A 288358-nucleotide genomic window follows, 5' to 3' on the forward strand; every position below is an offset into this window, starting at 1 on the left:
AAACTGTGTTTAGAAATTTAAATGAAGTTGATGTATTGTTATGTCAAATGGAAATAAAATACATTGGTGACAAAAGCAATATTGAAATTTATTAGAACAGCTTAAAACTTTAAGAAACTATCTGAACAAAACTTAATATTATTTCTTATATAGCACCTTATTTCAGTACCATTCTTTCTAAGATGGAAAACAGTCTGTCCATTCTCTGTGCCCTCATGTCCTCCCTGATCAACTCCATCATCTCTGTCCCTCTTTCTTTTCTGACCCCTTCCTGCTGGCTCACTGTCTTCCTTCTCCATCTGGTTGCCCACCACTCAGCTTGGCCCTGGAGTGTCCTCAGGGATGGAGGCAATTAGGACAGGAGGTGTTGTGGAAGGCCTCTGTCCCAACACCTCATCCATAAAGACAAACCAGGGCCAAGTAGCAGCAGTGGGCTTTTCACTGACTCCCTCTCCTGACCCTGGATACTTACAATCCTAAAGTTAGAAGGAATAAAAAAAGAGTTGACTAAACAGAGAAACCAATAAGACTTTGAGAAATATTTTTTATTTGTGTGTGACATGAGAAGTTCTGAACAAATTTTATATTTCTTTTTCATACTGTCCCACTTTTCTTTGGCCTGCAAGGGGGTGACCTTCCCCTGTTGGGCCATCGTCTCCAGAATTGTCCTAAACAAGCAAAAAGAAAGAGGGAAAACCAAAAGAAGTATGTTAATCACTGGATGGATATTTATGAAAGTTAGAAAGATCGGAGTTTTTGAAACTGGACAGAAACTGACTGCAAAGAATGTTGTTATTGTACCTCCAAGCCACGGTGGCTGAGTTTTTAGCTCCAGTAAAAAGGTGGTGGTTCTCACCCTGAGCTTAATAAACTGGCCCGTCTGCTCCTTTGTCCCTAAACAATAAAAAAACCCAAAAAAAACCCATCTTGCTTAATATCAGTGTAAAACAAGTCTTTTTATTTTATTTTACATTTGTCTTAATTTGCAGAACATATTAAAATATTTCTATGCAAATGCCTAAAACAAGCTCTTTCAAACTTTTCACTTCTTTACTGAGATTTGCTTGCATTTGAAAGTGTATTTCTCTTCAGCTGTACCTGGAATCACGAATTATAATGCTAGCTGAATTATAAATATACTTTTAAAAGCACATATAGCATATTTCTTCATCAAAAATGAATATTTAAAAGCTTATTTATTCTCAATCACACTCTCCAGCGATACGGTAAGATTACATAAAATCGTCCATTTATTCAGGTTAACTTTAATATCATCTGTAATGTCAAATCAACTTACATGAACAAATGACACAATACATTAAAATAATACTAACATAAACTGTTAGAAATCACTTGTGTTTAACGTTCACTGTGATGACTGGCAGCAGGAGCTCAGTGCCGATAGTCCGGTCAGATCTCTACCGGGTCTAGCTCGCCCCACCGCCGGTAGGGCTGGCGAAGCAAACCGGCAGTTACTACGGTGGGAACGGAAAACTCCGAACACGTCAGAGCACGTTTGAAATTAAGCGATGTCTTGATAAATCAAGCAGATTTTTCACATCTACACAGTTATATTCCCGCACTAAAAACATTGTAAAAGTTCATTTGTGTCACAGAAAGTGTAATTTTTCACAGTTTACTCAGCTTTTGCCAGTGTGGTCCGCCATGGCTGCCCCTGTTTGACCAACCAAAATGCTTCGACCCGCAATGAATCATGGGAAAAGATGGACCGCGAAGGATACTCACAACACATCCTTCAAATCGGGCAAAAGAAGGACACATTTGTCGGCAGCATCTGACAGACCTTACGCGCCGCGCTGTGATGTAATCAGCCCACAAGTACGCACTTGGAAGGATCCAGCCCCTAAATTGGGAAACACCCTCGGCCTGCACATGGGTCCTCCTTCTTCCTGTATATTGACCAATAGGAGAGGAGCTGGAGAGAAGAAGGCAGCCCTCCTCATTTGCATAATGAAGCAGAAATGCATACGGTAAAGGAAAAAGAGAGGCGAGGAAATGTCAAAAGAACAAAGGCATGTGTAAGGAAAAGGAAAAACAAAACATTTACATTTCTTGATGAAAACGCATGTCTAAGGAAAAGGAAAAAGAAAACATTTACATTTCTTGATGAAAACGCATGTTTAAAGAAAAGGAAAAACAAAATATATATACATTTCTTGATGAAAACGCATGTGTAAGGAAAAAGAAAAAATATATATATTTCTGCTTTTATTTTTAATTTTGTCAGGATCGGTCCTCCATAAACCTTTTCTTCGCACTGACAAAAGATAAATAGGGTCAAGTTGCATCTTATTACTTTTTCCCTGTTCGTGGCACAAAGAAGAGAATCATCATCTTCTCTCAACATTCTGTGGCCAAACAGGGCTTTTTTTGAGTGGTCACTCCTTTCAAACTCACATCAATTTCTGGAAGAAATCAATGTGGCAGATGGACAGGTGAACCTGCTATCTCAGTCGCATTGATGCAGTGACCCTGGATGGAGGTTAGCAGGTCATCCACTCACCGTTGCACATATGATCTACGTGCAAGCTCTCAGAAATAGGTCAGTGGTATAAACTAAATCCAATAGGATATTGCTTTTCATTGATTTTTTTTACCCCCCCCCTTGGGATAATGCACATATTTCAGAGGATGGATAGGTCTAGATCTTTGAGTAAGTGTGTGCATAAACAACTGATGGATATAAGCACTGATGATTAGTCGTTACAGTGGGTGTTGACAAATGCCTTCATCACAGGAGTATATGGAAACATAACTCCTCTCTGACATATAGGAGACATAATACCATATAAGACAATAACTTAGAGAGAGTGAGGTATTATTACTGTACTGCGCTGTGCTGGGAGAGACACAGAGGAGAGTTATTTGTTAAATGCCACCACAACTGTACTGAGGTCTTAATTGGATTTCCTCTCACGGTCATAACGCTCCCTCCACTTTTTATGAAAGTGACCTCGGACTCTTTGACACAATCATTTGCACACCTGCACCCTTATTTGGTGGCGGATACACGCAGATTTGCAGCATCAATGTTATCCTGTTGAAAGAAGGAGAATTTAATAGAAATGGTCCAGCTAGATGTAAATCTTACAATAGAAATATGTTAAACAGTGCAGAAAAGAAAGATTTAACAGCACTAAACCTGTAGAAAACTTACTTTGGATCTGTCTAATGCCTCAGTGTTCTTGTATAACAGGTAATTTGTCTGTAGTGTTATCACAGTGTATATGGTAGTACAGGTCCTTCTCAAAATATTAGCATATTGTGATAAAGTTCATTATTTTCCATAATGTCATGATGAAAATTTAACATTCATATATTTTAGATTCATTGCACACTAACTGAAATATTTCAGGTCTTTTATTGTCTTAATACGGATGATTTTGGCATACAGCTCATGAAAACCCAAAATTCCTATCTCACAAAATTAGCATATCATTAAAAGGGTCTCTAAACGAGCTATGAACCTAATCATCTGAATCAACGAGTTAACTCTAAACACCTGTAAAAGATTCCTGAGGCCTTTAAAACTCCCAGCCTGGTTCATCACTCAAAACCCCAATCATGGGTAAGACTGCCGACCTGACTGCTGTCCAGAAGGCCACTATTGACACCCTCAAGCAAGAGGGTAAGACACAGAAAGAAATTTCTGAACGAATAGGCTGTTCCCAGAGTGCTGTATCAAGGCACCTCAGTGGGAAGTCTGTGGGAAGGAAAAAGTGTGGCAGAAAACGCTGCACAACGAGAAGAGGTGACCGGACCCTGAGGAAGATTGTGGAGAAGGGCCGATTCCAGACCTTGGGGGACCTGCGGAAGCAGTGGACTGAGTCTGGAGTAGAAACATCCAGAGCCACCGTGCACAGGCGTGTGCAGGAAATGGGCTACAGGTGCCGCATTCCCCAGGTCAAGCCACTTTTGAACCAGAAACAGTGGCAGAAGCGCCTGACCTGGGTTACAGAGAAGCAGCACTGGACTGTTGCTCAGTGGTCCAAAGTACTTTTTTCAGATGAAAGCAAATTCTGCATGTCATTCGGAAATCAAGGTGCCAGAGTCTGGAGGAAGACTGGGGAGAAGGAAATGCCAAAATGCCAGAAGTCCAGTGTCAAGTACCCACAGTCAGTGATGGTCTGGGGTGCCGTGTCAGCTGCTGGTGTTAGTCCACTGTGTTTTATCAAGGGCAGGGTCAATGCAGCTAGCTATCAGGAGATTTTGGAGCACTCCATGCTTCCATCTGCTGAAAAGCTTTATGGAGATGAAGATCTCATTTTTCAGCACGACCTGGCACCTGCTCACAGTGCCAAAACCACTGGTAAATGGTTTACTGACCATGGTATCACTGTGCTCAATTGGCCTGCCAACTCTCCTGACCTGAACCCCATAGAGAATCTGTGGGATATTGTGAAGAGAACGTTGAGAGACTCAAGACCCAACACTCTGGATGAGCTAAAGGCCGCTATCGAAGCATCCTGGGCCTCCATAAGACCTCAGCAGTGCCACAGGCTGATTGCCTCCATGCCACGCCGCATTGAAGCAGTCATTTCTGCAAAAGGATTCCCGACCAAGTATTGAGTGCATAACTGTACATGATTATTTGAAGGTTGACGTTTTTTGTATTAAAAACACTTTTCTTTTATTGGTCGGATGAAATATGCTAATTTTGTGAGATAGGAATTTTGGGTTTTCATGAGCTGTATGCCAAAATCATCCGTATTAAGACAATAAAAGACCTGAAATATTTCAGTTAGTGTGCAATGAATCTAAAATATATGAATGTTAAATTTTTATCATTACATTATGGAAAATAATGAACTTTATCACAATATGCTAATATTTTGAGAAGGACCTGTATATGGGGCAGTTGTGGCTCAGCAGGGAAGAGTCGCCCTCAAGTAAAGTCAAGCAAACTTTATTATCCCCAAGGGGCAATTTGTAGTGCAGACAGCAGTGAAAACATAAAAAACAGCCATATAAAAACAAAAAACATAGATAGAAAATATTAGTCCTTACAATGTGGACCTGGAATTGACCAGGCTAATAGCAGCGGGAATAAAGGTTTTTTCAGTCTGTTCATCTTACAACATGGCATTTTGTATCTCCATCCTGATGGTAAAAGCGAGAATTCTGCCCACATAGGATGACTAGGATCAACCGAAATGAACCTAGCTTTCTTTAATTAAATGGAATTATGAAGATCACTCAAATCATAAAGAAGTATAATGGTAATTTTACTGCAAACCTAGGCAATTCCTATCGTTGAAAGTGACCCGTACCAACAAATAAAAGCAAAGGTAATAAAAGATTCAATAAAACAGGAATAAAGCATCTTCATAAAAAAGATGACATTAAAAGTACGAAACTTACAATAAAAGAGCATACGTGTTTTCATCAGTTAGGTCTCCCAGGTATTAACTGTATACTCTGGCACCAGCTCCTCTGTTTGGTCAATGATCTCCAATAGAGAGATCAGTATGGAATTTTCCCAAAGTCTAATGCACATTTAGTCTAAGAATGCTTGATCTAGTGCTGGATTGATATTTTTGCAACTGTGTGAATATGAAGATTTTACTATAATAAGTTCACATCTTGGAATAGTCCAGAAAAATCTGAAATTTCAGCATTTTCCTTGTCTGGAAAAATTTATTTTTAAGGTTCAAACTGTTCTCTAACAATCCCACCAACCCATCCGTCCTCCCTTCCTTCCTTCCTTTCTTCCTTCCATCCATCCATTTGTATTTGTATTTGTATTTGTATTTTAAAGCTGCCTAAAGATGACTTATTGTATATTTAAACCTGGAAACATATAGAATTTTGGCATGGCAATCTAGAGAAACCCCACATTTCCACTGTGATTTCTTATTCTGTGTAATTGTTCGGAATGTTCTACAAACTGAAAGAAAAATGGAATATGTGTAGGAACCCCAAAAGTAAAATCCTCCATCTACTGACTTTGGTTTTGCTAAATTAGGTTCTCAGAAACAAACCTGTCCGCCTGTTTGCAGATGGCAGAGCTGAGAATAATAATGCACGCCCACATGCCTTCATGCATACTATTTCTTCAGTGTTTGCTTCTGCTTGCAGGTCTTCAAACTCCCACACAAGCTCCTGCTATATGTCTCATTTTACACAAACTGGATTCCTTCGTGCAAGCACATTTATGGACATGTACCCCTTCCTGCAACCACAGGTGTGATAAATTGGTTCATCTTCCTAATTAGACTTAATTAATGCTAACGAGCCTATCAACGTGAAATCGTGTGCGTCGGCAGTGTTTAATTACGGACTGCATAAAAAAAATGTAGTCAGCATATTGTTGACTGTTTATATTTGGTCAACATAGATCCAGTGCTTGTGTTCATTTACATACATGATAAGGAAATTGCACTGCATGGCTATTAGTATGTAAATAGACTCATTCAATACCCAGCCCATTGAGGCAACAATCATCCCTCTCAGAGAGCATAACAAATAAGCTCTTTCAGCGCTGTGAAAGCAGGTTTCAGATGGTTTAAATACATTTTAATGTGGCAGACGGTGCTAAAAAGAGGAGAAATGAGGAAATGAACAGTAGCCACTTTCACACAAATTATTTATTCCCTCTTTTTTTCTTTTGTTCTTGCTTTGTAAGCAAAAGGCAGAATGTCACATTTAATATTCACAACAGGCTTTGTGCCAACTTCCCTGGAGAATTTTAGTGCCAGATGACGAGCAGGCTTCCAGGGGTCACTCGGCAATCCGGTCACTCTCTGAACACACGTCAGCCCTCAGTGGTAGTGACCTAATAACTGCTGCTGCCATGATCTTGACCACCAATGTCATTCCTCGTACTCATCTGCCACCTGTGGGAATCCTTACTTACTAACTTTTTGCCTTCCCTTTTTTTATTCCAGGATATCATAAGCTAATTTTTTTATCAGATTCCCTGCAGGGAGTGGCCTTAACATATACAGGGGTTGGACAATGAAACCGAAACACCTGTCATTTTAGTGTGGGAGGTTTCGTGGCTAAATTGGACCAGCCTGGTAGCCAGTCTTCATTGATTGCACATTGCACCAGTAAGAGCAGAGTGTGAAGGTTCAATTAGCAGGGTAAGAGCACAGTTTTGCTCAAAATATTGAAATGCACACAACATTATGGGTGACATTCCAGAGTTCAAAAGAGGACAAATTGTTGGTGCACGTCTTGCTGGCGCATCGGTGACCAAGACAGCAAGTCTTTGTGATGTATCAAGAGCCACGGTATCCAGGGTAATGTCAGCATACCACCAAGAAGGACGAACCACACTCAACAGGATTAATTGTGGACACAAGAGGAAGCTGTCTGAAAGGGATGTTCGGGTGCTAACCCGGATTGTATCCAAAAAACATAAAACTACAGCTGCCCAAATCACGCCAGAATTAAATGTGCACCTCAACTCTCCTGTTTCCACCAGAACTGTCCGTCGGGAGCTCCACAGGGTCAATATACACGGCCGGGCTGCTATAGCCAAACCTTTGGTCACTCATGCCAATGCCAAACGTCGGTTTCTATGGTGCAAGGAGCGTAAATCTTGGGCTGTGGACAATGTGAAACATGTATTGTTCTCTGATGAGTCCACCTTTACTGTTTTCCCCACATCCGGGAGAGTTACGGTGTGGAGAAGCCCCAAAGAAGCGTACCACCCAGACTGTTGCATGCCCAGAGTGAAGCATGGGGGTAGATCAGTGATGGTTTGGGCTGCCATATCATGGCATTCCCTTGGCCCAATACTTGTGCTAGATGGGCGCGTCACTGCCAAGGACTATCGAACCATTCTTGAGGACCATGTGCATCCAATGGTTCAAACATTGTATCCTGAAGGCGGTGCCGTGTATCAGGATGACAATGCACCAATATACACAGCAAGACTGGTCAAAGATTGGTTTGATGAACATGAAAGTGAAGTTGAACATCTCCCATGGCCTGCACAGTCACCAGATCTAAATATTATTGAGCCACTTTGGGGTGTTTTGGAGGAGCGAGTCAGGAAACGTTTTCCTCCACCAGTATCATGTAGTGACCTGGCCACTATCCTGGAAGAAGAATGGCCTAAAATCCCTCTGACCACTGCGCAGGACTTGTATACGTCATTCCCAAGACAAATTGATGCTGTATTGGCCGCAAAAGGAGGCCCTACACCATACTAATAAATTATTGTGGTCTAAAACCAGGTGTTTCAGTTTCATTGTCCAACCCCTGTAGTTGTGTCTATCCCTTCCCACCACTTAATGGGCTTTACTGATTTTTCAACTTTTGTTCTCGAGGGAGACATAATGTGCACATGGATTGTCCTTGTATTTTTTTGCCTTCTGATGTCAACAAATTAGTAAATAGAGTCCAGCTATGTGTTATTGAATCTCAGTTAAAATAAACTGATGTTCTCTGAAGTCTTCATCGGTTTGTTAGAACATTTGTGAACAAACAACTTCACAAAGACCAGGGAACATACAAGACAGGTCAGAGATCTCAAGCCTAACCATCTCATACAGTGCTGTTGAACCCATGAATATCACCATGAAGACAACATGTCTAGCATGAAACGTGGTGGAAGCATCATGTGGTAGTAAAGAATAATCATTAAATAAAACCTTTTAGAGGCTGCAGAAGCCTGGAGAATGGGGCGTAGATTAACCTTCTAGTAGGACAACGGCCCTATACATACAGCCAGTCCTACAATACAATTATTTAGATCAGGGGTCCACTAAACTGGCACTGGACTGGTACAGGGCCATGGGTCTTCTGGGACAAAGCCATGGACTGGACAAAGAACAAGTGTAATCAATTGTTCAATTGTGTTGCATTGAGGGGCAGAGCACAAGAGCAGTTTTATTTTGAAAGACCAGAGTTATGCAGGTGCTTCCATCAATGCATTTCAGAAGTAGGAAGACACACAGGAAGATAAGAATGTTAGCAGATATTGATAGAACTCCTGCCGATGTAAGTTGCTGCTGAATGTTTCTATGAATAATACACCTCAAGGTGAGCAATTCTGGTCCATGGTGACCAAAATGTCAGGGACCCCCTTATAGATCACAACATATTCATGTGTTAGAATGGTCTAATAAAAGTCTAGACCTAAATCCTTGTGCGGATCTGTGGCAAATGATGTGTGCAGATGCTCTCCATTCAATTTGACTGACCTTAAGCTATTTTGCAAAGTAGAAATTGCAGAAATCTCATTTTCTAGACAGGCAAAGCTGATACAGGCATTCCAAAAAGACTTGCACTGTACCTGCAGCTGAATTCCTTCCAGTTCAAAACTATGTACTACTTTGTACCACTATAACATAAAACACAATGAGATTTATTTTTTTGTTCGATCACCAACTCATGTTGTCCTGGAGAGTGAGCTGTATCGTTCATATTAAAAACCATCACTGCTATAGTCGTCTGTCATGAAATGCTTGGTGTTTGTGCGACATGTGTACTTTTTGTTTGTTTGTCCCTGTGATATCATCTGGTAAACATAACATACTCACTTCATTTCCTTTTGTCCTTCAAACATGACTTCTCCTCTCTTCTTTGTTGCCCTCATCTTCCTTCTGAACTCACTCCGATTGAAAGAAAGCTCCCCGTGACCTCTTGTTATCTTCCGCCCATTCAATTCACGTGCCGCTCCCCTCGCCCCTTACCGCTCCGTTGGGTGGCAACAATAGAAACAGGAGAGCCAAAATGGCAGCCACCCACCCTTCTGTCTGGCCGGTTGTCCCCCGTGGGGCCAGTCGCGTATCGGCCCAGCCAATCTTAATGCACGTCTTCCGCGACAAATTGGCCAGTTTACTTAAGAGTCTGCTGTGGCCCATGAATATTTGATGTGGTCAGGCATGTAGAGTAGAGGGATACAATGACGGGGGTCTTATCTTATTTAGCCAGACAGAAGGGCTAAAATCCTGGCCCGACCCAGAACACTCCGCTCCCTCTCCTGAGATCTGGAAGAGCCCAATCCTAGAGAAGTAGACGAGATGAAAAACATTTTCTTCCTGTTTTGCTTTATACCACTGAAGTATAAAAAGCGACAGTGTGGAAATAGTACCAATCAGTGCTGTTGGAAGAAGACCAAGTCACTTTTTTCCCTCTGCTCCTTGATTGACATTTGGGGAAATCATACAATGGGCTTTCAACACGTTTAATGGACCCAGGAGTAATACAACATACTCCGGAATGTTCTCTGGATCCGCTGAAAGAAAAATGCAAATTTCCTTCCCAGTAACAAAAAGAAAACATGTTCACAATTTCAAAGGAGCTCTGCAACACCCCTCTTACATCTTGTGCATCTTCTTTAAAGATACAGAAGTTTGATTGTAAAATCAAGAGACATTGTTCAAGAGGAAATGTGGAAAGAAGTGTGAAATATGTTATTTTAGGTAGAGGACACAAAGTCCAAATACAGGTCCTTCTCAAAATATTTGCATATTGTGATAAAGTTCATTATTTTCCATAATGTCATGATGAAAATGTAACATTCATATATTTTAGATTCATTGCACACTAACTGAAATATTTCAGGTCTTTTATTGTCTTAATACGGATGATTTTGGCATACAGCTCATGAAAACCCAAAATTCCTATCTCACAAAATTAGCATATTTCATCCGACCAATAAAAGAAAAGTGTTTTTAATACAGAAAACGTCAACCTTCAAATAATCATGTACAGTTATGCACTCAATACTTGGTCGGGAATCCTTTTGCAGAAATGACTGCTTCAATGCGGCGTGGCATGGAGGCAATCAGCCTGTGGCACTGCTGAGGCCTTATGGAGGCCCAGGATGCTTCGATAGCGGCCTTTAGCTCATCCAGAGTGTTGGGTCTTGAGTCTCTCAACGTTCTCTTCACAATATCCCACAGATTCTCTATGGGGTTTAGGTCAGGAGAGTTGGCAGGCCAATTGAGCACAGTGATACCATGGTCAGTAAACCATTTACCAGTGGTTTTGGCACTGTGAGCAGGTGCCAGGTCGTGCTGAAAACTGAAATCTTCATCTCCATAAAGCTTTTCAGCAGATGGAAGCATGAAGTGCTCCAAAATCTCCTGATAGCTAGCTGCATTGACCCTGCCCTTGATAAAACACAGTGGACCAACACCAGCAGCTGACACGGCACCCCAGACCATCACTGACTGTGGGTACTTGACACTGGACTTCTGGCATTTTGGCATTTCCTTCTCCCCAGTCTTCCTCCAGACTCTGGCACCTTGATTTCCGAATGACATGCAGAATTTGCTTTCATCCGAAAAAAGTACTTTGGACCACTGAGCAACAGTCCATTGCTGCTTCTCTGTAGCCCAGGTCAGGCGCTTCTGCTGCTGTTTCTGGTTCAAAAGTGGCTTGACCTGGGGAATGCGGCACCTGTAGCCCATTTCCTGCACACGCCTGTGCACGGTGGCTCTGGATGTTTCTACTCCAGACTCAGTCCACTGCTTCCGCAGGTCCCCCAAGGTCTGGAATCGGTCATTCTCCACAATCTTCCTCAGGGTCCGGACACTTCTTCTCGTTGTGCAGTGTTTTCTGCCACACTTTTTCCTTCCCACAAACTTCACACTGAGGTGCCTTGATACAGCACTCTGGGAACAGCCTATTCGTTCAGAAATGTCTTTCTGTGTCTTACCCTCTTGCTTGAGGGTGTCAATAGTGGCCTTCTGGACAGCAGTCAGGTCGGCAGTCTTACCCATGATTGGGGTTTTGAGTGATGAACCATGCTGGGAGTTTTAAAGGCCTCAGGAATCTTTTGCAGGTGTTTAGAGTTAACTCGTTGATTCAGATGATTAGGTTCATAGCTTGTTTAGAGACCCTTTTAATGATATGCTAATTTTGTGAGATAGGAATTTTGGGTTTTCATGAGCTGTATGCCACAATCATCCGTATTAAGACAATAAAAGACCTGAAATATTTCAGTTAGTGTGCAATGAATCTAAAATATATGAATGTTACATTTGCATCATGACATTATGGAAAATAATGAACTTCATCACAATATGCTAATATTTTGAGAAGGACCTGTAGTTTTCCCAATTATCCCTTCCTCCCCTTCTCGTCTCCGTGCCTCCTCTTTTTCTCCCTGGACTCAGGGGTGGCTGTATGATTTTAAAAAACTCCTCTCATATTGCTTTGACTGTGATGGCTAGTAATACTGTAGTCTCCAAATCAATGAAGCCTGTCCTAGATTTTGCTGCGGTCTCAAGTCTCTCTATAAAGGGATCTGGAGGGTACTCTATATTTTTATTACCTGCAGAGAGAAATGGAGAGGCCAGAACCTGGATCTCATTTCTCTCTCTCTCACATATACACATTTATATATTTACTGCACACCGATGCACATCGGTGCAAACTTGCATATCCAAGAAAGTGAACTTGCAAGCATGCAAGTACTGCAAGAATGCACGTATGTGACCATGTAAGCTGCCGCAAACACACCAGCTGTCCACTGACTGTACCTGAGACCCCCAATGCCTTGGAAAAAGGGACCGCAGCAGAGACTGTCTCTTTTCATCAGAAGATGTGCACACACACAAACAAACACACACACACACAGTCACACGATGCAAATGCCACAATGGTTCGCGCTGACTGCTCTGCTGACAGTGCACATAAGGAGGCTGCAGCAGGAAAGGTTTCCAGAGAGAAGGGAGGATGAGAGTAACGGGGGCTGGAATGAATTGTGCAGCACAGCATTCTTGCATCCCAAAAGTTTGCAAAATGTAATATACCTTCTCTTTGCTTTGAAGCAGCAACAAGGATTCGATTCTAAGTGGATCATAAATGAAGTGCCCATTTTTCCTTCAAGCTCTCTGAGATCATTCAGCAGATGTTCACAAGTCCAAGTCAGGTTTCAAGTCGTTAATGAGTGAAATTAACTTTGGCCTATTGCTATCTGCTACAGTTTGAAACAATTATTTACGTACACGTAATATATTTACCTTCCTGTCAGAAATTAAAGCAGACTAAACCTTTTGTCTTTTTTACGACAGTTACAACTAACAAAATTATTTCTCTTTACTAAATGTCAGTACTGTAGAATTCTCATTAAACAGAACGACTTGGAGTAATTATGTTGGTTATCCTTCCACAATCCCTCTACACGCTGGAACTTTGACCCTTTCCTACCGACAAAACTGGTTAAACTAAGTCAGGTCAAGTTCTAAGTCAAGTCTGCCATGCAGAGGACATCCTTAAGCCATTCTCTCGTTGATTTGGTTGTATGCTTTTCCATTTGGAAAACCCATGTATGCCCAAGCTATAACTTCCTGGTTTATGTCTTGAGATTCTGATGAAATATGTCCACATACTGTTCTTTCCTCATCATGCTATCTATTTTTTGAAGTCCCTCCTTTTTCCTCCAGATGTAATTATGGTCATCAAGGCCAAACACAGAGCAAAGGACATTTTTTTTAAAGATATTTTTTCAATACTTGAGGCCTTTATTTTGATAGTAGGTAGACAGGAAGGAGGGGCAAAGAGAGGGGGAGACATTCGGCAAAGGTCACCGGGTCCGGAACCGGGACAGCCGCTTCAAGGACTACAGCCTCTGTATGTGGTCACGTGCTTAACCCTTACACCACCAGTGCCGCGCCCGGACATTTTTTTTTATATTTGTTTTGGAGTAATGGCTTCTTCCTCTCTGAGTGGTCTTTCAGTATTTGTCTTTAGATGACTTGTATCAAATGGGATAATGACACTTTCCCACTGTTTCACTTTCGTTTTGGGGTAGATTTCTACATTTCACACCAAAACACATTCATCTCTGGGACACAGAACAGATCTCATTCCTGAACAACATGATGACTGAATATTTCCATGCTAATTATAGATGCATGTACTTGTTTGAACAGATGAATGTGGCAACTTCAGGAATCTGGAAATTGTACCCAAGGATGAATCAGACTTGTAAAACATCAACAGTTCTCTATATACTCTGTATCACCTAATACATTAGGTGATTTCTGTTGATTTCGCCATGATGTCACACATGAAGCAGTATATCTGAGGTGGACCTCTAGTTAACAGAACAGGTTTGAAGCTTGCAAAGCCATGACATCATCGTCTGGGCTTTCCCAAACTTTGTGAAGGCATAGTAACCATGGTGTAGATAAACTTTGACCCTGAAGAAAGTGATGGAAAATTCTCAAATGCTAAATATTACTCTTCAGTTTAATCTAGTTTGCCTATAACGCTGTATTTCTGTACATTATTAATACAAATCATCCATTGTTTAATTCTTAGTCCTAAAACACACTTTTTAACATAAAAAAACGTTATGAAATGCTGGAATAATTGAATTTATGTTAAGAAATATGTAAAGGTTTAAGATGGGGAGACACTACACAATTTCTTGCCCTATTTTACTCTGAATTCCCAGTTGGGAAAAGTCTGCATCAGTCTGCACTGGTGTCAGTCGACAGGGCGAGTTGGCTCAAAAATCTGTTAGTGTGAGACAGGGTGAAGACGAGAGTCTGCAAGCATGTGAGGGGAACTGACCTGACCTGACCTCAGCCACAGTCAAACAAACGTTTTTGAAATTTTTAAGGTGGATCTGGGAGCAGTTGGGTGGTTTGAACTGTTCATCCACCCAACTGCAAACGTATGTTGCGGACAGACAATGAAAAATAGAGGCTGGGACACAGCTATAGCTGTGAGATGACATTTGTGAGATCAACATTTTGAACATAAATGCACAAAGCATAATATAAACCGTCAACTAACTAATAACAATCACGTAGAGATAAAAGCACACAAAACACGGAGACATACTTGGATTAGAAGACTAAAAAGCAGCAAATAATGAAGAACCTTATTAAGAAATAAACCAAACAACTCACATATTGTACATAAAGGTAATGTGAATCAATTTAACAAATTGACATTTCTGAGTGTAATATTTTCCACGTTGAATAAACCTATTCACATTGTTTATTTGAGCAATCTATTCCAAACATGATATTGCTCTCTGTTCAGTTAGAGACAATAACATTTTTAGATTGCAGCCAACATTTATAGTGATTCCAAAACCCACAAACAACCACACTACCTCGATACATGATCCTACCCCTTAACATCAGAATAACAAAGTACGCAATCAACACTATTCAAATTATATTCACTTGTGGGTTAAAGTTATTACACATTTTTAATTGCATCTCATTCATTTTATCGGGGAGTGTAACAGAAATACTACTCGTCAAAATATTGCCACCTACTGGTATGTTAAGTCATTCAAACTGTTGCCCTCACAAGAGTTTTCTCGAAAGTTTGATGCGTTAAGTTCGCTTCTGTTGGTCTCAAAAATTCGTTAGTTTGTGATCCCTCAGCAGGCGCCTTTGTTAAGTGTCATGAAACAAAATCCAGTATGTTAGTGTGAACACATAAGGTCCTTTTCCACCTGGGAAAAGGCTTTGGTGCCTCTGTACATTCATATTTAAGCTTACAAAAAGTAAGCTTAAATACGGATCTTGTAAAAAGTAGAAAACAACAACACTCAGATTTCAAATATGGCAGGTGAATGGAAGTCAGAACACTGCAAGAAAGGGTCCATCAATCATCATTGCAGAGCACATAACCCCGCCCCCCAACAAAGTCCTGCAAAGTCCTACGCAGACCAGGGACTCGAGTAAAGTGTCCGGGTCCACGCATCTGGGAAAGTGTGACAGCTATAAAAGTCATTTAGTGTGTCTCCAGCTTTAGATGCAGTACAAACATGTTTTATATATATGTGAGCTTGTTGCAGAAATAAATACATCCTCCCCGGGGTTGAAGCTAACAAGCTACTAAAATGTACACTGTATCAATCCACGTTAGCAGCTGAGGTGGTCAATCATTAATCAGTGGGGAAAATATTCAAACTACGAGACCTAGAAAGTATGGAAAAATACCATCTTCAATGATACTGCACAGCTGACAGTCTAACACAAAATTCAAATGTTCTTGGTAGAGCAAGAGCGCACTGATGAGTCGCAGCTGATCAGGCAGATTGATGCAGCCAACCAAGCTCAGTTAATGTTAGATCCACATAGGAGAACAGCCATTGTTCCACTGAACAAAATAGCATCAAATATATTCAATTCTTGTGAAATTCTCTTGTGAAACATTTTATTCTATGTCATTGATATGAGCATTTTTAGTTAGAGCTGTTTTCCAGCACTTTCAGGATTTATTGACTTTTCAAGAAGCACATGATGCAAATTTTCACCACCTTACTAGGAGTTGCAAACACAACCAATTCTACAGCAATACCACCAGTAATAGGGTGGAGAAAAGAACAGCTGGGCAAAACCTTATGAGGTAAGAACCTTAAAAGAGTTTTTTTTGTTTTTTGTTTTTTTAATCAACCTCAAACAACCGATAAGTAGAACTGCTACTGTATGTTTACTGGAACCTAGAGGTAAATGAACAACCATATCGACAAATAGAGATATATCCCAACGGCCCTTCACCTACAGTTTTCCAGTTAAATCTCACATGTTTTATCTTCTACCTTGGTCATGGATCCTTCTGCTTCTATATCTTCGCCTTTAAACAAATCAGGAGATGCTAATGCTCCCTTTGCCTCATCTTCTAGGGAGGCCTGTCTGTCTCTAGAAGAAACTACAGTACACACAAACTGAGACCTCAACAATTGCCTCAGCCAATAATTACCTGACAAACAGATCACAGCTTGTGAGACTGTAGGTTCATGTGTCTAACCAGGTGGTCAGCAGCACAGGAACACAACAGGGGACTGTACTCTCACCATTCCTTTTCACTCTGTTCACCTTAGACTTCCAGTAAAAGTCAGAGTCCTGTCTTCAGCAGAAATACTCCGGTGATTCTGCATCAGCACCAGAGATGGACATCCTGAGTAAAGAGAGCTGGTGGACCACTTTGTGGCATGGTGTGAAAACAATCATCTCATCTTAAAAGGTCCATGGATTCTTATTAAATGCAGAATATGATGGACAACCAAGAGCATCATATTGTCTTGAGTCAGTCTTCTTCAGATCCTCTGTAATACTGACTGCTAGAGGAGATCATTTGTGTGTTAATAGATGCTTCTAAACAAATTACAATGAGCCTGTCTTTTATACTTGTTTCTTACAGATAAAAGCCAGATTGATTTTGGGGCATGCACAAACATCTGTCACCTTACCAGCTAAGGGTGCTTACCTCTTGGACATTCAGGGGTTAAAGGTGAACAGCTGTCATCTGTCCCGCGAGCCCCTGCTTCCCATTTAAGAGATCGGTTCCCAGCCAAAGATACATCCAGCTAGCTTTCATCAGCAGCTAATCAAATTTAGTACAATTCATTTTATCTTAATGTGCTTTTAATAGAATCACAGGGTCGGTAAGGGGGAGGATCCGGAAGAGGTGAGGAGGGCTAAGCGGAGTGGCCGTGAGGTGAGGCCACCAACAAAACCAGACTGCCTGGCAAAAGCATGAGCAAGGAAACTATCTGCTTCCTGCTGAGCATGAAGACAAAGACAAGAAGATGCCAGAAAAGGATGAAGCTTTCATAATGAAGTGATGATTGTTTGTATTTTGGAGTCAGCAAGATTCAGGCCCTAAGAGGAACTCTGCATATCTGTAACCGATGTGAGGGGGAAGCAGGAACAGATAAGACTTTGATGTGGTGATAAGGAAGTTGCAATGCCTAGGTATGATTGGTGCATTTGCGAGTAAAATAAGCACAGGGAAGAAAGGCAGCACTCAGTGATAGCCAGAGAGAAAAGAAAAGATGAGAAGAGCAAGAGAAGTGACGAGACTATGTCTATGGCTGAGGGGGTGGGGGAATGGTGGGTTCAGTGCAACACTGAGGAAACGTGCGAGTTGTCTTAAGAGGAAGTCCTGGGGGTTTGAGAGAAAAGAAAGAGCTGAAGTCTGGAGCTTTTGATAGTTTTACATCTGAACTCTGAAGTAAAAAGGAAAAGAAAGAAGTTTCTCACTCTGACCTGTTTAACTTTCTGGAAAGACGAGCCCCACATCTGACATCTTGCTTGGTATTCAACGCACTCAGCTTAGCAAAATTAAATGGATGGATTTTCAGAGAAAGAGGTCAATGTTTAATTTTTAGTTGAACTGATAAATAAATTACAGCCAGATCGAGGGACTTTTAATCTGTGGCCAGTCTTGACAGGGAGCCAAGTCTTGCTCTCCGCCCACCATTTGCAGTCTGATTACCAATTAAACTTGTGTCCAACAGAGTTCACTATTTACCTGCACCCACTTCAATGCAACACAAAGAACAAATATGCGGAACCCTTAACATTGTGAATATCACGTTCTGGGTTTGGATTGGACGAAAGTGCAGATAAGAGCTTGGCAGCAGCATGATGAGAGGAAGGCTTCTCTTTAATTAAAGGTCTCCAAAACATAACATAATCATAGCATGTACAAACATGAGTTGAGCCAAAAACTTACATGTGTACACAGTTCTGTAACGTAGCAAAACTGAGCATAAACAGGGGTAGTGAACAAGGAATAGTGACGGAGGAACCAGCGGGGAACAAAGAACACAGACCAACTAATATACAGGGAGAAAACTAAGGCAGGTAATCACAGGAACTAAGAACAGGTGTGGCAAGGAGACATGGAGGCATAAGGGACAGGTGGAACTAATTAACAATAAAGGAAAACATAGACCTAAGCACAGTTAACACAAAAACACAAACCAAGTCCAAGGATGTCATACCATGACAATGAAATGCTCTGCTTAAGGCAAGCTGTGATGTTGCCTGAGACTGTGGTTGTTGTTTCCAGTGCAAATCTGCCTAAAATTATCTTTAGTGTGAGATAAATGAACACTAATTTTATGAGAGTTGCACATATTTCTGTGATGGTTAACTTGTTCATATAATCATTTTTGAGTCAGTCAGCATAAGCATACACCCATAAAAATAAACCCAATAGGGGTTTAAGTGTTAAGTGTTTAAGTGTTGGGAGTCTGGCAGTGATCCCCATTCCTCTCATTCCTTTTCCAGCAAATTTCCTCGTAGTTAGTCTTTTTGCCTCAATAGGGTGTGGCTAGCTGAAGATTCCAAACACCTGATTCTTAGGTAGGTGTACCAACCCAGGTTTTCCCACCAGTAGCTGAAGTTTGTCAGTTATGTGCTACTCTGAGGATTCCCATTCAGCCAACTTTCGGTGACACCTACTTAACCCAGAGACCTGGGGCACCACAGGGTACATCACCCCCCAAGGCCTGACAGAGCCAGGGGGCCCAGGCCCTGGCAAGTAGCCACCAGGAGTGAGCCAGCACACACCAAAGCACCCAGCCCCAGCCCCAGACACCAAAAACCACCAATACGCCAGCAGGCAGAGATACCAGCCCCGGGCAGGGAGTGTGGCGGGGAGGAAATAGGCTTCACATTTGATGGGGGGGCTAAGTTGATCCAGAAGAGGGAGCAGCCCAAGACCCAACCTGACACAAAAACAGGCACACAGTCACAGTCACAGATTACCACCCTCATGCCTACACATAAAAACACTCACACCCAACACGACACACAACAATTGATGTCATATGCTAACTCACACTCCCTATACATACTCTATACTCCCAGGTCCAGGTACCAATACCCCAGAGGGGAAACCAGCCCCCAGACCTAGGAGGTGGTCCCCTTCCTTCCAGGGCGGAGACAGGCAGACAGCACCAGCCCAGACTAATGCTGGCACTGCCAAACCCAAACAACCCCAGCCCAGTCCCCAACACCCCACTCCGACCCCAGCCTCTAATGACCCCCGTCCCCATCCAGAGGGAGCCATGAACAACACCATCAATCCCGTCCTTACAGGGGCACACCTCCCACAGATGATCTCCACCCCCGAAAAGCTGATGAACACACAGCGCAAGCTCCACACACAGCCCATTCCAAGCACCTCCACCGCATCCTGCCCTCCACCACAAAGCATGCCATAACGGCAAGGCACACCAAAATGGGACAAATTCACCTCGCAAGAGGTCAGTGGCTGGCGGTACGCATCCAGGGCTGGTGGCCCCGCCATGGCCTGCAACCACACAAACACACCACATTGCCGGTACTGCAACAGCAGCCCAGGGAAAAACACCAACCAGCTTAGCTCCACTGTCACCACTCAGCTGATCCAAATGCCAGTGACCACACATTCAAAAAGAGGACACAACCCCTCCACCACACACGCTGCAATCCCTCCATGCCATCCTCCAGCCCGCCGTGGTACATTTTTATTTGGAAGGAAGAAAGGAAGGAAGTAAGGTAAAAAACAAACCAACAAGCTAACTTTTTACACTTTAATAAAACAGACAGGTTACATCTTCATAGGATACATAGAAGGTAGGGGAGAGGTGCACAGAAGACGGACTGATGATGCTCTCAATTTTGAATGAAACGAGGAATCTTGGGGCGAGTTTCCAGGAGTATGCTTTCAGGGTAAAGTTCTTAGCAGAGAGCCAAACCTCTTGTCCAGGTACATACAGGTCCTTCTCAAAATATTAGCATATTGTGATAAAGTTCATTATTTTCCATAATGTCATGATGAAAATTTAACATTCATATATTTTAGATTCATTGCACACTAACTGAAATATTTCAGGTCTTTTATTGTCTTAATACGGATGATTTTGGCATACAGCTCATGAAAACCCAAAATTCCTATCTCACAAAAATAGCACATTTCATCCGACCAATAAAAGAAAAGTGTTTTTAATACAAAAAACGTCAACCTTCAAATAATCATGTACAGTTATGCACTCAATACTTGGTCGGGAATCCTTTTGCAGAAATGACTGCTTCAATGCGGCGTGGCATGGAGGCAATCAGCCTGTGGCACTGCTGAGGTCTTATGGAGGCCCAGGATGCTTCGATAGCGGCCTTTAGCTCATCCAGAGTGTTGGGTCTTGAGTCTCTCAACGTTCTCTTCACAATATCCCACAGATTCTCTATGGGGTTCAGGTCAGGAGAGTTGGCAGGCCAATTGAGCACAGTGATACCATGGTCAGTAAACCATTTACCAGTGGTTTTGGCACTGTGAGCAGGTGCCAGGTCGTGCTGAAAAATGAAATATTCATCTCCATAAAGCTTTTCAGCAGATGGAAGCATGAAGTGCTCCAAAATCTCCTGATAGCTAGCTGCATTGACCCTGCCCTTGATAAAACACAGTGGACCAACACCAGCAGCTGACACGGCACCCCAGACCATCACTGACTGTGGGTACATGACACTAGACTTCTGGCCTTTTGGCATTTCCTTCTCCCCAGTCTTCCTCCAGACTCTGGCACCTTGATTTCCGAATGACATGCAGAATTTGCTTTCATCCGAAAAAAGTACTTTGGACCACTGAGCAACAGTCCAGTGCTGCTTCTCTGTAGCCCAGGTCAGGCGCTTCTGCCGCTGTTTCTGGTTCAAAAGTGGCTTGACGTGGGGAATGCGGCACCTGTAGCCCATTTCCTGCACACGCCTGTGCACGGTGGCTCTGGATGTTTCTACTCCAGACTCAGTCCACTGCTTCCGCAGGTCCCCCAAGGTCTGGAATTGGCCCTTCTCCACAATCTTCCTCAGGGTCCGGTCACCTCTTCTCGTTGTGCAGCGTTTTCTGCCACACTTTTTCCTTCCCACAGACTTCCCACTGAGGTGCCTTGATACAGCACTCTGGGAACAGCCTATTCGTTCAGAAATTTCTTTCTGTGTCTTACCTTCTTGCTTGAGGGTGTCAATAGTGGCCTTCTGGACAGCAGTCAGGTCAGCGGTCTTACCCATGATTGGGGTTTTGAGTGATGAACCAGGCTGGGAGTTTTAAAGGCCTCAGGAATCTTTGGCAGGTGTTTAGAGTTAACTTGTTGATTCAGATGATTAGGTTCATAGCTTGTTTAGAGACCCTTTTAATGATATGCTAATTTTGTGAGATAGGAATTTTGGGTTTTCATGAGCTGTATGCCAAAATCATCCGTATTAAGACAATAAAAGACCTGAAATATTTCAGTTAGTGTGCAATGAATCTAAAATATATGAATGTTAAATTTTCATCATGACATTATGGAAAATAATGAACTTCATCACAATATGCTAATATTTTGAGAAGGACCTGTATGTGGGACCGGTTTCCTTCTCTGGTCTGCGTGCCACTTATCTCAGAAGAATGAATCCTGGAAGGGTTGTCTTGGTAAGAACCATGTTCTTTTACAGCGGTTGAGATGAGTTCTGAAAGAGGGAAGAACTGGTTCGGGACAAGAAGATGGGAGGAGTGAAGGTTGGTAGCCTAGAGATGCTTCGAATGGTAACAGACCAGAGGCAGCGGAGATGTGGCAGTTGTGTGTGTACACAGCCCAAATGGGATTAAAAAACCCGTGGAAAATAAAGTTTTGTTGCCATTTCCAGCTTGTCTCATGGGACGACGCAACGTAGGCGCATATCTGGAGAGACAAAAGCTCGCAGGCAAACTTTTCCTCCACACGGCCATTCCCGGAAGAGCTTGAAAGTTGGAAATCTGTCTGATACAAGAAGGTTAGAAGATTCATATACCGATCGAAGACCTTGCCGACATTCCGGCACAGGTGAAAAACCCACAGAGGTTTTTAGGAGATGAGTTTCCTCTTGTCATTCAGTCGACTAAATGGTTCTTTATATTTTCCCCATTTTGGACAGATGAGAAGTTTACCTTTTTTTTTTTTTTTTTGAGTTGATCACAGATGCGTGATCAACCCTCCACCCCTCATTGTTCTTCAGACCTACCCATCCTCAACTGGTGGAGAGAAGAAATCAACATCAAAGTAATTCCGTTCTTTTTATATTAAATGGGATAGGTGCATTTAGAGGTCTGGGCAGGATGAGGCATAGTTAAGGTGATTTAGAATCACCAGTAGTTAATCCAAGGTATCAACTTGTTGCATGCAAGACTGATTGAAGTGTTTTATGCTGAGCTGTTTTGATTTGCTGTGCAAGTGTGCTGAATCACGGAGCAAACAGCAAGGTGCGTATTCATGTTTTTGTCCAGCTGATCCCAAGTGAGGGTTGTGGGTCTTCAACCATGGGTGTCCCAGGACTATGTGGGATTCCTTTATAGGAAAAACAAAATCTGTTCATGGTAGTTACCAGAGGAAATGAAGTGAAGTGGATGAGGTTGAAGGTGGACTGTTTCTAAAGTGCTGCCATCTAAGGCAGTTACCCTTAACGGGTCGACCAGGTTCTGAGTAGGACTGTTCAACCTTTTATCTAACTCTGTTCTAAGATTCTGTTCTGCACCAGAATCAATGAGGGCCAGGACCGGGAATTGATTTTGTTCGACACAGAGAAGGCACTGCAATGGAAGCGGGGGTAATTAGACAGGGAAGATGGGCTCATCAGTAACCCCCTTTTTACTAACGGGTTCTCTCTTTGGGCCGTTTAGCTCCGTGGCCTGACACAGGTTTTTTTTTAACTTGTAGGTTATTGTCCTGGAAAAATGAAGGTTGCTTAGAATGGGATTACTTACTTAGGAATGACAGGTTACTTTCCAGAATATTTAGGTTACTTACATTGATTATTTTCCCAGATACTTAAACAATATTTACAGGTTACCCTCCTAGAACCTACATGCTACTTTCCTGAAACCTACAGGACTGAAAGCTAAAGACCTGGAATTTATAGGCTACATTGCCAGAACTAACAAATTACTTTCAAGGAACTTACCTATAAGTGCCCAGAATAAATATTCTCTATGTTACAGGAAAGTACTCTGTAAATCTCAGCAAATTGTACTGCAGAGTACGTTGTAAGTTCTGGCAAAGCACCTTAGTTTGGGAAAGTGTAGCAAAAGTTCTGTGAAGCAACCTGTACATTCTGAGAAAGTGCAGGCCATGATATCTACAGTTATCCGGGTCTATGTTTTTTCTTGCAACCTTGCAAAAATATTGAAAGAGTTATACAGTTTTACACAGTTTTAAGGTCAGGTTTGAAATAAATTATCATGAAAAAGATCATATTTATGGTTTATCATCCCTGCTAACCAGTGACGGGAATAACACTTTATTTTTATCAGTAAATAGTAATCAAACTAATAACTTTTTTCAGCGATACAATAGTGTTACCATTACCACCATTTAAATGGGGCGCGTTAAAAAACTAAAGCTACTCATTGAAGTGCTTGCCAACTGTTATGGCTCACAGCCACAGGAGCTGAGCTTTTTTACTTTTGTGAAGGGAGAAGCGAGGGGCAAAACAAATGCATAAGTGATGATGATTGGCCAAGGTAAGCTTTCATTGTAAGCCAATCAGAAGCAGTGTTCAGTTTACACACAAAACACAAACACACACAGCAGCCCTGGTCAGGCAAAGTGGATTTAAGCTGCAACAATGGCGGGTCTGGAGGGAATAATTGTGTTTTCAAAGTGGAAGTACAGACACTAATTTATTCTCCTTGAGGTAAAAGGCAAGAACGTACATGTGAAGTAAATATTAAAAGTTTGATGTAAGTACTTGTCTATGTAATTCCACTTTATGCAACTAGCTTGTGAAACCTTAGGAAACAAATCTGAATCTGTAGACATATTTGAACTTAAAAAAAGTAACACAATAGTTACTTTCCCTGTTAACTAATTACTTTTATAGTGGAGTAAATCAGTTACTAACTGATTTACATTTGGGAGAAGTAACTAGTAACTATAACTAATTCCTTTTTTTCAAGTAACCTGCCCAACACTGCTGCTAACACACATTTTTTTCTCACACATCTTTGTGCATACATGTTGCTCTTGATAAATCAGATTACATGCAATGTGTTATCTCTTGTCTCTGCGTACCCATTGAAACTAAACTTTACTATGTTCTTTTGTGACCAGCTTTGCTTCAACTGAGCTACTGAGATCTAATCTGCAGGTTGATATTTTCAACACAGCCACACTTTATTTTCATTTTTCCCTCTAACAGACTGTGAGTTACATATTTCTCCTCCCTGTCAAAACAAAACCGTAGGAAAGGAAAATTTAGGTGCGGACATGTATTGATTTCTTCATTTACAGTTCCGGCAGAATGCTGCAACTTTCAATACAAATGAAATGAGCATGACTTTATGGAACCACACAGCCACGTTTGGTACAAATTAAAGGGGGTCATCATCTATCAAGTGATGAATTGCATTTTCTAGTGTGGTAACTGCTTTAGTGCTTTAATGCACTTTTGAAAACAATGGGGAACTTGGACCTTTGCAAACATGCAGCTGGAAAAGCTGTTCTAATTAGTGGTACTTTTTAAAACTAACCTAAAAAATATATGTGAAAAATGTAATCTTTTGATTAGAATTCTCATATATTTTTTATTTGTTCGCTAAGCTACTATGATCATTTTTAAAATAACTCTACATTAATTATTTATGAATGCTAGTTATGATATTACTTGAGCGTTATCTTACATACTGTAGAAAATTATTTCACAAAAATATGTTTGTCTTACAGCAATCTCAAAACTGGCAAAACCTTGATGTTAATAGGATGCTCTGTATTTGAATCGATCTCTGCTCTGCCTCAAGAAGATGTTTCATGTGTTTCAGGTTTCATGATGTTTCATTGTGGACAGAAGGATTCTTCATAAAATGAAGAACATTATGGAGAACCCTGAGCATCCTCTTCATGAGACTGTCCTACAAAAACAGAGTGTCTTCAGTCAGAGGCTTCTTCAGATCTGCTGTAAGACAGGATATCCTTCCTGCCCACAGCCATCAGCATCTACAACGGCTCTTTGAGGAAACCTTCATAATATGAGCTACAACAACATTTAATTTCCCTTTGGGATTAATAAAGTATTTTTGAATTGAATTGAATTGAATTAACTGATATCCCATAATACCACTTTTCTAATACTTGCAGAGATTTTTATTTTATTTTTTTTGTAGTGGCCTTTAGGGCATCACATATAGAGCTGATGGTTGCCTACATGTGCCAGGGCAGTTTTGCTCTACAAAAAGGATATTTAAAGACAGTATCAAATTGTGTCATTAACTTTATTAATTCCAGATTCAATCCAGCATCAAAGTAGACCGGCCACATTGTTGTTATAGTAACCCGTGCCTGTATGACCTACAACCATTTTGAGTAAATGTGTGTTGGTGCATGGGTGTGTATTTGTGTGTGATTTAGTGGGTGAGTATATGTGTAGAAGTGTACATTTGTAAGTATGACAAGAACAGTCGAAGGCCACCCAAGCCGCGCAGGCCAAGCCCGGGAACCAGTCCCCTGGGCGGCCCAGGGCCCGCAACAAACCCCCGTAGAAATATCGCTACCCAAGCTGGGGAGACCACCCAGAGCCCCGAACACGCCGGGCAGGCACCAGCTCACCGCAGAAGTCGGAATCCAGAGAAACCAAGGTATGAGGGACACTAGCTGACACAAACATGTTGACACCTGGGTCACCTCAGTTTAAGACTTCGCTTCAAAAGCACATCCCAACCAGATGATGTCAAAATCAATATAGCAATGTCATTGGGGGTGTTTCAGGAGTAATAAGGCTTCTTCACCGCTCTCCAGAGCCATGCACACTCTTAAGTACCCCCTTATTGTCCCCCTCCCACTGCTCCGTTGTACCATCAAGCCCATCAGCAGGCTTAAGGGATCAATACATCACAAGGGGTCATAGTGAGCAAGGCGAGGTCCGTGACACTCGTACTAATGCCGTTGCCTGCCTACTCTGCTACACTCATCACTGTCAAACCAACTGTCCCATGATTGTCCTTATCATCGCAATCTTTGCTCCTGCCTAAGCTACTCACTGTCTCAGCAGCTGACCAACAGTTTAAATGATAACAAAGCAAAGGTCAATCCCTCTTGATACTGCCAGACCTTGAGGTACATGGGGGTAACGTTACTACTGACATCCAGATGGGATCTTGCCAGATTAGAGCTGGTCGCGTCTTGCATCTTCCATTAGACTCGCTGGCTCGAAGGAAGGTTTTTTTTTTCCCCTGCCTCCTCCATCCTAACCCCTCATTACAGCCAGTTTATCATGCCAAGAAGAAAGTGGCAAAAACAAATTAGTCCACGGAAGGGGAAAATAGCCCGGCATATCGATTCCCCCTTTTCATGCCAGAGTGAAGCACAGAAAATATTGGGCTATAAAAAGGAAACAAGGATATAAAGCCATTACGGTCCGCACTTAATTGATCCTACTTCCCATAACAAATTAATTGAGCGGAAAATGGCAGATGGCTTTGATGAATGTCATAAAAAAGGCTTGTCAGCAGGCCGGTGTGTGCAACCTCTCTTGCTGTATGGCATGAAGGAGCTGCTCAGGAAGCAGGCTTCTGGGAGTGCAGCATGTGTTTCTTTGAGTACTTACATCCCAGTGATCCGGATGTTAATCACATTGACTTATTGAGATCATAGCTAATTGTTTGCTGCTACTCCATGGACCTTTTTTTTCTTGTTTTTCTTAATGTCCGATTTCATTCCATAACTGCAGTTGCTGTTCAGGTGTTTGTTTGCCTTTGTGGGAATGTGTCCATGTGTGTTGGCTTCAGCATGTGTTTATACTGACAAGCTGATGTCCCAGAAGCAGAACAAATGCTAATTTAATCAATTGGCTATAAATCCTACAGGCCGCTGACTCATGCGTCTGCTGCCCTGGGGACCCCGACAAAAAACCCTACCAGTGCAGTTTGCTCGGGATACACACACCCAGATGCCAGCGCACACACACATCCAATCATCCATCTTCCATTCTCATCTTTCTGTTTGCATCCCTGCACAATGAGGAAGAGGAGTCACAGAGTACAAGCCGATAAGCATATGTTGACATATGGAGATAATTGTTATTTGTTGCCCCTCAGCTTGAGGCCCTCAAATGTCCCAGGAGCTGTGCCCATCCAAATTTTTTTCCACACATCTTTCCTGAAATGCTTAAAAGCAGAGTTCATTCGGTACAACTTAGGTCTGGGCTTTCCAAAAATGTAATATTAGACTGCTTCACTCAATCAAGTAAAATTCAGATGTGTTTTTTGGTAATTTTCTTGTTGGAACATCCAATTGTGTTTATTTTATAACTGTCTAGCTGATGATTTGGGATGAAGGTGAAGACTTTGGAGGTTGTCCTTCATTCTTCTATTCATTTTGGGGGATAATACATCCCTACAGCATGATGCTGCAAGCACCATGCTTAATTCTTGGAGTGTTCTTCGATTTGAAAGTCTCACAACACCTTCTTATCTTTGTAGCCCTATATTTGACTTGTCTGACCATATAATCTTTGTCCAGAAGACTTTTAGTCTCACCCATGTGGGCAGATGCAAATTTTATTCAAGTTAAAGCAGGTTTATATAAAGTTTTTGAAATTGCCTGATTTAAACCCAAAAAGTTAAAATTAGCGTTACCAGATGGAATTATGCCAGAAGCTTGTTGGTAGCTCCAGAAAGTGTGTGAGCGGGACGCAACTTTCTAAGGGACTAGTAACCAAATATTAGATGGGCTGAATGTAAATATTTAAGCCTATATGTATAATTTTGATCCAGTGAGGATTAGGAAAAATTCTAACATGTGCAAACATATTACTTAAAGGTGTTTTTTTATAGTCATCACAACCAGGAAAAAACAATAGTTCGAAGGAATTAATTTCAAGTCCAAAGTTAATTTCACATTCATTACCATGCTGAGTGTATGTAAACTTGTGATTGCCACTGCGATAGTTCAAAGTTGGAATTCTTTGAATCATAGAGATTGCTTTGAACTCCTTGTTACCCTCCTAGCGACCCGCTTGGAGTGCAATTACTTATTGAGAGCATATTCCCTAGCAAATTTGCCCTCTACTCTGCACATGTTTCTGAAACACCTGCAGTTTAGCGACATCCACTTTTCAAAAAGTTGCTGATACGGTGTCTCCAGCCGGGCCTGCGAGTCTACTTGGGGGGCACATTGGGGCAGTGGAGTGACAGGAAAATAAAAAACGGAAATGCAGAAAAGTGACAGAAAGTAACACAGAAACCGAGGTGACAAAAGAGAGGAGTGAGGAAGCTACTGGCTGCCAGCAGCGTTGCGAGATGGTGCCCACAGGCTGTGTTAAGAATTCTGCAGGGCCTCTGCAGCCCCCCTGCTCCCCATCAATCTCCGTCTGCTCTGGCAGCCGCCAACGGCTGCATCTTAATCTGCCGGGGCCGGACGTGAGGACGGACAGGTCGCCTGAGCCATGCAGTAAATAACCCTTCTCCTCACTGTCCTCTTTGGTTCCGCTGTGCGTACATGTGCACAGAAACAGCCGAGCTGCTGATTTTCTGCACAAATACAGTACAGACTAAATGTTTGGACACACCTTCTCATTCAAAGAGTTTTCTTTATTTTCATGACTATGAATATTGTAGCTTCACACTGAAGGCATCAAAACTATAAATTAACATATGTGGAATTATATACTGAACAAAAAAGTGTGAAACAACTGAAAATACGTCTTATATTCTAGGTTCTTCAAAATAGCCACCTTTTGCTTTGATTTCTGCTCCGCACACTCCTGGCATTCTGTTGATGAGCTTCAAGAGGTAGTCACCTGAAATGGTTTTCACTTCACAGGTGTGCCCTGTCAGGTTTAATAAGTGGGATTTCAAGCCTTATAAATGGGGTTGGGACCATCAGTTGTGTTGTGCAGGAGGTGGATACAGTACACAGCTGATAGTCCTACTGAATAGACTGTTAGAATTTGTATTATGGCAAGAAAAAAGCAGCTAAGTAAAGAAAAACGAGTGGCCATCATTACTTTAAGAAATGAAGTTCAGTCAGTCCGAACAATTGGGAAAACTTTGAAAGTGTCCCCAAGGGCAGTCGCAAAAACCATCAAGCGCTACAAACAAATTGGCTCACATGAGGACCGCCCCAGGAAAGGAAGACCAAGAGTCACCTCTGCTGCAGACAATAAGTTAATTCGAGTCACCAGCCTCAGAAATCGCAGGTTAACAGCAGCTCAGATTAGAGAACAGGTCAATGCCACACAGAGTTCTAGCAGCAGACACATCTCTAGAACAACTGTTAAGAGGAGACTGTGTGAATCAGGTCTTCATGGTAAAATAGCTGCTAGGAAACCACTGCTGAGGACAGGCAACAAGCAGAAGAGACTTGTTCAGGCTAAAGAATGCAAGGAATGGACATTAGACCAGTGGAAATCTGTGCCTTGGTCTGATGAGTCCAAGTTTGAGATATTTGGTTCCAACCACCGTGTCTTTGTGCGGCGCAGAAGAGGTGAACGGATGGACTCTACATGCCTGGTTCCCACCGTGAAGCATGGAGGAGGAGGTGTGATGGTGTGGGGGTGCTTTGCTGGTGACACTGTTGGGGATTTATTCAGAATTGAAGGCGTACCGAACCAGCAAGACTATCACAACATCTTGCAGCAGCATGCTATTCCATCCGGTTTGCGTTTAGTTGGACCATCATTTATTTTTCAACAGGACAATGACCCCAAACACACCTCCAGGCTGTGTAAGGGCTATTTGACCAAGAAGGAGAGTGATGGGGTGCTCCGCCAGATGACCTGGCCTCCACAGTCACCTGACCTGAACCCAATCGAGATGGTTTGGGGTGAGCTGGACTGCAGAGTGAAGGCAAAAGGGTCAACAAGTGCTAAGCATCTCTGGGAACTCCTTCAAATCAGAATCAGAATCAGAATCAGAAAAGCTTTATTGCCAAGTACGTTTTTGGACATACAAGGAATTTGTTTTGGCGTAGTCGGTGCAATACAGTACAAATTAAACAGTATAAACATATCTACAATATAATATAAATATATGTGCACAGTTTTAAGTGAGTGAGAGTAAATATAGAGCAGTATAAGATGCAAGAGCAATACAACAGTGCAGGTGATCATTGTGCAAGTAAAGCAGTGCAAGTAAAGCAGGAGTCCAAGCTGAGCGTTAATGTAACACATAGAGTTACAAGTTACAAGTGTCCTGTCAGCAAAAAAAGGGGGGGTGTGGGGGAAGGGACAGTGTCAGGGTGGTTTCCGGGCTTTGTTAACCAGGCTGGTGGCAGATGGGAAAAAACTGTTCTTGTGGCGTGAGGTTTTGGTCCGGATGGACCGCAGCCTCCTGCCAGAGGGGAGAGTCTCAAAGAGTCTGTGACCGGGGTGGGAGGGATCAGCCAGAATCTTCCCTGCCCGCTTCAGGGTCCTGGAGGTGTACAGTTCCTGGAGCGACAGTAGACTGCAGCCAATCACCTTCTCAGCAGACCGAATGACATGCTGCAGCCTGCCCTTATCCTTGGCTGTAGCAGCGGCGTACCAGATGGTGATGGAGGAGGTGAGGATGGACTCAATGATGGCTGTGTAGAAGTGCACCATCATAGTCTTTGGCAGGTTGAATTTCTTCAGCTGCCGCAGGAAGAACATCCTCTGCTGGGCTTTCTTGATGAGGGAGCTGATGTTTGGCTCCCACTTGAGATCCTGGGAGATGATGGTTCCCAGGAAGCGGAAAGATTCCACAGTGTCAATTGTGGAGTCACAGAGGGTGATGGGGGCAGGTGGGGCTGGGTTCTGCCTGAAGTTCACAACCATCTCCACTGTCTTTAGAGCGTTGAGCTCAAGGTTGTTCTGGCTGCACCAGTCCAACAGATGGTCCACCTCCCATCTGTACGCAGACTCATCACCATCAGAGATGAGTCCGATCAGGGTGGTGTCGTCCGCAAACTTCAGAAGCTTGACAGACTGGTGACTGGAGGTGCAGCTGTTGGTGTACAGGGAGAAGAGCAGAGGAGAGAGAACACAGCCTTGGGGGGAACCGGTGCTGATGGTCAGGGAGTCAGAGACGTGCTTCCCCAGCCTCACGCGCTGCTTCCTGTCAGACAGGAAGTCAGTGATCCACCTGCAGGTGGAGTCGGGCACACTCAGCTGGGAGAGCTTCTCCTGTAGCAGAACTGGGACGATGGTGTTGAAGGCAGAGCTGAAATCCACAAACAGGATCCTGGCGTAGGTTCCTGTGGAGTCCAGGTGCCGGAGGATGAAGTGAAGGGCTAGGTTGACTGCATCATCTACAGACCTGTTGGCTCTGTAGGCAAACTGCAGGTGGTCAAGGAGGGGGTCGGTGATGTCCGACTGTTGGAAAACCATTTCAGGTGACTACCTCTTGAAGCTCATCAACAGAATGCCAAGAGAATGCTGAATGCTGTAATCAAAGCAAAAGGTGGCTACTTTGAAGAACCTAGAATATAAGACCTATTTTCAGTTGTTTCACACTTTTTTGTTCAGTATATACTGGTCCTTCTCAAAATATTAGCATATTGTGATAAAGTTCATTATTTTCCATAATGTAATGATGAAAATTTAACATTCATATATTTTAGATTCATTGCACACTAACTGAAATATTTCAGGTCTTTTATTGTCTTAATACGGATGATTTTGGCATACAGCTCATGAAAACCCAAAATTTTTATCTCACAAAATTAGCATATCATTAAAAGGGTCTCTAAACGAGCTATGAACCTAATCATCTGAATCAACGAATTAACTCTAAACACCTGCAAAAGATTCCTGAGGCCTTTAAAACTCCCAGCCTGGTTCATCACTCAAAACCCCAATCATGGGTAAGACTGCCGACCTGACTGCTGTCCAGAAGGCCACTATTGACACCCTCAAGCAAGAGGGTAAGACACAGAAAGAAATTTCTGAACGAATAGGCTGTTCCCAGAGTGCTGTATCAAGGCACCTCAGTGGGAAGTCTGTGGGAAGGAAAAAGTGTGGCAGAAAACGGTGCACAACGAGAAGAGGTGACCGGACCTTGAGGAAGATTGTGGAGAAGGGCCGATTCCAGACCTTGGGGGACCTGCGGAAGCACTGGACTAAGTCTGGAGTAGAAACATCCAGAGCCACCGTGCACAGGCGTGTGCAGGAAATGGCCTACAGGTGCCGCATTCCCCAGACCTGGGCTACAGAGAAGCAGCACTGGACTGTTGCTCAGTGGTCCAAAGTACTTTTTTCGGATGAAAGCAAATTCTGCATGTCATTCGGAAATCAAGGTGCCAGAGTCTGGAGGAAGACTGGGGAGAAGGAAATGCCAAAATGGCAGAAGTCCAGTGTCAAGTACCCACAGTCAGTGATGGTCTGGGGTGCCGTGTCAGCTGCTGGTGTTGGTCCACTGTGTTTTATCAAGGGCAGGGTCAATGCAGCTAGCTATCAGGAGATTTTGGAGCACTTCATGTTTCCATCTGCTGAAAAGCTTTATGGAGATGAAGATTTCATTTTTCAGCACGACCTGGCACCTGCTCACAGTTCCAAAACCGCTGGTAAATGGTTTACTGACCATGGTATCACTGTGCTCAATTGGCCTGCCAACTCTCCTGACCTGAACCCCATAGAGAATCTGTGGGATATTGTGAAGAGAACGTTGAGAGACTCAAGACCCAACACTCTGGATGAGCTAAAGGCCGCTATCGAAGCATCCTGGGCCTCCATAAGACCTCAGCAGTGCCACAGGCCGATTGCCTCCATGCCACGCCGCATTGAAGCAGTCATTTCTGCCAAAGGATTCCCGACCAAGTATTGAGTGGATAACTGTACATGATTATTTGAAGGTTGACGTTTTTTGTATTAAAAACACTTTTCTTTTATTGGTCGGATAAAATATGCTAATTTTGTGAGATAGGAATTTTGGGTTTTCATGAACTGTATGCCAAAATCATCCGTATTAAGACAATAAAAGACCTGAAATATTTCAGTTAGTGTGCAATGAATCTAAAATATATGAATGTTAAATTTTCATCATGACATTATGGAAAATAATGAACTTTCTCACAATATGTTAATATTTTGAGAAGGACCTGTAATTCCACATGTGTTAATTCATAGTTTTGATGCCTTCAGTGTGAAGCTACAATATTCATAGTCATGAAAATAAAAAAAACTCTTTGAATGAGAAGGTGTGTCCAAACTTTTGGTCTGTACTGTAGTTTCTGACTTTTGTGAAACATTTGAGTGTTTACACTATATTTTGTTTTCTTTTTTAGCTGTGAACATCTGCAAAAATTATACTTTGGACTGAAAGAAAGTATTTTAAGCATGAAAAACCATTGTAGTTAATGTACAGCTATTTCTCAGTATCCATCCATCTGTCCATCCAGCCCTTTGTCCATCCATCAAACCGTCCGTCCGTCCGTCCGTCCGTCCGTCCGTCCGTCCGTCCCTTTGACCATCCCATCTGTCCATCTAATCTTTAATATTTGTAGCTTCCATTTCGCTCTAAACACAACAAAGACTGACTAAATTACCAATATATGAAACCCTCCTACTGCTGGGGTTGCTTCTACAACACCTCCCTCAGATGAAGGTTCACAAGGTTAATTGACCCACATGGTGATATGATATCATTGACATTATGACGTACAAATGAGCGATGGAAAACCAATGTCACCCCAAGGCGCCTCTGACAAGATGAAAAACAAAGTGCTGTGTGACAAATCAGCAGTGAGAGATTTGCAGAAATGCCACTATTTTAATGGTCAGCTTGACAAAAAACTTTGATGAGAAAAAACTTTCAATAAATTATTTTACCTTTTTTTAGTGATAATCATAAGTTGGAGTCCAAATGTGTTCCTATTTAAACTAAATAAAAATTGTCAGTTATCATGAGCTCCTTCTTTGAAATGAAAATGTATATGTGACTTCTTCTGTCCCGTGGTAATTGTACTCTCTGTCTAGGTTGACTTTGAATGCACCTTTAACATCTATCGGTTTTCATGTGTATCTTTCTGTTCCTCTGTCACACACAAGCTTGTACACAAACCCTCACAAAGCAGCCATCACCGCCCATATAAGCGGCGGCGCTGACAGCTGTGCAGATCTGACACAAAAGATGCACTATCATAGCGACACGGAGGAGAGAAGGTGAAACAGGCCCGGCGGATTAGAGGGCAGCTATCTCTCGCGCCCAGAGCCCTCTGAAAATCTGGGAGGCGGCCCGGCACGAGTCGCTGAGGTCCGTAGCTGCGAGGTCGCTCCGCCTACAACCTTTACCAACAGCCTTGAGCGAGGATCAAATGAATCTGCAGCCCTGCTGTGATCACCTCCCCCCTCTCTTCTCTTCCCCACCGTAATGTGTCAAAGGTCACAAAATCCTCCCTACCAACTGCACTTGCTCCAGTTGCTCGGGGGCAGAGCACATTGTCTTCCCACTAGGATGCAGGTTTCCATGGCAACCTTTGAACTCTGTAGCAGGACTCGGGAAGGGATAACAGCAGGGTTTGCAGGGTAACGGGAGTCTGGATGTGTGATTTGGCAGCTTCTCTTCATTTATATACGTATATATACATATATTTATATGTGTGTGTGTGTGTGTTTGTGTGCACAATTAGCATACTTACAGTCTAAGAAGAAAAAACATATTAGCCTAGATTAACACAGTTATACTACAAAGACACACTGTCCTCCTTTGTTTGATAGATGACCTTATGGTCTGTGTCACTGAGCTGAAGCGTTGGCCTCTGTTGAGAGTAATATTGTCTAAAATGACATGTTATGACGGGGAGAGGCACTTTAGCGAGGTCTCTCTCACACATACACACACACACACACACACACACACACACACACGCACACACACACACACACAGGAATCTTGTTTTCCATCTGTGTACGTGTTACCTATTGCATTCCTACTTGGAGCGGTGACTGAATTTCCTTTCAAGAAGATGAATAAAAATCTTGCATTTAATGTTTTGTTTATAAATTTCATTTCCTTTTGGATTTTGTTTTATTTAGAGTTAAAGATGATCCTGTTAGATTCTCAAAGACCAGCATTAATAAAGCTGGAGCAAAACATTTAAAAGTAATGCTATTACAGACAGAGCAAAAAGTGTTGGATTCTCAAAGACCAGCGCTAATTGTGCAAATAGAGAAGACACAGGAGAAAAGGGGATGTGTTGGTTTCACCAAAATTTTTACAATGCAGCTGTGAATACTTCGTGGTCTTTCGGTTTAAAAATAAAATCCTGAATATTTTCCCATTCTGACATCTTGTCAGGACTTCATGCTAGCTGTAGCGTAGTATTTCTACCCTCCTCTTTGTTATTTCTCCATCCTGTCATGACTTGTAGATGTTTGAATTTTGTTTTGGATCTTGCCTCTGATCATGACTATTTAGGTTTTCCAGGTGGTGATTTAGTTCCTTTAAGTTTAGTTTCTTACTTGTTCTTGTTTAGTGGACTTTAGTTCAGTTAATTCTGTAATATTTATCCTTTTGTTTCATGGTCTTTGTTGCTCTGTTCAGTTCATAATCATGTTTTGTTTCTATTCTCAGCCATTACCTCCATGCCTCCATAATCAGCTTCATTTGGACCACTGGCTTCATGTCTCACTGTTTTCACCTGTGGACTTGATAGCATTGGTACATCATCATATATTGTAAATACAGTAAAGAGTTGGGGCAAATAGTGACCGCAAAAGCTTGAGTTATTAGCCCATCTCAGTAAATTTAAGTCTTACTTTCTGTTTCAGTCTGTACAGACAGTTTATGTAAGTGATAAATGACTAATAATAATTCAAGCAAAGATATCTGTGAGTATGAAGGCTTCCTAAAACATGTACTGGACATTCTAGAACAACAAGGCAATCACATCCTTGCAGTGGGACTGGTTTGTGAAATTAGATTTAATTTTGTTTAGAAATGAGCCATAGAGACAGTTATTTTTTACCACAACTTGTAATCTTATACAGGAAAATCTGATCAAATGAAGATGGCTCTTGTTGCCTGATCCTGTTTCACCTTGAAGCAACTCCTGCTTAAATCCTAAACCAACTTGATGGCTTTTTGCCTACTGGACACTCTGATTCCCAGCATGTTATATGTTTTTCTCTTTTGAAGGACTTTGATCTCCCTGGCTTTCATAATTATGTCCTCTAAGGCAGAGATTTCCAAAGTTGTATAATAAACCAAACCATATAATTGTCGTAAAGACAATCATGCCAGCCTGTTATGAAACAAGGGGATAACCTATGTGGGAACATAATGCATTGTTTTTCAATTTTATTTTGTCCTGTCAAAATATCTCACACCACAAACCCACCCTACTCTATATCTGGTGAACCACTGATCTAAGAGAAATTTTGGGTATAATGTAGTCAGCACCATGTTTTTTCCTATTACTGAGCCATTTTTTAGCCTGGCAGGACTAGTGGGCCAGAATGGGCAGTATCCAGGAAACAAAACTGTAAATACCAAACATTAATAACAAAAATGATGGGCAGAATTAATACAACCGGATTCATCCAACATAGTCTTTGAATATATAAATGAATAATTTCGCTGGGATTACTCAAAATTTGTTTAGACTTTCTAACTCAGCATTTATATCTGGAAAAGAAAGTAATGGAAATGCAATTATACAATAACAAACCTTCCTTGTTTTACTCATTAACCAAATCATATCAATAAAAATGCTTTTTTCTTAATAAGGAAAATGTTAGGACACCCTACTCCCTAATAGCAAGTGTTACCACCTTTAGAAGAAAAACTGCAGTGAAATGTTTCTTGTAGTCATCCATCAGTCTTTGATATTAGTTTGAGGAATATTTGCCCCACTCCTAATGCCTGGTTTACACAGCAGGATTTCTATGCCAATTTTTGGACCAATCTTACCCTTCCAACATTCTCCAATATTCGTAATGGTTCTTGAGATGATCTTATGAGATATTCCTGCTGTGTGGGGTGTGAATGTGAAATCCGTTCGTGTGTGGTGTATTGTACTTGCCGTGTGGCTGGACACCACACACTGTAGGACCAAACCTGTTATATCTGCGATTTTTTATTGTGTGGGGGTCTCTCAGGTTTTGAAAATCAACTGGCAATTTGAAAATCCGGCTATGTGAACTAAACATAACTTTTAGCTGTGAGATGTTTGAGAGGTTGTGTATGCAGCTCATTTCAAGTCACCGAACTGCATCTCAATGAGATCAATAAATGGGCTTTAACTAGGCCCAGGACTTTCCATTTCTCCATTCTCAGCAAGCCCTTGGTGGCTTTATTGGCATGTTTTGAGACATTGTCATGTTGCAGGGTTCAGTTCAAATTGAGCTTTAATTTTTTTTTACATATTCTCCTCAATCACCCTCTGATCCTTAGAATTAGTTGGTAGAATTCATGGTGGATTCCATGAGGGTGAGCTGGCCAGGTCTTGCTGCAGCAAAGCATCCCCAAACCATGGCATTTCCAGTTCTTTGCTTCACAGTTGGTAAGGCTTCTTGGAATGTTGTATTTGGTTTATGCCAAACATGTCCTCTGTTCTGGTGTTCATCTAACAATAATTTGTCTAAAAACATTATTCCATAAGTCCTGGACTTTGGCTATGTGCTCTCTTGCAAACCTCAATCTGGCCTATATATTTTCACTAGAGAGCAAAGGTTTCTTCTTCACACACCTCCCATTAAAAGTTAAACTCCTTCAGATTGTACAGACAGTACAGGTGGCTAGAGACTGCTGCAGGTCCTGTGATAACATTTTTGTGTTTTTGCAGACTTCTTTAAGCGTCTTGCGGTCTGCGTTCAGGGTGAACTTAATTGGACAGCCAGAGCTGAGTTTACTGGCGGCTGTTTTAAATTATCTCAACTTGCAGACTATTTTCTGTACAGTGAAATGACAAATTCTTTTGAGGCCTCTTTAAATTTGTTACCACACTCATAAGCTGCTACAATCTTCTTTCTGAAGGCCTCACAGAAAACCTTGAGGAAGCTATTGCTGGTAATTACCTAGTGTGCTGTCCTTGGTTTTCAAGCTGTGTCTTTTACATTGGCATATGAGTTGATGCAGCTAACATTATCTCTATGTACTTTAGGTGTTTTTCTCTCCCATTCAAAGTACTATCGGCTCAGTGCTGCTGTGTTTAGGCATGCCTCTTTTCTAGATGCAGTCAGTATTGTTACCATTACCCCGCACTAAAAGGGAGCAGTTTCTTTACACTGTTGCCACTTGCTTGCTCAGGATGGGGAATTGCTGCAAAGTCAATGACTTGATGAATCTATCTGGGCTTCCCAGGGGAGAGCTTTTTCCAAATTAGCATTTCTGTGATGACCTGAATTTGGATGCATTGTTTTATAATTTGGATTGAACTGGACTGTATATAATATGCCAATCTGACCATATTTTTCTGTTCTGGGATAAATTTGATTGGTTTGAATTCATTGCGGACTGAATTTGATTCTATATGAATAGATTTGAATTTGACCTTTTTGTCTTCTCAAATGGCTTTTGAACTGGCTTCTTCCAAATAAACTGAATTGAAGTGATTATATCAGCATTTGGTGACACATTTTGTGACAAGAAAAACAACAGAAAACATTGTTTTTTATTGTAGTTTCTTAAGGTTATGTTGCTTGTATTTGGTTTGCTTTTGATTTATTTTCTGAATGTGTCATCTTCTGTTGTCATGGCGTTTTGCTTTTGCGTTTCGTCTAATTTGTGTTCATCACACCAGGAAGCGAAAGGTGTAATTTATTTTCTGCAGCCAGCCAGCTGTCTGTCTGGATGCTGAAGCCGTGAAGAATGGAAGTTAAAGACAAAGCAATGATTGTTTTAGAATGACACTGAAAATGAAATCACATTTACATTTTAGACTTTTTCATATCTCAGGATTCAGTCAAAAAAAATCCTTACCTTCACTTATCCAACTGAGTTAGCTCTGCTGATAAAAGCACTGTGAGGTGTTATTTAATGTGCCTATGGCTATGTGGTTGGACAGGAACATATTTAACCTTTAAGTACAAATGAGAGTGGAAGAAGGGGGGATGCTGGAAAATCTTCACAGGAGTGAAAGATAGAGAAGGAAGAAGGGGCTGGCACCTTGACGGACTGATTGAGATCAACCAATGCATGCTGTTGCCTATAGCGAGATTAGCGAGAGGTTTGGGTCAGCTCACTCTGTATGTTAAAATACCTTCCGTGCCTTACAGCTGCTGCTTGATACTGCACGAAAGTTTTTCTTCCTATCCCTGAAACTCACATCTTCAAATTTGAGACCCTGGCTTATGAGAAAGAGAGAAGGAAGAAAGAGAGAGAGAGAGAGCCTGTATCCATGGCAACCTCAGCCAGGTGCGCTGGTTCATATGCAATTCAGGTAATTTAACACCACAATGAAAAGCAGCATGCATATAAGGTCAGTGGTATTCAAATGCACCATGTGTCCTTGCCTCTGTATTCATGTTTGGGCTCGCTCTCTCTCTGGGCTGCGCCATATGACCTACCCTGCACCCATGTGACCTGATCTCTGCCACCGCGCCCCCGTTTGAGTGGCAGGTGTGGTATTTCCACCCACTTTGATTGAGGGCCGCATCTAAAATCAGACAACGATGTTGACGGAATATATAAGGCTAGTTATTCATTCGCTCAGTATCAATGCGCCTTGTAGAGACGGCACGCCCCGACACGAGACGTGCGTGTTACATAAATCGCCTCGGGCCAAGATTTGGACTTTGCAATGATTTTTTTATATAACTGCTTGATTAAAAAACACACAGTGTGAGAGAAAGGTACAAATGGAAGGCGAGAAAAAGATGAAAAGAGGGGAGAAAAAAATTAAGCAGAGTGACATATAGGGCTCGATGTCGATGGGGGTTTTAGAGACTTGTATTAAGCCTGGGGCTTTAACAGCTGGCTTTAAGGGGAGAAAAAGAGGGTCGGGCTTCGGATTGAAGTCAGGTTTCTGCTTCATATACCAAAGACTGATCTCCCATCCTCCTCTCCCTACAGTGCAGTGAAAAAGTATTTGCCACCTTACAGTTTGGTCACAATTAGATGTGACAGGTCCTGTCCTACAGTTGCCAAAAAAACATCTGTTCATCAGAACGATTCTTGTAAGTGGTTGTGTCTAGGTAGAGAAAATTAATTCAGGGTTTAAATATTGTTTCATTAATATTTCATTGTGTTTTGCTTTGTTTTAATGCTTGAACTGTGCCTCAATTTGAAGAAAATCAATCAAAATTGAAAACCAAAATCAAAACTGTGCATTACATTTAGGACCCATATGACTGCCACTTCTTACACAGAATTGCCCCGCACCAATCGTGTACAAACAGTTAACATGAGAATATCATGTAGCCTGTGGACAATCCCATATGGGGCTCATTTTCATCTTATTTACCGACCATAAGGGTCCCACTTTTTACCCAGAGGCATCAAACATATATTAGCCATCAACATAGACCTATTATGTAACCTGTGAACAATCCCATATGGGGCCAATTTTCCATTCAATTTTCCACCTTGATAAATAAATAAAAAATATATGATTTTCTTTTTTTATTTTATTTTCTTTTTTTTTTGGGCTGCATGATGGTGCTGTTGGTAGGACTGTTGCCTTGCAGCAAGAAGGTCCTGGGTTCGACTCCCGGCCGGGGGTCTTTCTGCATAGAGTTTGCATGTTCTCCCTGTGTATGTGTGGGTTCTCTCCTGGTACTGTGGCTTCCTCCCACAGTCCTAAAACATGACTGTTAGGTTAATTGGTCTCTTTACATTGCCTTTAGGTGTGACTGAGTGTGTGCATGGTGGTTTGTCCTGTATGTGTCTCTGTTTCCCTGCGATGGACGGTGTACCCCGTAGACTGCTGGAGATAAGCACCAGCTTCCCAGCGACCCACTACGGAAGAAGCGGTATAGAAAATGACTGAAAACTGATTTTTTTTTTTTTACTTTCCTCAGCAGTAAACAAAGAATTTTTTTTTTTTTTTCAATTTCTGAAATTAATTTGATTTACTTATGTTTTAAAACAAAAAAAAGTGGAAAGTTAGAACTGACTGAACAATTGGCTGGACTTTTTTATGAATATGAAAGTATGAGCAGGCATATCCGATGCCTTATATAGATTTTACAACCATATAACCACCTGGAAACCGGGAATGTTTATGTTTAGAATTTTTAAATAAAACTGTGCCAATATTTGGGAATACAAATTTTTTAAATCACCTTTCAATTGTTTTGATATTTCAACAACCTAGTCAACCAGCGGTACATGAATGCAGCTTGTACAGGTGCTGGAAAAAAACAGTCTCATCAATGAAGATTCCTCCGACTTGCATCTCATACAACATATGGCGTTTAGGCTAATTGGATGCAACAGGTAGGATGTCAGTTGATTTTTCTCCAGTACCAGTGATTTTTAGATTCAGCTTGACATTTCAGGAGAGTAATTCAATTACGTTCAGAGCAAGTTTTGTGCCATATTGCTATTGAAAGATCCAAATGCTGATTCTTTCTCCACTGTAGCTGCATTAAATACCTGAATGTTACCAAATAGCAGACTTTAGTAATAGGAGATAATTCTCTCTGTAAACGTGGGTATCAAACCGACAGGGCTGTACCGAAGATTTTGTTATGCACCATTACACCCCTAGTTGCAGAGCATGCCCAGAATAGCCCTATATTAGAAATAAAGTCATATTCAATAAATTAAATATTGAAAAAATTGAAATATTGAAAATTTCATTTATTTCAGGAACTTGATTCATTGGGTGAAACCCATTATGTAGATGCATTACACACAGACTGATGTTTTCAAGCCTTCCTCTCTTACATCTAATGAAATATTTTATTAATGATTTTTTTTTTTTTCAGGGACAGTGCATATAAGTCGGTTAGCCAGAAGGTTATTTTTGAACTGCAGTCCCTAGACAGATAATAAAGGTCACCCTAAAAGAATAAAAACACAGCATTTAGGATTTGACTATGACATCAGACCAGTGAAAGAAACATTTTTAATATAGAAATGTGGGCTTAATCAAAATTATTATTATTTAATACCTGCCTAAAGTTTAATGTTTTTTAATGGTACTTTTAGTCTGACAAACAAGCCTCATCAGAACCCATACTTCATAATTAAATGAATATGACTGTATATAAATCATTAACATGAAGCCAATATATAACCGGTGGACAATCCCGTATGGGTCTCCTTTTTTAGCATTTTTCCTATGTTGGTCCCATTTCTTACCAATATTTGTCCTTCATCAAAACCGTATTCAAGCCATATATAAACCATTGTCGGGAGGCCAATATGCCAAATAAATGGCAAAACTAAGTCAGGAGATTTGAAACATTTCTATTACCACTTTCCCTCAATCCTTTTATGGAAGCTCTTCCTTCCTCCAGTCCAGAAATAAATGTTGGGAGCAAGGTGGCAAGCTGATGCTACTGCAGAAAAAATTTGTTTTTAGTGGTTTTCTTTTACAAAATTGTGGAAAGGATTTTTATTTTGAATGCATTTCTCTGAGATTAAATGTCTGATAATCAGCTTAATGAAAACTACAAATTATCTTTGTTTTAACTGGTTTGATTAAACCATAACTGTTGTCACAGGGAAGGAAGTAAAATGCTTACCACACCCCTGTAATTAAGGATGCATTCAGTCATTCATTTTTCTTCTGAATAGATGGAACTGCTCAAAATATCATGAAATTGAAAACGTGCACAATATCCATGTTGAGCATTTGCACATTAACACTGCAGATAATCTGCAGGTGCAGAGCCTACAAGAGCACATTCATTGATAAGAAGAGAAACCTCTCCTTTGGCGCTGGGCTAATTATGGTTTGTTAAGGCTATCCTTGCTGGTGGTCATCATTACAGGAAATCAATGCCCAATCAAGTTTCTGACATGCACTCGTGGAGTAGCAATAAAGTCCACCTAGTGACGAATGTTTATCAGATTTGCTGTGAGAGGTTTTAATGATAACCGGATGGTTTATTATCAGAGCTGGAAAGTGCAGATTTTAAGATTTTACTTCAAGCTATTTTTTTTACATCAAGGTCAGATCAAGATTATTTACACATTGATGGAGTAAATCAACCACTAGGAGAAGATGAGCACATCCCTAAGTGTGCCTGGGTGTGTATTCAGAGGTGCCTGAAATGACCTCGCACATACAAATGATGGCCATAAATTGATCTGAAATTCCATTTCCCCCCACAGGATTTGGACCAGCTGTAGCTGCTTAGGACCAATTTCATTCCGGCAGAAACCTTCTTCGTGCACCGTGTCACGAGAGTTAATGAGCACATTTTATGGCTCAGGTCGACAACCACAAAAAAGCAAACATGTTGCGGTTTATTACATGATAAATAATGCAGCCATGGTCTTCTCATTCAAATAACCTAGTAATACAAAGCCTGTCATGCATTTCAAGGATAATTCACATGTATTTGATCATATTAGACTAGGATTAAACTAAAATAATAGAGCTGAAGCAGAAAATGGAAATAAGGAATTTGCTGCCATCACATGGCCAATAATTGTAATCGCAGCTACAAGAAGACCACTTTCTTTCATGAAAATTTTAAAATAATTACATTTATTTAAATGTGGTCAAAAATAACAAAACAATAAGATTCAAAATTCAATTCAAATATACTTTGTTAATCCCAAAGGGAAATTAAATGTTGTTGTAGCTCATTATGAAGGTTTCTTCAAAGAGCCATTGTAGATGCTGATGGCTGTGGGCAGGAATGATCTTCTGTAGCGCTCTGTCTTACAGCACATATGAAGAAGCCTCTGACTGAAGACACCCTGTTGTTGTAGGATAGTCTCATGAAGAGGATGCTCAGGGTTCTCCATAATGTTCTTCATTTTATGAAGAATCCTTCTTTGCACAATGATTTCCAGAGGTTCCAGAGGAGTCCCCAGAACAGAGCCAGCCTTCTTGATCAGCTTGTTGAGCTTTTTTAAGTCTCAGGCTCTGATGCTGCTTCCCCAGCAGATGATGGCAAAAGAGATCACACTTTCCACAACAGACTTATAGAAGATATTCAGCATCTTGCTGCAAACACCAAAGGACCTAAGCTTCCTCAAGAAATACAGACTGCTCTGTCCCTTCTTGTAGATGGCTTCACAGTTGCATCTCCACTCTAGTCTGTTGTCCAGGTGAACACCGAGGTATTTATACTCCTCCACCACCTCCACTTCTTCTCCCATGATATAAATAGTTTTTGACTTATTCCTGTTTCTCTTAAAATCTACAATCATCTCCTTTGTTTTAGTCACGTTCAAGATGAGATGATTGTTTCCACACCATGCCACAAAGCGGTCCACCACCTTCCTGTACTCAGCTTCTTGTCCATATCTGATCCACCCCACAACTGCAGAATCATCCGAGTATTTCTGCAGATGACAGGAGTCTGTCTTGTACTGGAAGTCTGAGATGTACAGAGTGAAAAGGAATGGTGAGAGTACCGTCCCCTGTGGTGCTCCTGTGCTGCTGACTACCTGGTTAGACTCACAACCCTTCAGTTTCCCAACATGTAGTCTGTTTGTCAGGAAGTCTTTGATCCAGGACATTGCTGAGGCCTCCATCTGAGTCTTCTGGAGTTTCTGACAAAGCAAATCAGGTTGGATTGTATTAAATGCACTGGAGAAATCAAAGAACATGATCCTCACAGTGCTGCTGGCTGTGTCCAGATGACAGTGGATTTGTTGAAGTAGGTGTATGATGGCATCTTCAACTCCAACTCCACAGCGATAAGCAAACTGGGGGTCCTGATAGTTTATTGTTTGCTTACTCGGGTGGGCCAACAGGAGTCTCTCTAAGCCCTTCATGATGTGGGATGTCAGGGTAACAGGTCTATAGTCATTGAGGACTGATGGGTGAGTTTTCTTTGGTACTGGAACAAGACAGGAGGTCTTCCACAACACTGGAACCTTCTTCTGGGCCAGGCTAAGGTTGAAGAAGTGCTGCAGAGTCCCACAGAGCTGCTCTGCACAGACCTTCAGGACTCTAGGGCTGACACGATCTGGACCTGCAGCCTTATTCCGATTCAGTCTCTCCAGTTGCATCTTCACCTGACTTCTTGAGACACACAGGTGGAAGGGGGGGTGGGGGGCAAAGGAAGCATCACTATCTTCTGATATGGTTGAAGGCAAACATGTAAAAGCAGAAGGCTCTAGGGCTGAGGTGGAAGACAAAACATTTGAGGTGTTACTGGACAGCTGTGGGTCCTGTGGATCAAAGGAGGGTGGGATGTCTGTTTGGCTGTGAGCAGGAGAGGAGGATGCGAAGCTTGTTTCTGAACTGAACCTATTGAAGAATACGTTCAGTTCATTGGCTCTGTCCAGACGTCCATCGGTCTGATCATCCTTCTGCTTGAAGCCTGTGATCTTCTTCATCCCTGACCACACATCTCTGATATTGTTTTGCCGGAGCTTGCTCTCCAGCTTCTTCTTGTACACCTCCTTGCTGTCTCTTATCTTGAATAAGTTGCCTCTGTAAACTCCTCAATAATTCTCTGTCTCCCTCTCTGAAGGCTCTTCTTTTCTTCGTAAGCAGGTCCTTCAGGTCACTGGTGATCCAGGGTTTGTTTTTGGGGAAGCATCTCACAGTTCTTTTGGGGATGATGTTATCCATACAGAAGTTTATATAGTCGGTTACACACTCAGTCATGGCATTGATGTCCTCTCCATGTGGCTGGCACAGTGCATCCCAGTCTGTAGCCTCAAAGCAACCTTGCAGAGCTTCTTCAGCTTCCTGTGACCATTTTCTCACAGTCCTCTTTATTACAGGTTACCTCTGAACCCTTGTTCAGAAACTTATATTTCGAGCAGAGAAAAACAAGATTGTGATCCGATTTGCCTAGAGGATGTCTTGCTGTAGAGATGTATGAGTCCTTGACATTTGCATAAAACAAATCCAAACTGTTGAAACGTTGGAAGTGTAGGAGAGAGTGAAGCGTGGTTAAAATCACCAGAAATTGCCACAAAAACATTAGAGTTTTGTGTCTGTAGCTTAGCAACAACTGAGCTGATGGCATCACATGCAGTGTCGGCAACAGCGGAAAGTGGAATGTATACTGTTGCCAAAATAACACTGGTGAACTCTCTGGGTAAATAATATGGACGAAAACTTACTGCCAACAGTTCAATATCTAGACTGCAGAGACGACACTTCACAGTAACATGTCCTGGATGACACCATCTGTTGTTCACAAGTACTGCCAGTCCACCTCCTTTACATTTGCCACTCCTCTTTAAATCTCTGTCTGCTCGTATGGTTAAAAAGCCTGGCAGAGAGACGCTGGAGTCTGGCATATTATCCTGCAGCCATGTCTCAGTAACACACATAATACTGCATTCCCGGTACTCTGGCTGGGGTCTTTGTAGGGCTTGGAGTTCATCCAACTTGTTTCCCAGCAATCTCACACTGCCCATCATAATCGACGGAAGAGAGGGTTTGAACTTCCTCGTTCTCTCTCTTCTCTTTGCTCTCGCTCTGCATCCACTGCGTCTCCTTTTCAACTCATCAGGGATTTGGGGTTGTAGTTGAAGTATTATTTGAGCTTTTGAGATATTAATCAGCTGCTCCCGGTTGTAAGAAACAACCCCGTTGCCATGGCAATGCATCATAACAAATGTCCAAAAGTAGAAAAGTATTAGGAAAAATCCTCCAAGCTGCACAGCATCCAACACCGGAGTGGACAGTCGTCCAAAAAAATCAACTGTATCCACCACAAGAGGAAGAGTTCCCAAAAAATGATAAATCAGAATCAAAAGTAACAGAGCTACTCCAACCTGCTGCTACCTTTAGCGGTGCAATTCTAGAATATGACAAGATGACAATAAGATGGCTTTTATACTCATTATCAAAATATAGACATGATTTTTTTATAGACATGATTTTTTTCAGTTAAACACACAAACAAGTTCATAGTGCATATCTGGAGGGACATTTTCTGAAGTTACACTTGACTTTTTTAAGCCAAATCGGGTGTTATTTATGGCATATATGAAATGACACAGATACCCATTTATATTTCAGTCATTCTCTAAAAGTGGTAAAGACAGGCAAACATCCCATCAAAGTTAGCCACATGTAAGGTGATCTTCAAAAGTTAGGAAACTGCTATGATAAGAAAGGCACTAACCTAAATTTGTCCATATCTAGAGTACGAAAACTGATAAAAAAAACTTTCAACTGGAGCTGACTTCCAGAGCATACTGTCCCACTTTTAACTGGTACAGGAAAAAGAGAGCACGTCTTAAATTTTGGCATTCCTTAATAGGCTTCCAGTTCACTTCTGAATACATTTTTAAATCTTTTCATATGTTTTTAAATGTCTTAACTGTTGTGCAATAGCTTCTTTTTATTTTTATCTCTACCGATTCATGTATTTTTTTTCAGTATCGCCCACTTGATTATTTTATTGGACAGCACTTTGGTAGACCTCGTTGCTGTTTTAATGTGCCTTATTAATAAAGTGGTATGGTATTGAAAATTCATGAACATTCTTTTACATAGATGCTGCATAGAAGTTCTATTTAACAATGTTTGGTTTGATTTCCTTTTGGTTCTTTAGACTCCTTTATTATTTATGACGTAGAACTATTCTGAGAACATTGCTAACGGTCTCTATTTTGACAATAGGATAAACAGCTAAAACGTTTAATTTCCCTTAAATAAATATGGACATTTTAATTTGTCCATATTTTTCATTGAAAAACGAAATGTTAAAAATTAAAACGTTAATATTTGCACTTCCGTTGCATTCAGTAAAGTAATGTTGAACGTAGCCTCATACAGCGAGAAAAGCTACATTCTCGGCTATCTCCGTAGATTCCCCAGTCCCCTCGGTAGTTTCCGCAACCTTCCGGCTTCCACCGCCGCGCCTCGGATCCTCTCGGCACAGTCGATTCCTTCGCTGTCGTCTCACTGCCCCGTCCTCCTCTCCGTGTTGTTGTTCTCGGTGACGCGACGGAGGTGTAGCCTGACGCGGTCTCTTACGTGTCGGTCTGAATAAAAGTGGAGCTCCGTAGACCCGGGAGTGACGAAGCGAGTCTGTATTGGTAAGAGGACACGCGTCTGATGTTTGCTAAACAGATAATATATATGGCTGCCCGCAGATTATATTTGTAGCCACATTTCCGCACAGGGCCAACAAAGAGATCATGGCGGCGGTTGTTGCAGCGGCAGAGGCTCACAAAATGAGTCAGTCTCTGTAACGCTGAGACATAGGTATTAATGTGGGAGTGGGATTTATTTTTTTATTTAATAAACTACGCAGGAATTAATTTCTGAACCACCTATCTATTCGACTTTAGCTCAGACTTTGTTTATACCAGTGATGAATCAAAACTGATTAAATAAACCAGTATATCTGTCCTAGGTGTAAAGAAAACAACAGGCTGGCTTGCAATGCATGCAGACATTTCCCTCCAAAGAAGCTTCCAGCTAGCAACATAGCGGTATCAGCCAGCACAGCTTCAGGGAAAACTGCATTTAAACGCTAATGCCAAGCTCCAAACATTGACATGTATATTAAAAAAATTAAGCTAACTGGAACATTAATATGTCGTAAATGAACTGATGCTAAACTCTGATATCATTCATTGCATTCATGTTAGCCACCTAGCATGCTAACATTTATAGCTATGCTACCCGTAGCTGCTAGCTGCCCGTTTAACTGCAGCTTTAGGCTAGAAAACAAATAATGCTTCATGTTTCGACGTCATCGATATCTTTTCGTGTGTTCTCGTGTAGCTCAAATGGACATTGCAAATGGGTTTCTACTGCTGTGTGTAACAAACCACACCCTCCCTCAGCCAAAACTCAGCCTATAGAGTATTTATTGCAGCGTACTATACAGCGGGTTTACTGCGCACAGGGCAGAGCAAGATGGAGCCGATTTGTTTTTCTTCATCAAGAGTGGGTTATGTGTGTTTATAAAAAGCTTGAGGAAAAATGCCAAAATACTATGGCTGCATGATTTTAACCGTAATTATTCCTACTGCCAACAACATGGAATGCTCTTTAGATTATAATATATGATTATAAATGACATCCTTGTTATTTTGATATGGAAACGCAGACTTCAGAGAAACAGAACTAACACCCACATGATTTTATACTAGTTTTGTTGAGAAATATTATCCTTTTTTTCATTCTGTTTTTCATTGAGTAACACAGGTAGCTAGTTAACTAGCCTGGAGTCTGCTGCTTTACAAATGTGTAAATCTATCTATAGGTGGCCGTGGCATGACTTGTTTTTCCCCAATGAAAGCATGCTGGAAACTGTCGTTTGGTTTACTTTTTTTAAATTAAAACAATGGAGCTATATAAATATATTGGCCTTTAAAGGGGTAAAATCCCAAAATGATATTAATATTGATATGAATATTTTAGGCTAATTGTTGCCAGTGTGGCATTTTGTTTTACATCTCATAGTGAGGGAAAAAGTGATGAGTCAGAAACAAAGTTGCTGCTAATTAGAGTGCTAAAAAAGGTGCATTCAGGTGCATTAATAATATAAGCCAATTCGAGTAAAAATATTTTAAGAAGGCGTGGACTTACCCTTACAGTGTCCCTGTGATTATATATATAGATTTTTATTATTTTTTAGTTGCAGCACTAGGCTTTCATTTTTCCAACAGTAGGCAGACAGGAAATGGGGAGAGAGGGGGGGAAGAAACTCGAACCCCAGACAGCCGCTTCTTGGACTGTAGCCGCTATCCATGGGTCGCGCCCTTACCCCCTACATTTGTCCACATTTATGCTCTACAGATTAAAGCAATAGCAACTGTCTTGCTTTGTTAATTCGCTGATGTTAAGTTTGATTGGAGCAGAAGCTCCCATGATGCACATCTCTTATTCTTTAATTATTAAAGATCTGTTGAACGTTACAAACATCTTCCAGGTTAAAACAGGCTTTATTTCAGTTTCAGAGTCATTAAATTGTCAAATGATGATAGCTGATCAATCAGATGGGAGCTCCAATCAGAAAACGGGGGTGGAGGTTATAACCACGTCATGGACTCTGCTGTTGCAGTGGATGGAGATCTGTCTCATCAGATTACAGCAGCACTCTTGAGGTAAAAGGGGCTGCTCAGCGTGTGTGGATTTAGTCTAGATTAAAGTCACCATTTAAGTGGAAACGCACACAAGGATATTTCAGGAACTTAATGCCTCTTTAGTTTGTTGAGCAGTTTCTGCACTTTTTCTGCTAGAGAACAGAATTCATGGTGCCATCAATTCCAGCAAGTCATTCAGCTCCTGGTGAAGCAAAGCAGCCCCAGACCACCACACTACCACCACCATGTTTATGTCAGTGGGATGTCCTTTTCCTGAAACTGGTAGTTTTATACCACATGGAAAAAGATAATGTTTCGCGGATCGTCGGGAGGATTTTTGGGCAGATGTAACACAGGTTTTTGTGTTTTCTGTGGTCAGCAGTTCTTTTGAATTTTTGTCAGTCAGCTACTCCTGGGAAGGTACTCCACTGTTTTTATTTTTTGCACTATAAAACCCCTCAACTGAACTTCCTGGGTTTGTTTGTTGCAGCTTTTAAATTAAGATGGAAGCTGGTACAGAGGTACAGCAGAGTGGTGAAACAGTTGTCTCTGAGTCCGAGGTACAGCAGATCACCCTTGCTCAGGTAATTCCTACCATCTTTGCAGATTTACAGATGGCTGCTCCGTTCATTTAATTAACCCCGAGGCGTTTGCATGCCGCCGGGTTTGCAGGCGTCCATCGCAGCAGGCCAGGTATCATCCGGAGGTCCAGGAGTCACTATAGTGCAGCTACCTAACGGTCAAACAGTCCAAGTGCACGGGGTGATCCAGGCTGCTCAGCATTCCGTCATTCAGTCACCACAGGTCCAGGCTGTACAGGTAAAGAGAAGCGAAAACATTTAAAACTCTCCCACTACAACCAGTTTCATTCATCTTTAGAGTAAAGCCCTGTTTTTTATTTGCTTATAGATTGCCGCTGTGGAGAGCGAGGATTCCCAGGAATCTGTAGATAGTGTCACAGATTCACAGAAGAGGAGAGAGATTCTTTCTAGACGGCCTTCTTACAGGTTTGCTTTACATGTCCGATAAAAAACAAAACGGCACAAGAAAACAAAGATGAAGAATTTTGTGCTCTTTAAGTGCAAGCTGAGATTCAGCTGTGATTTTATTGGCTTGAACAGGAAGATTCTTAACGACTTATCGTCAGATACTCCTGCCGTGCCTCGAATTGAGGAGGAAAAATCTGAAGACGACTCAGGTCCAGCCATCACCACAGTCACTATGCCCACTCCCATTTATCAGACCAGCAGTGGCCAGTACAGTAAGTGTTTGCCACACAGTATCGTTTAGGTGTGATCATGTGGAAGCCATGCACTCACCCCCCCCTCTCTGCAGTTGCCATTACTCAGGGCGGGGCCATTCAGCTGGCCAGTAACGGCACAGATGGAGTGCAGGGCCTGCAGACCCTCACCATGGCCAACGCTGCTGCAGCGCAGCCAGGGACCACCATCCTGCAGTACGCCCAGACCAGCGACGGCCAGCAGATCCTCGTTCCCAGTAACCAAGTAGTTGTTCAAGGTGAGGACGTGTTTTAGCTTTATGCTTTACTTACAATCATTGAAATAGAAAGTACACCCTCTAATGATTCTGGGCTTTTTCTGTGTCAGCACATAGTCAAACATATCTGGACTTCACTGGGTTTTGCAGTGACTCACAAAACTATTCACACCCTGTAGTTAGAACCACAAACCTCTATGGACTTTATTGGAATTTTTTTAACAAGTACCAATAGAGGCAGATTCTCTCAGTCCACAGCTATTAAATCGAAATAAATCCAGTATGTATGCGGCCTGTATGTAGATGTGGTCCTAATGGGAGAAACACCAGAATGTTCCGTGTTAATTAAATCCTGATTCTCTTTAAGAACATTAACTGAAAAAGTCTTCTGTTTTCTAAATGAATGAAGTCTGTGTTGTTGTGGCTGCTTACCTTAGTGTTGGTCTGGTAGAAAAGATACAAGGTCTAGAAGGCCACAACAGCTTCCTAAGCTCATCTCTGCTGGATCTCCCACCCGAAAGCAATAAAACAAAGCTGAGTTTAGGCTATACGTTTTAATGGTTAGGGCATGAGCCATCAATTCAGAACATGGAGAAACATGGTGGTGGCAGCATCATGCTGTGTGGAGGATGATCAGAGTTGATAGGAAGATGGATGACGCTAAATACAGGAAAGTCCTAGAAGAAAAGTTGTTAGAGGGTGCAGACGACTTCAGACTGCGGCGGCGTTTCACCGTCCAGCGGCACGATGACCCTAAACATACCCCAGAACATCCGCCCCTGTAATCAGTTGGTTCTTCCTCCTCACCGCTATGCACTACTTCCTGTTGCTCCTACACCTAAAGTGTTGGGTTGAAACATGATGCACTAGTTGTCAATCACATAGGATGTCTGTCTGTTTTTACCCACCAGCTGCTTCTGGCGACGTCCAGGCCTACCAGATCCGGACAGCTCAAACCAGCACCATCACTCCGGGGGTAGTCATGGCAACATCTCCTTCATTGGGAACAGCAGGAGGTACAGAGGAAGTCACACGGAAAAGGGAGGTCCGACTGATGAAAAACAGGTACTTGAATCCGTGAATGGAAAAAATCGGACTCCTAAGCCCCCGTTTTTTTGTTTTTTAGAGTAATGTGAAACTGTAACTGAATCTGTGTGCCACACAGGGAGGCAGCCCGGGAGTGTCGCAGGAAGAAGAAGGAGTACGTAAAGTGTCTGGAGAACCGTGTGGCCGTACTGGAGAATCAGAACAAAACCCTCATTGAGGAACTCAAAGCCCTCAAAGACTTGTACTGCCACAAATCAGAGTAGAAAAGTCACCAAACACCGCCTGGGGGGGCAGTGGGGGCCCGCGTCCCCATGTACAGAGACTCAGCTTAGAGCCACGCTTACAGAAGCGACTCCTCCTTTTCTACTTTTCCTGCTTTCTTAAAAAAAAACTGCTGATGAATCTGAGAGTGGCAATTACTAAGACTTAAAAAATTGTCTGTCCCTCTTTGAAGCATCAGTTTCCCATGAAAAGAGGTGAGGCAATGTTTCTGAGATCATGTGGGAATATCCAGGAAAGCATTCCAGCCACTGGTGCCCAGTCAGACTGGGCAGAATCACCAGCAAAGAGGAGCTGACATCAAATACCTCCCACGATGGAACCCGGTCGCTCAGAGAGGTTCCCTTTGTACTTGTAATTTGCATTCATCTGTTACCTAATCACTATAAACTGTAGGTGGGTCCTTTTATCTCTGACTTGTATTTTGTTTATCCTCAGTTTATTTGCTTCTGTGATGCCTTTTTGTTTTTTTACATAAATCTGCCTTTTTAGGACACGAACAAACGGCTAAACGTCGACTGTAAAATGCAGCTTTAAGAATACAGTATTGAACTTGGGAAACATTTGACAGTTTGTCTAATTTTTTTGTTTTTATCTGAAGATAAAGGCTAAATATTTTTTTTAATGTAACCCAAAATGATGCAAATCATTTAAAGTTCCTGCTACAGGAATAAATTAGGGCAGGGAGTATAAGATGTATCATAACTTAAGGGGAAAGAAATAGTTTATTTTTTGTTAAAGGTGAATTTCAAAAATGTACTGACCTTTATTTTTACAGTTTATTATTTTTTGAAAAGTTAGTTTTACTGTTTTTTAACAAACAAAAACTGGACTTTTGCTGTAAAACAAATATCTGCACAGGCAGATTAAAAAGTACACCTTAGGTTTTTTTTTTTTTTTACAGGGTTCTAAAGTTATTTAAATCTAACTTCCTGTATTTCATGCTGAAGAAAATTTGTATAGAAAACTTAAGTATAGCCCATGAATCTTTAGACATCTGGCTTCACAGGACTCTAGAATAGTTTTACGGACCCAGGTACTGCCTCTGCAAACCAGCCCAAATAATCACCGCTCCACAACCGTGCTTAACAGTAGGAGTACGGTGTTTGTGATGTTATGCAGTTTAGTTCTCTCCCAGATTGAATAACTACTTTGCCTTTTAAATTGTAAAGGAGAGGGGGGTGTACTTAGTATTTAAGTCTCACCTTTATCTTTATAACTTGACCATGTCTGTTTTTAAATATTAGAACTTGGTAAAAAAAAAAAAACTGCTTTTTTATTGTTCTAAAACACAATACCCTAAAATTTAGAGGGTGTACTTACTATCCATAAAACCTTAATTTGTAAATCTTTAAAGACTCACCGAATGAATATTGTTTTATAATGCACAATAGGCCCAGGTCATTATTCGGACTTTTTGTGAGGAAAACTTAAACCTCTTAGGTATAAAGTAGATCCGATTTAGTCTCCCTCCACCCTGGAAGTCTGTAGGAAAACGGAGCGGTGTGCGCACTTTCCTTGCTTTTTAACAATCCTGAAACAGTTCAAAGAACTTGAAGGGCCCGGAGCCGACTGCTCCGTGAGATTCCTCCAAAGGTTTTACTAAACAAGTGTTTTCATTAACATGGGATTCGGTCCAATTAAATTCCCTCCTGAAAAAAAGAATGTAATGTGTGACAAGATCAGAGAATGAACGGAGCTGTTATTTTAATAATGCAGAACGCCATATTGTACTATGTATAGTCATGAAGTAGTATGCTTTTTTATGTTTTTTTTTTTCACATTTTCTAAATGTCAACATCAACTTGTATAAGAGTGCGTTTCTGTTAGAGGCATATAAAAGATTTTTGGCAGCTGATAATAAACGTGTTTCTGGTGTTTTTTTTTTTTTTATTTCCTTTAAACCTTGTTTGGTCGAATAGAAAAACGTGTTATAAATCCCTCCTCATAGGGAGTCTGCATGCCTTGTACACATGAATGTCCCTGTCTTTGTCATAGTGGACCTCCTCCACAGCGAACTGGTGCTGGAGCATGCTCAGGAAGTTCGTGTCCCGCTCGTAGCGGATCTTGCAGGCCAGTAAAACAACAGTGCTGTCCGAGCATAAGTGCTCCAGGGTCAGCAGCAGAGCTGGAAATGTCTCCTCCAGGTAAATGATGTCTGCTCCCAGAACCAGATCAAATCCTCCTACTGGGAAACGTTCAAGGCCCTGACCCCAGGTCAGTTCCAAGACCGCCACAGAGTCGCGGGACTGTGGCGGCAGGTTGGCATTGACGTTGGCAGAGAGGAATTCCAGAGCAGCTTCCCGGTCTGTGATGGTCACATGAGCACCTGGAAAATGGGGAAAACGGCCATCTCAAATCCAAATATTCATTTAAATTCATTATTGATCAGTAATTCATCAGATGAGCTCATAAATAAGTTATGTGGCTCCCTCTTCATTAATAGTCACAAAATCTAAGGATTTTCCTTCAATTATATCTATAAATCATGAAATTCGTGTGGACTAAGATTTAATTCAGAAATATTTTCTAAAGTTTAAAATCACATCAAAGCTACAGTGGATTATGTCAATGTGACATCACTCAAATCTGAAGAAAAAACTGGGAGGTTATCTTGTTGCAAGAACCCACATTTATTTTTTATGGAACAATTATGACACCGTACAATAAATTGTTACTAATCATGATAGCACACTATTCCCAAACTAGCCATTTCCTTGAGTTTTCCAGAACAACGTTGGCAGACATTCATAGGAATATCATGCTAACTTTTTCCAAGAATGTCACAAAACTTCGATAGCCACAACACAAAACCAATTTTTCTGCAATTTGACGTATACATTCTAAGTAAAACATGAAGCATGAGGTAGTGAAACATTTAGAAAAGTTCTAGATCGCAGAAACTAGCATGGATGATGCCACACACTGACCTATCTGAAAGTTCCGCCTATTGAAACTTTAGCTGCCAAAAAGCATCCAAGCAATGGTGCTCAGAATAAGACTGTACAAAAGTAATATGGATGCTCCGGTGCGTTGCCCTGGCAACCTCAATCAGCTAAACAGAATATGCTTGTAAGTTCTAGATGTTCTGAAAAATAAGTTTGGGTATTCAATCTGTCGTAAGGTCCGCACTGCCCTCTGCTATATATATATATATATATATATATATATATATATTACTAATTAAATCGGAGTTGGAGTGAGCACCGTGACTTAGTACTTTTACAAACAAGGTTGCTTTTAAAAAATTTTCCACACCCTATTTGGTTGTCTATTGATCCACAGTTCAAATGGTTAAACATATTTACTTTACGTTTGCATTACATTCATTAAATGCAGTTTTGTGACTTGTAAACACATCAAGAAACAGCATATTATTCTATGTACTGTGGTAAATGATTAATATGATTCTAAATATTGGTTTTGGTACTGGCCTTAGAAAACACTTATCAGTCGACTGTGAACTTACCCAGCAGAGCTGCTACAATACCCACCAGTCCAGTCCCAGCTCCCAGTTCAATTGCCTTCATCCCCTTTAACTCCACTGCTCCCAGCTCCAGATACATACACATAACAACGGCCTTGGGGAAAATAAAACAAACATTACATGATTATCTAACCCCGTTGGTTCTGTTGCAGCCAAAATGAAACTCACTGCATCCCAAACAACTGCAGCCACCCCCAGCTTCCTCCAGTCCTGAGCCAGACGGAGGTCCTGGTTGGCAAAACGGAATTCTGCTGAGGAATTGTGGAGTTTGGTAAGTGCAGGGAGCGGATTTTCTTCATAAGGAACGAGAGCCATGCTTCACATACATAACACCTTTCATTGAGTTTCATAGAGCTGGTGTGTAACTCTTCTTCTTAAACCTATAAAGGAACCTTGATCGTTTACTGACTCATTAGCGCCATCTTCCGTTTCTTTTTAACATCCCCACTATTAAATCCGTTAAGGTCGACTGAATTTTCGGCACCAGTTCCAGAGAAGTCACTGATTTAGCTTTAAACCGAAACGATAACACAACAATGTCCCATGTTAGATCAAACCGTCACACCCGACAGCCTTTTGATTATCACCGCACATATAGACGTGTCGACCAATCACGTTACAGCTTAAATAAGCTTACCCAATGAGAAACCGTGTTTTTCTGAAGGCCGTTCAAGGGGCGTAGTCTCTTCATGAAATCAATTAGCTTTGAAACGTTATTTCTTCCGTTTCATTGGTGCTATGTTTTCAGAATAAAAGCACAGTAATTAAGTTTGGACTTCCCACATAAGCCTTTAATGTGGTGCTTATATGAATGGAACTGAATCTATAAATTTATATTTTCTCAGACAGTAAATTATTTCATGTGAAATAATGCTTCAAAATGGATTTTATTCTGTCTAGAACATTAAATACACTCAAAGGCTTTGCTTAAATCAGGGGTCTCAAACTCAAGTCCTTGAGGGACAGTGTCCTGCAACTTTTCGATGCACCTGAATCAAAGGACTAAACTTACTTTCTCAGCATGTAATCCCAATGATCTGATGGTCTGATTCTGGTGTTCTGAAGAGGAGACATCTGAAGATTTTTAGAACAGCGAACATCAAGGGCCAGCTGGTACTAAGGGGCAAATAGCCAATAAAACATCCTTATATCATTACACCACCCTGGATGTTTAATACAACACAGGATGGAATCAATGCTTGTATGTTCATTACAGCAAGTTGTGACCCTACCACTTACCATGGTCTAGTCCAAAAGGTGCTCAAGTGCATGTAACTAGAGATGCTGTTGCCTGTCTATCTCCTCAAATCAGTCTGCCCATTCTAACTTTGATTTCAGAACTAATTTGACATGTGGAGGAAAGTGCCAGATTTGTCTGTCTGGCACCAGCAGCCATGACACATTCACTGAAGTTGTTTTTTTCTTTCCACATTCTGCTGTTCTGAACTTCAATTAGGGAAGTAGTTGAACAGCTGCATCTACTAAAGTGGCCTTGGAGTGAACACGTCAGGTATGCAACAGGAGCTTTTATTTTGAAATGCAAAAACCGGAAGCCGCGTCTGAATGTAACTGCTACGCTACCAAGCACTGTGACGTAGAGGACGTGTCTCCTGCAAATGAGAGGAGATGTACGTTCCCTGTATTATTCATACCCGCTTCCTTCCCGTACTCTCGGTAATGTTTGGAGGTTTTTCCAGCTGTTGAATCCGTGTTTTATCCCGTAGATCAGCCCGGGGACTGTGGCACATCCTTCGGCTGCAGCGGACATGGATTGATCCATTATTCCTGGGGAAGGGGGAGCAGCCGAACCTGGGTAGACCTGAGCGTTAGCCGGATAGCCATGGAGGCAGACAGACGAGCCTGGGACTGTTGGATCACCAAAAACTCTTCACTGTTAAATCTGAGCATATTATGAATAGTTATTGTTAGAAAACTGGTGGTTTCATCCATGGAAGTCTGGGAAATGTGTGCACACGCCCTGAATATGTCAGCTGTCTGTGCCCACTCTGCAGAAACCTTAGTTATTCCATGCATCCCTGTCTGCTGCTAGAAAATCCAATTGTCACCACATTTTATTCTTGGCGCCATAAAACTGATTTAAAACTCATTTAATACGTATAGGTGTTATGTGTTTTTAAGTGCCACCCCCTTCCTTCCTAAAAGGTATAGGTTGAACTTTGACCCTTGGAGTGCAGTGTTATCAGCAGAAGGCCCAGCTTTAGTTATATGGGAACGAGCTCTGGCCGGAGCAGGGCAGGTGTAGATCAGAAATGGGAGGCTCCGCGTCCTGCTGCTTCTCTCCAGGGGAGAGTCCAAAACTCCACAGGAGACACGTGGATCTGGACGAGTGTCCCATCACCACCACAGAGGACGTGAGCGAGGACACTGGGACGTACCTACAGCACATCAGCGACAGGGAGTTACCAGATGGTTGGTTTGGCTCATAGGTGGGGGAATACTTTCTGCAGGTAATGTGTCATGATTGGTCAATGAAATGTTTCTTTGCTACAGAACTGGCCCAGGAGGCGAACCCATCGGACCACCCCAGAGCCAGCACCCTTTTCCTCAACAAGTCCCAGACAGATGGTTGGTATTCCTCCATTTATTCCAGTTATTATCTCACTACCTGTCTTATTCACATTGTTTTCTCCTTCCAGTGCGTGAGAAAAGGAAAAGCAACTATATGAACCATGTAAGTCTTCATCAGTTTAACCTTAGAAAATCCCCAAAATGCATGAAAAAACTAAATCTTCTCATTTGAAGCAGAATTTATAATCAAATGTCTGATTTTTCACTTACTATAAGTATTGAGTAAAGACAAATTTTAAAGCATCTAACTGTAAATATACAATGGCGCAAACAGGTCTTTGCCATTTTGCAGACTTTTTTTGTTTTCAAATTTTTGTCACAGAAATCAGACTAAGATAACCTGAGTTAATATATAAATAACTTTTTAAAAGCTGATTTCATTCAGTAGGGCGGAAAAAGATCTCCGAACAAACCTGGTCCTGTATAAAACCTAATAATTGCTTGTGCCACTCCTCATCCAAAACCTGAAGCACCATACCATCACACTACCACCATCGTGTTTGGTTCTGCATGAGGTTCTTTTTCTGAAATGCTGTTATTTTCTCCCCTCATGTAACTGATATTTGTTTCATCGTGAGTCTGGGTGTTTTGGATTCACCCTCTCCCCCAGATAACCCAACTCGCCGGGCAGACATTAACACACCACAGTGGCCAGAAGGTCCAAGGGAGTGATGGCACAGTGCTAGCCTACCTTGTGAAATAGCTCAGGGAGGCCAAGAGGAAGGGATCCCCACTAGAGCCCAACCCAGTCTCTGCTGCCCACGGTCGCCCTGACATATTCCCGAGCAAAGCGGGGAAACAGCACTGTAGGGTCCCCCCACCCATAGCCCGCCAGGTCTATTGTCCTACACCCCAAGACCCTACTGTTTGGTGTTGCCCATGGTAAGGAGGAGGGGATTTGACAACATTAAAGAAGAGCCCATTTCCAGAGGTACCTTTTGACTTGGCAATCAACAGCTCGAAATCTACAGTGTACCCATTCACATCAGCCAGTACAAAGAACTCGAGTCCACATTTTGTTGGCTTATCTCTCTGTTTGGTGCCCAGCCTGACCTTCAATGCCACCATTCTCTCATCCACATTTTGGATACAGAGACATTTACCATCACAGAAGCGCTGCCTGAGATGGCAAGAATACCGTTCCTGAACAGGAAAGGGGCAGGAAAGAGAATTAGAAAAAAATTATTTTTGTTCTTCAAAAACCTGAGACCTTTAGGAGGTGCATCATAGTCATGTGCAGTTGCAGTCCAAGATTTGTCTGAAGTTCCAGTGGTGTTAGGCCCTTCCATTTAAAACTGATTTTTCTTGATAGATTTCTTGCTGCATTGCGTTTGTGTTTGTTCACAATGTTTTGAAGAGTTCAGCATCAAAGAAATCTAAAAATATGTCACCTGCTGATGGCTTGTCAAAAACATGGCTGTACACCATGGGTTCTTTTTGGTGGTTGGGGTACCATATCACGGTTTGCCTCATTTTTCCAGCAACTACATTGTAATATAGTTGCCACTTAGCTGGTTTTACAAAAGTCATTATTTAGTCCTGTTTAGATTTATCTGCTCCAGATTTGGTAAACCTTTTGTAAGGTTTTCTTTAAGATTCTACATATGTTTATTCCCAAATTAGAGTAAAAAATATGATCTGTGCTCACCGTGTTTCTGCTCGTTAAACCGGCAAACTTCTCCGTACCGTAGGTTTGTTGTGGCTATGAATAACTATTAAGTTAGTAATTTAGATACAAATGACCAAGCTCTCAGTCTCTGTCAGTTATTGTTTAATAAATGCCTGCCTGGTGGTATTAGAGAACACTAGATGAAGGAGTGAATTTGCACACCAGCAAGCCATGCAGACATGTATAGAATAAACACAACATCTCTCCAAAATGCAAGAATTTAATAACAAAATAATTCAACTCCAAGTTAAGATACTTTAAGAAACTCTCTAACTAGACTAATAGCATTCAATTGAACTACTAAGTAAAGATATAAAGGCATGACTAAACTACCAAAAAGATCAGACCAAAAGCAATAAATAATAAAATGAAGCAGTGATATCATAGTTCAAAGTGAATATACATGCTTCAGAACCAAGGTTTGTTTTGGGGAACTTGTGAGTGAGGCCAAATTAGCTTTAAAACAAATGTGTTCAAATAACCAGTTCACAAATCAGAAGGGACAATAAAATATTATTTTAATAAAATAATCGTTCGTTCGTTCGTCGTCTTCCGCTTATCGAGGACCGGGTCGCGGGGGCAGCAGACTCAGCGGAGACGCCCAGACGTCCCTCTCTCCAGACACCTCCTCCAGTTCCTCCAAGGGGAGCCCAAGCCAGCCGGGAGACATAGTCCCTCCAGCGTGTCCTGGGCCGTCCCCTGGGCCTCCTCCCGGTGGGACGTGCCTGGAACACCTCCCGAGGAAGGCGTCCAGGAGGCATCCGGTATAGATACCCGAGCCACCTCAACTGGCTCCTCTCGATGTGGAGGAGCAGCGGCTCTACTCCGAGCCCCTCCCGGATGGCCGAGCTCCTCACCCTATCTCTAAGGGAGTGCCCGGCCACCCTACGGAGGAAGCTCATTTCAGCTGCTTGTATCCGTGATCTTGTTCTTTCGGTCATGACCCAAAGTTCATGGCCATAGGTGAGGGTAGGAACGTAGACCGACCAGTAAATTGAGAGCTTTGCTTTTCGGCTCAGCTCTCTCTTCACCACAATGGACCGGCACAGCGCCCCCACTGTGGCAGCCGCACCGATCCGTCTGTCGATCTCCCGCTCCATTCTTCCCTCACTCGTGAACAAGACCCCGAGATACTTAAACTCCTCCACTTGAGGCAGGAACTCCCCTCCAACCTGAAGAGGACAAGCCACCCTTTTCCGGTCGAGTACCATGGCCTCGGACTTGGAGGAGCTGATCCTCATCCCAGCCGCTTCACACTCGGCTGCGAACCGCCACAGCGCATGCTGTAGGTCTTGGCTAGAAGGGGCCAGCAGGACCACGTCATCCGCAAAAAGAAGAGACGAAATCCACTGGTCCCCAAACCAGACCCCCTCCGGCCCTTGGCTGCGTCTAGAAATCCTGTCCATAAAAGTTATGAACAGGACCAGCGACAAAGGGCAGCCCTGCTGGAGTCCAACATGCACTGGGAACAGGTCCGACTTAGTGCCGGCAATGCGGACCAAACTCCCGCTCCGCTCGTACAGGGACCGGAATGCCCCTAATAAAGGGCCCCCGATTCCATACTCCTGGAGCATACTCCTCGTGATGCCCACAGGGTATCGGACTCTCCTCTCCAATACCCTGGCGTAGGCCTTACCAGGGAGGCTGAGGAGTGTGATCCCCCTGTAGTTGGAACACACCCTCCGGTCCCCCTTTTTATAAAGGGGGACCACCACCCAAGTCTGCCAGTCCAGAGGCACTGTCCCCGACCGCCACGCAATGTTGAAGAGGCGTGTCAACCATGACAGCCCTAGAACATCCAGAGACTTGAGGTACTCAGGGTGGATCTCATCCACCCCCGAAGCCTTGCCACCACGCTTTTTAACCACCTCGGTGACTTCAGCCTGGGTGATGAAAGAGTCCAACCCCGAGTTCCCAGCCTCTGTTTCCACCACGGAATGCGTGATGGCAGGATTGAGGAGATCCTCGAAGTACTCCTTCCACCGCCCGATAATGTCCTCAGTCGAGGTCAGCAGTCTCCTGCCCCCACTATAAACAGTGTTGGCAAAGCACTGCTTCCCCCTCCTGAGGCGCCGGACGGTTTGCCAGAATCGCTTCGAGGCCAACCGGTAGTCCTTCTCCATGGCCTCACCGAACTCTTCCCAGGCCCGAGTTTTTGCCTCTGCCACAGCCCGGGCCGCAGCACGCTTGGCCTCACGGTACCCGTCAGCCGCCTCAGGAGTCCCACAAGCCAACTACAGCCGATAGGACTCCTTCTTCAGCTTAACAGCATCCCTTACTGCCAGTGTCCACCACCGGGTTCTGGGATTGCCACCACGACAGGCTCCGCAGACCTTACGGCCGCAGCTATGGGCAGCAGCATCGACAATAGATGCGGAGAACATGGTCCACTCGGACTCTATGTCTCCAACATCCCCCGGGATCTGGTCGAAGCTCTCCCGGAGGGGGGAGTTGAATACATCCCTGGCCGAGGGCTCCGCCAGGCGTTCCCAGCAGACCCTCACTATGCGCTTGGGCTTGCCAAGTCTGTCTGGCTTTCTCCTCCTCCAGCGGATCCAACTCACCACCAGGTGATGATCAGTGGACAGCTCAGCCCCTATCTTCACCCGAGTGTCCAAAACATGCGGCCGAAGGTCTGATGATATGACAACAAAGTCGATCATCGACCTCCTGCCTAGGGTGTCCTGCTGCCAAGTGCACTGATGGACACCCTTATGTTTGAACATGGTGTTCGTTATGGACAATCCGTGACTAGCACAGAAGTCCAATAACAAAACACCACTCGGATTCAGATTGGGGAGACCATTCCTCCCGATCACGCCTCTCCAGGTGTCACTGTCGTTCCCCACGTGGGCGTTGATGTCCCCCAGCAGAATAATGGAGCAAACCCACACCAGCCCGCCGCCTCTCCCCGTGGGCCACTCCAGAGTAGAAGAGAGTCCAACCCCTCTCAAGGAGATGGGTTCCAGAGCCCACGCTGTGCATGGAGGCGAGCCCGACTATTTCTAGTCGATATCTCTCGACCTCCCGCACAAGCTCAGGCTCCTTCCCCCCCAGCGAGGTGACATTCCACGTCCCTAGAGCCAGTCTAAGCATCCGGGGATCAGGCCGCTGAGGTCTCCACCTTTGTCCGCCACCCAATCCGCTTTGCACCGGTCCCTCACGGTTCCCCCTGCAGATGGTGGGCCCACTGGGGGATGGCCTCGCGTCTCTCGTTCGGGCTTGGCCCGGCCGGGTCCCGCGAGGAGCAACCCGGCCACCAGGCGCTCTCCGACGAGTCCCGACCCCAGGCCTGGCTCCAGGGTTGGGACCCCGGCTCCGCCGTACCGGGCGACGTCACGTGCCTCAATATTTTGTTCTTCATGAGGGGTTCTTGAACCATTCTTTGTCTGACCCATCACCTAGAGCCTGTTTGCCATGGGAGACCCTACCAGGGGCATTTAGGCCCCAGACAACATAGCCTCTAGGATCATTTGAGCACTCAAACCCCTCCACCACGTTAAGGTGACGGTTCAAGGAGGGGTTAATAAAATAATATTTTTTAAATATTCTTTGCTGAATTTGAAATGAATAACCTTTTGGAAAATTGAATCTTAGGCCTAGTCCACATGTAGACCATACAGAAATTAGAGGGGACTTGGAACTGATCTTTGTGTAACACCTTTGTCAACTTGAAGGCTGTTGGAAGAATCCTTGTTTTAATACTGATGTTGTTAATGTTCCAGACATCTCCAGGGCTCCTGAGTAAAAAGTACAGTTCCTGCTCAACTATTTTTATTGACGATAGCACAGTCAGCCAACCAAACCTTAAGAGCACCATCAGATGGTAAGCATCCCCTCCCCATTTGTCTAAATAATTACTAAAATATACAGAAGTAATATAGTTTTTTCTCATAATGTTTAATAATTCTCTGTGTCTTTTCCAGTGTTGCTTTGGCCATATACTATCACATCAAAAACAGGTAGGAAAAGTTTGGAATGTTGTCATGGATTCCTCCCATTACCGCTAGTGTTGTGCAGATTGTTCTCATTTCACAGATAATTTTAAATCCTCAATTCAGTCAATATTTTGTGAACCTTAAATAAAGATCAGGTGTCCTTGCAGGATTTGCTAATTTGCATCCTTTATGGAAAGTACACATGTAGTAGAGATGTTAAAAAGGATCAAAATTATCTCAGTGTACAAAGGTATCAGTCGGGTGAAGGGTACAAAAATCCTCAGCATCAGACAATTAAATGTTCATCGTTAACATAGTGCATATTTAGAAGTGGAAAACATTTAGGACATATCTGATCAGATTGTATATTAGCTTCTACAATTGTCATTTAATCTCTTAAGGGTGTTTGTCTTCTCTAAAATCCTTTCTCAGTAGTCCCATCTAGTTGGGAAGATCAGAGATGCTTTCTGACTGAATAAGGAAAACACAGCCCGCGAGTTCCTTATGCCGACCACACTGACTTCCTGACTGCAAATTTGCTCAAGTCCTTGTATTTGTCCTCACACAGTCTGGATATGGCTTATAGAAAATGTAAGCAAAAAACATATAGTGCCCGAGAACAACACCAGGAGGGACACCAAAGAAGAAATATTGCTGACCACCAGTTAGCCATATTTGGGCCTGCTTTTTGCCGTGTGGCTCCAGAGGGAAACTGAGGTCGTTGTGGTCTGCCAGAGAAGTAATTCTTGGCATAGAGTAGCATGTTGATGTTGAACTGAAGCAGCTCCAAGGATTTCATGGCCGTGCAAGTAAAAAGAATGGACAAGTATAGCTTGTTTGGATGAGTTGAAGGAGAAAGCCTCTTCTCTTTTAAGCAATCTGGCAGCACAAGATGGGTTTGCAAAGCTGCATCTGAATGAATCACGAGAGCTTTTGAATGATGTCGTCTGGAAATATTCAATTCAATTCTGTTTTATTTATATAGCGCTAATTCACAACACATGTTGTCTCAAGGCACTTCACAACAGTCAGGTACATACATTCCAATTAATCCTAACGGTGCAGTCAGATTCAGTTATTTAATCAAATTGGATAAAAAGTTTTTTCTATCTAAGGAAACCTAGCAGATTGCCTCCAGTCAGTGACTTGCAGCTTTCCCTCCTCCCGGATGAGCATGTAGAGACAGTGGACAGTCACTGGTGTTGATGTTGCAGCAATCCCTCATACTGAGCATGCATGTAGAGACAGTGGAGAGGAAAAACTCCCTTTTAACAGGAAGAAACCTCCAGCAGAACCAGGCTCAGTGTGAGCGGCCATCTGCCACGACCGACTGGGGGTTTGAGAAAACAAAGCAGAGACACAAAAAGAACACAGAAGCACTGATCCAGGAGTACTTTCTATGGGAAGGAAAAGTAAATGTTAATGAATGTAGCTCCTTTAGTCGTTTCACCTAGAAAGAAAGAACAAATAATCTCTGAGCCAGTTTTCAAGGTTAGAGTCTGAAAGAGAGCACATACAGTTAGTTACAGTTAAGCTTAGTCAATCGCCATGTCTAGGAGAGAGAAAGGGTTAAACACTAAAAGACAGGGCCATGTGGATCATCGGTAGAGGGTGAGCATTAAGTTGTTGCCAGCAGAAGCTCGGACAATTCCCCTCCAGAAAGGTGTCACAGGTAGACACAGAGCCAGGCCAGGTGTAGCTTCTAAGAAGAGAAAAGAGAGAACAAGGTTAAAAGCTGAAATAACAGCAAATAATGCAAAATTGGAGAGATGAAACCATAGTAGAGTTTGACTTTAATCTTCAGCAGTATATTTGGAGAAAACAGCATATAAGCACAAACACCTACCACATTTCAAATACAGTGGTGGACGTATGATGATGTGATTAGGACCTTCAAGAGAGCTTCACAGCGATGTGAGTGAATGACCACCTCATGTCAATACTCCATACTGTTCCAGGCTCAAGTGTCGAAGTTTCTTTTTAACCCATTTTTAAAGTATAAACACAAAAATATTCTAACAATTTATGGCATATATTTCAACAGTGAAAAAGGCTTAAACATTGCAAATAGAACTGCAACAAAAACATTTTAGGGATGGATGGATGCAAGGATGGAAACCTGGGCTAGACCCAGCTATCTGAGCCAATTTTTAGACCTGTTTCCAAGTTGCCTTTTTTGAGTAACTGGAAAAGATTGTTTACTTCCAACTAAATGACTTCCTTGACAAGCATTTCAGTCTGGTTTTTAAGCATTCTGCAGACCAGAATCAGGCCTGTTGAGTGTTTTTAACAATATTATATTAGCATCTGACTGTGGGAACCTTGACATGGTAGACCATAATATCCTGATTTCACAGTGGGTGGGAATCGGATGACCAGCACTCTGTGCTGACCTGCCATGGGAGATGCCACTAGGCTTTATTCTTGGACCACTTCTTTTTCACTGTACCTTTTGCCACTGGTAACTATTTTTACAGAAATATGGGATTTCATTTCTCCCTGAGACAGTCTAGTGCTCACCCTGTTCAGCCCTTTCTTGACTGTCTTAGTGACATCAAAACATGAATGGCCCTAAACTGTTTTGTATTTGAATGAACATTAAACCAAAGGGTATTTATTCAGTTCAAAATGTTCCACCATCTACTCTATTTCTTATTTTAGACGTCTCTAAGGTTGAATCTCTCCTTTCTAGGCGTGACTTGGAATCAGTAATCTATACTTTTATAACTTCCTGGTTGGATTATTGCATTTCTAGTCTAAAAGGAACTAGATAGGTCACTGTCACAACTTCAACTTGTCCAAAATGCAGCCTTATATTTTAACAGGTACAAAGAATCAAGAGCATGACACTCTTTGTGATGGCTGCCTATTTATTTCAGGATCCATTTTAAAGTCCTTTGGTTTTTATTTTTTTCTTAAGTGTCTTAAAGGCCTTGCGCCAGCATATTTGTTCAACTTGCCTAACCCCTACGACCCATCTTGTTCATTTTGCTGCTGGATGTTTCTAAATCACAGAGGAAATTGCTAGATGATCGAGTGTTTTCTACTGTGGCCCCAAAGCTCTGGAACGAGCTGCCTCTGTGCATAAGACAAGCTCCTTCGGTTGATGTTTTTAAATCTCGCTTGAAAAAGCACTTTTACTCTTTGGCTTTGAACACATTGTGAGTTGGACATTGACTGTACCATTTAGTCTGATTTTATAGAGCTATGTTGGTGATTTGGAGATATGTGTTGTCTTTTTTTCTTCTTGTGTTTTACCTGTTGTGCAGCACTTTTCTCAACGGTATGTTGTTTTATAAATAAACGTAGTATGGGATGGATGGATGAACAGACAGACGGATAGATGGATGAAGGATGGATAGATTGAAGAATAGATTGGTGGGTGGGGTGTACTTAGTTTTTTTATATATGGCTTTTCTATGTTGGCTTCGCCTTTAGCTACTTTTGTGCTCTAGAAATTATATGGAAATCATTTTAGGTTCTTAAGAACCACATTGTTTTAATTGTGTTCTGATGCATAAAACCCTAGGAAGTAAAGAGAAGGTACTTCCTTTACATAAATAATTGATCCCAGACCCATAGAATGCCGTTTAAACATATCTTTAACGCTTTTTAAAATTGTATTTGTATAGTAGAATTTGAAATGCATTTGTAGGTAAAAGGAGAAACTATTTTAACTTTCAGGATTGTTTCCAGGGTGTTATTCTGCTGTCTCTAAACTTAAATTCGGATGATTCTGTGCGGTTTTACCATGAGAGAGCCACTGACATTGATAGGGATAGTTCTTTGTATATTTGGATATATTATACCCAATAATCGTTGTCATATTGATGTTTCTGCAGAGATTCCAACCGATCACTGGATATATTCGACGAGAAGAAGCACCCTCTGTCGGTGAGTCTTTGACCAAACATCTGCTCGTTTTTTTTGGTGGGATCTGATAAAAATTAGTCTTCATTCCAACAGAGAGAAAAGGTCCCGGATGATTATTCTGTGGTTGATCCTGAACACAAACTGATCTACCGCTTCATCAGGACGCTCTTCAGCTCTGCACAGCTCACGGCTGAGTGCGCCATCGTCACTCTGGTAAAAACAAACATGTTATCTCTCTAAATATAAGCTAGGAGCTACACAATTTGGGCAAAAACTCCCAGGTTTACATAAGCAACGGAAAAGCTTAGATTATTTATATTTCAACTCTTTACTCCCTACCCTATCCTCCAGGATTTGTGCACATCCATCCACCCATTAGTCCATTCACCCAAGCATCCTTTTATTCTTACTACCGTCTTTTTACCTTCCATTTCCATCCGTCCATCCATTGATTCTTTCCTCAACAGAAATGGCAGCAAATCCATAGTAAACCTTTTAACTTCCACTTCAAGAATGTGTCAAATATAGATGGAGAATTCTGCCAAATTCAGTCTGAAATTTGTTCTTGACTAAAGTGCAGAAACTTCCTTTAAAATCGTAGTTTTCTCCTTTCAGGTGTACCTTGAAAGGCTTTTGACGTACGCTGAAATAGACATTTGTCCCTCCAACTGGAAGCGTATCGTTCTTGGCGCCATCCTGCTGGCTTCCAAAGTCTGGGATGACCAGGCCGTCTGGAATGTCGATTATTGCCAGATTCTTAAGGATATGACAGTGGAGGACATGTGAGTGCTGCTCTTCAACCAGCTGTCTTTTGAGATGGGGTTTTTTGTTTTGACACGATTGATGAAATCTTTGCGTTGACCAGGAATGAGATGGAACGTCAATTCTTGGAGCTGCTTCAGTTTAACATCAACGTTCCAGCCAGCGTCTACGCCAAGTATTACTTCGACCTGCGCTCTCTGGCAGATGACAACAACCTCAACTTCCCTCTGGAGCCACTCAGCAACAAGCGAGCCCAAAAGCTAGAGGTGAGCAATTCTAGTTTATTTTTTTCCTTCGGTGTCCCTCCTGGTGGTGTTCTTGGGCACTCAAGGTTTTGTGCTTGCACTGTCTTCAGGCCATATCCAGACTGTGTGAGGACAAGTACAAGGACCTGAGCAAATCTGCCATGAGGAGGTCCATGAGTGCAGACAATATGGTCGGCATCAAGAACTCGCAGGCCGTGCTTTCCTGATCCAGTCTAAAAAGTATCTCTGATCTTCCTAACTGGACGGAACTACTGAGAAAGGATTTTAGAGAAGACAAACATCCTTGAAAGATTAAGTGTCAATTTTAGAGGCTAAATATATAACACTATAACTTTATTAATCATGTCTTTGTGTTAAGTTAAAAAAACTTCAGTGGTTTTCCTTTCAAAGCATGAAGATTTGGTAACATATATCGGAGGAAAATAGTATATAATGCTTCCTGAAGTTGCACAATTTTCTTTGTATTTCATTTTTTATTATATTTTTGGGGAGCAATATCCAGCTGCTACCACCTTGTTCCCAGCAGTAATTACACAAAAACTGTCATGAACTACCCTGTGGCGTAGTTCTTCACATGGACAACAAGACGTTTTGCTTACTGTGTAGGCTCCTATAGCTGTGAAATGTACCAGACTTTATTTAATTCAAATAAATTTCACTCGCTGATTTTAAGTTAGGTGGAAAAGTGTGTTCAGGTGTTTTATTTTTTAAATGCAGGACTCTGAAAGAAGATCCACAACAATGTGGATATATTGTAAAAGTACTTTTGCTTCACAATATAAGTAATTTAATTTCCATGATGTATAAAGTATTGCTTTATCATAAATATTAATGTCTCAAATAGTCTGTTTCAGTTGGATACAAAAGGGTTTTGGGTCCCGTATCACAACCGTTTACTCCCTTTACAGTGTCCTATTTGCGTTGGTCTCAAGCCTAAATAAATGCCGAGGGTTGCGTCAGGAAGGGCAACCAGCACAGCGACAGGGTACTGGTGGAAAATTATATACCTGTGGAGGTATGGAAGTGTCTTCAAGAGACAGCAGTAGAGTTTTGGACTAGGCTGTTTAATGACATCTTAGAGAGCCAGAAGATGCCTGAGCAATGGGGAAGTGTGCTGCTACCAATTTTCAAGGAACAAGTGGGATGTGCAGAGTTGTGGCAACTGCAGAGGAATAAAGTTGATTTCTAAAGATGAGCTAGACTGAGGCCAGGAGAGGGCAACTGTGAGCAGCAGTGGGATTTCTTGCCAAGAAAACGTACTGCAGATGCTAAATTAGTTTTGAGGATGTTAATAGAGAAACACAGAGAAGGTCAGAGGAAGCTGAATTGTGTTTTTGTAGATCTAGAGAAAGCATATGACAGGGTGCCAAGAGAGGAGCTGTGGTATTTAGAAGTCTGGAGTAGCAGAGAACTATGTTAGAGTGGTGCAGGACATTTATGACAGCTGTAAGACAGTGGTGAGGTGTGCTGTAGGTGTGACAGAGGAGTTCAAGTGGAGGTGGGACTGCATCAAGGTTCAGCTCTGAGCCCCTTGTTTGCTGTGGTGATGAACAGGTGGCCGATGATAGATAGAAATCTCCATGGACTATGATGTTTGCAGATGAAATTGTGATCTGTGGTGAGAGCAGGAAACGGGTAGGAGAAAACCTGTTAAATTGCACTCTCTTCATCCTTTTCTTCTTGGCACTCAGACAACAATTCTGAGTGCTACTCTGCCAAACAGGACACTTAAAAAAAAGGCATCAAAACAGTGAATGAACACATAGAATTTTGTAGCAAACAAAACATTGTAAAATAACTTTAATTATGTTTTTTATTTTACAGTCCTTAAAGTAGCCGCCCTTTGCTGTGATGACTGAAATATTAACATTTAACCGTCTCTCAGTGAACCCCTTGGAAGTTCTTTCAAGACTCTTTGGAAAACCATTTCATGTGACCACCTCACAAAGCTCATGGAGAGAATGCCAAGAGAGCAAAGCAAAGAGTGGCTGTTTTGAAGTATGTAAAATATAAAAGATGTTTTGTTTACTACATATGTGTGTTCATTCATAGTTTGCCTTTGGTGAGAATCAACAATTTAAATGGTCATGAAAATAAAGAAACACATTAACCGAGAAAGTATCTAAAAGTTTTTACCGGTAGTGTAGATATTCCCAGCCTTTGCAATGAAGCTCAGCATTGAATTCAGGGGCATCCTATTTCCACTGATCATCCTTAAGATGTTTCTACAACTTCAATGGGGTCCACCTTTGGTAAATTCAGTTGACTGGGAAAGGGACACACCTGTCTATATGGACTGTGGGAGGATGCTAGAGTACCAGGAGAGAAACCCACGCATGTACGGGGAGAACGTGCAAATTCTATGCAGAAAGACCTCTGGCTGGAACTCGAACTCACAATCTTGCTGCAAGGCAACACTGCTAACCACACTGTGCATACCCGCTGCTTTAACCATTGCAAAAAAATCTGTGTTAGATATGTGTGTGATAGGTGTCCTATTAGAACACCCAATTCTGTCTTTTTTATCATCTGACCCAATCTGTCATCTTCAAATGAATGCAATTGGATTGGGATGTTGAACAATCCAGGAACCATAATCGTAAAACAAACGGGAAGCTGCTGGAATACCAGTGTCCCTATTCAGAGTGAAGCGAGTTTAACATCAACCTGGACAGAGAGCGTACCAACCAAGGATGAAATGCCTATTCCAAAATCATCATCTTCCACCTTGACTGAAATGTGTAACTGCTAAACGGATATATATATATATATGTTGACAGTGCATGCCAGAACACCAACCAAGCATAAAGTCAAAAGGAATTGTCTCAAGGCAGAAATCTGAGGAAGGGTACAGACAAATGTATGCTGCTTTAAAGGTCCTTGAGAGCACAGTGACCATCATCTTTTAAAAAAAATAAGTTTGGATCTACCAGGACTCTTCTAAAACGGTACGATTGGGGATGAAGGGCCTGAGTAACTAAGAACCCTAGAGTCACTCTGTCAGAGCTTTAGTGTTGTTCTGTGGAGAGAGGACAGCCATCTCTGCAATGCACCAATCAGGCTGGTATGGTAGAGCGACCAGACTGAAGCCTCTTCTTAGTGAAAGAAAAAGGGCAGCCTGCCCGGAGTTTGCCAAAAAGCCCCCAAAGGAAACACAGACCATGAGAAATAAAATTGGCAATGATGAGTGAAAAAAAACTGCCAACTCTCCTCACATGGCCAATACAATCCCTACAGTGAAGCATAGCAGTGGCAGTATCATGCTATGGGGATATTTGTGGTACCACAATCAGTTCCTTTCAGCCAAGGGGAGACTGGGAGACCAGTCAATATAGAACTGAATAGAGCAAAATACAGAGACATCCTGGATGAAAACCTGCTCAAGAGCATTCCTGATCTCAGGCTGGGGTCATGGTTCATCTTTCAGCAGGAAAATAAGCAAAGTATACAGCTGAGATAGGAAAGTCGCCCTCAGACTGATCAGTTCTTCTAACACTGAACTTTGAATGTCTTGTGAGCTCTTCTTTTGGACTTCTGAACCAAACAATAAGCAGCATAAAATATAATCTTGCATGAAAAGCTGGCTTGTTTCTACTGCAGGTACGTAAAGGTAAATGACAATGCTGAAATGCTGAAATGTCTAAGATTAGATGGTAATACAAAAAAGCCCCAAACAATTATCCAACCAAAGTATAAAAGAAGAGGATTGGGCTTGCAATTGATTCTGATAAGGCTCTCTTCTTGGTTCTGGTACTGCTTGAGACAACCAACAATTTTTTTTTTCAAACCATATTGTTTACATGTCAGGGACAAAGGCTTTATTCTGACTGTCCAGTTGCTAAAAAGGAAATGCACATTTAACCATTTAGTTTGATGCTTTACAGCAAAACCAGGCACAGTGGTAGTACACATTATCCGCCACAGGGAGGGAGTGTTGTTCTACAAATCCAGGTGACCTAACTGCAGGCAGGAGATAAGTCCATGTGTTAATGCGACATCCTACCGACTCTCTGAGATGTGGTGCAGCTTGCTTATATCACCACTGTACTCACATTGCTTAAAGACATGGAACAGATTCTCGGAAATGTCACTGAGGACGTTTTTTCTGACATGACAATTAGTGACAAATGCATAAAACTGAAATCATGTCGAATATTTTTAGTGGAAGGAGGAAAACCAACCCTACTTGGAGATACAAATTACACCAGGTAAATATTCTAAACGGTGTGAGGTAGATGAAAGCTGTGATGATCTGGAATGAATAGTCCTCGTAAGCGTGTGACCATGCGTCCTGTAGGGATCATAGTACCAAAGCAGCTTCATTAATCTCATATCATCATGGGACTTGTCTCAACTCTAAAAAGAGGGCCAGAGAGAACAAGTGGGACCCCCCCCCCCCCCTCTTTTGGGAACTCTCTCCATTTACCCTCTACACACTCGGGTCACTCCTCACATCACACACTGCTCAGCCTTACAATGTCAAACTGCTGCTGCTGATCTGCACAGAATGAGTGCAATGTGCTTACTGCTGATGCAGATTTTCAGATCTTTTACATTTTCAGATGGGTTATAAGCAATGTGTTGCATGATTTCTATGAAATAGCAAAAGCCAAGACATAGAAACATCAAATAATGTATTCCCTTTAGGAATCCTAAGGAAAGAACTTTATAAAAAATTATCTTTAAACACAAAGTTTGTGTTGAGTGTGGCTTGGACTCATCTCAATGTGAGGTTGTCTGGGAAACTTGGGAACCTACTTTTGGATATTATGTCAGAATCAGCTGTATTGCCAAGTTCTTACATACAAACAAGGAATTTGACTCCGGGACACTTTGCTCTCTGGTTTTTGTTTTTTGCATTAAAGAACATACAAATATACACATATATAAATAAAAAGGTGCATTTGCAACATCTGTATGCTGTTGTTTTGTACTTTATTGAATGTTCATCAGAGAAACAGCCTGGGGGAAGAAACTGTCTCTGTGGCGGCTGGTTTTAGTGAACAGTGCTCTGTAGCGGCAGCCTGAAGGTAAAGCTCTGAACAGTTTATGTGCAGGGTGTGTGGGGTCTGCAGAGATTTTTGCAGCTCTTTTTCTGACCCTAGACCTGTATAAGTCCTGGATGGAGTGAAAGTCAGCCCTGATTATTTTCTCTACAGGTTGAGTTCAAGGTAGTTCTGACTACACCAGTGTATCAGCCAATCCACCTGCTGTCTGTATGCAGACTCATCACCGTCCTGGATCAGTCCAATGACAGTGGTGTCCTCTGCAAACCTCAGGAGTTTCATGGACGGGTCCGCTGAGGTGCAGTCATTTGTGTACAAGGAGAAGAGGAGTGGGGATAGAACACACCCCTGGGGGGCATCAGTACTTATAGATCTGGTTCGCATCTTTAAGGCATAGCCTTCAGCTTGCATTGGACAGGTCTGATGCTGGGATAAGCTTCAGCTCTTGTAGGTCTACGGCCTTAGTTCTTACCTGGTAAAAGGTGAAATACTCCTTATGGTGCGTTCACACCGAACGCGGATTCTGCGATAGGAGTGGCCAATTTACATGTTATCCCTATGTAGATGCGCGTTCAGGAGTGGAGCAGCACAAGGCGGTGCAAAGGAGACGAAGGACGCGTTGCGGAAGGCGTGCCGAGCGAAGCGGGACCGAAGCGGGAGCGAAGCGAGAGCGATGGACGAGTTGAAAAATCAGAACTTTTTACTAAATTCGCGTTGCGTCAACCAATCGGGGACTGGATGTGGCTGTGACGTAAGGTGAAGGACTGCAGCAAAGAAGAAGCGGTTGTCAGTGAAGATGGAGGACCAGATCATAGTGGCGGTGTGCGGCAAGCCAGAGTTATATGACTCAACTAATTACTTTTACCGAGACAAGTACAGAAAGGACCTGGCCTGGTTGTGTTTAGGCACAAATATCTTATATTTAGGAGATGTGGACATTAAAAATCGGCTGTTTTTTTTATTGAGCTGAGATTTATTTACGCACCGAAGACAGATGGACAGGCGTTCAGCAGCGGGGATACAGCGCCAGTAGTTGTTGTCCCGGAGACCAATTTGTCTCCCAACGTGGGGCAGCAGATCTTCAAACTGGGTCCTGGATAGACGGAAGTACCGCTGAAATCGACCGTCATTCAGACGCAGCTCCTGAAATAGGTGGTGGTACTCTCCGAACTGTTCCCATCCATGAAAAATCTGGTGAACCTATGGACATCGACGTCGGCGGTGTTTTTCGGCTTTCCACAGGTAAAACACCATAATTAGGTCCGTGAAATCCATGTCTGCCATGTTCAGTTGAAACCAGCAAGCAGCAGATAGAAGCTCCTCCTATTTGATGACACGGCGAAGCGTTGCCAATTGTTGCCATTTGGCAACGCGGAGTTCACGCGGAATGTGAAGCGAGCAACACCACACAAATGACGCAAAATATTCGCAGAATCCGCGTTTGGTGTGAACGCACCATTATGGGTCGGTGGTCAGTTTCTGTCCCAAGCGGAGTATAAGTACACGGGAGATTGTAAGATGCGGGAGATAGATGGTAGGATTAGTGGTTCATTTGTTTTAATGTTAGCACTGTATATTGTGGTGAAGAAAGAGCTTGCCTATATTCATGAGATATGGATCAGGACCAAAGTGGCTGAAATTAGTTTTCTAGTGTCTGGAATGTCAGAGATCCTGTTTGTGGTTTTCATGGACAGGATCTCAAGGTGTACTCATGAAAAGGAGGTCTGGTTTAGAAACCTTATGGTATCAAAGCTATGATCTTCAGCAGGCACTGGAGAGGTTTGCGGTCTGGTTAAAAGTAAGCTTCTTAAAATTTGAGGCTGTGGTTCTTAAACAATTAAAAAAAGAGTTCTTCCAGGGTCAGTCTCTTTTTCAAGCAGAGTTAATGTATCTGTCTTGTTTATGAGTGATGGTAGTATTGAAGATGGATAGATGGATTACTACTCTCGTCCATCTGGGTAAAAGACCAGAGCAATGCTTGCATGGCAAACCTGAACCTCTCAATTTACTGGTCCATCTATTTTTCCATCTCTCAGATATGGTCATCATGGTGATCACTGAAAGAATCAGATCCCTGAAACAAGTGGCTGAAATGAACTTCCTCTGTAGTGTGGCCGGGACCAGCCGTAGCGAAGAGGTGAGCATTCAGATCAAGCTGTGCTTGTTCCTTACGCAGGGGAGCTCTTTGTTACCAATCTTATTTGCGGTGTTTAGGGATAGCATCTCAAGGCGTAGTCAAGGAAAGAAGGATGTCTGGCTTTGGAACCTCTGTCTCTTTTAAATTTTTTTTGCAAATGATGTGGTTCTGTTGGTATCAGCCATGACCTTTAGTGTGCATTGAAATTGTTTGTGGCCATAATAGGATTTGTCTTCTCTAAGTTTGAGGTCATTGTTTTCAACCCAAAAAAGGTGGAATAATTCCGAATTAGGGGTGAGTCTCTTTAGTATCTTGGTGTGTTCTTCATGGGTGATGGTGGAAAGGAATGGAAGACTGATAGATTGATCATGTGGTTCTGTTGGCATCCTTTATTGACCTTCAGCAAGAATTGGAACGGTTCAAGGCTGTGATGAGATTCATCTCCTTTAAGTCTGAGGCTGTGGTTCTCAACTGGAAAAGGGTGAAATACTTCTTCTGTTGGTGAGTTTTTGCCTCAAACGGACAAGTTTAAGTATTTTTGTGTCTTGGTCACAAGTGATTTGTAGAATGGAGTATAAGATGGATAAACGATTGGTACCCCATCTGCAGTAATGGGAATGCTGCTCCAATGTACTTTCTCTTGATTTAAGCATCCGTCTATGTTTGACTCTCACCAATGTTCAGGAGATATGGATGATCATGGAAATCCTGGATACAAGCAGCTAAAATGAAAATAAAAACTTTTTGGGGGTCTCAAGGTTCAGCATTAGAGATAGGAAAAGCAGTTTGTCACCAACCCTATTTATATTGTACATGGAGAAGATGTCAAGTTGTACTGATGGTGAGGAGGGTGTCTTTGGCCAAATTGGGAACCTCAGGTTCTCATCTTTGCATTTTGCAGATGGTTCTGTTCTGTTGGCATATTTATGCCATGACCTTTAGGATGCACTATAGCAGTTTGTAGCCAAGTGTGAAACAGGTAACACATAATGTCTAAAGAGTAAGCAACACAAAAAAAACCAAATAACCATCTCATTCAGTTCATCTAGAAATCAACACTACTGATGACCTGGGTCCTTTGAGTGCATTGTTGCATAACATTATATAACCAGTCTGCATAACTCCGTGATGCAAAACTGTTACAGTTGTTTTGCATAAACAAATTTAAAACTTTTGGCTGAAATGCACACAGAATGTTTTCAAATTTGAATAGTTTTACTCCATGTGGATAATTTCCCCCTGATTCTTCAAGCTAAGGTTATTCTGACTGCTGTCTACTGTTGGTAAGACACTAAGTACTGATATCTACTCTACAAAACCTCACTTTAAAATAATTTTTATTTAAGATTCTCACTTGTGTAAAATCTTTGTTTGTTCAAGAAGCGGAGCATGTATTTTCCACAGAAATGCACCATGCTGGTTGATTCCTATCAATATTTAGGTCTACACTTTTGCCTTTCATCTTAAACTTGGAGTATGATAGGATCTATATGTGAGAGGATTTACTAGAGATATAGGTGAAGGAAGTGCAAACAAAAACTATATTCTTGTTTTGCATCAAGCGTATCCAAAACCGCTATCTGATCCAAGCAACCACTGTATAATGGCAAAGCTTCCACCTCAGATTTGCCCTCCTTGGCCACTGCTGAGTCAACTACTGATGGTTTCTCTCTCCTCTAATGAGCTCGGCGTACGATTTAAATCTAGTTTTGCGCCCCTGGCTTCTGGCATCTGAGAAAAAAACAAATACCAGGACGACCAATCTGTCACCGCCACAGCAGTAATTAGCCAGATGCCAACAGTCAGCCAGATCCAGAAAAATACTAAATGAACCTGCGTCTATAACAGGAGCAGAAGGGAAGGTGAGGAAGCAGTAATATTTCTCTTTTTACCAGGATGAATTGGAGCAGCTGAGATGTTACAAGGGCCTGAACCATTAAAATGTCACACGTGATTGCACCTCAGTGCTGCGCTGGCTGCTGAGCATAAACAATCCGTTTTACAATTGCTCTATCATCACAAAACCGCTAATCTATATACATGTTTTCATGTGCACAGCAAAAAAAGAAATGTTGGCTGGGCTCTTTTGCTTTATGTGTTGTGGTAAAGACAGAATTCACTCATGCATTACCCTCCAGCACATGCGGTGCTGCTTGTTTTGGTCCAGTTTTGTTTTAACATTGCTGAAGATCAATGAGGTCAAGTCAAACTGCACAGAATGTAAATATTCTCTTAGGATCTGGGTTTTAATTCTCCCGAGTGCTGGGATAAGCAGGAGCATTAAACTGATTCTGTCATAATGCTGTTTGGTGCTGGACCAAAGGCAGACAAGCACGGAGAAAGCAGAGTGAGTTCGAAACTCCTTTAATTTAAAGAGTCCACTTAAATGCAGGCGAGGTGCAGGGTGACAAGATAATCCTGATTACAAGGTATTTCAAAAACAGAACAGGTCCCGAAGCAAGGACAAAATCCAAAAGAGACATAACGACACCGCATGGGACAAAGGACAAAGACGGACTTAAATACTGACGAAGGTGACATGAAACAATAGAGGAGGTAATCAGTTAAAACAGACACAGGTGTAGACAGACTCGGAGACTGAGAGGCAGGTGAACCTAATACAAAACTAAACCATGGGAGAAGTGACTAAATAACAAACTCAGAGAAACAGATCTAAGAAAACTATAACAACCTGGAAAATAAGAACCAACAAGTTAATCAGAAGACATGGAGCAAGACCTAACTGAGAAGTAAACAAACCAAAACAAATACCGACTGAACTAACTGAGAGGGAAGCAGAGAAAGCGATGACCTAGAATAAATGCAAATCAAAACGTAAACAATAAGTGGAACTAAGTATAACGGCAAACAATAACTAAAAGCTAACGTATCAGAAGGAACTGAAACAATAGAGACTAACACGGGGAACTAAACTAAGGATAAGCCTGGGAAGAACTACAAATATAAAGGGAAACGAACACTGAGTAAATAATAACTGAAGGGGAACACTGACAAGAGGAGGACGGCAGATCATGACAGATTCCTACACTGTTGGAAAACTGTGGAAAATATTGAAGTGTGCTTCCTGGAGTTCTGCCCCATTGACCCGTTTCTATCCTGGTTTTGTCTTAATCATGGAGAAAAGCCCAGTTTTTTAAATACGAGTGTTGTCCCTTAGTTTCTCTAATTAGTCCTTATTGTGCCATAATATATTGCTTTGGATTTTGTATTCTTCTCTTGAGTGATATATTTGTACAATGAAATCCTTCTTTAATAAATTCTCCCTGTGAATATGGCTTAGGCAAAAAAAGGGACTGTAGAAGTTTATTTCAGGTAAATCAAATTTCCTACAAATGATGGCAGGTGTGAACTCTAGAAGAGTTTGCATTCCTCCCTCTTGACCTCTCAGGGGCTAGGGCACCAGGTGGGATGGTAATGTCCCCTCCTTACCTTGGTCCTTCTGAGTTCCAGCTGGTGCCTGTCCGGTGTGTTGGGGGTTCTGGGGTGGTTTTCCCTGCTTGAGGCGGGGTGGGAACCTGTTTTTTTTTTGCACCTTTTTAAATAATTTTTACATTTTGTCCCTAACATATCTGTTTGTTTTTCAGTTAGTGATACTGTTAATTATCAAGGTAAGGTTAGAAAAACGTATTTATCATGGGTAGGCACCAGTTCCCCCGACTCTGTACGGCAGAAGCGGGTATAGAAAATGGATGGATTAATGGATTTATCATGGTCATTTTTTTTTACTTGACAAAACTCAGGCATTTCAACAAGGCAGTGGACACTTTTGGGAGCCAATGTGTGTTCCAAACATCTCAATTCAATTGAATTGAATTCAGTTTTATTTATATAGCGCCAATTCACACACATCTCTTTTCTCTTGCTCTCGGTGAAAGACACTCGCGTTTTCTCTCCCTCCCTCCCTGCTGATCCCTGCTTCTGCTTTTTGTCTGTATTTTTCTCAGAGCCTCGCTTTGCATATCCTCCAAACTTTTAAATTATGGATTTAGTCAGCTGGACTCTCAACGTAATTGATCAAATTATTTTCTTTTCAACGAGAAGACAGGGTAAAGGAGAACCCTCTTGTCCAGAGGAGTTGGTGGTTACCTGGCTTATCGACGGATTTGCAAAACATGGGCGGCTGTTCAAAGCATTCCAAAACTGCCTGCGATGTTGGATGGAGTCTGTAGAGAGATCAATGCTCAGACGGAAATGTTAAGAGAGCAGAATCGCAAGCTGGACACGATTCTTGAACAGAATCGCGGCCTGGCAGCGGTTGGACTCAGAGGTTAAAGGATATGATCTTGGAGAAGTTGTATGCTCCAGATCTGCGGAAAATACCAGAAATTTAGTTATTTGGATTCGCAATTGAGACACACCAGTAAAACTCTTGTGGTAGTTGGAAATTCACAACTGCCTGAACCACAACATTTATTGTTTTTCTAAATCTGGCGGCCCAATGTGGCTTTGGCAACTTCTGCTAACTGGCTATTGACAAAATATCTCCTGGATATTATATAAACATGACGCTCTTCCCCAGCACTCCCCTAACAGCTGTGTGCTGATAGGACTATGCGGCCGATTGATAAAACTTCCACCTCTCTTCTCAAGGACAATGGTGCTTCTATCAGTGTTGACAGTCTAATTCTTGCAAACACACTCAGACTTATATACATTCGCACCCTCAAGATTCCACCGTACCCTTGCTGAATCTTTACTTATGTGTGTGTTGCTTACCCCTGCTGAGGTTTTTTGTACTACTTCAGACTCTATTCTTAGCAGAATAGAGTAAATATGATTTTCTTCCCCTCCTATCTTACTTTACCTAAATGTGTTATTTCGTTACGTTTCATAGATTTTCAGATTTCTCAGAAGGATTACCAGCAAAAGCCAATTATCATTAGTATTTCATTACTTTTTCATTGATTTTTAGTTTTGTCAGAAGGATTACCAGCGAAAACCAAACATTATTAGTATTTCATTGATTTTTAGTTTTATCAGAAGGTTTACCAGTGAAAACAAAATATTATTAGTAATTTGGACTTTAGCTGCTCTTACACCAATGACCCAGGTTTCTTAATTAGACTACAATGGACTGTTATTACTTAGTTCAACTTCAGTACCAGTAAAAGCAATATATCATTAGCACCTGAAAATGTGGATTAAAGCTGTTTTGTACCAGTGACTCAGCTTCCCTAGTTAGAATTCAGTGGAATGATGAGACTATTAGATTTCTCAGAAGGATTCATAGATTTTTAGATTTCTTAGAAGGATTGTAGTTTCATTTGATTTGTTTTTCTGTGTCTGTATCTGTGTTTATTTTCTTTGTGATTGTATTGTAATTGTATGTACAGCGCTTTGAGTGTCTGCGCTATATAAATAAACTTACCTTACCTCACCTCACCTCACCTCACCTCACCTCACCTCATCCCAAGCCCTTTTACAAAGTCATTTCAATCGAATCATACCGATTTCAAGTCAGGTTCATACATTCAAATTAATCCTATCAAACAGTGCAGTCAGATTCAGTTTATTATTTAAATTTGTTAAAAAGTTTTTCTATCTAAGAAAACCCAGCAAATTGCATCAGGTCATCAAGTCCCTCATATTGAGCATGCATGTCACGACAGTGGAGAGGAAAAACTCTCTTTTAACAGGAAGAAACCTCCAGCAGAACCAGAACCAGGCTCAGTGTGAGAGGTCATCTGCTGCGACCAACTGGAACAGAGCAAAGACATAAAAAGAACACAGAAGTAGTGATCCAGGAGTACTTTTAATGGGAAAGAAAAGTAAAACAATGACGGGTATAGCTCCTTCAGAGGCATCATCTAGGAGATGAACTCTGAGCCAGTTTTCAAGTCTAGAATATGAAAAAGAGCACATACAGTTAGTCACAGTAGAAGCTCAGCCCGTAGCTATGTCTAAGAGGGAGACAGGGTAAAACACTTAAAGTTCTTATATGGCCAGCAGATATGGACAATGACCAAAATAACAACATCCAGGATTCGAGTGGCTGAAATAGGCTTCCTCTTTAAGGTGACACAATTGTACCTTGGAAATAAGTTGAGAAGCTCTATCATACAAAACGCTGAATGGAGTTGGTGATCCTGCACATTGAGATTTGGAAGGTTTCCGGGCATGCCCCACTGAGACCCTGAGAAGATCCCAGAAGTGGTTGAATAAACTACTGGTCCTTCTCAAAATATTAGCATATTGTGATAAAGTTCATTATTTTCCATAATGTAATGATGAAAATTTAACATTCATATATTTTAGATTCATTGCACACTAACTGAAATATTTCAGGTCTTTTATTGTCTTAATACGGATGATTTTGGCATACAGCTCATGAAAACCCAAAATTCATATCTCACAAAATTAGCATATCATTAAAAGGGTCTCTAAACGAGCTATGAACCTAATCATCTGAATCAACGAGTTAACTCTAAACACCTGCAAAAGATTCCTGAGGCCTTTAAAACTCCCAGCCTGGTTCATCACTCAAAACCCCAATCATGGGTAAGACTGCCGACCTGACTGCTGTCCAGAAGGCCACTATTGACACCCTCAAGCAAGAGGGTAAGACACAGAAAGACATTTCTGAACGAATAGGCTGTTCCCAGAGTGCTGTATCAAGGCACCTCAGTGGGAAGTCTGTGGGAAGGAAAAAGTGTGGCAGAAAACGGTGCACAACAAGAAGAGGTGACCGGACCTTGAGGAAGATTGTGGAGAAGGGCCGATTCCAGACCTTGGGGGACCTGCGGAAGCACTGGACTGAGTCTGGAGTAGAAACATCCAGAGCCACCGTGCACAGGCGTGTGCAGGAAATGGCCTACAGGTGCCGCATTCCCCAGACCTGGGCTACAGAGAAGCAGCACTGGACTGTTGCTCAGTGGTCCAAAGTACTTTTTTCGGATGAAAGCAAATTCTGCATGTCATTCGGAAATCAAGGTGCCAGAGTCTGGAGGAAGACTGGGGAGAAGGAAATGCCAAAATGCCTGAAGTCCAGTGTCAAGTACCCACAGTCAGTGATGGTCTGGTTGCCATGTCAGCTGCTGGTGTTGGTCCACTGTGTTTTATCAAGGGCAGGGTCAATGCAGCTAGCTATCAGGAGATTTTGGAGCACTTCATGCTTCCATCTGCTGAAAAGCTTTATGGAGATGAAGATTTCATTTTTCAGCACGACCTGGCACCTGCTCACAGTGCCAAAACCACTGGTAAATGGTTTACTGACCATGGTATCACTGTGCTCAATTGGCCTGCCAACTCTCCTGACCTGAACCCCATAGAGAATCTGTGGGATATTGTGAAGAGAACATTGAGAGACTCAAGACCCAACACTCTGGATGAGCTAAAGGCCGCTATCGAAGCATCCTGGGCCTCCATAAGACCTCAGCAGTGCCACAGGCTGATTGCCTCCATGCCACGCCGCATTGAAGCAGTCATTTCTGCCAAAGGATTCCCGACCAAGTATTGAGTGGATAACTGTATATGATTATTTGAAGGTTGACGTTTTTTGTATTAAAAACACTTTTCTTTTATTGGTCGGATGAAATATGCTAATTTTGTGAGATAGGAATTTTGGGTTTTCATGAGCTGTATGCCAAAATCATCCGTATTAAGACAATAAAAGACCTGAAATATTTCAGTTAGTGTGCAATGAATCTAAAATATATGAATGTTAAATTTTCATCATGACATTATGGAAAATAATGAACTTTCTCACAATATGTTAATATTTTGAGAAGGACCTGTATATCTTCCTCTTAACTTCTCTCTGACTTCCAGAAAGCAACCTATTAGCACAATTTGGCGGTGTGTGAGCTGGGGAGATACATACACTCATATTCTATGGAGAGTCAAGAACATATGCCTACCAGTCTCTATTTCCAATAGGCTTGGCCATCACTCTATACTAATCACCTGTTATGATTCTGGACTGTTTGTCTTGGCTCTGTCTGCCTGCGGATCATTTCTGTGCTGCAGCTATTAGGAGGATTGCTTTCACCTGCTCCTTTCCAGCTAGCTCCCTAATTACGAATCACCTGCTCCACCCGTGCACCTGGCTTTATAAGCAGCACGCTGACAGACAAACAGTGCCAGATTATCAAAATGCTTTGTGTGAGTAAATGTACAATGCGCCTTCCTTGTCTGTCTTGCTGATTCTGATCTTGTTTTTGCCTCCTGCGTTTCTCAGCCCTGCCTTGCCCACGTCGGATATCTCACTGGCTTCTGAATTATGGACATCGACCTTCCTTCTGCCTTTTGACTACCGCTGTCTGCCTAACCCTTGGATCCGTCTACCTGAATCTGCCTCCCTCTTCATGACCTCGTTTCTGTGCCCTGACCACCGCATTCTGCACATTCCCGGCTGTCGTGCTGTCACCTGACGATCACTCTGAGGAGCTGAAATTCAGTTTGCTGAGCGTCCCACAGATTTTGAAAAGGTTAGTGCCTTTAACTCTGAGTTTAGCATTATTCTCAGTTGTCTGCTCAGCCACTAACCTGTCTGTCTGCCCTCAGAGGTTCCTGACCCTGCCGCTGGTGGTCTTCTGTCAAACGTCAACCATAGTTTCAATAAATCTTTTGAATCTTATTTATTGTGTCCGGCTGAAATTTCGGGTCCTCTGTACTACCTGTTACATCTCCTTGACACTTCTTGGTAAAGTTGTTTTGGCAGCAGCTAGAGCAGTAGTGGGACATGATAGGCATCACGGCTGCAACGTCAATGACTAACAGGGAGTGCTGCCAGTGGGGATGATGAGGCTGACCGTTGCTGTTGGAGGTTGGGTATCATAGAGAAGCAAAGACTGCTGTTATCAGGCTTCTCTGCACAGTCTTGATACAATGTGCAGGCTACCTATAGGAATTGTCTACTGCAGGTACAGTATTAACTACTCTCCAAGGTTTGTAAGTTCTAAACTCTCCCTTAAATCTGCTGAACATTCATCTGCTCTACTGCTTATTCCATAGTGGGTCACTATAGGCGATAGGTGGGATACACCCTGGACAGATCACCAATCCATCGCAGGGCAACACAGAGACATACAGGACAAACAACCATGCACACACTCATTCACACCTAAGGGCAATTTAGAGAGACCAGTTAACCTAACAGTCATGTTTTTGGACTGTGGGAGGAAGCTGGAGTACCCAGTGAGAACCCATGCATGGGGAGAACATGTAAACTTCATGCAGAAAGACCGTCGGCTGGGAGTTGAACCCAGGACCAGTCATCCATACAGAACATCCATCTAATGCCCAGCTATGTATTTTTTGGTATAAATGACCAAAAACATGTTTTAATGATCAGAAAGGGTTCCACGAGTGCTTTAGGGAAACCCAAACTTTTGACTACAGAATAACCATTTTAAAGCCAGAGAGGGTCTTTTGACCTGCAGTGTAAAGTACTCTGAGGTCTCAATCATAAGATTGTTATAAAGCTGAGGAAAAATGTTGAGAAAGAGACCAATAAACAATCACCAGCCACTTTATAAAGCACACCTAGTGTGGCACAAAAATATCCCCCACTTTTCATGTTGTTCATGTCTAATTCTTACCTTCCCATCTGAATGTCACAAAATGTTTCCAATCTGTTATGTCCAATTTTGTGAGCCTGTGAGAATTGTATCCATAGTTTTATGTTCCTAGCTGAAATAAGCAGCATTCAGTGAGTTCTTCCCTATGTTGGCCTTCAGAGATGGTATCAACAATTTTCAGGCACACACTTGCTGCCCACTGGATATTTCCTATTTTTCTGGCCACCTTCTGTAAACCGGAAATATGGTTGTGTGTGAAAATCCCAGTGGATCAGCCTTTTGAAATAGACCATGCCACAGTTAAAGTCAATTAAATCCCCTTTCTTACAAATTCTCATGCTCAGTTTGAACTTTGGCATGTGGTCTTCACAACGTCCAGATGCATAAAAGCATGGAGTTGCTGTCATGTGATTGCCTGATTTAATTTTTGTGAAAACAAGCAATAAAGTGTAGCTAATAAAGTGGCTGCAGAGTGTATGTTTATGAGACTTACACGCTCCACCTATGAGTCTCATCGTCCATGTCTGCCTATACTTTAGTCGTTTTGTTCCACTCCCACACTCTTCTTTCATTCTGTATAATCCTCTTTTGTATGACTCTTTTAAACACTCCTTGTTTACTGTAACAATCAGACCTGCATCCATTCCCTCCTGCCAAATACCTTTACTTAATGCAACTGTTGTGAAAGAGATAAAATATGCAGGTTGTGTTTTCCTGATGGCGATGAGGGTGAAGAATTAGCTGTAAGAAAGGAAAACGGGAATGTCTTTCTTTTTGGTCTGTATGTACACAACGTAACAGCTAACAGGATTAGACATGGCTTACATAAACATCTCCCATGGCAACAGTGCACAGACACTAGGAAAAAGCGAAAACGAGAATTATCACCGGAAAGCATCATCATCCTCAGTTTGGTCAGCTGACTGCCAGTTTTTTACACATATGAAAGAAAATATGTATTCATCCTTTGGGGCAAAAAGAATGTCATTAATTTATATTTTTCATGCAAACTAAATAAATAAAATCTATATTGCATCTGAAAGAACTTAAATGTGTTTCTTCCAGCTATGTGTACAGCTTGTCTCTGCCTGCTTGTGTACGTCGGTGTCTTGTGGTCTGCCTGTGTTGTGACAGTCTGACAGTGCTGCCTCAGGTTCTGTCCCCTTGGATAAACCAAGCAGTTAGAATGCTTCATTTACCATAATTCCCTCAGGGAAGACACATCGTTCACTGACTCTCCTAGCTCAGGCTCTGAAGGACAATCTCTTTTCTCTTTTTTCTGATCACTTTCACTATTACTGCTAACAAAGTCAAATTGTTTCATGCACATACAGTTGAAATGAGATTTTAACATACAGTTTACAAAAGGACACAGACTTTTTTATATCTTGTTGCTTTATTTGAATTCTTAAGTCTACATATATGTTCTTAATTTTTGGCAGAATTTTCTTTGAAATGATGATTTGGGCCAAATGTTTCAGATTTCCTTCCACAAGCTTCTAACAATAGTTTGCTGCAACAGTTAACCGTAACCCTAACTGGAGTAACTGGGTTGGGTTTGCTCACACACAAATTTTGTCAGCTCTGCCCACAAATTTTCTCTGGGACATCAAGGCTTTTTGATGGCCACAACAAAATATTTACCTTGTTGTCTTAGAGCCAGTAATTTGGCAGTATTCTTGGGGACACTTTCCATTGCAAGGACCCACTTTTGCCCAGGCTTTAACTTCCTGGTTGGTCTCTTGAGATGCTGCTTTAATATTTCCTCCACGTACTTTCCTCATGGTGCTATATATTTTTTTCAAGTGTACCAGTCTCTTCTGCAATGAAATACACCCACAACATGTTATTCCACAACATAACTGTCCAGCACGGTGGTGGCAGCATCATGGAGAAATACATTTCTGAGCAGAAATTGATGCAAACAATATGTTGCCCTTTGGGGAATTTCTCAGGTGGGAAATCATCAAAGGACTTTATGCAGCCCTGACCTTAACCTCACTGAACACTTGTGGGATCAGCTTGGGTGTGCTGTTCATGACAGAGTGAGCAACCAAACTCAATGGCTGATTTGTGTTATGCTGGTTGGAAAAAGGGATGTCATCCCACAGCAGTGTGTGACCAAGCTCTTTGCCAGCATAAGGAGGAGGTGTTAGGCTGCTATGGTTGTATATGCTTCTCCTACACACTACTGAGCCCAGCTGTTTGTTAAATAAATGAAACTGTATATAAGTCTGGTTTCATCTAACTTCAGTCATCCAATCCAATAAATGACACCAAACAAGAGTCATTAGCAGAATAAGCTGTTTGGCTTTGGCAGAGAAGATTTGGCAAGTTTTACATGGTTACAACCCAACTACTCAAATGTGCTTTTTTTTTTTTTTTTTTCCTTTTAGCTTTTTCCTTTCCTCACAGAGTCCTAAATACACACTCTTCGATTAGCCAAAGAAAATCAGTCCTGACCGATGTTCTCCCCCTCTCTCTTTATGGGTATTTCCTCTAATCTTTGTCTTCAGCACTGCAAATTGTCCTTATCCTGATAACCCTCTGCTGAATCTTTCTTTACGGATGAACTGCATTGCACTGATCTGTCACTTTGCCTCACAGTATAACAGAGTCTCTGCACACAGTATTTGAATACATGGCTGCGATCGGTGATAAATGTGTATAATTATACAGAGTAAAAGCCTGTGGTGTTCTTATTGATTTCTTTGCTCATTTAGGGAATTAAGGAGTCTGAATATTCCTAAGCACAGCAGACAGAGTCAGGGGATTAAATGTAGAGTCCATCTTTCAAGGTATATTCCCATGTACAGTGATTTGTTCACTGAAACTCTTATTCTAGTTTGAATGAGAATTCTGATTTATTATTCTAAGGTTGGAAACAACACTGTTACATATTTCCTTTGTCCTTTTCCACATCGAATAAATCAACAGTGGCTGAAAAGTGTCTCTTTGACATTTGTTTTTCCTGTCCTGCTCAGTGTTGACGGTACCTCTAAAAGGGATGTGTGTGATCCGAACAGCGTGTTCACCTTGAGATGTCTCCCCTGGTACTGGTGTTTTTGTTGACCACAAGGGGGTCCTTAACCTACATAGGTAGCTACATTAGCCGGGCTAAAAGCATGCTGGAAAACAGCCAAGTCAGCAGCGGGACATGAGCTATGAGCTGAATCCTTTGATGTGGAGGTGTGTGTGTGTGTGTCGGGGTTGCTGGAAAGCTTCCCTCAGGCTTTTTCCAAGCTTGCTCCACATGCAACTAGCCTGCAGAAGGCAAACATCAGGTAAAGGACTATAAGTATGTGGCATTTTACGTTAAGGTAGTGGTTTTTCTGCTGTACCTGAGAAAAATCTTCCATTTGTACCCCATGATTTTTAAGATTTCAGAGTTGACTTTTGTTTTAGTGTCAGAACAATCCTGATAAATTTCCATTACCCTGACAAGTCTTAGTCTGAACAGTTACAGCGCCGGATCAACCTTCTCCAACTAGCCCGTGACAGTGAAAACTGCAGAGCGTGGATCATTGAAAGGCAGAGAGGAGAGACTCTGATCAATTCCAATTTGGCTTTGGCCTTCAGCTGATCACAACGATAACGGATCTGTTGAGTTGCATTACGCTACTGTCGTCTGGCTGATACCTGATTGCTGCTTATCTGGGATGTTTACATCGCTGATGACCCCTTAGGGACCAGTGCTGAGCTAAAATGGGTTGTCCTCAACCAAGCTGTAAGAGTAAAACGTCTTTAGAGGCTTTACTAATGGCGTCTACCGGAATAAAGTTCTGAGAGCATAGCATACACTGTCAGAGCTGCAAAAACTCATTAACTGACATTACAAATTCTGGAAATCTACTCAAAAGTATTATAGGTAAAAAATGATAATGCATACTGTTTCTGGGGAGGAACAAATTAGGACACCCCCACATTTAGTCTCACATAAAATGGCTAAAATTGCATAAAGTCATATGGAGGTTAGCTCTGTTCAAACCATAGACATTTATTGTGGTGTGCTCCTGACTGTTAAACCGAGGTAGGGTCCAAGGAGCTGTCTGAGGCCTTCAGAAAGAAGACCGTAGAAGCTTATGAATCTGCTAAGGAATTTAAATACGCCTAAAAAGAATTTGAAGATACTGTACGAAATATACTAAATTATATGAAAAGTGGATGATATTCAAAGCAAGTCACAACATGCCCAGGTATGGCTGTCTGAGCAAGTTGCAGATCGCAAGATGGTATGAAAAGTGTCCAAAGAACATTCTCAAGCTTTAACAATCCAGCCACAATGCTGTATCTTCCAGCATGGCAAGGCACCATGTCACAAGACAAAAGTCATAATGTAGCTCAAAGATCAGTACGTTGAGATTCTGGACCTGTCGTTGGGGAACTCCATGTACCTTGGTACCCTGACCTTAAAAATGAATTATTGGGGGTAGTAGTGTTTGCACCGCTGTGTTCAGTTTTGTGGCAAAGCACGAAGATCTATGAGAAGACCGTTTTCTTTTTATCGCAGAAGATTTCAGTGTGCCATCCCTACATCTATTGTCTATACCCAGTTATACTTGTTGGGATGCAGGTGGGGTAGGATGGGATCAGGAGTGTTACCTGCTTGTGGTTATAATGTTATTACTGATTGGTGTACAATAGTTTTATCATCACCTCTATCTTTCTGCTATTTTGTATCCCTAGGTGACCCTGGAAAGGCAGGTAGGGGTCACATGTGTGTGTATGCGAGTTGGGGGAGGGGAGTAGATGTTTCTAGATAACTGAGTTTCCTTTGGCAGCCGGCCCCAGATGTGTCACCGTCCATAGACCTCCACTCTAAGTGCACTCAGGTGCCTCCCTGTCCCTGAGCATGATTTGCTCTTGCTAAAGATGAACCTGTCACCTGGAGGATTTTCTAAGAGGAGAGCAGGAAACAGATTCTGTTTGGATGCAGACCTGAAGAATTTACTTTTTGGCTTCTTTTTAATTGTGAATATCATGGTCATACACAGAATATCATGTCAATTCAGACAAATATAAAATTTCTGCTACTACAATGCTCATGTGCCACTGAGATTGACTGATTAGGGCAACTTAACTTAATAGACTGAACCATTGATTACAGGCCAAAAAGGGGTCACCTCTGTCTCTGCGGTGCTTTTTCCTGGATTAGATTTAATGAAGCAAGACATTTCAGAAAAAAAACAAAACTATTATTGTTATTATATATTATTATATATGGCCTAGGAGTCTTTACTGACATTCCCGCAGTACCAAATCAAATGAGACTCTCAATTTGAGTTTGAGATTTTTCCTTTTACACAACAAATATTTAAATATGGATTTTTATGTAGGGGTTTATGATCAGCAGAATAAAAATAGAAACCTTGCCTATTGCTAAGCGAATACTGCTAGAGAAATAACTGAAAACAGGAGAAAATGGAGAGAAATGGAAAGCAGATTAGTCTGCATGTTGGTGAATGATGAGGTGTGCGATGGGACCTAATCTACTATCTGCCCTGTACATTGCACACTCTGTGCACTGCATGTGAATGGGTTGCTGGTGCAGAAGACTAAACCCTCTACCTCCTTCTGTCACCTCTTTGCCTTGCAGCTCCTATACAAAGTTGCCTGACTATTTACAGAAAACTATCCTAGAAAGAATGTGTTTACCTTGTATGTCCTGTTTTAATTCAGTCTGAACAAAAACGCCTGAATCAGACAAACCAATCATGACTTGGTTAGCTAATGTGCTAATCAAACGGATTGTTTCAAGATGAGGCAATGCTGTCCTTCCTCTTTTCAAGAATAATGCTATCATCGGGGTAGGCTATACTAGAGAACATAAGGCAAATCAAGTTCACAATATTGGTTACAATCTCTTCTCCCTCTTGTAGAAATGCTTAAATAATGGTAACCCCATGTACAACCTGTTAGGCTGCAGGTATTGTCTGTCTTATCAAACTTTAAAACCTACCCTTACTATTGTTATTGAAATTGTTTTATTGCCTAGCGCTAGGCTATAGTCAAGTATATTGTGGGTTAGCCATTCTGTAGTTGTGTTTACATTGACATTATAGACCATAATGTTTTGTAACTTAAACTGACCGAGCCATCACCAGCCGGTAATTATTGGGATAGTTTTCTGCAGACTCATTGGAAATTCACAACAGAAACTCCTGTTGTAGCTCATCTCTTGAGCTGGAATATTTGCAAACCTGTATTCATGGTAACGCTTTAGTTGTATAGTAGGTAGCATGTTAATAAAACAACATAAATGTTATCCTAGGTATATGGTGGTTGCAATAATACGACAGCTAACCCACCACTCTGGTGGACATACAGGCCAGAATAAGATCTTGCTACGCGAACGACGCAACAAACGTTTTGTTTGAAACTAAATGAAGGTTCTGAGCTGTAAATTGTGGCAATCAGAGAAAAAAAGATTTTAAAGATTTTATGATTTACCTTTCATAAAAATAAATCAGGATAAGTGAACCGAGGACTTTCCAAAATGAGGAAGACCTGTTTTTCATTATATAGCATTGGATGGTTTACAGGAGTTAACACTACAACATAGTCCCTCTGCTCATATAATTTCAAAACAGGGTGGTCTTCAAAAATGCCAAAGCACAATCCTTGCTCTCATTTCAACTTTTAAATTGCTCATTTCGGCCTCTGTATTAAATGGAAGATTTGTGAGATTGGTATAATCCTAAAACTAAAATTAGCATGCGAATGCTAATGTTAGCAAAAAATAAACAATGTCTGCATTTAAACCGAATGTTCACTTCTGAATTATGCCAATATGACAAATAATGTAAAAGTTGTTAAAAATGAGATATTTTACAGCATTTTATTTCTCTGTGGCTGTACAAAGATGTACTCCATTGGAGAATTTCAAGGTCAAAATTATTGCTAAGCAAAAAACAAAACAACAACAAAAAAACAAAAAAACCCATTTCACTTTTTCCATCATGATTATCTCTAAGGCTTTTGGAAATTTTTTCTGGAGTGTCCTTGCAAAGTCCGGAAATAATCAATTGAGATATTGTGGCATGACTTTAAATAGGCTGCTCATATCTGTAAACCCTCCAATGTGGCTGAATTACAACAATTCCGCCTAAAAAGAAAGGACTAAAATTTCCCACAGTGCCGTGAAAGACTCATTGCTGGTTAATCCAAACACCTCATGGCAGATGTTGCCACCAAGGGTGGCACAACCAGTTATCAGGTTTAGGGGGCAATTACTTTTCACATAGGGGCACTGGATGTGTAAAAGATTCATTGCTGTCTTTACTGTAAAAACCATTACCCTGCCCTTGTAAGGTTTGCATGTAATGAAAAGACAACATGGAAGAGGATAAACACAACTAACAATAATATTAGGAGTAAGGTTTTCAGCTGTGAACTGAAACTTAAACCAATGCAAAAACAAAAGTAGAGTTGAATTGTACAACTAACAGAACACCATCCTTTATTTCTGCACTTGATAAAACTTAAACATCTTTGAAAAGGTGACATTAAAATGTCACTCAGATGGAAGTATTGTTGGCAGCTGGCGCTTTTTCACAGGCTTTCAAGTCAAAGACATAGGCAGTGAGACAATCCAGTCAATAGAAGTCAGCAGTGATTATGCAAGTTGCTTATGCCTAATGGGTAAGGTCAGCACATTGCCAAGAATGGGAAACATGCCCAGCCTCACCCTGAGAAGTACATATGCCTCGTTTATTTCTCCTGTAGAGAGAAATGACACTGCTGAAAACGGAGAAACCGGAAAGTTTAGTTTGCATAACATCTATGTAGACCATCCCTAGAAATATATTTTAATTTCACAGCACACCATACAGATAGGGTTTCTGTGTTTAAATATATTTGATGTGTTGCAGCTTTTGAAGAGGAAGTTAAGTAGATCCTTGGTCATCAGGGACATGACAATCCTGAGACAAAATAGAATAGTTACGATCATAGATTGGGATTTCCAGGATTGGATAGTTGCACTTATAGGGCCGTTAAGAACACATGGGTCACCATTATTCATTTGGGGCATTACCACTTATGGGGTGCTTTGTAACAAGGTCAACATGTGAGGTGTTACAGCAACATATTTGAAAATGTGAATGGTTGTGAAACTCTCTGAGGAGAACAGTCAAGGCTACACCGTAGCTGTTTGATAGGAGAAACCTTCATTGTTGTTTTTTCTAGTTTCTGGCCTCCATTCCCTCTTCTTCAAAACAAGGGACTTCCTTGTCTAGCATGTGTACATTACAGTTTCCAAAAGAAAGTACCTCATTCTTTAGATCTAAATGGATGGTTGAATCTGGACCTGATGAGATGGTCCTCCTTCGCTTCACCATTGTAGAGGTTGAAATATTCATCATCTCTGAGAAACCGCAAGGATAAAAAACCTCAATGATATTCTGGTGAGAAATTACTTCTTTATCTTTAGTTCTTTTCTTCTTCTGCTCTGAGAAGACAATATATAGAAAACAGACCTTTATTCCCCCCAGAGCTATGGTTGAGGTGAGCTTAAAATAGTATTAAAAGGAAAGTGTGTGCTTGTCAGCGAGGTCCAATCGGTTTATGTTCATGGACCTTTAGAATAATGTTGAGGTCTTTAGGGGAACCAGTGTTGTTTGTAATTTGTAATGAACCAAAATGTTAAGCAAGGAAATAATGTTAGTTCAAAATGTGTTAAAATGGTCAAGTCAAAGTCCAAACATAAATCCAAAATCTGTTTCAAGACTTGAAAAGTAACATTTACAGTTGATCACCATTCATTCTGAATGAATTGAGCTATTTTGAAAAAGAAAATCTGCAAAGATTTAGTGTCTAGATCAGAGAAATACCTTGAAAGACTTGGAACCATAATTGCAGTGAATAATGGAGTCTTGACAAAAATTCAATCTGGAAGACTCACCACCTCCTGTGCTCCATCCAATGAGTCCACCATGCATCCCAGCTCCAGCCAATCAGCATCAAGTCCGCTTTTCCTCTTCAGCCAATAACCGTCCAAGGCTCCGCTTTAAAGATCTTCACTCACAGACTTCCTCGCTCTTCAAGCTGAGCTGCGACCCTCCTCCTCCCCTTCTCCACCATCTGGCTTCCTAGGTCCTCCTGAAGTCCCTACCTCCTCAGGCCTCCAATCCACCACCAGTCGGACCCAGGGGAAATAAATCTCTAATTCTATTCATAAATTGTTCATTCAAGCTCACGTCATTCTCAGCGTCTGTGTCTTCCTCCGGGGTCCGAGCGCCAAAGAAATAAATATTTGTAAATAAACTTGTCTAATCGCCACCTATGTGTCTTTTCATTGTGAGTCTAACAGGATTGAACTACTGTACACAACATTTTTCAAATTTTTACTTGTTTAAGTTTTTGCAAACAATGTATAATTTACCAGGTAAAGTAGAAGGTACATTTGACTTCTACTTTACAATCATTGACTATTAGATGTTTGACTGTCACATAAAATCCGAGTAAATCCATTTAATATATAGAGGTTTGTGGTTGTAATATGACAAAATATTAACATGTTCAAAAAGGTATGAATAGTTTTTTAAGGCACTGTATTTGCCTCGTGCATCAATAGTAACATTTTTTCTTACTTATTCAAGGTTTGAAAAACTGCATTTTTTTGTTTGAGGTTTTAAAATCTAGGGTCAGATCAAGGGAAACAAAATGATCTACATTTTTACTTTTTCCCAAGGACTTAAATATCAAGACAATATTTAATACTGTATAAGTGTTTACTCTCTTTCAAAAACATGCTTATAATCTTTTTTAGTAAGTAAAATGAAAAGGAACAGTGCAACAGTTCCACCACCTGATGAATTTGCTTGTGAACAACACATTGTGATTAGAATATATGATCGTGTCAATGCCACATGCATGCTCAGTGTGAGGGATTGCTGCAAAGTCAACGATTCAATACAAGCGACCGTCCACTGTCGCTACATGCTTGTCCAGGAGGAGTGCATGCATCAAGTTGGTGACTTGATGCAATCTGCTGGGTTTCCTTAGGTAGAACACTTGTTTTTACCAGTTTGAATATTAGGCTGAACTTGACTGCATTGTTTGATAACCTGGAACCGGGAAATTGTAATTTATGTATTTGTTTTAGAATCTGTCTGTATGATTGGATTGGATTGAAATAAGGGTTGTTTTGTAAAGTGCCTTTAGATTGTGTTTGTTGTGAATTTGCACTATATAAATAAATATAACTGAATATGGTAGTTCAGCAAAGTACTAAAACGCAAAGGCCCTACAATTCACCCTTGTGGCACTCCTACAGGGGATCCTTTGTTTGAATGCTGTTGACCCACAAACACTGGTTTTAATCTCCCTGATAAGATTTACTCCAGCTTTGTATTTGTATGGTCTTAGTTTGCTTGTGTGCTTGCTTAATTTATTATACCTGACTAAATCCTTGCCATGAATATAGGAAAACTACTCCTAACTTTCCTCTCTAATCACAGTTTTTTGAAAGAAGAAACAACAACTTATTTCAGTTCAGTGTTCATTTTAATAGCTAGTCATAATTACACATACAGGGGTTGGACAATGAAACTGAAACACCTGTCATTTTAGTGTGGGAGGTTTTATGGCTAAATTGGACCAGCCTGGTAGCCAGTCTTCATTGATTGCACATTGCACCAGTAAGAGCAGAGTGTGAAGGTTCAATTAGCAGGGTAAGAGTTTTGCTCAAAATACTGAAATGCACACAACATTATGGGTGACATACCAGAGTTCAAAAGAGGACAAATTGTTGGTGCACGTCTTGCTGGCGCATCTGTGACCAAGACAGCAAGTCTTTGTGATGTATCAAGAGCCATGGTATCCAGGGTAATGTCAGCATACCACCAAGAAGGACGAACGACACTCAACAGGATTAATTGTGGACACAAGAGGAAGCTGTCTGAAAGGGATGTTCAGGTGCTAACCCGGGTTGTATCCAAAAAACATAAAACCAAATCACGGCAGTATTAAATGTGCATCTCAACTCTCCTGTTTCCACCAGAATTGTCCGTCGGGAGCTCCACAGGGTCAATATACACGGCCGGGCTGCTATAGCGAAACCTTTGGTCACTCATGCCAATGCCAAACGTCGGTTTCAATGGTGCAAGGAGCGCAAATCTTGGGCTGTTGTCAATGTGAAACATGTATTGTTCTCTGATGAATCCACCTTTACTGTTTTCCCCACATCCAGGAGAGTTACGGTGTGGAGAAGCCCCAAAGAAGCGTATCACCCAGACTGTTGCATGCCCAGAGTGATGGTTTGGGCTGCCATATCATGACATTCCCTTGGCCCAATACTTGTGCTAGACTGCCAAGGACTACTGAACCATTCTTGAGGACCATGTGCATCCAATGGTTCAAACATTGTATCCTGAAGGCGGTGCCGTGTATCAGGATGACAATGCACCAATACACACAGCAAGACTGGTGAAAGATTGGTTTGATGAACATGAAAGTGCAGTTGCACATCTCCCATGGCCTGCACAGTCACCAGATCTAAATATTATTGAGCCACTTTGGGGTGTTTTGGAGGAGCAAGTCAGGAAACGTTTTCCTACACCAGTATCACATAGTGACCGGGCCACTATCCTATAAGAAGAATGGCTTAAAATCCCTCTGACCACTGTGCAGGACTTGTGTATGTCATTCCCAAGACGAATTGACACTGCATTGGCCGCAAAAGGAGGCCCTACACCATACTAATAAATTATTGTGATCTAAAACCAGGTGTTTCAGTTTCATTGTCCAACCCCTGTACTTCTAGGATGCCTAGAACTGCCCTATCACTAACCATTACCAATGAGAACAATTGCCAGGTAGTTATGATGAGCTCACCCCTGTCACCAATTGCTTTCACCTGCAGTACTACTGATTCCATTGCAATCACTCTAGTGAAAGCCAGACAGAAATACTAAGAAAAAATATATATATATCGGTCTTGCAAAGGAGCAGTTGTTTTAAGTGTTATCTGTTCTTTGTCCACATTAGCTTTTATTCAATCCAAAATTGCATGCTATGCCTCTGTAATTGCTTGTAGCCCTTTGAGTTATGTACTAATTGAGTGGTGCAACCAAACTATTGCATTTCTGAATTGAACACAAATAATCAGATAAGCCAATTTCAGATACACAAACAGAAAAACGAAAAATGTTTTTAGTAAAAAATATTATTAGAATAACGAAAAATCAGATAATTAGTCCAGACATATAAGGAATTGATGCCTTGACAGTCTAATCATAAGCAAATAAGTAGAAGATGCATAATCAGTGAAGAAGAAGATGATAGGACATGAGAGTGAAGAGGATCCTTGGGAGCTTCTGGGAAACTGCATCCAAACCTGGAACTGTGGTATCTCCTCCTGCAGAGCTGTCTGCATAAAACTGTGAAAAATAGAAAATAATAAAGAATTACCTCTCCATTAAGTTAGGTTTACAGGAAAAGACAGTTTTAGGGAAATGTGTATTTTGTCACAAGTTTCTTTATTATCTCAGTTTGTTCCATGTTAATGTTCTCTTATTTCTGCCATTTAAGTTAATTGTAGATCAGATTCCTAATTTATTCTTATGTTGGTTTTATCCGAGAGTCCCAGTGCCCGTCTTCAGAGCTCTGTCGAGGGTTCTCCCAGCTTCCACGCCGCTCTTCAGGGTTCCAATGAGGGTCCCAGCGGCATTCAGTAGACCAGTCTCCCGAGCTCTTCAGTGGTTCCAGTGTGCAGAGTTTATAGTTTGACAAGCTTCACCCTTGGGTTCCAGCATTCTGTGGACCAGCCTTCAGGGCTCCATTCTCCTGATGTCAAGTCTGCTGAGCTCCAGTCTGCTGAGCTCCTCCTTAAGTTCTCTCAGTCTCTGGGCCGAGCGTCACCTACATCACCCAGCCGACCTCCAGACAAGGTTCTCCGGGGATTCCCCTGGTCCACTGGTTGCCTCCTCCTTCGGCTCTCAAGGTTCCTGTGCCGACGCAAGCCTCATGAACTCTGTGTCTCTTCTGGACCCCCTCCCAGTCGCCTGCCTGAACTGTCTTTTTAGTTTTGTCTCCGGTCCTCCTTCCAGGACCCCCTCTGCACCTGCCATGTTTTTTTTCTTGGACTCAGGAGGATGTCTACTATCCCACCTCAGTGGGGGTGGGGATGATGTCATGATCTTCCTGTCTTTGAGTTTTAGTTTCTTATCTCAGTTATTTCCATGTTTATGTTCTCTTAATCCTGCCATTTTAGTTCATTGTAAATTTGATTCTTGGTTTATTCTTATTTTTGTTTTGTCTTATTCTCTGTTAGATATCCTTCCCTATCTCTCTCTATTCTGCTCCTGTTAATATTCTTTCTCTTCCTCAACTTCTGCCTTAATTCTTTTCAGCTGTTTCTCATACTTACATGATTACTCTCACCTGTTCTCCATGCCTTTTCTCCTCACTGTCCCCTGTATAGAAGCTGCCTGGACGTCTCCTCTCATTTTCTGGAATCTTCCGTTACACTACTTTTGTCTCGATGCGCTGTTGGTCTTTTCATGGTCTGTCATCTTACCCAGTTCTTCTTTCGAGCTGTTAATGTCAGTGTAAGTCATTTAAATATTAATCATTGTTTCACTTCACCTCTCTACCTCTGCATTTATCTGCACTTGGCAATTTAAAAGGTCCTACTCCAGATTATGAACTTTAAGCCATGAAAGTAAGGCCCACAGAATCCGTCTCCTTCCTGAATGGTGTTACAGGTGAACATTAGCATGCTGTTTATACTCGAATGTAGCCGTTTGAACAGATGAACTTGGCACCTTGAGGCTTCTGGATATTCAACCCAAACATGAACCAGACTTATGGAGCTCCTGATATCTTGGCTGATTTCTTTTGATTTTCTGATGATGTCATACAAGGAAGGAATGTGTCTTTAAAGTACATCCACAAGTGCCATTCAATTAAACTTCAATGTGGTGAATTAACTTATCAGATGATTAAAAAGACATGACATCATCAAACGGCCTTCAGAAAACACTTTAAAGGCATGGTTTTATTTGATATAATAGACATTTTTATACAGTGTACATAAGGTTTTGGTTTCAATGATATATGGCAACTTCTATTATGGCTTAGAGATCATGTCAGTCAAAATCTATCTCACACATGTGAATTTCAGCCCCTCCGTTAAACCTCTCACTTGCATTAATCTAAATTGTATTTCTCAGTCTGTAGCTCTTTATTCATGTGAAAGTGCTTGAAAACCCACAAAGCAATCACTTATCTGCTATAGTGTTTTCTCAAACCACCAGATCACCTCTAACCTACGCAGGCTGTTGGATTTTGCTGCTTTGTGTGATGTCATAAATTTGAATATGTACAGTTAGGGACCAGCAGGGTTTTGTTAAGCTTGTGTTTTATACTTTGTGCTACTGGAGCTGAAATTCATTCTTTTTTTATTTATATTTGTGTTTTTCTTGTAATTTAACTTTTCTGGTGGAAATAAAATATACCAGTGGCTTGTGTCCCTAAAGTTTGTCACATTTCATCATGGTGAAACGAAAGGTCATTGGTTTTAACATTATTTACTAGTAAAAATCAGAAAATTGAGGCACAAAGTTATATTCATTTTGCACATTTTTCATTGCAAAATAGCTAAGCTCAGTCAGATTGGATGGTAAATGGACTGAACTTATATAGCACTTTTCCAGTCATACAGACCGCTCAAAGCGCTTTACACTAGCGCCACATTCACCCAATCGCACTCACTAACGCTCACACATTCATACACCGATACGCAGATTGGTAGGCAACTTGAGGTTAAGTGCCTTGCCCAGGGGCACATCGACATATGGCAGGAGGAAGCTGGAATCAAACCCACAACCTTCTGATTGCAAGACGACTACTCTTCCTACTGAGCCACAGGCCTCTGTAAACACAAATATTTGAGCACAGTCACAGATGCTTAGCTGGATTTACAGTAGGTCTGGAGTTTAACTGGGCCATACTACCTTTGATCTAAACCATTTATTACTCTTTCTGTATTTTTGGGAGCCTTTAGCAGGTTTGCTCCCAGGATTGCTCCATCCACTTCCCATCAACCCAGACCAGTTTTCCTGTCCCTGCTAAAGAAAGGCATTCCCTGAGTGTAATGCTGCCATCAGTATGTTTCACTGTGGGGAAAACATTTGCAGGGTTATGTGCATTTAGGCCATAAAATTCAATATTGTTCTCATCTGACCAGAGCAAATTCTTTCACATGTTTGTTTTGTCCTCTCCATGAATTTTGATTTCCAGAATGCGCAACTAATAATTGCCTTGTTGAATGATTCTCCTACCTGAGCTGTGGATCTCTGCAGCTCCTGCAGAATTACCACTGGGCTCTCAGCTGCTTCCCAGATTTAATAACCCTAACCCTAACTCTTTCTGAAGAAAGCAGGTTGTAGTCATACCCTCTGTATGTACAGTATATTTAATGCTGCTGTATTTGAGTGCTCCATTTGTGTTTCCCCCTGCACCCTGTTCTCCTTTTCGACCCTGTAGGCTAACCGAGCATTGGTTAACAGAAAAGCCTCCTCTGTACACTTTATCACCCTCGTTCATTGGTTTGATGTGTTGTGATTGCGTTAGTGTGGCAGTGGTGTTCTGCATGGAAAGGGGTTTTGAGATTGGATGGAAGGGGAGGGGGGGGGTGTAGCAGAGAAAAACATTCTGCAGTGAGAATGTGCTCCCACTGAAGCGTATAGAGACTGCAGCAGAGTGAATGAGGCTGTGCACCACCTGCAGTCGTGTGTGTGCATGTGTGTGTGCATGTGAGAGAGAGAGAGAGAGAGAGAGAGAGAGAGATAGAGAGAGAGAGAGAGAGAGAGAGAGAGAAAGAAAGAGAGAGAGAGAGAGAGAGAGAGAAAGAGAGAGAGAGAGAGAGAAAGAAAGAGAGAGAGAGAGAGAGAGAGAGAGAGAGAGAGAGAGAAAGAAAGAGAAATAGATGGTGGGAAATAATCACCCAAGACACAATGATCCAACACCCTGCCCCTCTCCCCCGTCCTTTCTTCCTCTCCTCCTTTCTGCGACCCAGTTCTCCTCACAGACCACAATCATCAACCTGCGCCTCCATCGCATCAGCTGTGCACCGAGAAAGCAGCCTCTCACCCGTCGGTTCGGTGTGTGGCTGAGTTTTCTGAAACATTTTCCCCTCTCCTGCTTCCCCTACAGCTACCTGCTGCTTTCCGTTTTGTCATTCCCCCTCCAGTCGTCTCACATTAATCCATTTTTTTGCTCTCATCAACCATTCTCCATCCTGTCTGTTGCTACTTAATGCACACTTTTTTTTTTCATGTCATCATTTTCAACTCCAAAATATCTCCGCAAACACGACCCCCCCCCATATCTATCCTATTTTTCTTGCTCCCCATCATTTCTCCCCCCACCCCTTCTGACTCTTTTGCTCCCCTCCTCCCGCTCTGACTGAGTAAATGCTGCAGCATCACTGCATGTATGTGTGTGAGAGTGTGTGTATGTATGTTACAGAGCAGCACGGAGCAAAAGAGATGGACAAGTGTGTATAAGCGGAGTGTGTGAATGTGAAGCACCGGCGATCCTGTGCCCGGAGGGTAGCCGTGTGATGAGAGAGAAGGAAGGCATGGGGGGGTGGGGGCTCTTCTGCCTGCAAATACATTTGCCAGGACAGCGTTACATGCAGGCGAGCATGTGTGTTTGAGGGGAAAAAAGTGAGTGAGGTTATGCCAGCGTAGGTGTAACGGTATCGTCGATCAGCAGCGTGCTCTTCGCATTATGCAGCCAACGGTACTGATCACACTTTGAGGACGGACTCATCCAGACCAGGCTGAGAAGACGAATGGATGAAAAGACAGGGAGACATTTTATAGCTGAAAAAATGCTCCAGGTTCTCCTAGACCATTCAAAGGTCTAATCCGTTTCAGGGAATGTTGTTAGCCCCCCTTGTTTCCTTACAAATTGGAATTGCAGACACAGTCAGACATACATCCAAAATTGCCACAAACTCCTGAAGGGAACATAAATCCTCAACCACTGTCTGACTCAGACACTTCATATTTGCTCCAGGGACAAGGAAAAGAAGATCTTCTGTCTTTGCTTATTCTTTTCCTTGTGTGAGGACGGTTGCAGGATCCTCTCCAAGTACCGTGAGTGGATGATAAGAAGGCTGGTAGACAAGACGAGACAGACACAGGCATGGCTCGCCTCAACTGGTGCCTGGCTGCTGTCATTAGCTGGGGAAAGTTCCTCTTCACCTGTTTCTTTCCTCTGCGAGGAGCCAAACGAAACAAGGTAAGATGCCAGTAAGTGGTCAAGAAGGGTAGTAAGAAATAACTGACTCAAATGACTGTTCTCCAACTGCCTGTTTGCTGCTTCAGAATGTAATTGAAACAATCAATCGGCATGCAGTCTACTTAAGGATAGGTTCTGTTCTCAATCAAACCACCCAACCATGACTTGCATTCATCTGGCCTTGCCTAAACCACCCAAATGACGTAGCTGCGAAAACGAGCTTGACTGCTGGTCCTGGACCATTGTCTCCAGAAGACAATTGCCAAAGTGCTGATTCAAGGTCAGTGTTACATTTTCAAGAGGGCTCCAGGTGGCTAACTTTAGATGGATGGGGAACTTTGAGGCTCCAATTCAGAGATTTGCCATTGAAACTTCCAGCAAATCCTGCTGCCAAAGAGGGTCACCTTGATTTTAAATCTGCAGAATTTAGATGCACCATTATTGGTGCATTCCATAGAAAAGAGTTCCTGGTATTCCTTCACTTTATCCTGCCAAACCCGTTCTTGGAGGAGATTGTAATTCTGTCATAAATACAACATACTTCGCCAGTTGTGTACATTTGTAAGTCCAAGCAGAGTTCATTGAACGGTAACCGCTAAACATGCACGGTCAAGAGGTAGTCTTATTAGGTACTAGCAATCTATGCATCTCTTATCTTTTTTTTCAGTAGCTAATCAGTGATGTGTAACAGCAACTTGTTCTGGCAACTTTTCCAGTGATACCAAGAAGAGTGCGCAAGGTGCCATGTATTTTCTTCAGATTTATGTACAGCAAAACATCTTTGAATCGAAATTAGACCCTTTTTTGGGCCAGGAAACACTGGTGAAAACACTGTAACGCACACCACACGTAGCGGAATATAACTACAAGCAAATTTTTGATTTAGGAAAGGGTTTAAACTTGCTGTGATCCTCCCATAGTGTCGTTATAAAGTCTGCTGGTGACGCTGTAGCTCGCAATGCTGCAGGCACACATCTCTTCCAGCACCAACGCCAAGAGAAAACCCACTCCCCTCCCCGGCACCACCACCACCCTCGCCCAATTGCCGCAGCTCCTTATCTCTTCGCCCGCACTCATTCCCATCACACTACCCCTCCTCTCGACGCATTCTCTTGAAGCGTTTGTGTGTGGAAAGCCACTCATCAGTCTCTTTTTCTTCAACCAAGTCAATTTCTTTCATTGCCATGTTTTTACTTGCCTTGCTGTAGTGACGCATAATTCAGCTAAAATGTTAATGGCTTTACTGACAATATCAATGCTTTTTCTAGAAAGCATGACCTTATTAAGGCATTGTCAACACTCCTACCTTTGCATGTTCTGTTTGCTGATCTGGCTATGTCGAAGCCCTTATATTGTTAAGTATGTGATGTATTAACTTCTATCAGTTGTATAGATACTGTATGTAAGATGTAAATTTTCAGTAGCAATTTGTTTTACTTAGAATTCGTCATTATAATAAAACCTTTTACTGATAAGTTTGAGACTTCTTTGTCTGTTTGGACATTTTTCTTAACCATAAATGTAGAAGGATCAAGAGACAACAGGCCCATTAGTACAATGTGACTGCTTGTGACCATTTCATGTCTAGTTTAGCCTCTTTTGTGTCTTTCTTAGATCTTTTTGAGTCTTGTTTGCATTGGATTGTCATTTCCCCCTTCTGTTTAAGTATTTTTCAGTCTTATTTGTCTCCTGATTGTCATTTAACATATTATTTATGCTGTAATTTTGGTCATTTTCTCCAGCCAGGATGTTTGTACTTTGAATTTATCTTTCCTTGGGGATCATTATAATTCCATGCATTAATTTTCAAATTCGTTGCGGTCTAATTGTAAGCCCTGTTAACTGTTTTGCTTTTTTTTTTTTTTTCTAGGTCTTACTCATAATATTTTGGTTATTTAATTTCCATCTAGTCCCTTTTTTGTCCCCTCCTTGATATTTGACAGTCACTTAAATACTCAAGCAAGGTTCTGCATAACAAATAGATTTCTGTAGTGTCTGTACCGTCCGTTTACTGTTGCCCTGTTGATCCCAAAAGCTGACTGGGAGGTGGAAGTGGAGAGGTATAGCAGCTCCACATCTTCCCTCCGAGGACTGCTGTGAGGTGTTCAGTTTCCATGGTAACGCAGCTCACGCAGTCCCCACATGATGGTGCTGGGTTACTACAGGAGATGCATGTTTGGCCGTGGATGTGCGGTGGTTTTCTAAGAGGGAGACGAGGGCAACAACAGGGAGGGAAGTGGAGTGAAGCTTTCTTCCGAATGTGTTATTAAAGTGACACTTCTGCGGCTATATGAAAGGAATAACCCTCTTCTTTTACAAGTTTTTGTGCCTTTTTATGATTTGTTTTTTTTTCGCATGTCCTCCCTTTCCTCCCCAGTATTTACCTGCATCCGTATTAATTTGACAAATGCCTCATTGCTCGGTGAATTCCTGCCAGAAAGCACTGCAGACAGCAAAATTAGAGGGGAAAGATTGGAAAGCTGTCTTCTGAATTGCTTCTTATTCTCTGCCTCTCCAGCATATGCATGAAAGCCTCATTCATCACCCCGGCTGTATTTATCAACCCTCCACGCTTATACCTTCCATACTGAGAAATGTCAGGCAGTGTGCTGTGCAGGACTACTGTGCCCAGAGAATCTTGCGCTTTGTCCCTTAATGGCTCCCTGTACTCTAAGCCCACAGAGGTTGATGAATACTTTGTTATTTTAGCATGAATTTTTAAAATGTAATGGATTCTTCTGCACCAGAAGATGATTCAGCTGCCAAATTCTAATCTACTACAAGTGGTTAAGTGATTTACTTTACATTTATCCATATATATGTATGCAGTTTTGAATTTTCACATGCAATTAACAGGTATTGTAGGCTGCTATTGGAATGTTCTGGGCTATAATGGAGAGTTTTACTGTGCTAAATGCATTTCTAAGGGAAAATTTATGACACAGCACTGGAATTAGTAGGTTTTCTTGTTGAAGTATTCATAAAAGTGATTACATGAGGAATATCTATGGAAGCAAACACGCACCTAATCTCCAGTTGACTATTTGGAGGCCACTAGGGGCTGCTAGCAACCCAGTTTAGAGCAGGAACAAATCCGGCTGTAATGCATCAAACATGGACCAAAAATCTATTTAAACAAAGCTTCCAAGCAGCTAGTGTGACTTCTCCACTAATGCTGTCCTGTTATGTAAATACACACACAGAGGCTGTCTCCCTCATAAACACACTCACAGAGATTATGTGTCAGGTAAGCCTATAGATTGAGGTAACTGTTACAGTGGAAGTGATGGAAAGCAGCGTGGATCAATAGGGGGTGTTTTCTCAAAATGAATTGGCTCTTAGCCCTTTATGGATCTGATTGTGGAGTGATGTAATGTCCCTGTGCAGCTGAGATAATGTTGATTCACTGCTGCTCTTTGTGCACACGAACACATGCTTATTGCAATCCTTTACCATGTGCAATACAATGCATGACAAAATATTTGGTATTCTAACCCTTCTGGGAATCGTATATCTTAGCTGCTCTTGTCTGATCAAGATAAAGCCAATATTACCTTTCGTATAATACCCAATATAGCCAATGTGTGTTCTTTGATATCCAATAAAAATGAAAATACAGATTGCACTGAGTGCACTCAGTTTGCATTTAAGGTGCATTCTAGTCTAATAACTTTGGCCAAGTAAATAAAGGAGCAACAGCTAACCTTAAAAAAATCATAATAACAAAAAATGTCCACTTACTAAAAACTGCAGTAAAACTACTGATATTTTCCAAATTTAGATTAACTAATCTTAAACTACTTCATCCTATTCATACAAGATATTATTATTTTTTGGAGATTTTGATCTTTTAAAGGTCTTTATTTTTTTTTGTTTCACTTTATTTTGGCAAAAAAACAAAGAAATAAGAAAAAAAAAAAAATCCAAAAAAATCCATTACACACCATAAAAGTTAATAGTGACGTACATTTGTCATTTTCAGGAGAAGGCACCACAGTTGCAGAACAACAGCAATTGGTCTGAAATTTAGCACCATGCTTTAAATGGAACAAAGAAGCGCCATCTTTTCGGTAAACATCAACATTTTAGGTCAAAAGGTTGTCCATACTGAAGTCTTCACATAGAAAATGCATTAGTTTTCTTTTAAGATAAATCTGCCATCCATAATGGAATTTTCTTTGTCTTTTTCAAGTGTCCTGACGTGGCATTTTAGGGCTATTATATTAAGTAAGCTGGTTGCCAGTACAAAAAAGCATATCTCAACATGGTATGCTAAATGTGATTGACTTTATTAAATCAAGACTGCACCTGCCATCAGAGTAGACTGGCCACATAAATGAGATTAGAACCTGTGTTTGTATGACATTCTGCCATTTGGAGTATTTACATGGGTGTGTGGATGACCAAGCACTTGCACAAGCTCCTGGCAGCAAGACCGCTTGAAGAGGAGAATGTTTTGGAGTTGAGAATGCTCTGAGATGTCTAAAGAGTATATTTTTGAAAAAAGTGTGAGAATTAATTTTCATTGGTTATTTATCATATTACCCAGAACACTTCTGATTGGTTATCAGTGCCTCACTATGTATCCTCTCCTAGAAGAAGACTTTCAGTCTGAATTGAGTTTGGAGAATGAGACCAAATGTTGGAACTCTTGAAAAATTCGCCCAGAGAGGACTGATCTATCTTTTGAGATCCGGTTGCATTCATTTCTTTTTTTGTTTGCTCTATACACTAGTCTGCACTGATCTATTTCTAGTTCTGGGAGGTTATTTTGGTTTCCATTATACTCATCCAAGGAACCTTCGGTCACTCAAAACTCAGTGCCAAAAGAGATCGGTTTCACCTGCTAGTCTCCGAATGATCTTTGGCAGACAAAACCCTCTCAAGATTACAGAGCGAGACAGCATAGTTCCCACCTAAGTTTCTTTCCTAAGAAACTTAGGTGGGAACTAGATGAGTAGAAATCCAAGCTGGTTCCCTTTCAACGTTTCTCTCCTAGATTAGAGTAACACAGAGCTAGGCCATAAACCCCTTTCTTTGAGCCTATCAGACTCAACCTCTTGATAAATTTGATATTTAATCAGTTTATTTAGTATTTTAAATGCTCATTCCTTAGTCAGAAAGCCACCTGATGTAGTCAGTTGTTTGTAGAAAACTATTACTTCTCTTGCTGCCTGTTTTGAAGAATTAATGAGGTTTGTCATCCATGAAGGTAGGAGGCACACCTATTTTTAAAGAAAAAATTAAAAAAAACAAAGAAATATATTGGGGGAATGTCATAGACCCATAAACAAATCCCCATATCTGTTGTTGCAAAGGACCATTCCGATGTAGGCAGTTTGACTAGGCTTTGGCAGCGTCACAGCAGCCAGTTTGTCCTGCAGATATTTCACAGGAGGAGAGGCGATTTGGAAACAGGAAGGGGCTGCCGATAAAAAATTGAGTTGACATTAGCGCATACATGAGTGAGCATGCTTGCAGAAGAGAAATGGAGGGAAGGAGAGGTGAGCTATGCGATGCAAGGAAGCTAAAAGTGGGGAGTGGAGGGTTGGTCAGTGAATAGTTTGTATGTGTATGTGTGTAAAGAGAGGGAAGGGGAAAGGAGGGGCTAACAAGGATCATTTGAGGAGAGGGGAGTTTTTGGAGAGAAAAGTAAAGGTTAGCACTCACCTCCTACCCCCAAATATGGAATAAAGTTACCACACTCCCAAGTGGGAAGGAGTGCAAGGCAGAAGTGAGCTAGAGAACAAGAGGGACAGCTAGAAGAAGCAGAAGTAGGAGAAGGGAGGGCGCTCATATGTAGGAGACTGACTAAAGCCGAGCAGCATTGGGTTTGATACTCCTCTGTGCATCTCAAGCGACTGGCATGGATCTATGCAGCCAGGGTTTGTGTGGAAATGCTTGGCATTTTTGGGAACACTGTGGATTTTGGCTGTGAGCTTGGGTAGCTTTTTTGAAGGATGCCTTCTGTCTCTCTGTCACTGCCCTCTGCTCTGGCCGGCCAGGCCAGAAACTGGGTTTGCCTCTCCTGCATGTTCTGGGTAAGAGATCTACATTTGGTGTAGAACATTTTTAGAAAGATGAGCAGACCCAAACTAGGAACAAACATAAATTAGGAACTTATTTGTCCACAGATGGTCTAAAATACCTTCCATATCATCAGTCAAGTGGGTGATTATATTTATATTTAAACTCTACGGAGGTGAGCAGTTATTGAAGAAATGTTGCTTTAGAAATCCCAACACAGGCATAATTGTGCCCGCTGATGAGTTCACTTAGTTTTTTTTTTCTAGAAACCTGGTTCCATTTTTGGCTTTGGACGTTCAAGGACATGTACGTCCCTTCTCATTCATCCCATCACGCATCAAATTTAAGGTAGACTGCTCCGGTCGGTGATCCGGGCAACACTAATCCAGTTGACTGTTCCTGTGGCAACTTGCACTGCCGTGTTCTCACATCTGGAGTCCACGCAGCCTCGGTACTGGAGCTATTTCTAGGCTCTCCTGTATAATTTAATCTGCTTCTTCTATCTGGGACTGACTGAGTGCTTCAGGAACCAGGGGCTTTCCACACAAGCACGCCAAACAACCCCTTGAAATTAAAGATACACATAAAGTTGGACAAAAGACCTCAAACTCTTACCTGTCGTTTTTTCCTGTACATTTTTAATTGCATGTTACAAGGATAACATCTCTTTACAGTGTATTTTATGCATGCACCAGTGGCTTTAGACCATGTTTACAAGATGCAAAGTATTTATTTGGTCGCATAATGTACACACAATATGTAATGGGACACACATGTAATTGAGGCATCTGCCCTACTTTTCACCAGCTTGTGTTTGGAGCACAGAGCCATTTACATGCAAGTGGAAAGAGGCAGGGTGGAAGGAAAATGCTCCCATGCAAATCAGAGCATTTAGTTGTCCAGATGTAAGCCTTCAAAAACACATAAAAAGCCTTTCCACAGACAACAAAAATGAAATGAACGCTGAGCAGGAAAGAGATGTTGGGAGTTGTGACATCACCAGCAGAGAGGAAGAAGAGTAGATAGGCTAAGTGACGTGCGAGAAGCTGCTTCTGAGAAAGCTCCTCAAATACATGCTATTAATATTTTATCAGCCCCACACACTGAGAGAGAATATTAAATTTGACAGAAAAAGCTACAAATGCAAGTTAGTTCCTACAGTGCTGGTCAAATACATCTGTGAGCTCATTACTGTTACATAAAATGCAAAGCAGCTTACCAGCATTTAAATGAAGTGCAAAAAAATAAAAAAAATTATCTACTCAACAATTTGCTTCTCATGTTCATACTGAGACGATGTACTGAGAAAACATTGTTACACATTGTTATACAGGTCCTTCTCAAAATATTAGCATATTGTGATAAAGTTCATTATTTTCCATAATGTCATGATGAAAATTTAACATTCATATATTTTAGATTCATTGCACACAAACTGAAATATTTCAGGTCTTTTATTGTCTTAATACGGATGATTTTGGCATACAGCTCATGAAAACCCAAAATTCCTATCTCACAAAATTAGCATATCATTAAAAGGGTCTCTAAACGAGCTATGAACCTAATCATCTGAATCAACGAGTTAACTCTAAACACCTGCAAAAGATTCCTGAGGCCTTTAAAACTCCCAGCCTGGTTCATTACTCAAAACCCCAATCATGGGTAAGACTGCCGACCTGACTGCTGTCCAGAAGGCCACTATTGACACCCTCAAGCAAGAGGGTAAGACACAGAAAGACATTTCTGAACGAATAGGCTGTTCCCAGAGTGCTGTATCAAGGCACTTCAGTGGGAAGTCTGTGGGAAGGAAAAAGTGTGGCAGAAAACGCTGCACAACGAGAAGAGGTGACCGGACCCTAAGGAAGATTGTGGAGAAGGGCCGATTCCAGACCTTGGGGGACCTGTGGAAGCAGTGGACTGAGTCTGGAGTAGAAACATCCAGAGCCACCGTGCACAGGCGTGTGCAGGAAATGGGCTACAGGTGCCGCATTCCCCAGGTCAAGCCACTTTTGAACCAGAAACAGCGGAAGAAGCGCCTGACCTGGGCTACAGAGAAGCAGCACTGGACTGTTGCTCAGTGGTCCAAAGTACTTTTTTCAGATCAAAGCAAATTCTGCATGTCATTCGGAAATCAAGGTGCCAGAGTCTGGAGGAAGACTGGGGAGAAAGAAATGCCAAAATGCCAGAAGTCCAGTGTCAAGTACCCACAGTCAGTGATGGTCTGGGGTGCCGTCTCAGCTGCTGGTGTTGGTCCACTGTGTTTTATCAAGGGCAGGGTCAATGCAGCTAGCTATCAGGAGATTTTGGAGCACTTCATGCTTCCATCTGCTGAAAAGCTTTATGGAGATGAAGATTTCATTTTTCAGCACGACCTGGCACCTGCTCACAGTGCCAAAACCACTGGTAAATGGTTTACTGACCATGGTATCAGTGTGCTCAATTGGCCTGCCAACTCTCCTGACCTGAACCCCATAGAGAATCTGTGGGATATTGTGAAGAGAACGTTGAGAGACTCAAGACCCAACACTCTGGATGAGCTAAAGGCCGCTGTCGAAGCATCCTGGGCCTCCGTAAGACCTCAGCAGTGCCACAGGCTGATTGCCTCCATGCCACGCCGCATTGAAGCAGTCATTTCTGCAAAAGGATTCCCGACCAAGTATTGAGTGCATAACTGTACATGATTATTTGAAGGTTGACGTTTTTGGTATTAAAAACACTTTTCTTTTATTGGTCGGATGAAATATGCTAATTTTGTGAGATAGGAATTTTGGGTTTTCATTAGCTGTATGCCACAATCATCCGTATTAAGACAATAAAAGACCTGAAATATTTCAGTTAGTGTGCAATGAATCTAAAATATATGAATGTTAAATTTTCATCATGACATTATGGAAAATAATGAACTTTATCACAATATGCTAATATTTTGAGAAGGACCTGTATAGTTGATAAATAAAAGACAATCAGGTGTTCTTGATTTTATTTTAAGGTGTTAACATCTGGATATATTATTTCATAAACTTAAATTATCAACTCATGGCAGAGCTTGAGGAGAAACTCTGCCCTTAATGTCCTCCTGTTCACTTTATAGTTTATAGTCTGAAGTTTTTATTCATTATTTAGTGCACTAGAAATGTATTTGCGCCTAGGAACCGTCTGGATGTTGGATGTAGTTTGTATTGTAAACTTTGTGTACAACCCTTCAAACAGAGGACTTTAAAATGCTATCAAGGTTACCGAGCATGTGATGATCTACTCCTGCTGCAGTCCGATACACTGGATTGCATCAAGGCTTCTGCCTGTGGAGTTGAGAGGAGAGGCGCTGACATATATGATTAAAAGTTGCCCTTGACATGATAAAGTTCTGAATAAACTCAGTCTCTGTAAAGTTGTTAACATCCCTGACCCAACATTGCTGGCTGTGTCTCTGCATTCAGACAGTTTATTTTGCTGAATTGGATCAGATCTCCCTGAGATCTGACTGCCAGATCTCGGGGGGGCAGGTAGGAGCGCCCCTTTGTGGTGGTGCCTAATCTACCCTGACAACCAAGCCCTACAGTGGCATATTCTAACACTAATATTTCTGTAATTAATACATCATCTTATGGGATAAAAACTTTGATGTTGACAGGACTGGTCATTAAAAAGCAAAGCAATAATTCAATAAAATAAACCTGGAGTGTGTTGCTGAGGTGACCAGTTTCGCTAATGCTTAATCATAGCCTGCAGGCACTAACGTCACCATGCTGATGCAAATTTTACTTTAAGTACTAAATTGTCCTATTGATGAAAGAAATTGTATATAATAATTCTAAATTGATCAGTGTGTTAGGCATTATTGAAAAGCAAACTGATAGATGTTAAGTAACCAAATTAACCATTGACTTTCAAACCCCCATTGTATGAGGTTTTCCCTAATTGGATTGACCGCTGTAATTCATTACTTTTACTTCATTGTTTTATCTGAGTTCTTGTAACCCTGTTTAACAACAGTATTTCCACTGTTCTCATGCTTTGTAATTTCAAGGCAGCTCAAAAAAATATTTCAATTTTTTTCTCTAGTCAACTTCATGGCAGCTGCAATGCTGTCAGGCAAGACGTATGGCAGATCCATCATGTCCTGAGTTGTCTAACAGAGTCCCTTATTGACCGAACAGAATCCCCAGAGAGCTCTGAAAATCAATCAGGCTTTGATCGGACGGTTACTGCCTGCCATGCCTCTGCATGTGACACCACTGTTTGAGTTTTGATGTGCATGTGTGTGTATGTGTATTCTAGTATTTCTATTTTTTTTCTCTGGTAATTATGGTAACTCTGCCTTGTAATACGCTTGTGTTGAGTAAAGAGATTCTTGAGTAAATAATTTAATATGGCTCTTCCTTGTGTGGCCATTAAATTCTCTTATATCATAGAAAATGCTTTAAATATTTTCTTTCACTTTAAAAAAACAAAACTGAGAAGTCTTCTGGGCATTATTGTTTATCTTTCAATCCATTGTCTTTTGCTTTCTGAGTTGTGGCGAGGGTAACAGGTCCAGGAGACAAATCCTCTCCCCAGGGTCACCATCTAACTCTTTCTGGGGGATCCCAAGGCATTCTGAGTCCAGAAGAGATATAGAGTCCTTCCAGAAGGGTTTTGATCGGCCCCGAAAACCTTCAAGGAGGCATCAGAGGCTCAACCATCTCATCAGACTTCTTTATATGCAGAGGTGCTGTGGCTGTACTCGGAGTTCCCCCTAAATGACAGAGCTCCTCAACCTTTGTCTAAACGGAGTCTAAACTCAAGCTTATAGAGGAAACTCATTTCAGCTGCCTAAATCCAGGATTTGGTTTTTTAGTCATGATAAATATCTTATGACCATAGGTAAAGGTCAGAACATACAGAACATAGACGGACCAATCCATTGAGAGCCTTGCGTTTTGCTCAGAGTTCCACCACTTCAACATGACTGGCAGCGCACACATTACTGCTTATCTCCTTCTCCATCCTGAAATCAATGTAAACAAGACGCCAAGATACTTGAACTCCTCCTGTTAAGACAGAGACTGACCCCTGAGCCAGAAGGAGCAGTCCACCTCTTTTCGGTTGGCCTCAAACCTGACTCTCGGTTGGCCTCAAACAGCCGCAAACAGCTCCAACGAATGCTTAAAGATGGCACAGAACCACATTATTAGCAAAAAGCAAAGATGAGACCCTGAAGACTTCCACTTGAGATCCTCTTTATGAACACCATAAATGGTAGTGGCTGCGCGCACTGCTCTTGCTTTTGGTATGCAAGAGTGTAATTACATTTGAGCAACTGCTAAAATGCGTGTCATATTCAAAATGTTTGACACATAAGTTCAGCTTACAATGTTTGTATGACAACACTTTCTGTTGCTCCACCTTATCATGTTATGAAGCTGACAGTTAAATATTGGCTTTTTAATGTTAATGTTCTTCTTTCAATGACAGGATTGTACCCAGACCCAGTTTTGGTCATAACTCTTCAACGAGACGTCACATCCTGTCCCGCTATCATGCAGACATGCTTCCAGTTCTCACGAGAGTTTCTTCCATGCTCCAGTTTCTTTTTTTTTTTTTGGTTTTCTATCTGTGTTTAACAGTGCATGAATGCATGGCTAACAGAGGGAGGGCTTTCCTCAGGGACTTGCTGTCACTCTGGCTAAGCAATACTCTGTGTATTCATGACCAGGTGATTTATATCCATTGTGACTGGACACCTCCCTCCAGACCCCAGCCCTCAACCCAGCTTTAGCATAGCTCCTCTGGGCACTGTGAGATGCTCTGCCCCCATTTCATAGTTTGAATATCAACCCACATACCTTAGTAGATGCCAGATGAGAAGATCTCTCTCTCTCCCTTTAGATGACTTGCATATCAAAAACTGTAAAGCTTTAAGATAGAATGGCCACAGGAAACACATTGTAGGTAGTTCAAGTAACGAATCATTGTAATAATCAATTTTTTCAGCACCTTTACTTGCACTAGAATTGTATAACAGCTTTGATTTGTATTCAGGTGGAACTGGGATGGCGATAGTGTAGAACCATTGCAACTGTTGTAGATCTTTATCATTTACAAAAACTAGCTGTAAGTTCAGCTCATGCAGTCTAACAACAGACGGATGTTCATGGTTCTACACTTCAAAATGCCAAACTAAATTTACATTCCCAAAAGAAATTATTTCATGCACATCTACAATACTTTTAGGAGGTAATGTTAAATGATAAGTCATGAGTGAGTTAGAAAATTAAATACCTTTTTCTGACTAATTAGGTTGGCCGATTTAGCAGCAGCAGCAGCATAGAAGTTACTAGGCTTGCTGTCAACTGTGGTTGACATTAAGGTTCTGTTAAGAGACAATTTTGTTAAGATTGATGGTGGTCTCCTTACTAGCACTGAAGACATGTTGAGTAAAAGCTACAAATGTGCCTTGAATGCCTATTGAGGTTGTTTTTCCAACTGGGAACCCAAGCAAATCACACAAATTGCCAGAACAGCTTCATGGTTTCCAATGAGTCTTTCAGTCATACCCCAGCAGAAACCAGGCATTAATAAAAATAAGTTATTACTAAGTCCTACTGAACCCAAATGCCTAATAGCATCTCCAGTCCCTCAGATCCAGCCACCAATGCTTCCTGTTGAGACCAAATACCCATTAAGAGGCCCATTCCCTCAGGTCTAGCTACAACAGTTTCCTTGTTCAATGGGGTTTCCAACAGGTTCTTGCAGGCCACCAAGGCTTCCTGTTGAGCCCAAGTACCCAATAGGAGATTCAGTCCCACGGTCCAGCTACCACAGTATCCTGGAAAGTATACTTGTTCAATGGAAAATCCAGCCAGTTCTTGCACATCTCCTATGTTTCATGTTATACCAAAGTATCCCATAATGAGTCAAAGCAAACAACAAAAGCTTCCTGTCCAGCCAAACTTCCTAAAAAGGGCCCAGTAGGCCATGGACTCATGCTTACATTCAACTTGGAGCCTCCAAAAACCCCTAAAGACCCCCTTGTACCATGGATATCCACCTAAAGTCCAAGCTGCCAGAGCAAATGGCCATTTTTGCCTTCAAAGCACTGCTACCAGAAATCTTGAGCAGGTCTAGCAGCAGTAAAGACTCTGAACCATCATATTACCTTTTGAAAATAAAGAACTCACTCCAAAAAAACAAGAAAATGGAAACACAAAATCTTTGATCAATTTCAAACTTTATGCCTTTATATTACATATTAGCCTTCTCCTATTTGCTTTTTTGTGTTTACCTTGTTAGAAAGATGTTCCACCAAGTTACCTTGCCATAGGTGTTATTTCAGCTATTGCAAGAAGTTTTTCTCTTCTCCATTTGCCTGCTCTACTCCCCCGTTTTTTGTGAAAGCTGAGATATAGACTCATTCCATGGCTGGTTTACTTAGCTGCCGTATGTTTTGGAGAATTTTAAAATGGGTGATTTGGCTCTTGGCCCAGGGCACCATACTCTCTCGGGCGACTGGTTTGTGTAGCTTTAAATTAATAAATGAAATCTTTATTTGAGTCATTTTATAACTTAAAAAAGAGAAGACATCGGTAATGGATACTTTTTCACAACCTTGCAATCCTACTTTGAGTTAGTTCAGGGGTACAATAGTAATTACTCTGCAGTCTCAGATAGGGATCAGTTATGCACCACCAAGCTGACTTGCAAACTGCCTGTTCAGGATTTGTATGTAATTTCAATGAAAAATTTTGCTGGCTTGGAAAAAAATACATATCTAGTCTTTTCTGGAAGTAAACAGCCATGCTGCTGCTCTTCTACAATGTATCCTGGATTTTCTGTTATTTTATGGCACTTTTTGGTTTATGGTTGGTCATTGTGGAAGGCTTCCAATTTATTATTTTTTAAAGAAATAATCTACGTTGTTGCAAATGTTGGAGCTTAATAGATTAACTGCAGAAGGGACCACTTACACATTAAATGTCATAATGTCATGTTTTACTTTTGTATCTATGTTTTTCTTCTCATTTTCTGATATTAAGGACCTGTCCACACAGAGATGAGCTTAGGTGTATTCGCAAAGGTATTTTGTCGTTGTAGGCATTGCGTCCACACGGATCCGGCATTTTGGGAGGCCAAAAACGACCAGTTTTGAAATTGGGTCCCAGAGTGGAAAGGTTTTCTCAAATGATAACATTGCACTTCCTTGCCGCCATGTTGGTGTGTTTGCCTCACATGAGCTCTCTGCTCATGCCTGGTGTTTTTGTCAAGTGTTTGTAGTGTGTGTCTGTGGCAGGGTCACAGTGCCACCAATGGACCTGGCATACATACTACAGTGTTTCCCATGGTGCTGTGTGCACTTGTGTGGACACACATTTTTTCTAAAGCATTGATTTGTTGTCTGTAGACACTTTGTAACTCATTTTGTTTTATAATTGGGGTCACCATCCATTTAGAAAACCCCAGATGTGTCAAAGCTTTCACTTCTTGGCTGTTGTCTTACGATTATGCTTCAATATTTCCACATCATGTTCTTTCCTCATGATGCCATCTGCTTTTTCAAGTGCACCAGCCCCTACTGTGCCAAAAAACCCTCATAAACAGTGAGGTTTCCATCACCGTACTTCAAACAATTGGTTTGGTGTTCTCAGGCTTGCAAGGTTCCTCTTTTTCCTCTAAAAGTAATGACAGTTATGATAGCTGGACATTCCCATGGTGTTTATACTTGTGTGTAATTTTTTGAGCAGATGAACAAGGCAACATCAGGCATCTGAAAAATGTACTCAAGGACATTTGTTTTTTATTCCATTTAATGACACCTAAGGAAGTAATATGTATCTGGTGTTGCCCTTAAAATACATTCAGAATTGTTTGTTTCAGATAGTGAAAAAAAAAAAAGTTTGTTTCTTTTTATGCAATACTTGACTTTTTTTTCTCTTGCTCTCGGTGGAAGACACATGCATTTTCTCTCCTTCCCTCCCTGCTGATCCCTGCTTCTGCTTTTTGTCTGTATTTTTCTCAGAGCCTTGCTTTGCATGTCCTCCAAACTTTTAAATTATGGATTTGGTCAGCTGGTCTCTCAATGTAATTGATACATTTTTTTTCAACGGGAAGACAGGGTAAAGGAGAACCCTCTTGTCCAGACGGGATGTTCTTCTCTGGAAACACAATGGATTCTTGGCAGCAGTGGAAGATTGTGTGCCTGACTGCGATGTCGGTCGTGAACGTAGAAAATGTGTACATATTTGGACTTTTGATAACTGGATTTCTACTTTTTGGAGTTGGTGGTTACCTGGCTTATCAAGTAATTCGCAAAACGTGGTCGGCTGTTCAAAGCATTCCAAAACCGCCTGCGATGTTGGATGGAGTCTGTAGAGCGATCAACACTCAGACTGAAATGTTCAGAGAGCAGAATCGCAAGCTGGACACGATTCTTGAACAGAATCGCAGCCTGGCAGTGGTTGGACTCAGAGGTTAAAGGATATGATCTTGGAGAAGTTGTATGCTCCAGATCTGCGGAAAATACCAGAAATTTAGTTATTTGGATTCGCAATTGCGACACACCAGTAAAACTCTTGTGGTAGTTGGAAATTTACAACTGCCTGAACCACAACATTTATTGTTTTTCTAAATCTGGCGGCCCAATGTGGCCTTGGCAACTTCTGCTAACTGGCTGTCGACAAAATATCTCCTGGATATTATATAAACATGACGCTCTTCCCCAGCACTCCCCTAACAGCTGTGTGCTGATAGGACTCTGCGGCCGATTGATAAAACGTCCACCTCTCTTCTCAAGGACAATGGTGCTTCTATCAGTGTTGACAGTCTAATTCTTGCAAACACACTCAGACTTATATACATTCGCACCCTCAAGATTCCACCGTACCCTTGCTAAATCTTTACTTATGTGTGAGTTGCTTACCCCTGCTGAGGTTTTTTGTACTACTTTAGACTATTCTGCTAAGAATAGAGTCTGAAATATGATTTTCTTCCCCTCCTATCTTACTTTACCTAAATGTGTTATTTTGTTACGTTTCATAGATTTTCAGATTTCTCAGAAGGATTACCAGCAAAAGCCAATTATTATTAGTATTTCATTACTTTTTCATTGATTTTTAGTTTTGTCAGAAGGATTACCAGCGAAAACCAAACATTATTAGTAATTTGGACTTTAGCTGCTCTTACACCAATGACCCAGCTTTCTTAATTAGACTACAATGGACTGTTATTACTTAGTTCAACTTCAGTACCAGTAAAAGCAATATATTATTAGCACCTGAAAATGTAGATTTAAGCTGTTGTGTACCAGTGACTCAGCTTCCCTAGTTAGAATTCAGTGGATTGATGAGACTATCAATATTATCATCTTCTTTTAGCATAAGATGCTTTATTATCAAGAGTGGCTTGGAACCAATTTCTACCAATAAACTTGGAAGGATTATTAATTATTATTACTCCCAAAGATTATTAGTGTCATTTGATCGGTTTTTCTGTGTCTGTATCTGTGTTTATTTCCTTTGTGATTGTATTGTAATTGTTCCTCCTCATGTACAGCGCTTTGAATGTCTTGTTACTGAAAAGCGCTATATAAACAAACTTACCTTACCTTACCTTGTAAATATCTGTTTTCAACAGTATGTGACCCATGTATGCCTGAACCTTACCAAAGAAATATGTGCTTTTCAAGATCAAACATGTAAAAAGCTAATGAGCGTTTTACAACACCATCTGTAGTGGTTACCAATGAATAATTCAAAAACTAAATCTTTGTTGTGCTCTTTTGAAAAGTTTTTTTCCCCAGTACTTTTTTTTTTTTCCTGAAATGGAGTCTGAAAAAGGAGAGCTCATTAGCCAGTATGCAAGTCCAGGTTCATTAGTTGCAGAGTAATGATCATGAGCAGCCCAGACTTAATGATCACACCACATTGATCTTTTGGTCTCTCTGTCTAAACCTGATATTGACCGTGCTGCACACATGCACAAACAGAATAAACAGCTGCAGTGAAACTTTAACACTCAAAGAGTAGTGCATTCATGTAAAACAACACTAGAATGAGCAAAATAAACTATCCAGAGCAACATGGCCCTATCTGAAAAAGTAGTTACCCCTTTTAAATCACAGATTAACTGTAATTAATCACATTCAATTTCACTAGCCAGGCTTGATTACTTTCAGACCTGAAAAGTCAACAACCCCTTATTGGAACCTGTATGACAACAGGAAGCAGGCTAGAGATGCAGACATTATTTTACTTCTCAAACAAAAGAAACAACATCATTGACATCTATCAGTCTAGAAAGGGCTACAAAGCGATTTCTAAGGCTGTCAAACTCCAATGAACCACAATGGGAGCCGTTACCCACACATGGAAAAAACTTGGATTAGTACCTTCCCAGGAGTGGTTGGCCAACCAAAATCACTCCAAGAACACATTGATGACTCATCCCAGCATGTCTGTAGTGGTATTGTTTGCCTGCTTTGCTGTTTCAGTATTTAGGTTATTTGGTGTTACTAAGAGAAACATAAATCTAGCTGGAAATTCTAGCAGGAAATTTTTAAGGAGAATTTCCAGCTCCCAAATGCACTTGGGTTATATGGCAGAAAAATGATGCAAAGTACACCAGCAAGTCCATCTCTGAAAGCAAAGAGCAAATGTTTTGGAGTGGCCGTGTCAATGTCTGGAATTTTATCTGATTGAGATGATTGGATGAACTGTTTAAGAGCATGCTCTTAAACAGTTCATCCAATTAAAATAATTATGCAAAGATGAGTGGGTCAAAATTCCTCCACAGAGATGGGGCCAAGTTGGTTTGGATAGCATGTTATTCTTAGGTTTTCCTTGGCTGAAATTAAACTGTGTTTGATGATCTGAAACATTATTGTGTGTACTGAATAACACTGAGGACCCGGGAATTCAGCCACGACACAGGAGTTAATGTTCTCAATGAATAGATTTATTGAACTAAAGTCAGGATCAATTTTCAGGTCACAGATCACCACCTATAGCTCTGCAAGGAGAAAATACAGGTCTGTGACTTGAATTGTCCAGGAGAAATACAAGCAACAAATAATCAGCATCTGGTCTTGTGGAGAGGGAGAGTGAAGGCGGAGAATCCCTGCTGCGTTCCTTTTCTGTTTATGCGGCATGGGCATGAACTAGGTCAATAACAAGAAGGCAAACAGGAGCAGGGAAAGAATGCTGGACTTCTACTCCTGCCACAAGGTGATCAGTAATCCGGAGGAGAGACAGAGGCTGGGGAGAGCATGAATAGTGCCACGGACAGGTGAGACGCAGATTAATCAGGCATTGGATGAGTTTTTTTGCATAATCCGTTGCTTCTCACTCAGCTGCCCAATTTCCTGTTCATGGATCTAATTGCTTCCAATTGCTATCTATCCTAACTACTCTAAATCCATTCAGTCTTGAATGTAACTCTTCCCCCCATCTTGGTGTTTTCTAAAGCAGCATTTTGTGGTATGAACAGCATTGAGAGCCTGTGAATCATTTTCAGAACCACAAAGAGGGATGGAGATTTATTAGTCATAAACCAGTCCCACCCTAAACTCCACTCTAATGAGAAAGAAAAGAGAGTTTTAATTTTTTCTCAGACACTGATCTATTCAGATGTCTTCATATCTACCTGGAGTTTCAGTTTCACTTTTGGCTACATTTATTTCTTTCATTTCAAACTTCTAGCTATGTCAAACACGCCTGGAGGCTTGCAATATTCCAGAGATGGGATGGGGCATTCTGTGCCTGTTTTCAGGTGTCTGGCAGAGACCACAAGATTTTAATTAAAATCTTTTGGTCTTTCGAAAAGATCATGATTCCACGCATTTTCTCAAGGCCCACAGCATTACATACACGTGAAGTGTGGAGGTCTGTAGCATTTTACTCTGCAGAACGTCAGTGACCTCTGTACACTATGCTCGTCAGCATCCGCAGCCTCTGCTCTGTCAGTTTACATGGCCTACAACTTCGTGGCTGATTTGCTGTTATTCCCAAACACTTCCACTTTCTTATAATACCCTTGACCGATAACAGCGTAATGTTTAGGCTGCACAGGTGGCATCCTATCACAGTACCATGCTGGAATTCACTGAGCTCCTGAGACCAACCCATTCTGACACAAATGTTTGTAGAAACAGTTTGCATGCCTTGATGCTCATGGAAGTGATTGGAACATCTGATTTCAATCATTTGGATGGATGAGCAAATACTTTTGGCAATATAGTGTAACTAGTTTGTTGTAGCAACAGTAGCAACCAAGGTTATGAAGAACACCCCACACCTTCTTTACTTGAATGTCATGTTCTCCTGTCTTTCCTGTTTTGAAGAGGAGAGGAATTGCTGTCTAGTTAGAGGGAAATAAGCCTCTGTCACATGTTTACACAAGGACGACAAGAAGTCATGTATAACAAATCATCCTTCTAGTATCTCTCCCTCTGTTATTTCTGTTTTCTCCCGCTCACCGTCACACAAAGAGAAGCATTGTTCCCAACAGAATTTCAATTGGCTCAAAATTGAAAGCAGGTGTTGCTCTGTAGTTTCATCCAGCAAGAGGGGTGACAGGGGGGTCGGATGGGGTCTGTACCCATTCTCTCCGTGGCATGTTCCTCATGCTCATTCTATCATGTTATACAGTCTTTTTTGTATTGTTTTCTTTTCTGTCTAGATGACTAATTTACTTTGTGTGTTTAGCTCAACCATCGGCTGAAAACAGAGACTCGAGCCGAAAACAGTTTTCGGGGCTTTATTTTGTCGTTTTTTAGAGTGGGTAAAGCTGAAGAGGAACAGAGGGCTCTAAAAAACCAAATTAAACTAAAAAAAATCTCTTCAGTATCTTGTTTTATTCCAAAATGTGCTGGATTGATAGCACATCAGGGCCTTGGAGAGGATCATTGCACATTTGAGAACTCTGACTAAACATTTCATGGGCCACAGGGTTTGTGTCAAATTACCTCATATTGCAAGACAATACCGCACATCTTTACTGCAACATGTCCCACATTGTGAGTTTAAGACCCATTCTTCCAACTGATGCGGAAAGACTTCCCTCTTACTGGGCAATAAATGGAACCATATGTGAACTTTGGAATAGAAGAGCTTGCTGGCCTTAAATATCGGAATAAAAATGGATGTGAGGAAGCTTGTGTTCATGTATATACAGTATGGGCTTTTCTTGTGCATCAGGGATTCAATTCCAGATGTAGAACGTCAAAGTGGACTGAGCATGAATCTCTAGAATCTCTAGACCACAATAATTTGTCCTCATATTGAGACCTTTCCCCTTATGACACAGTGCATAACCTTTGAATTACATTCCAAATACAAATTGAGATTCTAACATAAAAAGGAAACAAACAATTTAATCAACTTAAAATCACTAAAAACACCAGATGTTCTAGGAGCAGTTTGTAATCCTCACTGACCTAAAACCGTAAAACAGTGTCTGAGTTAATGTCCATGAAATAAAAATAAATCATTTTATAGTGTATGTAAACATCTCATTTTCTCTGTACATATATAATTATTTGTACATGACAGTAAAAATCTATGTTTATAAGTCATCTCTGAGCAGGACAGAAGCTTGCCTTTGAGACTTGTCCTTTCTCTTCCCTCCTCCCCAATGTTTTGGCTCTAAGTGGGGTCGCGGTCCAGCTAGTGCAGCGATGCTTTTCATTAGCTAAGTACAACTGCAGGAGAAGAGCACTGAACCTAGATTTACTGGGCCTTCTTTTTATATGCACAGGCGTACACAGTCACAAAAAAATGCCCACTCTCTTCTTTTTCCGTCCCTGGCTCGTAGTCTACTCCTGCATTTCCTTTAACCTTATCCCATTTTCTCCATCTACGTCCATTTCTGTCTAAGCTTCCTTGGCACTCAACATGACTCCCCTTTACATTTTTCCTCCTCGGTTCCTCCTGGGAATCTCCGTCCGTCTAATGCAGCTGGGAGGGGAGGGGCATATGAGTTTTCAATTTCTGAGATGGCTGCTCGTTTTTGGGAAACTCGCTTTTTGATTTTAAATTTGGAAATGTGAAGCGACCTTTTCAGCAAGATTGTTACTAGTAATAACAGGAAAATGTTTGTAGTTTGTTTTATTTGTGGTAAAATGTAAGCCAATCAGCTGAGTAGCATATTTACTTCTGACAAAAGAAAGGTCTAACCCCATTCCTGCAACACGACTCACTTCCATTATGTTCCTCTTTGTTTTTAACCTGAAATCTAAGCTACTGAGGCACTTTTCTCTCTTATTTTGGAAAAAAAGCTGAATTCCAGATGCTGCATGGTATACATCCAAGACGTATTTGCACCCCGTTGTCTCGACACTTACCGTGGGCTTCATGCCAGGCTGTGCATTCATGTTCATACATCCTTTTCTGTGTGCATCTGCAAACTTCTGCTTGTATGTTTTTGTTCTCCTCTGGTTTTTCCATCCCGCCTCATCCATCATCGTGTGACAGGGCACGTTGACCCAGGTTGCCACAGCAATCAGGTAACCATGGCACCTGGCTGTGACACAGCTGGCTGATTGGTTCAGCTGGGGGCTTTCTGCCAGGTCATCTTTAACCTCGGGGCTGTTGAGTGGCAACGAGGTGCTTTAAGTGCTATTTATAAAACTGGCATGACATGCACGGTAAAAAATGTCTGTCTGAACAAGTTAGTACAAGCATTCAGATACATTATTGGAAAAATAATTAGGACACTTTGCCTGTATGCCTGTATGAGTAGGACACATGGATTTTTTTCAACCAGTTTATCAGTGTATCAATTTTAATAATATCAACTAATTTGAATGGTATGATTAAACAATATAAGCTAAATGAAAAAATGTTTACATTATTTCTACCTAAATTAGCTAAAATGTCACAGTTGTATAACATCAACTCATAATTAGAGCATAATTACTCTGCATTTTGAAGACGGTTTTCCCTGTAGGGACATCTAATATTTAGTTTGGTGCTCCTGACTGTTGAAGTGAGAGTGAACACCTTGATAAAATCCAAAGATCTGAGGCCTTAGGAGGCCTCATTTCAACTGGAAAACATAGAGCTGGAAGTATCACAGTTTGAGGATGCTTTGCGGCACCAGAACTTAATCACTTAACCATCAAATGAAAACTGAAGCAGATCAGGACCTTGGAACAGGAACCTGTTTGGTTTTCCATAGCAGTATTGTGCCATGTCATTATGTCATTTAAAAGATCAGTAAATATATTATCCTTTTTCATGAGACAAAAATGGATCCCTGGGGAATCCCATTATTTACTGCGAAAGAAAACTTGACTTTTAAATTACTCTCTCAGAGATTTTAGCCAAAAAGGCCAACTTTCAGATTGGACCACAGTTTTACAGCACACTCTGTGCAAGGTTTAACATTTTGGACAAAAGCAGCTTGAAAACATGCCGTTATGTCTTCAAAGACACCTGAAGAAACCCTAACCTTACTGTTTTCTTTCTGTACATTCCTGTTTAGTTTGCCAGTTTAAACACAACAGTCGGCTCTGATTGCATGCTTAGCTTTAATCAGGGTATGTGGATGAAACTTAAGCATTAAGCCGGTGCTTAGAGCAAAGGTTTGTTTCAGTATACGTGCGGAAATGGGTCAAATATCACTAACAAGATGTTTTCTTTGAAGGTGTTTTGTCCTAATGTGTTTTTACCCAGCTCTGCATAACCAAGGTCAGCTATGATTCCTCTCTGAAGCTTTTGGTGAGGGTGTCACAGTGTGACAAAATCCATTAAGATGTGGGCAGATAAGCAAATAAAAAAGATGACAAATACACATTTGAAAAAGCTTTGAGCCAAATTAGATGTGGGGCATGGAGAGCAAAACATGTGAAAGGGGAAAGGGGAAAGGGGAAAAGAAAGACTTGGAAAATGACCTTGTGTGTGTTGGTGCAAGGGGTTACACTTGCACCAAAACCTTCATCGGGGATTACACCCACTGTGACATGCCTTGGAGTTGTATGAATATCTACTGTATGAATAAGATAACTTAAGAGAACAGCAACATGAATAATGGGTAGTTTAGCAAAATAGCACTGTTGCCTTGCAGCTAGAAGGTTTGGGGTTCGACTGCATGTTCTCCCCGTGCATATGTGGGTTCTCCTCCCACAGTCCAAAAACATGACTGTTAGGTTAATTGGTCTCTCTAAATTTCCCTTAGGTGTGACTGGGTGTGTGCGTGGTTGTTTGTCCTGTATGTCTCTGTTACCCCGTGATAGACTGGCGACCTGTCCAGAGTGTACCCCGCCTCCCGCCCGAAGACTGTTGGAAATAGACACCAGCTACCCCGCAACCCACTATGGAAGAAGCAGCAGAAAATGACTGACATGACTGACTGGATGGCTTGAGATCCATTACAGTTATGTATGAAGTATCTCTGGACATGTTTGACTGGTTGGCTACATTTCTATAAGTAACTCTATCTGTCACTCTTGTAGCTCATACTGTTTGCTTAGCCACTGATAGGACATCTGGATTTTTCTGGACTTTCACTGTAACCAGCAGATGACAAAGAATAACCAAGAAAAATGTACCTTATTACTTGAACCAATCATTGTTTGATATGTTGTTCTCATGTTTGTCAAGCAGCGAAATCCAAACTTTTACCCATTTACCTTAGCCTCTTTTCTGCACTAACTAATATTGTATACTAACTGGTATGCCTAGTATAATAGAAAACAATAGAATAAAACTTTATTCCTCTCTGAGGGGAAATTATTATTTAAGTCAACCCATTCAAATGTATATGCAGGAATAGAACTTGCTTTTGGTTTTGTAGGCTTTGCCTCTAGAAGCTGATGTTAATATTTCTGACCTTGAGTGTAACCAGCTGTTTATGGAAAGGGAATATTCTAGCAATAATATTCCTATTTTGGGAATGAATAAATGAATGAATGATTAGTGTTTCACAATTTTAGACAGTGATTCGGATTCACTTTAAGAGTAGACCCCCCCGCCTTCCCCAGTATCTTGAGAATCACTAATTGATACAGTCATGGTAAAGGATACTTTTGGTATTGGTACTGGTACTTTTGGTCGGAAACCCTAGAAGTGAAAGCTCCACACCTCGGGTATCCATTCAGCATTAATTTTTAATGTTCAGTGTAATGATTCACTTGTTTTTGTTTGAGGGCGTTTAACACACTGAGAGACACACTGAGAAAGCAAAATAATGCTTCTTCAAAACCAGTTTCCCAGTCAAGGGAAGAGTTTTTATCATTTCTGTCATTTCGTTTTGAATTTGTTTGACCCACATGCAAACTCACTCAGGAGACCAGAAAAAGGTTCAAAGGTTTATTTTACAGTCAGTATTTCAAGTCACACCAGAAACCCGGTCAGGAATGCTCAGGCAGGTACTTCAGACTTCTCAGGTCCACTAAAGAGAAGTTCTGGTTAGTTCTGGCCACATAGAAATAAATCCTCAAAGTCCAAAGAGTCTTGCTTACATTTGTCACAGGTAGTAAACTCCGGGGAGATCTTTACCATTGGGCTTGGGAGTCAGGCAATCCAGAATGCTGTCCAATAAGAATGGTTACTGGTCTGGACGGGCTTGATCTGAGAGACATGGAAAGTCGGGTGAATGCGTAAAGAGTCAGGTAGACAAAGACAAACAGCAGTGGGACTGATAATAGTGTTGATAACATAGGGTCTGATAAAACGTGGAGCCAGTTTCTTGGACAAGGATTTTAAAGGGACATCACGGGCAGACAGCCATACCTTTTGGCCAAGGGTGTACTCAGGTGCCGGGATCCTATGTCGGTCGGCATAGCGACGATTTTGCTCCGTAGTGCATTGTAGAGCCGCCACAGCATTAGTCCACATTTTCCTACAGCGACCAATATGGTGTTGGACAGAGGTGACAGAGATCTCCTCATCAGCAGGAAACAGTGGAGGCTGATAACCCAGTGAAGCCTCGAATGGGGACAGTCCTGTGGCAGTAGAAATATGAGCGTTGTGAGCATATTCAAGCCACGGCAGATACTCACTCCAGCTGGTGAGGATGGTAGTAGTCAGACATCTGAGCATGGATTCCAGCTCCTGGTTCATCCTCTTGGTTTGACCGTTGGTTTGTGGATGATAACCTGTCGAGAGAGCGACTTGAACTGAACTGAACTGAATGGGTGAACTGCAGACCTCGGTCTGATAAGATCTCTTGTGGGATGCCTTGGAGACGTCGTACTAACAACTGGGCTGTCTGGAAAGTGGAAGGAAATTTCCTCAAAGCGACCAGGTGACGTGACTTGGAGAGCCTGTCCACCACTGTCAGGATGGTGGTCACACCACATGAGGGTGGTAACCCAGTAACAAAGTCCAGTGCTACATGTGACCAAGGCCTTTTAGGTATGGGCAGTGGTTGAAGGAATCCAGCGGGGGGACGGTGTGAGGGTTTACTTTGGGCACAGGTTGTGCAGGCCCCCACAAAGCCCTTGACGTCGTTATGTAGAGAGGGCCACCAGAAACGACAAGAGATCAGGGCGATGGTGCGGGAGGAACCAGGATGGGGAGAGGACTTAGAGTTCTGAAACCATTGTATCAAACGGGGACGAACAGATAGAGGAACAAAAGTCTTGTTCGGGGGGCAGTTGCTAGGACCAGGATCTGTAAGTAATGCTTGAGTGACCAATTTATTGATCTCCCAAGTAACGGAGCCGATTTTGCAGCTAGGTGGAAGAATGGTAACAGGACCCTCACTGGTCACATCAGGCGAAAACTGACAGGACAGAGCATTAGGCTTGACATTCTTTGACCCAGGGCGGTATGAGATGGTGAGGTTGAACCGAAAGAAGAATAATGACCAACGGGACTGTGGTGGGTTCAGTCTTTTTGCAGACTGGAGATAGGAAAGGTTCTTGTGATCCGTCCAGACCAGCACCGGGTGTTCCATGCCCTCCAGCCAGTGACACCACTCCTCCAGGGCGAGCTTGATAGCCAGGAGTTCATGATCCCCCACATCATAGTTTGTCTTGGTTGAAGTCAGTCTGCGGGAATAGTAAGCACAGGGGTGGAGTTTATTATCATCACTAGAGCGTTGTGACAGCACAGCACCTACCCCAGATTCAGAGGCGTCAACCTCCAGGATAAACTGTTTAGACGGGTCAGGCTGAAGAAGGATGGGTGCCAAGGCAAATCTCTCTTTTAAGGCCATAAAGGCAGAGTTAGCTTCGGGCGTCCACGAGAAGGCAACTTTGGTTGAGGTGAGGCAAGCGAGAGGGGCAGCAGTTCAGCTGAAGTCTTTCATGAAACGTTGATAAAAGTTGGCAAAATCCAGGAACCGTTGAAGCTGCTTCCTGGAGTCGGGCACGGGCCATTCTACCACAGCTTTTATTTTGGCCGGGTCAGAACATAACTGACCCCTGTTGGAATGAACCCCAGAAAGGATTCAGAGGATTTGTGGAATTCACACTTTTCGGCTTTAACAAACAACCTGTTCTCAAGTAGCCGTTGTAGCACTAGGCGAACATGCTCCTGGTGTTCAATCAGATCTTTGGAGTTTATGAGGATGTCATCTAGGTAAACAAAGACGAACATGTTTAGAAAGTCACGAAGGACATCATTCACCAGGGCCTGAAACACTGCTGGTGCGTTGCATAACCTGAAAGGCATCACCAAGTATTCGAAGTGACCCAAGGGGTTTTTAAAAGCAGTTTTCCACTCATCACCTTGTCTAATGTGCACTAAATGGTAGGCATTGCGCAGATTAAGTTTAGAGAAAACAGTCGCTCCTTGTACTGGCTCAAAAGCTGCAGACATGAGGGGAAGTGGGTATTTATTTTTTTTACAGTGATAGCATTTAATCCCCTGTAGTCGATACATGGCCGTAAAGAACCATCTTTCTTCCTCACAAAAAAGAATCCTGCTCCAAGAGGCGACGAAGAGTGACGAATGAGACCTGTGGCCAGGGACTTAGTAATGTAATCCTCTAAAGCTTGGCATTCTGGGCAAGAAATAAGGTATAACCTACTAGAGGGTAACGGAGCCCCGGAAACAGGTCAATGGCACAGTCATAGGGGCGGTGTGGAGGAAGGGACAGTGCCTGCTGTTTGCTAAACACCCGGCACAGATCATGATACTCAGCAGGCACTTCAGATAGTTCACTGGGGTCCGCCTCTTCAGGAGATCCCAGCGCGGTGGTTGGGAGAACAGCGGACTGCAAACATGTAGAATGACAGTAAGGAGACCAGGAATGGATGCTAGATTTAGCCCAATCCAATTGAGGATTATGTAGCCTCAGCCAGCTAAAACCCAGAACAATTGAGGAGTGAGAGATGGGAAAGACATAAAGGGAAATTGTCTCCGGATGGTTACCTGAGAGAACTAGGTGCAGTGGTCTGGTTTGATGGGTAATACGGGGCAACTCCTCCCCATCTAGTGCCCTGGCTCTTAAGGGCGTTGAAAGTCTTTCGGTTTCGATTCCCACCTTCTCCACCAGAATTCTGTCTATAAGGTCACATTCACAACTGGAGTCGACGAGTGCAGATAGATCATGTAAGGCGTTTAGCACAAAACTTTTGGCTGGGAGAACTAGACAGGGATATGTAGGCAATGTGATTTGGTCCGTCAGACTCCCCGTTTCTACAGACGGATCCGATCTTTTGGTCGAACTGGACAAGAGGCCAGAAAGTGCTCAGGAGAACCACAATACAGGCAGAGGTTAGCGGCACGTCTCCTCTGCTTTTCGTCAGGGGTGAGATGAGCATGCCCCATCTGTATGGGCTCAACCTCAGAGGATGGACTAGGGAGTGATAAGGGTTGAGTAGGTTTGAATGCAGTGTGGTTAACACCCCTCCCAGCAGCTGAATTATCAGCTCGTGACTTTCTTTTCTCCGAATCGATTATCAATACTAGTAGCTACAGCAATGAAGTCATTGAGCGCCTCAGGTTCATCTGGGGTGGCCAATTAATCCTTTAAAGATCTGTTTAAGGCTTGAAGAAATACAGACTTTAATGCGCTAGCGTACCAGCCGGAAGCTGCAGTTAGAGTGCGAAATTCAATGGTAAACTCTGAAACAGATCTGTGACCCTGTTTTAGGTTCAAAAGTCAACAGGATAAGCCCGTACGAGCAGAGTTTACAGAAAAAGGCAGAATTCATCAATAAAGTCCTTATAGGTGCAACCAAAACAGGACGGGTTCTGGAACCTTGCTTCAGCCCATTTTAACGCCTTTCCAATTAATAAACCCCAAATGAACGAAATCTTCACATCATCTATGGGAAAGGAGTGGGGTGAATGATTGAACACCAAAAAACATTGCAGGAAGCCACCACAATCCACCTCTCCAGAAATGTATCCGGGTTGGGGGAAGTGACGTCACGTAAGGCCATAGAATGAGGTGCCAAAGGAGCTATAGCGCCACCAGGTGGCGTGGAGGTTGGACCAGTACTAGGCTGCAAACTGTAGAAGGCTCTGCATTGCCCTGCCATTTGTTCCAGACACTAGTTGGTAACTGCTAGCTAGTCGTGTAAGGATCTGAGCTTGAAATAATGCGACTGAATTAACTGATGCTGGTCAGCTAGTTGTTTCCTGAGTGGGTCTGGTTGGCCTGAGTGTTCTGTCATTTTGTTTTGAATTTGTTTGACCCACATGCAAACTAACACAGGAGACCAGAAAAAGGTTCAAAAGGTTTATTTTACAGTCAGTATTTCAAGTCACACCGGAAACCCGGTCGGGAATGCTCAGGCAGGTACTTCAGACTTCTCAGGTTCACTAAAGAGAGAAGTTCTGGTTAGTTCTGGCCACATAGAAATAAATCCTCAAAGTCCAAAGAGTCTTGCTTACATTTGTCACAGGCAGTAAACTCCGGGGAGATCTTTACCATTGGGCTTGGGAGTCAGGCAATCCAGAATGCTGTCCAATAAGAACGGTCCACAGCAGGTCTGAGTTCACAAAGTGATAGGAGCTTGGGAGATCCAGGAACCAAACACCAGTCTAGTGGTGAGTCCAAAATTTACAAACTGTTTGAAAGAGGTACTGGATATCCAGGTCCAGGTTGAGAGGAAACCACCCACACCTCATAGGTACTAGCAGGAAGCAGAGAAACAAAACAAGGTTAGCACAAGCTCAGGTCAGAATGGCAAAGTTACTCTGGCTTGGTGATTACCACATGGGCAAAACACTCAGGCAACAAAGGCTGGCTCCTAAATACTCCTCCCAGGTACACACAATCAGCCAACGATCAGGAACACTTGTAGCAGAGTCAGCAGTGGCTCCAGGAAGAGCTCTGTAGTATAACACTCCCAAGTCCCAACAATTTCATCCTTATTAAAAATACAATGAAGCAAGAATTTGTTTTTCACCCAGATGAATGCTAAAAAGGAGTGAGTCTATTTCACCAGAGACCATTTATGGTCCATTTTAGGTCCATTTTAAGAATATCAGGAAAGTGTATTCATGCTGTTTGGGGAACCTTTGTATTAAAATGCAACATCAAAGCATCCTTAATAAGAAGCTAAATATGATGAGTAGGGTAATGCTCAGTTAGTATAATCCATCTTTAGAAACAACTGCTCCTTGTCTCATTTCCAACCTGCAGGCTCCCATAGTGACTTTAAAACATGGAATCTGCTGAAAAGCTAGTAAAAGAAAAACTGGAGTAATTATATTGTGAGTTTTTAAGGTAAGTTGCCGAGTTGCCACTGACTGACATGTTATATATTTAACCTTTTCACACACAGTCAGTGATGACTCATTGCATTAGTTTGGGTTAACAATGGACATTCCTTCATTTAACCTGTCAAGGTGACAGCTGGAACAAGATGTAACGAGGGGGGGGATTGTTGTTTTCAATAAGGACAGCATGCTTTTACAGCCCTGCGGACCCTGCCCAGTGCAGCCCTGCTGCAAAAATACACAAAGGAAATAGCATCATTAGTATGTCTCACATAAAAGACTGATCACACACAAGGATGCTTGAAGAAAGAGCAGGAAAGAGAAGATTTAAAAGGGTGAACGAGCTTGTAGAGTAATAACTTTGAATAAATCAGTTTAGAACAAAATAATATGCAGCTGCTTGGCAGACAATTTAAAACTGTTTTTCTTTGATAGTCGTGAACTTCTCAAATGCCTCTGGGGATTCTCTTTGCTGAATAAAAAGCATCATCAACACTGTGAACACACAACAGCTGTGATCTCCACCTTTTTATTATCATCTCCAATCATTGTCTTGGTTTTCTGTCTGAACTATTCCCTCTGAAGCTGTTGTCCTCTGGTTGCACTCCAATGCATGCATGCAAACATTCTGCGGCAAAGTTCCCCCTCTAGTCATTCTTAATCAATCCCTTTAACAGAAAGCTTCAAAGTGAACACTTCCACTGCTGGAGGGAGGCATGTGGGGTGCAAAATCAACAAATACAAAACATAAAGTAATGTTTGTGCAATCATGGGATCGAATAACCCTCCCTTCTTTTAATTAATTAGAAAACAAAATCTCAACGGTCCCTTAATAATAAAATTACATATTACTGAAATGGATTAAATTGCACTAAAACAACAAAAATTAACCTTTTTTTTTTACAAAAATGATATCCACAAAAATGTGTTTTCTCACTGATATTTAGGGGTCATTGTCATGTTGCAGGCTCAACTTATGCTTCAAATTTTATTGTTTTCACAGATGGTCCCACAGTTTTCTCATGCATACATACATGGCAGAATTGTAGAATTCATGGTGGACTCGATGATAGTGAGCTGGCCAGGTCCTGCCTCAGCAAAGCATCCCCAAACCATGACACGTCCACCTCCATTCTTCACAGTTGCTATTAAGTTATTTTCTTGGAATGATGTACAGTACAGACCAAAAGTGTGGACACACCTTCTCATTCAAAGAGTTTTTTTTATTTTCATGACTATGAATATTGTAGCTTCACACTGAAGGCATCAAGACTATGTATTAACACATGTGGAATTATATACTGAACAAAAAAGTGTGAAACAATTGAAAATAGGTCTTATATTCTAGGTTCTTCAAAGTAGCCACCTTTTCCTTTGATTACTGCTCTGCACACTCTTGGCATTCTGTTGATGAGCTTCAAGAGGTAGTCACCTGAAATGGTTATCCAACAGTCTTGAAGGAGTTCCCAGAGATGCTTAGCACTTCAGTATGCCTTCAATTTTGAATAAATCCCCAACAGTGTCACCAGCAAAACACCCCCACATCATAACACCTCCTCCTACATGCTTCACGGTGGGAACCAGGCATGTAGAGTCCATCCGTTCACCTCTTCTGCGCCACACAAAGACACAGTGGTTGGAACACAAAGATCTCAAACTTGGACTTATCAGACCATAGCACAGATTTCCACTGGTCTAATGTCCATTCCTTGCGTTCTTTAGCACAAACAAGTCTCTTCTGCTTGTTGCCTGTCCTCAGCAGTGGTTTCCTAGCAGCTATTTTACCATAAAGGCCTGATTCACACAGTCTCCTCTTAACAGTTGTTCTAGAGATGTGTCTGCTGCTAGAACTATGTGTGGCATTGACCTGTTCTCTAATCTGAGCTGCTGTTAACCTGCGATTTCTGAGGCTGGTGACTCGGATGAACTTATTGTCCGCAGCAGAGGTGACTCTTGGTCTTCCTTTCCTGGGACGGTCCTCATGTGAACCAGTTTCTTTGTAGCGCTTGATGGTTTTTGCGACTGCACTTGGGGACTCTTTCAAAGTTTTCCTAATTGTTCGGACTGACTGACCTTCATTTCTTAAAGTAATGATGGCCACTCATTTTTCTTTACTTAGCTGTTTTTTTCTTGCCATAATACAAATTCTAACAGTCTATTCAGTAGGACTATCAGCTGTGTACTGTATCCACCTCCTGCACAACACAACTGATGGTCCCAACCCCATTTATAAGGCTTGAAATCCCACTTATTAAACCTGACAGGGCACATCTGTGAAGTGAAAACCATTTCAGGTGACTACCTCTTGAAGCTCATCAACAGAATGCCAGGAGTGTGCGGAGCAGAAATGAAAGCAAAAAGTGGCTACTTTGAAGAACCTAGAATATAAGATATTTTCAGTTGTTTCACACTTTTTTGTTCAGTATATAATTTCACATGTGTTAATTCATAGTTTTGATGCCTTCAGTGTGAAGCTACAATATTCACAGTCATGAAACTAAAGAAAACTCTTTGAATGAGAAGGCGTGTCCAAATGTTTGGTCTGTACTGTATATGGTTTTTGCGAAACACATCCTCTGTTATGCTGTGCAAACAATTCATATTTAGACTCACCTGTCCCAAGAACATTATTCTAGTAGTTCTGGTCTTTGAGTATATTCTCTCCGGCAGATTTTAGCCTGACCATGTTTTACGCAGAGAGCCAAGGTTCCCTCTTTGCACACCTCCTATCAAAGTACTTGCAGTCTCTTTCTGATTGAAAAGCATTGTGCTTTAATATCAACAGTAGCAAGAGCCTGCTGTAAGTCCTGTTATGGCATTTTAGGGTTTTTGAAGACTTGTTTTCACATCTTGCAGTCTCCTATCAAGGTGAAAATGCTCAGATAGCCAAACCTGGGCAGGTTGGCAGTTGTTTCGCATGTCCTTTGCTTCTTGACTCTTTTCTGTACAGTGAAATTACTAAATTCAAATAGTTCTGAAACTTCTTTGAATCCCTTCTCAGACTCCTAAGCCCTCTGCCTTCTGAAGACCTTAGGCAGCTCTTTGGATCTCACCATGGTGTTCAATCTCAACAATCAGGAGCACCAAATGATGTCTGAGGTTTAAACAGGGGCAAACATTCTTCAGAATGCTGAATAATGACATTCACAATGACTGAGACAGACAGAGCCAGCAACTCACGGGTTACAGGACGAACTCCAACCACCTGAGCCACAGTCGCCCTGAGAAAATAGTAACCACAATGCACCACTGGTCATACCCTGATAATGTGGTACTAGCATGTGATCTGTGCAGCAATTCAAAGAGTTAAGTATCATTTAGTTACTTCTTTTTTATATTATTAGAATTGACAGAGTTTGTTTAAAATGTTTGGTTTCCTGTCATGGACCACCAAGACCTAAGCCTATCATGAACTGCAAACCACTTTAACATTTTAATGGACTGAATAGGTGCCAACAATGAATGGAGCAAAAATTTACACTATCAAGATTGACTGAAATTTACATCTGCTACAGGGAAAAGCCAAATGCCTTCGGGAGAAACGTTTAAGGGTCATGCATATAGCATAGAGTGACTCCTGGGAGGCAACAATAGTCCCCTTTCAGGTCATGTCCCCTCCACAGTGTTGTTACTCTTGATGGTCAGAGGTGGGAAGTAACAAAGCACAATTACTTTGTCACTGTACTTAAGTAGCTTTTACAGGTAACTGTACTTTACTTCAGTATTTATTTTTCTGACGACTTTGTCAAAACTGGCTCGTTACTTCCACACGTATCAGTAACGACGCAACATAAAAGTCAGAAGAAACAAAGGGAAATTCCAGCGCACAGAGAGAAGGCATCCAGTGGGAGGAGCACAGTTTGACTTTACAAAGTCAGAGAATATCCCAGTTTTAATGTCGTAAATTTCCGCCTCTTATCATTGAAAATGTACATTTTTTTTCTTGCACATTTATAACTTTTGGACATCAAAGCATATTCAAGTTTTCCCATTTAGAAATGTCTGAATTGTTAGGCGGATATTTACTTTTCCGTAGACACGTTATTTTTTTCTTTTATCCACAATGGCCCAAATAGTTGTCGGCTACAACAATGATTCATGGTAAAGCTGCTGTATTTTCTACCAACCAAAAAACCACAAGTTTCTGGCTTTCAGGAAATTCTCCATCTAATCCAAAAAAAAAAAAAACAGGAAAACATGTTTTTTTATGGAAGGTTGTGAGCAAAAGATGAAAACTATCCTGTTTTGTGTGCCTACAACTTGTTTTATTTATTTATTTGATTTATTTTGTAACTTTAAAGGTGAAAAATATTATTTTTTTAACTTTTGTACTTTACGTACATTTCAGAACCTGTCTCTTTAATTTTACTTACGTAAAGGAGGAATCTATTTTTGCAGAAGTAACTGTACTTTTGCAACCTCTGTTGATTGATCCCTGATTCTGTGGGAATATGTCGGATAAGAATAGATGAGGCAGATTAGGAGCTCTTAGCTCCTACAATACATATCCAGCATATATCTGCTGCTGATATGATGCTCTTGATGACGTGATATGGACTTCTGGGATGACTGTGGCTCAGATAGCTCCTTAGGCAAGACATTTTACCTGCCTTGCCTGGTGATGATAGTCAGAGGGCCCGGTGGCACAGATTGTATGGCAGCCTAGCTTCTGCCAGTCTGTCCCAGGGCAGCTGTGGCTACAATGTAGTTTACCACTGTCAGAATGGGTGGACGACTGATTGTAATGTAAATTGCTATACAAGTGCAGGCCATTTACCATTTACTTCTGGAAAAAAATAGACTTTTTCTAGCTGAGAAGCTTAGAGAAAACTAAGTGTGTTGTGAGAGCTCCTGACTTCAACACAAATGTGCCATAGATGGATATTCATATAAGATGAGGAGACGTTTCCACACAGATGAGAAAGAGTCTGAGAAGGACTTACAGCTCCAAGGGCTTCAATTGGTTGACCTGATCAGCAGGTTGCTGAAGATTCACTCATTCTTGCCAAAGTCTTTTAAATTCTGATCAGCAGAAGTAGACATTGTTTTTTTGTTGTTTGTTTTTGTTAGCCTGGTTTGTTACTTATATTTTTGCCATTAAATACCTGCAAATATAGAGCAGTCTGATCAATGATAAATCTATGATTTCAGTATTAGCTCCTGGTGATTTTTTTCCTAGGTCTAAACTAATTGCGAATCTACCAAATAGATTAACATCTGCTCTTTCTGAATGCATTAGAAATACACGAGACTGGTTGACTTGTTAAAATATATGGCAGTATGATTTCAAATTGCGCTAATTTACACCACAGATGAGACATTGATTGAGGTACTTGGCAACAATGACAACAAGTATGTTTGAAAGAAAAAACATTGGATCAGCTTTAAAGCATGGTGGTGGGAGCCTCATGCTGTGGGGCTGTCTGACTGGTACTGGTGAATTGCCCAAAATTTATGGAGTAATGGAGAAAAGTGTGGTGGAACTTGCCAAAGAATAATTATCAAAAACATGTGTAGGATGTATCTTATCCTGTGTGGAAATACACATACAATTCTTGATTCTTGTCTTTATAATAATAATAAATGAAGCTAGTTCTATCTTCACCTTGGAGAAAATTTGTTCAAATGCATTATTTAACACCTAAAATGAAGATGATATGCAGGATGTGTGCATGTAAATGTCTGACTGCAGCTGCACATTTTTAAGGTTTAAGGTTACCGAAATGTCAGATAATTTTCTTCTTGTTTTACTGCAGCCTGATGAGCTGGAGGGCGTCCACACACACACCTTCAAGCTGAAGCCGTTTAAGAAGGCAAAAAGTTGTGACATATGCAAGCAGGCCATCACCAAGGAGGGTCTCATCTGCAAAGGTGAGTGTCAGGGATCAGGAAGCAAATGTTTGGGTGTCAGTTCAAAAACAAGAGAAATTTACTTTCTTGTAGGCCTGGAATTTCTGGCCAATTGGATCTTATTTAAGAAGATCATGGCAGCATGAAGAATACATTCATTTGTTGCCCTCACATATAATTGCTTTCAAATTGTATACACTACTATTAAAATGAAATGTGTTGTTTGAAATTAGACCATGATAAGGTGCTCTTCATCCTCAGCAGATTCTAGGAATCACAGGTTTTGGAGCCAAAACGAGTCACTACCCTATCTATGTTGACAAAACCTTGTATCCATCTGAAAAAAGTAACCTCAAATTATCAAGCTGCCACCAGCATGTTTCATAGTAGATTTTACGTTCTTTCAGTGATGTTTGATTTGTTTTTTTTGGTTTTTTTTCCCAATTATACAAATTTGAATTCTCCCATAAGGAACTTTTGTCACATGTAGAGCACAACCAGCACTTGTTTAAAATTCTTGGAGGTCAGTTTGTGTTGCTATCGGGCCTTTTGGCAACCTCTCTTATAAATCTAAGACTTTTTATAAGTTTTGCTGAAATCCCCACTTTCTACATGTCTCTGTTGTCCAATGTCTTCTCCAGTTATTGGTCATTGTGTACCCGAAACAAGTGTTGGGCTTGTATTCTCAGCTAAAAGTTAAGCTTGTATATGGTTTGGACTCTATAAGTGGTGCTTCTTGCATACACTCCTGTGTGTGTGGTGCTCATGGAAAGGATCTCAAGGTGTACTCGTGGAGAACAGTATCTGATTAGGGAATGAAGGAATTTCATTTTTACTTTTTGTGGATGATCTGATTCTGTTGCCGTTTTTAGACCGTGACTTTCACCGTGCTCTGAAGCAATTCACATCTGAGTTTGAAGCAGCCGGGTCAGCTCATCTAAGTCCATGGGTCTCCACCAAAATAAGGTGGCTTGCTTCTTCCGGGTTGTGGATCAGTGTCTGACTCAAGTAGAGAACTTCCTCTACTAGAGAACTATCCTGTTTCTTGCTTGCAAGGGATGGAAAGATGGAGATGGAGATAGATAGATGGAATGGGACTGCATCTGCAGTGATGCGGGTGCTGTTTCAGGCTGTTTTGGTGAAGAAAGAGCTGAGCCTACAACCAATGTTTCTGATTTATTGGTCTGTCAACATTCCAACCGTCATCCATGGATGAGATAGGGATATGGCTGAAAGAACAGATGTCTGAAATAAGCATCCTCCTTAACCTTAAAGTAGAGCCACTCGTCTGTATGAAAAATTAATCAGCTGAAGTGGTTCTGGCATCTGATCAGGTGCCTTCTACATGTGTCCCATTTGGAGTTCTCCTGGCAAATTTCTTTAAGGAAACATTGGGGCAGACCAGAACTCATAGCCCATCTGGCCTGAGAACACCTTACAATACCCCAGAAAGAACTGGAGGGAGTCGCCATTGGCTCTCACCTGGCGACCGGATCTCGGATAAGCAGAAGAGGATAGTAATGGATGGATGGCCAACTAGAACAGCTGAACTTTATTAAACTGAATCAATAGGTGCTTTAACAAAGTATTAGTTTAAGGGTTTGCACATTTATGCAAACAGGTTATTGTAGCTTCTTCATTGTTTACTATAATACATGTATTTGTATTATATAAATATGTCACACTATATGTGGAAAAGGTTTTAAAATGGTCTAATTTTTTACATCACAATCACCTGGATTTTTGTCAGGGCTGTGAAGACTTTTTGAGAGTCACTGTATGTGTCAAATCTTATTAATGGATTAATAATTATTGTTTTTTTATAAACGTGTAGAAATATAGATAAAATATATATAAATAGAAATAAAAAATAAAACTAATGTATGCAAATATGACCAAAACTGAGAATACACATATTTTGATTACCTACATTTTTCATATTCCCTCAAAGAGACATGTTTTCCTCACTTTTCACACATCTTCAGTTGCATCTCTCTTTCACTTTTGAATGTCACAAATACAGCAGCTTTAACTCAGGCTGAGATGAAGAGTGCAGAGAAAAGAGAAAAAGGATGGGGCCGTGAAGGGCTTTGGCTGCGGATTTGGTGTTTAAAATTAGCATGGCTGCTGCTGCTGCATTAGCCTAGATAAGAGGCAAAAGAGAGGGAAAAAGGGGGTGAGGAGAGGGGTGTGGGGCATAAGCAGGCAAAGAACGAGAAAATGGGGGAAGAGTTGAAATAAGGAATTAAACCTGAAAGAGCAGAAGAAAAGGAGGGCACAGGAGAATTATGCGCTCTTTCATCTCCTTTTTTTTAATCATACACCCTTAAATACAGGGGGAAACAAGCTAAAACCCAACAAAAACTACTTACAGAAAGCCTGCCTAATCATAGAGACCTGAGCTTGTAGTTTGGACACTTTTGTAGCAAGTGTTTCTCATTGACAAAGGAGCTTTTGGGCCAAAAGATGATGCACAACAACAGGACAATGTGCCCAACACACTTGCAGGCTGGCACATTGCAGATTGCTTTTCCTTTGAAGATGACAAAAAGAGTGAGCAAAACCTAATTTATTTTCAGCACGCTGACACTTGATAAAGATAAGATAGATTTGTGCAAACAAATATCTTTGCAACATTTGGCTTCCAGATATTTCATTATTCACGGATTTGAATTTAGTCTTTTTTTGGCCACACTTGGGGCAATGAAAGTCTTTCTGCCAGACCAAACAGCTTTTAGTGGAGGCAGTGTGATGGTGTGGGGCAGCATCATTTTCACTGGAAAAGCAAGGCCTATCATGATTAGATGCAATGGCAGTTTTCTTTTTCATCCAAGGCAGCATGAGGAAGCAGGAATACTAGATACTAAATAAAATACTACATATGTCAATTGAACCCTGAGTAACAGTTTATCACACACTACCTCCAGAGTTTAGAAGTGGATAAGATGGAAAGGCCTCCTGTTTTTTGAGTGCTTGTGTCATTCCCTGAAACAATGCCGCCCTGGATGAGAGCCATATTACCCATATCAGAAACAACTACAGTATTTACAACTACTATTTACAGTTACATTCTTCCTCAGCTGGATGAGCAAAAATGGTTTTGCAGCGAGAAACTATCTTCAATCTAAAAGATCCAAAAAGATATAAAAGAGCAGTAAAGTCACATTTTGTTTTTATTTTCCCCTAAATCTCCAGAACTTAAATAAACAGAGCTAAGCTGAACATTTTCTCTCTGGTTTGTTTCTCTGATTGATTAACTTCACAAGCGCAGTCACTAAGTAATTCATTAATCATCCTGACACAGGTTTACCTAAATTAACCCGAGAGTGTTTTCCTAACAGTCAGCTCCCTAGTCAGACCAGCCCGAAATGTTCCCTCAGCCACTTGAACCTTTGTTTTGCCCACATGTTGAGTAGGACCACCTACAATGGGACACCAAGCGTGCCTATTAGGCTTCTGGTGGTCAGGGTTTGTTTCTTTCCATTAAAAGATTTTAATTTCACATAAAAGTCTAAGAATTTTACTATTAAATCTTGAAATGTTAAAACAAGTAACTCAAGCAAACATTTAAAGACAAAGAAAATTATGGGTGATTGGTGTTTTTGTCCACTTGAGGGCAGCAATGTAGCATCCAACTCCCAAAACTGGAGCTGAAAGTTATATTTCTTTAGTCCATTCAAAAGATAATTTGGTATTTATAAAATGTGTTTATATATTTTTTTTACTTTGTTTGTTGACTGTTCTTAGCAATTCAAACATCAAAAAAATAACCCTGCCTCTCTTTTTTCCAGCATGCCGGCTATCCTGTCATAAGAAATGTGAAGTGAAGGTAAGACAGTGATGCCGCTGTGCTTTTTTTTTAACCTAACTTGGTGACACCATGAACAAACTTTGCATGTAATTTTTTGTTTAAGCTTTTGTAAAGTAAATAAGCAACTTCTAGTTTACATGTAGGCTTTATTATTCATCGCTCAGTGACTTTAATGTTACATTGCAGAGCTGAGAACTTGGTGGTTTTAATGCTGGTACTTGATTACTGTCAAAATGTCACTGTGTGACTTTGGTGCCTTTCGAATTAATTTGGACCACTATGCTGTATGGTAAATGTACTGTGTTGGTCATAGTTCGGCATTGTTTGTTTTTTTGTTTTTTTGTGTGTGTGACTTCAGAGCTTTCATGATCTCAATAGAAACACTCTTTTAGCATCATGCCCAATGGCACCACCAAGAGGGGATGTAGTGGGAACAATAACCTCCTCTGTGATAATCTGTTGTGTTATTTTTTTTATTATTATTGATTAGTTGATAACATTTTTATTTATTTTTTTTATAAAATTTTATTTATGTGTTTATCCTTATTTTTGTTTATTTATATATGTATTAATTAATCTATTCAATTATTTCAGTTTGTGTTTTTCTAAATATTTTATTTTGTATTTATTTTATTTAGGTTTATTTCTTTGATTAGTTAATTCTCTTTTGTATTTATTTGTTTTTTGTAGTAGCACTGTTGCCTTGCAGCAAGAAGGTCCTGGGTTCGATTCCCGGCCTGGGGTCTTTCTGCATGGAGTTTGCATGTTCTCCCCGTGCATGCGTGGATTCTCACCGGGTACTCCGGCTTCCTCCCACAGTCCAAAGACATGAATGTTAGGTTAACTGGTCTCTCTAAATTGCCCTTAGGTGTATGAATGAGTGTGTGCATGGTTTTTTGTGTGTTGCCCTGCAATGGACTGGCGACCTGTCCAGGGTGTACCCTGCCTCTCGCCCATAGACTGCTGGAGATAGGCACCAGCACCCCCGTGACCCACTATGGAATAAGCGGTAGAAAATGACTGACAGACTGACTGACTGGTTATGTATTATTTTGTATTTGTGTTTATTTGTGTTTATTCTTGTTATATTTTTTTATTAATAAATTATAACTCTGTGTATTTACTTTGATAATGAATTAATTAACAAATTTATTTATGTATGTATTTATTTGTGTTTATTTATTCATGTATTTTTATTTAGTCCATTGCCACTTTGTTATTTTATTTTATTTATTTAGTTTTATTCATTTATTTTTCAAATTCATTATATTTATTTCTTTATGTATTTAAATTTTTTATGTGTTTATTGATTATTTTATCTAATAATGTATTTATTTATTGATTAATTGTTTTATTTGTATTCATTTATTTAAATGTATTTATGTTTTATTTGTTCATGTGTATGTATTTATTTATTTATTCTTATGAAATTATTTTTTCCTTCTTCGTGCCAAACCCCCTTTATCAACATAAAATGTGGGTTCCTGTTTGCGGCTACCAGATCAACAGCAGCCATCATCTGTCTTATGTTCTTGAGACTATCAGGAGCCACCCCTGATAATTTCTCTCTCTCACAAAGTTCCACCAACAAAATTGTTAGTTTTTATCTTCTTACCAGGATAAGACTTTGTTGCACTGCAATATATTCTGATCACCAAAGCCTTTAACTCCATAATCAGGTATACAGTACTGTGCAAAAGTTTTGAAGCGCCTCTATAGTTTATATCCTCCTTCCTAGCATACTTTACTTTCCTGTAATCTTTCTTTCCCTTGAGTTGTTTTGATCAATAGTTTTCTTTGTAGAAATTCAGAAATTCTGGAGAACTGTTGATCAAGAGCACTTGCAATGCACATGCAATGATATACTTTCCTAATGTTCTTTACATAATGTGAAAGATTTCCAAAACTAATAAAACAAATATGTTTATTTTCTGAACCATGTCTGTTTTCTGCAGCAAGAGCTAGACTGCAAATACTCCAACATTTATTTAATAAAAAATGGGGTATTCTTAGCCCTAGGAAGGACTGAAAACCGAGGAATGTTAGAACTACAAGAAAGGAAATAAATCAGTGTGGTGCAAAGTGTCTGCTTCCCAGTTTTTACGTCCCAACAATCAACCTCACCACATTTGATCCCAAATCCGCAGTGGAAACAGGGGGGATGTATGAACAGAGCAAACAAAATGGAAACAGCGGAGGACTGATGGAAAGAGGGCGGTGAATCAGACGAGGGAATAACTTTTTGTGGTTTTTCATTAAGACTGATGGGCAGAATTTTTGAAAATAAATTTTGCTCTTCGCTCATCCGTAATACATTTTTTCTCCTCCCTCTGAAGCCATCCATAAAGCCGTATATTACTATAGAAACAAAAGCTGTGTGTCCACAAAGCATCCAAAGAGAAAAATCTGCCAAATATCTTTAAAACCAAGCAAGGCCATTTATGGTGTCAGTGTGGGTAATAATCAGAATATCACTATGACTCATTCATTCTGGTGGTGACAGACACTGGACAAAAAAATATTTCAAAGAGGACAAAACCACGTATGGTTGAGTTGAGCAAAGCAAAACGAGATGTAAATTTGGATGAAATTTTCCAAATTTTATTTTTCAAATCCAATTGAATCCAGTGAACTGTGTGTTGGATTTTTAGACATTAAAGAGATTTCTGTTTTAATTTATTACATTGATTCACAGGGAGCACTCAGAAGTTCGCAACACTTTAAAGGAATAATTCAGATTTTTTGCAAAGGTGTTCTGTGCAGATATTATCAACAGTCTGGAGAGCTTAATTATGAGATTAATTATGGTGCCAATTATATCATTGGGAACCAGGGAGCTTTTTGATTTAACAGTATTACTGTCTAAAAGCAACATTTCTTTCATCTGCTCAGAACAATGCTATACAGTTTTTTTCGGACAGGCAGTTTAATGTTTCTAAAATGCAAGAATCACTAGGAGTTGTTTTAACATGACAGAAATCCACCTTTAGCCCTCACTGACTTGCCACTAGCTCAAATATTTGATGAAAAACTGCTGTAGGCTGACTATAATAGTTTGCTCTACAGAACTAACCTCTCCACAGAACCCGTCTTTTACTTTGAATTTCTTTACAATTGCACCTGTTTTCAGACTTATTTTAGTTTAGGTAAATGGTGTTTAATGTAAGTGTCATAGTACTTAGATCAAATGGATCATGAGACACTGGCCAATTATTTCCCCTGGTTTTGTCCAAAGTTTGACTTTATTTCTTATTTACCTTGTAGATCTTGGCCTGATATCAACTTGGCAATAATAAAACCAAACTATGTGAGAAGATCACCCAAACAGCATGCCAATAATCAGCCCGAATGCACTGACTCTGCGTTTATCTTTCAAAGCATTGTTCGGTCAGATCATTTCTTTTCTCTCCTGCCCTCTATGGAACATAGTTCTCATTATTCCTTCTGATTTATCCCAGCCGCGTCTTAGACAGGCCTCCAGGAATGCTATTCCCGTGGTTTGTCATGTTCATCGGGCTGGCGGGTTGGAATACGCAAGCGAGGTTTGGCAGGAAAAGTTAGGGAAAGGGAGGAATGATGGGAAGGGGTTGGACAAGACCAGTGAGAATGCATGAAGTTTAAATATTTGTCATGTAAACAACGATGCTGGAAAGTAATTTTTCTCAAAATGGCTTCTATTGTTTATTATGTTTCTGCTAAATTGATGTGGTCCAACATTTTGAATGTATAATTGGTCTAATTCTATTTCTGCCACAGGACAAATTTCCACCTGTTATTTTCTTTTAGCCACATTTACAAATAGTAATAAAACAAGGTGATTACAAAGTGGCCACAATCCATGAGAAGAAATTTAAAATGCAAGCCATAAAACAATCATTTGAATCAAGTCTACACACTTTATACATGATAAAGTTTGTGTAATGCCCAAGCTAATATGTATGTCATTATACTAAATAATTTCGAATAAAAGTATAAAGAACATTATCGTTAAGGTAAAGTTTGGCTGTCACTAACATGTAAATAAACATTATGAAATGGTAAAGTATGCACCAACCAAGATGGTTAGCCATCACATACTTAAATCTTCAGTGTCATAGACACTAGCAGATCATTGGAATCATTCCAAAAACAGCTGAACCTCAGTTTAAGGTTAGCCTGAGAGTCTTAAACTGCATAACAGTGAGGTCAACGGTTTGTAATCTAAGCATACCAACATTTCAATCCACATCCGTGACGTGTGACATTTGGGAGAGGCATTTAATTGTATGCTTTGCTAATGACATGCTCTATAAAGTGACACATAACTGGAACACTTTATCACCTAAAGTGAAACTTTGGGCTGTCTTGTTGTCTCTTGTTTTTTTCTTTATTTTTGATATTTTTTCAAAGCAGACAGATAGGAACAGGTTGGAAAGAAGAGAATGACAGGCAGCGTATGCCTCTGGGGTATGGACTCGAACCTGGGACGGCTCTGTCATGGACTGAGGTCTCCATATATGGGTCCAAACTATGTGCTGTTTAACCTACCCAGAGTAATGACTTTTTCTGTACATGAAAAGCTGAGATTGAGTTTGAGACATACGAATAGATAATTAAATATCATGCGGTGCTGAATGCAACTAAAACAACTACATTCTTTATTACATTTATTATTTTAATTTCCATAATATATAATACAAACTAATGGCAAATTGAGATTTGTATTGTACATTAGGATGTTCGATATATAATTGAATTGAATTCAGTTTATTTATATAGCGCCAATCTACAACACATGTCGTCTCAAGGCACTTCACAAAGTCAGGTTCATACATTCCAATTAACCATAAACATTGAACACTGCAGTCAGATTCAGTTATTTATTCAAATTGGATACGAAGTTTTTCTATATAAGGAAACACAGCAGATTGCATCGAGTCAGAGACTTGTACATATACATATACAGCACTTTTCCAATCATACTGAACAGTTAAAGCGCTTGTAGTAGTATCATTGAAACCAAAAATGTCTGTTCTTAATCAGTTTGGAAAGAAACCCCTCACAGGATAATTACATTTTCTAACAAATTGAACCCAACCCTAACCAGAGCACACCACCATTTTGCCTAATAATTTCCGGAACACTCAGTTTTTTGGACACAACTTTGGCATATGTCATGCTGAACACTGAACGATAATATTGCCGAAATCAACGAGAAGGGTTTTTTAAAGTTTTTTTATCTTATTTTACTGTGTCCTGTCCGGCAGAATTGCACTCAGAATGTCTGAGTGCCAAGATTAAGGCCAAGAGATTTACTTAAGTGGAGCATTACGGCTAACACTATAATGCTCCGCTTGATATTTATAAAAGAAACTTTATTAGAAACTGCTTTGGGATTATTTCAATTGCAATGGACACATAGACAGAAACGAAAAAGGAAAAAAAAAGAAGCAAAAAAGAGAGAGAGGTGGGGCAAAAAGGATAAAGGGAGAGAAGGAGAAAAGAATGGAAGAGAGAAAGAAGGTCGAAGAGACGACTGCTTCTATACTTGCAGAAACATATATAACAGCACGGTACTAATGAACTGCGGTTTAAAATGGAACATCTGTGTATCTGTTAACACCTGAATCTAAACACCCATGGGCGTAAGTGTGAAGGCGCTTGTGTATATAAGGTTTCTCCATACAAATATGCAATAGCGAGTGTGAGTAGCCGCAGACCTGCCCCCTGAAGAGCCAGATAACCGGGCCGGGCTCACCAACCGCCCCAGGCTGAGCACAACCACAGTGCAGGTACAAGACAAGTTCCACCGCTTCACCCACCCAAGGGTAACCACAGCCCGGTGCCAGGCCGGGGGCCAGAACCACAGAAGGAAGCATTGGAGGATGGCCACCATAGCATGCCAAAGACCGGGCATCCCCATCAACCCCACACCAGCAGGCCTGCCGCACAAGCAGGCCAGTCGGCCGGGCCTTCAACCAAAATGAAGCCACATCCCAATTACCGTCGCACACTGCCCAGCCAAGATCCCCCCCGCCAGAGCCTGGTTCCCCTACCAGCCGGACTGGGCAGAGAAGCCAGGGACCAAGATCCAAAAAACTCCAAACAATCCAGAGAGAGCCGAAACACCAGCCCCGGCACCAATTGAAGACCCGACTCCCAACCCCAGCCCATAACCTGACCAGAAAGCCTGCTCCTTCTCCCAGCCTCCAACCCCAGAGAGCAAACAGCAAACGGAGGTGTGGAAAGATCCCACGCCTACCTCCGCCCGCTCAAATGTGGTTGTAGAGTACATTGAAAAAGAAACACAGGTTAGGAAGAGGGTCTGCGTCCAATGATGCACCCACATCCCAAGGCCCTACATGAGTGGTAGTGTGATGGAGCAGGTGGAGGGAGGTGTCCGGGGATGGGGAGGGACTGGGGGGCAAAATACTCTCCCAGGGAGCCAGCTCCCCGGCTGACCCCAACAGGCACCTCCAGTCCCCGAGTTCCAACATAGATAGGATGGCAAAGGCACATCCACCAGGCCCAAGGCTAAAGACAGGCACCGGGCCCCGAGAACCAACCAAAACCGGGACCATCACCCCCAGCCCCCTCGGAAGTGCCCAAATCCTCAAACCCCAACAACCAGCCCCGACACCCAGTCCCCAGCCAGATGTAGCCCTGCGAGAAAACCCACACCGAAGCCCACAAAAGGCAGAGACCCCACAGAGCCAAAACCAAAACCCACCAAGATGAGAAGGGTTTTAGGTAAATTGTCCTAAATTTGCAATCCCAACTTCTTTAATCTTTGGGAAAACAAGCAATTTTTTTGCATCATATTTAGCTTGCTAAGGGCAAAAATAGTCTGCATTTCCATAACATTGATATCCACCATGTTTATGTAAACACCCCGAAACACACTTTACTTTAGTATCGAAAGCCTGTAGCAGAGTAACGGAGCAATAATATTTAGGCATTATAAAGCTTTCTGGCTTACATTTAGTTTTGCAGCTGATTAGCTTTCAAACTAATGTTGCTGCTATTGATGAAAAGGCGTTTAGATAAGTCTATCCTTTCTCCAAATATTGTGATCATTGATATTGCAGCAAACTAGCCTAAATTTGCACTGCTGAACCTCATTGTGTATAAACAAAACACTAACATTTCAGAGTCATATCTAGTTTCTGAAGCTCTCTAACACATTTTGCATTCAAAAGTAGACTAAATAAAAAAGGTGAGGGTTCTGTCTTTCATTGCCTAATAATTGACATTATTACTTATTAGATTAGATTATGTTTTTGGCAGATGATCAAAATTATCACAAGAGATGTGCACTATTTTTTGCACTCTTTAATTTCTATGTTTTTCAGAAAGTTAAAAGAGGTTTTACCTTTAGGAGTTGTTAATCTGTCACTTTCTAACTACTAGTTGCTGCTGTACTGTGCTTTGCTCTTAATTGTACCCTGTCTCAAACTTACAATCCACCCCCATGGAACACTTTGGATCTCACCTGGTCTACCTTGACAACTATTACATATATAAAGGATATTTGATTTGACAAAATGTCAATTCAAAAACAAAAGCTTTATTGCTTAGGTTCAGCTTTCCTTTAAGCAAATGTTGTGGCTATGTTGCTAGCTTGTTTAACATAAAATAGGGAGATAGTTTTTTGAGTGCATTGGATGCAGCTGTCTTTTTCACTGAAATCCACTCTTATGAAATGTCCACCTTGACATCCATTATGTTGATTTCAAATAATCTGAGACACTGTGCAAAGTAAAGTAGCAAGAAGGTCTGAACAATTTTTAAGCTTTAACTATTAAGAAGTTAGTTAGCCACTATGTGTTTGTAGCAAAATGATTTACAACAAGTTTGGATCATTTTGCACCTTCTTCAGAGTGCCACAAGCAAAACATCTAAATTGGTGCACCATGTTTACCTTACAATTAAACTGCTTTAGTTCCGGAATATTTTAGGAACCATCTATCTCCCCTGTGACATCTAGCATGCTTGTAACTTGTTTATTGATGCACACTATGTATACATCTTGATATGATCTGATATTCCATCAGCCAGTGAGACTGTATCTAACAAATGGTGTGGAATAGTTGTGTGAACTGAAAACCTGTGTTTTTAATTAAATTTTTTATGGACACTGTTGAGATTTTATGAGAGATAAAACCTGAAATAAAACAAAGGTACTATCCTGTATTCAACCTGGGGATGTTGGGCAACACACCACTAGGCGAAGATGGTTCCCATTATTGCTAAAGATAGTTGTTTAGATAGTGGGTTGTGTAGCTGCTTCTCCACAATTATGAAAAATATATTATTTAAGCTGATGATGAGGCCTGTAATTTAATAGCTTCCTTATTATGCCAAGAACATTCATAGATTCATTCTGCAATCATTGACCCCATAATCCCCTTTTCAGATTTAACCTGGAAAAGGCATTTATAACTTATTTTTAGTAAGGTGGTCTGAATTTGTTTTTTTCCATCTATGGTTCTTATTTTGATCAGATTTATTCTCTAAACTGGAGAAAGCGGAGCGAGATCAGAAATTGCAGTAAGAACTCCACAGGGAGGAGGAAGGATCAGAAATGTTGGCATGGAAAAAAAAGTACCCATCCAAGCATGAAAGTGAAAAGGTATGATGGTGAGGGAGAATGAAAAATGACGGGACACACATGCGCACACTCAAATTCACCGAAGCCAAGCCTCTTCATTCCTCGTCAGCCCAACACAGAAGTAACTCTGTTTCCCCGGTGCAGACCAGTCACATCAAAGAGCCACCACAGCATGTTTCCATAGCACCACCCTTCTGCAGTGTGGATGCAGCACGGTAGTTGGGAGATAGTGTTGGCAGACAAATGGTACAAGTGGTGTATTATCCAGCCGCTAGCTGATGACTGATGGGCTAATTTACCCCAGTCATCATTTGGAGGTCAAGAACCAAGTTCACTTAAATAGCTCAAAAACCCAAAGGGTGACAACTAAACATTTTTCTCTATCTATCTTTTAACAAGAAGAATGTTGTGGTGGTCTTTGCGGTTCATGCTACAGTCAGTATAAACTTATGTATGATCTTTGAATGCAGGTAAAAAAATACAACCACTGTTTTCTCTCAGTCTTATTTTCAAAAAAGGTGTATTTCATTGTCAAACAATCAGCCAATAATGATATTAGAAGAAAGGTGTTTTCTGGATAGTTGTTACCAAAATCAAAGGATTTTGGTTTAAAAAGTTAGACTTAGATTTATAAATATAAGAACCTGCACTTTGATGCAAATATCCATCTAGTATTCCCTTGATGGTAGTCAATATTGTTTTGGTTGTATTTTAAAGGCACCTACATAGCCAAGCGTACTGTGAACAGTCTGTTGATGTTGATGACCGGTTGCTTGGAGCAGTGTGTTCAATATGGAGACTGAGCAATTTATTGTGTGACACGACATATGCGGTGGTAAAAATTAAGCTTTGCATGGACATGTCCGGTGGACGTCTACTTTGAGTCTGTATTCAGTCAGCATTGAGTCTGCGAACTTAAAGAGTGAAAGTCCACAGAATCAAGTATGCCTGACTATAAGGGAGCCTTTAGATGATTATGTGGTTTTTGATGTTTATGGACAACGTTTTTATACTTGATGATTCTGTATCACTATGGTATCACTGTGCTTGTTTGGCAAGCTGGCATGAATGCAGACAACCTGAAGGCTGCTATTAAAGTGACCTGGGTTGATCACCACCATGCAGTGCCTGCACTAATGCAAAAGCTCACAACCAATTCATTCGCTGTAAGCTATAATCATCAAAAAAACAGACGCTTCATATTTTGATTTGAATTACTGACATAATATTTGAGGTTCTAATTTACTGAAATGCCCCTGATGAATAGCGTCAGGGACCCTATGAGCCGGGCTCATGAATGGAGCCATAATATTTCCTGAGTGTCCGATAATTAGTCACAATTGTAAAGGTGAAGGTCAACAGATACAGAATCAAAACCCGGCATTGATTAACTTTCTTGTGGTCAACCAGGTCCCTCCATGTTTTCCCTGCCAAAAATGTGTGGGATCAGCTTGAACATCAAACCTGACCTAGTACAATTCACGGGATCTTGAGTCAGATATGATGGCTGTATATCATTGGGCATTGAACTTGCATCTACACCTAATATGGAATCAGAATTTTGCCAACCTCCTGATCTGTTTGACCTTTTAGTAAATGTATTTTCATTTTAATTGCATTCATTTTTTTGTGAGTGTATATTTGGTGTCATTTGTTAAACTCAAACAACAACAGAGAATTTGCTTTGCCTTTCTCCTGCTCTGTCAAGTAGTGTCAGCAGCTTACAAAGAGACCTATGAGGAAAAGAAGGGAGGAGAGTGTGTTAGCAGAGGAGGAATACAGAGGGATACAGTTACTGCCCCTGAACGACTTTTGCTCTCTCATTTTGGGTACCGGAGTCTTAAGGAGCCCCTAGCCACTTTCTTGGCCTTATATAGCGTGTTTCAAAATTTCTTGGCAGTTGACGGGAGGAACCAGAGCCAGCGGTAAAACGAGTGCATCTTGGTCCAGTCCAGAGGCTGCGCAGACATGCACGCATACACGCAGAATCAAGTTCAGTAGCTCTACTGGCACGGCTCTGGGATTACTTCTGTTGTTTAGAGTAAGGGAGGGAGGAGGACGGTTTTTACAGTACTTTCTGTCTTGCCTTCACTCTCTTTGAAGGGGTGTGAAGGCAGGGAATATGTTAGGGTAGAAGCAAGGCAGAGAGGAGAAGGGACACTGCATTCAGGTAAGAGTCTTTTTGGAATATGTTTTCTATGCAGCTTTGAAAAACTATGAGATTCCTGGGTATCAGTTCTGCAGAAGCAGCCTTTCCCCCTGGATGTTTTGCATGTAGGCTGCTCTACCACGGTCATGGGAAAGTTTCTCCCTTGGGAAGGAGGCATGCTGAGTTCACTGCAGTTGCTGTTTGAGGCTGGGAGCCTTTTGACCCAATGAGCAGTGATTTGTGGCAGCAGAGTCAGCAAGAGACTGGGAGCAACTGGTCAACACAGCAGGAAAACACGTGTTTTTTCCCTCTCCCAGGAAAATCTGCTGTGGCATTGCTCAGAAAGAATTTCATTCTCACTCTTTTGCTTTACATCCTTTTTAATGCATCTCTTCTGTTGAGAGTGGATGCTGACTGCCAGTCACTTTTAACATCAAGCTAATAAAGACATCACAATCAAACATGATTGATTAAGGGGTTGCTGTCAAGCCAAACCTTTACAGAGGAATGCAGTTTCATTACAGTTTTAAATTTAAACAGTTGTAACCCTAATCCTACCCTATGTCTTTGCACCTTTTCTTTTCCCAAAAATGAAGGGCATTTGTTCCTTCACTTTCTCCAAGTTTTTTCTGTCTTAACAGGAACGTGTTTCCTGCAGACCTGCATATAAAGACTGAATATGCTGTGCCATAAATGTCATAAAAAGCAAAACATTAACAAAAGTCTGTAAAATATGCATACTGTAAGTTCCTCCGGTTTTGTCAGCTGCAAAATATGTGCTGCAAAACTGTTATATAAGCAGTCTATAAGCAGTTTGCTTAACTGCTGATTCACATCTGTCAATGAGTGATAAAAAGGGATTTTGGAGTGATTTTTCTACAAGTGAACACAAACTATCTGCTAAAATTTGCAAGAGGCAGTCAGATCAGATGTAAAAGTGCATCAGGTTCTCAGTTCTTGTTGTTTTATTGAGTTATTTTGTACCTTTGATGTTGGTTAGGAGTCGTTTCCCTTTCCTTCACCGTGTTATTAGTGGTCAGGCAAGAAACGGCATCCTGCAGTCGTCCTTAATTAAACCGGAACTGATAGGCTGTCCGGAATACATGGATAGGCACCGTCCAGTAATGATGAAAACAGCTTCAAGTCCACAGCAGCCCTGCTGTTAGTTTGACAAATTTGCAGACATTTTTATTTCCCCACAAAGGAAATAGGAATCAGGTAGATTTCAGTCCGATTTTTGTGCCAAATATTCAAGCTCTCTTATGACTGAATCCCAGATCAAATGTCCTATGATTATAATATGTGGTCATGCCCCTCTTGCGTGAAATTCCAAGGCATCCATTCAGATTTGGTGGGTTTCAACCTGTGTCCAGAGTGAACCACAATCACACATCTGATATTCATCATTTCCCTGTTTCTTGGAGTGTTTTGTCGTCTATATAGGGATTTAAATTGTAACCAGGGGTAAGTAAGCCAAGCCAGAGCCTGCTCACCACTCGCTTGATGATCAAATAGCTGCCTCCTCGCTGATCCGTAGTTTTTGGCCTCTTGCGTGTCCACTACACAAAGCCGCACTCGGCCTCAAACCAAACAATAGCATGTTGGTTTGGAGGTGGAACAGTGTCAGTGCCTTTTGTTGGACCCAAAACTGAGCTTACAAGCCTCCAAAATAGCTGGACAACGATGGCAATTCGCTGTGATGAATGTAAGTTGTGGTGAAGTTTGTCTGAACCATTTAAAGTAGATGTGAACACAGCTTGTCGAACAATTTCCATGCTTACTTACAGAGTGTTAACCATATGGTAGTCATTTAGTTCTCATTTCAAAAACAAATTCCTGCTGGTGACATCCAAGAGTTCATTAATGGATTTATAAAAAACACAACTTCGATGTTAAAAGAAAGAAAACTGCCAAAGAGCTTTGGACCATGACCACAATATTGAGGATATTTTTGCAAAATGAACATTTCCCTAAAGCTCGAATAATGTTGGTGAAAATGAAGTTGTACTATTATTTGAACTAATGATGATCAAATACAGTGTGGGTCCATTAAAAAGAGAGAAAACTGCCCTTTAATCCAGCCACAAATAGAACTTCTGCGTCATTAGCCAGATGATAATATTATCTTATCATGCTTGCACAGTGCTCATACAGAAGGCGATCACTCCCCTTTGATTGCATGCACATGCAAAAAGCCAATTAAGAACTTAGTGAATGTGCAACTGACATTTAATTTTGTTTTCCGTCAAAAGGTTGTACAGGCCAAAAAAAGAATGGAGCCCAGGAAAGTGAGCACTATCACCCGTATAAGAAAATGCCTCAGTTTCTGATGCATTTTCATGCAAATGGTATAAGCTGGATATTTTGGAAAACCTTTGTAAAGTGAGGGCAATGCAGCCTGTTTTGCTAATGACAAGTGAAGAAACAACATACATTTTTTTAGGTTGCTTGTACATCTGTCCCACTGTTGTTCTGGCTCTGTTATTTTGCTACCCCTTGAGCAGCGAACACAATCTCATTGTCAAGCCCCATGCATGGCTCTCATTTAGAGCTAATATTCCAAATAGGCTGCATTCAGCGCAAATAGTTTATGCCTTTAGCTTTATCCTATGGGTGCTGGTCATTTGGTCATTTCTTTCATACCTTTGCAGTTTTGTCCTCTTTGTACCTGGCCTTTTTGGTATGACCTTTTACACACCAGGGGGATGTTGTGTACCAGCAATTTGAAGTAATTTTGTTTAACTGACCCATAGCATTCTGTTAGGAAATGAGGTTGTATGACTTTGATAACTCTCCGAGTTATGTTTGCTGAATCAGATCAGACTGAAATGTGTGTGGTAGGCTGTGCACTGACAATTGGCTGTTTTCTGGCATGGTATATGGGACTCAGTTGAATTTGTAGTAGTGGAAGAAAATAACAAGATGCTTAAGGGATATCATGAATAAAGGAGCTGAATTTGTTTTTATAAATATGCTTTCCTAATCCTGATTTCCACTTGTAGGTATATAGTGTTGTTGCTCCCGACCAGTTTTCTTGTTAGCTCTTTGAAATATGATATAGACCTCATAATACAAAATAGGTGCGCTTGATCCCAACCTGTCATTTCTTACCAGTACATTTCCTGATCAAACATTTAAAAAATGGGGAATAATGGAAAAATATATGCATTCATACAAATGCCCAGTGTATTTACAGCCCAGTCAATATATAATGTTGGTAGACAAGCTATCATTCATTGGACATCACATTTACACAAGAGCTGTGTGAAGGTCTGAATTTAAAATATCAACCAAGTAGACAAAAAAAAAATAGATATTTTTAATTTGAAATGAAACTCAATCATTGATGCAATCACTAATGATAAAACGTTCTCATTTAAGATGGTTTTATTGGTATTATTCAGTATTTTGCTCCTAAATCACTTGTGGATTTGATTTTGCTCAATCACTGAGACTACCTGCTTCCTTTCTCTAACAATATCCTGTAAAACATGTATTGCATGTTTGGCATCCCGTCAAAATGGAAAAGAACACACTCTTGACCAGATCTGCAAAGACCTCCAAGTAAAACAGAAACCCAGTTAATGTATAAATGCCTACGAAGCGGACCGGTTGAGCTTCAGACCTTATTTGGCCCCGCGTTTAAAAAGAGAAGAATTTTCTTTCTCAGGCTGACTGCCATCAGTGTGGTGGCGGCTCTTGTGTGGGCAGAGAGGAGCGCCTGAGGAATTCTGCGTGCGGTCGGACCAACGGCGGGCTTATTTAGCGGAGACCATGGGATGATTTATGCACAGCGCCAAATGCATGCTTTCTCCCATCAGTTAGGGTGAGGTTGATGTTCTAAGATCAGAGTAATGGTTGAGTAAGAGGGCAAAAAATCTTTTTAGCACCGCACCTTTGGAGTTAAAATGTAATGCCTAGGTGGAGAATATCAGTTAGAAAACCCAAATGAGGACAAATGTTGCTGAAAACCACAGATTAAGTTGTTTCTCCAATCAGACTGTCCTTGCTGATTCTGAAATGATTAAAACTCTTGGTTATTGTGAAACCCTGTATAGACAGGTGGGAGCACTATAGTAGAAAGAATCTCACCTGAGAAACATGACTTTTAGCATTTAACAATGACTGGCCTTAACTCACCTCTGTCTGCCCCCTACTGGGGCCTCTCATTTGGGCTCGCAGAAGGCCCCATTTGGGTGTCTCGGTTGACTCCTTGTTTTATTCTGTCGGCTTCCCAGATGCCCTTTGTGACTCAATCAGATTAAAAGCTCCCTGCTTTAAAATACCCTGTAAAAACGTTTTCGTTGTGGTCTGCCTGTCACTATATACAACTAACTGGCTGGGGCGTAATTGTGGAAAGTCCTAAAACTTCCGAAGCAGTGGATTATAAGATTAATTTTTGTGTTTTGCATCTGCCGAACACAAAAGAAACTGCACATCTGTGTGGTAACCTGTACAACAGTTTCTATTTACATCTTGAGCAGAAAGGATTTTTATCTTTGTTACTTAGAAGATGTTCCCAAGAAGACAGAAAATTCAAGAAAACCTTTTGAAACACAGGATGTTTTTTGAGGAGGCAAAATAGCAAAGCGCCACAAGGTTGAAGCATGGGGCTATTGAGAGATTCCTGCACTTAGAAGCATCTGAGCTGGTTGAAACCTTGTGAAGCCTGCATTCCATCTGCTCTCAGCTTCACGACCCTTATTTGGATGAGAACATCTGAGTCTGTTGCACAGTTAGAAAACCCTACCCCCGAGTATCTGGTCTTATCCTCTTAAGCTGAAATAAATTCAGTGAAAAGCTTCTGGTAGCCATCTACCAGTCTCTGACATCAGTCCAATGATGATCAATCAAACTGACTTGACTTGAACCTCATAATCTATGGAGTATTGTTAAGCAGAAGATGAGATACACCAGAACCAACAATGCAGATGACCTGAAGGCCACTACTAAAGCAACCTGGGCTTCCATTACACCTCAGCAGAACCACAAGCTGATCACCTCCATGCCACGCTGCATTGATGCAGTAGTTCATGCAAAAGGAGCCCCAAGCAAGTATTGAATGCATAGAAATAAACATAGTTCTCAGAAGCCTCACAATTTTGTTTAAAATATATTTTTTATTGATCTTATATGATATACTATTTTGCCAGAGACACTATGTTTTGGATTTTCATTATCTGTATGCCATCATCATCAAAATTACAAGAAATAAAGGTTTAAAATATTTCACTCTGTCTGATAGATCTACGTAAAATACAAGTTTCAATTTCTTAAACGAGTGACAAAAAATATTGAACTTTTAACAATATTTATATTTTTTAGAACCTGTATGTTTAAATCTGTTGAAACTCATCATGCAAAGTCCTGTCTCTTCTCTTTGATGCACTCCAAAGAGTTCGTGCACGGTTTAGATCAAGGTCTAAGATCTTGATGAAACAAGCTTTGTTTTAGTCACGTGTTTTGTCTATTTCACCAGTTAATCAGGTTTTTATTGATGATTCTAATGTTGCATATTATAGGTCCAATGTCATTGTATTTTAATATGTTTATGATGCTATGCATTTTACAAGGTTTTCAGAGCCTTTGGAAGAGACACAGGCCCACAGCATCACAGACCATCAACCATACTTACTGGTGGACATATTTAGCATTTCCGTACATCCAGCCTGTGTTTCAGTTTGATCCTCTGGAAGCATTTGTGGCTGAAAGCTCCATCTTTCTCTTATCTGACCAAAACTCCAGTTAAAATGTCAGTCGCATTCAAACTTCACCTGTATATGTTTGTCATAGCAGGACAGAAAATACTTTTTCCTGGCATGCCTCACACACAACCAGTTGGCCTGTAGATGGTGTCTAATGGTTGTTATGCAGGTTTGGTGATCGCAAGATGCTATTTGGCATTGAGCTTTCACAGACTTATTTTCTTTGCACACACAGATATCTGCCTTACTTGAATGTGTTTCCCAGTTTGGTTAATAAAAATAGACCTCTGTCTCTCTCACACATAAATCTATATAAAGGCCAGACAGATCTCTCCTTGAATAGCTTTTCTCTTCGTCACATTCTCGTACCACTTCAGAGATTCTTTTTGTTAGAATAGAGTGCACACCAGCGACAACTTGTCAACTGATGCTTTCATTTTGCACGTCAGTATGCCCTGGGTGGGACTGCTTCTTATCCAGCTACTGTACTGCTGATAACTTTGATTACAAAGTCAATGAGCTCGTTGTTTTCCCACAGCAAATAATTACAACAGCTTCCTTCCTGGCCATGCCTGCTGTCTGTTGATAGCGCGCTCTCATCCCTGTGGTTGTAAACAGCCAGCAGCTCATAGCACATTGGGATACTTGATGTTATAGGCTCCCACTTAACTCTGTTTCCTCCTATGAACTTCCCCTGTGTGTGTTTATCTGTATACACTAAAGTAAATACAATAAGGTGCATCCCATAGGTTGCTATAGGGTGCCTGTTTTTGCTCTGTAATCAGTGATTTTGAGCACAGAGGGTGATCCAGACTATTAGGAGCCCCTTACTTGCCATGGGTACTATTAGCAAACTTTTCTGACATCCAAATTGGCCTGAGCTGGCCTGACTGCTATTAAAAGATGCTTCATGTTGCATTGCAACATCAGAAAATCAACACCCTGCTAATTCTGAGGTGACAGTAAAGTTAGGGTACAAGTGATACTGTTACTAGAAACAGGAACTGATCTGTGACTTCACTGGAGTAGTGTGTGTGTGTGGCTTGAGACCCATTTGTTGCGAAGCCTACATTACTGTTTCAAAAAAAAAAACCACATACAGTAAAAAGGTAGAGAAAGGATAATGGTTCAGAAAAGAGAAGAATCATACATAAAGAGTACACTGGAAAAAGACAGCTGGTGAAGAAGACAAGAAAGGGGTTGCTTTAAAAAACTTTGGTATTAAAGGTATTGTTTTAGATCAGGCAGGTTAGAAGGCACCTTTTCTGTGTGGTAAAAAGAATGGGGAATGGTACACAAATGAGACCTATGCTGTTTCTATAAGTTTTCACATGCTTTACACTATCCTTCAGGTATTGGCTACATATCACTATTTGTTAGGCAAACTCATGATGGTGCCTACTAATCAATAATATTAAAGCAATGTCTCTAAGTACTATAATTATATGACAAAAATATTTTCTAGATGACAGAAATCAATAAACAGATCATAACTAAACCTAAATTTGTCCCCTTGGAGTTTTAAACTGCTACCATAGCAGGTTAGCTTGCTAGCTAATGCTAGCTTGCAGACTGAACATGACAAAAACGGCACCGTGCTCAAAAACCCATTTTTTTTGTATTGAATGCGGCTGGCAAAAATGATTTCGCTCTACACTGTGGAAAGTGAATGCATGATGTGCGCAAAGTTCAGTGCAACACTCTACGGGTCGCTGTGCTGGGCAAAGTTTTTTTCATGTACTTTCGTGCTTACTAACAGACACATGACATAGCTGCCAGTAGAGTATCATATACCCAACACCTAGTTTTCCTCCCTGTTCATCTTCTATTCCTCATAAATAGCTGGGCTAGAGCTAGTGCTTGTTTTTATAGATGTTAGCGATACATATTTTGCGGACAAAGACAGGGCTTCCTGCTTGCCAGTGGAAGGCAATCCTACTTTCAATTAGAGTCTGCAGACTCCAGAAAAGAAATTCAGGGTTTTAATAAACTGCTATGTCAAGGGTTATAACAGTATAAACAAGGAGTTCTGTCTTAACCATATTACTTTTCTTTTTTTATCTTCAATAACAAGGACAAGCATATTAGCTGCATGCCTTACCCCCTTCACTCTTTGCCTGTTTCCTGTCTGAAAAATATTGATTAAAAGCTCACTAGTGCCACAGAAATCTCTACAAAAATTATTTGCTCCAATATTTCTAACTTTCAGTAACAGATATCTGTGTTACAAACTAAAGTTAGCCCACATGTCAACAAGAACAAGTAGAAATTTTGTTCTGTTGCTTCAGTGCTAATGTTTGCTTTTAAATTAAGAGAAACAAAAATGAAAACTTTTATTTTCGTTTTCTTGTTTTATTTCTGCCAACCTCTATATGCAATGTTAGAGCTGCAATGTTTGTTTGTAGCTACACCTATTAAAAAAAACAATATTTCTGCTACTTTTCTAACTTCCTCCAATGCCGATGCTACAGACTGACGGTAGCTGATATATAAAGAAGAGGAAGTGAAATATTCAGTTTCAGCTGCTACTTTTATTTATGTCCTATCTATCTTCCTCTAGTGACTTTCTGTGCAACAGCCTAAGAGCACTTACAGGTGGAGCATATTAATTTCAACTATATTCTTTTTTTTTATTCAATTTAAATTGTAGTTTACTTACTTTTTCTCCCTCTCGCCTTTACTTAGTGTATCCGTCTCACTATTTGTGATTATCTCCCTCTGTAATGATGATTATTTGTCTAATTCTAGAGAGAGAATGTTTTTGTCATGTTGATTATTCTTTACTATTTCTTTTCTAATGAATAAAAGCCTTTCTGAATCCAGAACCTGATTAAGTGCTTCCATGGGTTGTCAAACCACGCTTTCCTATAAAAAAGTGCAACGTTTTTTGGGATTTTTTCCAATTTAAAAACATGCAGCCGACATTATAAAAATTGACACAGGATTTAAAGTCATAAAGTAACCTAATAATTAGTGTTAAACAGGCTGAAGCACAGAGTTGACACAAGGAAGCAGCTGGTTCTGCTTTAGCCCTATTTGTTTTACCTATTTAAACCAATAGCTTCCAAAGTGAGGCTGGAAGCCCCTTAGAAAGGGCACATAGCTGCTGCATGTGGGTTGTGGAAAGTCAAGTCAGCAATATGGAGTGAAATTAGGGGAGTGAAGGTGATTTATGGAAAATAAACATAGTTGAACTTAATTTTTTACCTATGACTGTTCATTCTTTTCTGTGACCTCTCTTTTTGTGACTTCAATACTGCCTGTTCTCCTCATTCGTTTATCTTTTGATTTTCAGGTCACTACATCATGTCAGACAGCGACCAACTGTGAGCTGGTGAGTACTCAGAGTGAATGCATGTGTTTATATCCAATATCGAGATCTTTGGGGAAACATCCAAAGATTTGCTGGCCTCCGAAATCCTCTACAAAGTAAAGTAAGGAGGTCCTTCCTGGAATAGTGGCAAAGCTCAAATAGGTTAAAGGTTGGCAGCTATAGCTGCATAAACTTCCTACTGTCTGAATATGAGTATAAAGTGATTATGATCTGTGATTTAAAGGAAGACAGAGGCACCAGATAGAAAAATCAAACTTTTGAGTTATCTGCAAAAAGTTTTACATTAATTCCTGTATTTTGATTGGTTGAAGGGAGTTAGAAGGGGGTTACTCTGGGCCCCATTCAAGTAAGCAACTGCCACTGTGCATAGCAAATAGTGATGTGGTAAACAACTTGTCTTAATTATTTACACATTTTTGTAAATGTTTTTATTTTATGACTGTATTTTGGTCAAAATGTTTTAAAATCTTGATAGTTTTCTTATCTTTGGTCAATAGATATCAGTGTAGCATCATCTACTCGAATCAGGAATTATGTTGCACACAAAGTTCATGAGAAGGAAAATGGTCTAGCAATTAGTACATCACTACATTTCAGCATACATTCAGAGCCTTGCAGAAGTATAAATACTAACATTCTACATTTTCACATTTTTTGCAAGTGTTCTAATAGGGTTTTATAGATAGACCATCACATAGTGTATTATTGTTAAGTGGAAGGAAAATGATGCAAGGTTTTTACAGTTTTTAACAAATTCAAAACCTTAACGTGTGGTGTGCATTTATGTTGACAGCCTAAAACCCCTATTTTTGCCCTTTTTATGCAAAGCAGCTCAAGCTCAGTCAGTTTAGATGGAAAGCATCTGTGTGCATCAGTTTTCAAATCTTGCCACAGATTTTCAAATGAATTTAAGTCTTGCCTTTGACTGGGCCATTCTAACAAAGGAATTTCTTTGATCTAAATCATTCCATTGCAGCTGTGGTTGTATGTTTGGGGTCGATGTCGGATGTTCTTTTTCAATATTAACTACAATAAGTTATTGGAATATTACAGCCATCAAATTTGTGAGATGTTCTAATGTTGAGATATTTTTTTATAATCCAACCCAGCTTTACACTTCTACAGGACTTTCTCCTTGACCTGTTTGCCGTGTTCCCTGGTGTTCTCGAAGCTGTTTGCTCACTAATGCTGTCTAACAAACCTCTGAAGCTTTATAGACAGCTGCATTTATTCTGAGATTCTTTACACGTGTTAAAAACTGATTAGGTGACTTTTAGAAAAAATGCGTGGCACTGGATTGTATTTAGGGTTGTCACAGCAATGAGGGCCGGATGCAAATACACACTTTTTAGTGACTGGGTACTGACACTAGACTCTTTCAGATTGTCCTTTTTTCCTTGTAATCAACTGAAAGGCCTCAACATTTAATGAAGTTGACCCACCAATATTACGCCCCTGAACTACTCTGCCCATGGGAGGTAGTAATAAACTTGAGAGCACCATTAACTGTAGGGGTAATACAGGACTACAAAACAAGTGTGAGGTAGCACAAAGTAAAGACAACAGCAGCTGCTCAGTCCGTGGGTTCACACAGAACAAAGGCATTATATCAACCTCCAGTGTCCATCTCATTTAAAAACAGGTTGATAAGCACAATCTGATGCAGATGCCACAATTCTGATGACAATACGCAAAACCTTGCTTGTATTTAATGCGCTGAATGTATTTGGACAGTGTGGAGGAGGGCGACACAGAGCTCAGACTTGGGAAAATCCCCGGCAGGTTGAGCCTAACCTCATCTCTTTTCATTTTTGCATGTGTTAGATACATAGACAAGGGTAACTAAAGCTCAATAAGCACACTGTTTTCTAAGGTATTTATTTTATGTTTGATTCCAGAGTCAAAGTGCATTTTTCCTTGGCAGTTAATCATCAGTGTGTTTAGATCAGTGAAAACATTAAATCAGGTAGGATGCATGCTCAAACATAGACAGGAAAGATCAAACTTGGACCTAGTTTGGAAAACGAGTGTAAAAAAACTTGTTATGGTTTTCATTTTTGTTCTCCTGCACACATCCTCATCTATAATTGTCTAAACAGAGAGAGTTGCATGCATTTACTCCAAGATCCCTCATTTGTTATGTCTGTGAAGGAACTTTAATGCAAAGCTGCAAAAGAAGGAAAGATGAGTCTCAGCCAAAGTGATTATTCCTGTTTCCTAAGGGTTGCTGCTTTATACGACAGAAAGTGATTCATGCCCTGTGGTGCAAGGACTTTAGTCATTTTCATTTTAATGAGCTTGAAATTGAAGTTTTTATTCCCTTTCATTAAGAATGCAAGCTCAGCAAATGTCCAACCATCATCAGAAGACCAGCAGATAAATCATTCTTCCAATTTCCGAGTTTTTAATGTGAATACTGGTGTTTTCTGTTCTTTATTTTTAAGATTAACTAGGAATTATATAACCAAAATACGAGTTCTATGAGATTCATGTTAGGAACTTGCCTTTTTGAATCGGTGATGTAGCTTGTTTTAAGTTAAGTTAAGTTTTCATCATCAGTTGACAATATTCCAGTTTCTTAACTCGCCACATTCACGCTCCCTCTGTAAGACTTGTTTATGTATTTATTTGCTTTCTTTTATTTTGTTAATAATACTTGCAGGGCACGGCATATATGTACATACATACATACATACAGGCACATGCAGGGTACGTCTCAAAAAATACTTTTTGCCACTCATTTCAGAGAGTGAAACTCATATATAGATCCACTACACAAAGAGTACAATGTACATAGAGTCTCTATTTCTGTTAATTTTAATGATCATAACTTACAGAGAATGAAAACCCAAACGTCAGTGCTTTGCAAAACTAATATATTACATAAGATCAATGATTTCTTTTTTTTATTGTAAACAAAGATGTCAGGCTTTTGAAATGTATGTTTATTTCTATGCACTACATAGATTCTCTATGGAGTTCAGGTCAGGCCAGTCTGCTGGCTGACCAAGCACAGTAACACCATGGTCACTGAACCAGATTTTGGTACCTGTTGCAGTGTGGGCAGATGCCAAACTTGAAAATGAAATCAGCATCTTCAGACAGCTTGTCAGTAGAAGGAAGCATGAAGTGCTCTAAAATATCCTGGTAGATGGCTACATTGAGAAAATGAAATCAGCATCTTCAGACAGCTTGTCAGTAGAAGGAAGCATGAAGTGCTCTAAAATATCCTGGTAGATGGCTACATTGATCGTAGACTTCAGATGACCCAGTGGACCAGAACCGAGAGATGACATGGCACCCCAAAGTATCAGTAGCTGTGGAAACTTCACACTGGACTTCAAGCAACACGCCATTCCTCTTAAGGATCCTCTCCACTCTTCCTCCAGACTCTGGGATGTTGATATCCAAATGAAATGCAAAATTTACTTTCATCTGAAAACAGGACTTGGAACTTTTGAGCAATAGTCCATTTCTTTTTCTCCATAATCCAGGTAAGATGCTTCTGACATTGTCTGTGGTTCAGGAGTGGCTTGACACAAGGAATGTGTGGGATTCATTTGTATGTAGTGGCTCTTGTTGTGCTGACTCCATCCGTAGTCCACTCCTTGTGAAGCTCACCCAAATTCTTGAATTGATTTTGCCTGGCATTCCTCTCAAGGCTGCGGTTATCCTGTTGCTGGTGCTTCTTTCCTACCGCACTTTTTTCTTCCAACTCAACTTTCTATGAATATGCTTGAAAGCAGAACTCTGTTAAAAATGAACCTTTGTGGCTTGCCCTCCTGGTAAAGGGTGTCGATGACTGTCTTCAGGAAACCTGTCCAGTCAGCAGTCTTCCCCATGATTATATAGCCTACTGACCCAGACTGAGTGACTGTTTAGAGGCTCAGGAAACCTTTTCAGGTTTTCTGAGTTATTAGCTGATTAGGGTGTGACACCTTAAACTTCCAATATTTAACTTTTTCACAATATGAATTTTTGGATTTCATTATCTGTAGGCTATAATCATCAAAGTAACAAAGGCTTGAAATATTTCACTCTATGTGTAATGAATCTATATAATATACGAGTTTCACTTTCTGAAAGAAGTGAGAAAAAATATTTAACTTATTCACAATATTTCATATACACTGAGTGCTCAGTGTGGTTCCACAATAGCACATTTATTTTTGCCATACTTAGATGATATAGCCAGAGTACCCAGAGAGAATGCAGTCCAGGCTGGGATTCGAACCCTGGACCTTCTTTCTGCAAGGCAACTACATCTATAAAAGGTGTAACAAACAGGGAGATGTTTACGTGGACTGAATAAAAAGACACAATCTTTTTTGTCTTACACTCTCTGACATTAAATCGAACACAACTTTATCTGTTTCGGCTCAGTTACAAAATTATTTCTATTTGCTAAATGCCAGACTAAGGACAACAAGAATGTTTGAATAATGAATGAATTTTCATTTTCTTGATTTTGTTCAAATACAGATGTTTGCCTTTATTAAGATTACTCAGCCTTTGAAACTTTTGGGAAAACCCAGATGGTCAAGTTTAATGCTTTGTAAGCTTCTAATAGATTAATTCATAACATTTGAGTCAAGTGGAAGCACACATGTAGAAATATTTCAAGGCAAACAGACTGTGTATTTTTGAATTAATCAAAAATCCACTGAAATCAACAAAGATATCAGAAGGAGAAGGTTAGATCTTATCTTTGTGCCACATTCATTTACTCAAGATGGCTATAAACAGCAAGCAAGAATAAAAAGCAGCTGGATGTCTAGCTATGACACCATTTAGAAAAAAGATGTGTGCAAAGTCCCAGAGATTGCTGCAGGAGGGACTGGTACACTTCTCACAATGGATGGAATCATAATTAAAGAACATTATCCAGAAATATCATGGCAATATTTCAACATATCAGCCAGGAAGTTAAAGCTTGCACATAAATTTTTATTTCAAATGGACAATGACTGAATCACTAACAAAGTGGTTTAAAGACAACAATGTTTAATCAATGTTTAGAAATGGCCATCTCTTGATCTCGGTGCCATTTAAAGTTTGTGGCCAAGCTGAAAAGTTGTGTACAAGCGAGGTGGTCTACAAGAGGTGGTGTATAGTTCTGTCAGAACCAAAATTCCTGTAAATTCTGATAATTCTGGCATTTAGTAAGTAATTTTATTAATCCTAACTGACCCACTACAGGAAAGGTTTAGTCTGATAGTATGTATAGTCAGATTCATTTGTTGGTACAATTGAATTATTTGGACTCCAGAGCAGAACACATGTTTAGTATCAACCAAATACAGCACTGCAGGAAAATAACCAACTGTGAAGCACAGAGCTGGAGGTATGATGGCTTGGGAGTGGTTTGCTGCAGCAGGACAATGTATCAGAGGTGCTTGAGGAAAATGTCTATTTGTAACATATAACAGCTGAAGCAGCGCTGGACACTGCTACATGGCACAAAACACAACAGTATACCCATAAAGGACTTGCTGAGAATGAAGAAACGTAAAGTTCTTGGCCTAGTCAAAGCCCAGATGCTGATCTCATTGAGATGCTGTACATGCAAGAAACCCCTCAAACATCTCACGAGTGAAAATGAGGAGTGGTGGCAACCTGTAGTTATTTCAGCTAAACAGGGAGGCACTAGTATTGAGGGGTTAGGGTGTCCTAACTTTTTCCTAAGCTAAAACGTTGCTGAAAAAACTACTGATATATTTTATTTATGTAAACATGTTACTTTGGGTTTTTTAGGTGTAATGAAATCATTTTTTTTTCAACATTTCTTTTAAAAGAGCTGAATATTGCATCAAACATCCTAATTTTAACACAACTGTTTGAATGACTATGACATTTTTTCAGAATTTATTCCCAAAGAAGCTCTGGGAATGTTCAAAAAACATGTAAGGACATAGTTAAAAAATGTAGCTAGTGTTTTTGCAGGATCAGTAAAGCAACGCTTTGGCTGCTATCCATGCATCTCATCCTTTATTTTTTTATCGCACCATGCTGTTTCTTCATCATTGTGATAAAAACTGTCACTGACCTGCTGACTCTTCCCCTCTGTCTCTGCAGCCTCCTACTCCGCAGCTGCCGTTAAAGCATGTAGATACACCGGTAAGTACCAGCTCTCTTCCTTTCATCCATGCCCGTTTACTCACACTGTAAATGCTGCTTTGTGGTAACAAGAATTATGGCAAACATAGTTTATAACATTCTGCTCAGCTGAGGTTTCTTTACAAACCTCAGGTGAACAGTTTTTGCACAATACAGTGTTATGTCATACTCATACTAAAGACCAGAGGAAGAGATACCTTGATTTTAATATATGGCTGACACATCTAGAAGGGGCATTTGAAGGCACAAGTGATGACATCACCACTGGAGCTTTACTGTTATACAAGAGAATCGACTTGACTGAGCACACAGGATGTCTTGTAGGGGTGATGTTTTGGATTTGCCTGAGGCCAAATAGTCACATCATGCTATTGTGAACGAGACACACGCAGTCAAACCTTTCCTGTTTAAGCTGAGTTATTTGCTAAATGCCAACAAGATAGACAATTTTCTTTTTAAACCTTCTAGAGATGCAGAGGTTTACATCCATGTCATTAGTTCTTGTTACAGTTACTTTCATATTGTGTGACTTGGAGCAAATGCTTTGGGCATCCTTCCGCAAGCATCTCACAATAGTTTGCTGTATTTTGTCCCATTCCTCCTAACAGAACTGCTGTGACTAAGTCAAGGCCTACTGACACAAACCTTTTCATCTCTGCCCACAAAGCATTAACTTTGTTGTTCTTAAGCCACTTTGTGACAAGTTTGGTGGTCTGATTGGATTACTTGCCCAACTGAAAGCCCTGGTTGATAAGATGTTGCTTCACAATTTCCACATAATGTTCTTTCCTCATGACACCATCTATTTTGTGCATGTACAGTGTGTGTATTACAGTGCGCCAGTCCCTCCTGTGGCTAGACACCCCAACATCACAATGCTTCCACCCCCATACTTCACAGATGGGCTCCTGTTTTGCTCCAAATGTAACAACTGTCACTATGGTCAAACACCTCAATTATAGATTAATCAGATCACAGGACATGTTTTCAGATAATTAAAGTCTTTCTCCTAGAGTGCATTTGCAAACAGCAATCCAGCTTTCTGCTTATGGAGTTATATCTTCTTCATTGCTGAGTGGCCTTTCAGTCCATATCAGTACAGGACTCATTTCACTTTGGATAACGACACTGTCTTACCAGCTTCAGCCAGCATCTTCACAAGGTCTTCAGCTTTCATTCTGGGGTTGTTCGCAAATTTTACACAAAAACATGTTTGTCTCTGGGACCCATCTACGTCCTGAGCAGCAAGATAACTGGACCTTTCCTTGCTGTTTGTATTTGGATTTATCAGTTTGAACAGGTGGAAGTCCAAGGTTTTTCTCCTGAAATTTTGGTTGATCTCTTTGGATTTTTTCATGATGTCACATAATGAAGCAGTGTGCGTCATGAGCCTCCGGTGGTATGTGTTTCTGTTTTGAGTTTCTATTATTCTTATTAGATTAGGTCTATCGTTCATTCTTGTGTTTAGATTTGTGTGTTACTTCCATGAATGTATCCATGTTCCTACTCATCTGTGTTAATTACCTCCCTCCTTCAGTTGCTCTGCGATTTTCCTGCCACCAGCTGCTCCACATTCTACCTGATTAGCTATTCTTTTTCATTGGTCATTTCTCCTCCCTACCTCTGTATTTATACTCTGTGGTTCTCGTTGCTCACCACTGGATTCTCCTGTTTATTATCTGCTCCATGTACACTCACCGGCCACTTTATTAGGTACACCTTGCTCAGTGGCGGATGCTGGTCTTTCAAGGAGGGGAAGCTCAATTTCAAGATCGCTGATTCGCTCATTTCGCTGTCAATCAAAAAGGGATTCAGCCTTAGACAGATCATCCAATTATCATGCAGAAGCTGAGCGTCCGGGCCAGCCGTGGCCAGCCCACTGCCCCATAGACCCTCAGAGAAGCTGAGCGTCCGATGGGCGGGACAAAGCCCAGCATTTTTGCTTCGCTATTGGACTCACTGTTTAAAGCACTGTGAAGCTGCGGGAATGAGTGAGAGGATAGCTGCGTCGTTACCAGCGATAAGAAGCTGATTCTGAACAAAAGTTGAGCGCGTTGTAGCGCATATTTAGTCAATGACATGTACACACAACAATATATATTTGATAACTTATTTTTTGACATTTTAGGGGAAGCAGAGCTTTTCTTGCAGTCTTAGAGCAATCACCACTGACCTTGGTAGTACCAGGATAGACCCCCTTTTGCCTTCAGAACGGCCTTAATCCTTCATGGCATAGATCTAACATGGTACTGGAAACATTCCTCAGAGAGTTTGGTCCATATTGACATGAAAGCATCACACAGATACTGCAGATTTGTCGGCTGCACATCCATGATGCGAATCTCCCGTTCCACCACATCCCAAAGGTGCTCTATTGGATTGAGATCTGGTGACTGTGGAGGCCATTTGAGTACAGTGAACTCATTGTCATGTTCAAGAAACCAGTCTGAGATGATTCGTGCTTTATGACATGGCGCGTTATCCTGCTGGAAGTAACTATCAGAAGATGGGTACACTGTGGTCATAAAGGGATAGACATGTTCAGCAACAATACTCAAGTAGGCTGTGGTGTTGACACGATGCTCAATTGGTACTAAGGGGCCCAAAGTGTGCCAAGAAAATATCCCCCACACCATTACACCACCAGCCTGAACCGTTGATACAAGGTAGGATGGATCCATGCTTTCATGTTGTTGACGCCAAATTCTGACCCTACCCTCCGAATGTTGCAGCAGAAATTGAGACTCATCAGACCAGGCAACGTTTTTTCCAATCTTCTATTGTCCAATTTTGGTGAGCCTGTGCGAATTGTTGTCTCAGTTTCCTGTTTTTGTTGTCCGATGAGCTAACCCCTCCCTCCTACTTCCCTGTTTCTAAGGTGATTGCTCAATCCAGCTCTCCATCCAACGGGTCTGGACTTCCCTAAACCTGGAAGGTCTTACTAAGCAGGTTTACTGGAAAAAAATCTGTTTCAGCTGGTGTCGGGAAATGACACGCCTAACCTCTAACAGCCTACACCTAAAAGTCTCACCCTTCTTCAACTGGTGGTCTGGATGACCGAGTAGCCCACAGCAGTGATCTACTCCTCGACAGTCACTTCTGTTAACGACTGCTCATTCCCCATTTTACAACTTGTAATTGGTATATGGGTTAGGTTGATTTTAGTGGCTCGGCACGAGCCCTAAGGGCATTGTTTTAACAAGTTTGGCAAAGGCAACCTATAAAAACGTCCTAAAATCATTTGGAACCAGGCAACAAGACTTTTTACCACCAACAAAAAACCCCAAAATAAGGTCACTCAAATAATTGACTGTCCACAATGAATCTAGAATTTTATATGCTTTCTTTAATTAGTAATGCTTTTGCAGGGGTCAGTAACAGCTTAAAAATCAGCAAAACATAATAATTTGAATAATAGAAATAAGACATTCGACTCAACCTATCTTTCCCTAATGCTGAAACTGGTAAGGCTGAAGAGGCTTTGGAGACGGAGGCTCACCATGCATCCCAATGGAATGATTTCTTCAGTAGGCAACTAGTGATTGTCTTCTTGGGTGAAGGGCAAATCTTCAGTTTTCTTCCTCTAAGTGGACAGGCGCTGATGCTCGGGGCTTCGATGGTCACGTTGGAAACAAAAAAAAATAATATATATATATATATATATATATATATATATATATATATATATATTAAATTTAAAAAATTTAAAAAACAAACTTTGTTGGCATATGTTTCAAAAGTCCGTAGCTTCCAGAGGCTGGATAAATGAAGGAAATTGTTGAGGTGTAATTGAGGTTGGTTCAGGACTTCCAGAAGCCTGAAACTTAGAGCAATCAGTTGTTCACTGACCAAGTTCACTTCAGTTGTCTTGGTAAAAATGCAACAGATGAAATTCAGATTCTTAATTTTGAGTTGCAGCTCTTCTCAGGGCACCCAGATTGATCCTCTTTATAATGCAGAATTGTCAGCGGGGCTGCGTCTCTGGTCTTCTGATTCATCTGTAACTTCTTTCTCCGTCCGATCTTGTTCGCTGGTCTTCTGCGAGAAAACAACCTCGTTTCTTTCTTTGGCACAGTTTTTATAGTGCAGATAGCTTCACTGCTCATCCCCTGTTGCCGGGCAAGCTTTCCCATCATTGAGGTACGCGGTCGCTGTGACTTTTCAGTGCTGTCTCAAAGCCTCCGTAGACAGAGTTGTAAACAGCCCGCAGCTGGCTCCCTGTGTAATGGTGCGTTCACACCGAATGTGGTTTCTGCGAAAGGAGCAGCCAATTTACATGTTATCCCTATGTAGAGGCGTGTTCAGGAGCGGAGCGGCGCGGTGCGAAGGACACGGAGGGCGCGGCGCGAAAGGTGCGCCAAGCGAAGCGGGAACGGTGCGAGAGCAATGGACGAGTTGAAAAATCTGAACTTTTTCCTAAATTTGCATCGCGTCAACCAATCAGGGACTGGATGTGGCTGTGACGTAGGGTGAAGGACCAAAGCAGAGAAGAAGCGGTTGTCAGTGAAGATGGAGGACCAGATCATAGTGGTGGTGTGCGGCATGCCAGAGTTGTATGACTCAGAACTAATTACTTTTACCGAGACAAGTACAGAGAGGACCTGGCCTGGTTATGTTTAGGCACAAATATCTTATATTTAGGAGATGTGGACATTAAAAATCGGCTGTTTTTTTATTGAGCTGAGATTTATTTACTCACCGAAGACAGATGGACAGGCGTTCAGCAGCAGGGATACAGCGCCGGTAGACCGCGGTGAAGTAAGTTTGAAGTTCGATGTGCAAGCTCCGCGGAGTTAGCGGCATTTAGCTCAAGGTCGATCCGATTCAGGCACTTAGATTTTCCACGATTGTTCGGTTCGGAAACTTATTGACGGTCCCTAGTGAACCACCGCGCGTCAAAAGAGGGAGCAACAGAGAGCAGCTAGCCAAAATCTGGGTGCCTGACTCGGATCGGCCGTGGGCTGGATGCCGCTGGCTCTGCGGAGCTTGAGTGTTCGGTGTCCGGCTTCGGGCTGGCTTCACTGCGGTCGCCGGTAGTTGGTGTCCCGGAGGCCGATTCGTCTCCTAACGCTGGGCAGCAGATCTTCGAACTGGGTCCTGGATAGACGTACTGCTGAAATCGACCGTTATCCAGACGCAGCTCCTGGAGCAAGTGGTGGTAATCTCCGAACTGTTCCCGTCCCTGAAGAATCTGGTGAACCCAGGGACATTGACGTCGGAGGCGTTTTTCGGATCTCCACAGGTAAAACACCGTGATTATCAGTGAAATCCATGTCCGCCATGTTCAGTTGAAACCAGCAAGCAGCAGATGGAAGGTCCTCCTATTTGATGACGCGGCGAAGCATTGCCGCTTGTTGCCAAATGCCAACGCGGAGTTCACACGGAATGTCAAGCGGGCAAAAGCACACAAATGAGGCGAAAAATTCACAGAATCCGCGTTCGGTGTGAACGCACCATTATGGCTTCCATCTGTTTTTCTGCCTTCACGACTCCCGCTCCCATCCTGGTGCTACAACTTTTGCCTGCTTTTCGACCTTCACGACTCCCGCTCCCTTCCTGGTGCTACGACTTTTGCCTGCTTTTCGACCTTCAAGACTCCCGCTCCCTTCCTGGCGCTATGACTTTTGCCTGTTTTTCGAACTTCAGACTGACGAAAAACAGCGTTCACCTGGCTTCTCATTTCTTGCTCCCATGCTTGTTATGACTTGAGCTTGCTCATTGACCTTCCATCCATGCCCAGTTCCCGTGAAGCTGGCTCTCCTCTGCCCCTCCCAGACCATGGTGCCCTCCTTATCTGCTCAGCCTCAAGCTTTTTAACACAGTATTTCTCTGCTTCTTGCTCTCACACAAGCTACAGCTAAAAAAAAACATCACTTCATTCTTTTTATTCATACATCACAATTGATTAACATTATCCCTTTTCATTACATTTAATAATTGTAGAAAAATAGAAAATCATCAAACATATTTCTTTGACTATACTTGTAGTTTTCTACTTCTGAACAAGATAAGACAGTTAAGACTTCTGAAAAAGATAAGACAGTCACAGTTAATGTGTGACTCCATACAGGCCTCTTCAGTCCTCAGTTCTAGAGTGCAAAGATATATTCATTTTACTGTTTACTGTTCTATGACATCTCATCCATGTAATATGATCATTATTTATTTGATACTCTAAAAATTAGGCTCTCATTTCATCATATGTGATTGTTGCTAAACTCAATCATAGTGATACACTTCTGCAAAAGAAAGAAGACTAAAACCATGGATACATGGAAGGATCTCACTTCACTTTGACATCCCATTGTTGAGATCAGGCTGTATCCATGCCCAAACCCCCAATACGCTTCATCGGTTATCGTCATCCATTTCCATAGCTTGGGTCAATTAGAGGGACTTGTGTTGTCAGGGCCGTTGGAAGGCTCTTTGTCCCGGGCCATTCCAAGTGCTAGACCCAACTGTTACTGTGGCATAGGTGTGGGAACACCTGATGGGGATCACTCTTCTTCTCTTCGTTTCTTTCTTCTCCTTTGACACTTGACAACTTTTGTCCCTTTTTCCTGTTTGTCCATCAGTTTTTGTTCTTTCTTGTCCATCTCCACTTCTGTGGCACAGAGGACCAAGGCCAGGAATGCGAGTGTTTATTCCTAAATTAGGCTCTCATTTCATCATATGTGATTGTTGTTAAACTCAATCATAGTGTTACACTTCTGCAAAAGAAAGAAGAATTAAAACATACTCCAAATCATATTTCATTGATTTAATTATGAATGTTTAATTAATTTCTGCATGGACACATGGAAGGCTCTCACCTCATTTTGACGCTGTTCTTAACTGACAGGAATGGCACCCGGTGTGGTATTCTGCTGCTGTAGCCCATCCGCCTCAAGGTTAGACTTTTTGTGCATTCAGAGATGCTCTTCTGCATGCCTTGGTTGTAAAGAGTGGTTATTTGAGTTACTGTTGCCTTTCTATCAGTTCGAACCAGTCTGGCCATTCTCCCCTGACCTCTGGAATCAACAAGACATTTGAGCCCACAGAACTGCCGCTTACTGGATATTTCTCTTTTTTGGACCATCCTGTGTGAACCCTAGAAATGGTAGTGTGGGAAAATTCCAGTAGATCAGCAGTTTCTGAAATACTGAGATCAGCCAGTCTGGCACCAACAACCATGCCACATTCAAAGTAACTTAAATCACCTTTCTTCCCCGTTCTGATGCTCGGTTTGAACTGCAGCAGATCGCCTTGACCATGTGTACATGCCTGTTGTGGTTATGAATATGAATATATTATTTAATATTTAGTATTGATACTTTGATATTTTATTAAATAATATTTCGGTCTGTTAAGGGTTGTCCTGTGAATACCAGCCCAATAGGGCGGTGTTATTAGGACAAAATTGAAAGGGATGAGCCAAGCTCTGACATTATTGAACAGCAAAACTCCGTACACACATGGAATGAATTCACACAATTTCTTAAAGTACAAGAATTTATTAACAACTAAACTACCAAGCAGAATTGACCGAAAGAGTGATGCAGCATTACCATGCAATGTTACTTATGTTTGAAAACCAAGGATTATCTTGACGAATCTGGAAATGAAGTTAAGTTAGTCTTGGAACCAACTTAGACAACCATTCACAATGCAAGATCAGATAAAACATTATTTTAATAAAATAATATTTTAAATAATGATTTGCTGAATAAAACCAACCTTCTGGATGACCAATTCTCAATGGTGTTCAATTAACTGCCTTTATTTACAAAAATATTATTTAAAGAAATATTATTAAGCAAATAGTAAAATAATATTTAAGGAAATATTATTTTGAATAACAACCAAATCTTTCTGGGGAAATGGGGCTTAATGGTGTTTACTTAGGGTGTATTCACACTTGCCACTTTTGGTCTGCTTTAAACGGACCAGAGTTCGTTTGCCCCCCCCCTGGTCCGGACCTTTTGTGCAGGTGTGAATACACTCCAGCGAACCCTGGTCCAGACCAAACAACTGGACTGAGACCCACTTTTTGAGGTGGTCTCGGTCCACTTCCAAACGGACTCTGGTGCGGTTCTCTTATGGTCTGAATACAGACCGGCCCCGATCCGAACCAACTACAAAAAGTGTACATCTCTTTGGACATAAAAAGCCACCGCAGCCGGTAGCAAAGGTGTGTGTTGTAAGGTAATCATACCTGGTAAGCTGTGTTTTGCTTAGCAACGCTACTGGCTTGTTGTGGAACAAGGCATGTAGAGAATGTCGGTGTTCAGCACGCATTCTCCGACGGGGTTCCAAAGTTATAAATGGAACGTCCCAATGTCTGTGTTGAATGAGCTGCTCTTCACCTTCACAATAATATTGCAGCTGTAATAATGGCACAAATATGCAAAACAGAGGTGCTGCACGTAGCACATCTACAGTTGTTTTCCTAAATTTCCGGGTCTGTGCTCTGTCCCGCCCCCATCATTTCTGTCCAATGGAAACAATGATCGTCAGTTGCGTGGCTTTGTTTACAAGTAATAGTACACATGCAAAAAGTACAATGTGAAAACAAAACGCACCAAATGAAAAAAATAAAGTTCGCTTTTGGTCCGGACCAAACAAGCGGACCAAAGGACTTTCCTGGTGTGAATACACCCTTAGTTTTCAAGTTTAGTAAAATGATATTTAGGGAAATATTATTTTCTAGATTGAAAACTAATAACCTTTTTGGGTAAATGAGCTTTAGTAGGCAAGCACATGTTCTTAGCTGTTAGCGGTTGGAGCTAGCAAAAGAAGCTTATAGCTTATCATCAGAATCAAACACATACCTTTAAAATACCACTAATAAAAGGGTTAAATGCATAAGCGTGGTGTGTTTTGGCCGATCTTCTGTGTTTAAAATCACCCTTTAAATAAAGTTTGTCTTAACTTTAAAAACACAACAATTCACAACACATGTTGTCTCAAGGCACTTCACAACAGTCAGGTACATACATTCCAATTAATACTAACAATTGAACAGTGCAGTCGGAGTTAGCTTTTTATTCAAATTGGATAAAAAGTTTTTCTATCTAAGGAAACCCAGCAGATTGCATCCAGTCAGTGACTTGCAGCATTCCCTCCTCCCAGATGAGCATGTAGAGACAGTGGACAGTCACTGGCGTTGACTTTGCAGCAATCCCTCATACTGAGCATTCATGTAGCGACAGCGGAGAGGAAAAACTCCCTTTTAACAGGAAGAAACCTCCAGCAGAACCAGGCTCAGTATGAGCGGCCATCTGCCACGACCGACTGGGGGTTTGAGAGAACACAGCAGAGACACAAAAAGAACACAGAAGCATTGATCCAGGAGTACTTTCTATGGGAAGGAAAAGTCAATGTTAATCAATGTCTATTTTCCAGCAAAGAGACATAAAGAGGGACGCTGTGTCCCTCCGTCCAGTTCCTCTGGGGACCTACGTGGAAGAGGTCAGTTTGTTGAAAAAGCTGGGTTTTTATTCGGACAGTGACGTCACGGGAAGTCTGCTGTTATTCCCTGTTCCTGGCTGTGTTGGAAGTAGGTTAATGTGATTTATTTTGAAAGTTCCAGAAAAGTTCTTACTGGCCATCATGTTGTACCCATTGCTGTGGTCCCAACATTCCTAAATGCATTGAGTTGCTGCCATGTGATTGGCTGATTAGCAATTTGAGTTAACGAGCAGTTGGACAGGTGTACATAATAAAGTTGGCCGGTGAGTATATGTATACCTGCATGTGTTTCCATGTCCTACCATACCTGTAAGTTACCAGCTTTAGTATTAAACACTATTAAACTCACCATTAGGTTCCCACAAGCTTGTTCGAACTTTGGTGCTGCAAAACAGTGTTTGAGGGGTTGCCTTAAATTTCATCCACGTCTGGCCCTCCATTTAACTCAAGTGTTTTGAGACTTCTAAAACAATAACATAATAACCCAGGCTTTCTTAAATTAAGTAAAGGCATAGTGATCTTAGTGTTAGTAAATCATTGATTTTTAAGACATTCATTAAAACATTCTCAAAAAGATTCTGTCTTATTATTTTGGCATAAGGAAAATAGAAATAGTTTTGATGGACCTACCTGACCTCAAACAGGAGCTGCTTGGCCTGATTTAATGTCAAACAGAGATTTTTTTTTCATTGTATTTTCTTTTCATTCTTTTCCAGCTTTGATTTCATTGCTCCACTGCTCCAGAAATGTGAAATCTTAACCATTTTCTACAAATGCATTGCAAATTACCCCCTTACATTTCCATTCCAGAGTTCAGACTTTAGTTATTCTGTCATGGTAATTTATCATTATGAAATTTTTACACTCTGCATTCAGATTTTCAATAAATGTACTCAGTGATGAAATGATAAGAGGTGTTTTAATGGTCCTTGCCAGAATTAAATTCAAGAAATATTGGACTGAAGATAAGCACCACTTATGTGGAAAGAAAACTGTTTATTCAAAGCAGCAGGCAAAAGAAAGGGAACATTTGTTGTTTTGTTGGAATTTATCCCAGATTAAAAAAGGGGCTCACAATCATCTTCCCCATTTTTCCAAAGCAGAGCAAACAAAGACGAAAGCAGCACTGATGTACTGCATCCCTTGTCTTCTCTTCCTTCTTTTCTCACAGGTCAGCGTTGTGTCAGATGTTGCCAGAATAATTAGATCAGCAATGACTAACAGAGGCAATATCAACACAGATGGGCTCTTTGTACACCAGCTTGTATGAACACTCATATAAACCTATTTGGAGAATAAAGCAGAGGAGAATTTGGCAAAAAATTAATTAGTAATTATCGTTTAAAAGTTGTATCCTCTGCTATGAGAACACAAATTATTTTATTTGTTAGGGCAATCAGATTTATTTGAAAATTCTTACATTTTCTCACAGATCTGCTTAATATTTCATTCAAGGTATCACATCGTTCAGCAGGGGTTTTCCGAACAACTGTGGTGTGTGGATGGAAGAAGGTTTAATGTTTCTTCCGTCAGTTTACACAGGATATATCCACGGTGGTTTGGTGTTGAAATGCCTCGTCATGACCATAGCTGACTGAGGCCTGCTGGGGCCAGATTAACCAGATTTTGGCAGAAGGAAGAACTGAGTGAATTCCAGACGGTGTGAAGCTCGTCAGACACAGGGAAAACATTGGCTTTGTTCCTTAAAAAGTTTGGGTTTTCTCACACATTCTTTGGATTCTTAATCAGTTTCTCCACACTGATGGGTAAAATGGGATGGATGGATGGATGGATGGATGGATGGATGGATGGATGGATGGATGGATGGATGGATGGATAGATAGATAGATAGATAGATAGATAGATAGATAGATAGATAGATAGATAGATAGATAGATAGATAGATAGATAGATAGATAGATAGATAGATAGATAGATAGATAGATAGATAGATAGATAGATAGATAGATAGATAGATAGATAGATAGATAGATAGATAGATAGATAGATAGATAGATAGATAGATAGATAGATAGATAGATAGATAGATAGATAGATAGATAGATAGATAGATAGATAGATAGATAGATAGATAGATAGATAGATAGATAGATAGATAGATAGATAGATAGATAGATAGATAGATAGATATAGCAACCTGCAGAGGGTGTAGAGCTGGTCCAGTGTTCCACGGTATATCGACTAGGAATAGTCAGACTCACATCCATGCACAGCGTGGGCTCTGGAACCCATTTCTTCGAGAGAGGCTGGACTCTCTTCTACTCTGGAGTGGTCTGCGGGGAGAGGCGGTGAGCTGGGATGGGTTTGCTTGTTGCCCCCCAGCTCAGCCGTCTCGTGTTGGGGTTTTCCCCAGTGGATGAGAGGGTCACATCCCTGCGCCTTCGGGTTGGGGACAGGTCTATGTCTGTCGTTTCGGCCTATGGGTCTTCTTGGCGTCCCTGTCCCTAATCACCACCTGGTGGTGAGTTGGATCCACTGGAAAAGGAGAAAGCCGGACAGACTTTACAGGCCCAAACGCGGCAGGCTGTGGCAGTTCCGGTGGCAGCTTCGGTGGCAGGCTGTGGCGGAACTGCCACAGCCTGCCACCGGAACTACCAGTTCTGCCTGCCACTGCCACAAATTGAGCTCGGCCCTGCTGCAATTCAATCAATTTCTCAGCACGTTTGCAATGTAATGGACTGCAGACGTGCACAGCACCCCCTACCGAAGAAGATCGGTAGCTCGGTCAGCAGGTAGCTGAGGAAGAGCGACTGCTGACGTCACTCTGCTGCGCCCGCCGCTCGGAATGCTTTTCCGTTTTCGAGTTCTGGGCAGTACTTTGCGGGCAGACCACGAAAACGAAAAAGCAATGTCTGCTTTGTTTTCTTTTTGATTATGGCAAAAAATGTGCAGTTGTGAAGAAGAAAATGCAAATGCAAATAGGATGATTGATTACTAATTTTATTTATGGGTCAAATAATGCAGTCACATTCTTAAAATGAAAAGCATTTCTGGAAATGCTTTTTCATTTTCAAATTTTACATTTCAAATTGAATTTTGGTATCTATTTGCTGGGGCATATTTTGAAAAATAAATCTCAAATGTCTTTTTCATTTTCATTTTAATTTAGTGAAGGAATGAGCAGTCTTGAAGAAGAAAATGAAAATGCAAATAGGGTGATTGATTACTAATTTCATTTATGAGTCAAACAATGCAGCCACATTCTTAAAATGAAAAAGCATTTCTGAAAATGCTTTTTCATTTGAAATATGGTAACGATTTGCTTCCATAGTTTTCTGCATCTATTGTCGATGATGCTGCCCGTAGCTGTGGCTGTAAGGTCTGCGGTGCCTGTCGCGGCGGCAATCCTACGAACTCGTTGGTGGACACAGGTAGTAAGGGATGATGTCAAGCTGAAGAAGGAGTCCTATCGGCTGTGGTTGGCTTGTGGGACTCCTGAGGCGGCTGACGGGTACCGTGAGGCCAAGCGTGCCACGGCCCGGGCTGTGGCAGAGGCAAAAACTCAGGCCTGGGAGGAGTTCGTTGAGGCCATGGAGAAGGACTACCGGTTGGCCTCGAAGCGATTCTGGCAAACCATCTGGTGCCTCAGGAGGGGGAAGCAGTGCTTCGCCAACACTGTTTACAGTGGGGGTGGGGAGCTGCTGACCTTGACTGGGGGCGTTATCGGGCGGTGGAAGGAGTACTTCGAGGATCTCCTCAATCCTGCCGTCATGGATTCCCTGGTGGAACCAGAGGATTGGGGACTCTTTCATCACCCAGGCTGAAGTCACCGGGGTGGTTAAAAAGCTCCACTGTGGCAGGGCTTCGGAGTTGGATGAGATCCGCCCTGAGTACCTCAAGTCTCTGGATGTTGTGGGGCTGTCATGGTTGACACGCCTCTTCAACAATGCGTGGCGGTCAGGGACAGTGCTTCTGGACTGTCAGACCGGAATGGTGGCCCCCCTTCATAAGAAGGGTGTGTTCCAACGATAGGGGGATCATACTCCTCAGCCCTCAACCTCCCTGGTAAGGCCTATATATATATATATATATATATATATATATATATATATATATATATATATATATATATATAGATAGATAGATATATAGATAGATATATCTATGTATGTAGATATAGATAGATATATATCTATAGGTATATAGATATATATCTATAGATCTATAGATATATATCTATATACATATCTATATATATATATATATATATATATATATATATATATATATATATAGATATCTATATATATAGATATCCATATACATATCTATATATATAGATATATAGATATATAGGGAGGTATCCTTCCTTTAACAGCTAAATTCATTTCTTGATATTTTTTTCAAATAATGTTTCTCTTCATATCTTTGTTCCTGTTCACTAAACATCATTGTTTCACCTTTAGTCTTGACTATTTTTTGACTCTTTGTTAACCATCTACGGCAGACTGTTATTAGATTATATCTTTAAGAGGGCCACATGAGGTTTGCTTCTGATTCTTTCCTTTTGTTCTCACCTTCTGTGCCTCAGGGATCTACGAGGTCCTGCAAAAGTGTGGAGATTCGGAGGAAGCAGTCAAGGTAATTACTGTAGATTCATGGTGTGGTCAGATGCATTCAGCATTCTCCTCACACTCTGGCACCACTGCTAAAGCTATAAAAACGTTTAAAGGAAATTCCTCCTTTATTGCAAAAGCAAAGAATATTTTTATTACTTTCTATAATAACAATGTAATTTTATAATTTAATTTTTAAATATAAACATCTGCTTCCAGTTAATGGCACCTCTAAGAAGTCCTAAACATTTCATAGTTAATCCGTGGCATTTTCCCCCTCTGGTGTAAATATCACATAACCCAGGGGCCCATTTCTTTAGGCTATGCTGCAAAATAGAATAGACATGGGGACATGCTAATTAAGCATGGCAGTTGTGTGTTGATCCTCAAAAGAAAGTGCAACAAAAATAGCTACTCGCCTAAACCTGGCCTCATCTTAGTCAATCGGAGAGATTAAAATAAGTATTTTGGAGATTTCTTTCACCACATTTCCATAACAACCATTGGACTTTGAATGTAAGGCTGAAACAAGACCAAACCCATTACGATGCTGTTAACACTTTTAGTTATCTACACCCAAAGTTTTCACGTTATTTACAATAACAGTATATCTTATTTTTCATTGGCGTAGCTGACATTTCCTGTACAGATGTACAGTTTTGTAAATTAGGGTGAAATACTGCTAAAAGAAAATAAATAATGGTATCCTTCTTATTGTTTGCAAATTCATTATGGTTTTGAAAGAATGTGTTGAAAATCTATAAACATTAGAGGCATTTTGTATGTTACAAACATTTATTTCACATTACTTAGTGCCAGATAAAATCTCTTACCAAGATATGCAGAATATGTTCTGTATTGAATAATACATGTTTTATATCTAGAACTGGTAGCTACATCACATTATAATGTGAAACCATGTTGCCCTAACAATATACTTTGATGCTGTTCACTTCGAAAAACTATAATATCTAATAATATTACAATATTCATATTTAGCAAGATATAACAAAACACAAAACACTTTTCCCCTTCTTAAAATATAATATTTATATTGTATGAAGGTGATCATTTATTAAGCAAAAAGATATTTTATAGTTGGAATGTGAAACATTTCAAGTTCAGTTGTTACGTTTATGCAATTTTGTCTTTGCTCAACCCTGTTTGATTGCTTATCACAATACTGTCCAAACTGCAAAAAAGCAGCAAAATGTCTCCATGGCTCAATCAAAGCATGAAATAGAACTTTCAGAAGACAAGGCATAATGTTACAAAGTAAACATATATTATGTTTTTTGTTCAGACATGCTAAATATGTACATTGGAATATATTGGTGATATAATATTTATACAAACATGAAAAGGATATTGTTAGAACAATAAAGTTTTCATGTTAAAATACAGTTTTTCTTCTTTGCAGCAGCTGAACTCTTGAGATCACCTGTTTAAAACAGGTTTAATTAAAAACAAACAAGAACTTAGAAAATGTAAATACGTTTTAGATTTGCTTATGCGCATATGTTGAGACAGAGGTGGTGAACTGTGAAACAACATTATTAACCAGGGAGTCCACCTGTTTCTACACTTTCATTGAACAAACATAGTTAGGGCAACAATTATTCATACCCCTGGGAGATTTAGATTTATTGTAATCTTTTAACTTAACCAACATGTTTATTGGAAATGTCTGCAATTACAGGAATCAGCACATTGCTGTAATACCAACAAAAGCTTTTCCATTGGTTGTTGAGATGACAATAAATCATCTCCGACATAACATTTTTTGGTAAATTGGAAATAACAACAGAACAATTAGTTGTTTCAAAAATGATACCCTTTTACAACCAAGGTTTTGGCCAAATAAAATAAATTTTAAATTTAAATTTAGGCTCTTACTGTTAAAGTCAGTTAACGTTGACCCTGCCAGGTGTGGTGTCCTTTGACCGTTTCAAATGGCGCATCAGCCGGGACTGCTATGGAGCACATCTGTTGGTTTGATGCCCCTGAAAAAAATAAAATAAGCACACCGTTTAAGGAAAACAACATTTTTCTAATGCCTTTAGTAGTTTTGCCGAGTGTAAAGAGATCCCCAATCTCACAGGCTGGTAAACAAGGGAGGCAGACCAAACATTCAGCTAAAGGTTTACTGGCTTAGCATTAACTGCAGGCTGATTCAAGGCAACAGGTGGAGGCTGAGGGCTTAAGGTAAAAATTTGTATCGGTTGGATATGCTGCAAGCTGCAGAGAAACAAACGATGCTGCTGCAGCTGTGCTCTTGAGAAACCTCAGACCGACACAGACCCGAGTAAAAATGTAACCGATTCTTTGACAAGACCAAGACTTGGACAATGTGGTGTCGAGACCAAGACAGGAACTACAACACTACATGTCCACTGTAAAGCATGGTAGAGGATCTGTGTTGCTGTGAGCCTGTTTCTCTTCCAAAAGAGGAACTCTTTGAATTTTCAGAATATTTACATACAAATCTGGCCATCTTTACCAAAAAAATTAAAAATGGGTTATCATGTGGATAAAGAGCCAGAACATATGGCTAAATCGATGCAGAAAGGATTCATCAGCCTTCTTCCATCGGCATCTCAGCCATCAGACTTTAATCCTGAGCTGAAGAGAAGAGCTTTCAAGAAAATTGGCAACCAGAAACACCTGACTCATTATGTTTCCTGGATGTTTCTTCTCATGCCCACCAGTTAATAAACCCTGTGGCTTTTCTTGTCAGTGGAAAAGGCTACATAATATCAGCAGAGGTCAGGTCAACAGTTCGCGCAGGAATGTAAACTGAAGGATTTCCAAGAAGCACATGGCTAAGCTGTGGGAGTTTATATTTGATCAAGTGGATGTTTTTCATCCATTCCCGAGAAATATGTAAGATTTTCACCAAGGATCTCACAGCAGCTGTAAAAATCCCAACAGATGATAATTTTAAAGAGGAAAATACCAGCTTTGATTTGAGAGTTAGCAAATAAAAGGCTTATGACATGGACTTAAAGGTTGTTGGTGACATCTTTCCACATTAAAGATTTCATCAAGAGTAAAAAAAAATTGAAATGAGTTGGAAAAGCTTGTTGTTTCTGTTTCCACTGAATCTCCCAGGAGTCAGAGTGTGGTCCAGGCCATGGAGGAGAGCTATGAGGTGGACCTGGTCTACATCACGGAGAGGATCATCTCCCTCTCTTTCCCCGCCGGGGCCGAGGAACGCAGCTACACCATCAACCTCAAAGAGGTGGCAACGATGCTGCGATCCAAGCACGGCGAACACTACCTGGTCAGGAAAATCAGGCCCTAAAAACCATTCCACACCTAGATTAAGTGCTTTAATGTTTCATTATTCTCTCTCTTGTCTCAGGTGCTCAACCTGAGCGAGCAGAGGAAAGATTTAACAAAGTTAAACCACAAGGTATACACACTTCTGCAGCTGTGTTTTGGTTTCGTGAAACCTGAAGCCTCATGTTTGAGTGGAGTGAAACCACAACTATGAAAAGTTAAACAGGCTCCTGCTTTCTGAATAATCCCCCTCAGGTTCTTGAATTTGGCTGGCCAGATCATCACGCACCAGCGCTGGATAAGATCTGCAGTATGTGCAAAGCCATCGACACTTGGCTCAGTGGAGACCAGCGGAACGTGGTGCTCCTGCACAACAAGGTAAAACCTGAAGGGTGAAAATAACTAGAAAAATCTGTAATTCTGTCATCGACGCCAAACTGCAAGGAAACTAGAAACACAAATCAGAAATTAACGGTGCTTTTCACCTGGTTTTATCTATGAACATCTGGCTTAGAGGCCTGCCTATATTTAATATTACCAGTTAAAACCAGATATTTACATCTACTTTATAAAAACATGCATAACCTTTTTTTTCTCAAGTATTTCAGTTAGCTTAATGGCCAAATAATGACAGACAGAAATATTTTTTTTTTTACTTTCTAAGATAAAAACAAAAACAAAAACAAAACAAAAAAAAAAAAAAAAAAAAACGTGCCACCGTGCAGCCCATCTTACTTTCTAAGATAGGCTGCATGGTGGTGCAGTTGGTAGCACTATTGCCTTGCAGCAAGAAGGTCCTGTGTTCAATTCCCAGCTGGGGTCTTTCTGCATGGAGTTTGCATGTTCTCCCCGTGCATGCATGGGTTCTCACCGGGTACTCCGGCTTCCTCCCACAGTCCAAAGACATGCCTGTTAGGTTAATTGGTCACTCTCAATTGCCCTTAGGTGTATGAATGAGTGTGTGTATGGTTGTTTGTGTGTTGCCCTGCGATGGACTGGCGACCTGTCCAGGGTGTACCCTGCCTCTCACCCATAGACTGCTGGACATAGGCACCAGCTCCTCCACGACCCACTATAGAATAAGTGGTAGAAATGACTGACTGACTGACTTTCTAAGATCACTTTGCCTTAAACAATTTAGGATATCCCTAATATTGACTTTGATAGCTTCTGAAAACTTTTAACAGAAACAGATTTCTTTAAGTCAACACCTCAAACACACTGCTTCCTGTGACATCATGAAAAAAAATCTAAAGAAATTCGGCAAGAAATAAGGAAGAGAATGTTGGACCTCCACAAGTCTGGTTTATCCCGGGTCCAGTTTCCAAATGCCTGAAGGTACCACGTTTTGTTGCAATTAGTAAGTTTTAACCCCAAATCACCTTCTGAAGACCCTAGATGAAGAGTTTCTTTATATACAGTTGTACAACTCCTGTAGTAACATGGACTGAAAGGCCCCATAGCAAAAAATAAGCTATTAATCCAAAACACCATTTAAGGCAGAATTCAATTGTTCATTAACTCTAATTTACTAACTCTAAATTTTATTATGATAATCTCACTTATAAATGTAAGCCTTTTTTAAAGTTTACAGCTAGGCTAGGTTTAGCTTCAGAATGATCACTGCGATGTTTTGTTTGTCTAACATAAACGCTTCCAGAGCAGTTAGCTCATCGAGAAGGTGGGTGGCAGGATTTTTGGTGTTTCGATTAAAAAAATAAATAAATAAAAATATCCTGTAAATGGGAAACATTTAAATTGTTAAAACATTTTATGCATTTTGAAAGCTAACTCCTTTCCCAAAAGATTAAATAGATACTCAATTTAAACTGTAAACAGATCACAAGACATTTGACTATGATCTAATGGTTAAACGTTTTAATATATTTTGAATTTGAAAAAGCTCTTTGTTAGATCTTGTTTTTTCCCGCCAAAAACAGAAGACATGATCTAGTCCGCTGCTAAGTCAGGTTTCTATGATGCAAATTTTTGGTGAACAAATTATTCCTACTGCCCCACCTTTACCACTAACAGACATCTTGTATATCAAAATGTACATTTTTGTCTACTCTCTGCTGTATTCGCTCTAAAGCAGGAGTGTCAAAACCTTTTGCAAAGAGGGCCAGAATTGGTGACACTATTAACATTAAAAACAAATTAACTACTTGTATTGCAAATTGCATACTTTTCTTTTCTTTACACACACTAGAACACTAGACACTAGAACATGTTTTTACCAAAATCACTGTGGCTTTCATAGTTGAAGACTAAATAAAATGAAGAAAAAATCTAACTGGGACAAAAAAAAACAAAAATCTTTGGGGTGGATTAAACATCTCTAGCTTCATTTAAAAGATTACATGTTTTTCACTGTCAAAATGCTCACAATAAATTTCTGGATTCAAAACATGTGAACACGAAAAGAACACTAACAGTTATATTCAGAAGTACAAAACAGTGACGGCCATATAAATCTGTGTATCAGTCGTTCTTTTGTTTTTCAATCGACAATCAAAAAACGAAATATGCTATTTGATTTTGAATTCGATGTCAAAACAGAAAAGGCTGTGTTTTTCATTATTTCAATTTTAGACTCAGATCAAAACTACATAATGAAAACGCCGCACCGAAAATGGATTTAATATTACGTTTACAAGACCCGGTTTAATTGTCAATAAAAAAAACAAAAAACAAATGATATACAGACTGAAAAGACTGTATATTTAAAAATGTGGTTTTGATCGTCACAAAAAATCTATTCACTGAGATTTTAGAATTTATTTACATCAGAAGACTAAACAGAGAACTTGCCTGAACAAATGTGTAAGCTGATTCTGAGATCTCAGTAAATAGGCCAGGTCAAGATGTCACGCAGATGAGAGTCACTTAGTCTTGTCCTCATGCTGTTCTTGTTAAGGTTCATAACCAAGAAAGTCTTTTGGCGCAGGTATGTGGACCCAGACATGCTCAGCATTTTCTTAGAAAATGTTTCAATCTCTTGGAACCTGCCTTCATCCAGCTGGCGGTAAAAGCTGACAAGAGGGAACTGTTGGTACCGACTGTGACACTCAGCATCACACTACAGCTCAATGAGCTCCTGCCGCAGGTTGTCTGGAGCATTATCAGGAACCACAGAGAAAGCATGGTCTCCTTTCCAATAACTGCAAATCCAAAGCAATGTTGAAACTCCACAGGCAGAAATGAGATGACAGCTGCATATCTCCTCAATTGTGCACTGATGTTGTTCTCCAGAAAACTGGTCATTGTTTCCTGCAGCGATGGGAGATGTGTGGTATTACGCTGTGTCTGTGACAGGTGCCTTTGGAAAAGTTGCAGCCTGGTCCCAAAGACTTTGATCTGTGAATACAGTTGGCTTCCCACTGCATCTTACCCTTGAAGACTTGTGTTTAGCATGTTCAGATGTCGTGTTGTTTCAACTTGAATTTCAAAATCAACCAGCCAAAAAGGAACAGATAGTTCTTGCAACGGTTGTCCCTTTTTGTCGAGAACTATACGATTTCTTTCCTAAGACAACAGAATAAATCTGTTCCTCTTGTTTGGTCCTGAAGGCTCTGGAAGTCAAGTAGCTTTTAACTCACGATCATTTCATCATCCACTCCTCTCAAAACAATTTGTAACTGAGCGGTGTCAGATGCACCTGTGCTTTCATTGCAAGCGAAGGAAAAAAGGTCAAACTCCACTCCATTTGCTCTAACTTTCTCTTCAAATCAGATTCAACGCCTTCAATTCTCCACACCAAAGAGTTACAGGCTAGGCTAACATAGGACAACTCTTGCTTCTTCTCAGGACGTATGTTTTCCACCATTTTCATTAAGCAGTCTTTGATGCATTCACCCTCCATAAAAGGTTTGCAGTTCTTGACAACCTCGTAGCTCGCCTTTGTGGCCTTTTCGTTTGACTCACGGGCTCTTTGTAAAAAAGTGTTGCTGTGCCGTTAAAACAGTTTCCAGTTGCCTTTATTTCTCGCCGCATTTGTTCCCAGTTATCTTGTCATTGCTTGCATGTTTGGTCTGGTACTGGTTCTTAAAATTAAATTCCTTGAAAGCAGCCACAGTCTCTTGGCAAATTAGGCGACAGTTGTTTCGTATATAGTAAGTAAATACTCCTATTTTCAGTTGTCCTGGAAGTGGCGGCCCTCGCTGTCAACTTTCCTTTTCTTAGTCACAGTCGTCATGTTAGTGTGTGGCCACAGGGCTGCTGTGCTCTTCTGCAAAATTATAAAATAGCTTTTTTGGATGGGTGTGTTTTATATTATTAATGTTCATTTTATCACAGAGGCTGCCAGCCAGTGGAAATTTTAACACGGGCCTCGGTTGGGACCGGGCCGGACTTTGAACATGCCTGGTCGAAGGATTATAGTTTTCCATCAAATCTCCTCGAAGTGCAGGAAACTAACATACAGTCTCACAATCACTTGCATTTCTTTCTGTGACTATCAGCCAAAAGCTGAATAGCAGTAAGTTGTAATAAAATGTTTCATATTATCTTCCCTTTAACTCTGTCTTCTTGTGTGTTCTGTTGTGTTGTAGGGAAATCGAGGTCGAACAGGTGTAGTGGTGGCTGCATACATGCACTACAGCAACATATCTGCGAGGTATTGTCCATCATTGTCTTGATGTCCTGTATAATACTTTTTTAGCTTCTGTGTGGAGTTTATACAACGCTGATGCAGATTTCAGGCTGTTGCTATTGAAAAACTGTTATTTGAGTACTTTGATCCTGGAAATCCCCTCAAAGGGTTCTGTGAGGGAAGAAGTAACAATCCATCAAACTAAGGCCTTGAAAATTAAACACCGATGTAATACTGTAGCTTAGCAGTCCGTCCTAGCTAGTTTATTTTCCTGGCATTGTGAGGGAGAAATGTACTTTGAAAATGTCATCCTTCTTTAATATAGCCAGATGTTATTAAATGGGATCCAGCCACAAGGACTTAAAGTCATGGGGTATTTTTAAAGCTGTGAAAATAGATAGTTTTTTTTTCTATTATTTTAATATTAAATCTACAATGATAACAGCTATCTGATTTTTATGCCATACAGTGCTGACCAGGCACTCGACAGGTTCGCCATGAGGCGCTTCTACGAGGACAAAGCTCTTCCTGTGGGTCAGCCATCACAGAGAAGGTAAATTATTAACTCTCTTCCTATTCCATACCTACTTATTTTATTAATTCTGGGTATTTAAAGGTCAAGAATTAACATGAAGGAATCCTTACATCAACAGAATGAGACATCCAGCAAATCATGAAGGGAAATATGTGTTTTTTCTGTTTCTTGCACTGTGGAAATATACAGTGTCGTGACAGAATTTCTTTTTGCACTTTTGTCACACTCAAATGATGTTCAAAGAAATGTTATTCACAAAGAGAACCTGAGTAAACTGAGAAATCAGGAAATTGTTTAAACAGAACCTGCCTGACAACATGAAGTAGGCTAAAAAAATCTCAAAAAGCAACACATCATATCCCAATCCAAAGAAAATCAAGAACAAATAACAAGCAAAGTCATTGACATTTATCAGTCTGGAAAAGGGTTACAAAGCCACTTCGAAGGCTTTGGACCTCCAGCAAACCACAATGAGAACCATTATTCACTAATGGAGAAAACGTGGAACATTGGGGAACCTTCCCTGGGGTGATCGGCTTCATAAAGTTCTCCAAAAGAAGAAAACCACCCATGAGGTCACAAAAGAACCTGAGAATGGACAACAATGCCATCCATGAGAGTGTTGCAAGGAAAAGAAAAACCTGCTGTCTAAAAAGAACACACAGACCTGACTCATAAGTGCCAAAAACATTTTAATCATCCCCAAGACATTTGTGGAAATATTTTGTAGACCGATGAGACAAAAGGGGAACTTTGTGGATGGTGTGTCCCATTACATTATGGTGTAAATCTAAGACATTTGAGAAGAAGAACGTTACCTACAGTCAAACATGGTGGCTGTAGTGTGATTGTCCTGGGTTGTTTAGCTTTTCCAGCACTTAGACGACTTGGTGTGGCCAGGTAGGTTTAATAACCGATATCATCATTTTCGTCATATTTACTGAGGTTATTTTTGTTTGGTATTAAAATTAGTTTGATGATCCAAAACATTTACTTGTGACAAAAAAGCGAACACAGAAGCAGGGAAATACTATTTCATAGCACCATAGGTGTATTACTAGTTATGTCTATTTAAATGATATCCTGGTTAAAAATGGATAACACACATATTGAAGCTACAGCAGCTCGCTCTTCTTTTTACTGCTAACATGACAACTCGGGTCAGGCTCATTGAACTATCCAGAAGCCTAAACATCTGGTCACTGACAGGAGAACAAGGGGAAGGGGGGGGGTGGGTATATGCGGAGACCTGGAGGTCAAGGTTACTGTTGATACCATCATTATTAACATCATTAACAACCAGACTATGCTAACTCAACAGGCATATAACAGACCTCTGTAAACAGTTGTCTATTCCAGCAGATTTAAAGAGGATAAAGGCCACCTTATAATAGCACAAGAACTGGGTCTGCTGTTCTTATGTTCTTATATTCTGCTGTAAGGCACAGAATATATTAGGTATTCAAAATGATATACGTAGCATTTACAATTATATGTCCTTAATTTTAGATGGTGTAATTCTTGTACCATCAATTATTAAACAGCTCATAAATTCTTGTTATGCCCACAAACAGGGACTGGACTACCACAAAGATTTTCGCCTTGTTCCACTTGTCATGCAGAGAAGATTTGACTAGTTTTTCATGGGCACCACCCACATATTTATCTCTGTTGCTACACCCACAAATGTATTTTCCTTATAATGTGGCACCATTTGAAGCAAAATAAACAGGCTTTCCAACAACATAACATTTATTGCCTAGAAGATTTGCTACAACAAGGAAATAATCAGCCAAATCCAATTTTCCTGTCTTTAAGTGCTAAGTATAACATTAGTCAAAGGAAAGAACTGACAAAAAACCCCTAAAGCATCAAGTTGGAGATAGTTAATGTCTGAAAGTTGTTTTGGTCTCTGAATCATGGAAACAATGATGTCTGTAATGTCTCTTGTCAAATTAGGTTTGTAATTTGTCTTCTTTTGATTCCTATAACATATATTGACACACTTTTACTTTAAAATAGAAAGTGTCTGTTTTTTCCAAGGCAAATGGAGAATGAAGAAGTGTGCCTTCACATTGGACGAAACCATTGCTACAGTCATGGCAAAACATTCAATTTCACACTATATATATGTTTATCAAAGAAAAACAAGCCCAAACATTTACAAGCTATGTTTGAAAATAAGTGCACTCATGCTGCTTCTCTGGAATTTAAAAAGAAAAGTTCTGGCCAAGTGATGCTAATCAAATGCACTTATTAAAGAGCTGAAGACCACCTCTATGAAGGCATGGGTGCAATTTGCTGGTCAGGAGCATACAGGTGTGGTTTAATACAATCCCAGGGTGGAAAGACATCAGCAACAAGCTTTGAGAAATAACTGAAAAAATGCAAGAGATCCATCTCAGACTCTACATACCTCGATATTAAGTTCATGACAGGATGATTACAAATAATCAAAGCTTGGTGCAAACTGGGTCATTAACAGGATTATGAACCCAAACGCAGCAGCTGATCTACCACACAGGGACTGAACAGAATGAATGGAGGTGGTACAATGGGATAAATAAGCAAAAAACTGCAAAGTACAAACCTCTACAGAAGTTCTGTGAAGAGACCTTTAGAGAGCTGTGCAGAATAAAATGTCTTCAAACACCAATGAATAAAAACAACATTGTAAAGAAGAATAGCCCAAAACACCTTAACAACAATGTGAGAGACCTGTCAGGAAGAAAATGAATACCTTAAGTCATTGCTGCTTAAGATGGTCCTACCAGTAACTGAATCAATATGGTACACTTTGCTCACAATCACCTCACCAATATCCCCATCAAGCATTAATGTTTGCCTGATTTTTCTGTCACAGCAGAATAAGCTATGTAAAAATTATTCTATAGAGATAAAAAGGCTGTATTTTTGGCTGCGCCCTCTTCTAATATTTCCCTGGGCAATTGCCAGTACTGACCACATCAAAAACAACCTATTGTGAGTGGAAACAGGTGAGCTGATTGGGGACTTGGAGTGGGGAATGATACAATTTCTGTAAACAAGAATAACTGAGGATATCTGAGGATGACATTACTTTGTTTGCAGGTATGTCCAATATTTTAACGGCCTCCTGTCTGGGCACATAAAAATCAACAACAAGCCCCTCTTCCTGCGTCATGTCATCATGCACGGCATACCCAACTTTGAATCCAAAGGAGGTGAGTTTCCCAGCCAAATGTTTGCAGTAGACATATATAGTTGTCCCAACAAGTTTCAGCTTTCATGTTGCTGTTTCTTGACAGGATGCCGGCCGTTCCTGAAGATCTACCAGGCAATGCAGCCAGTCTATACGTCCGGAATATAGTATGGAAACTTTTATTACAGTCCAGTGTGGTTTGAGTCTGCAGAGAAATTGACACTATGAGGTGACCCACAATTAAAAGACGTTTACTGTGTTTGCTTTTGGCAGCAATGTGCAAGGAGACAGCAATACCAGTATCTGTATCACCATTGAACCCGGGCTGCTTCTGAAAGGAGACATTCTGGTAAAAATGGCTCAAGAATTTTATTCTCTGTTTTTTTGTCAAAAGAACTCTCAGGAATTATGTTTTCAGATGATCTCAGATGATAATAACTGATATATGGGTCATTTTAAAATTCTTCATAGCTGAAGTGTTACCACAAGAGGTACAGGAACCCTTCCAGAGACGTGGTGTTCAGGGTGCAGTTCCACACCTGTGCCATCCACGACCTCGGGGTGGTTTTTGGCAAGACTGAGCTCGATGAGACCTTTAAAGGTAACATCAAGGGTTAATTAATAATGAGGCTTTCTGTAGATAAATGAGGGATGAAACCATATACATTCACTGTCCATTGTCTCACTATCTTCAAAGAGCATTCAAAAAACAAAATGGACACTTAAAAAAATCAAGGTCAAAGTCTATGGCTTATTGTTTTTACCTGACTGCGGGAGACACAATTCACAACAGTTTCATAATTGAACAGTGCCCTCTGCTGGACAAACGGCAAAGCATTCACTCAAATTTCATTCGTGCCAACAGCATTTGGCATTTTCATTTTAAGGAGTAGGATTTTTTTTTTTTACTATAAATTTGAAACTATAGTTGATGCATTTGTATATATATATATATATATAAAGTTATATAATTTTAAAATATTTAAGATATGCAATTTCAATCAAATTTTACATGGAACGTTTACGAACATTTCTTCATGCAGAAATGTTTATTGGAAAAACCATAATTTCAAATTAAAATAACTATACCAACCAGTTGGCTTTTTAGGACGTTTTAGGACAAAATAATAAAAAAACAACATATTTTTAGGTTGTATTTAAGATTTATTAAACACAAAACTACACAGGCTTGTTTGAATCTTTCCCATAATTGTGGAACCAAGCAAGATAAGTAGCATAATTTTGATTAACGAAATTAAAGATGAAAAGGATAATAATTTACTTCTAGCTTATGTTTTTCCTTAAATGTAGGCTGAGCCCTTAAATTACTTCACTGCAACTAAACTAAAGGAAAGCCTTTATTTCAAATTGAGAGCAAAATCAATTGGACCAACTTGTCTAAAATCTTGAAGCACCACTACCATGTTTGATTGTTGGTATGCTGTTCTTTGCTAGTACTGTTGCATTAGTACGCCAGATGTAATTGGACACAGACCTTCCAAAAAGTCCACTGAATATTTTACTACATGTTAAGATTTGTTTGGGAAATATGAGATGGTACATAATGTTCTTTTTGATCTGTGAACTCTTACATGGATGCAATCTTTGCCAAACCTCTTTTTCATTATTAAATCATAGACACGGATGATCTGAAACATTTAAATGTGACAAAAAAGCAAAAACAGAAGAAATCTGTAAGAGGGCAAACACTTTTCAGAGGTCTGTATCACCCATCCAAACTGCTCAGTGTGTTCTGGAACCACTTGAGGAAATAAATGACAGTAGGTAACTGTGGTGTTTGTGTTTGTACAGATGAGAGGTTCCCAGAGTACGGAAAAGTGGAGTTTGTTTTCTCATATGGACCAGAAAAAATCAGAGGTAGTCCAGTTTATAATACCCTTGAAAGTCCATTTTCTCCATCCAGTGCTAATTCAATTTAAAATGACTGCTTATATATTTAAAATCTAACTACCCCTTTTGACTCTAAGGTCTCGACCACCTGGAGAACGGGCCGAGCGTTTCTGTGGACTACAACACCCAGGACCCCCTGATCCGCTGGGACTCGTATGAGAGCTTCAACCATCCCAGCGAGGACACGGCAGACACAGAGAACGGTATGTCCTCATGTGGAATATGATCATTTCCACTGTGGAGATTTTCTGTCTCAGCAAGTCCTCAGGAGCTGCTGTCTCACAATTCATGTTAAATATGGATTACCATGAGATAAATAGAGTATAAATATAAATATATATTATGTTTATATCTAAACCAGAATCTTGCCTTAAAAGCTTCTACCAGCCCCCTAATGAGGCAGTCTTAATGCCTAAAACCAAATTGTTTTCATAATTAATACTAAACAAGTAGCAACTGAACACAAAGTATCAAAATATAAAAGAAAGATTCATCCCGAAGAATAAAAGCCATAACGTGATATTTTTGTCACCTCTGAAGCTCCACAACCCCTCCTTTTCCTCCTCTGTCCTGTCACTGACATCTTTAAATAGCCACTGCAGAAATACGGGGGCGTCAGTCACCCTGCAACAGGCTGTCCCCAACCCCCCGGGTATGGGGGCAGGTTGTAGCAGGTGGGTGTGAGGGGGTGGGGGGTGCACTCTTGTAAACTGAAACACCCACTAGGAACTGCTCCAACAAGCTACTAACCTCACCTCTAATGTTTCTGTGTCAGGAGTTTGAAAATTTAAATAACTGCTAAATATGTTGGATAAAAAGCGTATTTTATGCCTGGAGGTTCTCTGCTGTACATCAGTTTTCATAAAAACAAAGCATTTTAAGTGAAGCCCATCTCTGCCAATGTGACTGAAAAATAGGAATCTGTATCTTGTAGTTATGACTTAGTCAAGTTCATCATGAATAGAGCCTTCTGGTGGCAAGCCATAAGTATGATATATAGTTTTACAGTTGGCATAAGAATATTGCAACCCATAAATTTTTTTGTACATCAAAAACTTAAACTTCAATGTGTTTTATTAGGATTTTATGCGATAGTCCAACACAAAGTGGTGGATAATTGGAAGGTAGAATGAAAGTGATTTTTACAAACAGTCTGAAATGTTTGCAGTTAGCGCCCTTAAATTAAATAAATGGAAATCAAACCAAAAGAATCCATGTGTGGAATTTAAATTCAATATAAATACAGCTGTTCTGTGAAGACCTTAAAGAGCCTCATGAAGAACAAGTAACACAGCAAAGAGGTGGGAAAAAAAAGTTGTGGAGACGTTTATAGCAGAGTTAGGTTCTAAAACAATATCCCAACATCGCTTAGCCCTGTTCAATCCATCATCTGAAGATGGAAATGAAAATGGATGACACGACTTCAAACCTACCAAGGTATAGTTGTCCATGTCGTGAGAGGCCAGTCATGGAAAGCATTAAGCAGCCAAGAGCCCCATGGTAACTCTGGAGGAGCTGCAGAGATCCACACCTCAGATGGGAGAATCTGTCAATAAGACAGCTAGTAATGCACTGCACAAATCTGACCCTTATAGAAGACTGGAAAGAAGAAAGGTGTTGTTGAAAATAAGCATCATGAAGTCCTCTCTGCAGTTTGCCACAAGCTCCTTGGGGAACAAGGTAAAGAGGTGGAAGAAATCCTGTTCTGGTCAGAGCAGAGTTTAGCTTTTCGGTCCTAGATCCTAGATGCAAAATATTATTTGGCAGAACAATAACACAGTCAATGTACAGACCTAAATCCAATTAAGAGTATGTGACAAGATTAAAAAATAAATGTTCACAGATGCTCTCCATGCAGTCTGACAGAGCTCAAGCTTATTTGCAAAGAAAAATGTACCACCTTTTCAAGATTGTTTTTTATTATTATTTATTGTTAGGAATGGGCTTCCATAGCTTTCAGAACAAAAAATGCAACATGAAGGAGACTTTACTGTAGTCACTTAGCATCTGATGATCTTGTTGAGTCCCTTGGGTCCTTTCAGTGATGATGAGCTAAATGATTACTGTTGTAAAATCTGCTCAGATAGGAGGACTTGCTAGTCTCAGTAGGGCTGGACTTGGCAGCTTCTTGTACTGCATTCTCTTTTTATGTAGGCGGTATTTTTTATTTTTTTTACCGTTTTGAAAGACCCACTTCATTTTTATGCATGTCCCCTGAGAGCCGTTGAGGTAATTGCCATTTTGCGAAGAAGGTCAGTGGGAATTGCCAAGATTGCAAATTCGATCCTAACTCAGCCTGCTGCAGTGCCCTCAGCACTCAGCAGAAAATAACTCTTTATCAGTTTAATAATTTCTCTAATTGCAGATTTTGCTGTTATGCTTGGACACCAGGACATAGATGGTGAGGTGGGGCTTGGGCAAACAAAGAGCTTCTCTTTTAACAAGGTTTAGATGGACTCAGGATCAAGCATGCTTACTGGTTTCAAAAGATGCTCCATTCAGAAGAAGCCAAAGAAACAATTAAATATAAATATAAATCCTTGAAAGAAGAGACCCTAAAAGGTGTCTGCATGGTTGGAGCATTTTCAGCTCAATCCAGGAGTGGAACTGGACATCATCGGCTTTCGGGGGTTAGTTTGGATTTTGTAAGGAAATCCACTTATTTCTGTTTTAGCATTAGAATGACTGGCCAATGAAAGCCAGTGTGGTTCCCACAGAACAGAGAGAATGTGTTTCCTTATATATCTGATCTGTTTTTGCTTTTTTGTCACACCTCAGTGTTTCAGATCATTAAATTGTAATACAAAAAGCAAATTATTATGTTATTTATTAAAGGTAATTAGCAAATTACATCCTGTCCTGATTACTGTCAAACCTGTAAAATGAAGAAATCACTTAAATGTTGAGACAACATGAAGCAGGGTAAAAGATTTCAAAACGCAACTAATCACATCCCACATCTACAGAAATTCAAATATAGATGAGATGTGTGTTCCTTCATGTCTGGTGTAAATCTAGATGAATTTCAAAAAGAGAACATCATACCAACATTTAAGCATGGCGGTGGCAGTGTGATGGTCTGATAGTGCTTGCTTCCTCAGGACTTGTCCATTCATCAGTTTTTAACCTTTTCATCAGTTTTTAACCTTTTGCTCACTTTGGTAAAGCAGATGAAGAATGATCCGAAGCACACTAGTAAGTTCACCGCTGAAAGGCTAAAAAAGAAACCTGAAGAACTTGGTGTGGCTTAGACAAAGTCAGACTTAGAGCCAATTGAGATGCTGTGAAAAGATCCTAAACAGACCATTCATACTTGAAAACCCCTCCAGTGTGACTCATTTAAAACTATTCTGCACAGAGGAGTGGACCAATATTTCTCCACAGTGATATGAAAGACTCATTTCCAGTTATTGCAGACACTTGATGGCAGATTTTGCTGCTAAGGGTGGCACAATCAGTTTTTAGGGTTAGGGTGCAATGATTTTTCCACATGGTTTGGAAGTTAGTATTTATCCAGTTTATCTTTTCCTGGTATCAAAATTGTATGCCAACATTTAGGTGTGAGGAAAAAAGAAATCTGTAAGGAGAAAAAACCTTTTTATTGTAATTTCTTGCACTGATTTTTTGCAATGATTTTAATGTTAAAAGTGTGTGTGCATGCAGTGCAGTTTGTGTTCCGGTCGCTCCATACAGTCCTGTGGTCTGGCAGCAGCTGTCAACCTGGAGGTCAGAAAGGTCAGAAGGCCACTGCTTGTGACTCAGAGGGGTTTGTTTACTACCACTATGAGCAAATCAGCCTCAAAAAGACAAACTGTGTTGTTCTGTGGATGTAGGCCAAGGCCAAAGTTCCCTCCACTGCTTTTAGAGCGCCCATCTGAAATACTATCTCAAATTCTTCTTTAGCCTGGCTTTTCATCTAAATCCCAACGGTTAGCATTTTTTATTTTTTTTTTATTTTTTATCCACCAGTAAACCACAAACACAAAAGGAATATATGAAAATTTTACTAATGCCATTATTTTTCAACAATTCTTACTCATAAAAACAGTAGCCATAAATATCTAAAAATATTTTTTGGGTTCTTCAGACTGTTTTTGCTTCGACTAAAATACTTATTTGCTTAAACCAGTGATAGCTGATGTTTCAACTCTCTATTGTTATTTTTTGGGGTCTTAAGTTAAAAGGTTTAGGAACCAATGATTTATGATACCTATCTGTATATCATCCGTCAAAGACAAAAATAATAAACATGGAAAGCATTTATAAGCTATAAGCTGCTGCTTTTCTAGCACCTGTGGCAGCTAGTTGTGCCACAATATTGTAATAATAAACCTAGTTTGTTCATGAACAAAACCAACTATGTACATGTTATTTATTTTTTTTCTTAGTTTTCGTTGGATTAAAAAATGTGAATATCTCATAAATAATCCAACACATTCTGAAGCAATAGGAGTTTTAAACTTTCCTGTCACAACATCAGAAACAATCCCACAAGTTTAAAACAATGGCTCATAGCGGTTTCAAACCGCTAACTCCTGCAGCAAGTAGCTGTGCAGCAGTGCAAATGGCAACTTGTAACTTAACAATAACAATAAGGGGAGAATCTGTTATAGGTTTGTAATTTTGTTCGTTTTTACAGCAATGAATTAGATCAAAAAATAAATGTCATAAACAATCCAACGAAGTTGTAGCAAGGGTCCATAAAAGTTTTAAACCTCTGACTTCCTGTAGTAGCTAGCTGTACTGTAGTGCTGTTCGTAGCTGCTTAGCAAAAAACAGCAAGTGAAGATTTTGTTTTGGCTGTAATATGTAAGAGCACCAAACAACAAACTAGTCTCACAGCTTTTATAAAATTGGCCCATGGGCATTTTAACCTGCTACTTTTCTAGGTTCCTGTGGCAGCTAGCTGTTCTGTGGTGCTAATGCTAGCTTGAACGTGAATAGGAACTATAAGTAGACATCAGCTGCTTTTCTTTTATCTCTAAAAAAGAAAACAATCTAATTACAAGTAAACACCAACAATTAGTTTCCCAATTTGTTCTCATGCTAAATGCACTTGTATGTTTTCAGTCATTGTCATGTTTCGGGGTTTCAGGGTCAAGTTCTGCTTCAGATTTCATATTTTACAGATGGTCTAACTTTGTGGTCAAGGAACCCTCTGATAGATGGTCCAATTCATGTTGGATTTTATGGGTGGTGAGCTGGCCCAACAACGTCCCCACACAATGACACATCCACCTCTATGCTTTACACTTGACATGAGGTTATTCTCAAGGAATGCTGTAGGCCATGTGGTCTACAAGCATGTCCTTTGATCTGGTGTCCAAAAATTTGATCTATCCATAGAACGTTATTCCAGAAGTCCTGGACTTTTTCTTTGATCTCTCTGGAAAACTGTAGCCTGACCATTAAATGGGGTTTTCAATATTTATTATTCATATATATTTCATAAAATTTTCAATATTGTTAAAAATGTGGATTAAATATCCATGTTTCCAAATAATTTAGAATAACCCACTGGGTGTTATAGGGTTTCCCTTGCTATGATCATGGCTTGCGACAGGACCCGGGGTATTGTGATTATTAAAAAAAAGCAGTCCAATGTTAAAGGACTGAATCAACTTGGATATTTATAAAGTGCATTATTATGTTTTGTGGGCCAAAATCGTGAAGTCAAAAGTTCTCACGGGTCAAAAAAAGAACGTTTTTAAAAAAAAACTAAGATTACAAAAAATATATACTTTGAATTTTTTTTACCTGCTCAATGATAAACTACAGGCAATAGTTTAATTAAACAAATAAAGTAGTTAGAGTTTTTGTAGGAAAGGGATGTGTAAATCATTGTAGATGTGCCCAAATTTCTTTGAGCTCAATTGTAAAAAATTGAAATAAATGAAGTCTCTTCTCAGCAATAAGAACAGGATTTGGGTCACTCTTTCTTTGAAAATGTTTGCTGTATTTATCAAAGTTTAATAAAATTAATGAAAAGCAGATTTGGAGGCACATAAATTTGCTTTTCAGTAGAAGTCACTGCCTACATGTGGTCGTATATGAAATCAAAGACCATAAAGCGTTGTTATTAAAAGACAAACACTTAGTGTTGTACATTTTCCATTGTAAGATTGTTTTATTTGTTTGCAATAATATTTGCCCTAATTAAAATTAGAAAGTGTCCATCTGCATCAACCACCGATGCTGTTAGGCCAAATTTATATAATCCCTGAACTGCATTCAGGGGCCTCACGAAATCAGCCCCGGGGCCACAATTGCCCTCTGGCCATACTTTGGACGCCCGTGGTTTAAATGAACGCAATGAAACTTTATTCGTGATATAATGTTTAGCGAGTTTTAATAAAATACATGCTTTTTTCAAACATGTACTAGTTTAGATGACCTATTTAGGACCTTTTCTGGTACATTTACTAACCTTCCAAGGACTGATTGGCCTTATGTGGACCAAAGTCCCATCGTAATGCAGTGGACCCCCAAATTTACGGTAAGGAGTAAGGTTTAGAGCTATAATATGAAGCATGTTTAGGTTAAGGCTAAGTTTAGAAATACACTGGTACGTATACAACAGTTACTAAAACTGATGGAAATCAGTACAAAATCTTAATATGGGTACAAAATACAAAACTGTGTGTATGTGTGTATTTGCATGTGTGTGGTGTAATGTACAGTAGATCAATGACGGTACGGGCAGGCTGTGCTCCTTGTTTACCGCCCTCCGCCCATATTTGGCTGGGGCCGAGCCCTCAAACATGTCTGGAATAGCTGCACAGAGACAGACAGAGACAGATAGTGAGAGACGTGGGACAGAGAGTCTGCGAGGGGACTATTCAGAATTAGTATGTAGCATAAGGACAATTTTATATGTAATATTTAAGTTTGCGGATATTATCTAATAAATAAGAGACAAAAGAAATCATGAAGTGGAACTGAACAGTAAGACGCTGACGGGTGAGTGTAGCATATCTCTTATTTTTGAATGTGATTGGTTGCCTTGAGTATACGAATAAAAAATGTAAAACAAATAGTTAGCCTATTTTGTATGATATTTAAAAAAAAATACTTTCTTTAAACTGACAGGAGTTTCACTTTGTGCACAGTCTGAAGCTTGTTTGTCTGTTTATCGCGTTTCCTTGGCAACACTGCATCCTGCGTGTTTGGCGCCTATACAGTGCCAAATGAGTCATGGAGCAAGCAATTTGAGTGTGGAACATTTTATGAGCAAGCTGCAATTTGGGTACGCCAAAACTATTAGAGGAGCTGATTGGTAAGTGCATATGCACTGCAGAGACCTTGGGCTGCGGGACAGAGAGACCTGGGAGGTTTGGGATTGTATTGAATAATGGGAAAAAACGTCAGATTCAGTGGTACAATTGAGTCGATTGCAAGGAAATGAATTTTCTGCATTTAATCAGTAAAGGTCTACGCATTAGGTTCGCCTAGCAAATAGAATGAAATCCATGATGCTTCTAGTGACCTGATGCCTTCTTTCTGTTATTGTATGTCAACATGCCTCTGTACTGTCTTGCTGCCTCTCTTTTTGAATGTATTTTGTGTTTCTAACTGTAGATGTTGGTTGTTGGGTTATTTTAACTTTACAAGTTAAGGAAAAGTAAAATTTACTGCACTTCAATTTATTTTGGGGTATATAGTCAGGTGGAAAAAAAAGACAACGTGTCCTCTTATTTATGTTGATCTGAAAGTTTGTGCTTGTACAAATAGAAAGGGACTGGGCAGGTTTAACTTTCATGGGAGGTGTGCAATGAGGACACATGAAGGATAGACACAATTTTGACAGAAAGTAGACCAGGACTTCAGTAACAAATGAATTATTGGACAGATGAGTCTAAAACGAATCTATTTGGACACCAGAAAAAATGACATGTTTTGCATAAACATCATACACCATTACAGGACAAATACCTCACACCTACTGTAATGCCTGGAGGATGAAATATCACGGTTTGGAAATGCTTTGCAGCAGCACGACCTGGCCAGCTCACCACCATAGATTCCACCGGGAATTCTGCCATGTATCAGAGGGTGCTTCAGAATATTGTGAGACCACCTTTAAAAAAATAAAAGATAAAGCAGAACAGGATTTTGCAACATGATAAAAACCCAAAACATTCACCAAGGACTGGCTGAGACAGAAGAAATGGAAAGTCCTGGGTCTAGTTAAGGCTCAGATCTTGATCTCATTGAGATGGTGTGGGCTGTACCTGCAAGAGCCCCTCAAACATCTTACAACTGAAAGTGAAGAGTGGGGCAAATTTTCCCCAGACAGATGTCAGGCACTGGTAGATGGGTACAAGAAGCATCTTACTAAAGTTATTTCAGCTGAAGGAGGTATAACAATAGCTATAAAGCACATAGGATGTCCTGACCTATACATATAATTTTACAAGACACTGCTACAATACAATGCTCAATGAGATATGTTAATCAGAATTATAAGATACAGTTTATGCAATCACGATATGTTACAATGGGAGAAAATGGAAGAGATGCTTCCTATAACAACTAAGCAATGTTTATGTTCAAATTATCCTGAGATGTCTTGGCATGCAGCCTTTGTATTAGTAGAGATATATTGAAGCTATGAAAAAGATAATCTGGGAAAATGTCATTTTGTTTTATTATAAGACTATATAGCTCCCAACAAGTACTGGTTCCACCTGGTAAAACTGTATAAAAAAATAAACTCATTCTTTACTGGAGCATTTAGTTTATTGGCAGCTGCCTCCCGGTTTTCATTTAAAAAGGCCCAGTATTTTCAAGAGGTTGTGATGCCATGTACTCTTACAAGGTTCCCAGGGAAAGAAAGAGACCGACACCATCACACTATACCTTACTGTAGCCCTGAGGTGCTTTTCCATATTTTCATCTTGTGTTTCACACCAAACCCGCCTGGAGCGTTTGTGGCAGAAACTCAGTCTTATATTACTAAAGCATATGGTTCTAGATAAAGTATCATTGCATTTAAGAAGCTTTACATGTTCATGTCTGTGATGGTTGGACAGAATAACCTTTTACCAGGAACCTAGGTAGTGTCCAATGGCTGTTATTGAAAGCTGGTGGCCCTAAGAGCCCACTCTTTATTGGAGTCCTGAGATCTGAGATGTTTCTATCCTCTGACCATCCTTCCTGCGTTGCATTGTGGCAAGATGAACTTGGGTCATTGTCCTTGTCCATTTTTCATTTTAATTCCAGTTGTTTTGAATGGCCTTCTACTGTATATTGACTTTCCCATTTTGATGAATAACTAACAGTTATTGGCCAAAGAATTTAGAAAGTATAAATAGAAAGTATAAATAGAAAAAATACAACAGTGCCATTTATGCCTATTTACAAGAGATCGAAGGACCATCCCCGTCATCCATTGCGCCATCGTGGAGGACTATTCAAAAAAAGAAAATATCCTCATTGAGAGCACAGTGGAACCAAAGCCAAATTCCTTGTTTGAAAATTTCAGTGTGAGATTATGCCATTGCAAGAAAATATGAATCCATTTTAAGGGATATTACACATCTTTATGCAGATTGCCAATAAATTTTCAGCGGGGTGTGTAAAAGAAAAGTTAAAGAGTTAAAGTGCTTAAATGACGCCTAAACTTAGACGTAAGTATAACGGTCCAAATCAGAGCTGCATGCAGACGAAACAATGAGTCACGTCTAACTGAGATCAATAAATATACTATATTGCTCAGTGGGAAACTATAGCTGTTAGGCAAAACTTATTGAGTTACAAGTACAATTTCATGTCAAGAGACTGCATACCTCTGCAGCCCAACGTTGGGTCACTGACGCCATAGAGTAGATTCTTCTTGGGGGAGACTTACACATATCTCCTTGGGCTCTGGTAAAAAAATAAAATAGAATCCATCTGCAACTTTTTCCATAAAGTTACTAACTCACACACACACACACGCACACACACACACACACACACAAACAGACAAGCAAATTGACCTACCTAAAATGAATTGCCTTGAATTGCTTCTCATAGATTTGGTTCTTCAAATCTTCCACAGCGCCATGGATAACAGCCCCGACATAGGTAGACAGCAAGCAAATGTAGTATTATGACAGGTGAATGATCTTTGTTAGTGAAATACAGATGAATGGATGGGCAGATGCATGGGGAAAAAAATTACTCCACTCCAAAGCCAGCAGGGGCCACAGGAGCAGACATGTAGACCAGATACCCTCACATGATCCCCCTTGTCTCCATTCGGTCTTTACTTATATGCAATACGTTTTTGTGGATATAACAACGCGTTTCTGTCTAAAATCCATTTTCTCGACTCATTTTCTCAACTCTACAGCATTGTCACTATTAATAAAAAGAAGTGATGTGAATCCAAGATGGCCGAAAGTCAGGATTACAGACAGACAGTCAGACGGATAGGTTTTTGTGACAGTCACTCAGGTGTCAGACAGACAGACGGACGGACGGAGGGGTGACATCATCCTGAAAGCAATCGCAGAGACAGACTCGGATAAAGTCGCATCACGTCACCTCATACCATGACAGCTGGACGGTGACAGATACGCCGAGTGGCAGACATCGCAAATATAAAACTGCAAAAGCTGTCCTTGTGCCAGCCACCGATACAGCAACCATGACACCTTTTTCACTGATGGGCTGTCACCTCATCCCTCACAGGAATGTCTCACGTTCATGCTCTGCCAATAAAAATGAAGATTGGCTCCGATTAGTGAAATCAATTTCTATATCAAGTTTAAATTAATCGACTGGAATATTTCACATTAACTCCAGAATTTAAGCCAGCCCAGTGTTCCTGTGCTGGTGTGCAGACTGGTGGTATGAAAGCTGTCACAGTGAATGTAATATCCTGCTGCGAGATATTCAGACATTCCCTGACTGTGTCTCCATGTATTTGCAGTCATTTGTGGGTGTACGGTTTGCTGCCAACTCTTAAAAGATATTAAATATAGTCTTTATTTTGATTTTGGTTTCATTGCAGTGTGACCTGTTAAAATAAGCTCTAACATAGGGTTGAATTGTTAGAAGGTCAAGTTAGTTCTGAGACTTTTTTTTCTTTTCAAGCCAAAATATGGATTAGACATTGCCATGCATAAGTGGGCAGTATTATTAACAGAATTATTTGGATGGCAGCACCTATCATTGAAAGTCCACATTTTGTGTCCCATGACTTTTGCACTGAGTACACTTCACTTCATTTGTCATCTAGAAAGAATAGTTAGCACATGGCTAATTACAATGTGACTTACTAGCGCATAGCGTGTGGCTAATTAACTGGTGGTTAACTAGCAAATTAATAGAGATGCCCTTTCTGAAATGTTTTTTACTGCAATGTAAGCAGTTCTGTGTTACTGATAATAAACAGACAATATGAAATAAAAATATTTCTTGTATTTCACCAAAGAAGCTAGTTGGCGCTTGGCTAATTACAATGTGACCAACTAGCACATCAACAGAGTTGCCTATTATAAAGCTTTTTTATTTTCTTCCATGTTTTTTACATAATAATATAGTAGTCACAACACATATACATACATACCAAACTATCTTTAGCACCCTAGTAAACAAGTAGATAAAAACAATATCAAACAGACATGAAATAAAAAAAAACTACTTTTTGTTGTCATGAACCGAAGGAGTTTAGTTAGCGCATGGCTAATTACAATGTGACTAGCGCATCAAAAGAGATGCCCCTTACCAAACTATTTAACACAACCATAAGTGATATTTATATAACTTATAATATACACTTGTACAACATGAAATAAAATAAAAGTAGTTAATTGTATTTTACCAAAGAGCCTAATTAGCAGGTGGCTAAATATCACCTGGCCTACTAGCATATTGGATGCTAATAACCAAACTTTTTTTGACATCTTAACAGCCATAAAAATCGAAATACATCCAGTTAGATTTTAAAGAACTCTGGTCTTAAGAGAGTTAATAGAGATCCGCATTACCCAACTGTTTTTTAAGCCACCATGACAAAGAAATGTTGCAGACAACATACAATTAAACAAAAAAATGTCATGTTCTTTCTGTAGAAATTAATAATAACATGGCAGAATACCTAGCTAGTTGGCATACCTATAGCAACACCAAGTGATTCCCAAAAGAAGAAAACTGTTGTTTAAAGAACAAAGTAGTTTAAGATCTACCAAAGTTTAATGGTATATAAATATTTCCCGGCCCTAATGATGCCTAAAAAGTAATTTGGCTGAGCTTGTAAAATGCAAAACTTTAAAGTTTTAAATTTGCTGAGAAAAATGTATTTGGGCCTACAGTGTTGAAGGGACCCAAACAGAAAAAGTATATTGGTAATATGTCTAAGGTTATGAGAATCCATTTCTCCGCCTCCTTGAAGTTTGAACATAAAATTGCCTTTGTCATGCTGAGTTTTAAAGGACAAATGGTTATCTTGGATACCATGGGGTATATGGGTGTTCCTAAGAATTTATTAGCCTGCAGGCATGTGTGAAATTAAGCACCATATCCAATAGAAAAAGTATAGCTTGTGTATATCCTTAATGGGATTTACCACGTGGGCCCATTTAATCTGTGCACAAACTTTATATGCATTTCTTCTTTTCTGTAAAGGCACCTTTGGCTTATTTAACAGAGTCTCACTAATCATACTTTGCAGTCTTTAAAAATCTTGGAGGGAGGTATCTGTAGAGCATTGTCTGTGTATAATAAAGCATTGGCTACTGATGCTAAAACTACATTTTAATGACCACTTAAGCTATGAAAAAGACACTGATTCAAACACTTTGGAGCTTGTGAGCATGGTGCCGTATGAGATAAATACCTATAGCACTTTCACAAGAAAGGAAATAACCTGTCACATGAAAGAATTTAGAATACACACAGGTTTGTGTGTTAATGTCACCAAGTTATTGACAAAGCCATAAATGTTTTTATTGGATCTCAACCCGATTTCACTGAATGTTTGAGCACTGGTAGCTCTGTCCTCTATAGCACAAAGATGTAGATGTGGCACTCATTCACTAGAAAAGGAAACAAGTTGTTAGCTATTTGGGCTGGCGGGGCTTCTGTGAGGCAACCGATCTAATTTGAGCTGAGCTGCAGCTATGTACTGACAGCAGTGGAAAGGTATTTGTCCTATTCTAATGGTTGCTTGCTGCTTGTTTATGTCATTTATAATCACAGTCATTACACAGAATACTTGGCAGCAGTATTGTTTGACTTCAATGCCACATTTTGAAAAGATGTCGTGGAAATGACATGTTTCTGATCATGTAGTTGAATTATGATTTATGCCTTTAATTCCAATGAAACACAACTATTCAAATTAGAGATTGTAGTCTAAATTGAGGCCTGATCTAAAAGACACCAAGGTGATTTCCATTGTGAATTAGTTCTGGATAAGTGAACTGGAATAATGTAAACTGCATACATTTTAATTGGACTGAACTAAATTGAAGTGAATTTAGCCTAAGCTAGTGAATGCAACTTGGAATTTCTTCATTGCCAGAATATTCAATTACCTAATTTGTAAACATGAGCTCCAAAAAATATTCACCTCAATTTACACTCTGGAATGGTACGAGAACCTCTTTAAAATTTACAAATAACATTTATTTAAGTTTGAAGAAACGTTCTGAGAAGCTAAGCTGACAACCAGAAAAACTTTATCTTTCGCTGGAACTACTCTGTAATTTGCCTTCACAGCTGACGGACATATAGCTAACAGTATTTTAAAAACATTTAATTGAAGTTGTAGATGTGTGGCTTACTCTTTGAACAGTTGCAGGAACCGTAACCATTCAAATATTAACACCAGACTTTAATAATTCTGATTTAAACTAAGATACAAAATATGGTTTTATTCCCCAATCTGTGTGTTTTAAATACTTCTAGCTGTAAGTCATTTACTTTCTTTACCAAATTGAAATTTGGCATAGAAAGTACTGTTGATAGAGATGTTCTAGAGCAATTATTTTCTTAAAAATTATTAATGCCACATATTGATAATATATTTGCAAATTTCAAGGTGAGAAAGGTTTCAAGGTTAAATCCCAGACAAGCTTCCAATCCATCATATTTAATTTTTTATGAGTGATCAAGACAAAATAATAAAATGATCAATAATCTGTAAGTCTCTAGCAGCTACATAAACATTATTGTTTTTTTTCCATAATAAATATTTCTTAAAAGTTATTCTATAGGACAATACATACATTTATTGTACCTTAAGACTGGGCTTCAGACCAAAATGACAAAACATATTTTCAACAAACTGACCTTTTCAGGACAGGTAAACCAAAAGACAGCTGCTTATCTTTCTTCACTTAACTATAAAAATATATATAACTATAATGAAAGCAAATAATAATGATTTCACTGCACCAGTTCTACTCAACAGCCTTTTTAGTACGTTTCTTCTTCCGTCTCTCATTCTGTCATGGCATTTCAGTTGAGTCATTTTAGCCACTGAGGTCTTAAAGGTGACTTTGTACAAGCAAGAACAAGGACATACATGACCTCTTCTGGTAAAGGTCAGAATGAGCTGGAGACCAAGTCAGACGAAGAGGTCAACTAGTGGAAAATACATTTTACACCAAAATTTAACAAAATACCAAACTTCAATGCCTTGAAAAATATATTAAGGGTAAAGAAAAATGCAAATGTCAAATTAGTTGGATTTTATTGATACACAGTAAAGTGAACCCCCAGTGACTTCAGTGTGGGAAGTATAGTTTGTTTATAAAGGCATATTTTCCCAGACAGCTGGATATTGCTGGATGTGGTTACGGTGGTGTAGCCCCTCCCCGGCTGCCTGGAACAGTAAGAAATCATCCGTAAGTGCCAGCTCACCCCTCTTGACAGTTTCAGTGGTAAAGTCCCACCTCACTCTGGTAGAGCACATGATGATGGTAGGATGTGAATCAGAAAGGATGGAGAGGGAAACTCTCGTTCATCTGAGCTGAATGATGAACTAAAGATCAGTCTACTTCAATATGAGAAAATATTCTTGAATTATTTCTTATTCAATAACCGAAAAATTCTCATAGAGCAGGTAAGAAGGAGTTTTCCATTGAATTTAATACTATGGAGTAGTATTGTTGTAATTTACCAACATTATGTTGTGGAATTACTGCTTTTTATGATAAGTGAAAGCAATGTTTGTTCCAGATGCAACTAGTGCATTATGTGGTGGATCAAAACCTACGATTTTAAACAAAACGTGATATAAACCTACATTTATACCTTCATAATGTGTTAACATGTAGAGCAATCACAGGAACAAACTGTATTTACAGCCTCCTCTCATGCCTTCTCATTCTTGTTGCTACTGCATCCAATAGCTTGTTGTTGACATGGATTTTGAAATAGCTGTAGTCCAAGCGATCCACCATCTGGCCCCAGAGGGGTCACTCAATCTGGAACATCCTACATAAGAGCCAGTGACTGTTATGTATATTTTCTGTGTCACTTTGCAAATGAATCTTGCATAAGGGAAGCCAGCATTGCTTTAGTATTTAATAATATCAATAGGGTTGTTTACGTTAACACTATCTCTGGATCTCTGATTCAAACTATGTTTTATTTTTCTGTAAGCAATATTATCCAAGCCAACAAGTCAAGCATAGCAGAAAATAGTTGCAAGACAGTTGCAACCAGTTTGACTTAGGTAATGTATTTTAGCAGCCAGAAATCAAACTGAAGAAGCTTCCTTCTCCTCTCCAAGTTTGTCTCTAGCATTCAAGCTGGCGCAGTTAAAAATTTTTTCCAACTGTTTCATGTTGGCCCCTATTGGTTTCTGCTGACGCAACATGACAGGATCTTTAGACCTACAAATTGGCTATTAATAGTGCTGAAGGGGTTGTGTTCCTGGTAGAGAGGGTGCATGCAGAACCTTTGGATGCAAAGGGGGGCCACTATCCTTCTGGTATGAACAATTGTACCACTTAGTGTATAATGTTGTACTTGTCCTCAACATCTTTATGTATAATTGTATGTATAATCTTTATGTATAATTGTATGTATAATTTTATCATATTTTTGATTCTTTCAGATGTTGGTCATACTCAAGGTCCACTTGATGGAAGTCTTTATGCCCGTGTCAGAAAGAAAGACTCCCTGGAGGGAGTTGTTACCATTAATGGCCTTCCAGTCCGTGAAAACCCCTTGACGAATACAGAGAGCTCATTGCAACAATCTAACCATTACCTTCAAAAGACTGAGCAGTCCCTTCCAGTGGCAGGTCACACCTCCCTCCCTGCTGTAGATCATACCCTTTCCGTGAGCAGTGACTCAGGCAACTCTACCGCATCTATCAAGACTGATCGCACTGATGAGCACAGCCATTCCTTGCACACAGCTGCACAGCTCCACATTAACCCAACAGCCCACCCAACACTTAGCCCACAGGAGAAACAAGAACTAGATCAGCTTCTGAGCGGCCTTGAGCCACCAGCTCAGCAGCAGGTTTACCTGTCTACATCTGCTAGTCCAGGGGTAGGGGTTCGACACCTGGTTCCAGCACAGGTACATGTCAACGGGGGCCATACCAGGCATCTTGGGGCCCCTTCAACAGAGGAGCGTGAAACTGATATCCTTGACGACGAGCTTCCTAATAGCCAGGAGGGCAACAGTGTGGACAGCTTGGGTACCCTTTCATCCTTAGAGGGTCAGGCAACACCAGCTAGCCTTTACTACCAATCACAGACACCTGTTAGTGGCCAGAACGACGGCCTGTATCTTGAGAGAAACGTTCTTGGAGAAAAGCTGGACGAAATGCCTGTTCATGGAGTTCGAACTCCTACAGCAATGCAGGAGCGGTCTGTAGATTCATCATCACCCCAGGGGGGATACAACAACTACCAGAATGGAGGAGGGATGTACCGTTCGCAGTCCTTTGGGAATCAGCCACCCAGTAGCCCTGAGACCAACCCTAAAATGATGCCTAAGGCCCCTGAAAGGAGTACCAGTAGTCGAGAGGCAGTTCAAAGAGGTCTTAGCCACTGGCACCAGCATAGTCTTCCAGATGATCCCTTTGGGCCTCCTCCTCAGTTGACCCACAGCCTGCCTCATTTCCCAACGTCAGCCTCACAGCGAGACATTGAGCAGTCCATAGAGGCACTAAACATGCTGATGCTTGATTTAGATCCAATCAACTCACACATGTCTAAGTCCCACAGTGCGCCACCTGGAGATAACACCCTCAGTTCTTCCCAGATACCCTTTTCCCAGACCCTGGCTAGGCCATCCTACCAAGGAGACTCTGCCATCCATGGCTACAACAACTCTGGGTCAGTGAATAACACCTATCATCAGCCGCTACGACCAGCAGGGAGGGTTCCAGCAGTGCCAAACCAGAGTCCCGTTACGGAGTCTCCAACATACTCCCCCCAAAGGTCCAACACTGGCTATCAATACCAGAACACCACCCCAACACACACTCCGGAGCCCTACCTCCACACACGGCAAGCAGCCCACTATTACCCCATTGATACTTCTGCCAATCTCAACCAGCAGTCTCCCCAGAAACTAGTAAACTCAACAAACAGAGTTTCACACTCCCCAGACCTACAGGGGCCATCCCCCTACCCAGGATACAGCACCTCTTCTTCTCCTATTCCTGCCCTCACACCCCAACCCAAAGATGTGTCTTCTTCTCCCTTGCCAAGAGAACAAGATGCAGATGAGAAGACTCTAAACTTGGAAGGCCTGGTTGCCCACCGTATTGCTGGTAAGATGTTCATGTTTTATGTCAGCTATAAGTGTGCCTTGATGGGATCAGATAGAAGTCAATGCAAACAAAGCTTGGAGAAACATGGAGAAATATTATTGCAAGAGTAAGACTATAGAACAGGTTTTTGCTTTATGAAACAATTAAAATTCAAAGGTTTTAAACAAATAAAAGCAAATTGTATCATGTCTTTTAAAGCTGCAGAGCAGTGTATGGGACATTTTTATTTCAAGTGGTTATTTCTGTTAATTTTGATAATTTTTGTATTTTGATGATTTGACAAAAAAAATAATAAACAAAATTATTTCCATAAACTGAACCCTGTATGCACTCAAAACCTATCAGGGGCTCATTTTGCGAGGGCAATCAGGTCTACTGAGTCATTCAGGAAGCCCCAGTTACTTTAATAGCATCCTTCTGCTACTCTGCATTGTTGTTTCTGGTGTGTCGTTTGACAAGTTAGGCCAACTTTGCACAGTCATCATGGTTATTAAAGTGAGAGCAGGTGCCAACTCCCCAAATCATCAATGGTTCTGGAAACTTTGTGCACCTTAATCCACTACAGTTCTTCCTACCACTCAATTTTCCATTAAAATGCCTGGATAAAATGCCTGGATAAAGCTCTGTGAACCAGCTTCTTTAGCAATGACCTTTTGTAGCTTACCCTCCTTATGGATGGCATCAGTGGTTGTCTGCTAAAAAACAGGATTTAGGAATAGTGCAGAACTCCACATTATCTCATTAAAATGATACAAACGGTACCTGACCATTTCCAAAAATGCTGACAGACTCTTAAAGAAGACTGTAGCAGAACATTAGCAGTGCAGCTTTCAGCAGTTTGTGTTACAGATTCATGGTGGGTTGCTGTACTGGAGTTCTGATCTAGGCTCGTAAGATTAGGTCTGCAGCTGAAGCAAACTAGGGATGGTGACAGCAGAGATGGGAAGGAAAATAAGAATAGCAGGGCATGCAGGAGCTTCCATGCTTTATCTGCATTCAGAATGCACTTTTATCTAAATAAGCTCTCTGGTGTCTCCTAGTGGATCAAAAGCTTAAATACACATAATTTCTCACTTCCAAGCTTATTTTCACAATTTGATTTATTTTCTGTTTTTTCCTTCTAATTTTTCTGTATTCCATCTCTGTGGAAAACATTTTCCTGTTATTGCCTCCTCCTCTGCAACTCTCTCACCCTCCTCCTCCTCATCCACCTGCCGCTTCCCCTCCACCTGACTTTCCTTCCCTGGAACAGAGTACAACGCTCGTATTCGGGGCATCAGTGAAAGCATGACACCTCAACAATCTGACCACCATCGCTCCTATTCCTTCTCTGGTTTGTCCATTCTCCCTCACTTTTAATTTTCTCATTTAGTTAACCTTTTTTCCTGCCTCACTTTTATTTCCTACATCCCAATCATGATTTTTTGTTTTACTTTCTACACCCTGCAGTGTCTTCTTTTTGCCCTGTGAGATTGTAATTTAGAAATAAAGCTTGTTTTTACCTGTTTTAGGTGACAATTGTGTGCATATTTGTTAATGCGTTTGCTTGTGGCTTAGCGAACTGCAAAATGTTCCACAGGCTTTTATAGAAGGCACATGTTGAGTTCTGCAGTAAATATGGTGGGTTTCAGGCGTTCGCTCCAGAGGAATGACCCCGGAAGTGACGCAGGAGACAGGCAGGCGCCGGACCACAAGCGAGGGGCATTACCAGAGCGGTCATGACAATGCCCCCGTATCCCATTCGCCGGACTTCACCAATAATCTGGCTCTGAACCCGGGGGGAAGGCCCAGAGAGGTACAGTTAAACACATAAATGTTCTGTGATGAATTCTCGGCTGGTGCATGCTCTTTTAACAGGTTTTCATCAGGCAAAGTGCAAGAAAAAATAATGAAAATCTTTGTTTGGGTTTAACACAATACAGCAAAGTTCAGTATAGCAGAAGTGAACTGAATGAATAAGCTTGTTTCATAGATCAGACTTCGATGCTGGATGAGAAGGCCTGGCATTCAGTCTCTGCTCTAATTCAAATGTCAAGACTCTGTGCAGGGTAGTCAAGTTCTTCCACACCTAACTCGCTCATGCATCTTTATGGATCTTGCTTTGGACCTTGCTTTGTGCTTTGATGCATAGATTCTTCTGAGGTACTTCCACCTTCACCCAAAGTATCTCCAGATACCTGGCAACTACCAAACGCTGAGTCATGCTTTGGATTGCCAGACAGAGAGACATGATACATCACTCCAGACAACACCTCTTCCCTGCCCTAGAGTCCTGTGGCAGTGTGCTTTACACTACTACATCCAACACTTTGCATTTTCAAATGATCAAATATCTGGGAATGTTATTTTACAAAAAAAATAAATTAGTTTTTTTGTGAAAAAAAAGGTGAAGTTATCATATTTCATGCATGAGATGGTTAAGGATCAAACAACAAACTAGATAACAAAAACATTTTAAAGTTAGAACCCTAAAAAAGTTTGACTATTAGCATATTATTACAGGAAAAAATAATAATCCAGCTCAGTGCACAAGCACTTAAACGAACAAAAACATTACTTTGGAACCAGTTATATTTTTTAAGTTTTGCCTTTGTCCTACAATCAGTATAATAATTGTGCATATTTAATATCAATAGTTTTGTTTTCAGACTTTTTTTGAAAATCAGTACCCAGAATTTAGCTAAATAGTTTGACTAAAATCCTCTGGCCATTTTTTTCCTGATTACAAAAACTTTTGAAACATTTGGTATTAAACTTTACAAAACCTTTTTCTCCAGGGTCCTATGCACAGTTACCGGGAAGCCTTTGAGGATGATGAGGCTGGACGGCATGGCAACAGTCTCTTGTTGCAAGGCAGTGGTAAGAATTCCATTGTTACTCTTTAAAATTAGGATTTTAAACTTAATTTTAATAGATTCGTTTTTATTAAAACTTTAGAAGATGAAAAATACAGAAACAGGGCAATGTACCAAAAAACTACAGTTGACTGTTATGTTAATTAAGAAACTTATTAAAATCTTAAAATCAAGAAAGATCAGAAAAACATTTAAACAAACTTTCTTTTCTGATTAAACAACAAAACAAAATGGCTTCAAACAGCAAAATTCAAACAATTAAAAACCGTAAAGTTTAAATTAAAACCACATATTTGACAAAAAATTACTGAATTCTCGCCCAACTGATTACAAAGAAACAATATTTCTAAACAATGACCCACAAGACGGCTTACATGTTATTGCAGTGTACATCATACACATGTATTAATGACAAAGACCCAAATGTTAAGAAATAAACCAATAATTATTAACATAGAAATACAGAACTCAATTTATTCAGAAAATGATCTTCAGGTTAGTAGCAAATAAAGTGCAGTTTCTCCTCACAATCATTAGCCTCCCACACATCATCACCTGAAGGATTAAACCCAATCCTGAAGTACTTCCAGACTCATCTGAGGTACTTGACGTACCTCCAGATTCAACTGAATTACCTACAAATTCACCTGAAGTATCTTGAGATACACCTGAATTACCCCCAGCGTCTACTGAGGTGCCCCCAGATTCACCTGAAGTGACTCCAGGGCCACCAGAGTTATTAATTATTGGTATTCCTGATGCGGTAATGGTAGCAAGTGCTGTGTTTATCTTCAAGACTGCACACTCTGTATTGACTTTTGGACACCTTGGCTTTCCTCCTGAACCCCAGATATCAAAATCCAGAGGCTGGCTGTTCACCCACAGCCACCCGTCCACGGGAAAGAAATGCAAACCGATCCAGACCCGTTCAGTGGTGGGAAATTTGCTTAATTCTCTCAGCATGAGCTGCAACTCTGTTCTGGATGCCACACTGGCCAACATGTTATGGTGCTTCCTGCAGTAGCTCCAGGCTTCCTCCCAGCTCTTTTTCTCCCTCACCACAACCGGTTTGTAACAGAAGAATGAAGCTCTTTTTTGGAAAACATCATAAAAGTAGTCAGGAACAGAGCCACTGCTTTCCTCCGGCACGCCTGTTGATTCATCCTGAGCTGGAAAGAACAGGGACACTTTTCCACCTCCCCAAAATATCCACTGCTCTCTTTCCCTGCCACTCCTCTCACCTCCCATCCAAGTTATGGGATAGTTTTTACCAACAAGATCCATCATTTTTACAATGTCCTGTTGGTTGCTGATAGGAGCCTGTCCAGCATATTCCTGCTGACAGTACTGCTGAGCTTCAGACCAAGTCTTTTCTTCTTTAATATAAGCATACTTGGCAGAAGCTCCTAATAGAACCAGCAGAAGCAGGAGACCGAGGAAGATGTACTGCATTGTTATATAAATGAACTAAAGAGCGCTGTGGTGCTGTGAGACATACCTGCTGCTACTGTTTGCTTTTGATTAACAATTTGCATTAGTAGGACATTTAATTAACTGAAGCATTCATCAGTCAGCTGACAAGATGCTGCTGCATATGGGGACTTTACGTTAAACCAAAAGATCTTTTCAAATGTGGGAATAGTTGAAATAAGTTTCTAAACAGTGAAATCAGGCACTAAGCAGCTGTTTTCTAAGATCTTTGTTTCTAAAAAAAAAAATGCCCTCCCCACTTATTTACCCTCTTAGTAAAGATGTATAAAAAAGTAATTTGAAATAATTTCCCCTTTTATTTCAATAACATAATCACACACTGAAAAACAATAGAAAAATCGAACCTTTCATTTGAGCATGTTTATTTAAAAGGAGAAACAAATGCCACATTAAGAGATAATTGGTACCAATATTGGCACAAGAAACAATTTCTGTATAAGAAATTAGATTATTTTTCTTAGTGTTATTTATGATGTGACACAATTGTTAATTTCGCTTCAAAATGGGAAGCACAAGAGAGCCTCTCATTCTACTGAGACAGATGTTTGTATGTCAGTAATTTGGTACAAAAAACAGCTAATAGATGCTGCAGGAACAAGTGGGATCTCAGCTAGGAGACATGCCAAGAAAAAGCCTTTTCTGTCCTACCATCCCAAGTATAAATGTCCAGAATGGTCTAAACTCTACTGGGACATTAGCTATTGCTATGTGTTTTGAGCACATTAAACTAAGACTAATTTTGCATAAAACAAATTATTTGTTTGCTTAAAAGCATCCCATTCTCACTGTTAAGTATGGTGGAGGAACTGTAATGCTGTGGGCCTGTTTCTCCTACAAGATTAACTCACAGATATTTAGTTTCATGTATCTATAAGCAAGTTTCCTATTTTTTAAATCTCTTAAAATGTAGAAACCATTATTTGAAGAACGTTTGAGTAAATATTTTTTTGTAAATGTAAAAACAGTAAAGTGTTGTAAGTGTGAAAATGTAGCTTGGTCAGTGTAATTGCTCTTTAATTGTTCAAGAAGTTAAGTTTTACATGATGGAACCAAATCAGTTGTTTTGGATTTTTTTTTTTTTGGTAATACCTCCCACAGAAAGACATAAAGTACATGTTTTAAAAGAAACGTGTCATGACACAATTTCCCTAACAAATTCTGTATTTGCTGGAGCAAGTGAAGCTTTGCAGGTCTTCACAGCCAACATACGCAAAGAAAGCAGATGTTTGCAAATCTGGTTTTCTGTTCACAGGGTCGCTCATCCATCATGTTGGCATTTGTTTTGCTTGGAGAACAAACAGGCGATGATGTTTAAAAGGAGCTTTAATTTCCTTCCGAGAAACCCCACCGCAACTTGATTTCTAAACAATTTGACCGTTTTTTTTTTTTTTCTCACATTATTTATTATTGACTTTCTTCATGTATTTATTTGTACTTATCTAAAACTACAGACCGTCATAAATGTTTGCTTAAGTGTCAGTCTTCTTTAGTGTTTTCAGTCAAATTCTTACCAAACTGTCTGAAACCTGACCATTGTGTTGTTAGAATGACAATAGGTGATTTTGCATAAACCCAAAAACAATTACACTGAAGCATGTAAACCTTTCCATGATTTCCAATACTGATTGTTTAAGAAAATAAAATGTGTCGATAAAGTATTTAATACTGAATTTATTAATATACTTTAGACGTGATCACTCTAGCAATAAAATCAGATGATTCTAGCAGAGATAAGCCCAGCTCATGAAACTACCACCACTAACACTGTCATGATATATTTAAGCAACCTTGAGATGGGTTAGCTTTCTAGCTTCATGGTTATTTAGCTAACTAGCTATCTCCCAAACAATAATTTGCTGGCTATAATAACGTTATCAAATTTCAAAAGTCACCAATGTGCGGCCATATTGAAACTACTCAAAGTGATTAGTAAAGCAGCTTTTGGCTAACTAACGACTGTTTTCAGAAGCACCAAAATGTTCCAAGAAAAAGGGAGAAGATCCATTTAATAAGATCGATTGCATATTCAGATGTAGTTAACTATGGCTTTCACACTAAGTCCCTACACTTCAGAGGTCCATAAGTCCTTTGAGGATTTGGAGGTCCACAAAATTTGATAAAAATCTATCAGAAACACAAAATAAAAAAGGTTTGAGCTTCCAAAGGGAGTAGAGCTTGGAGCAGACAAGAAGCTATACAAACAAACAGATCCACACAGATCTGGAAAAATTAAACCATATTTTTTATTATTTCTCTGCTTGAAATTAAATCAGGGAATCATTATCAGCCATTTGTAGACTTAGATGACATGTGGTAAAATCATGTAAAAAACACCTGAGCCATGTGTGGGAGCACATGAAAACATAAGAAACATGAAGGACATGGCATGGACTGAGAACGTGGGTTGAAATATACTGAACACCCTTGAATGTTGTTTAAATTCTTCTCCTGTAAGTTTTGATGTAGCTTTGGTAGCCAAAAACATTTTGCTATCAATGCGCGTTGACCCAAGAGGTATTATTCAGGAACTTTATAAAGTATGAGTATATTTATTCCCAACATTTAAGATTTGCACTTTAAAGGGATTTTCACGTCCTCATTTATGGTTGTCAACCTCCCTTTTAGGCAGGAAATGAAAAGGTTAGTAGTTTTAGCTAACAATTGCACCGATTTATAATGAGCTTTTAGGTTTTACAACAAATTCCGAAAATGTAGTTTTCAAGCAGGCATCAAGTAGACATCTGTAGGTATATCCAACATCTGATGCTTTTTCTTTATGTTGTGCAAACCACTTCTTTTAATGCATTATTCTTGCAGCTTTTGTTTGTATTTTTCATTTTTGGGCAGAAGGGGACTATCTCGTTGCAGTAACGATGATTTAAATGTGTTGTTTGTTTTAGCTCGATCTACGCCAGGTTTGACAAAGACCCCACTGTCTGCTCTGGGACTAAAACCTCATCAACAAGGTGGATCAGGTCAGTGTTCTAAGAAATACCAGGTTTATATATTTTTACTTTTCGTCACTGACCCTAAACACTTAAATGTTTCTGATCATCAAACAATTGTTAATATCAGATAAAGCCAGCCTACAAAAATGACTCGAAGACTGCATCAGTCACTCATCCAGAAGAACACAGAGCAACATCTAAAGCACTGCAGGTCTCACTTGTCTCAGTTTAGGCCAGTGTTCATGATTCAAAAATATGGAATAGACATATTTCATATTCAAGGCCAAAACCACTGTTGACCAGAAGGAGCAAAATTACCATACAGTGTGGACTGATTAAACAATATGGAGGTTTTTGGAAGGTGAGTACCCTTACCTTTGGGGTAAAAGCCAAGTATTTAACCAAGTATTTCAGAAAAAGTATATCACACCTCAGTCAAGCACATAGGTGGTAGTGTAATGATCTGGGGTTACTTAGTCGCTTCAGGAACTTGACAACTTTCTGTTATAGATGTAGCCACAAATTCTGCTCTTTTCCCGAAAATATTTGAAGGAGAATATCTGTCCATCAGTTTCTGACATTAACCTCAAATGCCTTTGGGACATGTTCCAGGCACACCAGCAAGTCAAGAAATTTAACAAAATAGTGGTTTTAGAGTGGCCTATTCAAAGTCCAGACATAATATTGAGATTCTTTGGTATGACCTTAAATATTCATGGCCGTTTATACTTGTATTCAGTTTGGCTTAATTAAAACAATTCCAAAATTCCTTCAGATTATTGAGTGGTAAATATGCAAATATATTTGTGAGTTGTTTTCACACTGCATTTTACAGGTCCTTCTCAAAATATTAGCATATTGTGATAAAGTTCATTATTTTCCATGATGTAATGATGAAAATTTAACATTCATATATTTTAGATTCATTGCACACTAACTGAAATATTTCAGGTATTTTATTGTCTTAATACGGATGATTTTGGCATACAGCTCATGAAAACCCAAAATTCCCATCTCACAAAATTAGCATATTTTATCTGACCAATAAAAGAAAAGTGTTTTTAATACAAAAAACATCAACCTTCAAATAATCATGTACAGTTATGCACTCAATACTTGGTCGGGAATCCTTTTGCAGAAATGACTGCTTCAATGCGGCGTGGCATGGAGGCAATCAGCCTGTGGCACTGCTGAGGTCTTATGGAGGTCCAGGATGCTTCGATAGCGGCCTTTAGCTCATCCAGAGTGTTGGGTCTTGAGTCTCTCAACGTTCTCTTCACAATATCCCACAGATTCTCTATGGGGTTCAGGTCAGGAGAGTTGGCAGGCCAATTGAGCACAGTGATACCATGGTCAGTAAACCATTTACCAGTGGTTTTGGCACTGTGAGCAGGTGCCAGGTCGTGCTGAAAAATGAAATCTTCATCTCCATAAAGCTTTTCAGCAGATGGAAGCATGAAGTGCTCCAAAATCTCCTGATAGCTAGCTGCATTGACCCTGCCCTTGATAAAACACAGTGGACCAACACCAGCAGCTGACACGGCACCCCAGACCATCACTGACTGTGGGTACTTGACACTGGACTTCTGGCATTTTGGCATTTCCTTCTCCCCAGTCTTCCTCCAGACTCTGGCACCTTGATTTCCGAATGACATGCAGAATTTGCTTTCATCCAAAAAAAGTACTTTGGACCACTGAGCAACAGTCCAGTGCTGCTTCTCTGTAGCCCAGGTCAGGCGCTTCTGCCGCTGTTTCTGGTTCAAAAGTGGCTTGACCTGGGGAATGCGGCACCTGTAGCCCATTTCCTGCACACGCCTGTGCACGGTGGCTCTGGATGTTTCTACTCCAGACTCAGTCCACTGCTTCCGCAGGTCCCCCAAGGTCTGGAATCGGCCCTTCTCCACAATCTTCCTCAGGGTCCGGTCACCTCTTCTCGTTGTGCAGCGTTTTCTGCCACACTTTTTCCTTCCCACAGACTTCCCACTGAGGTGCCTTGATACAGCACTCTGGGAACAGCCTATTCGTTCAGAAATGTCTTTCTGTGTCTTACCCTCTTGCTTGAGGGTGTCAATAGTGGCCTTCTGGACAGCAGTCAGGTCGGCAGTCTTACCCATGATTGGGGTTTTGAGTGATGAACCAGGCTGGGAGTTTTAAAGGCCTCAGGAATCTTTTGCAGGTGTTTAGAGTTAACTTGTTGATTCAGATGATTAGGTTCATAGCTCGTTTAGAGACCCTTTTAATGATATGCTAATTTTGTGAGATAGGAATTTGGGGTTTTCATGAGCTGTATGCCAAAATTATCCGTATTAAGACAATAAAAGACCTGAAATATTTCAGTTAGTGTGCAATGAATCTAAAATATATGAATGTTAAATTTTCATCATGACATTATGGAAAATAATTAACTTTATCACAATATGCTAATATTTTGAGAAGGACCTGTATATCCAAAACCAGCCTGTGTTACCCGTCATGTCAAACCCTAGCTTTCTTTAGGTTCAGAGTGCTAGTGCTCAAAGCTGTCATTACTTCTAGAAATGCTTCTACATTCCTGCTTTTAGCTCTTGTCTTCTTTTTTTTCTTTGCTTCCTGACTTTCATTGCTGCCAGACTCTGATAGTAAAAATGCACAGCAAGGTAGGGATACGTCTGTAATAAAATAGCATCACTGTCTAAAAAACACTTTTTTTAAAATTTGTATTTTTGTGTTTCTCAGATATTCACAGCTTCGGGGACTCGAGGTCACAACTGTTCAGTCCTCCTCTGTCCTCCAGCAGTCCTGTTCACACCATTGATGGGTGGGTTTTTCAGTTTCTACCTTCCACAGCACACCATTTAGTAAGCAGAGGCACATTAGGTAGGTTAGTGTTCGCTGACTAATTTCCATACAGTGTCTTGCAGACATATTTTGTTCATATAGTTTTTCTTGCGGGATTTCCCTTGCTTTTAGCTTCATAAATCTTTCTGCGGCCCCTGTTCCTGCTGATGAAAGATATCCCCCCAGTATGATGCTGCCACCACAATGTGTCATTGTAAGGGCGATGTGTTCAGATTAATGTGCATTATCACCAGACATAATGTGTTGAATGTAGACCAAAAAGTTCAATTTCTGGCTTATCTGATCAGGGCACCTTCTTCCACATGTTTGCTGTGCCTCCTACAAGGCTTGTGACAACCAGCAAACTGATTTCTTGTGGCTTTCTTTCAACAATGATTTTCTTTTTATCATGCCACTGTTCTCCAAGGAATGCATTTGTGGAATGCATAGTTAAAAGTTGTGATTTCAGCAGATTCTCCCAACTGAGCCGTGGATCTCTTCAGCTCCTCCAGAATTACTATGGGCCTCTTGGCTGCTTATATGATTAATGCTCTCCTTACCCACCCTGTCAGTTCGGGAGGACAGCCATCTCTTGGTATATCCATAGATGATGGACTGAGCTCGGTGTTTAAACTTCTCCCTAACATTCTCCTTGCCTCACCTGCTGTGTTCTTTCTTCTTCATGATGCTTATTTGTTCTTTATTGTTCACCAAAAAACCTCTGAGACTTTAAAGAACAGCTGGAATTATACTGAGATCAAGTTATGCTCAGATTTACTGACAAAGGTGTCACCTGTGAAATCCAAATGCTTTCAGAAGTCATTTTATTTAGGGGAGTCAGATTAACCCCTTACAGCCTGTATGTATTTGTACTCGTATAAAAAAAACAAGTGGTGTTATTGTTGTCAAAAAGATACCAAATTGAGTTCTTTGTCAAAATAGCACACACAATACATATACATTTAAAGATGATGCAAATTTGCGACATGAGGTGTAATTGGACATAACACTAACACAGTTTATTTTTCACTCTCAAGTATTTAGATTATTTAATTAATGCTGCTATCGCTGAATAGGGTTTTTAAACCTAATTGCAAGATAAGCTTCAATACATTCTAGTCCATAATTACATTATTTCAGATACAGCTATTTACTGACACACTCAGGCCTATGGTAGCAAAGTCCTTCAAATACCATTCTCCTGTATCAACATGCAACGTAGCTGCATTAAGACTTAACGCTTTATACAAGTGCATGCCTCACTGTTCAGAAAGGGTGAACACTGTGAATCATTTGCTTTCCACTTATTGTCCACTACAATTATCCACTACTGTGTGTTAGCCTATAACATAAAACTATAAAAAAAAGATACATTAAAGTTTGTGGTTGCAACCAGACAAAAACATTTGCCTTGCAAAATACTTTTGCAAGGAACAGTATGAGGCAGAATTTTCGGATGGAGGGTGTTTTTACAAATTTGTTTATTAGATTTGAATATTCAGAAAAGTAAATATGTGTGTTTTTATGTGTTTAGAAGGAGGACTGGTTCTTCAGATGGCAGCCCCCACAGTCCCGCCTGCCCATACACCCAAAGACCTGCCTCCCCTGAGGGCTCCCAGGTCAACATCATGGGTGTCCACACAGTCCCCGGCAGCCCAAACACCCTCCACCGCACAGTGGCCACCAACACCCCACCCAGCCCAGCCCTTCAAAGACGCTTAGGTCAAGCCAGCCCTTCCCTGACCAGACAGCAGCCCCCATCCAGTCCTCTGATAGGCCGAAATCCTAAAACTGCATCAGCAGGCATTCCTCCAAGTCCACTAATGGGGCGACGTGCGGGGTCGAGCGGCCACAGCACACCTGATGAGCTGGGCGCCGCCTCTCGTCAGGGGAGCACCCAGCCGCCTCCCACCCCTGCCTTCCCTGTCTCCCCTCAGCTTCCGGAAAAGAGACACATGTCCAGTGGAGATGCGGAGAGGACAGACAACAGGAACCTGACCCCAGCCAGTGGTGGCAGCACGCCAAACCTTTCTGGCACACATACTCTCCCAGACGTCTCCAAGTCCATCTATGGTGAGACACAGTGGATGGCTTGTGTTAGCTGGCAGCTGGCTTATGTATGCAGTAATCATCTTTCTTGTTCGTTTTCTTTTAAACAGATGGTTATCCAGACATAAGGATGAATGTTAAGTTTGTCCAGGACACTTCTAGGTTCTGGTACAAGCCAGATATATCCAGAGAACAAGGTGAGGGCTCTACTTGGAGTTGAAACCAAAAATGTACATACGGATGTATAAAAAAAAACCTCGACCTTTTTTCTTCCACTGTCGGACAGTAGCTGGAAATGTTTTTCAGGCTAAACTTTTTCAGTTTTTTGGTCGTTAGAATTACTAGAATGATTTTCTTTTGCTAAATGCCAGAATTTTTATTACTTATAATAATATTGATAAAGCCCAAATATTCATCTGTTAAATACAAGTATATGCAATTATAAAGAGTTTGGCCATATCCAGCCATCATACCGTTCAGGAAGGAGATGGGTTCTGTGTCCAAGATATTATTTTAGTGTTAAATGTGCATGTTAACTCCAAAACTTATAATGCTGACTGAAAGTGGTGAGAGAGTGTCATTATCCACAGTGAAACAAGTTCTGTACCAACATGGGCTTAAAGCCCCTCAGAGAGGAAGAAGCCATTACTCCAAAATCAATAGAAAACCGTACAACAGCTTGTAAATTCACAAAGGGACAAAACCCTCAATTCTGGAAGGGTATATTTTCTTGTGATCTGATGAAACTGAAATTGAGGTGTGGCCATAATGACCAATGTTTCATTTGGAGGTAAAACGAATAATCAGGAACGAATAATCAGGAATGCAGAGAGAATAATCAGGGCTGACCTTCCCTCCATCCAGGACTTATACAGGTCTAGGGTCAGGAAAAGAGCTGCTAAAATCTCTGCAGACCCCACACACCCTGCACATAAACTGTTCAGAGCTTTACCTTCAGGCAGCCGCCACAGAGACAGTTTCTTCCCCCAGGCTGTTTCTCTGTTGAACATTCAATAAGAGTACAAAACAACAGCATACAGATGTTGCAAATGCACCTTTTTATTATATGTGTGTATATTGTACATTGTAAATATGTATATTCTGTAATGCAAAAACAAAACCAAAGAGCAAAGTGTACCAGAGTCAAATTCCTTGTTTGTATGTACGAACTTGGCAATAAAGCTGATTCTGATTCTGAAAAGGAGGGAAGCCTGCAAGCCTGAGCACACCATCGCAACTGTGACGAATGCAAGAGGTGACATCATTCCGTGGGGATGTTTTGCCGCAGCTCTTAAATTGATAGCATTCTGAGGAAATAACTTTATGTGGAAATATTGAAGTAGCATTGAAGATATGCAGGAAGTTAAAACTTGAGCACAAACCGGTCTTCCAAATAGACAATAACTGTAATCAATCAAGCAGAGCTGAAAAGGCGTGTGAGAGTAAGGCGGTCTACATATCTGACCCAGTTATACCAGTTCTCTCTGAAGGAATAGGTCATTATTCCAGAAAACAATTGTGAAAAACGTTTAGAAAGATACCCAAAACATTTGACCCTATGGCTCGGATCTCCCCTGTGTCTGTCTCAGGTCCAGGGGGCAGGTCTGTGGCTCTTCACACTCGCTATTGCATATTTTTATGGAGAAACCTTGTATACACAAGCATGGTCACACTCAGACCCACAGGTGTTTAGATTCAGGTGTTAACAGATACACAAAGGTTCTATATTGAGCCGCATTTACCACTAAATACCACTTGCATTGATAAGTACCGTGCACTTTTTGGTAAAAAAACAGTTAATATGAATGTTTCTGCAGGTGTAGAAGCAAGCAGGCTGTTATCTTGTAATCTCTTCATCCTTCTTTCTCTCCTCCATTCTTTTCTCCTTCTCTCCCCTTTTCCGTTTTGCCCCACCTGGCTCCCTTTCGTTTACGTCTCCGTAACAATTGAAATAATCCCAAAGCAGTTTCTAATAAAGTTTCTTCTATAAATACAGTTCCTTGCGAAAGTATTCGCCCCCTTTGAACTTTTCAACCTCTTGCCACATTTCAGGCTTCAAACATAAAGATATAAGATTCTAATTTTTTGTGAAGAATCAACAACAAGTGGGACACAATCGTGAAGTGGAATGAAATTTATTGGATGTGTCAAACTTGTTTAACAAATAAAAAACTGAAAAGTGGGGCGTGCAATATTATTCGGCCCCCTTGCGTTAATACTTTGTAGCGCCACCCTTTGCTGCAATTACAGCTGCAAGTCGCTTGGCGTTTGTCTCTATCAGTTTTGCACATCAAGAGACTGAAATTCTTGCCCATTCTTCCTTGCAAAACAGCTGGAGCTCAGTGAGGTTGGATGGAGAGCGTTCGTGAACAGCAGTCTTCAGCTCTTTCCACAGATTCTCGATTGGATTCAGGTCTGGACTTTGACTTGGCCATTCCAACACCTGGATACGTTTATTTGTGAACCATTCCATTGTAGATTTGGCTTTATGTTTTGGATCATTGTCTTGTTGGAAGATAAATCTCCATCCCAGTCTCAGGTCTCTTGCAGACTCCAACAGGTTTTCTTCCAGAATGGTCCTGTATTTGACCCCATCCATCTTCCCATCAATATTGACCATCTTCCCTGTCCCTGCTGACGAAAAGCAGGCCCAAACCATGATGCTGCCACCACCATGTTTGACAGTGGGGATGGTGTGTTCAGGGTGATGAGCTGTGTTGGTTTTACGCCAAACATATCATTTTGCATTGTGGCCAAACAGTTTGATTTTGGTTTCATCTGACCAGAGCACCTTCTTCTTCTTCAACATGTTTGTTGTGTCTCCCAGGTGGCTTGTGGCAAACTTTAAACGAGACTTTTTATGGATATCTTTGAGAAATGGTTTTCTTCTTGCCACTCTTCCATAAAGGCCAGATTTGTGCAGTGTACGACTGATTGTTGTCCTATGGACAGACTCTCCCACCTCAGCTGTAGATCTCTGCAGTTCATCCAGAGCGATCATGGGCCTCTTGGCTGCATCTCTGATCAGTCTTCTCCTTGTTCGAGATGAGAGTTTAGAGGGACAGCCGGGTCTTGGTAGATGTGCAGTGGTCTGATACTCCTTCCATTTCAATATGATTGCTTGCACAGTGCTCCCTGGGATGTTTAAAGCTTGGGAAATCTTTTTGTATCCAAATCCAGCTTTAAACTTTTCCACAACAGTATCTCAGACCTGCCTGGTGTGTTCCTTGGTCTTCATGATGCTCTCTGCGCTTTGAACAGAACCCTGAGACTATCACAGAGCAATGCATTTATACGGAGACTTGATTACACAGAGGTGGATTCTATTTATCATCATCAGTCATTTGGGACAACATTGGATCATTCAGAGATCCTCACTGAACTTCTGGAGTGAGTTTGCTGCACTGAAAATAAAGGGGCCGAATAATATTGCACATCCCACTTTTCAGTTTTTTTAAATTAAAAAACGCATCCAATAAATTTCATTCCACTTCAGGATTGTGTCCCACTTGTTGATTCTTCACAAAAAAGTTGAATTTTATATATTTATGTTTGAAGCCTGAAATGTGGCAAGAGGTTGAAAATTTCAAGGGGGCCTAATACTTTCGCAAGGCACTGTATCAAGCAGAGCATTAAAGTATTAGCCGTAATGCTCCACTTGTGAAAGTAAATCTGTTGGGCTTCTTCTTGGCACTCAGACAACAATTCTGAGCACTACTCTGCCAGACAGGACACAAAACAAAATTGTCCTGGCCAGTTTGATGATCATAACTGTCCCAATACAGGAACATTTTAATTTACTTTTATGTCAGACAGGGAGGGAAAAAACGTTACACCGTTGTTTACAGTGTGTGTGAATATGTGGTCTCAACTGTATCTAGTGGTATACATTAAATGTTTTTTTCCAGTCTTTTCTTTTGTATTCTTACTTCCTGCATCCTCCTTTCAGCCATCAGTCTGTTAAAGGACAGGGAGCCAGGGGCATTTATCATCAGGGACAGCCACTCTTTTCGCGGAGCCTACGGTCTGGCCATGAAGGTGGCGTGTCCTCCGCCGACTGTCCAGCAAAACAAGAAAGGTAAACTCTGTGACATAGTCGACCATTTTATAAGGTTTCCAGCCTGTTTTACTCAAATAAATGTTATTTTCAATGGGATTCTGTGGTAGTTGGCGACATGACTAATGAGCTGGTGAGGCACTTCTTGATTGAGACCAGCCCCAAAGGTGTCCGTCTGAAAGGTTGTCCCAATGAGCCCTATTTCGGTAGGTGTCTGACTTATTGTCTGCCTGTGGTATCAGTTCTTGAATCTGGTGGTCCAGTTGACACAAAGCTTTGCTTCATGTTTGCAGGATGTCTCTCTGCTCTGGTGTACCAACATGCAATGACTCCTCTGGCTCTGCCCTGCAAGCTGATGATCCCCACCAAAGGTCAGCAACACCATCACTCTGCATATTCTCATGGGTTTTAAGAGATTGAAAAAAATATTGTTCCCTTCATTCTATGTTTCACCTAGAAATAATTTACTGTTAACTATTTCATCCTCCTACATAAAGACCCAAATGAAGAAGCACTGGAACTCGCTACACCTACTGATCCAGTTGTTGAGCTCCTCAAACAGGGAGCAGGTAAGGATTTATGGGCTTTAAGGGCATACATTTCAGTGTATTATCCTTACAAGGCAATTTGGCTTTTTCATGTCTTTTCTGCAGTAGTGTTTATGCACTTTGGACTAGTTCAATATCACTCACCTTTAATATTTTCAACCAGTCATTGTGTCGGGAGACTTTCTGGAAAGAGAAATTACTTAATGTGCTAAGCAGTACTGTAAACAGAACATTGGCTCAGTTTCAGTAACATTGTTTCCCTTATTTTACAGTTCAGAAGGTTCCAGAGGAAGCCTATGGTAAATACTGATTTTACAATATTTTTGTGGTTGGTTTTAAATTTAGGCCTAAAAATATATATATGTTTGCAAGGACAAGACATGCATGTGAGTGGCAGTAAAATAACACCTGAGTGTAGCAAAGAGGCCTGCGTGCCTCACATTTTACTCCTAAGTGCCTAAATAGAAGGCAACTGGACTTGTTGTTTCTTGAAGACTATTTATGTTCTCATCTAAAAGGCTTCTATAGTTCTGATCATGGGTCAGGACTAATGCATACCTCCTAGTGCAATCTGTGGTCTGCTCAACTGCAAATCCTGTGTTATGAAAATTTCCTCAACTGTACCTGCACACTACATCTCTGCAGACCTTCATGGGCAGTCCAGATTTTTGTGACCATTTTGGTTGTGCGCACCAGCAGGGACAATATCGCTCCGATCAGAGGGGCAGGCCAACACACAGGAGGAGAGCAAAACAACAGGTTGAATCTTGAGAACACGAAAAACAACAATTAAACAAAATACATTGTGGAAACTTTATCTCTCAAGGACAACAATGGTACAGATGATGACTGATATGATGATGCGGAATCATTCTGTTCTTTCTTTTCTTCTTTTCCTCTTCTGAGTTGACAGTGTGTAAACAGGCACATTATCGCTCCCTGTGAGTCATTAGTGAAACCTGTAAATCCTTGAGTGAGTTACAGTTGTTCAGCCAAGCTCAAATTAGGGATTTGTGCTTGTACGCAAGCTAGTCTCAAAACCTAACCCGAGATCTATCAAGACCAAGACTTTAAGGGTGCTGAGAACAAGTCCAAGAAAATACAGAACCAGTGAGAGACCATTTTGAAGACTATAACTGTATTCATACAACTGCAAAATTACTTAGAGCAGAACCTGACCTAGAGCAGAATGATATGTCTGGCTTTTTTGCAATGCCACAATGTGCTGAACCCAAAGTTGCGTGTAAGCAAATTCTCAACTACATACCCCTCGTCCAACAAAACTGACTAGTGAATAGAGGTGGAGGACTTAATGTACTTATTCTTTCTCTCTGCGCATTAAACCAACAGATGGAAAATGTTTCTTCCCCTTGTTTTCTCATCATGTTTCTTCCCCCTGTTTTCTCATCTCTCATCAGCAAAGTAAAAACCTTGATTATTTGCATTTGAATGCAGGCAGTAATATCAGGTTTATAAGATGCAGTCAGAACAGTCACCCGATAATAGGGGGGTTAATGCCACAGTCACTGACCCAGCCCTCCATCCTGTTCATTGTTTTAGTCAATGTCTATTGTAAAATTCCTCATACATTAAAAAAAAACATATATATATATATATATATATATATATATATATATATATATATATATATATATATGCTTCATAGTAATATGTGTGATCACTCTGCCTACAACTTGGAAGCCTGATAGCCGAACCCCAGATCAGAACTGAAGAAATCCTTTGAATCAAAGGTGAAGCGTCTTCAAAAACAGGAAGTCCAATTGCTTTCTATTGAAGCTCTTTGGATTGTCGTGTGTCAGGTACTCACATTTGACTGCTGACCATGAATGAATGGCTCACACTGTTCATTGTGCACCACGTGTTCTTCCATCCAACCTCTATCAGCTGACTTTTACCCTCCATCACCTTGCACTGACCTGCTCCCATGCTGTTTATTTACAGCTTGTAATGTTCTCTTCATCAACTCTGTGGACATGGAGTCACTCACGGGACCTCAGGCCATTGCCAAGGCCATTAGTCAGACGTTGGCATACAACCCCCTTCCTTCCGCCACCACTGTCCACTTTAAGGTGTCCATGCAGGGCATCACACTCACCGACAGCCAGAGAAAGTAAGGAAACTATGGTGGCGTCTAACAAATAGCAAGATTATAGCATAAGTCTTTGGTAATAGGTATTTTATTTATTTTGCTGCAGAATTTTCTTCCGCCGACATTATCCTCTTAACACAGTGACCTACTGTGATTTAGACCCCCAGGATAGAAAGTAAGAATTATATTTCACAACAATTAGCCACACATATGCTGATGATCACCTAATTGTAATTAAATACAAAATTCCTATTTTTTTTCCAAAGATGGGTAAAAGAAGGAGGTGGATCAGTAAAGTAAGTTCACATTTTTACAGTTGAGTTATTATTATTCCTTAATATAGGTATTGTTCAGCTGACAATGTTCTTACCTTCCAGGCTTTTTGGGTTTGTCGCAAGGAAACAAGGAAGCACAACGGACAATGTCAGTCACCTGTTCGCTGAGCTGGAACCAGACCACCCTGCCCCTGCCATCGTCAGCTTTGTGTCCAAGATGATGAAGCGATGAAACCCTGAAACCTCCAAATGCAGTGGCCGGGTTGCAATCTTTCATCATCATTGGTGTCCATTTCCAAAAGGACTCAACGTTGTCCTTTTTTTGTTTGTTTTTGGGTTTTTTTTTTGTTTCTCTCCTCTTTCTTCCTCTCTACCTTGCTGGGTTGTCTTTCTTGAGAGTTGTCTTTACCCGAAGGCTTTAGTGTTGACGCAAAGTGGAGCTAGGGGACGTGTTATGTGGAGCTGTGCATGTGACAGAAGCCGACATTGTGAAGTTGAGTCAGGGAAACATGTAAGGACTAGTGAATTTGTTTTGTTTTCCGTAGATTTTGATTGATTTACCAAAGGTAGCTGCAATACAAGTGCAAGAATGATGTAGCTAGTAAGCCATTAATAATTTCTCTTTTTAAAAGATGAAGTGAAACAAAAGAAAAAAAAACTAAGAAAAACAAGATGAAAGAAAAATGGTTTTCTCTTCAACTTCGATTCTTCAGGAAAAAAAGGTGGGAAAAAAAAATAATTTCTGAAGATGTTATGCATGTTGGCTTGATCTTTAAGCTTGGTTCTTCTACTTTCCAAAAAGTAATTGTCAACTACTCACTTAGAGGTCATTTTTTGGGTCTGCTGTGTGTTGGAAAGGGCTCTGCAGTGAAACAACAACTGATCTAAACTGTGCATAGCAGACCTCATCTAGAAGAAACGTGTGTCAGTGCAAACCATGCTTGCATTCTTTCTGCATCAAATCCTTTAAAACAATGAATTCCCGGATGAACTCGAGCCTGAAATCAACTGCCTGAAGATGTGACGACAGTCTGTCCACAAGATGGCGCCACATATTCAGGCTTTTCCTTCCTTAAAGACTTCCTCCATCGCACCTGCTTGCAGTAACTGATCTGTTAAGACGCTTCCACAGAAACACACTGGAAACCACCGGGAAACGGCCCAATTACCTGGACCTATGCACTGTTCTTTATGCATGTTATCGTCCGAAAAAGCACCCTCCATCATAGCTACATTTACGATCACTGAGAACATTCTTTGCCAAGTGTATAATTAAAAAAGATAGAAAATATCAACCTTTAGACAAGACAACTGAGTGAAACTTGTCAAAAACTGCATGAACTAGACATTTTTTAGTCTTTTACGAGTTCTGAAACATTGACAATTATTACTGAAGAACCTATTATCATGAGAAGTTTATATATTTATTTTTCTTTTATGTTTATTTTTCTTTATGTTCCATTTGTGTCAAAAGTCATGTTCACTGTTTTTCTGAAAATCCCAATTATCTCTTTGCTAATTGTCCATTGAGGCTACAATTTTTGTCAGTTCAGATATAGTTCTTTCTTTTATGGTGTTCTCATTAACTATTAGGGACCTTTGTAGACAACAGGGATGGAAAACTCTATTGCCTGCATGTTAAATACATTATAAACCATTCACAGAAAGCTAAAATAATAAGTTGTTTTCTGCTTAGACCAGTATTAGCCTTAACCATAGAGTATGGATTTGTTTTTTTTTTTTTTGTTTTTTTTTCATTCACATAGTAGAATTTCATATTTTGGTACCTTTTTAGGATAAAAGAAAAAAGTCTGTTTAGTTCCTTGACATAATTTTAATGTTACATGATTTGATAAATCCTTTTTTCCATTCTTTGCCCAAATCCCTTCTTTGTTATGATTGGGAAAGTCAGCTTTTGTTCCTTTCATAAATATTGTTGTCACATTTTACAGTTACAAAAAAAAAGGATATAATAGTGCATTGACTCTTGTTGAGCACATGTTTAACTGCTAACAGAAAACTAAGCAAATATTCCAATTTGTTTTAAGTTTTTAATACAAATATCTCCACAGCACCCCACCTCTGAAATGTTCAAAACACCCTACTCATTTACCTTACTTTATCATAGAGGTATAAAACTTGGTACACTTGTAGAACCTCCTAAGACCTCTCTTGCACCTATGGTCTATAACAAACAGGGAGTTTGCTATCTAGGATTGAATTTTTGATCTTGCCCCCATTTTGGCCATTTCTAGCCTCTTTATTTCATTTCTACTCCTAGAGGTTTTGACCAATCATCTAGACATTTGCTGAGTGTGCTCATAAGCCATGGGGGATCTAAAGTTATCAAAATTCTGAGCCCTACCCCCTGAGAACAGGAACTCTATTTTACTTGAGAAGGTCCATATTTGACCCCATTGACCTAATTAACATAAAACTGTTCCCAGTGACAAGCTGGTGAAACTTGGTCTCCACTACTGACTTTTGGCCAGAGGGTGTGGCTCTGGCAGGGTGGCGAAATTCGGGTGGCCATATGTTTAGCTCTAATTTCCACATATATCATCTGATCTCCACCAAACTGAATGTGATTCATTTCAATCCAGCCCCTAAAAGATATTTTGGCAAACATTTGCTGGGTGTGGCCTAATTCCACCACAGTGCCCCCCTAGAATCATTAAACAACCATCAACAAGCCATGCTTTGAATCTTGGTACACATATCTAACTTCACAAGACCTACAAAAAAGGTCTCTTCGAGTCCTCTTGGACTGTTAAATACATTGGTATGATAAATTGATGACAACACTTTCGTCTTGCAAACTGAGAACAGTCACGGGTTTCTGTGTTGAATGACCCTCCATGACAGTCTGTACAAGTTTCAAGCTTTGTGACTACAACTTTCAAAAGAAAGGTTGGACTTTAGCCAAATTTTGACGAGAGCTGATCAACACAGAATTTAGTCCAAACAGTAAAGATGGTGTTTGGTTTCTTTCACAGCGTTTCAAAATTTCATACTTTAATACCTTTTCAGCCTAAAACAATAAAACTGCACAAAGCCTGCATGTTTTACATGCTTAGACTTTCACAATAAGGTATGCCTAAAACTTTTAAAGGTTTTGTTTTTTATCCCATCTGTTTAGACCAGGATTAGTTTTAACCAGATGGTAGGGTGTTTTGATTCGTTCGCATTTAAATTTTGGTTCCTTGTATGTCAAAAGAGAGAAAAACAAGGCTCAATGTACGCTCAGATTTTTTCCGTCAGGTAACTTAACATACAAGTTTTTTTCTTTGATTAATAGACCCAAATGACTTCATGAGGACTGGAGAGTTGGCTTGAGTTTTTCATTTATAGTTCTCATAAATAACATTTAGCAAAAAGAGAGAAAAACATTTGTTGGACACCTGCTAAATTATTCACAAAAAGATATGGGAAAAACTGGTGTTTGTTTCACAATGTTGCAAAAATTCCTCTTTTGGTACATTTTAGAAAATAAGAGAGAGAAAAAAATTGACTCTTTGAACTAATTTTAACCTTTCAGGTTTAAACAATGATAAATTCAAAGTTGTTTTTTTAGTTGTTTTTGTTATTGGTCCCATTCAGGCCAAATCCTTTCCTCATGACAACCAGAGTTCAGGTTTTGTTTCATCTGGTGTTGTCCTATTTAAACCCATCAGCAAAATAAGTTATGGGCTAGCTTGTTTTTGTTTGTTTGTTTTGGCCCCAAATTAGTGTTAAAAACCAGACAGTATGGTTTTTTGGGTTTCTTTTTTTGTTTTGTTCACTGTCTTGCCAGTGTGATATTTCAATATAATTTAGGACAAAAGACAGAAAACAAATATTTAACACATGCTTAACCATTCTGAATTTGTTCTTTAATTCCACCATGTTTTGGTAATTTCACATTTTGATACTTTTTCGGACAAAGAAGAGAAAAAAAAAAAAAAAAAAAAACTGTCACTTGAGCCAGAATTGCTTTTCATAAAAGAATTATGGGGCTATGTTTTGTGTTTTTGTTTTCACCTTTTTTATTGTCATTCTTAGATACCCTTTAAAACAAGGAAGATGGTTAAAAAACTAGCATAATGCCTGCTTGTTGACAGCTCAGAATATCTTGTTCATTTGAGCTAGATTTACTTTTCGTAAAAATGGGAAAGTTTGAAGTTTCGTAGTGTTGTCAGATTTCAACATTTAGCTACCTTTTTAGAACAGCAGAGGGGAAAAAAAACACACTGTGCGCAATACCTGCTTGCTGAACACATGCATTCACAATAAGCTAAGAAAAAAATTGATACTGGTATAAATGTACATAGATATACTTCTTTGAAAGGTGACATAGCGAAAAAGTATTTATTTTTATTGCTTTGTTCCCTCATGGTTACTAATATATACATATATTGTACAGTCTCGATAAATAGAAAATGAGTTGAGAAAAAAAATACTTATTTTGACTAATGATTTCAAAGTCTGAGGATTTTGAGATGTGTTTGAATATATGGTGTACATTACATTGTACATGTATGTTTCTTTTTCGGTTCATTGGGGTTTTTTTTTTTTTTTCGTTTTGCTTCCTCACAGAAAGAGGCAGGGCATGAATGAGGTAAAGTTGCATGGACAAAAACTGATGAGTGTGATTTCCTGCAAGTAAAACGCAGTAAAGCAGACGTATTGTAGAATTTAGATTTTTGTTTTTTTTAAAAAAGGAAGTTCAGAAGCCAAACCTAAATGCAATATGCACTCATGCTGGTTACATTTATCATTTTGCCAAAGATTCTCTCGTGTTACGTATATTCTTATTGTAGCATGTCGCTTTTTATATCAAACACTGTTTCCATTTTCTTAAATTTGCTAACTTTTTCAGCAGAAGTAATAATTTTAAGAGAGAACACAGATGAGTGTTTTGGGATGTAGAGTTTACTCACTCTGCTGCACATTTCTTGATTTGTTTGTACTGACGTCTCAGCACTAAAGAAATGTGTCCACCTCCAATGCCTGTTGAGGAAAAAACAAGCCTGCTGCGCATCGGAGGAGCATAAACAAAGCACTTATGTCCACAATAGAGAGGAGTGACATAAATTTCGTATGGGTGTCAGTGCTGGAGGTAAATAAAATCCGACATGTCACACAGTGATGCTAAAAGCTCCACAGCTGCAGCTTTGTCAGACTGCCAAAGTCTCTTTTGAGAGTCAGCAGATTATTTATTCTTATTTATTCGTTTATTTCCTGGTTTGTATTCACATTTGTGTCACTTTCTTTTACAGTATTAACAATTTTCGGAATGTATGATGGTGCTTTATTGAAAGCGAGGAGGTACACTGGGCTTGATTTGAAAACAACAAGATTCTTGCCATCTGTAGCCACGTGGAAAGAAAAAAAAATGCCATAATTAAATGTTGCCTAATTGAATATTCATATCAAATTGAATTGTACATGTTGGCTTTGAGTCAAGAGTTACCATATGTAATACAAAAAAAAAAAGATTATTTGACCTCTTGTACAGATGGCATTTGTATGTTAAATGAATGTGCTGCCGAGGATGTACAAAAAAGGGTCTCAGATTTTGTTTGCTATTATCATTTACATTATAATGTCATGGCTTACTTGTTCTTAAGGAGAAAAAAGACATTAAAGCAATACAGATCAGTTACATTGATGCTATCTGAGTGCTTTTATTTGCTTTTTTAATTTTTTTGCTATGTCCTGATTTTAGCTTGTACATTTAAGTAGGCGGCAGCGTGTCTTAATGTTCTCAATATGTTTTATGTTTTTTAGAAAAATGGAATAAACACACTAAACTCCCTGGGGAAAGTACAATATATTGCCAAAGGTACTGGGTCCAACCACAAAATCAATGAATTCTGGTGTTCCAGTCACTTCCATGGATGCGGGTGTATACTTTGGTGTGGAGAAACTTGACCGACCTGCAACTGATCGCAACCTTCTTGAGCACGATGTTTACAGAATATTTAAAGTTGCTATTGCTGGCAATGGTGGATAAATCAACACATTGGACCTTCTAGATTAGGAATAGGATGTCATCAAAGTTGATGTACATGTAAAAATAGACATGAATATGTTTGGCAATATAGCATGCATTTAGTCAGACTTGGTAAAATCTGTTTTTATTTATGTTTCACTTATTTGTCTTTCCTTATTTAGTTTTTTTGTTGATGGTGAACATTTTTTAAAAAGAAATCAAAAAGTTAATCCTAAACAAGAATGCCAGAATTTTATTACCTTATAAGGGACTGACTGAATTTGTTTATGTTTTGTTTGAATTAATTTTAATCTTATTCATTTAATATCTTTCATAACTGAAAAATGCTAGAATGATTTTGATTATTTCATTTTTATATAGGTGTTAAATGCTGTTATAGCTTTAAAAAATTGATTAAAAAAACCAAACTCCTTGAAGAAGGAACATTTTGTCAGACTTTGTAAAATGACTTTTGTTGGCCAAACTTTTTTGCCATTTACCTTTTAAAGGGTTTGATTGGATCCTTTGTAAGTGAGTCAATATTGATAATATTTCCCTTGCCTTTCATAAAAATATGGCACCATGAGCTTGATAGGAAAATAGTGGAAGTTACCAAGCCAGTAAAAGACTGAGCTCCAGTTTTAGCTGATTTTAGAAATTCAAAAAAAGAAATGGTCATTTTCATCAACAAGATGGTCATCATTTTAGGGAAATTAATAATCAAACTGTTTTGGCCTTCTCAAACAGATTTTATTTAGTCATTGTATTTTATTTATAATTTATTTTGCTTCTTGCATGAATGGAAATATGAAGATATTTTGTAAGAAAGGAAATTACTTACTGTGATTGTTCTTCATATCTGCCAGGTTTGTAGCTGAGAGGATCTTGTTAAGTTAAATATGCAGCGCCTTGTGAAAGTAAATTTAAACAAAATTAAACTCACTGCCCCTACCTGACGAACTATTTTACTGTTAAACTGCTTCCTGTTTTCACTTCTACTTGGTAATCCCTCTGTAACCAAGAGGCTGATTGATCTTCCTTAATTCCTGTTAATCATTTGCATTTCAACACATATTTCTCATTAAACAGCTAAGCAAGTGATAAAATCGTAATGGTTTACAAAACCTGCAGTTGAACTTCAGAACAGTTTGGAGACATTGGTCTGATGAATTTATTATTGTTACTTGCAAATAAATTAAAACCTAAGGACCTTTTTGATCAGACCTTTACCAATAATTATAAAAGAAATTTAGAGCAACATTGTCAAAATGCACAAAAAGATTTTTGATTCTAGCCAAGCCTCTAAGCCACAGAAGAGAAATTCCCCTTCATTGAAGTCAACTAGGCAGCCTTTTAAGCAGTGACCCAAGTTTAAAGCTCGAGTCTCGCCTTGCTTAACTAGAGCCCAGAGAAATGATGGAAGGCAGTCGTAAATATGAAACATGAAGAAAATGTTAGCTTTCTCATGGCTACAGACGGTGTTCAAACTCCAAAATATGCATGACACATTTCCCTTCTAACAGATCGCGTAGGCGCTGTCGCTCTTATTTCACTGTGTTGCATTACAAGCTGGAAGGGAGTAAATCACTGGGCTCTTTGCCGTGTCCCGGCTGAGGTCACTGACACTGATGCATACAGAATATGCTTCCTCTCAGATTTAAAGGTGAAAAAGCTCCCTGGGAGGTGTGTTTCTAGTCAAATCTGCTCAGAGCTGGTGTGAACCGATTTAATTTGACCGTATTATTTTAATACTGAACTCTATTCAGCTTCCACTCTTTTTTTTTCAGCAGGTTCCCTGTTCGGAAAAGTAAAGGTATCTGCATTTCAGTGAAAACAAACAAACTCTTTATAAAAAATCTGTCTGGTGAATAAAATCATGATTTTCTGGGGTATAAATATAATTTGACACAGTTAGCCACTGTTCAGACAGGGCAAGACAAGAGAACATGCCGTTCAAGTAAGGCAACATTGTGACGATCCACATAAATCTAGTTATGGATCAACTTTTCCATATCTACAGTCAGAGCAATAATTACAAAGTTTAAAAGAACTAACTGTGTCAAGGATGGGTGAGGATCCAAGATTATCCTGCCACTACTCACAGTAAGGGCGATAGTAATGGATGTAAAACAAAAATTCCAAAGCCCCTGCTCTAGAACTGCAGCAAAGAGTGGATTCTTGGGGTCACCAAGAACCATGAGACACTACCTACATGCCAACCAGTACTTCAGGAGGCATGCCACAACACGGCTTTTCTGCCCATCATCTAACGTGTAAACGTGAGGAGTTTGCTAAAGCCACCAGGGACTTCTGTCAAAATAGACTAATATGTATATATTTAGTAACAAACTCTCCAGGTAAGTCTGAAAGGACATCTTAAAGGACCTTTCAGACCTAAGATTCAAATAAAAATCTGGTGATGTCTGTCGGAGAACTGAAATGGGTCCTTACTTGGTCTTTTAGCAGGATATTGTTTCAAAACAAATACCCAAATTAACACAATAATTGTTCCCTACACACAAAATAAACCTTCCATGGCCATTACAGTCCCCAAACTTAAACTTATTGAAAATCTAGAGATATTGCACGAAAAAACATGGCCAAAGAATGCATTTTCTGTATGCACTAAACTTGTCAATTGTTATAAAAAAAGTGAGTGTTGTCCTATTGCAGGGTTACCAATAATTCTGGGACCAGTGATTTTGGAAAAAACATTGGTTTCTAAATTTAGAAAATGTTCTCAGTGTGAGATTGTGCGACTGCCATAGAAGATCTTTACCAGGGGTGTCAACAATAATGGCCTTTACTGTAAAGCTGGATCATGAATTATTGATATATTAAGAGTTGGTGGGACACTCTATAACAGATGAGGGGAATGTCCGTCCTCTGGGCCAGTGTGGGTCAGGTTTTAGATTTGTGACACTTCATGCACATATAACTGTATTTTCTCTTCAGCCTCTTACAACATTCTGGAGGACCCTGCAAATGTCCAAGCAGTTAAACATCTAAATCAGGCTTGACACCAACCCTAGAGGACTGGAGTTGCCCAACGCCCGCTCAAACATCTTAGCTAGGAGAAGCATGTACATGTTAATAAAAAGTGGCCTGTGAATGGAGCCTTGAGGATGTCACGATGTGGTTTTGGATCAGACCAAAGTGCAGACAAGAGCTCGGCAGGATCATCTTTGTAATTCAAGGATTTATTTACAAGGTCAAAAAAACGTAGCAAAATCACTGCAGGTTTCCCAAGGCAAGGCGTGGCAAAAAACAAAGCATAATCATGGACAAGAACGAGGTGTGACAAACACAAGGAACCAGCACTAAACAAAGACACAAAACCAACTTATATACTGTGAGATAACAAAGGCAGATAATCAACGGAACAGGGAACAGTTGTGACAAGGAGGCAGGGAAGCAGAAGGAACAGGTGAAACAAATACAAAGGCTGAGGATGGGCAAAGTAACTAATAAACAATAAACAGAAACACAGACCAAGCAAACCTATAGACAAAGATAAATAATCAAATGGGGAATAAGAAAACTAGAATAATCATGACTAAAGTAAACAGAGAAACTAGAGGGAACATAGGAACAACAATAACAACCTAAGAACAAACAAAGAACCCATAAAGAAAACCTGAATACAAAAGTAAACAAACCTAACCACACTGACTCAATTAACTGGAAAGGAAACAGAAAATAAACTAGTAAACAAGAAGAGTGCAAAGGAACATATAAAACACAATTAACCACAAAGATACTAAAGAGAAATAAAACTAGAGAATCCAGGGAAGACCAAGAACTATAATAATTACAATAATAATAATAATAATAAACCATACAAAGTAATAAGAAAACAACCATAAAAGAACTTAAGTAGTAAACACTAGGAGGCGGAAGAGGGAGAAAAGAAAAACATGATACAAAAACCAAAATAGAAACATCTAAGCAAAAGGTAAACAAACACCAAAGCCACAAACAGAGTCCAAAGATGTCACTCCGTGACAGAGGAACCCCAAATGTGAGTTTTGTTTGTTCAGATTTATTGCATAATTACCTAATTGATATATATATTACTGGATTGTACATTTCCCATTAGCTGCTATTGGTAGTGACATACACACTCAGGCACCTTTGCTTTGCATTGAGTCATGCCCACAAAACCATGCTGTTCCAATGTGGAAGGAGCATAAATGGCCGCAGTACCCTTATTCCTCATCCGATTTTTTTTATAAAGTATGGCTCAAATTAAAGCTGAGTAAATCGCAGATGTTATGATACATAGAAATGTTTCTCTAATAAACAGTGAGGGAACTGTGCATTATAGTGCAGACATCTATACCTACTGCACTATAAAGATCGCCATGCTGTCAATTGATGCTCGAGGTGCATAGCTGTGATCTTTGTATCACAGTTTGTTGGTTTCAGGCCTTGATGCTGAAATTTCTACACTGAAACATTAAAAGAGGGTTCATCTGACTCCTGTCACCCATGCGGTGGCGGACTGTCCATCGGGAGAACCAGGACATTTCTTGCTGGCCTGGCCCACTCAGCTATCACCGAGGAACAGGACCAACGGCTCTGTTCGGGTTGCACTAGATTTTTTAAAATAAGCAATCCATGCTGTCCGTGTGGCTCACTCATGTATCTGCTTCCCTGAAGCTCCCAGGCTGAAGACAGACCCCTCTCGCCCCATTCTTGCTTTTTCTGAGGCTGTCTGTCACTGCAGTGCAGAGACACACAGAGAGACAGCCAGAGAGGAACGGAGGAGCAGAGAGGGACAGGATAAAAAATTAGAAATCACTGGCAGCCGATGCAGCAAAGTGCTGTAAATTGATATTTGTTCATAAGTGAGCAGGTAAGACATAAACCCTAGTGGTGAAGGGTAAAAAGGCAAGCATAGTCTATCCAGCACCACTAGCCTAATAAGGAGATTAGTTTCACTTTGAGAAATCTAAAGGGACCAAAACAACCTTAAAACAAATCTTAAGTTTTTACAGAGGTTATTGTAAATTCAAATATTGAAATCCTTGTAATATATTATAATATTTTATTTTTATTTAACCAGGTAAACATTTTTGTTTCAGAATTTTAAACTCTATTCCACTTTTCATGGCACCTTTGTACATCTCTTATTTTTCTAGAATTTTCCTCAAATTGCATTTCATGTTAATTATATCTCAGTTTTATTCAAGTTAAATTGTCAAAGCAATCTTTATAGACTTTGTAGACCTTTAAAAGAATCAGTATTGTGTACTTCTGACCTTGCTTCTGCTTCTGCTGCCATCCTGATTCAATGCATATCGATGGCTCATATGTCATGAGGTAGTCACGTAATGTCCAATCCAGTAATATGTGTCAATTATCCTAATGGCCCAAAACAGTCCCTGTCTAGCCAGTTTAGCACATCACAAAAATGTTGTTTAATAGTCTGTCATACTGTGTTTAAACCTCTGTTTTTGCAATCTCTGTGCTTTAGAGTGGTCAAAAACGGTGCCTAATGTTGTATATATGAGAACAGACTGACATGATGTACGTATATCCAAAGGTTTGATTACATGCTTAGTAAAAGATTGTGCCAATTCTAACAAACTAATATAGTTCATCGACTGCTTTTTGTAAAAAATCAAGGAATGAATTCCCAGAAATCTACCTTTCTTAACCACTTTTACTAAAGTTAATAAATCAATTAACTTTTTAAAAGCACATTTATAGTATATGCCAGTTGAGATTTAATAAAAGGAGAGCAAGAACCTGTTTTGGTTCACCGGAGCCAAACAGTCTGCAAGAGTCATCTCACCCAGGTATGACCTTCCCACACAAGAGACTCCCTCATTTTGAAAAACCTGACCCCTGAACATTCTGATGTCATTGGACTGTAAATATTCAAACATGGGGAAAATTCCCATCGCTCGCTTATCAAATGGAAAAATCAACCTGCTTGTTTAGGTTTGTGCTCCATCTCCGTCACTGACTTCCCAAAGAGACATGAGTCTAGGTATTTGTTCAATAGATTTAAGTAGCAACAGATTTAATCTCAAAGCAGAACAGAAGGTCCTGAATACATGTGGACCTTAACACCTTTTTCACACCTACAGAGATTCTTGACATGCTGACTTTTGTTGGTGCACTCCTGATGTTAAACATAAATCTTTTAGGAAATTATTAAAAGCTCGTTAGTGATGTAACTAGAGTGTTCCAGCCAGAGACAATCTTTTCAAGAGAAGCCCTAATTTAGTCCATTTGCTTTGAAAAGCACTCCTACCTCCTGTCATATCCGCTCTCCGGCCAACTTCCAGCTCCTGAGGGTTTCCTTAAGATAACAGAGCTAGGGTCAGGTTTGTTATGGGTGGAAACTGGGCTTCTCCTACGCCCGGGCTTTTACCTCACATCCACATGTTGGTCAGGAAGAGGCCGTCGAGTGCTGAGCTCTGAGATGGGCCAGCTGCTCCTCAGCCAAAACAGGCTTTGCAAGGCTTCCCTTGTCTCCGCAACAGCTCACTGACTCCCTTTTAGCTTCACGCTCGGGTGAAATCTCTCCAGAACAGTGATTGTGTGTTGGAGACTCATCAGCTTCTTGTGTCTGCTTGTCCGGACTCATTTTCAGTTTAACATGTAGATTCAAATCTAATTCTGTATTTAGTAGGATAAGGTTTGTGAGTCTGAGCAGAGACTGTGAGCCTTCCCAGTCAACTAAAGACATAGAGCAGGAAAGGAAGCATTCAGGTTTCATTGCATGACGCATCGCACGACAAGTGATGATAGCAAATTCTTAAGATTGAATGTGAGTTCATTTGATGAAGATTGTTATGCCGTTTGTTCTGTAAGGAACAAGAATTAAGGAGAAATGTCTTACCCAAGGATTTATAAGTACTCCAGGACAGGGCCAGTCTGCATACAATTCTTGAAGCATTCAGGAAGATGTTCACATTGCTGCTAAGGTTCTGACCACCACTGTTACTCTCATACAACCAGCACTCCCCTTATCTCCAAACAATTTTGTTGCCAAAATACTAGCGATATAAAAGCAAATTTTGTGTTTGTTTATTGCCGTGTGGGACCCCAAGGTTTTTCTTTCTGTGTTCGTAAATGATAGTAAATGAGGTAGGAATATTTGATTAGGGTCAGGTTTTGTTGATGGGATGGACCAAACTGTTTGTGACAGCTGTGCTGCTCTGATTTATGTTGGATGATGCTGAATATGAAGGTGAACTGTGGAACAGCAAATCCAATGATGAGCAATAAATGCTTAAACTAACAAGATATGTACAGCTGGAGTTTTTGGACTTTCTTGATACCACAGGATTTTTTTAAGCTATAAAAGTAGCATGTGTCCATTGAGCAGGATGTGTTAAATAACTTTACTGAATGAGAGTAGCAAAAAGTCCACTTATTTTTTACACATAATAATTCCATGTTATGGATTTTGATACTTTGAGACATTATTTGGACTCCTAGTCTGAGACTTGAGTCTTTTTAACATATTTTATCTCATGTAATGAAGATTGAAAGGAAGCTGAATTAAGAAGTCACTTAATAAGAACCTGTCTGACAACATGAAGTAGGCTAAAAGATCTTAAAAAGCAACACATCATGCCCTAATCTGAATAAATTCAAAAACAGATGAGAAAGTCATTGGAACTGATAAGCCTGGATCTGGTCAGGAGTAGGGACCAAAAAAATAGGTGCCAGTACAGAAAAAACGGATGGAAATCCTCGCAAAGCGGGCTGAGTGGAGTGAAGCTAAATAGAGCCAGTGGAAAAGGGGCATTTATGATTCCTCAATAAGAAAGAGAATGGGCATCCATGGGGGGTTTCAAGGTGAAAAATGAACAAAAAGGCCTGTATCATATTTGCCAACAAACATCTTCATGGCACCCAAGACTTTCAGGAAAATAGTCTGTGGACTGACAAAATAAAAGTGGAGGTTTTTGGAAAGTGTGTGTCCTGATACATCTGACATGGAACTAACACAGCATTCAGAGAAAGAACATCACACCTACAGCCAAGCTTGGTGGTGGTAGTGTGATGGTCTGGGGCTGCTTTGTTGCTTCAGTTGCAATAATTGATATAAACCAAGGAATAACATTTATTGTTCTCAATTTTTGAAAGCTGTCAATTTTTTTTTAAATGGAAGTGTTATCCCGATTTTGAATAGGCAAATGGGAAGGTAGGAATCCCACCTTGGAAGCAACAAGTGAAGTATTAAGGGAGGTTTCTGCTTACTTTAGTTCTACCACAACTAAACTCGCATGGATCTCTTTAGTAATAGCTTACAGAAATTCTTTAGAAATTAGAATATTTGAGTCACTTTGGGGGAAATGTTTTCATTTTTACAGTCTGAAACAGGTAGAGCTCACAATTTCTGAAGTTAAAACCAATCTAATTGGTGTTGCAGCTGCAACCAATCAAATTTTCTTCAGATGCTTCTAATAAAACGTTTTTAATGCTGAAATTCTTATTCCATGTGTATATCGTGCCTTTTGATCCTAAAATCATTTTCTGGGATGTAGCTTGTAAAAATCCTTCTAAAGCACAACGATAAAAAAACAAAAAACTCAACGATTCATCTGGACGGAAACTAACATTTGAAGCAAAGACGTGGTCATGAACCAGGAACCAGTCAAGGTGGTGAGTGAACCAGACAAGCATGAGTGGTCATAAATTTGGATCAGTGCAACACAGTCTCTGTATTGTAATTCCAAAGTTAATAGTTCATTTTCTTTGAAAATGGATTTGCCCTTTTTTTTTCTCAAATAAGGCAGAGATAATTACCATCATGAATAAATATGACCACCACCATTTAGTCTCTCCGTTTAAGGCAGCCCAGATTCCATTACACAATCATTATTTTGTCTGTGAATTTTGCCAATGGCAATAAAAATCGAGACGATCTCATCCAAGGGTGGAACAAACACTCCTAGCTGCAATCACAGGGAAGCAAATCTGCCAGAAAACTGCAGAAACTGTCATGTCTTCACACACCTTCAAATCTCCTCCAGTGTCGTAAAGCATTATTGCTGCTGGTTTGAAATACATTTTTAAAAATCAAAACCTTTTCTTCAGATTTTTAATGATTTGTTCTTTTTGTTCTTTTTTTGTCTTTAAATCTTTTCCTTTTAGAGAAATAGGTGCTTCTAAAGGGCACACTATTTTCTCCAGACCTACATAACATTTCTATTAATAAAAAACATGGGCTTTTATTTTTGCTTTTGAATTGACTATGATATCTTTAGAATTGGTTCTTTTGCATGCTAAATGCAAACTGAGAAATCCAGTAGTCTAAAAAAGAAAGACATTTTTCCTTTGTTGATTACATTTCTGGAATAGCTTCTTCCCTCGCCTGCAACTAAAACAACAGAAACCTGAAATAGGTTCAAGCTTGAGCAGTTTTGCAATAAAGAAAACTGGAGGAACTACAAGATTTTTTTCAAGTTAAAGTTTTATTCAGATTTAAAGGGACTGTGTCAAACAATATCTGTCACCTAGTTGTCAATTTGAAGATATCAATGCTTTTAAAAGCAGGTAAAATAAATGTTTGTCATGAAAATATTAAAGACTTTCCCAAACTCAAATATCCAGAGTTACTTGTCCTTTTTGCCAATTTCTAAAATATAGATTTTAAAAGTACAGTGCCTTGCGAAAGTACTCCCCCTTGAACTGGTCAACCTCTTGCCACATTTCAGGCTTCAAACACAAAGATATAAAATTCAAATTTTTTGTGAAGAATCAACAACAAGTGGGACACAATCGTGAAGTGGAATGAAATTTTTTGGATGTGTCAAACTTTTTTAACAAATAAAAAACTGATAAGTAGGGCGTGCAATATTATTCGGCCCCTTTACGTTTAGTGCAGCAAACTCACTCCAGAAGTTCAGTGAGGATCTCTGAATGATCCAATGTTGTCCCAAAGGACTGATTATGATAAATAGAATGTACTCGTGTGTAATCAAGTCTCCGTATAAATGCATTGCTCTGTGATAGTCTCAGGGTTCTGTTCAAAGCGCAGAGAGCATCATGAAGACCAAGGAACACACCAGGCAGGTCCGAGATACTGTTGTGGAGAAGTTTAAAGCCGGATTTGGATACAAAAATATTTCCCAAGCTTTAAACATCCCAAGGAGCACTGTGCAAGCAATCATATTGAAATGGAAGGAGTATCAGACCACTACAAATCTACCAAGACCCGGGCGTCCCTCTAAACTTTCATCTCGAACAAGGAGAAGACTGATCAGAGATGCAGCCAAGAGGCCCATGATGACTCTGGATGAACTGCAGAGATCTACAGCTGATGTGGGAGAGTCTGTCCATAGGACAACAATCAGTCGTGCACTGCACAAATCTGGCCTTTATGGAAGAGTGGCAAGAAGAAAGTCATTTCTCAAAGATATCCATAAAAAGCCTCGTTTAAAGTTTGCCACAAGCCACCTGGGAGACACAACAAACAAAGTGGAAGAAGGTGCTCTGGTCAGATGAAACCAAAATCAAACTGTTTGGCCACAATGCAAAACGATATGTTTGGCATAAAAGCAACACAGCTCATCACCCTGAACACACCATCCACACTGTCAAACATGGTGGTGGCAGCATCATGGTTTGGGCCTGCTTATCATCAGCAGAGACAGGGAAAATGGTCAAAATTGATGGGAAGATGGATGGGGCCAAATACAGGACCTGAATCCAATCGAGAATCTGTGGAAAGTGCTGAAGACTGCTGTTCACGAACGCTTTCCATCCAACCTCACTGAGCTCGGGCTGTTTTGCAAGGAAGAATGGGCAAGAATTTCAGTTTCTTGATGTGCAAAACTGATAGAGACATACCCCAAGCGACTTGCAGCTGTAATTGCAGCAAAGGGTGGCGCTACAAAGTATTAACGCAAGGGGGCCGAATAATATTGCACGCCCCACTTTTCAGCTTTTTATTTGTTAAACATGTTTGACACATCCAATAAATTTAATTCCACTTCACGATTGTGTCCCACTTGTTTATTCTTCACAAAAAATTTGAATTTTATATCTTTATGTTTGAAACCTCCAATGTGGCAAGAGGTTGACCAGTTCAAGGGGACCGAGTACTTTCGCAAGGCACTGTAAATGTCAGACGTCTCTGTAGGGATTCATGATTATTGATTATAAAGAATTTCAAAAATTATAATCAAAACTCAGAATTCGGAAGTAATAGATTCTAACCAAAAATAATTTCTTACAAATAAAGATCAGCGATACACTCTGATGTTGCGATTATTGGGCTCACAGGACTTTATGATTACAATAAGTTGTCAATAATAATTGAAAATTATTAACCACATTAACCACTCAGTTGAAGTTTAAAGTGGACTTTAAAGTAGACTGAGGCTGTGAACTTAGCCTCTTGTCTATTTCCATCGTTCCATCGTTTATTGCCTTTGTGCTTTTCCACTGGGTTCCTGCCCCAGAGTTTTAGGACCCTTTGTTTCGAGACCAGCCACTATCAAGTCTTAGAGGCTAAGGGGCTGGCTGCTAGGTGCTCTACTGCATCGGAGCTGGCCAGTCTCCTACCATATAACGGAAGGAGAACAGAAAGACAGAGATGAAGGAAGGACATAAGAGGTAAAGGAAAGTACAAAGCAACAAAGTACTCAAGTAAGACCAGATGGAAAGTAGGAAGAACGTTATAAAGTACAGAGGGATAAACAGAAGGAATGGAGAAAGGAAGGACTCAAGAAAGTACAGAGGGATGCAAAGAAGGACAGAAGTAAGGCACACCCAAAAAAGAATTGAAGAAAGGATACACATGAAAGTGCAGAAGAATGCAAAGAAGGTTTCAAAAAAGGAAGAACACAAGAAAGGAATGACACAGGGAAGGAACGAAGAAAGAAAGGAATCAAAGTGTAGATGTATGCACAAAGGACTAAAGAAAAAGTGTTCTACCACTACGCAATGCCACGGGTCATGCCCCCAATATTTACATTGTTGTTTTTTTTTTCTTTTTTAACAATATATTTAATATTTACATTGTTGACTGCAATTACTTTCTATAATTCTCTTTAAAATGCTGTACATCAACTTTTGGGCATAATCTAGACTGATAGCCACCCATTTCTGTCTTCTTTGTGCTTGGAGTTGATCTGTCTGTAATATTCTGAGTGTTCTGCTTTTTAAGAAAAGACCACCAGATGTTTTTAGCCACAGCTCCAGAATTTCAGTGCTCTAATCTGACATGCAGGTCTACCGTGCTGGAAAATTCACAGATCATTACTGCACTCACATGGATCTCTTTAGTAATAGCTTACAGAAATTCTTTAGAAATTAGAACATTTGAGTCACTTTGGGGCAAATGTTTTCATTTTTACAGTCTGAACCAGGTAGAGCTCATAATTTCTGAAGTTAAAACCAATCTAATTGGTGTTGCAACTGCAATCTGTAGCTCACACACCACTTCTGTTCATTGTATTTGATAAAATATATTAATAAGACTTCAGTCTCAAAACAGGAATCCAAGTCAAGTCTCAAGTCTTTAGGATTGAAGTTGAGACTGAGCTCTTTTATTTTTATTATAGAAAGGGAAACACCAAAACATTAATGACAAGCTATCCAACATGGCACATGGTGGAAAACAAGCTCTCAAGACATTGACTGAAATGAAGGTCAGATAATTGCTGAAACAAGGAATGGGCGAGACATTAAGTGATGCTGACCTACTGTGCCATTAGCAGGGAACTGAGGTACTGGTGGAAACTAACAAAGGATGACAGATTAAAAGAAACAGCATAAGGGACCAGGAATAGAGAAAATAACAAAAAAGTACAGAAAAAGGTTAAATTCCATCTGGCAAAATTTTGGTTGGATTCCAATTAAATAACATATTTGTGGTTTAAACCCACAGACACAGAGTTGACTCATTACGCATATTGCATTGCTCTAAGAAAATCACTTTTCCTTTAGATGGAAAACATCAGAATACTTCTGCTAAAAAACCTGCAAATGGTCTGTAAGCCAGCAGTTTCATCACCTGCTAAAAGTTTTGATACATCACTAGCGTGGGTTGTCAACCCTGTCAATCCCCTAAAGATAAATGATACAAATTCCAACTATGGCATGGAAACAAAAACTAACACGAACAGAGGCTTGTGTTTGCAATCCCACCCCGAGTATGCATGCAAAGAAGGCAATAAAGCATAATTCACATTTTCTCTCAACAGTAACTGTCAGATACTCTTGACCGAAATACTCGACCAACAACTGCACCAACAGAGTTGCTCTGGTGTCAACGCTGGAAGAATTTTATTCAGCAGCTCCCAGCTGTGATGCCATGAAAGATTATGAGCAGAGACGCACACTGGGGAGGGGGGTACGCCTGCTCAGCACAACTTTGCTGAATATATAAAGGTAAGAAAAATAAACCAATGAGTGAATTTAAGGAATGGTCAAAATCTGAGTCAAATATGTTGCTTACAATCATTATTTTCTTAATATAAGATGTTTAGGAGTCGATATTTCTTATTTCCCAAAGTAAACTGCAAGAGAAAAGGAAACAATAGAGCTCTGCCCCATGCATCTTACTGTTTTAGGACTTGGAACCGCTGACAAAGCCTAAAATTGGAGGAAGATGGAGGGTCAAAGTACTTGGTCACAGGGAACACAACTGTTAACATATAATCAGTGACCAAAAAAGGCAAGACAAACTGGAGGAAATGAAATTAAACTGCACATGCTGAAAGATGATAACTGCACTGCAATGATTTCGAGGTAACCGAGTTGGCAGTATGCGCACGAGGATGGACCCAAGTCAGTAAGGTTTGATTCCTCTCAGAGAATACTAAAAGCATTTATTCAGTGTATAAATGAGAATGTTACAACTGTCAAAAGTTGACCTTGAGATCCAGGTCGGACTTAACATGCCAGGTGATCTTAGACGTTTATTTGAGAAATATCTAGGAACTTGGATGGCTCAAAGGGAACTTTAAGATTATGCCAGCAATCTATAGACACAAAAGGTGGGTCAAATACTATACCAATGGGTTGCCTCCAAAGAGTAATACATGCAAATCCAAGAAGCCACTGATGTTGACAATGTTTCTTCAACCTGCTCCATATTAAGCCATACTTGGGTATTTTTTGGCTCCTCCTTGATGCAAGGAAAAATGCCAGTCTCTGCACAAAGTGACAGGACTGGTCCACAAAAGTCCTGGCCTACTTGTGTCCAAATGTCACTCTCTAATATCACAAGTGTAATGCCTACCGTACAACACAATGATTTTCTCTTTGTCGGGTCTGGTTTGGGCGACCAGAATCTTTAAGCACCCGCTTCGAATGTTATCAACTCATTAAATGGGCGTTATTAGTAGTTTTCACTCCCATAATATGGCTCCAGACTGTACCTCCTGTACCTCCTAGTAGGTTAGAAGGTACTTATTAAGGATTCGTATCCTTGATAACAGTGCTTTAAGACATGTGTGGGTGACCTCATATATTCGTTATTTCCAGTATTAGGCCATAAATCCATGCCAGACATGCAAAGCAATTGCACTATGCAACTAGATATGAGTGGGTTACAAGTACCAAGGTATACAAAGGTTTTCAATTTGTACAGTTTCAAGCCACAACACATTTTTTAACACCGTGTTCCTATGGGTTAAAGTTCTTTTCTAACATCTCAGGGAAAGTCCTGCAGTGCCCAATTTTGGGTTGTTACAGCCCTTATGGTTAGGTTGGGTATTTACCTTTCATATGCATCCCTGATTACTCATATGGACCTGGGAAGGCTCTCAGTTTCTTTAAACTCTGATTGCCTACTAACTTGTCTGTGCTCTCCTCCACAGGTATGCTGCCTTCTTTTGCTCTCTAGATTATTTTGATTGCACATTACAACACTTTCACAAAAATACTCCACTCATGCACACCATATACCACTAATTTAACTGACTTTCACACTTAATAGTTGAAACATTTGATTTGAACCTTAGTTTGTGCTGAATAAATCTATATTTTAGGATTCCTATACATGGTGTGTCTCCCTTTTTGTGATCATAACAGGGTAGTTCATGAAATATTCAGGTGAAAGAATCCAATACTGTCCAAAGAAAATGAATTACAAACATCAGACGAAGCATTGGAGTAAAAGTTAGAAAATTAGGTATAAATAAATATCTAGATGGATCAATATAAACCTATAAAGCAATTAAACCAAATGGTGGAACAATCCACTGTGGATTAGACGGAGTATGTCAGCATCGATGTGTCAAGAAACAAGCCATAAACCGAACATTTCTCATCTTGTCTCATTATTTCTGTCACTTTATGTTGGTCAATGATGCCCAGACCAAGCTCCTAGCTTGGTTATACAGTTTCTTATGACTACCTCTGCAAAGTCACTCATGCACATAGCCTGTTTGCAGCATAAGCAAAAAAATCTGGTGTAAATACAGGGATCAGATATGACTCCCATGGAAAAGCTGGTATAAACAGGAGGTCAACACAATAACATGTGAAAAAATTTAGCATCTCGCTGCTTGGGTTTTGGGATACATTTGTTCTCACAGTAGACTAGACAGTAAAATATTTGGAACCAATCTAAAGTTTCTCGTAATTGCAAAGGAATGTCCAAACTGTCCAGTGAGCGTCATGTGAGGTGAGTGGAGGCAGAAAATCACAGGCCTTGACATATCAGCTCCTTGAAAATATCAGCAGGGAATGGTTGTTTTTGTCTTCTCCACAACCACTTGTGTAAAGTGGCTGTTGATGGAAATGTTGATTGATGTTGTTGCAGTAAGCGGGTGGATATACACATGTTTTGGTGGCCCCTTTTTTAAGTTAGACTACAAAGTCTAACAAAGTCAAAGGGGATTTATAATGTCTACATACCCCTATTAAAATGCAGGGGCTTTCTATATGTAAAAAATTAGATTTCTAAAGGATTTCCACAAACCCTCCTTGAACCACCACCTTAAAGTGGTGGAGGGGTTTGAGTGCTCAAATGATCCCAGAGGCTATGTTGATTGGGGCCTAAATGCCCCTGGTAGGGTCTCCCATGGCAAACAGGCTCTAGGTGACGGGTCAGACAAAGAGCGGTTCAAGAATCCTTCATGAGGACTAAAATATCGAGGTACGTGACGTCGCCCGGTACAGTAGAGCAGGGGTCCCACCATGGAGCCAGGCCTGGGGTCGGGACTTGCCGGAGAGCGCCTTGTGGCCCGGTTGCTCCTCGCAGGACCCGGTCGGGCCAAGCCCGAACGAGAGACGCGAGGCCATCCCCCAGTGGGCCCACCACCTGCAGGGGGAACCACGAGGGACCGGTGCAAAGAGGATTGGGTGGCGGACAAAGGTGGCGGACGAAGGTGGAGACCTCAGCGGCCTGATCCCCGGATGCTTAGGCTGGCTCTAGGGACATGGAATGTCACCTCGCTGGGGGGAAGGACCCTGAGCTTGTGTGGGAGATATCGACTAGAAAGAGTCGGGCTCGCCTCCATGCACAGCGTGGGCTCTGGAACCCATCTCCTTGAGAGGGGTTGGACTCTCTTCTTCTCTGGAGTGGCCCACAGGGAGAGGCAGCGGGCTGGTGTGGGTTTGCTTGTTGCCCCCCAGCTCAGCCATCTCGTGTTGGGGTTTACCCCAGTGGATGAGAGGGTCACATCCCTGCGCCTTCGGGCTGGGGATAGGTCTCTGACTGTTGTCTCGGCCTATGGGCCGAGCGGTAGTACGGAGTACCCGGCCTTCTTGGTGTCCCTGTCGGGGGTGCTGGATAGTGCCCCTCCCGGGGACTCCATTATTCTGCTGGGGGACTTCAACGCCCACGTGGGAAACGGGAGGAATGCCCTCCCCGATCTGAATCCGAGTGGTGTTTTGTTATTGGACTTCTGTGCTAGTCACGGATTGTCCATAATGAACACCATGTTTAAACATAAGGGTGTCCATCAGTGCACTTGGCACCAGGACACCCTAGGCAGGAGGTCAATGATCGACTTTGTTGTCGTATCATCAGACCTTCGGCCGCATGTTTTGGACACTCGGGTGAAGAGAGGGGCTGAGCTGTCCACTGATCACCACCTGGTGGTGAGTTGGATCCGCTGGAGGAGGAGAAAGCCAGACAGACTTGGCAGGCCCAAGCGCATAGTGAGGGTCTGCTGGGAACGCCAGGCGGAGCCCTCGGCCAGGGATGTATTCAACTCCCACCTCCGGGAGAGCTTCGACCAGATCCCGGGGGATGTTGGAGACATAGAGTCCGAGTGGACCATGTTCTCTGCATCTATTGTCGATGTTGCTGCCCGTAGCTGCGGCCGTAAGGTCTGCAGTGCCTGTCGCGACGGCAATCCCAGAACCCGGTGGTGGACACCAGCAGTAAGGGATGCTGTCAAGCTGAAGAAGGATTCCTATCGGCTGTGGTTGGCTTGTAGGACTCCTGAGGCGGCTGACGAATACCGTGAGGCCAAACGTGTTGCGGCCCAGGCTGTGGCAGAGGCAAAAACTTGGGCCTGGGAGGAGTTCGGTGAGGCCATGGAGAAGGACTACCGGTTGGCCTCGAAGCGATTCTGGCAAACCGTCCAGCGCCTCAGGAGGGGGAAGCAGTGCTTCACCAACACTGTTTATAGTGGGGGTGGGAGGCTGCTGACCTCCACTGAGTAGATTATCGGGCGGTGGAAGGAGTAGTTCGAGGATCTCCTCAATCCTGCCATCACGCATTCCCTGGTGGAAACATAGGCTGGGGACTCGGGGTTGGACTCCTTCATCACCCAGGCTGAAGTCACCGAGGTGGTTAAAAAGTTCTGTGGTGGCAAGGCTTCAGGGATGGATGAGATCCACCCCGAGTACCTCAAATCTCTGGATGTTGTGGGGCTGTCATGGTTGACACGCCTCTTCAACATTGCATGGCGGTCGGGGACAGTGCCTCTGGACTGGGAGACTGGGGTGGTGGTCCCCTTTCATAAGAAGGGGGATTGCAGGGTGTGTTCCAACTACAGGGGGATCACACTCCTCAGCCTACCTGGGAAGGCCTAAGCCAGGGTATTGGAGAGGAGAGTCCGGCCGATAGTCGAACCTCGGCTTCAGGAGGAGCAGTATGGTTTTTGTCCCAGCCGTGGAACACTGGACCAGCTCTATACCCTCTACATGGTACTTGAGGGTTCATGGGAGTTTTCCCAACCGGGTCACATGTGTTTTGTGGACCTGGAGAAGAAATTCGATTGTGTCCCTCATGATGCCCTGTGGGGGGTGCTCCAGGAGTATGGAATCGGGGGCCCTTTATTAGGGGCCATCCGGTCCCTGTACGAGCGGAGCAGGAGTTTGGTCCGCATTGCCATAACTAAGTCGGACCTGTTCCCCGTGCATGTTGGACTCCGGCAGGGCTGCCCTTTGTCACCGGTCCTGTTCATAACTTTTATGGACAGGATTTCTAGACGCAGCCAATGGCCGGAGGGGGCCTGGTTTGGGGACCAGTGGATTTCGTCTCTTCTTTTTGCAGATGACGTGGTCCTGCTGGCTCCCTCTAGCCAAGACCTACAGCATGCGCTGTGGCGGTTCGCAGCCGATTGTGACGTGGCTGGGATGAAGATCAGCTCCTCCAAGTCAGAGGCCATGGTTCTCGACCGGAGTGAGGGAAGAATGGAGCGGGAGATCGACAGACGGATCGGTGCGGCTGCTGCAGTAATGGGGGCACTGTGCCGGTCCGTTGTGGTGAAGAGAGAGCTGAGCCGAAAAGCAAAGCTCTCGATTTACCGGTCGGTGTACGTTCTTAACCTCACCTATGGCCATGAACGTTGGGTCATGACCGAAAGAACGAGATCCCGGATACAAGCGGCTTTGGCCGAGTTTTTGATTGATTTCTGCACTTTAGCGGCAGCCTCAGGTTGGAATGCCAGCACGTTAAAGGCGGCGTTTTTTCAGTCTCTAGACCAAGGAATTAGATGATTATAATGCCCTGGTGCTCCGCCTCAACACCCGTCTCAGGGAGAGAAAGCGAGCCCGCGCTGAGAGAGCAGGGAGTCGACCACCGCTGGGCGCTCAACCCATGTTACCGAGCCTGCAGGCTCGGCTGGTTGGTCCCGCCGAGCCCATGCAGGTGGGAAGAGCCAGGCTCTCACCTGGTGAGCAGAGGTGGCGGCGGGAGGCCAACCAGTGTTTTTCATTTCGTCCTGTCCAATCCGGCCAAAAGGGGGGGTCCACCGGTCTTAAAGGGGCGGCTGGTGGACCAGCCTCTTAATTATACAGCTCCTGGATTTATGTTGCCAGTAGTCCTGTTACGGAACCATCGTTCTGTCTCGTTCTCGGCGCTAGTCGATTCAGGCTGCGAATTAAATTTGATTGATCAGTAACTAGTAGAGCAGGAACAGATTGAGACTGAGCCACTACCCCACCCTCGCCAGGTTCTAGCTTTAGACGGGCTGTCATTACACCAGATAACCCATCGAACCTAGCCACTGGAATTAGTAGTTTCCGGAAATCACAGGGAGATAATTTCATTTGACGTTTTTCCCATTGCTCAGAGTGCTCTGGTGCTCGACTTCCCCTGGTTGCGGCTCCATAATCCCCATAATAATTGGGCGGAGCTGCGGTTGGATGCCTGGTCTGAGAGCGGCCTGCAAGCCTGCTTACAATCTGCCCTTTGCCCTAGTTCACCCCCTGAGGAGGGTAGTAAGGAGGAGTTTCCTGACTTGGCCTGTGTTCCCCCCGAGTATCATGAACTTAAACAGGTTTTCAGTAAGTCATGAGCCCTGTCGTTACTACTCCACCGAACTTATGATTGTGCTATCAGCCTGCTTCCAGGTGCTCCCTTGACGTCTAGCTGTCTGTACAAGATCTCTGGGCCGGAGAAACGCGTGATGGAGAATTATATAGCGGAGTCCCTGGCGGCTGGTATTATCCGATCCTCCTTGTCTCGCCTGGCTGCAGGGTTTTTCTTTGTGTCCAAGAAGGATGGAACCCTGCGCCCCTGCATAGATTATAGGGGGCTTAACGCTATCACAGTGAAGAATAGATATCCCTTGCCCCTCTTAGCTTCTGCTTTTGAGCCTGTCCATCGCGCCACAGTATTTACTAAGCTGGACCTCAGAAATACCTACCACCTCGTCCAAATCCACCGAGGAGATGAGTGGAAGACGGCGTTTAAAACCCCCCTGGGACATTTTGAATATTTAGTTATGCCTTTTGGTTTATACAATTCTCCTGCGGTGTTTCAGGCCCTCGTAAATGATGTTTTGAGAGACTTCCTGAACATCCGATTAGTCCTACAGTGCCTCCTGGAGAATAGACTATTTGTTAAAGTCGAGAAGTGTGAATTCCATCTGCCTACTGTCAGTTTCCTGGGTTTCATTCTGGAGGGTGGACATGTTCGCGCTGATCCCGAAAAGGTCCGTGCAGTGGTGGATTGGCCGGTACCAGATTCCCTGAAGAAGCTGCAACAGTTCTTGGGGTTTCTTAATTTTTACTGGAGGTTCATCCGGAACTACAGCCAGGCGGTGGCTCCCCTGACTGCGCTGACCTCTACCAAGGTGCCCTTCTGCTGGAGCACGGGGGCCGAGGCCGCTTTCACCCAGCTAAAGAACAGGTTCTCTCAGGCACCCATCCTGATCTACCTATATACATCAAAGCAGTTTACACTAGAGGTGGATTCCTCAGACACCGGGGTGGGAGCAGTCCTCTCCCAGCTCTCCGACCAGGATGAACGACTTCACCCCTGCACCTTCTTCTCCCGCCGTCTGACTCCCGCCGAACGGAACTACGAGGTGGGGGATCGAGAGCTGTTGGCCATCAAGTTGGCTCTTGAGGAGTGGAGGCATTGGCTGGAGGGCGCGGAATATCCCCTGCTGGTTTGGACTGATCACAAGAAGATGTCTTACATCTAGTCAGCTAAGCGCTTAAATGCTAGACAGTCACGTTGGTCACTTTTTTTTTTCTCGTTTTAACCTATCCATCTCTTTTAGACCTGGTTCCAAGAACCTTAAGCCTGACACCCTCTCCCATCAGTTTGGGCCGCCAGACTCAGAGAAACGAGCAGAACCCATCTTACCACCCAGCTGCACGATCGGGTCCGTAAACTTGGAGATTGAGGACCTGGTGCAGCGAGCCCCTCCGAATGACCCAGGACCGGGAACTGGACCTCCTGGTCGGATCTACATACCAACCTCCGTACGTGCCAGACTGATCAGCTGGTTTCATTCAGCCAAATTCTCCGCCCATCTGGGTGCCGGCCGAACTATTGGCTCCATGTCTAGACGGTTTTGGTGGCCTTATCTGCACAGGGACATTAGGGACTTTGTGAATGCTTGTACCGTTTGTGTCAGGATCAAGACATTGAACCTACCCCCCGCTGGCCTCCTCCAGCCACGTAGTGTTCCCAAGCAGCCCTGGTCCCATGTCGCCCTGGATTTTATCACCGGTCTGCACAACTCTCACGGGATGACTACAATCTTGGTGGTTATTGACCGGTTCTCTAAGGCCTGCCACCTGATCCCCCTCAGGAAGCTGCCGTCGGCGCTACAGACCATGAGGTTGATGACCAAACATGTTTTCCATCTCCTCGGCATCTTGCAGTGTCTGTTATCTATTTGAGGCCCCCAGTTCACCTCCCAGGTCTGGAGGCACTTCTGCACTGCCCTGGGGGTGAGGGTGGCACTGACCTTGGGCCATCAACCCCAAACCAACGGCCAGTTTGGGCGCCTGAACCAGGAGCTGGAGTCGGCCTTGCAGTGTGTGACGTCAACCAACCCCGCCGAATGGAGCACCCACTTGACTTGGATCAAATATGCCCACAACTACCACGTCTCAGCAGCCACCGGCCGCATCCCTTTCGAAGCCTCTCTGGGGTACCAGCCCCCCTTGTTCCCGGACGACAAAGCCAACATTGCGGTGCCATCAGTACACCACCACATCCGGAGATGCAAATGGATTTGGGACGCCACCACCCAGGCGCTTCACCAGACAGCAGCCCTGAACAAGCGTTATGCTGATCGGCGGCGAGTCCCTGCCCCCCTTTACCGCCCTGGTCAGAAGGTCTGTCTCGCTGCTTTGGACATCCCGCTTACGTCCCTCTCCAGTAAGCTTTCTCCCAGGTTCATTGGGCCGTATGTTATTGACTCCCTTGTAGGGCCCGCTTCAGTTCGCCTCTGTCTGCCCCCCAGCTTCCAAGTCCACCCAGTGTTTCATGTTTCCCAGTTAAAACCAGTCCAGACCAGCACGCTCTGCCCTCCGGCCGTGCCCCCTCCTCCTGCCCAGGAGTTTCAGGGCCACCCTGTTTACACCGTCTGCTGGATCATGGCCTCCCAGCGGTGGGGCCATGGGTGGCAGTACCTCATCGACTGGGAGGGTTACGGTCCTGAGGATCGCTCCTGGTTGCCCAGCTGTTTTGTGGTCGACCCGATCTGCTCCGTGACTTTCGGGCCTCTCAGGCCGCTGCGTCTGGGCGGCCAGGTGGCGGCCGTTGAGGGGAACATGGTGTCGGGATCTGGAGGTGTGATCTACCTGCTGGTAACTCTTCTTCCCACCAGGTGCGGCTGCCAGGAGGAGCTGGACAGGTGTAGCTCATTGAGCATTCAGCTGGGCAGTATAAAGAGGAGGGCTTGCCAGCACTTCATTGCCTAACCGTTTTGCCCTTGCGGTACAGCTTCCTGGCCATTTCAGATCATTTTGCTGAGAAGATTGCTGAGAATAAAGATTTGTTTTTGGGTACTGTTGTACTAATTTCCTCTTGTCCTGCAGCTTTTCAGATGCTGACTCCGAGACCGGACCAGATCAGACCAGAACCACCCAGACTCTGTCGGAACACTTCCTAAATCCTGGATCTAACCAGCTGTCGAACCCTCCGGAGAGACCTACCTGCTGAGCGAACCCTGTCCACCCTCCCAGCGCACTCCATTCTGTGTCTCCCTTCCTGCCGCTGAGGACCTAGGCAGGCTGTTTCTACACACTTCAGGCTCTGTGCCCCTCCCTGGCGGACCGCCACACTCTCTCCAGTAAGCCGCACATCATTTTCAGGCGTCATTCTGAGGTCCAGTGTCTAACAGACTTTTTTTCCTGCAGCCATTGGGTTTCCAGTCCCAGATCTCCCTTTCCTCACCCCCGTAGGCTTGTGAAACAATAAACCGATCTTAAGAACTGTACATTGTCTCCGGGTGTCTCTGCATGTGGGTCAAGTCAGCAGTAAGCAATATGACAGGTTGATGCTTCGGCACAATAGCTAGACACTGTATATTGACTTCAGAAGAACAACATTCCAATTTTATGATTTGTTTTGCTATTTGTTTTTTTTTTATTGTGATTTAACTGGATAAAATTAACCCCAACAACAATCCCACGTGACTTAGAGACGTCACAGTAGGTGTTAACTTTGTTGCCATATCTCAACAGAGAATATTCAACGCACTTAAAAAAGAACATGCCCAAAAGAAGCAACTGAGCAGAAGGCATGTATACCTCAGGTAAATTTGAAGACCCTACAAGCTAACTGTTTCTCCAAATTAAGAGCTGTAGTTTCACTAGCAGGAACTCAGGTAACTCTGGGTGAATTTTGTGACAGTATAAGAAGAAATTGTGAGTTTACTGAATATTATTGAATGCTTATATGAACAGTAATTTCTCAGAACGGTTAAGTAAAAATTCATTGCATACTAAGAGCTGTGGTGTAATCAGCAAGTACCCACAGATTCTTGAGCTGGGTTAAGTTGTGGTGCAATTTGCAGATGTGGAGTTATTGAATATTTTCAGAATGCTTCGTGGCCATGCGGGGGTGCCACCCGCACCCCCGCATGGCCATGGTGCGCCATGTGGGGGTGCGGGTGGCCGGCGGGCTGGGGCGCCCCCGGGTTTGGGGGTGGGGTTGGCGGAGTGCCCGGTAACTGGGTCCGCCGTGGCCTTCTTTACACGGCTTCCTTCTGTGGTCCTGGCCCGGGGTCGGGTGCTGGGCTGCAGTTGGCGGTCGGATGGGTGGGGCGGCAGAGCATGTCTTGTGACTGCACCGGGGCGGCTGGCGGGGTGTGCTTGGCCTGGAACGGTTGGCCTGCATCCCCGGCCAGTGCATGTATCCCTCTCGTGGACTGGTGGGCTGGGGCTGCTGGCACTGTCTGGGGGGGTTGGGCAGGCTTGGAGGTGTGCTGCTCTGCTGGCTGTCTTGTCCGAGGGGGTATCGGGGCGGTGGACTGGGGGGTGGCGTGGAGGGGCTGCGGCCTGTGGGGTGGAGGGGTTGTGTCCACGTCTAGGGCGTGGGCTCACTGGCGTTTGGATTGGCTGGGCGGCGATGGTGGAGCTGAGCTGGACAGTGTTTCTCCCTGGGCGGTTGTTGCAGTGGCAGTAATGTAGTGTTTTTTGTTGCTGAGGGGGGCGTGGTGGGGTCATTGGCCCTGGGTGCCTGCCGCTGGCGGGGGACCTCTTGGTGGATGAGTTTGTCCCATCATGGTGTGGGGTCGGGGGTCCGGTTGTGGGTGCGGTGCTGGGTGGGGTCTGCCCTGTTGCGCCGTTGGGTGGGGGTGGCATTGCGCAGGGCCCTTGCCTTGCCGTTGCGGCGCGCTGTGTGGTAGGGGAGCAGGGTGCGGCGGCGGTTCTTAGAGCGGGGCTGTGTGTGGAGCTTGCGCTGTGTGGGTGTGGCTTCGTCGGCTTCTCGGCCACGGAGTTCACCTGTGGGGGTGTGCCCCTGTGGGGGTGGGGATTCGTGCCGTTTGGGATGTGTTCGATATTGGTGTCCTTGTTGGGGGTGGCCCTGTGAGGAGGTTCTTGTTGGGGTTCACTGGGGGTGGGATACTCATGGGGTTGGGATTGGGGCTCGTTGGGGGGTTGGGATTGCTCCGTCCTGGGGCGGCTCCGGTTGGCGGGTTGCTTTGGGCCATGTGGACCCCTCTTTTGTACATAGCACCCTCTCCGGAGGTGGATGGGGGTTGTTGGGGACTGAGTTCGGGGCAGGGGGGCGAGAGCTGGGTCAGGGTCACCCGGGTCGGGGCAGTACCGGCGCTGTCTGCCTGCCTCAGCCCCAGGAGGGAAGGGGACCACCTCCTGGGTCCGGGGGCTGGTTGGCCCAAGGGGTACCGGCGCCTGGACCTGGGAGTATAAAGTATGCATGGGGAGTGTGAGTGAGTGTATGACGTCCATTGTTGTTTATCCTTACGTTGGGTGTGAGTGATTTTATGTGTATGCATGAGGGTGGGAGTGGGTGATTGTGACTGTGTGTACCTGTTTTTTTTTTTTTTTCGCAACAGGTTGGGTCTTGAACTGCTCCCTCTCCTGGATCAGCTTCCTCCCCACCACACCGCCTGCCGGTGGTTGGAGTCTCTGCCCGCTGGTGTACATGTGGTTCTCGGTGTCCGCGGCCGGGTTCTTTGGTGTGGGCTGGCTCTCTCCCGGTGGCTGCTTGCCGGAGCCTGGCCCCCTGGGCTCTGTCAGGCCTCTGCTTGGGGGGTGTTGTGTCCTGGGGTCTTGGGCCTCTGGGTCCATCGCTGGATCTGCTCGGGCGTGGACGGCTGCTGGTGGGGCCTGTGGACTCGTCGCTGCGGCTCCCCGGGGATTCTGCACTGTCGCTGCTGGGTGGTTCCCCTGGGACTCTCCACTGCTCTTCTCTGGGGGGGGTTGCGGTAGTCCCGGCGGTGGTTCTCCTGGGGTTCCTGTGTTTTGGGGGTCCTTTAGATGTCTGTGACTCAGATCTCCTCAGTGTCCGTCCAGGGACCATGGCGCAGGCCTGTGGGTCCTCACACTCGCTATTGCATATTTTTGTGGAGAAACCTTGTATACAAAAGCGCATCCACACCCATACTCACAGGTGTTAAGCTTCAGGTGTTGACAGATACACAGATGTTCTATTTTGGGCTGAACCTCTCACTAAGTACATTTTACATTCAGAATTACCGTGTACTATTTTATTTAAAAAAAAACAGCTGCAGGTGTATAAGCAAGCAGGTTGTAATCTTGTATTCTCTTTATCCTTCTTTCTCTCCTCCACTCTTTCCTCCTTTTCTCCCCTTTTTTCCTATCTCTCACTTTTTTTGAACTTCTTTTTTCCTTTTCATTTCAGTCCGTAACAATTGAAATATTCCCAAAGAGGTTTATAATAAAGTTTCTTCTATAAATATCAAGCAGAGCTTCAAATCATTAGCTGTGATGCTCTGCTTGTGAAAGTAAATCTGTTGGGCAATTTCTTGGCACTCAGACAACAATTCTGAGCGATACTCTGCCAGACAGGACACGGTAAGAAAGAAAAAGAAAAAAAAAACTAATAAAACATGTATTCAGGGGAGAAAATAAATTCAACAGGAGCACAAAAAAAAAAGAAAGAATATTTTCAGAATTTTAGTTCACCATTCACATATATCCTTTACAAACAAACCTAAAGTTTCTTCTTTCTGTGCACTGGTCATTTACAGGTGTCGATTGGTGTCTTCTTTGAATCTAGAGGCAGTAGAATCAAAAATTCATTTGAACACACTCATAAAGCTCACTACAAACATTTCTGCAGCTTGTTTTTTGCGAAATACCAGCTTGAATTCAGCCTATGGCATGGGTCTATTAATATTAATCAAACACAGTATTTTTGGAACAGACACCAACTGACTGCTGTAGCAGGGTCCATGCTCATTGGTGCTGCTAATCAGGCAACAATCAGGCACCTGATGGCCAGCACCGAGGGTACCAGAAGTGCCGGATGGTTTGAATCTCCCATGATGCAAGCCACCCTGCTCTGACACCTTCTTTTGTAGAGAGACAATAACAGAACAAGCTCTTTGGCATTGGTAGAGAGGATGTTGCAAGTTTATCAACTCAAATCTCTGCTCCTTAATCCAGGGGTGTCAAACTCATTTTTTTTTAGGGGCCGCATACAGCTTAATCTAATCTCAAGGGGGCCACAGAAGTAAACTCATTTCATGATTAAATTGAACAAATAAAAGTGGACTTGTTTTTTTTATATTAAAATAATTTCACTTTTATAAAATATATTATGAATAAACTCAGAGTTTTTAAGAAAAGTATGTGCAATTTCAACAATAATTTTACTCAGTTAAACATTTATTTAAGTGTGTTATGCATAACAACTGATCACAGTGATTGTACAATGTTGCAAAACATTTATTCACAGTTTTTGGAACTTAAAAACACTGTCCTGCATGACAAAATACATCAAACAGATAACATTTAAGAAATGATTAAAAATCAATTTTCCACATCTGGGAAGCAATTTGAACAAATTATCTAGCTTCACACATTTGAAGTCTTAATTGTCAGCTGTTTTAAACAGACATTTGATTAAATACATTTGTCACCTTTCTTGTTGATGCATAAAGTGTATACATATAGAAAAACTTACATAACATGTATTGCATGAATGAGAAATATTTATCCATCAAAACTCTTGTTGTAAATCTGTTACTGACTAGTACTAACTTTAACATATTTAATTCAGCAAATATTCAAAGCTGTAATTTTCAATAGTGCAACATTGACAGTAACATTCCATAGGATTTAGTTTCACTCAGTATTTGCCCTGAAACTTGGCATCTTTTAGCCTGGACAAGTACATCAATATCAGTCATCATGTCCTGAGCAGCAGCCAATTTCAGAGTCTCATTTAAGTGCTTATGTGTGAGCTCAGAGCACAGCTTTGTTTTATTTATATTCATTAGTGAGAAAATTTGCTCACAAAGGTAGGTAGTCCCAAACATGGACAACATTTTTGCAGCCAGTGCTGTCAATTTAGGATATTCCAAAATATGGATTTGGTCAGCTGGTCTCTCAATGCAATTGATCAAATTTTCTCGACGAGAAGACAGGGGTCGGGAGAGCCCACTTGCCCGGACGGGACATTTTTCTCCGGATACACAATGGACTCCTGGCAGAAGTGGAGGATTGTGTGTCTGTCAATAATGTCAGTCGAGGATGTGAAAGATGTGTATATAATTGGATGTTTGATATCAGGATTTCTGCTTTTTGGAGTCAGTGGTTACCTGGCATATCGAGAAATTCGGAGAATGTCAGCAGCTGTTCATTGTAAGGCTGCCTGGCATGTGTGATGGGATCTTCAGAGCCATCAACACTCAGACTGAGATGTTACGTGAGCTGAATCGCAGACTGGATGTGATCCTTACACAGGATCGCAGGTAGGTTGCGGTTCCTGGACTCAGGGGTGAAATGGGATAAATCTTGGAGAAAGTTGCTCGCTCGGATCTGGCAGAAAGACCAGGAATTTGGCTGTTTGGATTCGCCTTTGAGAAGCACCAGCGAGACTCTCAGGGCTGACGGAAAATTAAGAGTCAGTCTAACCCAAATAATTATTGTTTTTCTGAATCTGGCTCCACTGCACGGCCTTGATGGCTGGCTATCTTCAACTTCTCCTGGAAGTTATGTAAACATGATGCTCTGCTCCCTCTGCCCCCTCCCTTCCCTGAGGACATCTGTGGACCTGCTCAGAACTTGGCCGGTTGATGTACATTCCAACGAACCATCAAGGACAATGGCCTCTGTGACAGTGCTTCATGGACTTACTTGCACACACTCACTTGCACACACACACATGCTCAAGATAAACATATGCACCCCTCACACCACCTTCACCGTTCCCGGCATGATGTTGTTTTGTCAACTTGTTGCTTCTTTGTGCTGAGGTTTTTTGCTATCTCAAACTGTATCCTGCTAAGGATAAAGTGTGAAATAGGATTTTTTCCCCTCTACTTACCTAATGTGGCCTCTTTTCTCATCTAGCAAGGGCAGCGCATGTGAGTGGGCAGCAAAGCCTCGGTGACCCGTCCCCCCCCTTGTCTTGTGTCATGATGTATGTTTGGATGGGTTGTACTGGAATTCTAATTTCCCCTCGGAGATCAATAAAGTATCTTTGAATTGAATTGAATTGAATATCCTGGTAGGAGACACTTGTAAAATGTGTCCAAGCCAACTGATGCAAATTTGTCCTTCAATTCCACATCACAGTGCAAATCAACGATTTCAAGTTGCATATCAATGGGTACATCAGAAGCTCTGACTATGAATGGTGAGCGAAAAACTGAGAATTCTGTCTCGAGTTCGCTAAATACCTGAAATCGTTTGTCAAACTCACTCAGCAACCTTAAAATCGTATCTTTGTACCGTTTCACATCATGGTTAACGCTTGCTGCGCACACATCTCTCAGACAGGGAAAATGAGCAGGGTCCCCGGTTGCCATCTGCGTCTCCCATAACGTCAGCTTTAACTTGAATGCACATATGCTGTCATAATACTGTGTTACAATTTTTTTGCATCCTTGCAACATTTTGTTCAGATTATTCAAGTGTCCTGTGATATCAACAATAAACGCAAGGTCCTGCAGCCATAGAGGGCATTTTAATTCCTGAACAGGTTTACCTTTTTTCTCCATGAACTGTCCAATTTCCCCACGTAGATCGAAGAAGCGCTTCAGCACAGCACCTCTGCTTAACCATCGAACTTCAGTGTGGTATGGTAAACCAAGGGGAATGTTGCATTCACTGAGAAGGCTGTCAAACTGACGATGATTGCATTGTTGCATTGTACTGTATCGTACATTGTACTGTATTGCACCGACTACGCCAAACCAATTCCTTGTATGTCCAAAAACGTACTTGGCAATAAAGCTTTTCTGATTCTGATTCTGATTGAGAGCTCTGGCTCGGATGAAATTCCACCATGACTTGATCCATTTTTAACAACTTGTAGCATAATGCCTCCTGATGCAAAATACAATGAAATGTCCAAAACTCACCCCATTTATTTTCAGCTTGTACTTTCTCTCTGAACTTTGTCACAACACCTGCCTTTTTCCCGATCATTGAAGGGGCACCATCAGTAGTCAGGCTTACGGCGCGGGACCAGTCCACCCCGACTCTGTCCAACGCTCCAACAACTGAGCGGAAAATGTCTTCAGCTGTCATGGTGTCGGTCATTGGCACCAACTCAAGAAACTCCTCTGTGACAGTCAACATCTCGTCAACTCCACGGATGAATATGGCCAGTTGAGAGACGTCTGCAATATCAGTACTCTCATCAATTGCAACAGAAAATGCAATAAATGACTGCGTTTTGCATTTGAGTTGGTTGTCCAAATCTGCCGATAGTTCCGAAATCCTGTCTGCCACGATATTTCTCGTCAAGCTAATATTGGCAAAAGCTTGTCGCTTCTCAGGGCACAATTTCGGCAGCCTTCAGCATGCAGTTCTTGACGAACTCTCCCTCACAGTAAGGCTTTGATGCTAAAGCTATTTGGTTAGCAATTAGGTACCTGGCTTTATTGGCAGCATCACTGGCCTCTCGACTCCGGGTGAAAATAGATTGCTGTTTCCTCAGAACCGTCAACATTTCATTTATCTTCTGTTTTCTCAGTTCTCCGTGCAAGTGCTTGTATTTTTTGCCATGCTGAGTTTCATAGTGGCGTCGAATATTGTATTCCTTAAGCACCGAAACCTGCTGCTGGCACACAAGGCACATCGGTTTACCATTCATTTCCGTGAAGAAATAAGAAGAAGTCCATTTTTCTTGAAAAATCCGACACTCTGTGTCTACCTTTCTCTTTTTTGATAAAGACATTTCGTTGATGAGGTTGCAAGGGCCAAAATAAAAAGCTGGTAAAGCGATAGAATCGAACTCGTTTACAGAACCTGAAGCTCAGTGCTACCATCTGCTGTTAGTTCCAATGCAGTGTTGCATCATGTTGTCTGCTCTGAATAAAACACAGTGCCCCTCGTGGACAATATAAAAACTGCAGATTTTAAATTAAACAAAGTACATGTTTTTTTCCAATAATCATTGTTGAATAATGATAATGCATTTAGCCACCGGGCCGGTTTAAATCGTTCGGAAGGCCGGATCCGGCCCGTACGTTTGACACCCCTGAATTAGTGAAAGCAGTTCCCTTACAGATGTGGCACAATTTAAGGTGAAACGAACGTGCTTTCCAACGTTATAGGATTCACCGCCAAGAAGCGTTGTTACAACAAATCAACCCAAAACCAATATCCTTACTTTCTGTACTGACAAATGTGACAAAAGTGAACTCTAGTCACATGGAATAGTTTCCTTGATGTTTGTTATTGTGATAATAAGGCTAGTGTGTTTGTTATGGATATTATTACTCTCGTTTCCTTATTGGTTTCTTTACCATTAAATTTCTTTATGAAAGGTAAACATATTTATCTGAATATTGTCCATTTTTAGTCAGTCTCTAATGTTTTATCCTCTTATCTTTGATGTCTCTGATCTTGGAAAGGCTTCATCCTCTGCTCTGTATCTTGAGGGCAGTGAAAGAAATTTCCATTTCCCTCCCAGGCTATTTTGATGGGTTGATATGTTGTGTTGTGCATGTTTTGAGACTCACAACCCTCCCACTCAACCATCTGCTATCGCACAACATGTTGGAAAGTATTTATCATGCACTCTCATGGTTAGACCCAGCTGAAGTTTGTTCTGAAAACTTTTTATTTTTTGTAGGGGATTGTGAATGTTGCAAAGTGCAATAGGGAATGTAATGAAATCCCTTTTACACGCTACTTTTTTATTAGTTTAGTCAACTAAAGTGAAGATGAAATGGGAATTATGCTGCTCTATTATGCATAACAAATATCTCCTCTTTCCTCTTTCTGATCTGCTCTAATGAGATCTGTGGGCCTGGATTTGGCATAACATTTGTGCAAGGCACACACAGCATCTGTTTGCTTTGGATACTACCATTGGTGCAAACCTCTAGCAAAAGGATAATATTTCCTAGTAATTAATTGCAGCCTGCTCCACCGCTTGCTGGTGGAAGGAAGTTGGTTAGAGAACAGAAAGCAATGGAAACTTTGCTTTACTGACAGGGCTGAGTGGAATCAGCTGGATGAAACTGTCAGGAAGAGCATTGTGGATTTGCACTACTAAAAATATCCTTATGCTAACATGACCATTAATCTATAGTATTTATTCAAACATTTCTTCTGATATGCTGTTTTAAACCATAAAACCCTAATACATAATCCAAAAGAAATGAATTTCTGTTTTGTTTTTTGTCACACTAATTGTTTCAGATCATCAAACAACTTCAGTTACATGAAATTAGCTATCGAACCTGGTTCTCTCTCCCATGGAGCTCCCCATGGATGCCATTTTTGCCCAATCTAGTTCTTATTGTTTAATCATGAACACCGACCTTAACTGAGACAAGGTAGGCCTGCTGTGCTTTACATGGTGTTCTGGATTGTTTCACAACCTCCTGGAGGAGCTTGTCCAATTTCTGTAAGATTTTCTAGCCTACTTCATGTTGTCAAACAGGTTCCATTTAAAGGATTTTTCTTTTCTCATAGTTATTAGGCATCAGTGTGGCTAGTGTCCATAGAATGAGTTTGAGTACTGGAAATTCATTAAAACGGGGGACAATTAACTTTTACAATGTTAACAGGATTAAACAACCTTATGTTCTGTAATCCATTCTATTGTCAGTGGGTTTGTTAACCTAGCATCCTCTCCATGGTCAAGTGCACCACTCGAATTGGTACCAAAAATAGTACAAGCAGCCTAATCCCAGAGATATAACTCTGTAATCCCAGAAAGCTTTAAGGCTATTGCTTGCAAATGTACTAAAACACAAAGATTAAGGTTCGGCTCAAAACTGCTGTGAGAATAATTTAATATATTCAGAAATAAAGCAAAAGCTCTAACATCACCAGCATCCATATAATACACATCTGGCCGTATAACACACATTCGAATATCTGTGTATGCACACTGAGGAAAAAGCCACAGCCATTTCTGTCAACTTCTGAGTGTGGTTATAAGACCTTCCTCTCTGCCAAGAGAAGAAGTGATGTTATATGGATGTGTGGCTCAGACCCCACTTGTCACATGTTGTTAAATCAGGACTATTGTTGGTATAATGACATGTCTGTGACAGCTACGTTTCAGGTTTGTTTTTCTTACTGTGTTCACCGCTGGAATAATCAATGGTCAACGTGGTTGCTGAAGGCTGAGGACAAAATCTTCAAATTACCTACATTCTGCTTGTTTAAAGTCCAAAATACAGCTTACAATTAACACATGGTGCTACACTTTGTTAATTACTGATTTATTTGTGACAATCAGATTGATTTATTTTGTCTCACAGAAACCTGGCAGCAGCAAGAGGATTATGTTTAGTTTATGTTAAATGACATTCCACGTCCCAAGAGCCAGCTTCTGCAGCCAAGGATCAGACCGCCAAGGTCTTCGCCTTCGGCCGCCACCCATACCACGCGGCCAATGTGACCTCTCTGGTGTGGAAGGAGCCTGAGTTGGTGTGCGGGGTAGAGAGGTTCTGGCTAGAAATAGTCGGGCTCACCTCGACGCACGGCTCTGGCTCTGGAACCAGTCTCCTTGAAAGGGGTAGGACACTCTTCCACTCTGGAGTTGCCCTTCGTGAGAGGTGCCGAGCTGGGGTAGGTGGGGTGTATGGTGCCTGTACGCTGGGGTTCACCCCGGTGAACGAGAGGGTAGCCTCCATCCGCCTATGGGTGGGGGGACCGGTTCTCACTGTTGTTTGTGGTTATGCACCAAACGGCAGTTCAGACTACCCACACTTTTTGGAGTTGTTGGAGGGGGTGTTGGAGAGTGCCCCTCCGGAGGACTCCCTTGTTCTTTTGGGGGACTTCAATGCTCACATTGGCAATGACAGCGAGACCTGGAGGGGTGTGGCTAGGAGGAATGGCCCTCCTGTTCTGAACCCGAGTGGTGTTTTGTTATTGGACTTCTTTGCTCGTCATGGATTGTCCATACCTAACACCATGTTCAAGCATAAGGGTGTCCAGATGTGCTCTTGGCACCAGGACACCGTAGGCCGCAGTTTGATGATCGACAATGTTGTCATGTCATCAGATCTGCAGCCGCAGGTCTTGGACACTCGGGTAAAGAGGGGAGTGGAGCTTTCCACTGACCACTACGTGGTGGTGAGCTGGCTCCGATGGTGGGGGAGGATGCCGGTCAGACCTGGCAGACCCAAACGAATCTTGAGGGTCTGCTGATTACCATCACATTACCAACACAGTGGGGGAGGGTTTGCTGCTGACCTCAACTCCAGACGTTGTGGGTCGGTGGGCAGAGTACTTCAAAGACCTCCTCAATCCCATCGGCACGTCTTCCACTGAGGAAGCAGAGCCTGGGGACCTTGGGGCGGGCTTTCCAATCTCTGGTGCTGAGGTCACCAAGGTGATTAAAAAGCTCCTCGGTGGTAAGGCCCGTGGATGAGATCTGCCCAGAGTTCCTTAAAGCTCTGAAAGTTGTAGGGTTGTGTTGGTTAACGCGACTCTGCAGCATCACGTGGACATCGGGGGCAGTTCCACTGGATTGGTGGTTTTCGTCCTGGCCGTGGAACACTCGCCCAACCAGTCTACATGTGTTTTGTGGATTTGGAGAAGGCATTCGACCGTGTCCCTTGGGGAATCCTGTGGGGGGATTCTAGGACTTTAGGGTACCATGCGCTTTGATACGGGCTGTTAGGTCACTGCACGACCAGTGTCAGAGCTTGTTCTGCATTGCCGGCAGTAAGTCGGACTCGTTTCCCGTGAGGGTTGGACCCCGCCAAGGTTGGCCTTTGTCACCAATTCTGTTCATAACTTTAATGTACAGAATTTCTAGGCACAGCCACGTTGTTGAGGGTATCCTTTTTGGTGGCTGTAGGATTGCGTCTCTGCTTTTGGCAGATGATGTGGTCCTATTGGCTTCATCAGCTCATGATCTACAGCTCTCACTGGAGCAGTTTGCAGCTGAGTGTGAAGCAGTGGGGTTGAGAATCAGTTCCTCCAAGTCCGAGGCCATGGTCTTGAGCCGGAAAAGGGTAGAGTCTATTCTCCGGATCGGGGGGGAGGTCCTGCCTCAAGTTGAGGAGTTCAAGTTGGGGTCTTGTTTACGAATGAGGGAAAAATGGAGTGGGAAATCGATAGACGAATGGGTGCTGCGTCAGCAGTGATGCAGGCGCTGTACCGGTCTGTCATGGTGAAGAGAGATCAGAGTCAAAAGGCGAACCTCTCGATTTACCGGTCGATCTACATTCCTACCCTCATCTATGGCCATGAGCTTTGGGTGAAAGAACGAGATCATGGATACAAGCGGCCGAAATGAGTTTCCTCCGCAGGGTGTCTGGACTCTCCCTTAGAGATAGGGTGAGAAGCTCGGTCATCCGGGAGGGACTCAGAGTACCACGTCGAGAGGAGCCAGTTGAGGTGGCTCGGGCATATGGTTAGGATGGTTCCGGGTATGTCCCACTGGGAGGAGGCCCAGAGGAAGACCCAGGACACGCATGGAGGGACTATGTTTCTCGGCTGGCCTGGGAACGCCTTGGGATCACCCCGGACGAGCTCGCCCAAGTGGCTGGGGAGAGGGAAGTCTGGGTCTCTCTGCTTAGGATGCTGCCCCCGCAACCCGGTCCCGGATAAGCGGAAGATGATGGATGGATGGATGGATGGATGGATGGATGGATGGATGGATGGATGGATGGATGGATGGATGGATGGATGAGTCAATTCCTTCTAATTATTCATATTTTCACATTCCTTGAAATATTGGGCGAGAAGTAGCAACCATCTTTCAGTCAGATTTATTGATTAATCCCAGGCCAATTCTTGCTAACACTCTTTTGAATATTTAACCCTTAGTTTCCCTCATTTAAATTACATTTAAATTACAAAAGCATTAAAACCACTTGTGTTTGTTGTTTTGTATCAGCCACCAGGCCCTTACTCTCAATTTTTAGATCAGTTCTGAGATTTCTTATCTACATTAGTGTTAAATACTGACAAGGTCATTATGTTGGGGGATTTTAATATGTCAACAATGAAAATCATAGCCTAAATATAGCCTTAAATGCTATCTTAGATTCCATGGTTTTGCTTAAAACATCTGCAGACCTACTCACTCTTGTCTATAGACCTTGGCCTCACATATGGCATTGACTGTTAACTAATAACAGTATTTCCTCATAACCTTGTCCTGTCTGACCATTTTTAAAAACCTTTCAGTTTAATTTACCTGTATGTAACCCCCTCATGAAAGAAAATGTTGTTGTATTAGATTATTATCAAACAATGCTGTAACAACTTTTAAATAATAGTTTTCATTGTAAATTTATTCAGTATCTGAGAGAAACACATCAGGGGGCAAGAATATAATTCTCCCTTTAAACAGCTATATGTTCTTGTTAGTGTTAATTTGTCATTAAACAATGTAGCCCCCTTGAAAAAGTAGGTAATTATTCAAAAGAGGCTGGGTCCCTGGTTTAATTCTGAGCTGCATACTTTAAACCACAATGATAGGAATTAGAGAGAAAATGTTGCTCCACACAACTGAAGGAGTTCTAATTTATCTGGAAAAATTGTCTACTGGTGTATAAAAAGACTCTGCCTTTGCAAAGCTAGAACAGCGTATTTTTCATTGATAATGGAGAAAATAAGAACAATCCTAGTTTATCCTAGGTTTATCGTTAGTACAGTTGTGAAAATTACGCAGCAGTAATACCTTAATAGGATTCTTTCTAAATAAAATTGATTCTGTTAAAAATAAGATCACTAGCATCCTAGCAAACATGATTATTTCATCCTCAATAAGTGAGGCAGCATTGAAGGTAACTTTAGAACCTGACCTGTGTTTGGACTGTTTTCATCCCATTAAGCTTTCTAAGTTATCAAAAATATTAGCTTTATCTAAACCTTTAACTAATACTATATGTTAGACCCAATCCCAACCAAATTATTTTGGAGGTGTTTTCTTTGATTTCTGCCCCAGTATTAGATATGATTACTTTTGTTCCAGAGTAGATTCACACAAATGGCACCAAAACACTTTCATCTATGGGACATAAAACTGATCTCTTTTTTGAATGGTTTTAAGAGGTTTTATGAATCTAGGTGCTTCCAGGTGTTATTCAAATGGTTTTAGTGTTGTTCTGAGTAAATATTCACCTTCCATAGTTATCTGTAAATCTTCTACTGTGTTCTGTTTCAGCTCATTTATTTTTACATCCATTTGACTCTAATACAATGCTCTTATTTGGAGCACATCATACAAAATGTAGTTACTCTGACTTTCGGTTCTGCAGCATAGTTGTCCATGCATCACATGTTAGAACTATTCTGCCTTCCTGATGATGCTGTAATGTGTGGGGATTGCTGTTTCAATAAAATATCTTAGAGGTAGGATGTTTCATCCAAAGAAATCTTCATAGCGTGAAAGCCATGGTTAATGACTCTTTACTGTCACATATCTTTCACAGGAAATGTTTCAACAACATTTGTGGTTAGCTTTGCCTTCTCTAAGTTATGGGGAAGCTGTTGCATTGCTACCATCGCTATACCTCATTATATTCATTTTAGTTTTACATAGTCTGGATATCGTTAGCCTCATAGTATAATTGCCTAAGTCATATTTTCGCTTACTGTTACAGTATCAATAAAAAAATTAAGTGCTTGCTGAAAAATGTGTTTTTCTTGTTTTCCGAAAACGTTCAAATATGACTCAGGCAATTATGCTATAAGGCTAATAATATGGAGCGGTTCATGTCCAACTTAGAACAGAATTTGTTTTTTTTGTTTTTATTCAAGGTGGTAAAACAAAGTCAGGATATTTCATACCTAAAAGAACTCTGTTGCAGAACCTCTCGCAAGTCCTCATAGGTCCTTCCCACTGCTGCATTTGTCATTCTGCATTGTGATACCAGATCAGAGACTGAAAATGGAAAATCGGTCGACATGGTGTACAAAAGTAGTGTTAAGTAGGCCAAGGTTAAATACCAACCCAAGCTGCACACTACTACATATAACAAAAGGGAGATTTCTCAGTGTTATAAGTGTAGCAGCTCCCCATCCCATCCCAAACGTGACTGTCCAGCCAATGGGGAAAAATGTCATTTATGTGGGAAAAAGGGACACTATAAGAGGGTGTGTAGAACGCCCAGGAGTGTACATGCTGTTGAAAAAGATGATTCTTTGTTTTTAGGCAGTATTACAAAAGGAGATGAACCCTGGAGGGTGGATGTTGAAATAAATAATAGAAACATCACATTCAAGATTGACACCGGTGCTGATGTTACGGTTCTGCCATACGCCATGTATAAAGACATCTACAGAGATGAGAGCCCACTCCCTCGGGGAAAAGCCACCAGGCAGCTGCTGGGACCAGGGGGAAATGTACTGGATATTGTGGGTGTTGCTGAGATGTTAATGAAAAAAGGAGAAAAAGAGATACAGGAAAGTGTGTACATTAGGAGACACCTGCAAACTGCACTTTTGGGTAGACCAACCATCCAGAAGCTGGAACTAGTAGATAGATTAAATGAGATAATGGCTGAAACATTAAAAAATAGCTATCCAAAGCTATGCAGAGGTCTGGGAGAAGTGAGACAGGCTTATGCCATTAAACTGAAACCAGGAGCTCAACCATTTTCATTAAAGACACCCAGAAGGATTCCACTTCCTTTGATAGACAAAGTCAAGCAAGAACTGTCCCGTATGGAAAGTTTGGGTATAATCAGCAGAATTGAAGAGCCAACTGAGTGGTGTTCAGGAATGGTGGTTGTTCCCAAAAAGACAGGTGCTGTACATACAGCCATCCAAGATGGCGCCGCAGATGGTCGCCTCGGCGTGTTGGTGCGCATTGTTTTGTTTTGTTTTTTGCTTTAAAACGGTCTTCTGTGATGGTACCCGGAGCTCTCTCACCAGAGAAGAACTCATGAACATCAGGGCTACTACACCAGAGGAGTTATTTCCCACTTTTCTGCCTACTGCTCTGGAATTTTTGGACATTCTGGTCAAAGGTGCGCTCACCTTTGTTCATGCGGTGAAACGCCAGAAGAGAGGGAAACGGGCTGGGGTGCCGGTACGTCTTCGCCAGCGTGGACTACGGACACCGTTACCTGGAATATTTCTCTCTAACGTGCGCTCACTTCCCAATAAAATTGAGGAACTACAACTGCTGTTGGGGAAAAACAGGGACTTTTATTCATCGGCAGTTTTGTGCTTCACGGAGACGTGGCTGTGTGGATTAATACCAGACCCTGCGCTGCAGCTGGCAGGATTCCAGCTCTACAGAGCGGACAGAGACACGGAACTCTCCGGCAAAGCAAAAGGTGGAGGAATCTGTTTCTACCTCAACAGTGGTTGGTGCAACGACGTGACAGTGATTCAGCAGCACTGTTCTCCAGACCTGGAAGCCTTCATCATAAACTGTAAGCCTTTCTATTCCCCCTGTGAGTTCGCTTCGTTCATCCTGGTCGGTGTTTACATCCCGCCGCAAGCTAATGTGCAGGTCGCACAGCGCATGCTCGCCGACCAGATACTGAGTGTGGAGCGGACCAATCCGGACTCCTTAGTTATCGTCATTGGCGACTTTAACAAAGGTAATCTCACCCACGAACTCCCCAAATATAGACAGTTTATAAAATGTCCGACCAGAGAGGACAACATTCTGGATCACTGTTACACCACCATCAGAGACGCTTATCACGCCCTCCCACGTGCTGCACTGGGCCAATCCGACCACATCATGGTCCATCTGATTCCTGCATACAGGCAGAAACTAAAGCTCTGCAAATCTGTTGTGAGGACAACAAGGAAGTGGAGCAGTGAGGCTGTGGAGAATCTCCAGGCGTGTTTAGGCTGTACAGACTTGGATGTGTTCAGGACTACTACCAACAGTCTGGACGAGTACACAGAGGCTGTGACTTCCTACATCAGCTTCTGTGAGGACAGCTGTGTACCATCATGCACCAGGGTGAGTTACAACAACGACAAACCCTGGTTCACAGCTAAACTCAGAAGGTTAAGACTGGATAAGGAAGAGGCCTTCAGGAGTGGGGACAAAGACATATACAGAGAGGCAAAGTACAAGTTTGGCAAGGCAGTGAAAGAGGCAAAACGACTGTACTCTGAGAAGCTCCAAAACTAGTTCTCAGCCAACGACTCTGCGTCTGTTTGGAAAGGGCTCAAGCAAATCACCAACTACAAGCCGAAAGCCCCCCACTCCATCAATGACCGACGCCTCGCCAACGACCTGAACGAGTTCTACTGCCGCTTTGAAAGACAAAGGGACAGTCCTGCAACCATCCCCCATGACGCCCCCCAACAGCTGCAGCCACAATCAACCACCCCCACCTCCCCAACCTCAAGAGGGGCCTTGGCACCTCCAACCCCCACCCTGAAGTTCCTTCCCACCAGCCCCCTACCCACGCCGAGGAGGGCTCTTTCCATCCAGGAGAGGGACGTCAACAAACTCTTCAGGAGACAGAACCCCCGGAAAGCTGCTGGTCCGGATTCTGTCTCACCAGCCAGCCTGAAGCACTGCGCTGATCAGCTGTCTCTAGTCTTCACAGACATTTTTAACACCTCACTGGAGACATGTCATGTGCCAGCCTGCTTCAAGTCCTCCACCATCGTCCCTGTTCCCAAGAAGCCAAGGACCACAGGGCTTAATGACTTCAGACCCGTCGCCCTGACCTCTGTGGTGATGAAGTCCTTTGAGCGCCTTGTGCTCTCACACCTAAAAGACATCACCGACCCCCTCCTGGACCCCCTGCAGTTTGCCTACAGAGCCAACAGGTCTGTAGATGATGCAGTCAACCTAGCCCTTCACTTCATCCTCCGGCACCTGGACTCCACAGGAACGTATGCCAGGATCCTGTTTGTGGATTTCAGCTCTGCCTTCAACACCATCGTCCCAGTTCTGCTACAGGATAAGCTCTCCCAGCTGAGTGTGCCCAACTCCACCTGCAGGTGGATCACTGACTTCCTGTCTGACAGGAAGCAGCGCATGATGCTGGGGAAGCACGTCTCTGACTCCCTGACCATCAGCACCGGTTCCCCCCAAGGCTGTGTTCTCTCTCCTCTGCTCTTCTCCCTGTACACCAACAGCTGCACCTCCAGTCACCAGTCTGTCAACTTCTGAAGTTTGCGGACGACACCACCCTGATCGGACTCATCTCTGATGGTGACGAGTCCGCGTACAGATGGGAGGCGGACCATTTGTTGGACTGGTGCAGCCAGAACAACCTTGAGCTCAACGCTCTAAAGACAGTGGAAATGGTTGTGGACTTCAGGCAGAACCCAGCCCCACCTGCCCCCATCACCCTCTGTGACTCCACAATTGACACTGTGGAATCTTTCCGCTTCCTGGGAACCATAATCTCCCAGGATCTCAAGTGGGAGCCAAACATCAGCTCCCTCATCAAGAATGCCCAGCAGAGGATGTTCTTCCTGCGGCAGCTGAAGAAATTCAACCTGCCAAAGACTATGATGGTGCACTTCTACACAGCCATCATTGAGTCCATCCTCACCTCCTCCATCACCATCTGGTACGTCGCTGCTACAGCCAAGGATAAGGGCAGGCTGCAGCGTGTCATTCGGTCTGCTGAGAAGGTGATTGGCTGCAGTCTACTGTCGCTCCAGGAACTGTACACCTCCAGGACCCTGAAGCGGGCAGGGAAGATTCTGGCTGATCCCTCCCACCCCGGTCACAGACTCTTTGAGACTCTCCCCTCTGGCAGGAGGCTGCGGTCCATCCGGACCAAAACCTCACGCCACAAGAACAGTTTTTTCCCATCTGCCACCAGCCTGGTTAACAAAGCCCGGAAACCACCCTGACATTCTCCCTTTCCCCCACATCCCCCCTTTTTTTGCTGACAGGACACTTGTAACCTGTAACTCTATGCGTTACATTAATGCTCAGCATGGACTCCTGCTTTACTTGCACTGCCATATTTGCACAATGATCACCTGCACTGTTGTATTGCTCTTGCATCTTATACTGCTCTATATTTACTCTCACTCACTTAAAACTGTGCACATATATTTATATTATATTGTAGATATGTTTATACTGTTTAATTTGTATTGTATTGCACCGACTACGCCAAAACAAATTCCTTGTATGTCCAAAAACGTACTTGGCAATAAAGCTTTTCTGATTTTGATTCTGATTCTGATTCTGATTCTTCTCAAAATATTAGCAAATTGTGATAAAGTTCATTATTTTCCATAATGTAATGATGAAAATTTAACATTCATATATTTTAGATTCATTGCACACTAACTGAAATATTTCAGGTCTTTTATTGTCTTAATACGGATGATTTTGGCATACAGCTCATGAAAACCCAAAATTCCTATCTCACAAAATTAGCATATTTCATCCGACCAATAAAAGAAACGTGTTTTTAATACAAGAAACGTCACCTCTTCTCGTTGTGCAGCGTTTTCTGCCACACTTTTTCCTTCCCACAGACTTCCCACTGAGGTGCCTTGATACAGCACTCTGGGAACAGCCTATTCGTTCAGAAATTTATTTCTGTGTCTTACCCTCTTGCTTGAGGGTGTCAATAGTGGCCTTCTGGACAGCAGACAGGTCGGCAGTCTTACCCATGATTGGGGTTTTGAGTGATGAACCAGACTGGGAGTTTTAAAGGCCTCAGGAATCTTTTGCAGGTGTTTAGAGTTAACTCGTTGATTCAGATGATTAGGTTCATAGCTCGTTTAGAGACCCTTTTAATGATATGCTAATTTTGTGAGATAGGAATTTTGGGTTTTCATGAGCTGTATGCCAAAATCATCCGTATTAAGACAATAAAAGAACTGAAATATTTCAGTTAGTGTGCAATGAATCTAAAATATATGAATGTTAAATTTTCATCATGACATTATGGAAAATAATGAACTTTATCACAATATGCTAATATTTTGAGAAGGAACTGTACACGTGTTGACCTCACAAAGCTGAACAAGTCTGTTTGCAGAGAGAAGTATATTCTTCCTTCTGTAGATGAAACACTCGGTAAGCAAGCAGGAGGTAAAATTTTCAGTAAATTAGATGCTAATATGGGGTTTTGGCAGATTCCTTTAACTGAAGATACGGCAAAATATACAACTTTCATTACACCTTTTGGTCGTCATTATTTTAAACGGCTACCCTTCGTTCGGTATAGCTTCTGCCCCTGAGCATTTCCAGAACAGAATGGTAACATAGGGACTAGATGGTGTAGTTTGCCACATGGATGATGTGTTAGTGTGGGGGAGAACACAGGAGGAGCATGATGCTCATCTGCATACCGTTCTTGAAAAGATTCAAGAAGCCGGTCTTACACTGAACATTGATAAATGTGATCTTTCAAAGCAGAGTGTAACATTTCTGGGCCACATTTTCTCCGTAAATGGTGTTAGTCCTGATCCAAATAAAACAGAACTGTGAGAAAGATGAAGGAACCAAGAAATGTGAGTGAACTAAGAATCTTCCTTGGAATGGTTAAACAACTGGGGAAGTTTATTCCACAGTTAGCAGAGCGAGACAAGCCTTTGAGGGATCTTTTGTCAAAGAAAAACTGTTAGATATGGGGAGTTGATCAGCCTAGAGCATTTAAAGAACTGAAAGAGATGCTTTCATCCCCGCCAGTATTATGTATGTATGATGCTAACCGGGAATGTAACGTTTCAGCAGATGCGTCAGGTTATGGTCTGGGGAGTGTGCTGCTTCAAAAATGAGGTCAAGAATGGAGACCGGTTGCATATGTGTCACGATCTCAAACACAGACTGAGCAGAGATACGCACAAGCAGAAAAATAAGCTTTGAGTCTTACCTGGGCTTGTGAAAGGTTCAGTAATTATCTCATTGGGAAACATTTCCAAATGGAGACTGATCATAAACCACTTTTAAGTCTGTTGAGTAGTCAGATGTTAGATGCCCTTCCACCACATATTCAGCGCTTCAAAATGCGTCTTATGAGATATTCCTATTCCATCTCATATGTGCCAGGGAAACGTCTGTGGACAGCTGACACACTGTCACGTATCCCCATGACAGAAAACTTAACAGAAACTGAAGCAAGGTTGGTTGAAGACTCAAATATTTATGTGGATAGTGTGATACAAAACTTGCCTGCAAGCACTGGCTACCTTGACGAGCTGAGAGAGGAGCTGAAAAGGGACAGCATATGTGCAGGTGTGATGCAGCTGTGTGAGGAAGGATGGCCTACACACTTTAACAGTGAACGAGCACTTAGACTGTATTGGGCTGAAAAGGCATTTCTTACAGTGAATGATGGTCTTTTGTTAAAAGGAGAAAGACTTGTTATTCCTTCAACTATGCGAAATGATGTGCTTATAAGATTACATGAAGGACATCAGGGTGTGGTGGCCTGGACTGAGCCAGCAGCTAAAAGAACTGGTTCTAAAATGCCACACTTGCAACAGGGAGAAAGAAAATCATACTGAGCCACTGATGTCATCACAGTATCCAGACAGACCATGGCAAAAACTTGGGGCTGATTTGTTTAACTTTGCAAAGGAAAAATTATATTCTGGTTGTGGATTGTGCATCAAGATTTGTTGACCAACTAAGTCCCACAAGATCAGCAGATGTGATTCCTCACCTGAAATCTGTGTTTGCGCGTCACGGCATTCCAGAAGTAATGATCACAGATAATGGTCCTCAGTTTTCCTGTGCTGCTTTCCCTAAATTTGCTAAGTTATATGGATTTTGCCATATTACAAGTAGCCCAAGATATCCACAAAGTAACGGGGAAGCTGAACATGCTGTTAAAACAATAAAGAACTTGTTGAAGAAAGCAGCTGATCCATATCTCGTCTTACTCGCCTACAGAGCGACACCACTTTGGAATGGGTATAGTCCAGCAGAGCTTCTTATGAGAAGAAGACTTAGCACAACGGTGCCAATCTTTCCATCTTTGTTGAGGCCAGTTCTTCCAAATAGTAAGATTGTTGCTCAAAAAGAAAGGGAGAGAAGGATAAAATATGCAGACATATGATTCCCACCACAGAGCAAGAATTCTTAGCAAACTTACTCCATGACAAGGCGTGTGGAATAAAGACCAGAGCACAAGTGGAGCAGTGATTGCCAGCCGTTCTACTCCGCGCTCATACATTGTGGAAGGACCTCATGGATTGATTAGGCGAAATCGTCATCATTTGGTTGCCATGTAGCCTCCGACAAAGCCAGAAGTATTGGAAGGTGATGGTGCTGCAGAACAAGCTCAACCGAGTTCTGAAGAATCTTTACAGCAGAGCCTTCCTGGACTTTCACCTAGTCCTAGAACCAGGTTTGGGAGACGGGTTGTGAAACCAGATAGACTGAATTTGTAGTTAAATGAAATAAAATAATGGGTGTAAATAGTATGCTAAAAGGTTAAGAATGAGTAAATATGGACTTCTATTTATGTGTTTTCTAGCTCTAGGTAGAAACGGACCTTCTGGCTATAGAGGGAGAATACTCCTCTAAGGTCTGTTGAATCGATGGTAGTCCACCCATTGATTCTAGAGAGGGGAGATGTGGTGTTAATGTTACGCATGGTTCAAACCTCAAATGGCCACCTGTGATGACATCATAGGGAAGTGTTAGGCTCCGGAGACAGGTGACGCTGATTGTATGATGAAGCCCATGCTGGAAGTTTGGAGATCCTGAATAAACCAATATCGATGATACAGTTTGACTCAGCGCACTCTTTCTAAAAATACGACAGTAATAACCACACCCCCTTTAAATTGCTGAAAAATCAAAACAGTTTTTGGACACCACACAAGAAAAACATTCTGCTCATATAATGCATCAGGAACAAGCTCTGAAAACTCCCAAAGCAAGGCTGCAAGAAGAGAATGATCATTTTGTTCTTGCAGGACTGGGAGAGAAAACATATCTCAGCAAAATATATGTAGATATGCATTAGTTGCTTTAGAAATGTATACTCAATAGTCATGATATTGTCATTTTAGATGTTCCAAATGAAACAAGGCACAATATATTAAATTTATTTGTTGTCTCACCCAACCCTAGATCAAAGCATATTCATGTGTTGAAATGGTCTAACCAAAGTCTTGTCTTAATGATGTTCATCTAATCTGACTGATCTTGAGCCATTTTGTAAAGAATGGGCAAAAAAATCCACTCTCTAAGGGACCAACCTTGGTACAGATGTATGTGAATAGTTCATGATGATATTTATTATGAATTTCTGATTGACATGTCTGCAGATAAGCATTTGGAACACAGATAGACAGCATGTCTCTCATTCACGCTTGAGGATATGCTCCCACTCGCTGTTTCTGTCTAGATAACACAACACGCTCTGACTCATTCCAGCCCAACAATGCTGTCTTGTTACGGTATCGCATGTCCTGCAAAGAGACACGGCTCAGGAGGCAGCTCAGATATCACTGAAGAAGGGAACAAGAGCCAGAGTCCAGCTGATTTTGTGACGCTCCTGCATTGCACATATATATGAGGTGTGATATATGAGGAGGTGAATCTGATCAAACACAGATACAGAGAGAGCAAGATGTTCTTTTATTTATTTGTTCATTCATGCAACAGTAGTCATTACACATATTTCAAAGATTTTCATCAGTGTACAATCGCAGCATCTTGACGCCTAAAAATGCAGAACTGACGAGCTCAGCAATTCTGATACAAATCTGCAACGCTCATGGAAACCTTTACTCTCGCCCACTTGCTGTGTTGCCCTTGGATTTTCATATACCTCCTCAAGGACAATAACTGATGCGAATAATGCCAGATTAATGCCAGATACCTTTAGTTTGCGCTACCATTACTCTTTTCTGTTGCATTCTGGCACAATGTCATATAAACCACAAAAGACAGGGTATAAAACAAGTACCAGTGTTTATACAAGCTCACACAAGAAAGTGAATGTAGCATAATTGATGCTGGAAGACAAAAAAAGTAAAGCTGGAAGGATTTTAAAGACATATTAAAGGTGCATGTGCGTGCATCATGATGAGTCAGGGCAAAGTCTGAGCTTTATTTGCATCTTTGGCACACAAGTTTACTTTGGGGCACATTCTGTTCTCTGGGTGAATAAAATGAAGCCCCTCATTTAATATTACACTTGAGCTAAGCTAAACTTTTATAAGCTTTGAAAACTGACATTCACTACTTGATTAAAGGCTGCAAAGAGGTTTGTGAGTGTTTTCTGTGCAGCAAATTTCAACAAACCTGACCTAGATTACAAAGGTTTAATTGAGATGAGAGCAAAACTGAATGATCTGATTATATGGTTGTTTTATAGCTTTGGATTGAGTACACAAAGGCAGAGATTATCAAGACGATGAAAAACAACTACGAAGAACAACTCTGCCTGCATCGCAATTGCCAGGGCCTATTTTTTCTGTGATAGACTAACACAAAGTAATGCATTATTGGAAGGTGGAAAATCAGTAAATAGGACTTAGCATTTATATTCAGCCCTAATTAACCTGTTACCCCTAGATAAGACAGACAGTGTGTGCACCTAACCCTGAACACAACATACCTATACATGGTCTATAACAGAAAAACCTTACATAATACTTTGAAGTTTGTGGTTGTGATGACAAATGTGAAAAATATTTAGGCAATATCCAATTCAATTCAATTCAGTTTATTTATATAGCAATGACTCCCAACAAATGTCATCTCAAGGTACTTTAAAAGACAAATAAATCCAGCCTGTGCAGGCATATTATATATATGCAATTCAATCCAATCATAAATCTGAATCTGAACGAGCAGACATGTAGCACCATTGGATAACATTAGAGCAATCCCTCCCACTGAGCATGCATGTGATGGCATTGGAAAGGAAAATTCCCCTTTAAAAGGAAGAAACCTCCAGCTGAACCTTGCTCCATGTCAGTGGCCATCTGTCGTGACAGACTTGGGGTTTGATGAGACAGAGCAGACACACAAAAAAAAGAAACACATAAGCACTGATCCAGGAGTCTTTTACATGTTGAAGGAAAAAGATATAGATATAATGGCAGTAGTAGCTCCTTTTGTATCTTAATCTAAGAGAGAAACATCTAAACACAAAGGGAGAGGGAGTACACAAATCTGTGCCATGAAACACAGACAGTCACAGCAATATCTCCTTTAGTTTCTTTGCCTAGGAGAAAGATGGGGTTAAACACAGAAAGACTGGGCCAAATGTATTATTCATAGAAAGACAACATGAAGTTATTGGAATTGTTAGGGGTAACTTCTATAGAGAAAATGGTATGCATAAAATGCATAATTGGAGAGAGGTAGGAGAAAGTAGCAGAGTGGGCAAAAGTAGTCAGTATGTCCTCCAGCAGCCTAACCCTATAGCAGCAAAACTACAGAGATCGCTCAGGATAACGTAAGCCTACCTAACTTTAAACTTTCTTTTTGATAAAGCTTAAAGTTTTAGGCCTAATTACTATGAACTACTATGTTTCTAAACTCTAGGAACCACCAGTAAACCTGCAGTCTGAGAGTGAAGTGCTCTGTTGGGAAGATATGAAACAATCAGATCTCTGATGTTTGATGGAGCTTGATTATTAATTTCAATATACAAAACATTGTCAAGAGAAATGAACAACTTTGGCTTATCAATGAAAGCCAACAATTTTTACTGGGTTCCTAGACTGAAACAATGGTATATTTATTAATCTATCATTTCTATCATGATCATAATATTCCATTACTGTTTTTTGAAATAATAAAAACCATATGATCGTATTCAGAAGCTTGAAACCTTGATTTTGGTGGTCTATACAAAGGCCAATAAGTAAATGTAGTTTTGTGCTCTCACTTTGATTTCAACCTGGAAAGACTCACAAAGAGAAGACAGGGATGCAATTAGAAAATTATATTAGTGAATGTTTAATTCTTTGGCGCTCGGACCAGTGGAAGACCTGAATGCTGAGAATGACATGCGCTTGAAAGAACATCTTAGGGTTAGATTTAGAGATGTCTTCCCCCGTGGGATCCGATCCTGGTGGTGGAGTGGAGTGGAGGCCTGAGGAGATATGGAAGGAGTTTGGAAGCCAAATGGTGGAGATGGGGTAG

At 41.1% G+C, this 288358-nt stretch overlaps 4 protein-coding genes across 7 annotated transcripts; 3 read left to right on the forward strand and 1 right to left on the reverse strand.

Moving 5' to 3' along the window:
• The first annotated feature begins 48553 nt into the window (after positions 1 to 48553).
• Positions 48554 to 55413, forward strand: LOC124861356 (cyclic AMP-responsive element-binding protein 1-like). Of its 2 annotated transcripts, XM_047355006.1 has the most exons (8): positions 48554 to 48711; positions 51203 to 51296; positions 51385 to 51531; positions 51622 to 51719; positions 51834 to 51973; positions 52048 to 52230; positions 53121 to 53274; positions 53375 to 55413. In XM_047355006.1, the coding sequence occupies exons 2-8, from the start codon at positions 51216 to 51218 to the stop codon at positions 53517 to 53519; spliced, it is 948 nt and encodes a 315-aa protein (XP_047210962.1). In that variant the 5' UTR covers positions 48554 to 48711; positions 51203 to 51215; the 3' UTR covers positions 53520 to 55413. The 2 variants fall into 2 exon arrangements, with proteins under 2 accessions (XP_047210962.1, XP_047210963.1); XM_047355007.1 differs by lacking the exon at positions 51203 to 51296 and having other exon boundaries at positions 48564 to 48711; positions 51319 to 51531.
• Positions 55221 to 57622, reverse strand: mettl21a (methyltransferase 21A, HSPA lysine). Its single transcript, XM_047355008.1, has 3 exons — positions 57191 to 57622; positions 57005 to 57116; positions 55221 to 55864 (listed from the first exon to the last, which is right to left on the reverse strand). Exons 1-3 carry the CDS (start codon positions 57335 to 57337, stop codon positions 55467 to 55469), a joined length of 657 nt encoding a protein of 218 aa, XP_047210964.1. The 5' UTR covers positions 57338 to 57622; the 3' UTR covers positions 55221 to 55466.
• Positions 57623 to 58507: 885 nt separating this feature from the next.
• LOC124861355 (cyclin-Y-like protein 1) lies at positions 58508 to 70804 on the forward strand. Of its 2 annotated transcripts, XM_047355004.1 has the most exons (11): positions 58508 to 58650; positions 58747 to 59452; positions 59534 to 59608; positions 59680 to 59714; positions 65006 to 65106; positions 65207 to 65242; positions 69061 to 69112; positions 69185 to 69304; positions 69707 to 69873; positions 69957 to 70119; positions 70209 to 70804. In XM_047355004.1, exons 2-11 carry the CDS (start codon positions 59293 to 59295, stop codon positions 70323 to 70325), a joined length of 1026 nt encoding a protein of 341 aa, XP_047210960.1. In that variant the 5' UTR covers positions 58508 to 58650; positions 58747 to 59292; the 3' UTR covers positions 70326 to 70804. The 2 variants fall into 2 exon arrangements, with proteins under 2 accessions (XP_047210960.1, XP_047210959.1); XM_047355003.1 differs by lacking the exon at positions 58508 to 58650 and having other exon boundaries at positions 58657 to 59452.
• Positions 70805 to 103238: 32434 nt separating this feature from the next.
• tns1a (tensin 1a) lies at positions 103239 to 239288 on the forward strand. 2 transcript variants are annotated; one of them, XM_047354936.1, is made up of 35 exons: positions 103239 to 104054; positions 139432 to 139546; positions 143317 to 143354; positions 163076 to 163114; positions 169190 to 169231; positions 183234 to 183283; positions 186370 to 186541; positions 186623 to 186673; positions 186796 to 186918; positions 191091 to 191155; positions 191601 to 191684; positions 194757 to 194869; positions 194954 to 195014; positions 195121 to 195196; positions 195319 to 195448; positions 196660 to 196725; positions 196836 to 196961; positions 212816 to 214492; positions 215745 to 215825; positions 216124 to 216287; positions 217270 to 217351; positions 221739 to 221813; positions 224396 to 224422; positions 224502 to 224583; positions 226138 to 226676; positions 226763 to 226849; positions 230602 to 230730; positions 230820 to 230915; positions 231003 to 231080; positions 231207 to 231278; positions 231530 to 231556; positions 233220 to 233388; positions 233474 to 233542; positions 233634 to 233663; positions 233745 to 239288. In XM_047354936.1, exons 1-35 carry the CDS (start codon positions 103959 to 103961, stop codon positions 233872 to 233874), a joined length of 5061 nt encoding a protein of 1686 aa, XP_047210892.1. In that variant the 5' UTR covers positions 103239 to 103958; the 3' UTR covers positions 233875 to 239288. The 2 variants fall into 2 exon arrangements, with proteins under 2 accessions (XP_047210892.1, XP_047210893.1); XM_047354937.1 differs by lacking the exon at positions 215745 to 215825 and having other exon boundaries at positions 103240 to 104054.
• Positions 239289 to 288358: the final 49070 nt, after the last annotated feature.

Source organism: Girardinichthys multiradiatus, chromosome 24 (genome assembly GCF_021462225.1).
Source record: "Girardinichthys multiradiatus isolate DD_20200921_A chromosome 24, DD_fGirMul_XY1, whole genome shotgun sequence".
Taxonomy (NCBI): domain Eukaryota; kingdom Metazoa; phylum Chordata; class Actinopteri; order Cyprinodontiformes; family Goodeidae; genus Girardinichthys; species Girardinichthys multiradiatus.

Bases quoted from the DNA above. Each gene is read 5' to 3' on its own strand.
- LOC124861355 (XM_047355004.1), top strand. From the start codon at position 59,293: ATGGGAGGCTCCGCGTCCTGCTGCTTCTCTCCAGGGGAGAGTCCAAAA. The intron at 59,609-59,679 runs GTTGGTATTCCT...TTCTCCTTCCAG, and splicing joins CAACAAGTCCCAGACAGATG to TGCGTGAGAAAAGGAAAAGC. The intron at 65,243-69,060 runs GTAGGAAAAGTT...ATGTTTCTGCAG, and splicing joins TACTATCACATCAAAAACAG to AGATTCCAACCGATCACTGG.
- tns1a (XM_047354936.1), top strand. From the start codon at position 103,959: ATGGCTCGCCTCAACTGGTGCCTGGCTGCTGTCATTAGCTGGGGAAAG. The intron at 139,547-143,316 runs GTGAGTGTCAGG...TCTTTTTTCCAG, and splicing joins GGAGGGTCTCATCTGCAAAG to CATGCCGGCTATCCTGTCAT. The intron at 233,664-233,744 runs GTAAGTTCACAT...CTTACCTTCCAG, and splicing joins GAAGGAGGTGGATCAGTAAA to GCTTTTTGGGTTTGTCGCAA.
- LOC124861356 (XM_047355006.1), top strand. From the start codon at position 51,216: ATGGAAGCTGGTACAGAGGTACAGCAGAGTGGTGAAACAGTTGTCTCT. The intron at 51,297-51,384 runs GTAATTCCTACC...CCGGGTTTGCAG, and splicing joins AGCAGATCACCCTTGCTCAG to GCGTCCATCGCAGCAGGCCA. The intron at 51,720-51,833 runs GTTTGCTTTACA...TGGCTTGAACAG, and splicing joins TCTAGACGGCCTTCTTACAG to GAAGATTCTTAACGACTTAT.
- mettl21a (XM_047355008.1), bottom strand. From the start codon at position 57,337: ATGGCTCTCGTTCCTTATGAAGAAAATCCGCTCCCTGCACTTACCAAA. The intron at 57,117-57,190 runs GTGAGTTTCATT...ATTTTCCCCAAG, and splicing joins CTGCAGTTGTTTGGGATGCA to GCCGTTGTTATGTGTATGTA. The intron at 55,865-57,004 runs GTAAGTTCACAG...CCCATTTTCCAG, and splicing joins TATTGTAGCAGCTCTGCTGG to GTGCTCATGTGACCATCACA.